This window comes from Sciurus vulgaris (assembly GCF_902686455.1).
Source record: "Sciurus vulgaris genome assembly, chromosome: 7".
NCBI classification, from domain to species: Eukaryota; Metazoa; Chordata; class Mammalia; order Rodentia; family Sciuridae; genus Sciurus; species Sciurus vulgaris.
Genome location: NC_136467.1, coordinates 138,373,296 through 138,661,653, shown reverse-complemented (window position 1 = coordinate 138,661,653; position 288,358 = coordinate 138,373,296). Strand labels below are relative to the sequence as shown.

The 288,358-nt window shown below is 41.1% G+C and overlaps 1 protein-coding gene across 2 annotated transcripts; it reads left to right on the top strand.

Annotated features, from left to right (window-relative positions):
- Positions 1-91,797: 91,797 nt before the first annotated feature.
- Positions 91,798-259,668, top strand: F13A1 (coagulation factor XIII A chain). 2 transcript variants are annotated; one of them, XM_079147894.1, is made up of 15 exons: positions 91,798-91,937; positions 93,962-94,109; positions 106,649-106,837; positions 146,160-146,411; positions 165,389-165,507; positions 168,579-168,686; positions 191,310-191,484; positions 194,222-194,360; positions 214,985-215,088; positions 216,413-216,501; positions 225,080-225,233; positions 233,180-233,467; positions 239,277-239,437; positions 251,397-251,533; positions 257,941-259,668. In XM_079147894.1, the coding sequence occupies exons 2-15, from the start codon at positions 93,980-93,982 to the stop codon at positions 258,092-258,094; spliced, it is 2,199 nt and encodes a 732-aa protein (XP_079004020.1). In that variant the 5' UTR covers positions 91,798-91,937; positions 93,962-93,979; the 3' UTR covers positions 258,095-259,668. The 2 variants fall into 2 exon arrangements, with proteins under 2 accessions (XP_079004020.1, XP_079004021.1); XM_079147895.1 differs by lacking the exon at positions 91,798-91,937 and adding an exon at positions 91,962-92,123.
- The last annotated feature ends 28,690 nt before the right edge of the window (positions 259,669-288,358 follow it).

Here is a 288,358-nt window from a genome sequence, read left to right as displayed (position 1 = left end):
TCCACATAATGGCATTAGTGGATTTTTGTAAGAAGAAGAAGAGAGACTTGCACTAACATGCTCGCCCTGTCTCACCATGTGGTGCCTGCTGAGCAGATACTGGTACCATGGTGTTGGACCCTTCCAACCTCCAGAATTATGAACCAAATAAACTCCTCTTTATAAATTACCCAGTCTGTGTTATTCTTATATAGCAACAGAAAGTAGATTAAGAAAACATCTAGAAGTTTCCAAATCTAAGCTGGTAGAACCCAAGAGAATTTTGCATAGGAAATGCAATTGCTCTGTAGGTGAAAACATTCCTTATAAGATTTATTCAGACCAAGCCTGTAGTATCCCACGAAGAGATATTATTTAAAAAACAAACAAACCCTAATATACTCTTCAAAGGCATTTCTGTTCACAGAGGTCTGAATTTTCTTAGGATTCCATAAACTGTCCAAGCAACTTGTGAGTTGCTTATTTCACAAGGGTGAGTGTTGATTAATGAGTTGACATATGTTGAAGTGTCAGGAGTGGCAATGGGCAGGGAGAGAAAGTTGGGAGAGGGACAGAGAGATGAGGTCCGTGGGTGAGAGAACTGGAAAGTACAAAGTAGTCTCATCAAAAATGCATGCTGTAGAGCTACATCAATGTTCATTGCTGCTCAATTCACCATAGCCAGATTGTGGAACCAACCTAGATGCCCTTCAATTGATGAATGGATAAAGAAACTGTGGTATATATATACAATGGAATATTACTCGGCCATAAAGAATGATAAAATTATGGCATTTGCAGGCAAATGGATGAAATTGGAGAATATCATGCTAAGTGAGATAAGCCAATCTCAAAAAAACCAAAGGACAAATGATCTCGCTGATAAGTGGATGATGATGACATATAATGGGGGGTGGGAGGGGTAAGCGTTAGGGTTAGGGTTAGGGAGGGAGGCAAGAATGGAGGAAGGAAGGACTGTATAGAGGGAAAAGAGGGGTAGGAGGGGTAGGGGGGAAGGGAAAAAATAACAGAATGAATCAAACAACATTACCCTATGTAAATTTATGATTACACAAATGATATGCCTTTACTCAATGTACAAACAGAGAAACAACATGTATCCCATTTGTTTACAATAAAAAAAATGCATGCTGTAGAATGAGAAACCTTTAAGTGGCTTCATTTTCGCTCCCTCCTAAAAGATTTCCTACTTGAGCAGGTCTCTGATGAGTGTATTAGGTCACTTGCTCTTTTCTCTTCCAAGCACCTCTCCATTTCTTTTAATTTCTACAGAAATCATCATCACTGTGCAGGGGTACCTGTGCCCCATTTCACGGAAACAAAATTCCCAGTCTGCAAATCACACCTGGGCAGAAAGAGCATTAGCGTTAGAAGTTGTTCCAAGGGTCCCAGTTTTCTTTAGTACTGAATGGGACAAATTCTGTCACGTTGATCTTTGGGGATGAGTAGGTACATTTTTCATGGGTCATCATTGGTATCTGGTTTTGTAGGGATTTAAAATTATTTATTAATTTATTTTGTTTTTCAACTTGTGAACAAAGGGTTTTCATTGTGAAAATGTTTATGTGAGTTTTCTTTCCAAAGAGCCTAACATTAAAGAAAACTTGTCTTCTTGACCCAGTCCAGATCAGGTGCCCGTTACATGCCAAGCAGAGAGCCTGGTGCCAGGTGTATCTGGTGAACACAGACATGGTTCCTGCCATCAGAAGCACAGTGGAGACTATTTATAGAGATAGCACACAAATGGATCACACCTGAAATACTTGGTGCAAAGGAGAGGGTGAGGTACCATAAGAACTTGTAGTGCAGGACTCAGAGAGGGAGGGCCAAAAGATGAGTCCCAGAAAAAGGGATGATGTGATGGAGTTCTAATTTGAAAGAGAAGCAGCAGGGAACTTGAGTGGGTGGGGCATCTGAGCAGAGAAAACTTGTGGCTCAAGGAATTCGTAGTGATGGGAGAATATAAAATGCACAAGGATCAGGAAAAGATTGACTGCTCAATGTGAGCTAAAGAATAGGAGTAAGAAGACAATGGAAATGATAAGCATGAAATCGGGGGTTGTCCTTATTGTTGGTAGGTGGGTAATACTGGAGGGGGATGCAATCTAGGAAGGGGACACTGGGGGCTTGAACTATCTTGTGATACAGATGTCCCCCTTTATTCTCAGGGGACTGGTTGGAGAACTCTCTAGAATACCAAAGTGGATGCTCAAGTCCCTTATCTAAAATGGCGGAGTGTTTGCGTAGAACCTACACACTACCTCTAATATGCTTTAAATCTTCTCTAGATTACTTATAATACCTAATGCAATGTAATTCTTATGTAAAAGGCTGTTATACTGAATTGCTTAAAGAATAATGACAGATTTAGTACACATGACATTTTTTCCCCCAAATATTTTCTATCCGAGGTTGGTTGAATTCTTGAATATGGAATCCATGAATTCGGAAGGTCGATGATGCCTTTTTGTTTTCTCAACTGGCTAGTGGATGTGTTAGTTTTCGTGGCTGTGACAAAAATGCTTGACAAGAACCACTTAGAGGAGAAAAAGTTTATTTTGGCTCAGCATTTCAGAGGTTCAGTCCACAGTTGGCTATTTCCACTGCTCTGGGTCAGAGGTGAGGCAGAACATCATGGCAGAAAGGCAGAGTGGAGCAAAGCTTCTCAGCTCATGGCAGTCAGGGAGCAGAGTGTGAGGAAGCAGAGAGATAAGTATGATTCCTAAGGTTGTGACCCCAGTGACCTACTTCTTCCAGCCACACCCACCTGCCTACAGCTACCACCCAGTATAGCAGTCCTTTGAAATTATTAATCCACCAAGTGGATTAATCCACCAATTAGGTTATAACTCTCAAACCTAATCATATTGATAGTGCCTATCATATGAGCTTTTGGGGGAACACCTCATAGCCAAACCATAACACTGGGTACATAAAAGTTTATTATAATATTGTTCTTTTTTTGTATATCCAAAATATTTAATAATATTTTTTTCTAAAGTAAGGTCAATGAGCCCGAAGTGAAAAGAGAAGAGGAAAATGGCAGAGAAATGAGCTGTAGGATGCTTCCTCTGGGTCATCTTCCTCTTCATCCTTTTCCTCATAACCAGTTTCTTAATTTTTTTTTTTTTGCATTAATTCATCTTCCCAGTTCCTCTGGCTGCACATGTAGAGTCTTTCCAGCGTTGGTGACATTTGCATCCTCATAACAGTTACTTCTATAAATCCATTTACATTCCATTTGAATTTCATTTCTAGTATTATCACTTTTCCTATAACTTTCATCTTTGTTGGCAAAGTCCCTCTTTTGAGTATTCCTTTTTCTCCGGGGGGAGGGAGGATGTCACATGGGTTGATCACTAGAAGCCAAGAAGGCAGCACAACTACACCCTTGCCTGTCTGTGTGGGAACTGAAAACAGAGGAGCAGTGGCCAGCCACAGACAGACTTTGCAGCCAGTGATGTGGCTGGTCAATGATCATGATGTACATCTGTTATCTACACTGTGATTTGTAGGCTGAAGACCAAGCAATAGAGTTTGTACTTTATGCTACTGCTCATCATTAATGCACTGTAGTAACTGAAATTGGAGCCATGTTTTTGGGGGACTGGTGTTATTTCACTAAACTGTGGTATATGAAATTTGTACATATGGGAACTTTGCAAAGTGCAGACTTCTTGTATCTACATGTGAGCCAGAAAGAATCTTTCAGTTTGGAGAAAGTAGAGCAGAGCAGAAAGCAGAGTTCTAAGGAAATGAAACACAGCATGGCTTAGATGGGAAGAAGGGAAAAATTTGGAATCTGGGGTTCCCAGTAGTAAAATGCAATATTGGAAACAGTACCAGATATCTATTTAAAGAATTCAGGAAGTTGGGGATGGGAAGGTAGAGATAACTAGGCACTGGCTGGAGGAAGAAAACTCCCAAGGGAAAAATCAGAGGATAACCAACGCTGGCTACTCTTGCCTTAACATTTTACTATACTGGTCAAGTGACCAGTAATAATTACATGGAGAATATCGGATTCATTTCTTGCTTCTATACCTTATATGTGATGTTTTCTTTTGTGTTTCAAAATAAGAGATTATTATGAGGGCAAAGGTGCTGAAAACATACACTGGAGAAAAGATACTGTCTTCAACAAATGGTGCAGAGAATACTGGAAATCCATAGTAAAATGAAATTAAATCCCTGTCTCTCAACCTGCACAAAACTCAACTCAAAGTGGATCAAGGACTTAGGCATTAGACCAGAGACTCTGCATCTAATAGAAAAAAAAGTAGGCCAACTCTCCATCATGTTGACTTAGGAACTAACTTCCTTAACAAGACTCCTAAATCACAAGAAATAAAGTAAAAAATCAACAACTGGGTTGGAATCAAACTAAAAAACTTCTTCACAGCAAGAGATTATTATAAAAATATTAACGCCATCAAGCAATTGTGGTTGAGTGGCCACTTAGATTATTTGCACACATTTGTACCTGAGGTTTATGTTTGTAACCTTCCCATTGCAGTGCAAGCTTGCCATATGTAGTCATTCTTATAATACCGCCAAGAGCTTAGGATTCACTGTGGGATGGTGATGGACAGCATCTGGAGGAGTCAGCAAACAGGTGTGGAGATGTTAAAGAGAATTGAGAGTACACAAGAAGCACTTTGCCCTGCCAATGAAATGAGCTCTCAGGTAATCCTCTCTGTAAATAGAGAACTTCTTTTTTTTCATTGTTTTCTTTTCTGATAAGTGTAGATGAGTCAAATTCCCTCAGCAGCTCCTCTGGGATTGAAAAAGAGACTCTTGCCTGGAGATCTCCAGGTAAACTTCTCAAACTGCTCACAAAAAGTAACACAATGTTTTGAGAACCGAGTGAACACTGTGTCATGAGAAATCAAAGTGAATCCAAAGCCAGCAACCTAAATGTGTCCAGGACGTATGAAAACAAATGCCCCCTACAAGTGAAAGAGCTAGGCTTGGAACTTCTTGGAAATTGCTGTTGCTTAGATATAAAGCCATCTCAATATTTCAGTATGGAGAAACTCCCTACAGATTCCGGGTTAGTATCTTTTATGGAGTAGCTGAGAAATCTGGGGAACTGCCATTTAGTCGGGTACAAAGCATGAGTTCTAATTTGATTATTTTGGTTTCCCAAATCTGTAGCCTAATGGTGCAGAAAACTTAATAAATCTGAGAATGTTTTTAGATTTTAAAGTAAAATGAATTAAGTTCTTGCTTCCTGGGCAGTCCTTGGGAGTAAATTGAACCATTCTTGAGAGTTTTCAGAGTAGAACTTCTTTTCATGAACTCACCAGCCTTTGGAATAATTTTAGGATTTTGAACTGTGAATGTTTCAGTTTGGGAAGGGGGTTGGGGTGGGATTTAATGATATTTTAATTTTTAAGAAAATTAAAATTAAATCCTAAAGTTTATCCTCATTAACAAGAATGAAAATGAAAACCTTGTAATGTGGGGAATATATATTTCAGTTATTATTTAGAAGTTTTTCCTCCTCTGTTGACATTTTATGCTTAAATCAGTAAAAATGAGCCTTTTTGTTAACAACAACAAAAATTTCTCCACTTTTTGAGAAGCCTAAAACAAAGCCAATCCTTAAAGTAAACAAAGAGGGATAACTTGAGAATTTTATTTGTGGTTTTAGTTGGAGATTTTATAGTGGTTTCAATTTGGGAGTCTCTTTTTGAAAAGCAACCCAAATGCTACTATAGTGACAGAAATGATACTAATGTATCTTTTACAGAGAAATATGTATTACAATCTTTATTTTGCTTAATACTCACAAGAGAATGTTGCAATTATTTATCATTATGATTACCATGTTACTGATGAGAGAATGAAATTTGAGATATGAAAAGTATTTTTCATGGGGATTATCTGCTTTCTGTAATAGCAAGAAAGACAACGTGAGGAAAAACTCTCCTGTTGGAGAAAATGAAAAAACTAGATGAAATAGAATTTAAAAAAAACTTTAAAACTTTTGCCGTGAGGGTTTTTGCTGATGAAAAACAAGTTTTGGCAGAAAACCAGGGCAAGGGGACAGAAGTCAAAGTCCACCCGGCATAAGTATCTGGTATACCCTCACATTTAAAGCTAAGACACCAAAGGTCTTCAGCCTTTTGCAAGACAAGCAAAGCAGGGCTCCTGCTGACTCACAGCTTGGAGCTGTGTCTGGGGAATCTCAGGACTCAACTGGGATCCCAGGGGTCTTATACCAAGGTTGTCCTCACAACTGGCAGAAGAAAATTAGCATTGTCTCTGAAGGAAGGTACCACCATCCTAGGCCTAATCTATATGTACCAGTTTTTTTAAAAAATATTGTGGTCAAATATAGGAAGGTACACAAGGAAATATGGTACCATGATCAATAATCAGAAGAAATAACAGAAAGAAGCCACAATAGTTTCAGATATTAGAATTGTCAGATGCAGATCATAAAACAACTATGTAAGTTTTTTCTTCTTTTAATTGTTAGAGTACATTTGCTAATGTTTTGCCTATACTTTTTGCATTTATGTTTATAGGTAAAATTACCCCATGCTTTTTCCCCTCTTATTTATTATTCTCATTGAATTTTGATATCAAGGTTTTGCTATAATCATAAAATGAATTGGGAAATAGGCTCCCCTTTTTCTTATCTAAAGAGTTTGAGAAATTTTAAAGTATCTTGTTTTCTTTGAATATTTTTCAGAACTAGCTAAGCTAAAGGACCTTAAAACTATCTTTTTGGGAAGAGTATGATTACTCAGTCAAAATCATTGATAGTTGTAATACTATTTATTCATCTTGTTTCTTCTTGAATCCTTTTTTTTTTTTTTTTTTTTTTTTTTTTTTTTGCGGTGCTGGGGATCGAACCCAGGGCCTTGTGCTTGTGAGGCAAGCACTCTACCAACTGAGCTATCTCCCCAGCCCCTTGAATCCATTTTGAGGAGGTATATTTTTCTAGGATTCTATTTTTTTTGGTGCTGGGGTTTGAATATAGGGCCTCATACATGCTAGGCAAGTGCTCTACCACTAAACCACTGTTTTAGTCATCTTTTTCTTTGCTATGACCAAAAGACATGACAAGAACAACACAGAGAAGAAAAGTTCATGTGGGGCTTGTGGTTCCAGAGGTCTCAGTCCATAGTGCTCTGAACCCAAGGTAATGCAGAACATCATGGTGGAAGGGCATGGAGGAGGAAAGCAGCTCAGGACATGGCAATCAAGAAGCAGAGAAATCTCGCTCACCAGTGACAAAATACAAAGTTCAAAGGCACAACCCCAGTGACCTACTGCCTCTGGCCATACCCTACTTATCTACAGTTATCACCAGTTAATTTTTATCAGTGGATTAATCCATAGATTATGTTACAACTCTCATAATTCAAACATTTCATCTCTGAACATTCTTGCGTTATCTTACACATGATATTTTGGAAGACATTTCATATCTACACCATAACAGCTATATCACCAGACTTTTTTCTAGGAATTTGTTTGTTTTCTTTAAAATTTCAAATGTATTTACATAAGTTGTTGAGACTATTTTCACATGTCAAATGTCTGCAGAATACCTAATGATGCTTATTCATTTTTGATAGGTATTATCTCAATCTTCATAGATAGACCAATGAGGTAAGTACTGTAATTATAATTACTCTATAAGTGAGGGATATGGGGTAGGGAAAAAAATCACCTGTCTTACAAGAGATTTGGATCCAGGCAGCCAGTCTCCATTTCCTGGACTCTTAACTGTTAAGTTAAAATCTCTCCCTCCTAATAATGGTGACAATGATACATCAAAGACCTGCGAAACAATTGGTCTGGTAACAGCCTTTATATAATTTTATGTTTTTATCAATGTTCTGTAAAATGTTAACTTGACTAGTTAGAGTATGGGTCTAAAAAGAGATCAATATTCCAAAATCTGGCCCTGAATGGGCAAATTTACCAACTTCTTGGAACAAGACTGTACGGTGAGACAGCCTTACTAGATTAAAATTTCAGACTTCTGTTTATGAGAGTACTAGGTTTCTGTTTATGAGAGGAATCCAGGTTCTTTAAACCCAGATTTACTCCTGGAATCAATAAGCAATCTATCTCCACTGCTAAAACCTTGGGTCAAGCCACCAACATGGTTTACCTGGGCTACTGCAATAACTTACAATTGGTTTCCGTTTGATCAGGTTTCCATGGAGAAGTCACTATTTTACCTTAGAAACATAAATTATATCATGCCATGTCATTCCCTTAATTATAAACCTTCTTTTGGGGATAATATTTTAAAGTTTATTCTAAAGCTTTTTTCCTTTTGTTACTAAGCAAACAATCTTTACCATGAACTGCTCAAGACACCCAGCCCTTGATGAGATATTAGTATTCACTACCAAAGGATTTAGTAGGACTGAGGAAGTGGGAGAAGAAAGGAAAGGAAGCCGATGTAGGCCACATCAATGAGGAGTTGTCAGGTGAGCAGCTGAGGCTCCATCCCACTGAAAGGCTTGTGGGATCCTGTGTATAATCTGCTTCAGGGTTGTCCTAGCTGTGGATAATGTGGATTTCTTATTTATCCACTCACTCTTGACTAATGTTGGTTGAGGTCTTTTGAAAAGGAATTTCCGGCAAGTCCTGTACATAGACAGTGGTTGGAGAATGCTCTCAGAAAGATGACCACAGGTGTTTGCAGCAAAAACCATCTGCATGTAAGGGAGCAGTGGAGTTCAAGAGAATACAGAAAAGCGTCAATACTTGCACAACTGTGATCATCTTCTCTCCTATCCTAAGTTTGCTGGGTCTGGCAATTGATTCTTCAGAGTGTCAGCTGGTCACACATTTTTTTTTTTAAACCCAACAAAACAGACTTCTATAGGAGGGACAAACCACACTGCTTCACATGATCCCAAGGACATAATAGATGTTCATCTCCCTCTTCTATTATCCACTATGCATTACCTTCATGCTTTTCAGCACTTCTGCTAGATTAAGTTGCCTGTGAAGGTAACCCAGACATTTGCCTTGAGCAGTCTGAGCCACTGGTTGCTATGTCTTAGTCATACCATGATTGATGCAGTGGTCCATTCATCATTATTACTGGGCTCAGAAGCACAAAACCATCCTTGAGTTCTTGCCGTACTTCTCCCTGGTCCCTCTACCTAACAGCACTCAGATATCCTAACGATAATAGGGATGGTTATTCCCACCAATAAAACAATCTTTTTTCTACCTGCTTGTATATTGATATAAGGTGCCCAAATAAACAAGTGGAAACAGCAACTTTTGATTTAAAGGGTTTAATGGAATTCTTCCTGTGATCTCTTGGTCCCTTGCCCTGAGAATCAGAACTTCTAATCAAGATGAATACAAAATTACAGGGTAGGATACACACATTTCTCTAACCAGGTCACTGGGATTATGGGAAAGGCTACTCATCCTTACCTCTTGGTTCCTGGATTCAGGTAGGCTAGCTCTCATGAATAATGCATTATATAATGGTAAAAGCTTAGACTGTAAAGGACCACTCTAATTCTATGGAGTGTCTGAAATGCCAAGCTAATGCCTCAGCTGTGCCTTAGAAGACCATGCAACCTTCTATTAGCCTGATAGTTCATGAGTGATGCTGTGTAGGGAACAGATAATGGACTTCTCAGTCATCTTCGCTGCCTCTGACTGAGTGACTGAGCTGCAAGCCCTGACTTAAAGACTCACATACATTGTGCCCATTCCCACAGGTTCTTCCAAAATGTTTTTTCCCAAACTTTGTCTTTGAGCTTTTAACCTTGCACTTCATGACCTCTGATCCAGTCTAGCCATTCTTCAGTGTTCAAGAGACCTTGCCTTGGACCACTTACTAGCGTGAAGATCACAATGTCTCTGTCCACTGGGAGGGCTTCTCCTCTTATGTTAGAGCAATTCCTGAGTAAGATTGTGGATTGTAAGAAACTTACCTCTTCAGCTCACATAGCTGTGAAGTGAGGGAAAGGCACCAGTGCAAAGGAGATATGTAGCAATGGTGTCCAGAACACCTGTTTGTGTAACTTATGCTTTCCAGACCTGCTTGGGCCCAATTCCCAGTACACAGGTTTAATTGAATGATGAATTATAGCTGAACCTTGAAAATACTATCACTTGTTGACTGATGATGATACCCTGTTATGATGGGAAGCTTCTGTCACATAATCTGTTGCTGTGCCTTAGCCCACACTCAATCTCTATCAGAACCTAGCAGCAGGTCAGGAGTAGTACTGAAGGATCTTTCAACAAAGAAAGGCCCAGGACCAGATGGCTTTTCAGCCAAATTCTACCAGACCTTTAAAGAAGAATTAATGCAAATCTTCCTTAAACTATCCCATGGAATAGAAAGGGCAGGAACATTCCCAAATTCATTCTCTGAAAGCAGTATCATGCTCATACCAAACCCAGGCAAAGTCACATTGAGGAAAGAATACTACAGACAGATATCCCTGATGAACACAGGCACAAAAATCCTTAATAAAATATTCATAAACTGCATTCAAAAACACATTAAGAAGATAGTACACCATGATCAAGTGGGTTTCATTCCAGGGATTCAAAGTTGATTTAACATCTATAAATCAATAAAAGCAATTCACCACATATATAGAACTAAGGACAAGAATCACAGGAGCATCTCAATAGATGGAGAAAAAGCTTTTGATAAAAACTGGCACCATTCATGTTAAAAATGCTGATAAAACTAGGGATAGAAGGATCCTACCTCAACATTGTAAAGGCTACATATAACAAACTCTTGGGTTTATGCTGTGCCTCTACTCCTGAGACTGATGAACCTGAGATTCCACAGAGTCCTTTTCTACCATAGTTCTTTCTACCACTACTGGATTTGCTGGATCATGTGGCAGAACTAGTAGAGAAGCTCATATTGAAGAGTCATTTCTTGGTCTGGGTCCATTAAAAACTTGAAGCTATCTGAATAATCCAAGAAATGGATAAGAGCAGGATTCATAAGTGATGTGTATAGTAACTCCAAATTCCAAAGGTGTTTGTCAGACATTGTGTCTCTTAGAGGTAGGAGGTACAAAGTTACCCCAGTCTGCCATTGGCCTTAAATGGGAGACTCTGACACCCTTAAACTTCACAGTTTCAGAAGTTTTACTGAATCTCTATAGTGTTTTTTCTCTTACCTTCTGGTCTGCACAAGTCTTCTCAAAGCATAGGGGATACCTTCCATTTCCTATTCCATAGGTCTGATTAACATGATACCATCAATATAATAAACCAGTGTGATTTTATATAGTGTCCAGATGATAAAAGTTCCCTTTGGATTAAGTCTGACAAAATCAGAAAATGTAAAGATGGCAAATGTGTAATGCTATTTATCCCTCATTATTATGAAATATCTTTGATCCATCTTGATAGGCACAGAAAAGAATGCCTTTGCCAAATAAATATCCATGCACCAATGACAAGAGGCTGTGACAAGAGGCTAGTTCTGAATCTAGGAGAAATTTCATACCCACACAGCTGCAATTGGAACTATCATTTGGTTAAGTTTATGAAATCCCCCCATCAGCTACCATGATCCATCTTGTTTTTGCAAAAGCATATGGTTGAATTAATGGGGTTATAATAAGAACCACCACCTCTGCATGTTTTAAATCTTTCAGGGTGGTACTAATCTCAGACATTCTCTCCTTAATGCAGTGTTGCTTCTGATCTGTTATCTTGTTTGGGGAAGGGGGCAGGTTCAAGGACTTACACTTGGTCCTGTCTATAAATATATAGGTCTTATTCCATCAGGAAACCAATATGAAGGTTCTGAGAGATGCTAGTAATATCTGTCCCTATTCTGCAATCTGGAACCAAGGAAATGATCTGTAGACCCATCAGAATCACTATGAGATGAGCTTCTATCAGGACTCCATTTATCTCTAGGCATCTGTGAATCCCAATTCTAAAAAAGGGCCATCATGCTGTTTGGGGGTTTCAGATCACCTATGTCAACTCAGATCCTTATTCAGTACTGTTAAAATATCTGGGAATTCCCCTCTCCCCAGTTTATATTTACTCTGATAAATAGCTTTCACCTTGTGGGGGAAGAATTGTAACAACGATATACTTGCTGTTATATTGCTATGTCTTTTCTCAAGAAGACTGCTCTTAAATCAGGAGACCCTGGTCTAGCACCCTCAATATGTATTCCAGACATATATTCTTCTGTTTCCTGCTGTTACTTATTTCCAGATCCTATAACTCTTTAGATAAATAATATCTTCCTTTACAGAAAAGGTCAATCTTTTGCACCTGCTCTGTGCAGTTAACCTTGGTCATTGGTCTAGAAACAATGACAGAGATGGGGCAGGTCTTGAGGAGAACAGGCTTTCTCCTCATGTGAGATGTGTATGTTCTCCCGATAATGAGAGGCTTTCCCCGTCACAAGGGGAAAGCAAACACTGGCACATACTTAAGTAAGTCTAGAGGCTTAAGGTTCTCAAGCGTGTCTGCCTATGCCACATTCCACATCCAAGTCTCATGTTCCATCCCTTCTATATCAAGACTCAGAAATTAGTGTAAGTAACTTGTGTCTCTACCACAGTTACAATCGAACAGTGCACCTGTCTGTGCTCACACTCTGAGATGGCTGCCTCCAAACAAGGCCTGGTAGACTTCACGCCAGACTCCATGGCATGACTTCATGTCACTTTATTCTTTCAGGATTTCTATGATCATTAATAACACACAAGCAATTCCACCACGCTTCATGTCTGCCATTGCCTCTGGAAATTTCTACTACCAGAGCTATAGCAGAAGCCTGTGTGTCCCCTTCCACCTCTGCCCCATCCCAACCCTCAAAAAGTCAGAGTCTTAGTATTTGTGATGCTTTGGGCCACAAGCAATGAACTTCTTGCTGCCATCTGATTGGTAAGCAAGCCAATTCTAGAATGTCATCCTGAGAATCTTCCTAGGAACATTCTATTTCCAAATGTTTTAGATAGGTACAAAAATGAGCATTTGCTGCATTTAAAATCACCACAAAATTTGATGACCTTGAAACATAATAACCTTTTCTTTTGTTCATGATTATGTAGGTCAGCAACTGGGGCTCTGCTAAGTTTAATAGTAACTGGACATATTGGAGACAATAAATATTTGTAGAATGAATAAATCAATGGACAAATGAAAAAAATAGCCTACAGGTATCTTCTTCATTGATAGGATACCTTAATCCCTGCCTAAGAGTGAAGGCAAATCCCTTTTATATATACTGTAGGGTCAACCACTTCTTCTAATTAGGAATTTGACTTTTCAAGATGGGAAACTTGGCAAAAGCAGTTTCAGTGGTGTGTTGGCAACTGAAGCCTGTTTTGAAGTGGTGAAAAGGAAATGATCAGAGAATTTTGCCATCTTCTACAGCAGGTATCCCATTAGTCCTACTCACTGCAGCCTTCTAGCTCAAATTCCACCTGTTTCTTGTTCCCATTCCTAACTCTCTCCAACATATCCTTAACAAAACAGTTTGAATTCTGGCCTACATAAGAACAAATTCAATAATGTGATTGAATTGATTGACTGCCTGGGTTTTTTTTTTTTTTTTTTTTTTTTTTTTTTTTTCTGGTTACTATGTGGTGGTTAGCCTTCCTTAGCAGCAATTTCAAAGGCTTCTCTCAAGGGTGGAGGTACAAAAGGGAGAGCCAATCCCTCTTCCAGCTAGCTGCCTGTGAAACTCTCTGTGGGCGTGTGACATTACAAAAATAGAAGTGGGAGAGCAGTACTCTCAGTTTCTTAGGATTGCAACAGAGTGAAACGTGAAATTTGCTTTTGCAGCTGTTCTTTACCAAAATGGATCCCATTCAAGTCATGAATGTTTTTCTTTTTTATTCCTTCCTTTTCTTCCCAACCCATATTGAACTCCAAATAACAAGGTCAAGTGTTTGGGCATTGGTGAACTTGGCTTGGAACACTGGCCAGGATTTGCTAGTGTGTGAGCAGGTGCCTTTCCGCCTGTTGAGAGCCTGATCAATTACAGGGGCTAAAATTAATTGGATGTTGGAATGATTTGGCATTTATTTATGGATATTATTTTGATTTTAAGTCCCAATATTTTCCAATTTAATACATGTTTGGGAGTGGTTCACTGGTGGTTCTGTGGAATTTAGCTTTTGACGATGATGGAGGAATCAGTATTTGTGATCAGTTGCAGGTTTTGGCCGAATTGCTGTTAAACATTTTTAGGGTTCAATGTTGAAATCTAAAAATTATTGAAATTAGTTTGCATAGCTAATGTGATAACCAAAAAGCTAGTAACCACTTATGAAAAGCTGGATGTAATATTTTCTGCATCCTGGAGATTAATGCTATTAATTCTTGTTTGTCTAGATGTGGATTATAAATAATACCAAATGCTTCCTTTTCAGATTCTGGGCTGTAAACTCTATTAGAAAAACAAAATTGATGGTAAATGCTTATTGCACATGCAACCTTTTTGTCCAGTATACACGTTTTGGAACAAGTATTATGGTTTCTCAAATGTTTGAATATTGCCTGATGTAAATAAAGCATAAAGGAGGGAGTTTGGTTTAAGTAGAGAATATAATCTTGGATTCAAGTTCCACTTCCCCCACTGACCAGCTAGGTGCTCTTGAACAAATTATCTTCCAATTTGAGGAAATTTCAGTTTGCTTATTTTTAATCAGGATGTCATCTAAATCTATCTCCTCTACACTTCAGGATTACTGTGAACTGAGGACAGAAAGTGCATGCCATTTGCCTTTTAGCCACAGCATTGCTATAAAGGTTATACTGTTGTTTAATGCAAATACACTGTGTTCAATGAACTTAAGGACACCTTGTAAAGAGTAAAGCAATGTACATGTGCATTGATTGCTTCAGATGTTTAATGGTCTAAGTCCTCCCCATTTTTTTCTCCTCCTCCTTTTCCTTCTCCACTACCTCCTCTTCTTCTCCTTCATCCTTCTTCTTCTTCTTAACTTACTTCAGTTACTTCTCTTCCTCCTCCTCTTTTTCTCCTGCTTTTTGTTAGAGCAGAAAGAAAAAAAGAGTTTTTCCAGAGAAGTCTAAGGGTGTGTTCCCTGACACTCATCACTAGTGAAACTCCTGGCTAATACAACTCTCTCCTTCAGCTCACTCTGAACTATTTATACATTCACTCATTCAATCTCACTCCTCAGGTATTTCTGAACATCTCTGAGGTATGGAGTTGGCTCTTCGGCTGATCTCAAGTGACCAAGATGTGGCCCATATTTGTGAACAGGTTTATTTTAGAGACAAACAGCTTTGACAATGTACTATGGCTATTTCATCACACCAGAAAATGTGAGATAGAATTTCTTTCCCAATTCACAGGTCCTGCAATAGTAGGAAATTAGGAGAAGGGAGCAACTTTCCTGTTTCCATTGGAAATGGTCCTTATCACAAAGGCAAGAGACGTGCCAAGTAATTACCTAGAGGGTAGACTATTCTCCTACAGGATACATGTTTCCATGGAGCAAAGGGGCACGGTGGCTGGATGCCAAGGAGGGGGAAAGAATAAATGTTTGGAATTGTTTTGTTCATAAGACGCTGAGATATAATTGAATATTTGTAGAAACGTTTTTGGTATATGGGGAGTGAATAATTTTTCTGCTTTTCTTTTTCAAATATCTCCATCTATACACAAACACAAATCCACAAATGCCTTCAGAGGTACTACAGGTCCAATGGAATATGCTGCCTCTGAGATCCTTAGAACAGGGAGTGCTGAGTCAGGGAATGTTAACAAGAGAACAGAAGGGATTACTTTCTAATGTTGAAAATAACAGAAACGGTGAAAGCAAGAACTGGCACATATGGGGCACTTTCTATGTGCCAAGGACTGTGCTAATTGCTTAATACGCATTCTATCTTTTTGCTTTCAGAACAAACACATGAGGAGCACTAAGATTATATGAAAATGGTTAAGAAAGTTGCCTAAGATAAAGTAGTTAATGAGAAAGCCAAAATTCTAGGCTGTGTCTGCTGAATCCTAAAGCTCAAGTATTTAATCATTACATTATTGGATGACTCAACTCTACATCATGATAATGAAATACCTAACAGAAGTTACTTAAACAGAAAAGGAGTTTCATTTAGCTCATGGTTTCGGTGGTTCAGGGGCATGCCCCTTGCATCTGCACAGTTCTATGGAGGTCCCATGGCACTTGGTAAGTATTAATGGCAGACACATTTGGGGGGCAGTCACCTCTGGAGCCAGGAAGGAGAGAGAGCTGGGTGAGGTCAACCCCACCCCTCTACCAACCTTCTCTCAAGAACTCAAGGGGCTGCAGGAGACCTACCTTCCAAGATTAGGTCCCCAGTGCCATGAGGACTGCCCACTAGTATCCACCTGTTAAAAAGTTCAGAGCATCTCCCAGTACCACTATCCTGGGAACCAAGCTTCCAATCACATAAACCTTTGGGAGGTCAGGATTAAACCAAATCCAAACAACGGCACTTTACTACATTCAGTGACATCTTGGATACCCCAATTATTCCAAAAGGATAACATGTTACCCATTTATTTGTGAGATTTGATTTGGCAATTTGGTTTCATGTCCAAATATAGAATTCAAGTGTGTAATAAAGGGATATCCTCATAAAGGAACATGTGAGGAAAAATACTGATCTTTTTAATTCCTTCCCTGAATCTTATTGCTGGCCATTACCAGGCCAGCATCTCACAAGAGGAAGTGCCATTCTGCTGAGGGAATAGAATTATCCTGGTCATATTAAGTTTGCAGGCTACCAGAGAAAGTAGAAAATGTATATGCTGGAGATGAGTCCAGAACTCCATTCTTACCTGTTTAAGAAATATGCATTGAGAATCTCAGTGTACTAAAGATCTAGCAATGAAAAGTACAGTCTCCATCATGAAGGGAATTATAGAGAAAATTAGTGTCACACAGATCCAGGGTGGTGGAACAGAGGCACGCTCTGGGTGCCATTAGTATAGCAAAGAGTAAGGTGGAATTCAGCATAGGACCTAGGAGAAGGGAGGCACAAATATTGTGTGCTTCAGTGGAGCTTTAAGATACAAGCAGAGCCAAAAAGACTCGAAGACATCTGTGAGACATCCCTGTGGAAGTATCTAATCAAACGGGCAATAGGAATCAACCAGTTTCAAACACCTTTCAATCATTTGATGGTGCACCAAATTGAAATAGGGCCCCAGCAGAGATGTGCAACTTCAGTTCAAACAGATCCTTCAAAGGGTGAAGGTGAGACCCTCACATTCAGGTAAGATTTTATCAATTACAAACTGTTTATACACCATCTCTCACTCATTCTCCTCTGAGACAGACCCTGTTATCCTCATTGTACAGAAAAGGCTGTGTGATTTGCCCAGGTTCCAAAAACTCTGATAAGTGGGGCTATGATATATACTCACATCCTCCACCCCAGGGCCCTTAGTCTCTACCACAAGGTAAGTTGTTCAGGTCATATCATCTGTGCACCTCTCCAACAGCCAGGTTGAATTATTTTCTTCTCTCAGTGAGCCTTTGCCCTAAATAGCCAGACTAGCTTTAATGGTGCCATGTTACTGGATATGAAGGCTGCACATAGCGCCACTAACATAGCAGGCATCATAGAGTAGTATAATTGCCTGCTACTTGTCTCCACTCCCCACAGTCTCCAAATCCTGTAGCTGGCATGGCACGGGAAGCAAATTTTGAATACACTGCTTAGAGGAACACTGGCCATGGAGAATGTCACCCTTGATTAAGATCAGAACAGAGAAGCCCAGCCTCATATATTGATTCTACATAATTTTGTAAACAGATCAGAAATTCTAGATGCTGAAGACATCAAAGGAAAAGAAACATGGGCTCTGCCTTCACAGAGCATCCATTATGAATCCCGGATTAGATTGTCACTACCAGTGGATACGGTTTCCAAACAACTGCCCTTTGGATATTGCAATTGTTCTTAAGTGATTGAAAAATCAGAAAATGTAGTCATTCATGGACATGAAACATACCAGGAGTAGATAGTCATCCTCTAGATGCAGCCCAAAACAGAAGCAGTACTCCCAAGCTGGGCTCCAGCTAACCTCCAGGAAAGAGACTCACTGATAATCGAGGAATCCACTGGACTCCAGTCTGGTCCTTTTTAGAGATATGTGTATTTTAAATATTCCAAGAGATTTTTGTCAAAGTTTTTAGGAGCCAAAAATGAAGTGATGATTCTGTGATTATATCACACATTTGGCCTTTTAGATGGGAAGTGCCCTCTGAAGTCATTCTGCCCAAGAGGGCTACCCAGCTAACAATTGATGGCATCAGAGGACTTGGGTGATCAAAATAAAAGCTCATGTCTTTCTGGAGCCTCATGGGAACTGGGTTCTAGGAGAGGAAGGATTTCATGTCCCTGTTTGGAAGAAAACTCTCCAGCATATATAGTCAAAGAAAGTCTTCAGAGGGAGCTTCCTCTGCAGGGAGGGGATGGAGTCAGAGTCTTCCCACTCCACTTCTGGCTTCCTGATCTTGGGCCAGCCGTAAATCTCAGAACTGTTCATCTCCCTGCTTTGTGACAAGGTGTGTATTCCACCCCTCTGCAGCTTTGGCATAGCCCTTTGTTCTGACAGTGCACCCTCTGCAGTGTAGTGGGGACAGCCCCCACCTGGAGCCCTCCCTGGAGGCTCCCTTGGCCTCCTTCCTCAAGGCAGGAGGTAGTGAGGTAGGGAGCAGCCTCCTGCCTCATGAGCTGCCTCCCCCTCACCCGGGCTCCCAGGAGATGGTTTACGATGGTGCTGTGAAGAGAATGCTTTACAAAATTCTTCGAGGTGCCAAGGAGCTGAAGAATGCTGGTAAGAGACTGAGGGGAGACTCGCGGGCTGCCTGCGGAGTTTGCAGGGCTGCTGGGTGGAAGGACAGCAGGGCAGGAATTGAGGATTCCTTGATGGTTAGACAAGGAGAGAGCCCCAGGGTCCCCCAGTCCTGCAGCCTCATCGGACCCTTGAAATTACTGAGGTGAGTATGGGGGGCTTGTTGGAAATTGGCTGGTGCAAATTTTAAAATGTTAAAATTTCAGTTTAATAATCTTTTAACTAGGTTGCTCTACTGCAATGCAATAGATACCCTAGGGGATAAAGAACTCCCTCTCATTGTTAATATGTGAATAGGAACTAAATGTCATTCATAGAACAGTTCATAGCACTGCTACCCAATAGAAATCCATGAGCTGTGTATGTAATTTTCAAATTTCTAGAAATCACGTTAAAAATAAAAAGAAATAGATGAAGTTAGTTTTAATAATGCATTTTACTTAACAAAATGAATCTAAAATATTATCATTTCAACATGCAATTAATATTCAATATAAAAAAATTAATGAAATATTTTATTTCCTGTGATCTTGAAATCCAATGTTTTTTATACTGAGGGCATGTCTCAATTCAGATGAGCCACATTTCACATGCTTAATATCCAGAGTCCTGTGCCAGACAAGATGTGGAATAGATGATTTTTAATGTCATTTTATTCCCTGTAAAATGGACTTATCTCTACTTATTCAAGAAATATTTATTAAGCATCTACTCTATTTTGGCACCACACTAAGCACTTCAATAACGATGGCTAAGCTGAGGTTTAACAATGACTTCATGATTGGAAGGGCACCCTATTTTGCACGCTTACATTGCCTTATCTCATTTCTTTGTTATTGATGAGGAGAGAATAGTAAGAGGTGCTCAATTGGGCCGGGGCTGAACCACAGGGGGCGCACACATCTTTGGAGAGAAATAACCTTCACCTGGATTCCACACACCACTATTTAATTCTCACCATGTGAAAGGTGCTGCATTCGATATGGTAATCAGGTATAAAAGATGGTCACAACCCCTGCTCTCGTGGAACTTACTGCTTAAACATTAATGAAAAGACTGGGACATCTCAGAGGTGGAAGAGCATCCAAAGGCCGCACATTTCTACTTTAGTATTAGAGCCAATGGCAGCACAGCTCCAGGGAGACCCCTCCAGGGGAAGTGCTAAATCAGAAAGTCCCTTGACAGCTCTCGAATATGTGAGGACAGACCCGTACCATTCCTGTGTGCTACATCTACGCACAGCAGAATATGGATTTCCATGTCCTCGCTACAGGTACCCCTCCTGGGAAGTCTCTTTGTCAATGCCTGTCATAACAACACTCCCCAGCTATGGCTCTGGTCTGTCTAGTCAGTAAAGAGAAGGAGACAATTGCCCGGCATGGAGTGCTCATGTGTGAAGCAAGTGCTCTACTAGATGCTTTATGGTCGCTAAATATGTATAATCAGGAAAATGAGAGATTATAGTCTATGTATGATCATCAAAATGTATGAATGCATTCTACTGTCATGTACAACTAATTAGAACAAATAAAATTTTTAAAAAATTTAAAAATCAATTATCTCATTAGTCAAGGAGGAAAGTCAGACTCCCTTCTTCTATAACCCAGACTTACCTTAACATACCCCAACTTCACTGATAAATTTCCTTTTTAAACTCCTAACCATCTTACATTGCTCTATTTGTTTTGTGTTATTTTATTTTATCCTGGTAATAACTCTTAATATGAGATCTACTCCCTTAACAAAATTTTGGCATGCTGTATGTCAGAGTTGAATATAGGTACAATGTTGGACATGGGATCTCTAGAGTTTATTCATCTCCTTGGACTGAAACTTCATGGCTGTTGATTTGTCACTTTGCACTTCCTCCTCCCTTGGTTTTGGAAACTACCATTCCACTCTCTGATTCTATGCCTTTGACTATTCTTAGATACTTCAAAGAAGTGGAAATTTGTCTTAATGTCCTCAAGATTCATCCAGGCTATTGCATATTGCAGAATTTCCTTGTTTATAAAGGCTGAATATTATTCCCTTATATATAAATACCACATTTTCCTCATTTATTCATCTGTTAATGAACATTTTATGTTGTTCTATATCTTGGCTATTGCAAAGAGTACTATAAAGAACACAAAAGAGCTAATATCTCTTCAAGATTCTCATTTTGATTCTTTTGGGCGATTACCCAAAAGTGGGATTGCTGCATCACACTAAGCTAGTTATATTTTTAGTTTTTTGAGGACCTTCCATACTATTTCCTATATGCACTCACTATCAGGCATCCCCACAAGCAGCGTGAGGGGTTACAGTTTCTCTACATCCTTGCCAACATGTATCTTTTGTCTCTTTAATAAATGGTACTCAGAAAACTGCAAAAGAATGAAACTGGACCCATATCTCACATCACACAAAAAATCAACTCAAAATGCTTTAAAGACTTAGACATACGACATGCAATTGTAAAGTTCCTAGAAGTAACCTTAGGGGAGAAGTTTCATGACATTAGTCTCAGCCAGGATTTCATGGATAGGACACCAGAAGCACAGAAAGCAAAAATGTAAACAAGTGGGAGCTACATCAAACTGACAAATCTTCTGCAGAGCAAAGAGCAGCAGCCTGAGGAGGCAGCCCGTGGGATGGGAGAAAATATTTGCAAACCCTGTATCTTATGAAGGACTAATCTGCAAAATAGATAAGGAACTCCTACAACTCAATAGGAAAAACTTAGCAACCTGATTTCAAATGGGCTAAGTACTTGAATAGGTGATCCTCCAAAGAAGATATGCAAATTGGCAACAGTTATATGAGAAAAAAATCACTAAGAAATGCAAATCAAAAGCATGAAACAACACTTTACCCCCATCAGGATAGGTGGCTAGTATTAAAAAAAAAAAAAGCATCTTTCATTGCTTATAACTCACAACCCCACCCCACATCAGGATGTTGGTTTGGATGTACCAAAGATGATGATTTTGCAACTGGTTCATCTTTCAGCCTGTTGATTTCTTATTGCCCTCATCGTGTGATCCATTACCTTAGGTAATGTTTGCAGCTTCACAGCATCCAAAAATGTAATATGCTGTTAAAGTCCTTATCTGAGACACTATTAAATTTTAATAGAACAGCATTCAAGTATACTCCAAAATAGAGCGTTGCAAAGACCAGGTACACAAACAAAGCTGTGCACATCCAGATACATCTTTAAAGAGGAACGAGGCGGTCGGCGATGCCAAAGGAAATGAGGTCAAACCATGAGGTTTCTGGAAAGGCCCAAAGAGTCATTTCATCAGCATGGGTGGAACAGAGGCCAAACTGGGGGGCGTAGCGGCAAGAACAGGCAGAGAAGTAACGGTGACCTTAATGCACCAAAGACTTCCCTAAAAGGGAGCTCGCGCCATTAACTCTGACTTCCTGCCATGAATGAGAATAGGCTTGAGAAAGAATCTAATACCTAAAGTGCTTCAAGTTCTTTGAAGGAATTTCCTCTAAATTCAAAGTGCTCCCAGGTAATAAAAACGGTGTTATTTTTCATCATCAATTTTATTCTTGTTACAAGGAATCCATTTGAAAGAGAAATGAAAGAGACCAAGGGGGCGAGGTAAACTCAATTATCTTCATTCTGGGGAGGTGTTCTAGAAGGGGCTCTGCTTTTTTTTTTTTTTTTTTTTTTTTTTTTTAATAGAAGAGCCAGCATTTTTCAGAATCTAATTTCTTATTTGCTGGCTTGCTACTATTCAGCTTACTCATAGTTTTTATCCACGGAGAGAAAAAAGCAGCGAAACAAAGAACAGGAAATTTCACCACCTGCAGGAACTGTCGAAATGGTGGTTCTGGCAAGAAACTACGTATCTTCACTAACCACAATCCCAGTCTTGCATCCTCATTTCCTTTGTAGAATGATCGGCCAGAAAAGAAGTGGGTTTTAAATATCACCTCTTCCAGAAACAATGAAAGAAAGCAAGTGGATTATTAAAATAACACGTTGGACTCTTTAGTTGAGAACTTGTGCATGCTGCAGTTCATTTAATTGTTATAACCCCATGAGCTTCACATGTTCATTATCCCTACTTTACAGATGAGAAAATGAGGGAAAGAGTGGGATAGGGACAGAGCCCAACAGTGGACACCAGAGCCCCAGATCTTAACTAAATGCTATGTGGTCTTCACTGCACACATCGAACCATCTAAGTATGGAAAACATATCCTCCCTAAGTGTCTAGTAATAAATGAAAAATAAATGAGGGAATGCAGGGACAGGGAAGCATTTGGAGAAGCAGAAGAAGGTTTAGAGATTCCATAAGCTCTATTAATCATACAAGCAAATTACACCTGTGAAATTATAGCTAAAAAAATTTGGGAAAAAAAATCCCAGCAGTTATATTATTATTATTATTAATCCTTATAATAACAACAATACAAATTAAGCCTCTCATGCAACCAGTAGTCCATTGCTATTAGACCAAATCCAAGTGTTTGGTAGGAGGATCACAAGGACAAGAAAGAGTTTGTATTTCATAGTCAAGGTCATAAATGGGATAGTTAGATCCCATGCTGTCTATCAGAACTTTCTGTGGAGATGGAAATGCTTTTGTCTGTTCCTCCAACATGGCAGCTGCCAGTCATGTGTGATCACTGAATCGTTGAAATGTGCTATATAAAGCTAGTTGCTATTGTATTGGACAGTGCAGATGCTCCAATGCAATGAGCTTTCTCAGAATTATGTTGTCAAAAAACAGCAGCAATAAGCAAAAACATGGTAAACTAATTTAGCATCAAATCTGAGCTTGACAGCCCAGGGTTTTCTCATTCTTTCTAAAAGGTGGATGGAGGGTTGTCTACACATGATACCCCACCTCAATATTAACAGAAATGGGGGAAGCAATGATTTCTGGCTACTTGAACATTATTTGAAATTTAGAAAAAAAGGAAATAAAACTGAGTTGGTTGGTTAGGAAGAGGTCCTGAAAGCCAAGGGGCTATTGGCCACACCCAAATCAGTGAGTAGTTGGTATTATTTCACTGAAAACAACCCACAGCTGAAAAGAAGTGAGCTTGCAAATTCAGATCCTCAGTCAACAGGTTGAACTGTGGAGAATAAAAGGAGTCCTCACTCCCATCTGCTTTGTGAAGAATCTCAGAAATGCAGCTTAGGGAGAGAAAAAAAAAAAAAAAAAAAAAAAAAAAAAAGCACCAGAGAGAAGGAGCAGGATTTGTGCTACCACATTTCCACCTGAAGAGTTGAACCTGCAGCTGGAAGTGGTGGCACATGCCTGGAGTCCCAGAGACTCAGGAGGCTGAAGAAGGAGGATGGCAAGTTCAAAGCTAACCTCAGCAATTCAGAGAGACCCTAAGCAACTTAGCTCAACCCTGGGCTGGGGGATGTAGCTCAGTGTTTAAGTGCCCCTGGGTTCAATCCCCAGTACCCTCCACCCCCCCCAAAAAAGAGTTGTATCTGGGCAGCTCTGTGCATCTGAGCAATACCTGTCATTTTCTTCTTGGAAGTGAATGTATGAATTCCAAGGAGGCTGTGTCTATGGGTGTCCATTTTCCATGACATTTGAGCATCTTGTTCAAGCCCTGTCCTTTCAGGATCCTTCACTCTCTTACCTCTCCATTTAAGGAATTAAAAGTATGTCCTTGGTTCAAACTCAGAAGTAGTTCTGACATAAGCATGACAGATCTCAAGCAAACCCATTTGTGGGGGCCACCCACAGAGAACACAGGTGACCGTCACACATGAGCATCCACAAAGACTGTTTCTTGGAAAGGTGTTAAGAATGAGAAAATGAGGAAGCTGAAAACCTGTCATTCCTGCAGGATTCTGGGGATTTGGACTATAGTAAACATAGAAAGTTGAGGCCCAGCAGAGGCACCTGGGAAAGAGAATTGGTATTTGTGTGGGACTGTGTGCATTGCATCACACAGGTATGGGACTTGGCAGACTTAATGCAGAGGTATCCATTTCTTTGTGGAGGTTTTATGCAATCTACATTTGACAGACTTTGGCCCACATCTAATTCTAATGAGAAAACTGTTCTAGAAAAGTCTTCAGGAGCAGAGAGATAATTCAGGCATTACAGAATGCTGGAGGCATGATTTTATGGAGATGCCTCCCCAGGGCAATGGCTGCTACTGCAGGAAAGTCAAGTTTGTACACACTCATTTCACATATGCACACATCCCTGGTACATCTTGATTTTCAAATACAGTGGTCCCATGGAAGTTTTGCTTTCCATGGTCTCAGTGAACTGTGGCCAACCATGTTCCAAGTATTACTACAGTGCAACGAGGGATTAAGATATTTGGAGACCACAGTCATAGAACATTTATTACAGTATATTTTTGGAATTGTTCTACTTTATTTTAGCTATGGTTGCTAATCTGTTACTGTACCTAACTTATAAATTAAACTTTACCATAGGCATGCATGTTCGGGAATAGACAAAATCTATTTGTATATGCATATAGATACATATGGTTCAGTATTATCTGCAATTCAGGCATCGCCTGGGGGTATTGAAATGTGTTCCCCAGAATAAAATTCTACAAACTTGAGGGCTCAAGGAATTTTGTCAGAAATAGCCAAGCCATGTGGTCAAAATGCAATTTGGGGATTCTGATGCTGTAGGGAAAGCTGAGGTATTACATGCTTTTAGGAGCACAAGGAGGAAGTCGTTAAAACACTTTCCTGCCCCAACACTGCCTGAACTATGGCCCAACCATGAATTTCCTAGGGCTGATGAGCTTCCCTTTGTGACATTTGTGACATTATTGTTCTCTCTTCCTTCTCCCAGACTCAGACCCAGGGAGCCCAACCAAGTGGAGGGTGTCTGCATTTGAACAGCATGGAAGAGGGAATTTGAGAGTATGTGGACCTAGGACCCACGAATAGGGGGAGAGAAGGTGTCAAGAAATGTTAAAGACTTGTTGATAAATTTCCCTACGTTTGCTCTAGGCCAGCTTTGCTGTTAAACGGTGACTCTGGTGCTGCCCAAGCTCAGCACCCGTACTTCCAGGTGCTTTTGTGATTGTTCCATGCTGGTGTGATACATGCATCTCAAAATCACATCCCAGATGACCTTGACCTCCTCCACAGCACCCCAGCTCAGGGAGTGCCACTCCAGCACCTGGACTCCAGCACCTCAGCATTGCCTGTGATTCCTCCCTTATCCTAACCTCTACATAACTGAGTCACCCAAGTCCTGGTTTGTATAACTCTTGTACTGTCTCTTGGATTTTCCTCCTACTCCACTTTGCTATTTGAACTTCCGTAGCTACTGCTCTAATCCAGATCATCATTATCTCTTGCCTACACATAGGCAAGAGTCACCCTTGGGTTTCTGTACCGCTGGTTCATCCTACATAATGGCAACAGAGGGCTTGCCTGGTGAAGAATCAGAGCTCTGATAGTGCTTTTATTCTGATTTAACATCCTTGTTGCCTCCTTCTTGCATATAGAATAAAACACACTCCCTAGCCTGGACTTTAAGATGCTTCCTGTCATGAGCCGAACCTGGTTCATGCGTCACCTGACCTCCAGATTCCTCTGTTGAAGGTCTGACCCCCACTATTTCTGATTTGTGATTTAGAGATAGGATCTTTAGAGAGGTGCTTAAGTTAAAGCGAGGTCATTAGGGTGGGTCTTAATCCAGTCTGACTGGTGGTGTCCTTTTAAGAAGAGGAAATTTGAACACACAGATACACTCTGGGGACATGTTGTGGGAAGATCAAGGGAGGACACAGCCAGAGATGACCATGTGCCAGCAAAGGGGAGACCTCAGGAGAACCTAATCTGCTGATACCTTGACTATGGGCTTCCGGCCTCCAGAACTATGAGAAAATAAACCTGTTATTTAAGCCACCTAGTCTGCAGAATTTGTTACTGCAGCCTAGTAAGCAAAAAACTTGCCAATTAGTTCCCATCTGTGTATTCTAACTAATCTAGCACTTTCCCTCACTTGCCCATGAGCTCTCATATGATTATGGTCTTTGCTTTCTGTGGTGATCATTCTACCTTGATTGCTCTCCCCCCAAGCCCACACATGGATCCAGCTCTTATCCTTATCCTACTCGCTCTAAGAAGATTAAAAAAAAAAAAAAAAAAAAAAACTGAAGAGTTTCCCAATGCCCATGTTGCTGGTATCTCTTTTGAGAACTTCGTAGATTTGTCTTACTGGCACTCTGAGTCAATCAAGACCTGGCTCAACCACAAGCCTAATCTGCAAACACAACTCCACTCAGGACTGTGGAACTGGCTACAAATTTGGGACTTTATCAAGTGATATTAAAAGCTCTTCATAAAAGATATGCAAAAGCAGTTACTAGTTTTTCAGGAACAAAGACAACCATAAAAGGGCAACAGATCTGCAAATGCAGCTGTAGGTAAATGTAACAGATATAGATATAATGTAACCGATAAAGATAGAATGTAACAGATAGAGCATAGGATGACCTTTTTTAAAATTGTTGCCTTAACACTTTTCTAGCTTTAAAAAAAGAAGATTGAATACACGGTGAGGATGGATCTCTCCTGCCCTCTACTCGTACTGCCTACCCAAATTCATCTTCCTCTTTTCCTCTCCTTCTCAGTGTTGTTGGAGGGAGCAGCAATCCTAAAACAAAACAAAACAAAACAAAACAAAACAACCAACAACAACAAAAACGCATTTCTCAGCTTCTCTCTAGGCTAGGGTCACTTAGTACATCTGGCCTATGTTAGTGGAGTTGCTGGGAAATAGAAGAAGAATGTCCCCAGTGTGAGCTGCAGATTCAGGTGGCATTTATTTACCTTATTTCAGTCTCTCTCTCTCTCCTTCCTTCTTCTTTATCCCTGGAATAGACACAGTGGCCAGAGCAGCCACCTTGAACCACAAGGAACCATCGAGATTGTTGCAGATCTTAACTGTTCTCACCATTTAGAAGTGTGTGAAGGGATGATATGCCAATCTGATTTAATCATTTCATAATGTAGCCAATTCGGTCCTATGTGACAACATTCTGGTCAATGACCCACTGCATATATGACAGTGGTCCTGTAAGATTATAAGAAAGCTGAATGTTCCTATTGCCAAGTGGCGTCATAACCATGGTGACGTCAGAGCAACACTTTAGTCGTGTGTTTATGGTGATGCCGATGTCAAAACTTCTGCACTACCAGCTGTATAAAACTATAGTGCACAGCATTATGTATAGTACATAATACTTGATAAATAACCATGTTTCTGGTTTATATATTTACTATGCTATATTTTTTGTCCATTACAATTTTTATCATTGTTTTAGAGCATGCTCCTTGTGTTTATAAACAAAGTTTGGTGTCAAACAATGCAATGTGAGATTCCTGTAACAGCCACATACATCCATATTTACCGTGTCTCTCGATCACATTAAGAGGTCACTTACTTATTCTTTCTAGGTTTGTGTAAGTGCACTCTATGAACTCTGCACAATGATGAAAATACCTAACAATGTGTTTCTCAGAACATGTCTCTACCATCAAGCAGCACATGACTGGCATGTAACAAAACATCATGCCGTGCTCTATAAATCCATACAATTTTATTCACTGATTACTTTATTTATTTGGAATCTCCTACCACTTCTAGCTTAGGGAAAGTACTCAGTAAATATTTGTGGAATTTTATCAGTCTTTGTGATTCCATCTTAGCCATGTCTTCTCCAGCCTGTGATTTGTCCACTGCAGATTTCAAGTTAAGAAAGTGAAGATATGCCAAGTGCTTGTGGTTAAAAGTAGCCCTAGTCCACAGTTGGCATCAATTACCCAGATTGAAGGTATTCTACTGTACTCTTTAGATCAAAGTCTGACTCTTCCAGACAAAACAAACCAACAACAACGCCAACAAAATCCCCTCCAGTTCCTACCGTATTGCTTACATAGTGGGGATGAGAGCATCCCTCTGGATCTTACTTGATATAGATAAGATACTGTAACATAATTAGAAAAATGCTCTTTGCCTTGGTTTTATTCTGCCAGGGCTGCCATAAGAAAATAGCACAGGCTGGGTATTTAAACCAAATAAATGTACTTCTCAGAGTTCTGGAGACAGAAGCCCAGGGTCAAGGTGTCAGCACGGCTGATTCCTCCTGAGGCCTCTCTCCTCGCCTTGTAGATGGCCTGCCGTCTTTGCCCCGAACACAGACCCTGTGGTCTTTTCTCCTTGCATGTGCATCCCTGGTGTCTCTCTCTCTTCTTTTAAGGACACCAGTTATATTAAATTAGAGATCTATTCTAAAGGCCTCATTTTAAATTAGTCACTTCTTTAAAGACCAGATCTCCAAATAAGACCACTTTCCTAGGTATTGGGAGTTAGGACTTCAACATATGAGCTCTGTGGGGCCATAACTCAACCTATAACAACCTTTACATGTGACTTACAGTGTGTGTGTGTGTGTGTGTGTGTGTGTGTGTGTGTGTGACAATCAATACAGAACATTATTAGGATTCAAGGGACATTGAAGAATTCCAAATTACAAGCTCCCACTATGAAGGTGAAGAGATGTGATCCAGCAGTCCTAGTGGCCTGAAACCTGTGAACTTTCTCTGTACGGCATTTCATTAAGAAATAAAGATGGAGGGAAGGGTAAGGGGAGTTATTGGGGAATGAAATTGATCAACTACTGTCATATGCATGCACCAATTTATCACAAGGAAACCCACCCTGCACTATAGTGACTATGTGGCAATTAAAAGAAGGAAGACGAGGCCATGGGGACATAGCTGGAGGAAATTGCCTTGAAATGACAAGGACGCAGTAATTTATTAATCTCCATCCAATGTCCAAAACAGCATTTTTTAAAGCTGTTTTCTAGAGGAACATTAGAAAAATAAAGTCTTGGGGAGTGTTGATTGGCATTTTATGATATAAAGATTTTTGTAGTCGTATGAGTTTTGGAAATTGGAAAGGAGGAAGGAAAGAAAGAAGGAAGGTAGGAAGGGAAGGAGGGAGGAAGGAAGGGAGGGAGGAAGAGAGGGAGGAAGGAAGGGAGGGAGGGAGGGAGGGAGGGAGGGAGGGAGGGAGGAAAGTTACAGCTCATTCTTATTTAAACTTGGTTAAACCACAGACAGGCATATCCTGTGGATCAGGTACTCTGTTTTGCAGGGGAGGCCCCTGCAGTGAAATAGCCTGCATAGGTGGCATTTACACCTGTGATTCCTGTTTTATAAGGGAAAATAAATTTGCCTGTTATGTGAGAAACAGTGGAAAATGAGCAGGTTTTACTGCATGCCAAGATCTCACCTTGAAGTCACCAAGGATAATGGCTAATAAAGCTTTGGAGTGGGAGAAGCTGAGCCAGGGCGCTGTTCTCCTGATGGGAAGGAGCTGAGCAGGATGGCATGTCGCTGGAGCTGTGACACATAACTTGAGGCGAGGAGGCAGGGGCTGCCTTCAGCTGTGGAGCACAGATGCACTTTGGGTCCGTCTGTCTGTGTGAAGGTGAACAGAACATGGATAGGTAATGTGGCTCTTGGTGGCCACGGGAGAGAAGGGAAAGTGAGCCCAACGACATTCATTGCAATGCCTTGTTACTTCTGCCTTGAAGAAAACCATAAACTTGGTTTTATGACTGCCCTGAAGCCATCTGATTTTTTTTTTCAAAACATCAGATTTTCAAAACCCGTCTTCCAAAAATGTTTGCTCACCCCACCGACACTTGACTGAATGATCATCTCAGAACATAACAAGAATAAATACTCTAAGAATCCTAAAATAAACATATTGACTGACTGAGTGTATATGTGACTTTTCAATATTTTAATATTCAAACTTAAAATATTTGATTTTTCATGATTAGAATTGGAAATAGCCTTATGTATGAAAGTCTTCTTTTTTGTTTCTACATGAAAAAAAAAAATGTCTTAGAATTGCATTGAGGGAGACTCGGGTGGATCTTGCATGCTTTTTATGAGGTCATGTCTTCATTTATTCACACAGAAGATGTTCTTCAGAATCTTATGGTTACCACCGTGTTAGCGGAAGTGTGACCTCTAACAGTCAGCTCAGTCTCCCAGGAGACTGAGGAATGAGAGCTAAGATGAAGAAGTGTGGGTCACCCCATTAGAGCCAGGAGTCAACAATAAATAAAATAAGGTCGAATAGCAGCCTGTGAATGCTTTGGGAGAAGCATTCAGGAACTCTCCATATACACAAAAGAATGGAAAAGAGGTCGCTCATTTGACAAATTCCAAGTTCTTTTGACTTCAGTCCAAAAGATCCTTGAGTTGTTTAGTTTTGTTTTTAAAGTCATCTTCTAGAACTCTTCATTTGTGGGTGAATCCTGGAAGGATACTTTTTAGAACAGAACTAGTATAATGGTTAAGGTGTGATTGGAAAAATAAAAAGAGAGAGAGAGAGAGAGAGAGGAGAGGAGATGAGGAAAGAGAGAGAGAGAGAGAGAGGAGCGAGAGAGAGACGAGAGAGAGAGAGAGAGAGAGGAGAGAGAGAGAGAGAGAGAGAGAGAGAGAGAGAGAAGAGAGAACACACTTTGGTAGGCAGAGTTTATAGGACCCAGAATTGAGCTTTACTCCATACAACTGCTCTTGAGAAAACACCAGCATGAATAGACAATTCAGTGTTGCTGAACCCCAGGAACTTAGGGTGTGACCAAAATCGAACTAACAGTAGGGTTTCCTCATCTTCAACCATTTAAGTCACACAAAGGTCCAGGTCTCTTCTGTTTCGTTCAGCATCCAGATTAACTCCTGGCACATTCTAGGTGTTCAGTAAATGTGAGTTAAACAAATAAGTGAAAAAGAATGAATCCCATGGTCGTGTAATTAATGCCTATTTTATACTAAAAGCCACAAACCTAATCTTACAGAACTTAAAACTTTTGAAATAGCTACTTTTTACTTGCCCACAGTTAACAACATATTTGAATTTTTACGCACGTCACAAAGTTTTCTTTCTGTTGCACCTGATTTTCTCAGACTTATGCAGGTTTATTCCTTAATCTGAGTTTACCTGAAAGCAGATGCAGTCTTTGGAATAATAATGCTTAAGGTTTTAGTATGCCAAAGAGAAATAGCTCTGCCAAGGAGAAAGAGTTACTTTCCCAAACACACGAATCTATGCAGGTGCCCTTGTGCCCAGGGAGGACCACAGCCATGCATATTACAGGTCAGAGCCTGCTGAAGGGGTTGCAGTATGTAAAGGTGTCGTCATGTGCATGTTAGGGTGGGAACTGAAAGGAGAAATTGCACTGCTGTAAGGGTGACAGTTGTAACATTGTGTTTAGTCCCCATTCTACTAACTCAATCTACTCCACTTTGACCTTCATCTCCACTTCTGGTTCCTTAGTGCTCCCGGGCATTCTTGTCATTTCCCTAAAGATAGTGTCTTCAAGATGGGTTTGGGGACTACCGCAAAAGAATTTCCTGATACTTTTTTTTTTTTTTTTTCTTTTTGAATGCAGATTCCCAGAATCCCTGCCTCTAGAACAATCATGCTGGTTATTCTGTTTGCCCCTCCCCGTTCTACACTCTGGGCCACTGGTCCTCGTTTACTGGATCCCTGACCCCTCTGCTCTCTGGCTTCTATTGGTTTCAGTGAATGGGAGGCCCCGTGGCAGACCCTAGAACTGGAGGAGTTAGTGAATTTCTCCCAACTCTGCCCCTGCAGCGCGTTCCCACAGCAGCTCCAACCCTGTTCCTTAGATGGCTCCTCCTCAGGGGTCCAGCCAGCCCTGGGCTGGGGTGACACAGTCTAGCTCAGGAAAGTTACGGCAGGTTCCATGCTGTGAACAAGGGAAGAATAACACAGGACTAGTGAACCGGAAGAGGATGTTGGAATGCTTTCTCCTGCGTGTGCAGCGTACACTGGTAATGTGAACGATCATTTCCCAAGGGGTTTCAATTACAATGATGAAATAAACTGCAATCAAATGTCCACCTGGGAACACTGAACTGCGTGGTGAGAGGAGTGGGCTCAGTTCTCCTCACCCCCACTGGGTAAGTTTGAGTGTGAAGTGCCTGTTTACTTAGTGTTGATCATATTACTGCATTTTGAAACATCTTTTTTTAAAAAGGAGCTCATATTGCTACATTTCACTCCACAGCACCAATCCTGCATTTTAGTGGTGTACAATGCATTTGAAGGAAAACAGATACACAAGTGATACTCTCAAGGCCGTATTTCAAGGACTGTAGTGTATCTGGGATCTTGACTTGGTTTTGCTAGATCTTGGCTCTTGGTTCCATCCATTAGCACACTGAACCCATTGCCAATGTTTCCACCATATGTACAAATTCCGTGCAAGCTGTGCTTCTGCAAGAGAGGCTGCTAGAAATCCCACTTGGAGGATTAAGCAAGATAATGTATAGAGAGTAGGTGCCCAGGAAATGTTTGTGTTCTTAGAAAGGGCCCAGCTAATGGGAACTGGCAGCCAGGGGCACATCTTGGGATTGAACTCCATGCTGTTCCCTTTCCTCAGCCCATTTCCTAATTTGGAGCAGGTGGTGATGGAAAGTTAAGGAGGTTTGTTCCATCCCAATCTGGATGTGTTCCACATTTGGGTAATACTGGAGAATCAGACAAGTGACACTAAAGCTGCTTGGTTTCAATGCTTCAGCAACCACGAGGACTAATTACTGTGCTAACAAAAACTAGAATGTGTTCAGAGTTGCCAGATCCATGGACACATTCAATTTTCTGCATGCACAGCTCCATTCTGTCCCTGACTGCATGTGCATTCCAAAGAGATTCTGATCTGGGGAAACTTGGGACACTCCTCCTGCAGGGGAGAGTCCCTCAGGCTGATGACGGCCACATGGCCCATGTCTGTTCACCTCCCTAGTGCCTATCCAAGGACTTTCCACCTATAGAGGGTTGAACTTGTTTTATAAATTCAAAATAGATATAGTATAAGTAGAATAAATCCTCTGAGGCTATATAAAAATCCAGTTCTGTTCTTGCTGGATGACTAAAGGAAACAAGATCGTGAAAGGTGGCTAGAAAGTAATAGAAGAGAAAACAACTGGCTTGCAATTTAAAACCAGACCCCTTTTCTTTATGAAGATGGACCTCATTTTGGTTCAAGAGAAGTGGCCCAGTTGTCCAGTTCTTCTTCTGGTAGCACTTTTGGGGCAAGGATTTTGTTATTGGATTGATTTAAGGGAAATCCCTCTGTATTTAAGAGAAATCCCTCAGCTTCTTTAAAGCTAAGTAATATTCCATTGTGAATATATACCACATTTTCTTTATCCATTCGTCTGTTGAAGGCACCTGTGTGTATTGTGCAACTGTTTCTAAGGAAGACTGACTTACATGTGCATAAATACCAATACCTGGGTGTTAGCCAGTTTTTCATCTCTGTTGCAAATACCTGAGAAAAACAACTTTTTAAAAAGTTTTTTATTTGTTCTTTTTAGATATACAAAACAGTAGTATTTTGACATGTCATACACACATGGAGTATAATGGATTCTAATTAGGATAATATTCTTGTAGTTGTGCTGTGATGAGCTGACAGAAGTGGCTCCATGAGAATGTTACAGGCCAGACTATGAGGGAAATGACTAAACAGACTCCATTTTGCTCTGAGACTCCATGTTATGTGGGAAATAAGCTTCTCCCATGGAAACACCCCGCCTCTGTGCCCATCATCAGTTACTTAGTGTGACATGTTTAACAATACAGAATGACAATTCCTTTGTAAAGAAAAATTGGTCTCTTTTGATTCCTATTGCTCCTAAACAATGTACCATGTGAACAGTGATTGTGTGGATGTTAGTAATCATTCTTTAGTTTGTATCTAGGTAAGGGTCATTTTGACCCACTTCTCCCTCTGTCGATGATCTCATGATTTTAGTTTGTAATTTCGAATCAGCAACAGACACTTATGATTAATGTAATTTTTGGTATAAGAACCCCTACAACCCTATGGTCAGGGCTGTTCTCTCAATAGCCATTTTTTGAGGCATTGTGTGAGACAGTCATCCGGCCTTAAGACACTTCAAATTGAGTTTTGTCTAGGGTGAGAGATGGGGGTTAAATTTCATTTTGCTACATATGGATTTCCAGTTTTCCTAGCACCATTTGTGGAAGAGGCTATCTTTTCTTCACTGTATGTTTAGGGTGCCTTTGTCTAGTATGAGATAATTGGGTTTGTCTCTGTGTCTTCTATTCTGTTCCATTGGCCTTCACATTTGTTTTGGTGCCAATACCATGCTGTTTTTGTTACTAGAGCTCTGTAGTGTATTTTAAGGTCTGGTATTGTGATGTCTCCTGCTTCACTTTTAACAAAAACAATTTCAAGGAGGAAAGACTCATTTTGGCTTGCGGTTTCAGTCTATGGTCAACCTACTTCATGGATTTGGACCCTAGTTGAGGCAGAACATTATGGTGGAAGGTCTTAGCAGAGGAAAGATACTCAGGTCATGTCAGTCAGGAAGCAGAGAGAGAGGGAGGAGGCTGAGCACAAGAAACACCTCCCAGGGCACATCCCCAGGGACCTACTGTCTCCAACCTTGTCCCATCTCTTACAGTTTCCATCACCTCCCAATAGTCCATTCAAATTATTAATCCATCAAATGGATCAGTCCACTGAAGAGGTTAGCACACTCCTGATCCAAAGAGCATAAAAGCATTGGGAACCAAGCCTTCAACTCACGATTCCTCGAATACCCAATTTATAACAACCCTCTCACTATCAATGTATATTCTTAAATAAAAATCCTTCTTAGAATCATACCACTAGTTAAGAAGCTAGTGCAAGTAACAGTTCTTAAAGGAGATGACCTAAACAACCTTCTTAGCATTGAGTTTAAACTATGCTCACCCTACATTCAGACATGCCGAGGTGCATAGTAGACAGTGTTTAACTAGGAACTACCTACACAAGGAAGACATTAATTTGGATTCTCTTGTTTATAAATTTAAAAGGAAAAAATGTGCTTCCAAAGCTGTTTAAAGGTTTCAGGGGAAGAATGTGATGTCAGTTTCCATTAATATGTGCCTTAGGTTTGACAGGATTCAAGGACTCAGTGTTATTAGGAATTTCCATCTTGACTCTAAAATTCACTATTGGTTTTATTCTTTGACGCCAAGTTCATGGTAAAATTAGTCTCCGTCATACTCTCCATTCTACCAACTTCAAGTCTAGTGAATAAAATGGGGATTTTTAAATCCAATAATTAAGCAAAAGTTCTAGGCCTGAGTTTCATCAATGTGGTTTTCGTTTCTATCATTCCACTCCCCGGAAATTATTCCACCTCAGTTCACAAACAATAGGGTGACCATAATTGTCGGAGTTTGCTTGGGAAGGTCCCAGTTGATAGCTGCTGTTTGGCACAGATATTAATAACTTCCTGTGGTGGCCAGCCTCAAGGATGGCCCCCAGCTGTCCTCGCTTCTGATGGTTCTTCTCTGGTGCCCCCTAGTCTGAGTAGGGCTGAGCGGTGTGACCACTTGGGACTTGCTCTCTTGGATCACCTGGCTGGGGGAAGACACTTTTCCTGTTCTTAGGACAATCCAGAGGCCATGTGGGGAGGCACTGAACCCTCTACCAACAATGAGCTCCCGTTTGCCAGCCATGTGAGTGAGTCTCCTTGGAAGCAGGTCTTACAGCCCCAGTCAAGCCTGTAGATGACTGGAGTCCCCACCAATACCTGGCTGCCATCTCACCAGAGGTCCTGAGCCAGAACCACCCAGCAACGCCTCTCAAATTCTAGACCCACCTAAACTGTGTGAGGTAATAAATAGGTGTGGTTGTGTTAGACCTCTAAGTTTTGGGATAATTTGTATCACACTAATGGAGTACTAGTACATAACTTTTTCACTCTTAAAAGGGTCCAGGGTTAGGAAATAATTTAAATATTCACCTTATCAATGATCTTTGTGTTGACTCGGGTCTTCAATTCTCAGTCAGTCCTCAGGCTTACTTGACTCAACACATCAACAGTGCTGGGATGCACTCAATCATTCCTTTCCGTTGATCCCTTTCTTTATCAGGTCTTTAGGATGCCACACTTACTGGTTGTTTATATTCCTGGGTTTTTTTCCCCACATTCTAATCCTCTCGAGCTCTGGATGTTATAGGTCTCCTCAGCACAAGTCCTCCAAATTTTATTTATTAGTGCTTAGTACCTAGTCCATTTCACTTGGTCCAACAAATGTACATGATGAGGATTCTCAATTTCGGATCCCTGTTCTAAATCTCTTTTTACACTCCTGTCAAATATTCAGATGCCAAATCAAAATCTCCACTTAGTGCTTAATAGGCCTTTGACATCAATTTGTCCATAACCAAAATTTTGATCTTACTCCACAGCTTGCTTTAGACTTCTTCATCCCACTTAATGACAACTAGCTCTACTTACCCAGATGCTCAGACTCAGAAAACCTAGAGTAAGCCCCAGTTCCTTCCCCTTCCATTTCACAGCCAGGAGCAGCACATTCTGAGTGCAGCTATGTTCTCCAACCCACTCCTACCTCCCTGATCCAAGTCATCAGGCTCTTTCACTGTCTGTTCACCATGACACAGCGGGCTGATGACTCCAGAACCTGAGTCAGGGCACGTTACTTCTCTGTGTAACCCCTACAGAGCTTCTCACTTAGAAGAAATCCAAAGTCCTTCCCAAGGGCAACAAGACTTTACGTGATCTCGGTTCTTTGCTACCTGACCTCAATCCCTCTGCTACTCGCTTCTTCAGGTTCACTTCAAGATCTCAGGTGCCTCCTATTTCCAGGGCTTTGCATTTGTAGGTCCTTCAGCCTGGGTGCTGTTCCCCAATACCCCTAACCAAGTTCCTTCTCTTTATTCAATCTCAGCCAAAGGGCACCTTTTTAGAATTGTCCTTGCTAATTATTCTAGATAAAAGACTATCCCTACCATTACTTTCTGTCTGCTCACCCTCTTACCCCACTTTCTTTTCCTTGATAATGGTAACCACCAGCCGATGGTTGAATGACAGGTATGTGTATTTACGTGTGTATGTGTATACACGCAGTCTCCTCTCCCAACTTACTCCCTCTGGAATGTGAGACTCTTGAGAGAATTTTTCTTAACTGCACATGCTATTGTTAAAAATCTGCATATTGCCAGGGATGGTGGTGCATACCTGTAGTCCCAGCAGCTCTGGAGGCTGAGACAGGAGGATCACAAGTTCAAAGCCAGCCTCAGCAATTTATTGAGGCTCTAAGCAACTTATTGAGATTCTGTCTCAAAATAAAAAAATATAAAGGGCTGGGGATGTGGCTCAGTGGTTGAGCAGCCCTGGGTTCAATCCCCAGTACTAAAAAAAAATTGCATGTTGGTAAAAATCTTGTGGACTGTCTAGAGGACACGTTGTCACTAACATGGTTGTTGGCAATTTCTGTCACAAGGAAAGTGTCACATGGTTTCCAGTATCCCCTGACAATGGTGGGCTGAGCATGGTCCTCCACATCCTGACCAGGTGCACTGCCAGTCTTGGAGCATTTGATGCACACCATCAGAGAAGCTGTGCGACTGTTGGGTGCTGATTTGGTTCCATGTGGCCAATGGCAGAAGTGATCCAAGGAAAATGGGAGGGGAAAGAACAGTGAGTGTCTCTTGAAGCCAAAGGAACTTGCATTCAGAATATAAATGAGACAAGCTCTAGGGGAGCCCAGAATCTTTCCCCAAGTAGTAAGGCCTTCAGAGTAGGATTCGTGACTATTTCACTCACAGCTATGACTCACATACATGAGTAGCTCAATAGATGCTTGTGGAATCTACATCTATATGGAAAGTTTGAGGATGACTAAAAGTTTGTCAAAGAAATAAAAGTGGAGACCCAGAAATATTGACTTAGGATTGTTTAAATCCTACTTTTATCCCCCAACAGATTTGGCTGGGGCATTGTCTTAATCCATTTTCTCTTACTATAGCTGAATAGTTGAGACTGAGCAATTTATAAAGAAAAAAACATTTACCTTGGCTCATGGTGCTGGAGGCTGGGAAGTCCAATAGCATGAACTCAGCATCTATTCAACTTCTGGCAAGGGCCTTGTACTGCTTAATATCATGGCAGAAGTTGGAAGGATAGATGGATGCATTCAGAAGAGGCAAAATAGGAGCTGTGGCCTTGCTTTATAAGAGCCTGTAATCATTACAACTAATCTAGTCCCATGAAAGTGAGAAGCCACTCACTATTGTGAGCATTAACCCATTTCTATAAGAAAGGCAATAATCCATTCATGATGACCCTGCCCGGTGACCCAAAGTCTTCCCAAGCCCCACCTCCCAACACTGCCTCACTAAGGAATTAAGGTTCCAACACAGAAACTTTTGGGGAACACTCTCATACCAAAATGAGCATACAGGTATACCAGGAACACACTTACACAACACTTTACTTAACATCTCTCCCCCAGTGAAACCTTGAACTGTGGGTTTCCCAGCCTGATGCCACACTTTGTGCGTCTGCCTTCACGACTCAGATTCAGGGGTCCTAGCCCATTAAACCAGGTGTTCTTGAAATCATGTTTTTCTTCCTTTCTCTGCTGTTGCCTAAGTTTGGCTGGCAGCGAAGACGGGACTACCCAGCCCCCTTTCTTTAAACATAGACATATGCTGGTGTTCACTGGGTTAGTTGCTGACTCACCACAGGAAATCTGGGAATTGAAGATAGGACAAGATGGTTAAGTCTCAACTCTCTCAAATTAATTCCCTCCCCCTTTCTATTGTTCCATCTTCTACTATTTATTGTCAACTCTGTGACAAACACTACATGACATATTGGAACTAGAGTGATGGAAGATATGTAATTTGCTTTAAAAATTTCTTTGATAAGCAAAAACAAAAGACTGAACCACGATGCTTGAAAAAAAAAAAAAAAAAAACACAAGTTGTTGTTTAGCTTAGACTGAATTTTTTCTCTTCTGTTAGCCTGTGTGCATCTACTACTGGATATTGGTATGTGAGTAAGAGTTGGGAATTTCTAGGGAATAAGATCCTTCAAGAGGGTCCCTTCTAGAAGCTAGATCAAAGAGATTATGATTCATTCAACAGAGGAGCTGGACTTTTGCAGAGCTGTGAAAGTTTCAGTGCTATGAGGTTTGCCTACTACCATTCAATATGTGTTATTCCATATAAATGTTATGCAATGATTTGAAAATGAATACCACATTGAAATATGTCATAACAGTGCCTTGTACCACTGTGCTGTACCTCTGTGAGTAGGAGTTACCAAAAAGACCACATTGCAAGGTTAAGAGCCCACAGACTAGACTGTACGTATAACTGGGATGAGTTTTTCTGCTATTTGCAGAACTTGCTATTCAAAGCACTGTTTGTGTCTGATGGGGCAGCCATACTGTCGTGATTTATTTCCCATGGCTGCTTCATTTTTTTTTTGTTCTTAGACAGTTTATAGTACGCTGTTCTTTAAGATGGTATTTTTGTTCAAGGCGGCATTTCTGTTGAGGTATTTGGAGGGCACCATGTTTTTTTAACTCTAAGTTACAATAACCATAATGTTGATCCAGCAAGCTTTTGATAGTTTTCCAGAGCTATGGAATTTGAGCCAGTTTTTACCATTTTGTCTTAGAAATGGCTTAAGTGGCCATTTTCCAAACCAAAATTAAGCTGAGCATTTGTAAGATATGAAGTTAAGCCCTAGAGCAGAGGAGAAAATTCAGAGGGTGTCATTGTTCTAGATTTAGTTCAAAAGATATCAAGCAATGGCACCTACATGCAGCCTTGGAGATGTGGGGAGAATGAACTTCATGCCTGCTATTTCAAGTTCCATATTCTGAGGGCTTCAGAGCCTCCCTTGGGCCTGCCCCACACAAGACAGGGTGACTTCCCACTTCTTGGTCAATGAGTGCTCTGGTAGACATTGTGCTTACCTCAGGGTCCAGAGCTTCTGCATTCCACTTAATACCTTCATTACTGTAACTCAGCTATTTCTAGAGGATTAGCTTATTGGAGCACGCTGCAAGTCTCCCATTATATAGACCCTGACTACTCAGGGACAAAGGCTTCAAAGACACTTGAGACTAGTTTTTTTTTTCAAAGAGTTTAGAGTTGAAAAACAATTGTTTAAAGTTAATAATATAGAAACATTTAGGTTTTACATCCTATAATATTCAGTATGCAATCAATTAATTATAGGAGAGTCTAACGTATTAGAAGACTCTCTGAAAGCTGTCTCTGTGTTTGCAGTGTCATTTCCATATAACTTCCATGCTTTTGGTATTTTAAAATTTCCTAGAGCATGTTGGATGAGGTCATTGTGCATGGTTTCCTGAGTCCCACTTAATATTATGCAATGATCTCAATCTAACATGTTCTCAATGAATTGCTGACCTTTCTGCTTATGATATCCTCAATCTGCTTATAAATGCTCTCCTAAATGCTGGACTGATTTCAGATGCATGAACCATGGTGTACAAAGAGTTGAGAGTATGCAGAATTTAAGATTCTTTCTATTGTAAAACCCTGTTACTGCTACATTCAAAAGACAGATATGTCAATGTGAAGGTAAAGCCATATCAGTTGGTGAACACCGGGTCAAAAATATGCACTCTTGAGCAGCATGATTTTCTCACTCAAAATCATAATGTAGCTTTACTTTGGATCCTTTTAAATGATTAGCTTTCCATTATATGTATTTACCATACCACAATTATTTCAACAACTCCCATTAATTGACATTTGGGTTGTTTTTTGTTTTTGTAATTTGTAAACAAGATATAATTAATATCCATGGAAATATATTCTATAGAATATATAGAAATATTTCTATAGAATTAATTTCTAGAAGATGAACTTTTCTTTCTGAGAAGTGTGCATTTAAGCTATGATAGGTATTGCTAAAAGTTGTTTGTTTCTACATTCTTGCCAACTCTAATGGAATTTTTAATATTTGCCCATTTGATGTGCCAAAAACCATATTGTTGTTTTAGTTTGTTTTTATTTGGTTTGTAAAAAGATGAATATTTTTTATATGTTTACTAGTCATTTTTATTTCTTCATTCAAAAACTATTCATGAGTTTAGTTGATGATTCTATTGGATTGCGTTTTCTCATTGTTGTTCAAGTTCCTTATGTAACATAGAAGAAAACCCTATCTGCTGGAATAACTTTTATGCTGATCAAATATTGATTACAATGAAGTATTTTTCAATTATACTCTATTATTAAAGTCATCTGTGTTGATCAGTGTTCTCCAGAGGATCAGAATCAATGAGACATCTATATATCTCTATTTATGTACTATAATTTCTTTCAACCAGTTCCATTAATGGGCATTTGGGGGGTTATTGGATTAGTTCATAGGATCAGAAGCTACATGGTTTGGCGGTAGCTGTCTCTGCAGGCTGAATTGCCGGAGGAACCTGTAACCGCTCAGTCTAAGAAGCAGGAACCTTCCCAGGAGTGAGACCAGTGATGCAGACGCACTCTGGGACTGAGGCCTGGAGGCTCCATGGAGAACTGCTGGTTAGAGTTTGCTTAGGAAGAATGAAGGTGCTGGGGTCTAAGGTCCTCAGGAGATTGCTGCAGCAATCCAAGCACCTGCACAAGAACGACTGAGCTTGCATCTGCTGTAGCTTCCTCCTTCTTCACCTTTTGGACTATGCCACCCACAATCAGCCACATTCAGAGCACTCAGTTTACTGTCCCACATGCCAATCCTCTCTGGAGACACTCCAATGGCACATCCAGAGGTCTCTTAATCGTAGTATTTCTTAATCCAATCAAGTTGACCTTCTAGTTTAACCATCACAAATCAACCCTTTATCGATCCTGGTACCCAAACATATCTCTTTAAATCAGACTTAATCTCCAAATAAACATTGGTCATACTTATATATAACATAACTATCCTTTGTACAGCCAAAATCTTGCTAATTTCTTCCCTAGAATGGGAGCCAGTTTTTTGAATGATGCTTGCTCTTCTGACCTCACACAACTTAAATGTAGACATAACTTTAAGTACTAACTTTCAATCAATCATTGGGGTGGTGTGCACCGGGGATTGACCACTGAGTCACATTCCCAGCCCTATTTTGTATTTTATTTAGAGATGGGGTCTCACTGAGTTGCTTAGTACCTCACCATTTCTGAGGCTGGCTTCTAACTTGTGATCCTCCTGTCTCAGCCTCCTGAGCTGCTGGGATTACAGGCATGTGCCACCAAACCTGCCTTAAGTCAATATTGATTGCTTCATGATAAAGGAACAAGAGATAAAACAAGAGATAAAAGTAAGCAAACATATCTGCTTAATATATTTGCATATATGCACAAACATATTCTTAACAAAATAGGAAAGAAATGCTTATGGCAATTAAAATCCTCGTTTCTGTAACTGGTCATGTGCCTATAGTCATTATTTATGACTACCTACTTGCATTACCCATTCTATATTCCCTCTACCTTCAGCAAGCCTCAGCAGGTCTTGGTTCTTTATCTGGGTGAGAGATGCACACCCTCATTCCTAAAGGGTCTGAGACATTTGTCATCCTGCCTGGATGGGTTGTTGTATTTCCCATTGACCTTAATAACAGGACATGGTAATACCAAGAGACACCCTAAGAGATCTCCTGCACTCCAAGGGTAGCCTTCCTTACCTCCATTGTGGAGCAATAGTCCAATCTCCCCTTGGTAATCTGAGCCAGTCACCCATGCCAACGCCATAACTCCCTTCTTAGCCTGTGCACTCAGAGGCATGAGGAGCCCAGTGTGGCATGGGGAAGTCTTAAATTCCAGTTCAATGGAATCACTGATGTACCTCCTGGTAGAGGCATTCCACACTCTGGAACTAAGACTTCTAGGTCAGCAGATCATAAGGTTGGAGGGACAGGAAGCAAAAATTTATGAGAGGTAATGGTGAATGTTACCAATCCTGTTTCCACCCCACCAATCCTAGCTGCACCAGAAACGGTTCTTTATAGTGGATGCCAATTCAGGTTCTTCTGGAGAACCATGTCCCAGATCTGCAAGGTATTGCCACCTTGTAAGTGGCATCTTCAAAGAGCCGTTCCACTGGCCTATCAATCCAGCTGCTAGAGGAAGGTGAGGAACGTGCTAAGACCGATGAGCGGCCCGAGTGTGAACCCACCACTGCACTTCTTTGGCTGTAAAGTGAGCTCCTTGCTCAGAAGCAATGCTCTGTGGAATACCACGATGGTGGATAAGGCTTTCTCTGAGTCCACTGAGGGTAGCGTAGGCAGAGGCATTACGTGCAGGCAAGGCAAATCTATATCCAGAACAGCTGTTTATTCCAGTGAGGACAGACTGGGATAACGGAAGTGGTCCAGTATAAACAACCTGCCACCAGGAGCCGCTGGCTAATCCCCCGGGGAATGAAGCCTTACACTGGCTCAGTGTCAATCTCTGCTGCCAGCAGACTGGGCACTCAGCAGTGGCTGTAGCCAGGCCAGCCTTGGTAAGTGGGAGTCCATGTTGCTGATCCTGTGTGTACCCCGCCCCTGCCACCACGGCCACTTTGTTCATGGGCCCATTGGGCAACGGCAGGGGTGACTGGGAAACGAGAGTGGCTGCTACCTACAGATCAGGCCATCCTGTCTCCCTGGTTATTAAAACCCTCCTCTGCTGAGGTCACCGTTTGTGAGCACTCACACGGGACACACATATCTTCAGTTCCTGTCCCTTCAGGGAACAGGTGTATGAATAGCTCTCATCACCCTCACTTGAGTCTCAGGGCCATTTCTACAAATGTGAGGAGAAATTTTAATAAATACATTCATTTTAGCATCATTATCCAAAAGAAGCAAGAGCTATTGCCTAAATAAAGAATGATGAATGTAAAGAACGTTTTTATTACGTGTGCAAGACTGTGCAAGTCTGTGGAAATGTCTATAAATATGAAACCGTTAATGTCTCCAGAAGTTTCTTTTTTATTTATTCTTTTTAGTTATACAAGACAGTAGAATCGATGTTGGCATAATTATGAAGCACGGATATATCTTGTTCTAATTCAGTTCCCAGTATCTCCCCTTCCCTTACCCCCCTACCCTGTGCTCCCTTCTCTCTTTCTGCTTTTTATCCACACTTATTTTTTAAATTATTTTTTGTGGATATACACAGTGGTGAGATTCACTGTGGTGTATTTATATATGTACATAGTAAAGTTATATCAGATTCATTCCACTGTCTTTCCTTTTTCCATCCCCCTCCCTTCCCTTCACTCTCCTTTGTCTACTCCACTGAAATATTTTTTTTAATCCACCCTCTCCCCATATTGTGGGTTTGCTTACACATATCAGAAAAAAAAATTAGACTTTTGGTTTTTGAGGATTGGCTTATTCCACTTACATGACAGTCTCTGGATTCATTCGTTTACCAACAAATGTCATAGTCATTATTCTTTATGGCTGAGTAATACTCCCTTGTGTATATACCACATTTTCTTTATCCATTCATCTGTTGAAGATTGTTGAAGACTGGATATTCTTGGAGACCAAAAAAGTCTTATACCACTAAAGGAGACACTTCAGGCATCATAGAAAGACCTATTGGCTCAAAGCACAGCATTGTAAACCCAAGCAGGCATGTGTTGTAGATAGAACCTGGGTCCTTCAGACAATCTGGTTCATCATTCATCAGTCATGTGACCCAGTCTTTCAGAGCATCCACTTCCTCATCCCTAAAACTCACATAATTTTATCTGACCTCTGGCATTACTATGATTATTAAATGATGGATGAGATGTAAAATGTCTATAAATGCATAATAGATGCTCAATAAATACTCCCATTCCCCACTCTGCAAGTTATCTCATTAAAAAATCATGCCTAGACCTACTCAAGTATGATATGAGCATTTGAAATGTAAAATCACCACGTCAAATGATATAAAGTTTCAACTTTTTCTGAAACATTCAATGACTGAATTTTCTCACTTACAGGTGAATCAAGATTGACTTGATTTTCTATAAGGAGGTTGAAACTATATTCTCTGCAAGATAGTTCACAACCTCTGTACCTTTTACATATTTAATGTTATTGTTGAAAATGATGTTTACCAGGGAAAGTGCATGCTGCATGACAAATATTAAGGTCCATAAACCATTCAAGCAAAATGAGGGATCGGCCACAGCCCAGGAAATGGATCAGGAAGCTTGTGGACATGACCAATTCCTTACAGGTCTACCTGCACAAAGAGGATCTCAAATGTTCGGGGACATGAATTTCTTAGGGGAAAAAGGCACCTGTGATTAATCACGTTCATAGTTTGTACTCTTTGTACCACGTGATGCAAAAGGCACCTCAACTCTGCCGTCTTTCTCCCCAACTCCTGTCCAATCAGGAGGAAGACATTAGGCAAATCCCAGTTGAGAGATTCTTAACAGTAAACTGAACAGCTTTTCTCAAAATCTGAGTATCATCTACACTAAGAAAAATCTAAGAAACTGTCACAGCCTACAGGAGCTCAGAAAGATACAATGGCGGGGTACAGCGGCATGCACTTGAAATCCCAGCAGCTGGGGAGGCTGACAGGAGGATCCAAGTTCAAAGACAACCTCAGTAACATAGCAAGGCCCAAAAAAACTTAGTGAGACCCTGTTTCAAAATAAAAAAATAAAAAGTACCAGGAATGTGACTCCGTGGTTAAGCACCTCTGGGTTCAATCCCTGGTACAAAAAAGAAAAAAAAAAAATTAAAAAAAAAAGATTTTTAAAGACAAAATGTGATATGGTATCCTATATGGGATCCAGGAGCAGAAACAAAGCAGTGGGTACAAACTAAGACTCTGAATAAGTACAGACTGTGGTTAATGTTCATGCACCACTATTGACTCGTTAATTGTAATAATGTCGTAGACCAACATTTGGTGTTAAGAACCGGGAAATAGGAGTATGCGAACTCTTGGTAATGCTTTCACGGTTTTTCTTTAAACCTAAAACTATTCTACATTTTAAATTCTTTTTTTAAAATATAAACAAAAATGACTTCTTCATTCCCAGTCTGTTGTATTTCCAGTTCCTACCTCGAACAACAACAAAAAATTAAACTCAATCATGCCCAGGAAAACAGCATGCTTTCAGGAAGGTGAAAATCCCAGTCTCACATTCAGTTTTCTCGGAATGTGTCCCAGATACTGATCTCCTCTCCCATCTGGGTTGTCCGCTGCTTTAAGTGCTGTTGTTGACGAAAGTCACTAGGAAATGCTCACAAAATAACTCACTGATTGGTAGAGCAATACGATAATTAGGTTTTTGCTAAGTGAATTCTCAATCCGGGCCCACCAGAATCCTTGTCACGAGGTGACCTTATTCTACAAGAAGCCATTCTGCAGACCTAGCAAGCAACGGGGGCAATGTGAGGGGAGAGCCTGCCCCTGCCCACACAGCCAGCCTGTGTCAACAGTGGCAGGTCAAGCCCTGCTCTGCTGGCCCACAAACTTTGGTTGGGTCTTATATGGTCTTCAGCAGAACCAATGCAAGCACAAACCACAGATTCATCATTTAAAACAAACAAACAAAATTTCTCCGCCAGATAGCATGCTGGGAGCCTGCTGCATTTTATTTAAATTAATGAACCAAAGCATTTATCTGACTGAGTAATTGGCTAATGTAAATTTCATATGTAAACGAATGCATATTCCAAGCCAATTTGGCATGCTCTCCATCTAAATACCCCAGAGTACTGTATTATTTGTAGACTGTGTGAAATAGAGATATATCATGTTCATATCTCATGTGTGAGTGTGTGTGTGTATGTGTAAGAGAGAGAGAGAGTGAGCGCATGCTGTAGGATGTGTACATGTGTGTACTTGTGCTGGTATGATGTTGGTTTCTAATAAGGTTGAGTCAGAGGAAGAAAAAGGTGAAGTTAGCTTATATATTTTTTTTTTTCAAATCCATTTTAAATGAAATTGTTGCTTAAGGTTTTCTTTTATGTTGATAATGAAAAATGTTGGGGGTGACGAATGAGTACTGACTTTTCAGGTCCTGAGGATGGTAACAGAAGGAACCCAGCAGGTCTGCCCACTCTTGTTGTTAATTAAAGTATTTTCACGTTCTCTGGGGTGTAAGGCGCTCCGGGCGCTGAGCCCCAGGGAAACTCGTGCAGTCTAATGATCACACATTTAAATAAACTCAGTTGGGGGCCCCTGGGGAAAAGAGCAGATCCCTTCCCCACCTCATTAGGGCTGCAATGCTTTGCAAATGTCTACAATGCTCTGTAGCCATTTCTTACGAATAACGAACACTTGTCAAGCTCCCAGTTCCTGGGTGATTCCAGGTAAGGCGACAGCTACTCACCTGGCTGAGACCTGCTTGGGGCAAGGAGTGCCATCTGCAGTTCAGAGTTTGCTTTATTGCATTCACCAAGTAGTTCATGCAAAGCAGATTTCCTTGGATTAGTTCCGCCCCTTTGTCTGGACCACACTGTATTTCTCATTTGTCAGCACTGTTAACAAATTTGTCTGGGTATGAAAGGTGGAGGAATTTTCAGAGCTGAATTTGAGATGGCGGAGGTTAAATCTGCATGCACACAAATCAGCTTGAGGATGAAACACGGGATATATTTTCAATAGTCAATACCTTCCAAACTTGTGAAACTGAATTATGTAATCTCTTGAATACTTGGAATTTCACTTGAGAGAAAGTAGGGGCAATTTTACTACAGAAGTACATAGTTAAAAAAAAAAAAAAATCAGGATAGGAATTAAGAGGACACGAATACAATTGATTCCAGGATTTTGACATTTGGGGATATTAGTAGATTTGGAATCCTATTTCAGTTATGAGAACACAATGCAATACAGATTAGCAAGACTTAACAACTTACATTTTATTGTATATTGTATTTCATAAAGTGCTATGATGTACGCCAACGGTCTACGTAAAAGACAAAGTCACTAGTTTTGCTGGTTCTGTGACTTGGAGCATATTACTTAGCCTGTCTGGGTTTCAATTTCCCCATCGGCAAAGTTGGGGTAAGACAGGTAACTGCAGTATTGGGGTTTTTTGGAAGATTCAATGAGTTTAAGAAGGGCTTAGAACAGTGCATTCAGGAACAGGTGTACGTGTATCTCTAAATTGAGTCAAAGATGTCCAGAGACATGAATATATGCATTATATATATATGCTGTATATGCTAAATATAAATAGACATTATACATGGAGTAGTCTCTCCTGTTACACTGGGTCATGAGTTTCAATTATCTATATACCCACACATGAAATATGTAGTATGACATAATACAAGATGGAATAGGTAGTATATATACTTAATGTATATCTTTTACATATAAATACATTAAACAAAGGAAATTAATTGAAATGCATTTTACGTACTACCTGATCTGTTTTATGTTGTGTTATACTATATGCTACATTTAGACGCATAAACATAAGGATGTGTTTTTAAGTGAAATCTGGAAATCAGGTAACAAGGGGGAGGCCGGCATCCCTAAGGCCTTGGGGCTCAGAACTGCTCCTGCCAAGAGGCACTTCTCAGCCCCGGGAGGCAGGGCAGAGAGGAGGAGAGCACGCTGCAGAGCCAGCTTCCTTTCCTGCTGCACCATGGCAAGGCACTGTCGCCTCCTTTGCAGGCTGGCGGGCCCTGGGGACTCAGGATGCCTGCTCCAGGTGGAGGCAGGCTGCGTGCCAGCCACGTCCTCCTCTCCAGGTACAGGAGCGGGTTCCACAGCCCTGACAAGGGCTCTGCTTCCAGCCAGGTGCAGGGACCCCTTCAGCGCTGAGAAGCCCTGATCCACCCTGCAGGCCCGCGAGTCCTTCCATCTCTAAGAGGCAGAAGCTCCACCCACTACCCCAACATCTTGCCAGAAATGAAGCCACACTGCAGTTCATGTGTGAAAAAGAAGTATCCATGAACTCTTGCTGCTGCCAGGGGTTACTGTCCCTGGCAGGTGTGTGTGTGTGCATGTGTGTGTGCATATGTCTTCATGTGTGGTGGAGGGATGTTTGTGCTCTGCATGGTGTGGGATGTATAGTTGCATGTAGTGTGTGGTGCATGTGTGGTACATAGCATAGTGTGTGTGCATGGTGTGTACAGTGTACATGTGCATGTGTGTGGTGCATGTGTGGTACATAGCATAGTGTGTGCATGGTGTGTACAGTGTAAATGTGCACATGTGTGGTGCATGTGTGGTACGTGAACCTGATGTGTGTGCATGGTGTGTACAGTGTACATGTGCACGTGTGTGGTACATGTGTGGTACGTGAGCATGGTGTATGTTCATGGCATGTACAGTGCAAATGTGCACATCTATGGTGTACGTGGTATGTGATCCTAGTGTGTGTGCATGGTGTGTACAGTATAAATGTGCACGTGTGTGGTGTATGTGTATTTCCTTTGTAGGGATTTCTGTGCTTTTCTTATTTGCCTGCATTTGGCCTTGCCTGACTGAGGTTTTAGTTTTTAAAGGCATCTCCCACATTGCTCTTAAACACCTGGAGGAATCAGGGGGCCATTGCGGCATCTTCCCCAGTTTGGGGAGCCCCCCTGCCTGGATAGCAGGCTTTGAGGCATTCATCAGTAAGTGTGCATGTGTCCTAATGCTGGCTCTGTTCAGAGGCACAGGGGTGGGTTAAAAAGCAGTCAGGATTCTCTCAAAGCAGACAAGACCCAGGGTCTCAGTTGCTGGGTGATACCAGATCAGTTGCAATGCTCTGAGTATCCCGCACTTAAAACCCAACCCCTGCCTCCCCACAGAAGGCCTCAGCAGCCGGGGTTGTCCTAAGCTGAAGGAAATGAGTTCCTCTGCCACCTGGAGGAAATTGCCTCCTATCAATCAATGACGGCAGAAGCAAGCTGAACCAGTTCCTTCTTAAAGGCTAGGAAAGCTTGCCCAAGGAGAGTTTCAAGGACAGTTTTGAGTCTGTCAGTCAACAGAGGCTGAGCATTTACAGATTTAAATTTAAAGACTACCTGAGGTTAGCACTGGGCTCTCGGCTGTAGCCCAACCCTGCAGACAATGCCAACTCGTGGGCCCATCCACACAGATGTGGCCGATTCTCAGATGGGCAACCCTCCGCCCTCTCTGCACATCCCCTCCGCTCCCCTCCTCTCTGCTCTCCCTGGCAGTTGAAAGAGAACCATTCCTCTTTCACAAGTGGGCGGCATGACCCCAATCTGACGTAGGGATCTTGTACCCCTTCCTCTCGTGAGTACAACCTCAGAGATTCTCTTTGTCGGGCGTTCACTTCTTGTCAGGGACTTGATCAGGTTGAAAATACACACCGACAGCATTTGGGAAAATCCCCTGGGCTACAGCCACCTTTGTACCCGTTTTCTTAGGACAGATGGCATTTTGTGACAGCTGCCAGATTTGCCAAGACCTTCCAAGTCTTGGGAAAGCTTCAAGTAAAAGCAGAAAGCTCACCAGGAAGATGGGCAATGTCACAAGTTTCGGTTCTCTTTCCATTCAACGGCAGATCCTTTGGTTTGCTGCTGCGCGCCCCTCCCGTGCCCTGTTTCTATCCACAAGCTCTTAGAGGAAGGGTTTTGAAAAATTCCAAATTGTTTTTTTACTGGGAGTCATTTCCCTCGTCATGTTTATTGTATATTTCCACTTTGGCCACTTGATATGCTGTTCTCCAAATGCATGCTGGTAGTTTTTTTTTTCTGGCATGAATGGGCCTCTTTTTCTCCATTTTTTTTCCCCAAAAGAAAAATTATTCCAAAGTGTCCCCCAGCTCACCTCTTGCCTGTGTCACATACTAGTTAGAGATCACAGTCACTTCTCACTCCAACCATTGATTCTTCCTGGTCAGTCTCCATTCAGAACCTTTCTGGAGAGTTTGGTAGACCATGTGTCCCCTGGTTGGTATGGTGTTGCTATAGCAAAATACACAAAAGCTGGAAACTTTATGAAGATAAGGTGATTGTTGAGCTCACAGTTCTGGAAGATGGCAATACCCACTTCTGATAAAGATCTCATAGTGGAGAGCCTATAGGAGAGTGAAGTCATGCTGGAGAGGAAGCACAAGACTAGGGAGGGGGCAGGCTCAGTACTTTGTAAGAATCCGCCCTTGTGGGAACTAGGCTATCCTGCAAGAAGTACTTTGATGCCTTGTGAGTGTGGCGCCCCATGACCTGAATATCTCCCTGAAAGGCTCCAATACATCAATACGGGGAACCGAGTTTCCCGCACGTGAACTTTGCTGGATAAACCATTTCCAAATCATAGCACCCTATGACATTGCCTATTTTCCTTTAAATGACAGATGTTAAGGTCAGGGGTGGACAACTGTTCTCAAGCTCTGCTATGCATGCCATGGACAACTGGAGTCCTTTCAAAAATGTGTGAGTGGGACCAATCCCTTGTGAACTGAGATCTAACAAACACTGGCAGTTGGCAGTAAAAACTGCACCTACCATGTCATTTAGAATTGACAATTGGGAAGCCATTTGGAATCACATATGAGGCTAGGAGGAAGAGGAAACCATTGAGAGTGAGATAAATGAAGGTAGAGGTGAAGGAGGTTGTGTGGCTCCTGAGAGTAAGAAGAGGGGCTCAATCCCAGATGTTTCCAATCTAGTCCAAGTGAGTCCAGGGCTCAGTTCTGTTCTCATTCATGGGATTACCCACGTAGTCTTAAAATTGGGTTTCCCCTTATGCAATTTTTAAGGTTTTACAACAAGGTTTTCTAGAACTTGTACTTTATGAAGTGCCATAATTGTATTCTAGCATCTACTCTTTCCCTGATTTTTAACCAGCCCACTATACTTGGCTTACAGACTGAATGCAGCATTTTTTCCTTGTAGCTGATAGCAGACAGCTGACAGTACTAGTTTAACAAAGCCATACTTTTATATAACCACATTACATATATTAAAATCAGGAAATTAACACTGAGACCATTCAAATCTGCAGAACTTATTCCTGTTTTATCAATGGTCCCAGTAAAGTGCTTTATAATCAAAGCTGCAGATGATGCATTATCGAATTCAGTTTTCTTCCCTTGTAGTCTCTTCTGAGGGCTAGAATGATTGTTCATTCGTTTTTGCTTGATTCTTATGACCTTGACGTTTTCGAAGGACAGGTTGGATATTTTGTAGAACGTCCTTCCCTTTGGGTTTGTTTGATGTTTTCCCACAATAAGAATCAGGCTGTGCATTTGGGGCAGCGATGTGAAGCAATGCTATGTTCTGTGCTGTGCCACATGGGCAAGCATACGGTGGGTTTGCCCCATAACTGACTTACTCCGAGCACTTGGTTAAGGAGGTATCTGCCAGATTTTCCCACTGCATTGCTACATTTTTTCCAGGTTAATCTTTTAGAACTATTGTTTTTGGGGTTTCTCTGGGCAGTTGTTCCTTATTGATGACTGACAGATAATAAAAATCATAGAGCAGAGGTCACTGGCTCTCTGAGGTCCTCCTAGCTCCTCTTAATAAGCTGCTGAGCCATTTAAAGACCTTGACCACTTAAATAGTCCTTTTTCATGTTGTGGTGGCAGTTATAAAACAGGCAAGGGGCAAACAGATCCTTGCTGAACAGCTCCTTATTGTTACAAAAACCACTCTGAACTGTGTACTAGGTTAAAGCAACATAGAAATAGAAGAGGATACTTCCATCACCCAGATGATCAAAATTATGAATGTAGACTGTATTCACATCTTTAGCTTACAGTGTCTTTAACTATCAAGGAGACTCTTGATGGAAGTTTAACTGGAGAACAGGCGGTGTAGAAAAAGCTGAGGGTTAATACTAGACCAGTAACAAAGTAGGGTTTTTCAAACTCTGGTTCAGCTCTCTTGAAGCTTTGGGCCTTTTAAAACCTAAATCCCTTGAAGGTGAAATAATCTTATTAATCTCACCCTCTACTCCTAAAAAAAAAAAAAAAAAAGGATAATTCTTGTGATTAGAATGAACAGAAGTTAGTTTTGCTTTGAAAGTTGTCATTTAAGTTCAAATGGAGAAAGAAGCAAATGTATGACTCCATTTCTAATCCATCAAGTCTGACACCTGTGGTTAAGCCTGGGCTGAAATGATGAAATGCATATGGCAGGCCTGCTTGGCAGACCTGTTCCAGCCCCTAACTGTGTGAGCCTTTTGCAGCTTTCAGCATTTTCAGCCTGTCCAATTGTTGGAAGATGATGAGAGGTTAAAAGTTCAGTAAACACACCAATTCAGGCAATTTCATAAGTCTCACTGAGGCCAGTGCAAAGAATTCATTGTCAGAAACAATAGGGTGTTGTGATCCATGTGGAGCAATAACCACACAGAACAGTGATTATTGAACTATGACTGTGTTACAACGGGATGAATTTTGAGCCATTTTGAACACATATCTACTCACCACAGTCAAAATTTATTTCCCTGAAATGATCTTGCAAAATTTACATAGACTCTTGATCAGTATCTTTCATATAGTTTAAGTTGCCCAACATATAAATCATCTGTTTATAGTCTTTTCTACATCAAAACCATTTTTTAAAAAATTATCAGATTCATTTCTTAGGATTAATTACTAAATGCACAATGTGTTGGAAAGAAGACTAATTAGACAGACACTCTCATACACTGTTAAAATCAAAGTACTATTTGCTGCAATATTTTTGGAGAAAGATTTGGTAGTATGAACCATCATTCTTTAAATTATGAACTGATGACATACAACTACGTCTTGAACTCTATTGTTATAAAAGAGGATTTTCACTGTTGTTCTTATTACTCAGCATTGTTCTAGACAAAGCAATAAAACAAGAAAAAATATGAGTTTTAAATACTGGGAAAAAAGAGATGAACATCTTCTTCTGGATAGGCTAGTATATTTTGAAATCTAGAGATATGAGAAAATAAATAAATAAATATAAGACACAAGAAAAAATGAACTGAAAAATTATTTGAACAAATGAAAGAACTTAGAGTTATCACTTATAAAAGTGTCCAGAAATCAGCCCACATTATATAACTAATAACCAATTGAGCATGTAAAGACAAATAAAAATTTATGACAAGAATATAAGCTATGAAATCCTCATAAATAAACATAATAAGAAATCCTTGTCAAAAAGTATAAAACGAGCCAGGCCTAGTGGTGTATATGCCTCAGATGCCATCTACGAAGAAGGCTGAGGCAGGAGGATTGCAAGTTTGAGGCCAGCTTTGGTAACTTAGATAGACCTTATAAATTTAAAAGGGTCAGTAGGGAGGGGTTGCAGATGAAGCTCAGTGAGAAATAAGTGTCCTGCACTTTTGGTATCTATCCCGGGGGGGAAAAATGCCTTCCGAGGCTATTTTAAACATGGAGTGGAGCATCCAGCCCATAATGGACAGTTAACAAGTTCTGATTATGTAATGGTACTAATTTCACTTTTAGAAACATGTGTATCCAAAAATAAAAAATCTTTTTCTCTATTACTGAGCTCCTGAGCCCCAGTATTTATGGATGGGAGGGGGAAAACCCCAAACAATTCAAATTGAGCTGGAGAGTACTAAATTAAATTCAATCTATTTGGGGTGAATTTACAGTGAATTTGGTTTCACCCTCTCCCTTCATCTTCCTCTGTCTCCATGGATGAGGCTTATTCATCACCTGGGCTTCAGAGTATTACCTGCTCTGTGATCATGGGCACATAGCTCAGGCCTCCCTGACATGCAAAATCCCTGAGTGTCTCTGCCACCATCTCTCAGCTGCATCCCGTAGGCCACTATTTCTGACTTACCTCTACATTGCTCTTTTCTTCTCTTCTTTCTGTTCTGTTCTGTTGTCTTCTCAACTTTTCCCCATGTGGTTGATGTGATACCACCATGCTGAGTATGTCTTTATTTTGACGGGGGCCCAGGAAAAGAGAAAGAGCAAGAGAGACAGCATCTGGTCTCTTGTCTTGGAAGGAAGGGCTTGGGCTTGTCATTTCTGCACACTTCTTTCTCCTGTAGAAGTGACACTCTTTGAAGGACAATCCCAAGGTGTGGTCCTAGGGGACAAGCAATAGGTTGCTCACTCTGCTTCCAAAGTAGGCCTTAGGATAATGAAGTAAAAGTAGTTTTTGAGGTTGATCTATTATCCAGCTTGGTTCTCTAGCATAGAAAATCCAACCTAAGCTTTAGCTATGCAGATGTATGTATTCTAGATTGTTCTTGGTTTGATGAATGACAAAAGGCTCTGGAAATTTCTGTCCTATTTCTGCACTGGCATATGAAAGACAACAAGCCAACAAGCTCCAGGGTGTGATAGATGACTCCTTGTTTAGAGACTGTAGCAAATCTCTGCTTTGAACTTGAGTTTCTAGGAGCAGAAATCACATGGTGTTCCTTATGTGATGTGTAAAATTTTCTTTTGTTCTAAATACTACAATCCAATTTTCACATGAAATAGAGTAATGACTGGATGAGAACATTTTAGATAATCTTCTACCAACTATCAAGTACAGCAGTTTTAATTTTACCAGTTTCTAGAGTAGTGATTCCTAGAAGTGTAAATTCCTCTCCCTGGGGATTCTGCATTCTTCCTCAAACTGATGAATAGAAACTTCTCCAGAAAGAAGCAAAACTACTAAATTTCCAGCAAAATTGAGTGCAGGTTAATGAGAATTCTTGAAGATTGTTTGCCAGCCAAAAACATTTTGATACAGCGACTTGTGATTTGTGAGCAGGTATTGTCCAAAGTGACATTCTTGCTTGTTGTAACTGGAAACTGAAGACTGGTCATGACTTCTATTTGTGGTCATCTATTTTGAGAACAGTGAAATACTGATCTAATGGAGGACAAAGAGGATGCAGAGGGATGAAGAATATGGCTGTTAATGGGATAATAAAAGAATATACAGAAGTTCTAGAAAATAGAAAGGGTGAGAGTGTAATCAAAAGAAATCGGATGTTAGCATGTAAATAAGGGAGAAAGCGACTCTGAGGGAACAGGTAAACAAAAGGAAAAGAAAGCAAGAAATGTAATGGGATTTATTATCCCATTAACAGCCATATTCTTCATCCCTCTGCATCCTCTTTGTCCTCCATTAGAAACTGCAGACATTATTGTAAACCTGTTTGTTTTACCGAAGATAATTTTTGAACTCATTTTGTTTATTATGACAATTTTGTTATTGTCCCCATAGGGGCTATTTGGTCTAGGATTGCATAGTGTCTGATTTGGGCACTGCTAATATTGATCTCCCCTTAAAGAAAGGGTTTTGGAAACCTATAGGGCCACTATAAGCCTATAGGGGGAAATCTGCAATACCTCAGATCTGCAGTGCTAGAGGGGAAGATACATGAACAACATGAAAAAACAAGGGAAGAAAATGATCCAAACAAATCTAGATTCTATAGTAATAGAATGCAATGACAGTATGTTAGAAGAAATGTCAGAAAAGGACTTCAGATTGTACGTGATTAAGATGATTCGCGAAACAAAGGATGAGATAAGAGAGCAAATGCAGGCAATGAATGATAATACCAATAAGCTGAAAGAGCACCTGCAGGAAGCAAAAGATAATTTCAACAAAGAGATAGAGATTCTCAAAAAAAACCAAACGGAAATCCTTGAAATGAAGGAGACAATAAACCAAATAAAAAACTCAATGGAAAGCATCACCAACAGACTAGACCACATGGAAGACAGAACCTCAGACAATGAAGACAAAATATTTAATCTTGAAAATAAAGTCGCCCAAACAGAGAAGATGGTAAGAAATCATGAACAGAATCTCCAAGAACTATGGGACATCATGAAAAGACCAAATTTAAGAATTATTGGGATTGAGGAAGGCACAGAGATACAAACCAAAGGAATGAACAACCTACTCAATGAAATAATATCAGAAAATTTCCCAAACCTGAAGAATGAAATGGAAAATCAAATACAAGAGGCTTACAGAACACCAAATGCACAGAATCACAACAGATCCACACCAAGGCACATTATAATGAAAATGCCTAACATTCAAAATAAAGATAGGATTTTGAAGGCTGCAAGAGAAAAGCATCAGATTACATATAGGGGGAGACCAATACAGATAGCAGCCGACTTCTCAACCCAGACTCTAAAAGCTAGAAGGGCCTGGACCAACATATTTCAAGCTCTGAAAGAACATGGTTGCCAACCAAGAATCCTATACCCAGCAAAACTAACCTTCAGATTTGAAGATGAAATAAAATCCTTCCATGATAAACAAAAGTTAAAAGAATTTACAAATAGAAAGCCTGCAATACAGGCTTTCAACAAAATGTTCTCAACAAAATATTCCATGAGGAGGAAATGAAAAACAACAATGGAGGTCAGCAAAGGGAGGAAATACCTTAGAGAAAAACCACTCAAAGGAGAAACCAAGCCAACTTAAAAACCAAAAATAAGCCAAATGACTGGGAATACAAGTCATTTCTCAATAATAACCCTGAACATTAATGGCCTAAACTCCTCAATCAAAAGACATAGACTGGCAAAATGGATTAAAAAGAAAGACCCAACAATATGCTGCCTGCAAGAGACTCATCTCATAGAAAAAGACATCCACAGACTAAAGGTGAAAGGATGGGAAAAAACCTACCACGCACATGGACTCAGTAAAAAAGCGGGGGTTTCCATCCTTCTATCAGATAAAGTGGACTTCAAGCCAAAGTTAGTCAGAAGGGATAAAGAAGGACATTTCATACTGCTTAAGGGAACCATAAATAAGGAAGACATAACAATAGTGAATATTTATGCCCCAAACAATGGTGCATCCCTGTACATCAAACAAATCCTTCTCAATTTCAAGAATCTCATAGACCACAACACAATAATTCTGGGTGACTTTAACACACCACTGTCACCACTAGATAGATCTTCCAAACAAAATCCAACCAAAGAAACTATAGAACTCAATAACAAAATCAATAACCTAGACTTAATAGACATATATAGAATATTCCATCCATCAACGAGCGGATACACTTTCTTCTTAGCAGCACATGAAACCTTCTCAAAAATAGACCATATGTTATGCCACAAAGCAGCCCTTAGGAAATGCAAAAAAATAGAGATACTGCCTTGTGTTCTATCAGATCATAATGGACTGAGAGTAGAAATCACTGACAAAGTAAAAAAAGGAAATTACTCCAACACTTGGAGACTAAATAATATGCTATTGAATGACACACGGATAACAAAAAACATCAGGCAGGAGATTAAAAAATTCTTAGAGGTCAATGAAAATGATGATACAACATATCAAAATCTCTGGGACACTATGAAAGCGGTACCAAGAGGAAAATTCATTGCATGGAGCACATTCCAGAAAAGAATGAAAAGTCAACAATTAAATGACCTAACATTACAGCTCAAAGCCCTAGAAAAAGAAGAAGAGAATAACAGCAAAAGTAGTAGAAGACAAGAAATAATTAAAATCAGAGCTGAAATCAATGAAATTGAAACAAAAGAAACTATTCAAAAAATTGACATAACAAAAAGTTGGTTCTTTGAGAAAGTAAACAAAATAGATAAACCCTTAGCCACACTAACAAAGAGAAAGAGAGAGAAGACTCACATTACTAAAATACATGATGCAAAAGGAAATATCACAACAGACACCACTGAGATACAGAACATAATGAGAAGCTACTTTGAAAATCTGTATTCCAACATAATAGAAAGTACCGAAGACATTGACAAATTTCTAGAGACATATGCTCCTCCCAAACTGAACCAGGAGGACATACATGATTTAAACAGATCAATATCAAGCAATGAAATAGAAGAAGCCATTAAAAATCTACCATCCAAGAAAAGCCCAGGACCAGATGGATTCTCAGCCGAGTTCTACAAGACCTTCAAAGAAGAACTCATTCCAATACTTCTCAAAGTATTCCAGGAAATAGAAAAGGAGGGTACCTTACCGAACTCATTCTATGAAGCTAATATCACACTCATACCCAAACCAGGAAAAGACACATCAAGGAAAGAAAAATTTAGACCAATATCCTTGATGAATATAGATGCAAAGATCCTTAACAAAATATTGGCAAACCGTATCCAAAAACATATTAAGAAAATCGTGCACCACGATCAAGTGGGGTTCATTCCTGGAATGCAAGGATGGTTCAACATTCGTAAATCAATAAACGTAATTCATCATATCAATAGACTTAAGGATAAGAATCATATGGTTATTTCAATTAACGCAGAAAAAGCATTTGACAAAATACAACACCCCTTCATGCTCAAAACACTAGAAAAAAAGGGGATAGTAGGAACATACCTGAACATTGTAAAGGCTATTTATGCTAAGCCCATGGCCAACATCATTCTTAATGGAGAAAAACTGAAACCATTCCCTTTAAAAATGGGAACAAGACAGGGATGTCCTCTTTCACCACTTCTATTCAACATTGTCCTAGAAACTCTAGCCAGAGCAATTAGGCAGACTAAAGAAATTAAAGGAATACGAATAGGAAAAGAGGAACTTAAGCTGTCACTGTTTGCGGATGACATGATTCTATATTTAGAGGATCCAAACACCTCCTCCAGAAAACTTCTAGACCTCATCAATGAATTCAGCAAAATAGCAGGCTATAAAATCAACATGCATAAATCTACAACATTTTTATACGCAAGCGATGAAACAGCTGAAAGGGAAATGAGGAAAACAACTCCATTTGCAATAGCCTCAAAAAAAATAAAATACTTGGGTATCAATCTAACCAAAGAGGTAAAAGATCTCTACAATGAAAACTACAAAACACTGAAGAAAGAAATTAAGGAAGACCTTAGAAGATGGAAAGATCTCCCATGTTCTTGGATAGGCAGAATTAATATTGTCAAAATGGCCATGCTACCAAAAGTGCTACACAGATTCAATGCAATTCCAATTAAAATCTCAATGACATACCTCACAGAAATAGAGCAAGCAATCATGAAATTCATCTGGAAGAATAAGAAACCCAGAATAGCTAAAGCAATCCTTAGCAGGAAGAATGAAACAGGGGGTATCACAATACCAGAACTTCAACTATACTACAAAGCAATAGTAACAAAAATGGCAAGGTATTGGCACCAAAATAGACAGGTAGATCAATGGTACAGAATAGAGGACACAGACACAAACCCAAATAAATACAATTTTCTAATACTAGACAAAGGTGCCAAGAATATGCAATGGAGAAAAGATAGCCTCTTCAACAAATGGTGCTGGGAAAACTGGAAATCCATATGCAACAGAATGAAACTAAACCCATATCTCTCACCCTGCACAAAACTCAACTCAAAATGAATCAAGGACCTTGAAATCAGACCAGAGACCCTGCATCTTATAGAAGAAAAAGTAGGTCCAAATCTTCACCTTGTTGGCTTAGGATCAGACTTCCTTAACAGGACTCCCATAGCACAAGAAATAAAAGCAAGAATCAATAACTGGGATAGATTCAAACTAAATAGCTTTCTCTCAGCAAAGGAAACTATTAGCAATGCGAAGAGAGAGCCTACAGAGTGGGAGAATATCTTTGCCACTCATACTTCAGATAGAGCAATAATTTCCAGAATATATAAAGAACTCAAAAAACTCTACACCAAGAATACAAATAACTCAATCAACAAATGGGCTAAGGAAATGAACAGACACTTCACAGAAGAAGATGTACAAGCAATCAACAGATATATGAAAAATTGTTCAACATCTTTAGTAATAAGAGAAATGCAAATCAAAACTACACTAAGATTCCATCTCACCCCAATTAGAATGGCGATTATCAAGAACACAAGCAACAATAGGTATTGGAGAGGATATGGGGAAAAAGGTACACTCATACATTGCTGGTGGGGCTGCAAATTAGTGCAGCCACTCTGGAAAGCAATGTGGAGATTCCTTAGAAAACTTAGAATGGACCTACCATTTGACCCAGCTATCCCACTCCTTGGCCTATACCCAAAGGACTTAAAATCAGCACAGTACAGAGATACAGCCACATCAATGTTCATAGCGGCTCAATTCACAATAGCCAGACTATGGAACCAACCTAGATGCCCTTCAATTCATGAATGGATAAAGAAACTGTGGTGTATGTATATATACAATGGAATATTACTCAACTATAAAGAATAATAAAATTATGGCATTTGCAGGCAAATGGATGAAATTGGAGAATATCATGCTAAGTGAGATAAGCCAATCTCAAAAATCCAAAAGAGGAATGATCTCACTGCTAAGCGAATGATGACACTTAATGGGGGGTGGGAGGGGGACAAGAATGGAGGAAGGAGGGACTGTATAGACGGAAAAGAGAGATGGGAGGGGTGGGGGGAAGGAAAAAAATAACAGAATGAATCAAACATCATTACCCTATGTAAATATATGAATATGTAAATGGTATGCCCTTACTCCATGTACAAACTGAAACAACATGTATCCCATTTGTTTACAATAAAAATGAATTTAAAAAAATACTGATCTGTCAAGAGTCATGCTTGACATCTTTATAATAAGTTACTCTAAACTTTTAGATACTAAAACTTCAGAATCCTATTTCCAAATTGCCCTTTCTCTTGTAAAATTACTTCATCCCAAAATCTCTAGTGGAAACGTGAAGAACTAGCAAGAGTTGGTCCTATCTATGCTGATGGGGCACCAGCCCAGATCATATATTTCATTTTTCTAAAAATTCCTGCTGGATCTCCTCCTCATGGTCCTCTACTCTGTGTTATAAAGAAAAATTTTATTGAAAGTTGTGTGTTTTCTGTGATATGTGAAGTAATAAATAATGTAGTTTCAGTAGCTGGGAGATTTTTCTTGAAGGTCCAGTGTGGTTTGGCTGAGAAGTACAAGTTATCTAAGTCGTTTGACATCTAAAATCCAGCAAGTGATGATCTTGTTTATGGAGTTTAAGTATCTACCCAATAATGGATAAAGTTGTGGCCGTTATCCATTTTTCATTATCTAACAAATTTATCAATTGTTTTTTGGAAAAAGGAAGCTCTATCAGAGACTATTATCAATGGTGTGGTTTGCATATGAAGTGTACCCACAAATCGCCTGTGTTGATGCAGGAATTATTCAGAGGTGAAATGATTAGATTATGGGATCTGTCCACCCTACTTTGAATGGACTAACTGGGTGGTAATTGTAGTAGGTTGGACATGGTTGACGGAGGTGAGTCATTGGAGGAATGCCCTGGAAGGGTGCCTCTCCTGCAGACCCTCCCCGGTCCCTCTTTGCTTCCTGGTGCCATGGGCACAGCAACATGGTGAAGGGTCACCATGTCCTTGGGCCATAATGCTACTCCTCACCTCAGGCCCAGAGCAATGGAATCAGCTGACCATGGGCTGAAACTCTGAAACACTGAACCCCAAATAAACCTTTTTTCCTCTAATTTGTTATTGTAGGATATTTTGTTCACAGTTAAAAAAAAAAAAAAAGTAGATTCACAATTATGATGGTGATCGTCATCATCATTATTTGAGGAAGGCATCTCAGTGAACCAAAGATCCTTGTAAACTTATATTCAAGCCCCTCAAATTAGTTTCCTATAAGATGGAATATATTCATTCAGCTTTCTAATTCAGAAGAAGTGACTGACTAATACCAGGTTTTTCACCTGCTTCAAAGAAGCCACTTAAAAGAGAATTTAGGAATTTCACCCTTGTAATAGGGAAGCTCCTGTAAGACTATGCTTTCTCAAACAACTATACCAAATTATAAAATAACCGTGATCTGATCTCCTTGGAGAACAGCTTAAAGCAGCAACTGGAGGGGAGTCCACCCTTGGAAGAAGGAAATGGCAAGAGACAAGCTTGCTGACTTTGGCAGCTTCTTACCTAAGGGCAGGTCCCAGTCAGTGACCTCCAGGGCTTTAGCAATCAGATAGGAACAAACCGTGCTATAACTGAAGAATCAGAAGACAGAGTTTAGGACTACCACAGCCACTGGGAAGTAAGGGGGAAATCCTGCACAGAAGAAAGTCTAAAATTCTGCAAATAAAATCTGCCCAAAATTTTGACTGACCTTTAGAGCATGTAAGTAAACTGCAAAACTCCGAAGAGTTTATATAAAGGTAAGATAACTAAACAAAAATTCTAACTACTGCTTCGTTGTAGTCTCTGGTCTACAGAGAAGACTAAATTGGGACTTTGAGGGTAGTCAGGTGAACTGCCTGTTAAACAAATCAACATATTTGAAGGAGCATAACAGCATTCATGGTCTCTACAAAACAATGTCCATAATGTCCAATAAATAATGTAGTATTACTCTACATATAAAGAAACAGGCACACATGACCCATAATCAAGAGAAAACACATTAATGGAGATCAGCTTTGAGATGACATGATTATTAAAATTACCAGTCAAGTATTTAAAGGCATCTAGTGTAGACATGCTCAAAAACATAAAACCGTCATCCCGAATGAACATATAGAAACTCTCGCTTGGGAACACATAGGAAATCACAAGCAGGAAAAGAAAGTATAAAAAGGAAATTTATGGAAATTCTATAACAAGATATAAATAAATATTAAAACAAATAAAAAATAAATCAAAGGAAAACCTAAAAAATAAAAATAAACAAGTAAATAAATAGAATCTCTGAAGTAATAAATTCACTGATGAGCTTAGCAGTCAACTGGAGAAGATGTAAAACAGAGATGAACAGAAACAGGTCAACAGAAGTTATTCAGGCTTAAGAACAGAGAAATAAAACGTGTCTGGGTAATAGTTAAGTATGCCTTGCTGGAAAAATAGCTGCAATCTTAGCCTGAAAGGAAAGAGAGGGTGGGGCAGAGAAAATATTTGAAGAAATAAATAGAGACTACAAATGTCCCAAATTTGGTGAAAACCATTAAGTGTGTAACTATGTTCCAAACTGGACCATATTTAGTCCCTCCCTATGAAAACCAAAATGTGAATTGGAATTCCCATTCGTCAAGCTAGGTTTCTTTGGAAAAAAAAAAAAATGATGTTATTTTGATTGCCAGATGTTTTTTTCATTTGGTAACCAGGCAAAATATCAGGAATTCTTCAAAATGTAATATATAAAATCCAAAGCAGACGTTAGTAAACAATTAGCAAAATCTAAAACTCGGAAAAAGAACAGCAAAAGAAACAAAAGCAGTTAACAATGACTAGAAGGAGAAATTGTGTTATCAAACCACGATGGTTTGTAGGATATGTCACAAAATTGTGGCTTACCTTTCAAATCATTCTCAAAGAACCACATTATAGCACAACGAAGTCAACGGGGAGAGATTGGTTTGCTAGTGAACTTCCCTAGTATCTAAAGTAGATTCAGAATTCGAGAGATGGAAAGGACTTTTAGAGGTCAGTGACATTGGTAAAGACATTCATCCTGATGAAAGTTTCCTCATTGTATTAGACCAGTTTCCATTACTATAATGAAATATCTAAGGCAGGTGACTTTATAAAGAGAAGATTTATTGTGGTTCATGATTTGAGAGGTACTACATCAAAGAGCCACATCTGGTGATGGCCTTGCTGGGAGAGTCCCAAGATGATTCAGGACATCACATGGCAAGAGAGAGGGTGTGCACGTGGGTGTGTGGGGAGGTGTGTTCTGTTCTCTTCTTATAAAGCCATCAGGATTCAATCATCGGGACTCCACCCTGATGACCTCATCGAATCCTAATCAGCTCCCAAGGGCACCATCTCTTAAAACCATCAGATTAAGTTTCCAACCTCTTAATCTTACAACAGAGATTAAATTTCAACACAGGAAACCTTGGAGAACACGCTCAAGCCTCATCCAAACCACATCAGAAACCAGACATACAAACTGTTTCCTCTCTATGTGGCCTCAGGAATAGCAATTAATCTCGTCTTTCCTCACCTGGGAAATAGGTTTTTTGGTTTGTTTGTTTTCTGGTTCCAGGGATTAAACACAGGGGCACTTAACCACTGAGCCACCTCCCCAGCCCTTTTTAGTTTTTATTTTGAGACAGGCTCTCACTAAGTTGCTTAGGGCCTCTCTAAATTGCTGAGGCTTACAATCCTCCTGCCTCAGCCTCCAGAGCTGCTGGGATCACAGACATGCGTCACTGTGCCCAATTCAGGCAATAGTTTTGAAAGAGAACTAAATGTGGAATTTGGGACCTACCCCAGTACTTCATCCACTGCACACATTTGTGCCCATCCCTAGTGATCTGCTCAAGGCCACAGTGCTGGGCATGCTTTCTGTTATTTAGTGTTTTTCTCAATATTCCCCAGTCTCCAGAGCTTCCAGCCTTACTTTGTTCCCAGGGAATTCAAACTGGGCACACTGCTTCTTCTTTGGAACCCTGAAGCGAATCCCTGAAGACACTGCCAAATCCAACCTGAGGCTACATTTTAATTACAACATTGATCTAATTATGATATCTGTCCCCTTATCTCCCCTAATTATCTGAAAGGGAGGTTGCGAGCACATCAGAGCGTTCAGTGGGCATTACATCAAGGAATGGTGAAGAAGTACTGGAACTTCTACATTCACCTTACCAGCCACGTGACCTTGTCAGAAGCCTTCATCTGATTGAGCCTAGGTTTCTGGGTTTTCTGACTTAAAAAGATGGTTAGGACACCCTGCCCTAAGTCTCTCACAAAAATTTTTTTGACAAATGAACTCATACATGCAAAGGGGGTCTGCAGATGATGAAAAGGAATGTTAATGTGATAGATATTCTCTCTCTCTCTCTCTCTCTCTCTCTCTCTCTCTCTCTCTCTCTCTCTCTCTCTCCCTCTATCTCTATCTCTATCTCTATCTCTATCTCTATCTCTATCTCTATCTCTATCTCTATCTCTATCTCCCTGGATAGAACCAGGGCCTCACACATGCCAGGCATGTGCTCTACCACTGAGCTGCATCCCCAGTCCTCATCTCTTTTATTTTTGAAAGTTCTTTGAAGAGTTAACAGCACAAAGCAAATAGTGATTCCTCTTAAAACTGAATTTGTTTGCTGTGTGCTTCTGTAATGTGGGCAATCTCAGCATTTTCGGTTTATCTAGTGATAGATCATAAGTGTGATGCCAGGTGTTCCTTTGTCCCCACGTCCTTGGATGCATGTTGGAAAGTGTCAGAGGTGACCACTGGATGGCATTCAGGCTGACCTAAGAAAGCTCCTGGTAGCTAGGACTTAGGGCCAAGAAAGCAGATGGTTTGAACTATTTCATTGTTCATTTATAAGGTGATTGATATTTAACCCAATGTGTTCATTTGCAAAAGTCTGTATTAATACACAATACTTTCTAAATTAATATTTATAAATTCTTAATAACAATCTAATCCATATCTATAAAAATAGTGATATTTAATTCAATTAAGATTTGCTATGTGATGTCCTCCTCTCTTAAAATGTGTGCTTGAGCGAGCTAATTTCCTTATTTGTTTGCAAAGTACTGATAAGGGTCCATCTTACTATATCTTTTATAAGTGATTTAATTCTCAAGGAAAAAACAAAATGAAGGTTGAAGTTAAAGACAGATATATGACATTGAATCCATCCAAATTGATATTCATTCTCTCTCTGGCTTAATTTTGTTTGAAGTTACATGCCCTCTTCATTTAGGCATCTCCAGGTGAAATTCAAATCTGTCACCTTCCTTTTCAAAACCCACATAAAATAAGACATATTTACTCTTTCCACCTATTAGGGGTGAAAGGTTTGCTGTAAGTTCCCATGTCTGGTGTCGGTTCCCCTTGTTTTTATAAGAAGACCAGAAACGACGTGGGCATCTCCTGTACCCATGGCATAGAATCTTGCCGTGATGATCAAGCAGTTTATTAACTTGGTGTATTTTTGTGAAATGTGTGTAGATAGAACATGCTTTCATATGCATATATGGAAACACAAGAGTATGCTAGCACTCGGCAACTGTGCTTCTGCATTGGGCAAGTACATCAGGCTTGGGTCTTATCCTCTTTGGAGTTAGATTCTCTCTGTGTCTCCAGAAAAATGCACAAATATACAAGATTTTTCATTCTGCTCATGGATCCACCAGATAGCAATTGACATCAGAGTAAGAAACCCTGAAGAGTAAGGAAGTCAATATCCTCTCCTAAATTTTTTAAAAGGCCCTTTCTGTTCTTCTCTTAACCCACACATGCAGTGAATGACAGAGGGATGTTACATTCACAGCAGACAGGTGGGTGCTTGTCCAAGACCAGTGGGTCCCCAGTGGGTTCAGGGAAGTATGTCGCCATTATTCTGTAGCATGCTGAGGACAGAAGCAGGACTAAGGCTGTGTGTGTGTAGGGTAGCCTCTGTAATCCCTCTCATCTTTTTCTTTCCTTCTTTCTCCTGGGAAAGACAGAGTTTTATGAGCAAAATGATTCCTGAAGCATTTCCATAAGAAGTGGCTGATACAAAGAGGGTGACATGGTTTGGTTTGTCTGTCTCACGGATGCTCTACTCCGAGGAATCTGAAAGACCTGAGACCTCCTCCTTCTAAGCAGGTTGAGAACCTGCCTAGCTAGTCTTGGAGGGAGCCCTGGACAGAGCCTGGAGCATCACACATGACCTGCTGGTGCTCACCTGGGATGGAGCTGGGATTGTGGACAGAGGACAGGAAAGACTGAGGGGTGTGTGGGGAAACAGGCAATGATGTGAACAGGAAAACCAAAGTGGCTTCTTCCCGGGTTAAATAGTAACCTGAAAGGAATAGCAAGAAAAATAATTTTCGCAGCATGAATATGTAGGTGATATTCTTTATAGTAAAATGTTTTCTTTCAGATAGTGAACTGAATTAGCACACTCTTCCAACACTGTGATTCTTGGGCAAAGCTTGGCCACTCTTGTTTCTTTCATCTCCTGTTCCTTCCTATATCTTGAGGGAAGCTGGCCTTTCTTGGGATGAATGTGCTTTCTCCAAGGAGAAGGTCTACTTGGGAAAAGAAGGTTAGTTGAACCCCTTTGCAGACCCATAACTGGTCTCTGGATCACATCTTCAGTAGCGCTGGACACTCAATAATGTGCAGTAAATAAATAAGAAGGAACATTGTCGATTAACATTTATTGAGTGCTTGCTACTTGCTAAAACACACAATGGGAATTGTTTCTTTTAAATCTTCTCCACTTGATGAGATACCACCATGATCTTCTCCACTGATCAGATAAAGTGAAAAATGAAGACACTCTACCGCAAAGTAGAGTGGGAAAAGAAGGTTAGTTGAACCCCTTTGCAGACCCATAACTGGTCTCTGGATCACATTTTCAGTAGCGCTGGACTAGAAGACACTAAAGGAATTGAAACTAAACACTGAGAATCTGGGTTGTGCAAAGTCCCATCAGACCAGTATGGATGGGAATCCACAATCGAACACTTTGCGGTAGAGTGTCTTCATTTTTCACTTTATCTGATCAGTGGAGAAGATCATGGTGGTATCTCATCAAGTGGAGAAGATTTAAAAGAAATAAGTCCCATTGTGTGTTTTAGCAAGTAGCAAGCACTCAATAAATGTTAATTGACAATGTTCCTTCTTATTTATTTACTGCACATTATTGAGTGTCTACATTTTTTCCCTTGGGTGACTACTTTTTACTGAGCCCTGTGATAACTGTTGGAGATACAAAGATGAGTGAAATGCATTTCCTGTACATAATGACCTCTTAGCTGAGATTCTTTGCACTTTAGAGATTCTAGATGAAGTGGACACATTGAGGTCGGTCGCTCTTATGAATTCCTCCTCAGGATGCAGAGTGAGTGCAGAAAGAAAATGAACATGCGTGAATACCTCAAGTACAATGAAATGGAAATTTAAATGTCTTTCACTGAAGCAAACAGAAAACAACAAATCCAGCTGCCTGCAGCCATGGGAAATGCATCGGTTCATGAAACTGGAAGTCCAGAGCAGGGTGGGCCTCTGCACTGAGGGAGCCATTGTCCCCGACAGTCCTTTGATGCTGTCTTTCTCAGAACATTGGCTTCATCTCCAGAAGGCTGGGGAGATCATGATAACATTTCTAATTTCATATTTTATACATAAGCAGGTCCAGAGAAATAAAGCAGAGTTGCTTCCAGAAGTTTTCCTACGAAAACAAGAATGAATCTTCCCAGATTCCTTGATTTCAGGACCCCTATTATTTATTTATTTATTTATTTATTTATTTATTTATTTATTTATTTATTTATTTTTGGTACCGGGGTTTGAACCCAGGGGTGTTAAACCACTGAGCCACATCTTTGGCCCTTTGTTATATTTTATTTAGAAACAAGGACTCACCAAGTTGCTTAGGGCCTCGCTAAGTTGCTGAGGCTGGCTTGGAACTTGGGATCCTCCTGCCTCAGCCTCCTGAGCCACTGGGATTACAGGGGTGAGCCACCATACCTGGCTCCGTGTCCCTATCTTAAGTCACATGCTCACTTCAGAACCAATCACCAGCAAAAGAAACCAATGACTCTCCCTGCTTTCTGGGATTCTCAAGGGAAGGATACTGAATGAGAAAATGATAAAGATCCCAACAGATGTTATGGGAAAAAGAAAAGAAAACCCTTCAGAAATTCCTAGAGGAAAGAATCACCATGCTAAATGTCAGACTTGGCAGAACTCTTTAGAGATGGCCCATTCCAATGGCTTAGTTTATAGGAAAGAAACTTAAGGCAAAAAATAGAGTTTCCCCAGGTTGCACAGATAAATGTGGCATGGTTGTAACCCTGACTTAGATATCAGTATTTCAAATCTATTGTGCTTTCAACACCAGTCTGTTTTGTGTTTCATCCTACCTAATAAAAGCAAAAACAAAGCACATAATTCTGAGAGTTTTTCCATCATTTGGGGACTCCAGCAGCTGGCGGGTACCAAACTCTCACCAAGGAGAAAGTAAGTGCAGTTTATTTGCTATAACTTGTTTACAATACCCTTTGGTTGCTTTTGAGGGTATAGATTGCATTTCAACATTCTGCTCTTGTGTAGTCATTGAAGTTGTTCTGTCTTTATCAATAAAAATTTAAAAGGGCATCCAATGGTCGGAAAAAGAACTCTAGCACTTGGGAACAAAACTGCATCAATGTGCAATGACTATTGTTTCGTATCACAATGTTATTGAACGAGATTTATTGCAGATGGATTCTTTGGATTTCATGGTTTATTTACAGAATATAATTATTAGGATGAAGTTTCTTTTGGGAAGTTTTTGCTTACTGTGGGATTTCATGTTTGGAATGGAACCCAGGATAACTATTATTTTTTTGGTACCAGGAATTGAACCTAGGGCTGCTTAACCACTGGGCCATATTCCCAATCCTTTTTATTTTTTATTTCGAGACAGGGTCTCACTAAGTTGCTTAGGGACTTGTTAAGTTACTGAGACTGTCTCTCCTCATGCTCAGATTACAGGCATGAGCCACCATTTTCAAAGGATAACTCTTGTCCTAGTGATTAATATTGAAGTCCTTATGCTTAATTATTCTAAAAATAGTGAGTACCAGAAAGAAAGAAAAAAAAAAAAAAAAAAAAAAAAAAAAGAAGCAGCCATATATGTTTAGTGAACTTTTTTTGGTTCATATGCCTGAAACATTTTCTGGAATGACAAGATCCATACGGGAAGCCTCAGTGATATTGTGTCACAGACCAGCAACTTAATCTTTAATGTCAAATCTTTAATGTTACAAGGTCAGTCACTGGGTCAGTAAGCCAAGCATTTTCAGTTGGCCTGTGACCACTGGGTCCCTTTCATTCTGTAACATGTTTAAATGGGGTTTTAGTGTTTCCTAAGAAGACATAGTAAAACCCATAAAACCTTTTGGATGCACAATCTCCTTCACCCTGTTTCTCAAGTTCCCACTCAGAGACTTCGGTTGCTGTTGAAAAATGAACCTGATAATGATAATGCGTTCAGCTGGTGCTTATTTATGCCACAGCACCCAAACTTCCCTTCATATCCGCCTAGTCTTTTCCAATGGGTATCGTACCATTTCTAAATATTTGATGAAAGCACTTAAGTGGATTATCCCTCTACACTCCTGTGGCTTGTGGACTGACTCCCAGTTGGAGGTGCTTCTGTCCTAAGAATATCCCTCCTCCAGAAGGCTGGGGAGATCATGATAACATTTCCAATTTCATATTTTATACATAAGCAGGTCCAGAGAAATAAAGCAGAGTTGCTTCCAGAAGTTTTCCTACGAAAACAAGAATGAATCTTCCCAGATTCCTTGATTTCAGGACCCCTATTATTTATTTATTTATTTATTTATTTATTTATTTATTTATTTATTTATTTATTTATTTATTTTTGGTACCGGGGTTTGAACCCAGGGGTGTTAAACCACTGAGCCACATCTTTGGCCCTTCGTTATATTTTATTTAGAAACAAGGACTCACCAAGTTGCTTAGGGCCTTAGGGATGTCAACTTGTTTCTCCATCTGTCCCCAACATCGATGTGAGGAGTTGGGCTGATGCTAGCTAGCTGCGCCTTCCCTCCTTCTGAGGGTTGGTAAGTTGAGTCTTGATTCTTGTATATTGAACTTCTTTGGCAATTTTTCATACATATCCGTATCTGAAGCTAGCTCAGAATTTAGGTTTTCATTACAAAATTGAAGCTCTGTGCTTTGTTCTCAGTTCCTCTGTTTAGCAAATGGCTTCTCTTAGTCTCTTCTAATATTCCAGTCCTTTCACTCCTGTCCCAAATGAAATGATCTACATTTTTCCAGCTAAGAATTAGTAATTTGCATACAGTACTGCACAATGGAAAAAAGAAGAACATTAAGGAAAATGTGCTTTAATTTGTTGAAATTTTTTCAATTTTGTCAATTGGAAAATTGGATCTATGTGACCTATTGTAACAATAATCTATGAAATAATGTTGCCTACTTGTCCCTGGGGAAGGCAGCAATTGAAGGGAATGTATGTACTTTCCAGGATCATGTCACCTGTTTAAATTAAAGGGGATTTGAACCAAGTCATGAACCCTGATTTACATGTTATTTTTAAGTCTTTCATTATTGCATAGGTAGATGGGAAGCTTATCACAATGTAGACCCATACTCTCCATATTATTCTTCTTTAACCCTGGTTTTGGTACACAACACTCACAACAGTTTTTGTTTGTTTGTTTCATTAAAATTCTTCTTTTTCAGGTTACCTCTTGTCATATGTACAAAGATGGATGCTCACAGTTTGGATTTGAAACCCCAGTGTTCTTGGTGCCAAACATGGCTGTGCAAGTACTTCTTTGTGTGAATCCTTCCTGGATTTTGGTTTCTGATCTGAGTCATTCCCTTAGCCTCTGTGCCTAATACTAAGCTTGAAGGTAACCACCCAGATTAGAAATTATATTGACCCATCTTGCCTTCCTCATCAACTACTTGAAGTCTGAGACGGTGTTTTGTCCTGAGAACTGAATCTGCTATAACCTAATATAAAATTTACCAGCAACATGAACTTGTGGCCCAGGCAAAAGAACCACTCACAGACGTGTTTTATTTGGCCAGGAGTGTGTTCTAGAAAAATCTGAGTGTGTTCGGACAGGGCACAGGCATGCAGACTCTGGGTGTCAATTCTTGCCACACCAATCGCATTAAATCACACTGCATGAACATTACCTGTCAGGCTTACACGTATTTCAGATTGAGATTCCGAAGCCTGGTTTTGTCCATCCACCATCCAGTTATTTTAGATTTACCCTATTCCAACTTTATCTTTCTCAGAAAAGTTATCTTTCCATTGTCTTTCTTTCCCTGTGCGTGCATGTGTGTGTGTGTGTGTGTGTGTGTGTGTGTGTGTGTGCATGTGCGCGTATTTCTATACAAGCCATTCAGCACCTTGTGCGTGGCAAGCACTCACTCTACTACTTTCTCCATCCCTCCTAACCTCAAGTGTTTTTGGTACTATGACATCATTCCTTCTTACATTACTTGACATCATTTTATTCTTGGCAACAACACACAGGCAAACACCAGTGAGCAGATACAATGACCTCTGTATTGTCCTGCATCATGCACAGTTCTAATGCCCTGAAGATTGCAAACATGACGAGTTACTATTTAAGACACCAATATACATGATTCCAGGTGGATTTAGAGTGACGAACTGCAGTTCTATGTAGCATATATGTGCTTCCCGGGCTTTTAAAGAACAATGAAAAATTTATTTCTTGTGCTTTAATTGTTTTGTGTTTTAATATAGAAGTAAGTTTGGTTACAGATTATTAAAAAGACAAAATGCTTTAAATCGAACACTTAAAAGGCTGAAATGGTCCAGAGCTATAATGAGAGCTCCAACTCATTCTGATTTGCTTCTTCATTCACTGCCTATAAGGTTTTCCTCTTGTGATCCACATGGCTGCTTTAGCTCCAATCATCACATTCAGATTCCAGCCAACAGGAAGGAAAATAGGGCAAGAAAAAGCACATACATAGCATTAAGGACTCACACCAGAAATTTCACATATGCACATCTCCCTGTATACCTTTTCTCCACATTTCAGACAGCCGGCCCTAAGTAGCTACAAGAGAATGTAGGAAATAGGATTCTCCTTGCAGACAAGTGCTCAGCTAGAAACTAGAAGTTAAATTGTAGAAAAAAAAATGGATTTGAGGAAAAATCAACAATCTCTAATTTCAATATATAACAGAAGAATTATTTCAACAACTTAATTTTCTTATCTTTCATGCTACAAATATAAATGCATATGCCCAAACTCACCCAACACATTTGAAAACAAAGGTGAAAAAGTCCTAGTTCCCAGTTGTGTTATTTACATTAATAATATTTATTATAAATAATAAATATTTGCTGTAGACTTTTAATGCTAAAATATGTTCCATTGAGTGCTTATGGTCATTTTTGTTTAGTGAATTAAACTAATGCATGATGGATTTACTTGTTGAATTTTTCCATGAGAAATGAATACATATATAGTGAATAAGTAATTCTGAAAAAAATTGAAAAGGAGGTCCCAGCCTGTGAGCTTCACTTAAAGATTTAATGAGATGCTGACGGCTCACAAGGCAGAGTGGGAGCCACACCAAGAAGATTTTGGGGAGTGAGAGAAACCGGGATGAAGGTCCAGCACTGAAAGATTATATGCCACCAAGAGATTGTCAGGAAACCTGAAGGAAGGACATCGCTGATGCAGATGTGAGTTGGCAGCCCAATTCCGTGACCAAAGCAGCTGTGGACAGATGGTGAGAAGAGAGGGCAGCGCTGCAGAGCCTCGGTGTGCTGCCTGGGGTGTGCTTCTGCGGAGCTTCCTCAACACTTGCCAGGATAGAGGTGACCTCTTCGTGGTTTGGGAGCTGGGACCTGCAGCGTGTAAGTTTGGCAGTAAAGAACCTCATCTGCAGAACTTCACTTTCTCTGCTCCAGCAGATGAATGGGTGCCTGCCACTGCATCTACCCAAGACCTGGGGTCTTGGAAGCCTTGGCAGAGAGTACCCAATTGTCCTTCCATAGGAGCTCAAGGGGAGGCCAGTGTCCCTCCATCTTTGATGCCTCCCAAGGAGACCTAGTGTCTCCATACAAGCCATAGCTTTCACCCTACTAGCAGCAACACAGTTCCAGGAGTGGACTTCACTCAGGGGCAAATAGACCAACATCTTGTCCAAAAGAAATTTACTCATGATTGATTTGAGAGTGACAGAATAAAAGAAAAAATGTAGATGGATTCCTGAGAACACACACAAAAAAGGATAGGTACATGCAAACATCAACTCAGTGAACTGAGGCTAGAAGCCCACATATCCAGAAAACAAAACAACCAAACAAAAACTAAAAGAAGGGAGGATGACATTGAGACAAACTCCAAAAAGCCAGAAGTGAGAGAGTGAAAGTGTAGTTCTTGCCCCTTATTCTCACTTCTGTTTTCTATGCTTTCAGTTGTGAAGGGTCAACCATAACCCAAAACACTAAGTGGAAAATTCTACAAATAAACAATCCATAAGTCTTAGATGAGTGTTCTTCTGAGTAGCATGCTGAGATCTCCCATTGTTCTGCTCCATCATGCCTGGGACAGGAATCATCCTCTGTCCAGTGTTTCCATGCTGTATATGCTACCTTCTCATTAGTCTCTTAGTATCCCTCATAGTTCAAGTCATCTTAATAATGACCCCACAATGTAATGCTGTAATTTTATTAGAGTATGTAGTTATGATTTTACTATTTTATTACTAATTATTGTTGTTAATCTGTTACTGTGCCTAAGTGATAAATTAAACATTATCATAAGTATGTATGTAAGGGAAAAACATAGTATATAAGATTCAGTATTATTCTTAATTTCAGGCATCCATGGGAAGCTTTGGAGCATATTTCCCTCCTATTGGACTACTATGTATAAATGGACAATAGCTAGACCATATATAAAAACAGAACTCTGGCCCATGATCAGCAACAACCTGCCCAAAAACTCAACCCCATTACCCACGCAGCCAGTCAGGAAGCCAGCATGCAAACTTGGGAAAAGTCAGATTGTTATGGGTCTTAACAACCCATGAATTAAAAAAAAAAACTTCCATAGTAATTAATCCAAAATGGCTAGGCTTAATTAATACCTAACAACTTCCTCAATTTGTGTCTCTACTTCAATTTAGGACCAACCAGAGAAAACTGTTTATGCACCCCTCACCAATCCCAGAGGATGCCCTGCTCCTAATTAGCTGCCTCTATCTTGCTGGTGGCAAGTCTCCAATCCCAGCATACCTGAAACCAGCCAGCCCTTTCATCCACTCTAAAGTTTCCCCCTCTGCCTGCCTTTGAGTCTCTGTCAAAATGCTAGCAACAGTGGCGGACTCCCTTACCATAGTAAGCTCTGAATAAATAGACTGCTTGTTCTCATTTGATTGGTCTTCATTTATTCTGCAGAAACTATGTTCCTGGTAAAAGTAATCCCATCAGCTCTCAGTGCAAACTTTCCATTATTTATCACCTTTATTCTCTTTTTCCAGAAAGCTTCTTCCCTTTCCCCATCTACATCATGTTGTTTCTCCCAAATCCTGCCACTTCCAAAGCCCTATACCAGACAGGAGCAACTAATCTGGTATGTTCAGTTCACCGTGTCCCCATTATCTGCTGAACACTGTTGGCACTAGGGGATTTGAAATATTTGGTCTTGTAATACTGGTTGTCTTGTTCTCTAATTTGAATCTGTTTCAATATCTTCCCACAAAACCCTGGAAATTTTTTAGCAGCATCTCACAGCATTGCTACTCAAAGTGGGTTCATGGATCCAGCATCAGTATCCCCTTGAGAATTTTTAGAAATGCAAATTAATTGGGTCCTGGCTCAGACCTCTCTGATCAGAGCCTCCAGTGATCACCATGCATACTGCAGTTTGGGAGGGACGGCCTCTAGCCTCTGGCACTACTCTTAGGTCCTAGGAAGTGTTCAATGAGTATTTGCAGACTAGAATTGATTGCTTCCCTTTGAGTGAACCAAAGCTTCAAATAGGAGCACTGCCTTTCGTCTTCAAGGACTGAACAAACACAACTGAATGAATATTTCTCTGGCCTGAGAATACAGAGTGAGAAACACATTGAAAAGTAGCTCCTCCCTGCATATTCAATCTTCACACACTTAAGAGACTTCGAGGAACAGAGATTTTTATGGTCTGTGAAGAGTGAGTTAAATACTAGCAAGTTCACAGACTTTAACGATAGTGTAGAAGCTGCCTACTAGATAAGAAGTCTTACAAAATAAAAGAAGCCAATACCATGGAAGGGGCTGGTTCTCAGCCAGGAGCTGCATCAAAAGCCAGGCACTTGGGACTGGGGTTGTGACTCATGGTAGAGTGCTCACCTAGCACATGTGAGGCACTGGGTTTGATGCTCAGCACCACCTAAAAATAAATAAATAAATAAATAAATGTATTATGTCCAGATAATATTGCCTGGTTGGCATAATATTAAAAAAAAAAAAAGGAAGAAGAAGCCAGGCACTCAAGTGACTGAAGAAGTCCCTAGTATCTTAGGGAATATCTCCAACACAAATACAAGGTACCGTATGGTTCCCATGAGAACCAGTCAGAAAACCAGAATATTGCCTGAACCAAAGTCTTTTCCTTTCTCCCCAAACATAGCTTCACAGTAAAATGTGGACTCTGTTATCAGTTGGGACCAATTGGAGAAGTCAAGAATATACAATTGTATTTTGGGGGAATCTTGCATACAGTCTGTGCAGAGTATGTAGTTGCAAACCCTACTGAAGGAAAATCAGCAGCACTATGCAGATTGTATGTGCCACGATGAACTTCACTTTAAGGAAGTAAGGCCAGATGACTGAATTTTTTTCTTCTTCTTATTTTTCTGAAAACACATGAAGTTGGCAAGAAAAATGACATCTGAAATTGGTAAAAAGAGATGGCAGCTCTGGCCTTCCACAAATGGAAAATCCCAGGAACCAGCCAATCTGCAAGCCCCATCAGTTTATATCACAGTCTTTTTTGAATAGTCCATGGGGCCCCTCAGTAGTAGAGGCTGTAAAGAGGGTTCTGGAACAGAGAGTGAGAGGCACTCACTGGATTTATTGAAGTATCCAGAGCCAATCTGAATTCAAATCCAGACTGCAGCTGCTGAGTAAGTGGGACAACACTCCTTTGGCCAACAGGTCTCATTTCATACACGACCTTTACAAAAGCACATTTCATACAAAGAGCAGGCTTCATTTCCAACAGGCCTCACTTACTTCTGCTGCAAAGATTTCAACTCTTCTTAAGAATCAAACTAAAATTAGAAAACAGAGCCTAAAATTTCTTATTGGCAGTGCTCTGGATACAATGCCACTGATGTGAAATGCTGATCATAAAACATAAGGAAAAGCAAATATATTTAGTCCAATAATACCTCCATCTCCCTTCTAAAGGAAAAATATGATTAAAATTCTGTGCCAAGATGTGAGCCTGCCTGCAGACGGAAAGGCTGGTAAATACACTAATGCCACCTTAAGATGTGAGTCTTATCATGGAACCATCTCAGCAATTAGACACGACAGTGCAGAATAAAGAACTAAAAGCCAATTATGGGTCCCCTGGGCCCTAGAGAAATTTCATAAAAAATTAATGCTGAGTGAAATAGAAACCATCTGAACCACAGCTGGCAGACACGTGGGATGCACTTTGATCGCCAAGGCCCAGCAACAAAAAGCATTTTCCGTTATCATCTGTTAGGCTGAAAAGTTCTTCTGTCATTTCCTGCTTGTGCTGAAAGGCATTTTTAGTATTAAAGAAGAAGTGGTGGGAGGCGAGGGCTGGAATGAAGAGGATAGTTAGCTGTCGTATATAGAATGAATGAGTGGTTCTAATGTGCGCTGGGGGACTAAGGTGGTCCAGAGGACATGAGCTAATTTCCATAAGGCCAAGCCTTCCAAAAGCACTGCTGGAGCTAGAAGTATCAAGGATGGGAAGTCCAGGGTGCATGATAAATATTGCTCTTCTCCTTCATCGCTAGGCTTAGGAGCTGACCAGAAAGCAAAACCTCTCTCTTGCTCCCCACTGGGTTCCCCAAGGCATAGAACAGAGTTCCTGACTCCTCCAAAGGTCCAATAGCTATTATTATACAAACAGATGAGAGTATCAACTGCAGGTTTGACCTCAACCAGGTCCAGGTTACCATCTCTCTTCATTTCTCCCACTTATTACATTTAAGAACTGGGCCAACGTCACAGCTGAGAAGATGTGTATAGATCCAGTACTTTAGGAGTAACATAAGGCCAAGTCCAGAGGTAACTACAAAAGTGTAGATTTGAAGGGCAATTTATATAGAAACTGGGATGGTCTTGGTGAAGGTATTGTTTTAGCAGAAACACTGAATTTGAATTGATTTAAGAAACTTTAATTTCAGTCTCATATCTTCCATCTACCAGCCCTGTGACTATGAGTAAGTTCTTTTACTTCACTAGGCCTCATGCATTAGTCAGCTTTCCATTACAGAGACAAAATACCTGAGATAAACAACTTAAGAGGTGGAAAGATTTACTTTGATTTATAGCTTCAGAAGTTTCAGTACATGGTCAATTGGTCCCATTGCTTTGGAGCTGAGATAAGGCAGCACATCATGGCAGGAAGCTCATGGTGGAGGAAAGCTATTCACTTTGTGGCAGTCAGAAAACAGAGAGAGGAGGGGCTGGGTCCCAATATCTCCTTGAAGGGCACACCCCTAATGACCTAACTGCCTCCCACTAGGCCCCACCTCCTAAGGGTTCCTCCAGCTCCCTATAGCACCTATAGACTAGAGACCAAGCCTTTACCATATAAACCTTTGGGAGATACTTAAGACACAAACCATAATACTACAGTTTTCTCATTTGTGTAATAGAGGTATTATAGAGGGTTGTGGGGATTAAATAGCAGTCATGAAAGTACTTTGTAGGGTAAAGCTACTGCACAATAAAAATGAATTAATATTGTACAATAGATCACAACTATGTTTTTGGAAACAATTCCAATTTGATTTACAGTAACTTTTATAAGTAAAAATACTATTAAAACAAAGGCTAAAAGTCAAACTAAACTACTTCGGATTTCTGTACCTTTCTCTAGACTATTAAGTTCTATGATACCCATTGTACCTACAGGTAGCCCTCCATATCTATGGGTTTCACCTCTGCCAATTTAACCAAATATTTTAACCAATTATTTTCAGTATTTGGAAAAATGTTGTGTCTATACTGAAAATAGTCTTTATTTTTTCTTTTTGTTATTCCCCAAACAATACAGAGTAACAGTTATTTACATAGCATTTGCATGGTATTAGGATTATAAGTAATCTAGGGTTAAAGGATTCATGTAAATAAATACTACACAATTTTACACAGAAGATTTGAGTTTCCATTGATTTGGTATGGAGGGCACTAGAACTAATCCTCCACTGATATCAACATCTCTCTCTTTCCCTCTCTCTCTCTCTCTATATGTGTATATATATGTGTGTGTATATATATATTTATCTATATAAACCTATACACATATACACATGCTGTATTTATTTATAAACATATGCAACATATATACTTTATATGTATATAAATATACATATATGTCTTACAGAGTTTGTGATAAAAGAATTGTTTTCTAAGTGAAAATTAAAACATATGCTCTAATACTAAAAATAGATGGATACAGATTTTTAAAATTTACTACTCTGTAAAGTTATATAAACTAGTACTGAATGGGCTCTGAAAGAAATCATTCCGAGTTGACTCTCAAGTTGATGTAATTTCCTTGATGTGTTTACCATCACATATTTATTTTTCTTTCTCTGCTGGGCTTTCTCTCTTTCCAGTTGAGACCTTGCCTCAAAATTCCAAGTTTGTGAAGTTGAAAACAATACAAGTGGGAAAAGGAGATGCTGGTGAAAGCCACTCCAGGTACCATTCATGGATACCAGTTCTGCACCAGTTCTGCACCAGTGTCTCAGAACTCAAGCTTTGAAAAACATTTTAGCAGAGATGACTCCATAACTGTCCCCAAATCAGGGAGGACTTTGGTGAGCAAGAGATGTACAATGGGTTCCCAGGTCTGGTTGTACCTGGCTTCTATCCACTCCAGGCTTAAAACATGGTTGAGCTGATGGACATAAAATCCATGATATAAGCAGCCCAAAGATGTATGGAGAAGAGAAACATGAGAATCGGGACTGAAAGGGGCAAATGGTCAGTATGTGGGCAGGTGGGTGGGATGGGGCACACCTCACTTAACTAAGGATTACTATGTATTCATAAATCATTTTTCAGAGAATTAAATCATTATTTAATGCTAGTAATAATGTGGTGCTCCCTTTTATGTGACTTTCATCCTGGGAAACCCAAGTTTAAAGTGAGTGAATGACTTTGTGAGGCAAAGATAAAATAAAAACCCAGCACTCCATACCTAGTTCCTGTTTTCGGTGTCAGCAACTCATTTTTGCTTTCACTGATATGAGACATTGCCCTGGCTTTAATTTATTTATTAAACAAAGTGTCCTTCTGTACATTATATGCCAAATGATGTTGATATAAAAGATATTTGTCATGGGAGCAAAAAAGATAAATAAAACATTTTGAAATGTATGACATCATAGAAGCGGACTTGTTGATTAAATTCTAAGAGATTAGCTGTTAATATAGTTTCCCCTTCTGGACTGTAGGCTTTAAGGATAAATAACATTTCTTATTCACACCATCTATAAATAGTAGCTATTAGATAAATATTTATTGAATTGTCATGTCTCAGTTATCTATTGCTGTGTAACAAAAGACCTCAAAGTTTAGTGGATTAAGATAACAGACACTTGATTCCATTGCTCACAATTTTATGATTTGGTATGGCTCAGTCAGGCAGTTTGCGTCTGCTCCATGTATCATCAGCTGTAGACCCTTGCCTGGGGTCAGAGTGTCCAAGATGGAGTGACTCTGTGACTCACCCACCCTGCAAGTCAGCAAGAATGGCTGACGCTGACTCAGGAAGGAACCTGGGATAGTGAGGTTCCTCTACTCCATGTAGTATCAGGGCCTCTACCTCTCCATATGCTCAATACACAGTCCCTCCACATGTTGCTGACTCCACAATTGCAGATAGACTTCTTCATGTTGACTTAAATGCACAAAATAGAAACTGATAAGACCTCATGCAACTTCCGGTGAGACCTGGCATAATGTCATTTCCATCACACTCCATCAACCAAAGCACAGACTCACTGCTGGAGAGGACCACAAAAGGGTGAGAACAGGAGGTCAGCAAGGATAACTGAATAATCTTTAGAAACTAGCTAACATATAGAGTGAATGCATGAACATAATCATTGAAGAATCCCTTAGATTCAAAGGAGAATGTTTCAAGACGAGTGAAAGAAATTACTGCATAAAATATGCATTTCTATACACAGAGAGATTGCATGACCCTGGAGTTTTCATACATGGTGAAAACAGAGACATACCTGGGCTCAGATCAAGTTCAGTTCCATAAAGACGGATGCCACATAACTAAGCTTCTAAAACATTATTAGTTCAGGTCCCAAAACAAGATGTTTAATGGGTTTTATGATCAAAAAGGAATTTGAATAATCAAGGACAATGGATTATAACACACCATGGTTGGTAGAGGATTTCTTTTTGTAATCACCATCACTCATAGGATGTAGGAGAAGGATGTACCACATAACATAATAGCTTATATTCTTGCACATCTGCACTGTTTTTTAATATTCATAGTAGACTCTTCCAAGTAAGTCACAAAATCTGAACTTACTAATATATGTATAGCAACTATTTTATATGAGTTAAAAATGTATTGTGGAAAAACATTTCAGTGGATCATGATATATATCCATACTCTTATAGTTCAGATTAGGTGCCCCCAAAAGCTTATCAGTGAGACAATGCAAGAAAGTTTAGAGGGGAAGTGATTGGGTTACAAGAGTCTTAACCTAATCAGTGCAGTAACTCTTTGATAGGATCCTGTAGGCAGGTTGGTGTGGCTGGAGGAGGTGGGTCCCTGCGGACGTGCCTTCAGGGTTTATATTTTGTCCTTGTTGAGCAGAGATCTCTCTCTGCTTCCTGGGTGCCATGCTCCCAGCTGCTTTCTTCCTCCATGATGTTCTGCCTCACCTTGAGCCCTGAGGAATGGGGTCGGCCATCTACAGACTGGGAGCACTAAATGGTTCTCCTCTAATTGTTCTGTCAGGTCTTCTGATCTCAGCAGTGACAGGCTGACTGAAACATAAAGGAAGGCCAGATTTGAGGGGCGAGCTGCACTAATAAGAACCATATTCACAGGGCAGCTCTGGCACATGTATCCGAAACTCCACTGCAGAACTTAACCACTGAGCATCGAAGAATGGAGAACTTGCCTCATTCTTTGGCTGTGCCTTACTGCCCACATGTGATTAGGCAATCGCCTTTGGCATGCTTTGAAATTCATAGATCACTATCCAGAAGTTCAGCTGTCAGGAAGACCCTGAAGAACATTCAGTCCCTTTAATTTCCGGCCCAGCCTTACGACAAGCTCCTCTTCCAGTTTCTAAGTTTCATTGTTTGTCTCTGCTCTTGCTGCCTCGAGATCTGTGCAGCCCCACAGATCTGGTGCTGGTGCTTCCCCTCCACAGCAAGAGGGTGGCAGTTGTATGGCCACATCACAGATCCGCAGGGCCTTTAAAGAAGGGACTGCCATAAACTGGGATACCCTCCACCAGTTTCCATAGGTCCCATAAACAGAGTTTGGTGAGATGCCCAGGCAAGTATGCCCAGGAAGCCTACCTGGATGTGGGCTTCCAGAGAGAACTGCAGCCGTGCAAACACTGCTCCATTCACTTGGCAGACTTATCCAAAATCTTTCTTGGGCCTGCTTCCCTGACAGCTTCCTTATGAAGCTTCAAAATGGAAAGTTTTTCATTTGTCTCAGTTAGAAATGCACCCATATGTATCCTCACATACACAACTGAAACCAGCCGATTATAAATCTAACCCCCACAGACAAGCATGAATTGCAGATGAAATTCCCAAAGGACTCTGGACTGAAAAGTACTATGATTGGTGATGATTATGACATAATAACCTCCCCCGAATATTCTTTGAAATCCTTAGTAAGTTAAATAGCCACTTCTTTAATAATGAGAAAATATATATGATAATAATTATTAGAAGTGATAATATTTGTCATGCAAAAGGTGAAGTTGTTTGATGCGCAACCACTACCACTGATAATGGTTAGTCAGAGTTAGCTTCATGCCGGGGGTCACAGGTGTCATTAGCTACTCTCTTCTTTGATTTTCATAACTCTGTGCACTAGATACTTCTGTGACCATCATTTCACAGGTGAGGTTAGGTAATGTGCTCCAGGTCATATGGGTAGTAGGTGAGGAAGCCTGGTTTCTACCTCCACCTGTCATATATCCTTGGGGACACTGCAAAACTTCTATTGCACATGTGCACACACATGCATGCACACACAGCCTGTTAGCACGCTGATCATTAGAGTGAGGCGAACACTGTTTTATAGCAGCCCCTTTATCTGCTGTCAGCTGCTTTTCAATTGCACTACTTTTTTTTTTCATTTTTTGATACCTGGAATTGAACCTAGGGGCTCTTAACCACTGAGTTACATCCTCACATCCTGAGCCCTTTTTATTTTACTTTGAGACAGGGTCTCACTAAGTTGCTAAGGACTTGATAAGTTGCTGGCTGGCCTTGAACTTGTGATCCTCCTGCCTCACCCTCTGGGATTATACCACATCCGAGCTCAATGGCAATGCTCTTAATTAATACATTTGTAATAAATTGGTGGAATTACCATTTAGTCTTGCTTTTATTGATCATTTTGTTCACACCTGTCGCCGTATTCCCCTTTTAATTGCTATTTTTTTGGTGATGTTTGGTGACCACGGAACACTTTTTCCCCTGTGAAGTGAGAACCTCTTGCTTCACTTCAGTGGTCAGTCTGGGCATTGCCATCAGAAGGAATGGAATTGAAGAAAATCCATCAGCCTACACCATGAGTCTGTCATATGCTGATGAGGCTGGTTGTGACTTCCTAAGTCTGTCTTCAACGTTTTACATAGAGATCCCTTCCTTTCAACCTTAAAATATCTTTATCTTTTCCAGTTCTAGTTGGCCTTTGTCCAGTTCTAGTTGGCCTTTGTCATGTTTTGTAAAGTCTTTTCAGGCTTAAGAATCTCTTGGCTGGGCTGGGGTTGTGGTTCAGCAGTAGAGTGCTCACCTAGCATGGGTGAGGTACTGGCTCAGCACCACCTATAAATAAATACATGAATAAAATAAAGGTTTGTGTCCATCTACAACTAAAAATATTTTAAAAATTAAAGAATCTCGTGGAGTCTCTTTAAAGTTCCACCAGAACTCTGCAGGAACTAGGAACCAACAGAGAAGGTCTTCTGGAGCTGAGCCTTCCTGGAAGAGGACTACCATGGCTGAGACATCACCCTGGTGTTCTTCAGTCCTCCCCTGTCCCTGCACCCTCCTTACACACTTCGCACACTCACACATAGGTGAACACGTACTCACAGACACGTGCAGATAACACATGGAAGCAGACACACAAAGACCTTACACGCAAACCCTTAGCACTCATGCAGATGTGCACATCTCACACACAGACTTGCACATCCTCAAATACAGCTGAATGCCCACACACGCTCATGCAGTTTTTTGATGGGTCCAGTTTCATTTTTGTGAGATGAGAACATTATGGAGATCAACTGCACCATAATGTGAATGTCTCTCATACTACTGAATTAGACACTTCTAAAAATGGCTAAGATGATAGATGCTTGTGCATTTTACCACAATTAAAAATAATTTGTAAAAACACAGAGATATTCACTGTAAGTGTATGAGTCCATTAGCTAAATCTTTCATCCCTTTTCCGCCTCTGTCCTTCTGGATGGCCCTGCCGTGGGACAGGCAGCCCAGCAGCCTCTGTTCTGAGGAAAGGTAGGTTAAGGATGAATTTCAATCACAGGCACAAAAGGGACATGCCCAGGGTAACTGAAGCAACGAGAAAACATCTGCCATCTGGAGCTGTTGCTAATGTGGATTTACATCTGTCTTAAAACAAGAAGAAGGAAAAGGTAATGGGAGGAGCAGAAAATATTAGAGGCGTTAAACTCTTTTGGATCCCGAGCCCTCATGGTGGCAGGTACAATGGCACTTTATAAATTCCTTCCTGGGGCTTTAAATGTCATTATCAGCCTTTGTCCAAACTCCCCAGTGGGATCTACAGAGATGTGAGAGGACACAGGGTCACTCACCTGTACCCACAGCTCACTGCTACGCTATGGCTGGAACAGGGTGATAAACTCTTCAACCTCCCTCCCGGGCTCCCCATGACACCCTCCTTCTGGAGTGGAAAGTTTCCCTCCAACTCCTCCATCGTCAAGGGCAGTGGGGGAGAAAGGCCCTCCCCAGAGGTGGATTTGGTCACTTGTTTTGGAGGGTTGGGCCTCTTTATACAAGCCAGTTATTATTTATATCCACTCACCTCCCTCTGGAACTACATCTCTAACCAACAGAGTCCTATTCACAGGGAAAAAAAAAGCAGTAGCATCCAGACATGACTGGGTACTTTGTTTGTTTGTTTGAGATGTGAAATTTTGCATGTAAATCAAATAGAGTTTGCTGGAACATTCATGGCCTGAGCCAATATAGTCTGTGTCCTGGGTATTGCCAAGAAGGAGAAAGAAGGTGGTTTATCCAGACAGAAGTGTGTCAATACCATGGAAATGAAGACTTAGAATTAAAGGGTGGAGATCAGGGAGACTGGTATTGCTCTTCCCATGCATCTTCTGTTAGTGGACAGAGCTTGCTACCTGCCTCTGTTGGGAGCCAGGATCCCTTGGTGATGAGTTTGGGCATTCTCACACTGCCCCTGGGGCGGGCGATGAGGTAGAAATTGCTGCTGTCTTCAAGTTTCAGCCTACTTGACCCTGAGACTGTGAACCCTTCTATTGCAGAGGAATGAGGAGGTGTGACAGGGCTGGAGCTGGCTGAAGGATGCAAACGGCCTCAGAAGTCTCATCCTTAAGGACATCTGGTAATGTCCTTAAGGGACAGTGAGGGACTGGCCCTATCAGGATGAAAGCCCGCTGTTCTTTGTGCAGTCCTGAACCTGTTTGATGGAGAGGCTGCCCCCCTCAACTTCTCCCTGCTCCACTCAGTAATGGGGAAGGTGTGCAGAAGAGTTGCCATGGAGAACCAGAAGTGGATCCTGGAGGGGACTGCTTGCAAGGTGGATTGGTCTTCCTCTGGCATCTAGAACTTGGATTTCAGGAATCTTCCTACCACTCCCTAATTGACATGTGTGGCCCACTGCACAAAAACAAAAAGGCAAACAAATGAAATTGTTGTTTTACTGAATACCTGCTTCACGTTGGGGAGTCTGGAATTTGGATATGAGCTAGGTGGATGGTACCCATGTGAAGAGCAACCAAGAAAACACTGGGCCTGGAGTCTCTTTTGATCTCCCCTGGTAGAGAGCATTACACATGGGTGGTCACCTGTCAGTAATGGGGAGTGAAGTGCATCCTGTGGGGCTTACCTGAGAGAACACCCTTGTTAGCTTCTGTTTCCCCTGGACCTTGCCCTTTGCTGGGTTGATTTGCATTTCATAGCCATGGAGATGACTGAGGCTAGTGTGTCCTGACAGCAAATCATAGGGTCATCTTGGGGACTCCCAACAGGGGAGGGTGGTGCTACCTTTGCAAACTGGTTCCCAGACCTTGTCAACTGATTTTAGCTGAGTTCAGCAAGTGGGAGCCCATAAGAGGGACAGTGGACTGACAGGGAAGAGAAGGAACACATTAAGACAGAGCTTCCCTCCATCCTGACCTTAGGCTGTGATTCTGGTAATAACTGAATCTCGGGCTCCCACCAGACAGATCCACAGGGGTCTAGCTCAGCCACATAACCTCAGTCCCTGCCCCACAGTGCCAATTCCTCTCTGCCATTGCTACCTTCTGAGTTGGCTCACCTTCCTCTGTTTGGCTTCTGGTCTCTTCTATCACCTCTGTAACCAATTCTATTTTTAAAAAGAAAATGTTTGATGAAGGATTGGATTTGAGGATTTGAGAGACTATGAAATTCTCTCTTTTAAAAAATACCCAACGTGGTGTTTGTTTCCCTGACCTGACCACACCCGCTGAATTTCTTAAATACCTTCACTATGCCACCTCCATGCCAAGCAAGGGACATTCAGAGATGGAAAACATTGTTCCATACTTGGAGACCTCAGAGTGGTACACCCAGACTGCTTCTGAAAAAGTCGCATTATCTCACACACTTCATGGTTCATCAGAAACCTTTGTTCTGACTTCTAAGCCATGAGACCCTGAGACAATGCTCTGTAAGACGGATGGGTTTCAAACCCGCTAGGGTTTGGTGCCTCTGACACTCTTTTATTAAGTCTGTCTATCAAGCCTAAGGAAGTTCATTGCATTTATAACACTACTGGCTTGGTGGCTTGGGGGTGTTTGAAAGCTAACCAATGTGTGTGAACATGTTCAGATAATCATTGTTGAGTCTCAGGTCAAAAGTGGCATGGTGGTGCAGGCTGAGGGTGACAAGCCTGCCCTGAATGCACAGTTCCACCAGGGGTGACATCAGTATGACCAGCCTGAAAGGTACAAGCATGGCTATTCTCCCCCAGCTCCACCTGCTGAGGGTGTCAAGAAATTCTGGACACCTAGGTTTAATGTTTGGCAAGAGAACTATCAGAATATGATGACAAGGGTCTTTCTAAAAATACAGAAAGGATGGGTGTGGGGTACTTAGGTATTCAGCAGCCTCTCTCTGGAAATTCTGGTTGGAGTCCTACCCTCTTGTCATCTAGTGAGGGTACATTCAAGGAAAGAGAAAATGACCATGAGCATGAGGAGAACTATAACGAGGCAAACTCCTTACAGGACGACTGAGGGTGCATGAGAAACGATCTTGCAGCAGGAGAAGGAGAGGTAAGAGGAGTGTGTTTATGCAGGATGCACAGAATAAGAAGCTCATTGTGGCTGGAGCAGGGTACAGGTGGGGCTGGGGAGTGTTAGTCAACTTTTCATCACAGTGAACAAATTACCTGCCACAACAACTTAGAGGAAGAGAAGTTTATTTTGGGATTGTGCTTTCAGAAGTCTCAGTCCAGGGTCAGGAACTCCCTGTTCTGGGCCCAAGGTGGGGCCAAACAACATGGCGGAAGGGCATGGCAGACAAGCACTGCTCTGCTTATGGCAGCTAGGAAGCAGAAAAAAAGACACTATAAACCTCGAAGTCCACACCCCCAGTGACCTACTGCCTCCAGCTACACTCCACCTGCCTGTAGTTACCAACCAATTAGTCCATCAAACTACTAACCCATCAAATGGACTAATCCACCAATTAGGTTACAGCTCTCGTGATCTAATCATTTCACCTCTGCATTAACACAGGAACTTTGGAGGAACAGGCATGTCCAAACCATAACAGAGAGTAGAGTAGAATAGCAAGACAGTGTGAAAAAGACAGAGCTGGAGAGTGAAGCAGGGTCCAGCTTGTACACAGCCTTGTCAGTTGAGGTTTGGAATTTATCCCAAAAGCAAAGTTAAATAGCCACAGAGGGACTTAAGGCAAAGAACTTGATTTCAGATTTGAATCCTGCACAGCTCATTCTGATTGCTTTCTGACTGCACTGTGGAACATGGATTAGAAAGGAGTAAATGGACAGATTCAAGAGCTATTTAAGAGGTAGAATAGAACATATTTGATGAAGGATTGGATGTAAGGATTGAGGAAAAGAAAGAAGGGTCTAGAATGATGCCACATGTTTGACTTGGCAACTGTATGCAACGTGAGGGCATTCATTGAAGTAGGGAGCTCCTGAGATGGGCCAGGTCTTTAGGGAAGACTATCTACCTCATTTTAGAGGTGACGTGTGTGACTGTCACTGGGATATGCCAAGTGAAGGTGGTCAGAAGGCAGTCAGGCAGAGGATTCTGCAGCTCTGGCTAGAGATCTGGATTTGGAAGGTGTCCTGAGATGGGTGGAAATTGAAGACCATCAGTTATGGAGATGAGCAAAGGATATGGATTATACTGGAAGAAACAGAAGGGTGCACTATTCCAGAAGCCAAGGGCGAAGAACTTCAAGGAGAGAATGGATGATGAAGTTCAGTGCCTTCAGAAGGTTAAGTGAATAGGAACCAAATCCTGTTCTTTGGTTTGGGAATAGACGGTTGGAGACTGCTGTGGTTGGAATGTGGTTTGATCCCCTTCAAAACCTGTGTTGACATTTGGTCCTCCATGTAAAGGTGTTCACAGGTGGTGGGATCTATAAGAAGTGATTGGATCATTCAGAGGGATTTAGGCAGTACTGGGGGAATGATCAGTTAGTATGAGGGCAGTTTGTTTTATAGTGAGGACACGCCTCATGTTTTCTCTTTTTCTGACCCTGTCAGTGTTTCCTTCTGCTTTTCAGTCACATCAAGACAAAGCACAAGGTACTCACCAGAAGATGCGAAGATGCAAGTGTCATGTTCTTGGACTTTTAGAACATAAGCAGAATGGACCTCTTTTCTTTACAAATTATCCCGTCTCTGGTATTTTGTTATAGTGACAAAGTAGACTAAAGCTGTTTCAGATAGAAGCCAGATGGAGGAAGCTTAGTGATAGAGCGGAGACGAGAAAATGATTAATAAATAGTTGGGGGATCATGGGTTGAGCAAAGGCTTTTAAAAACTATTGAAGAGACTTGAATTAAAATCACGTCAATGCTGATGGGAAGCAGCTGTGAGAGAGCAGAAGCTTGAAGATACAGGAGGAAGAACGGATAAGAAGCACAGTCACGTCCCTGAGAAGAAGGTGAAGTTGAACAAAGTGAAGGGGACACACAGCACTTACTTTGGACAAACAAGGGTTGAGGAGGAACCCTTCCCAGTTTAGCAACAGGAAGAAAGAAAAAAGGAGGAAACATTAGATAACTGTTCAAGTAAGTTCATAGATTTGGTAGCAAAACAGAGGAGCATTTCTAACCAAAGACATCTATATTTTGTTTTCCTATGTCAGGTTCAGATATTTGAGGAGAGCAAAGAAGACAGAACTAGCCACAACTGAAAATAAAGAGTATTTAGAGATACAAAGACTCTGAAACAAACACATCGAAATTTTAGGGGGTAAATTTTCCTCTTTCTAATTTTTAAAGATATATCAATATGATTTTCAGAGAGAAAACAAAGTGTCATTTTCTAATTTGTGTGGCACTCAAGGTATTTACTCATCTTTCCCCGGGCTGGGCAGTGCTGTCCTGCAGGAAGTCTTGTGGTTAGGCGATGGCTGCGGCTCCCTGGATGATTCAAGAATGCAGCTTTATTTGTACAAGAGGGACACATTGCTCTTGCTTTATGCATGGTCACAGTTGCCTGTGTGACCCGCCTGTGAGAGAGCAGACCCTCCCTTCTGCCAGGCCACAGCAGCCACCCTGGCACTGCAAAAGCATTCCTTTGTGAAAGACCCTTCCAGCCCTTCTGACCAAAGAGGAGAGGAGGGGACTGCCTGTCGCTCTGGCAGCCAAGGGAGGAGGGGGGAGGCAGAACCGGGGATGGGGATGGGAGGAGAAGCAAGAAAGGGGAACCTGGAGCAAGAGGGGTGCGTGGGACCAGGTATCAGGGAGAAGGGGCGCGCGCCTGCAGGATCACAGAAGTAAATGGAAAGTCCTCGAAACTCCTTTGCTAGCTCCAGCTGTCAAGAAGGGGGAGGAGAAAACCCCGTGGGACGGGGGAGGAGGGTGGGAGCTGTTAGGAAGTTATTTAAGAGCCAACTTTCTGGTCCTTTTCCTCCGTCCTTTTGAGGAAGTCCCCAAGAGGCACAGAGCGAGCCGAAGCCAGGGCGCCTCCCTGGGGAGCGAGCGCACGCAGGTAAGCTGCAGCCCTGCGCCTGGACCCTGCCGCCGCGGCGACCACCCCCTGCGCCTGGGTCTCCCGCGCGCTCCTGGGGCGGCTGCTCCAGCTCCAGAGGGGACAGAGGCAGTCCCGCTCGTCCAATCCCAGCTCTCCGCCTCTCGCTTCGCGAGACTCAGCTCTAGAGAGCGGGACATCTCTTAGGTACTCCACGAAGCTCCCTTGCCAAGGCCCGCCAATGGGACTGGGGAGTTGGTTGTTCCCCCAAAGGACAGGCACCTTTCCTCAGGGAAGCCAGGTATGGAGAGGGGACACAAAAAGCCAGGCCAGGTAGGAATGTCTACTTGACTGCAGAGGAGCAGGTTCTTCCCACCTCAACTCCTGCATATCACCTTCCCCACCTCCATACAGGGGTTGAACTTGAACCACAGTTTCAGCAGACCCACCCAGAATGGCCTTGGGGTACCTCAGTTCTCTGCTTATTTATTTATTTAGAACCATGGATTGAACCCAGGGGTACTTAACCTCTGAGCCACATTCCCCCCCATTTTATTCTATTTTATTTTATTTTATTTTATTTTATTTTATTTTATTTTATTGAGACAGGGTCTCACTAAGTTGCTTAGGGCCTCACTAAGTTGCCAAGGCTGTCTTGGAACTTGCAATCCTCCTGCCTCAGCCTCCCCAGCTGCTGGTATTAGAGGCCTGTGCCACTGCGCCTGACAAGTTCTCTGCTTTAACTGCTCTCTCTCCTGACAGTCCGCTGGACTGCTGCACACTGTTGTCCCCCAAAGTTGCCCCCAGAGCGGTCCTGCCCTTGCCTTTGCTGTTTTTCACAGGGGACTGCTTTTTGCTGCACTCTCTTCATCATCAAACCTGTTTCCCTCTCCCCACTCCTTCCCTCCCCTCAGCCCAGCAGACTGTGTGTCAGTCTGTTTATAGACATTTATGGATACCTGTTTGGACCTCATCCTTCCAAGCACTCCTGTCTTCTTCCAAGACCAAATACTGTGGCAATGGGTCCTCAGCCTCCTGGCTGTATTGCTCCATGGTTCCCAAATAGTCTAATCTAATTAACTCTACCATGGCAACGCCTCATCTCTTGAGGGTGTGCCTGGTTTTTGAAAACAGCCAAGTTGCCAGGTGTTATGACTGGGTGATCCAGGTAATCCAGGTCCAGAAACAAAGTCCCCTTCATTTGGTCAGTTGGTCAACAAGTGCTTATTGGTCACTGAGCTAAGTGGTGTTTAGGCTGGCTGTTGGCCCACAGACTCCAAGGGAAGGGGAAGCAGGCCTGGAGCAAGGTCAATGTTAGCACCACTGACCAAGCCTCAGAGAACAGGCTATTTATAGCCCTACTCCCCATTACGGTGGGCCTCCCTCTAACCTCCCATCTCCTTGTCTACCCGCATGTGGTCTTGTTTCCAAAGCGCTTCCACCTACCTTCACACCCAGCTGATTTAGGACTCCTGTCCAGCTCCTCCCTAACCCCACTGCACTGCAAGCTCCCAGGGCAGAAATTCTGGTCTTTTCTCTGACATGTCTATCGCAAGTACCTAGAACACAGCCTGGCTCACAGTAGGCCCTCAATCAATATTGATTGAATTAAACTGCAAGTGGGAATGCTTTGGAGGAAAACACTTACCTGGAAACAGTTGTATGAATTTATTCTTATAAATACACATAAGGTGGGCATAGGTACATGTTTCTTACAAAGGTGTCGGTTTGTGGGTTCCTGGGGAAAGGAAAACCCTGCTTTCTAAAATGTTTAAAATGTTTCACATCCTCCAATCAACCCCCTTTCTCCTGCTTTCCATATGTTTTGACAAACATGAAATCTCCCCCGAGATCCTTGGGGACTATGCTCCATCATTAGGCTAATCCTTGCTGCCACTTCTGAGTTTTTATTTATGCGAAACTCAAAATGTGTTGCTCAAGTGCTATCACACACAGACACGTCTGTTTCTCTATTTTGGAATCCTTGTGTCAAATGGAACTCATTTCACATTCCTCTTTCTGTGGTCTCCCCCTCTTCTCCCAAGGACCTTGCAAAGCTGAGAATGTCAGACACTTCCAGAACCACCTTTGGGGGCAGGAGAGCAATCCCACCCAACAACTCCAATGCAGCAGAAGATGACCTCCCCACAGAGGAGCTGCAGGGCCTGGTGCCCCGGGGCGTCAACCTACAAGGTAGGAACAAGCCATTGCACCCAGCAGAGCTGAGACTGGCCCCACTCCCCTGTGGATGCTTGGTGAGCATCCTCTGTCTCAGCTGAGCTCCACCAAGGGAGCCTCCCTGCGGGTATCTGCAAGAAAGGACTCCAGAATCTTCTTCTGAGTGGGAAAAGCACCAGAGACCCAGCTCCTCTGCCCAGTTCTGCCACTTACTAACCTTGTAACCTCAGGGAAGTCTCTTTGTCTTTCTACTTTTCAACAATTTCCTCTGCAAAACAAAGGTGCTGAATTCATGGCAGTCTCTTCCAGTCACACTGTTCTATGCTTTTGAGAATACTCACTGGAAGATTCCACTTCCAAAATATTGTCTGTGTTTGATCGTCTGAATTGTGCCTCCTTCCATCTCTCTCCTCCCTTCTCCATCTATTGCTGTGAATTTCAGAGCTGGCGAGAGGTGCCAGAGTCTGACAGTAATAGAGATGGAAGCCCTCTATTTGTCTCTAGAGCAGGCAAGGCAAGCTGTTTCCCTTGCCTCTTGCCTCCTCCTAATCCCATGGGACCTGCTCTGGGTATAGCAGCCACCGACTGACCTCCTCTCAGCCCTGTCAGCTGTGACGGGCCCAGGTGCCAATGCTGGCCGGGTGATGCAGGCGCCATTCCCGTGGGCCACTGCAGGGACGTTCAGACTCATGTCCCTGAATGGCATCTAGCTGGAAGCACTTTTTGCAGTAGCATTTATGCACCCAAATCCAATTTTTCTCTTTAGGGTTCTCTGTGCTGCATCTCACTGGTGGATAAACACCCTCTTGCTGGGGTCAGTGAGCACAATCACTCTGTGGCTGTATGTGTAAAAATCCAGGTGGCTGCAGAGCTTCTGGTAGCAGAGAAAGGACAGTGTTGGTCACTTACAAATCTAGCAAGTGAGCAAACTGTTCAGACCTTGCAGACAGGTTGGATTCTGGCACTGTCGTGTTTAGACACTTTGCTATCAAACTGTGTAAACAGGGAGGTATTCAGCAGGTACCCTCCAAGTTTGGGTCAGGGACTCAAAAGCACAAGGACATCTGCAAATGAACACAAAGGACAGTTGGTGGGAGGGGGCAAGATAAATTCATTTGGAACTAACTCTCCCAGTTAGGGCCACACTCTAAAACCTCACCATTAGAGCCACCAAACCAAGGTGGAAAAGGACATGTTAATCAACTTTATCTCAACTCCCGTGACGTAGGTTGTTTGGAAGCAGATTCAAAGCAAGCAGTGAACATCAGTTCGCTCCTTCGCTGCCCAGAGCAGAAGTCTTTTTTCTTTTTAAGAACTGAAATAAAATTGGAAAGCAGACATCAAACTATCAAGGAGGTCACCTTGGAGTATTCAGTTTTCTAGCAAAACGGGGTCCCCAGCACTAGAAGAAGTGGCAGTAAGGCAGAAAGTGGCAGAAAGAGCAAGGGGTGCCACCATCCTTACCAAGATTGGTGAAGAGAAACATGATGCTCCCACAGATAGTGCAGGGGAGCAAAGAGCCCAGTGGTACAGGAGGCACAGAACCCAGGGCAAGTCTTCTTGTGCCATGGCCTCAGTTTGCCCATCAGCAAAATGGAAGCAATACCCACTTTACAGGTTGTCCTGAGGATCAGACAGTGCCTGTAGGTGGTCCAACCTACAGCACATAACCAATACATGTTTATTGATTTGGAACATGGAAATGATCATACCCCTACAAGATCAGAAGATCACAGATCAAGTATGCAGTGAATACTTGATTATACAGAGAATATACAAAACTTTGTGAATATGAAGTCTGAACAAAATGTTGCCAATAAGGCACCAAAACTGTCTGATAACCTGGTTCAGGTTATCAATTTTTTAAAAACCTGGCATAATTGTCTTTGTTTGTGTTGAGAGGTAGGGGTTGCAGATAGCTTGACACAACTATTTTGAAACAAAAATATTTATTTGGCAATATTTACTTGGCAATTGTGTGTCCACAACCCAGGCGACACCCTGGGATAGTCATAGAGATCTTGACAGAAGGACATGAAAGTCAGTGACTGTAAATGATCTGAGTGGATGAACACAGTCACTTGCATATCGAATGACCCATCATCCTTAGCATCATTGTCATCTTATTTTTAATGACAGGTTCCAGACTTCAAAAACAGGCATTCATTTAATATTTTTTCACACAGATAAACTAAGCACTGCATGCTATTAAGGACTTGCAGCTGATTCCTCTGAGCCTAGGAATCATGGCTTTCGAGTCCCAAATGAGTAGGACAAGGAGGTGCTTTATCACATATAATATATATTATATTTCTGTAAAGCCTTCCTGTTCTCAGAGTTTAATGCTAGGAAGGCAAAATCAACCATTTGTTGTTTTGTTTGATGCCACCTTACTGCAGTTCACTCGGTGGCCACTAGTGGCCTCCAAGAGCACTGTTCACTCCCAGGTTGTCTGGCTCCAGAACACAAAAGTCCTGAGCCAAACACTGCTATTATTACATCCTTCTCCTTCTTCCCCTTCCCCTTCCCCTTACTTCCTTCCTCCTCCTTCCCCCTCTCCTCCTTCTTCCTCTTCTTCTTCTTCCTCTCCTTCTTCCTCTCCCTCTTCCCTCCTCCTCCTCTTCCTCCTCCTCCTCCTCTTCCTGCTCCTCCTCCTTCTTTTACTGATGGTTCTTCCCTTTTGCAAGCTGCTCTTGAGGAATTGATCAAGAAGTTCAGAGAGGCAAAAAGAGGAAAATGTCAACTTTTTCCTTTTGATGAATCCTATAGCGATATATCCCGATCATTGCTGCGTATGGTGTATGTAATATACACGGATGTGTACAATACCCTTCGGTCATGGCTGTGAATATTTGGTTAGAAATTGTTTTAGTAGAGTGGCAGCAACCATACTGAGGCAAGAGGATCACTTGATACCAGGAGTTCAAGGTTGCCCTGGGCAATGTAGCACTATCCTACCTCTAAACGAAGGGGGTGTATTTTAGCAAAGTAAAATCTATATCAAAATACTTGAACTCACATAAGCTTCCTCCAACACACATCATAATATCTAAGAAAAACTGAAATATTTGAAGTGAAGATGGGACCTCAGAGGTAGGACTAGCCAGTCAGTGGTAGTGTCTGACATGACGTCCTCAAATGGTATCAGGGATCATTTTTCTTGTTGTTGTTTGGTGCTGGGGATTGAACCTAGGGGTGCTCTATCATATATAATATATATTATATTTCTGTAAAGCCTTCCTGCTCTCAAAGTTTGTGTGGCTGGAAATGTTATGTTCCAGGACACCTTACATTCTTGGGCTGGTTTGACTCTGTGTCGTGTGCAATAGGTGATCACTTGCAGCAGGAATTAGAATATTTATTTGGTAAGTCTAATGCATTGAAATCAAATTTGAAAGCCAAAGTGGTTCTGTGAAAAATGTAAGTAGGTCTAGTAATTTCCAGTTCAATGGACTTTCGGCTTCTCTGAGAATCTTCTTCCCATCACTCGGTCAGAACCAAATCAACCAACTACCCAGCTAACAGTCAGCCTCTGTGGGGTGGGAGTAAACTCTCTGGATTCAAGGTTATTGAAGGAATAAGAGAAGGATTTAATGTGCGATTTAGAAAAGAGTACCAGGTCAGCCTTTTACTCAGTGCTGGTTGCCACATATGTGTCAGGAGCGGCTCCAGGCTCCCTCCAGGGACACAAAGTGACTAAGTCAGTTGCTAACCTCCAGCAGCTCTCAGTCTCACAAATGAAATACACAAGAAAAGAGCATCGCCTTTCAGGGTAATAACTAGTATAAGTGAGATTTACAAAAATTGCTGTGAAATAATCAAAAGGGTTGTGGTGTGTGTGTGTGTGTGTGTATGTGTGTGTGAAAAAGTGGTAAGGAATGCTTCCTGATGACAGGATACTGAACGTGGACTTAGAAGACGAATTGGAATGTTCCAGACAAGTGCATGGAAGGGCATCTTCAGCCGAGGGAACAGCATATGCCAAGTAGTGAGGTGTGATTGGAGGAGAATAGAGAAGAGCCATAGAAGAGGTGGCAAGGATAACGCTAAAATAGGTGTTGAAGACCTTGCCTTTCATCATGCAGATAATGGGACCCTTGCAAAAGTTTCCAAATAGCAGAATTACATTTTATAAAAATAACTGTAGTGGTTAGGACAAAATAGATAGAGATACTCCAGACTACAGGAGAGGGATTCTATCCCCCAGAGAATGTGTGAGTCCCATTTCTCCTGGTCTATCTCCTTCTAGGAAGTTGAGCATGTCTTCAACATTTTAGGATACAGGGCATCTTAATATCAACTATTTTAAATATTAGTTGCTGAAGAAAATGTCTGAAGTCATTCTAAATAGGATAGTTTAAAATTTCACATATCCCAAAGAAATGCAAGAGGACTTTTTCCTATTGTTCTCTTCACCACAAAAAGACCTACTTCTTCATGAATAGCACTTATGCCTATAAGTTAGTAACAACATTACCAAAGATTGCATAGAGAATTCAGTCCACCAGGGAATTCCTAGAATATGAACCTAAACATTTTACTTATTTCACGATTCCATCTGTGACAGGTACAATCATTCTCAGAAGAATATTTTTACAACCTAGGGAGAATATAATCCATTTTTTTCATTTTAGAGAAAGAGTAGGAGGACAGAGAGGCAACTAGTTTCTGAGGAGAGATTTTTTTTTTTCTTCAACAGTCCATTTTCTGATGTGTTTGGAATTAGGCTAAATTGTGTTAGGTAGACTTTTTTGAAAGCTGTCACTTGGAGAGAGCAAGCTGCCAAGTTTCCAGCAGTAATATCTTTTGGACTTAGCAATGAGCTGCTCTATTTTGTCAGGAACTGAGCTTGGACAGGGAGATGCAAAATCATTTCCTGTTTGTGGGGAATGGAGCCTGAAGGACAAGAAGGCTCTTTCCATCTAAGTAACGTCTAGTTAAGACAAAAAACACAGCAAAAATCAATATGCCCTTAACAAATGTTTGTTGAATACCCACGACCCGGGAAGGGGCACTCGTCGACAAATCAGACCATGGAATGCACTGTAATATTTTTATATCCATGTTCGGGTTTTATGACACCATCTGCAGAGGCCTTGTTATTATTGGAATATGAAAAGAACCAAATGCTTGTTCTTGTCTTGATCGATGGGTGGCTATTCATGAGCAATGAAAGAGATGTTCTTTAATCAGTAATATCGGGGTCCTCACCTCTTTCTTTTGGTGGGAACTTTAAAAAGTGGGGCCTCGTAGGAGATCTTTAGGTCATTGGGAGCACCACCCTCAGAAGCCATTAAGGTAGTTCTTGTGGGGCCCCTGAGTCAGTTCTCAGGGAAGGCAGTTGTTGTAAAAGCTTGAGCCTGACCTCTGAATCACTCTCTGGCTCCCTTTCCTGTCCAGTGCTGTGATCTCTCCTTCCACTCACTCCTGCCATTTTGAAGCCATGAGGCAATGCAGCCACGGGGCCCTCACCACTGCCAGCACCATGGTTTGGACTTTTAGCCTCCCAAACTGTACACTTCATATTCTGTTTATTTGTTTATAAACACTTCTTTTGTTTGTAAGCACACTGCTTTAAGTATTTATATTAATGAAAAACTAACACAACTAATAGTTCCACTGACCTATTAGTACATTCCATTGAAGTGAGGATTAGTCAGCCATTTCATCACTGTGACTAAAAGACCTAACCTGCACAATTGTAAAGGAGGAAAGGTTTATTTAGGGGCTCACAGTTTTAGAGGTCTTAGTCCAGAGAAGGCTACCTCCATTCTTTGGAGTCAAGATGAGGCTGAACATCGTGGTGACAGAGTGTAGTGAAGGGAAGCAACTTACATGGTGATCAGGAAGCAGAGAAAGACTGCACTCTCCAGTAAAGGGAGGGAGGGGGTACAGGAGTAGGAAGGACAGTAGAATGAATCGGACATTATGACCCTATATACATATATGATTACATGACCAGTGTGATTCTATAACATGCACAACCAGAAGAATGAGAAGTTATATTCCATTTATGTATGATGTGTCAAAATGCATTCTACTGTCATGTATAACTAATTAAAAAAAAAAAAAATATATATATATATCCCATAGCCACATCCTCCAATGAACCACTTCCTCCAGCCACACCCGCTCCAGTTACCATTCAGTTAACCCTATCTGGGGGGATTAATTCACTGATTAAGTTAAGGTTATACCCCAAACACTTCTCCTTCAGACCTTCTTGCATTGTCTCACATGTGAGCTTTTGGAAGACACCATATCTAAACCATAACACCTCTCTACAGTATACACCACGCTGTGACCCTTCTGTATATCCTATACATTTGACTGCAGACTAGAACATGATTTCTTTAAACAGGGACATTCAACTACTGAGCCACAACCCCAGCCCTATCTTTTGTATTTTATTTAGAGGAAGGTCTCAGCAAGTTGCTTAGTGCCTCACCATTGCTGAAGCTAGCTTTGAACTTGTTTGCGATCCTCCTGTCTCAGCCTCCCAGCGGCCGGCATTATAGGCCTGCACCACGGTGCCCAGCCAAGTTTATTTTTAAGTCTTTTTTTTCAAGTTTCAAATTTTAAATGCCTTGTTGGAATTGTAGTGCAATAGAAAATGAAAAGATCACTTAGAAAATAAATTTTGGAAAAATCCATTCCTAGGCAAGAACATAACAGTACAGACTATATTATTTTTTAAACAAATTCTAAATGTTTTCCCTATGAAAAACACTGGAACCCCATAGATTTTCTTTCAGCTTAGGCTTTCTGTACTCAGATGAATTCATCATCATTCTTTTTTGCTTACCCTTTGTCATAAGCAGTATGAAGACTGTTTATTCCAATGTGTTACAAAGCTTCTCATCTTGGAGGCCTTGAGTTACAAAGTCTCCCATCACTATCTCCAACCATATACATGGGTAGCCCTGAATCATGGAAATTTTGAGGATGAAATTGTCTGATAAATGAAATGTGATGGGTACACCTATGGTAAATGGAAAAATCCATTTTAAAGTGAACAATCTGTTCTAAGCTCCAAATTTTCAGGTTCGATATAGGCTCTAGTGAAAAGGGGCATATTTGCTGTGGACTTTTTGCACATTGCCCCAGGCATGCTGACTATTAGACTAAGACATGGTCCAGTCCTCAATGAGTTTATAGCCCCATGGTGACGCCATTTTTCTAAAGGTGATACACAGTTGTTAATGGTCATCTGTGCATTTTTTGAAAAGAGAAATGGATCCAGAGGAATGTATTCTAAGAATGGAAAGGAGAAAAGGCTTTTATCCACCAGCAGAAATTCAGAAAAGGAAAACAAGCAAGTGTGTCTGCCCAGAAGACAGGGAATGAAAAAGGTCATGTGTTCAGGAAGGCTGAAAGGAAGGTTCTAGAAAGCTTCCCAGTGTGCATTCTTTACTGGAGTGACCTTCCTTGCTCAGATTCCAGCCTTTCACCACTCCTCTGAGATACCTGCCTTCTTAACTCATTGACTCTGAGAATCAGCCCAAATGCCCAGGGCTATTATTATTATTTATTGTTATCAGTTGTTGAGCATTTGCTAAACTCAGAGATTAATCCCCATACCAACTCTATTTTGCTGATGAGGAAACTGAGGCCCAGCAAGTTTATATGACTTGACTGAAGTCATAAAGATAGTAAGTGGCAGAGCTGGAATTTGAGCCCAGACATTCTGACTTCAAATCACAGTTTCCTATTCACTGCTGCTATTCTAACTCTCATAATAATAACCATAATAACAACTCTGACAGTAATATGAAGCATTTATTGAGAATTTACTAGGTAGCATGCACTCCAGGAGGTAGGTTCTTCACTCTTATATTAAAGTAAGAAAATAGTAGCTGAGAGAGAGTAAATAACTTCCCTGAGGTTGTATAGTTGGTAAGTAGCAAAGCATCTCCCAAAGCATATTCTGCACAGGACTCATCTTCAAACAAGATTGTCCATGGTCATTTGAGTGTGGAAACCACTGCACCTGAAGGAGCGCTGCAGTGCATGTCAGCATATTAAAGTCTCCCATCACTGCTGTAGTAGAGTCCTGATTAACTTTGGTTAGGCAGTATTTTCCAAATCAGTGTAAACAGGGAAACTCAGCCTTCCAATACCAGCCCATATCCCACAGAACTAGCACATCACTATACAAGAATAGATTGACTTTAACTAGACTCACCAGCCATTAACCATGTTCACTAGCCTGGGGAATAAAACTGAAAAGCCAGGTTTTCTTTTGCAATGAGAACTAGGCTGATGAGCACTAAATACTAAAAAAAAAAAAAAATTGAATCTTCCTCTTCAACTTTATTTTTTCCTATTGGCAGAGCTGCTTGGAAGTCAAGGCATAACAGTAATATGCTCATTTTCAGGGACACATTGTGATGAGGGGAGGGGAGGAATCAAGGAGGCAAATCCTCGTTGTGCTCCAGGGCCAGTGCATTCATGGCCTGCAGGCAACGGAACTGCCCACCTCGCTAGCTGGCCTTCCAGCCTCCAGCACTGACACCATCTAAACCCTTTTCCACTGTCACCAGAAGCAATTTAAATTTATATTTGTAAATATAATCATGTTTGCAAAGTCCAAACCGCTTGACATGGTCTACAAGCCTTGCGGGGTGGGGGGGTGGGGTCCCGTGTGCTGGTCCACGTGGCTCCACCCACTACGCCCCACCAACCAATCGTCTCTCAGGTTCTTGAATAACCATGCCTCCAGCTTCAAACATCCTCTTTTCTCTGCTTGCAGCGTTGTTTTCCGTCTTCCTTTCCACGTGGATTGTTTACTCCTCTTTTGGCCACTGTTTCCATCTTATTTCCTTCAGAAAAGTTCCTTAAATCCCCTAGTCTGGTTAGGGCCTCCAACCAAATAACCCCACCCACTACCTTATCCATCCTTTAAAGGCATATTTATCCCACCGCATCATAATCATTGGCTCACTTTTTAGTATCTACCGCTGGGTGTTTTTAGCTTGTAGTTATTAAGCAGTTGGCTTGTCAATATTCATATCCATGACTTGGATGACATCGTAAAATAGCACATTACAGAAATCCTGGAGTGCAGGAAGATAGAATATTAAATGTATTGAATGCACAGTTAGGGTCTAAAATTACTTTAAGATCGTAGAGCAATGAACCAATTCAAGAAAAAGTGATTTACTATGAACATACATAAGACCTCAAAACTGAGCTTTAAAGAAGAAAACAATTGCATAAACAAATACGGCCCAAAGCAGCATGAATTAGTGATTTGTAGGGATCTGTGTTGACATTTAACTCACTATTCAGGGAAATGACATTAGAAAGAATTGTTAAGGGTCTTGCTTCACCAGATCCTTAATATAGATCTACAGTAAGGTAAGGGTGATCAAGATGCTAATGATATGCTGAGCTGAATTAATATAAATACACTTTTTATTTGGTACTGAGGATTGGACCCAGGGGCACTTAACTACTGAGTCATATCCCCAGCCTTTTTTATTTTTTATTTTGAGTCGGGGTCTTCCTAAGTGGCTTAGAATCTCACTTGGTTGCTGAGGCTGGCCTTGAACTTTCAATCCTCCTTCCTCAGGCTCCAGAGTTGCTGGAATTAGAGGCATGCACCACCACACCCAGCGAAATACACTATTTATTTGAAAAGATGTAATGATCTTATTGTAGTTTATTGAGAAAACCACAGCCAGAGTAATGTGCTCAGTTCTAGGGAAAACACCTCCAGAGAGAAATTGACAAAGTGAAGTATATTCCACAATAGAGTGATAGGTACAAGTTCTGAAAATAATTTCTTAAAAAACAGCTGAAGAAATGGAGACTCAGAGGAAGCCTAAGAGCAATCTCTAAATATCTCAAGAGTGCCAGATGAAATGAATTGGGGACTTCCTCTCTATTTAACCCAAAGTCAGAACCAGGATCAACAATTAGAAAAATTACAGGGAAACAGATGTCCATTTATCTTAAAAGAATTTTTCAAATAATCAGATTTGTTTAAAAATGAACTGTTCAGCCTGTGAGAGAGTTTACGATTCACTCAGAGACTGGGAGTCAAGTTCTAGGACTTCATGGAGATGGTTCATGCAGTACATAGCAGGTTGACCAGATGGCCCAGAAAGTGTCGCTGCAAGGCTGTGATATTCATAGACTTTTTCCATGGGTAATGATGAGTGAAGAATTGATTAAATCTATTTCTGAGGACTTATATTTTAAGGTATTAAAAAAGTATTAAAAAGCACTGTGCTAAAAAAAGAAGACTAGAGGAGTTGATTACTGAATTCATTTTCACCTGGGACATGGATATTTCTCCAGCTCCTTCTTTGACTGGTTTAACACCAGGACTGTGACCTTAATAGTCAGAAAACTTAGGAGAAAGGCAGCTTGGAAAAGAAAGGTCTAGAAAATTAAACATAATGGAAAGAAAGTGCCCTTCAGGGGACCATATACTACAACGGGGTTCTGAGATGAGGCAAAAATAAAACTGCATTCTGCATTTTCCGTTTACTGTAATGCTGTAGTCAAGAGTAACCCGTGGAGCACCAGGCCATCTGAAGTGGCTCTGCCAGAGCTCATGTTCCACAAGCAACAGTTCACCTGTGAGCCCACCATGAGCCAGGCACAGTGCCAGACCCACTGTAGCCTATTGCACTGCGTCTTCATAGAAGTTCTCAGCTTTAATATCCTAATTTTAAAAATTACCTAAGTAATTTTGAGACTAGAGGTGAAAATCCAGGTTTGGTTGATCTTTGAATTTATCAAAGGACTCCTCATCTTTAGAATGAGAGAGGATCTTGAAGAGTCTGCATTATCTTGGCTCATGGTTTCAGAGGTAACAGTCCACGGTGGGCCAATTCCTTTGCTCTGGTACTACAGTGAGGTAGAACATCATGGCAGAAGGGCATGACCAAGGAAAGGTGTTCAGTTTATGGTAGCCAGGAAGGAGAGAGAGAGGGGAGAGGGGAGAGAGAGTGAGAGAGTTTGAGAAGCCATGGACATGCTATAGTCCCTACAACATGCCATGCTCCACCTACCTATAGTTACCACCCATCAGTTCTTTCAGGTATCAGTGAATTAATTCATCAGATGGATTAATCCACTCACGATGTCAGAACCCTAATCATTGCCTATAAGCCCACCTCTGTACCTCGCTGCATTGGGGATCATGCTTTCAATACATGAGCTTTTCAGGGGACATTCCAAATTCAACCTTTAACAAACAGAGCCCAATTTCTTAGTTTTGCCTAAAAGAATGGGACCCAAGAGGACCAGAAATCCTGCACAACATTCCTAGACTTCTGTATAAAAGTAAAGAAGTCTTTGGGTTACTGCAGGGAGATGCCTTAGCATGTGTATAAGCTCAGAAACTGTGCTCTCAGAGAATAGCATGTTTACAGTCACAAGGGCAAATTGTGTAGCAGACAGGGTCAGGGAGAGAGAAGGAGGGCAGAAAGCCAGGGCAGCCCACCCAACCTTCTCTTCCCAGTGACCCCATGAAATGTCAGATGCACGTATGGAAGTCAGCCTCCAGGGTCAATCTTTTAAACTACAATGTAAACAGGTAGTTAGCATTGCTTTCCCATTGAGTGATCCTTTGCAGAAGAGAATGGGAAAAGGGCAAGGGGGAAGCTGACCTCTATTCATGATCACAATGGTTCAGACTCTGCTAACTCCTTTCATGCATGTCATTTCACGTCATCTCATGTCACTTTCATAGATGTCAGCTCCTGTTTCATATTGAAGCATAACATGTGTCTGAAATAAATATTGATGTCCTCATTTTATGATGAAGAAATGAGGTTAAGTAATGCATACAAAATTAGATGACTAGTAAGCATGTAACTGGCATGTATACTAGTGATTTCAAAAGAGAGGAAAAACCTGGAAATTCTGACACCAAACAGACCAGGGTTTGACTTCCAGATGGATCAGAAGGAAATGAGAGGCTGCTTTCTGCTGTAAATGGAAGCTATCATATTTAACATACAAGTGTTATTTTCCTTTCTCCAGACCTGTTCCCTCTCTTCCCTGCCTTTGAGGGACCAGGTCTACTTTTAGAATTACAGAAGGATTGAGCATTTGACCTTTCCTGTGGAAAGAGGAGAATTTTGGATTAATGGCCAACTTTGTCCTTAGAACGTCCCTTTGAGGCTTTGTCAGATTCAATTCCTCCCTTTTGAAAGATAGGAAAATTGAAGTGGCTGTGTCACATAGTGAGGCATAGTCATGATGGGAAGAGACTAACATAACACAAATCAGCATGAGGCTGAGAATCTGAAGACTTGAACTCTGGCCCTCGCTTCTCTGTGTCTAGATCTATTAGCTAAGCATCTGTCTCTCCTGAAGTGAGTGTCCTGTGATCTGAAATGAGACCACGGATAGAAAAAGCTTTAACAAACCCTCTTCCAAAGCAAGACTGTCACAAGAGGCTGACTCTCAGATCGGCTCCACGCCCCTCCCAGGGCAGAGTTTCATTCAAAGGAACTGCTTTCCTTCTTTGGGATAAATGTTGGTTTTTGAGATTGAATCGAAACCAAAGTGACTTAATGGTTTTCTGCTTGTAGACTACCTGAATGTCACGGACGTTCACCTGTTCAAGGAGAGATGGGACACCAACAAGATCGATCACCACACTGACAAGTATGACAACAACAAGTTGATTGTCCGCAGAGGGCAGTCTTTCTATGTCCAGATCGACTTCAATCGTCCCTACGACCCCAGGAGGGATTTATTCAGGGTGGAATATGTCATTGGTGAGTACCATGTGCAAGACCTAGTCATGAGAACGTGACTGAATGACTGAATTGCAGAGAGAGGTGGACACAGAGACAATTGCATGATTTCTTAGCATTGTATTTAACAATGGTTGATACTGAGATGACATCTAGCCCCTGGATCTCCCTCAGTTCTAAGACAGGTCCACATCATGCCAAACATCAACAATTTGGGCCTACACTGGTAGAAAACTAGCATAAATAAAAGTAAATTCAATTGACATAAAATGTTAAATAGCAAAATTATTTTTCTCCAAACAAATGGGTTTTGACATCGAATAGTCATGATGTTTTATTTATTGCCATGTTGGGTCTCGCGTGCTAAAAATATCTGGCCATCTTAACACATGATGTCCACATATGCATTTCCCAAGGTGTGTTCCGAGCTCATCTAGTCTCATGGGATGGTCCGTGAAAACTGGATGGTCCAATAAAGTTCATGAAACACTTTGGGCTCCAATCTCCTCTTGAAGATTGACAGTGCTCATTAGCATCAAAGGTTCTGGGAAGTAATGTTTAACTTTGGTCCAGTGACTTTCAAATTTATTCGATCATGGCATCCTTTTATTAAGTTATACCTATTAACATTTAACAGATTTTGGTAAACATTTCTCTAGGAATTTACAAAACAGGGAAATGTGCACAGAAAAGTAAGGGTGGTTTAACAGAAGGAAATCTGTCCCAATAATCCTATACACAAATTAAAGAACAAAATTCGGCAATCAATCAATAGTGCTTGAAAGACACATGGTAAAATTCAGCAGGCATTTTTACAAAGAGCTTAAGAAAAGCAAAAGTATAAGAAAGTTCTTCAGTTATAATGAAGATTATTTACCCCAAAACAAAACTTAAGTGGAAAAAAGTCAACAAATTTAATTAATTTGACAAATTAGAAAAGCCTCTCACTATCCTTTTTGTCTTATTGTTTTAAAGAATCTAGAAAATGAAAAATACAGAAGTATCTGTTATAACACTGAAAAATAAGAGAAAAAAACTGTGTATTTCGCTAATATTATGATTGTGTATGTTGAAAACCAAAAAAAAAAAAAAAAAAAAAAATCGAAGGGAAAAAGCACAGTATTTTTAGGACTTGGTAAGTGACTAGTCAGAGGATAAATGCATAAAAATCATCAGCTTTTGTCTTTTTAGGTACTAAGCACCTAGAAATAAAAATAAGAAAATGTATTTCATGCATAATAGTGACCAAAACTTTGAAAAATCAACTAAATTTTATAAAGCAAGACTCAAAACATATATACATCACCTGTTAAATTTTAATGAAAGACATAAGAAATCAATGAAAAGGCAAACATGCTCTTGGATAGGAAGTTTCTGTATATATTTTTAAAAACTCCCCGAAGATATCAGCCAAAGGGTATAACATTTCAGTTAGACAGGAGAACAAGTTTCATGATCTGTTGCACAGAATGGTGGACTAGTTAATAATAATATATTTTATATTTCAAAACTGCTAAAAGAGTAGACTTTAAATGCTCACACCCTAAATGATAAGTATGGAAGGTGATGGATATGTTGAATAACTTCATTCAGTAATTGAAAGATGTATACAGGCATCATAATATCACATTGTACTTCATATATATAATTATTATTATTTATCAATATGTAAAAGTCTTTCAGTTAGAATCCCAATGGAGTTTTAAGGGCTTTCTGTTTTTTTAATTTCTTTTGGACTTCAACAAGACAATCTTAAAGTTTATTTGAAAGAATAATTACCTAACAAAACCCAACAAACTACCCAAAGAAATAATAAGCAACAGAGTATCTTCTATCAGGAGCAGCTATTGGGACATACTATAAAAGTATTTGGAGGCGAACACTAGAGAATCCACAATTGTATTTCAGTGTTTAAGAGAAGTTAAGATGGTTAGAAATTTCATGGAGTAAGAAGTATATGTGAAGGGTTTATTTGTTTTCTGGGTTTTTTTGTTTGTTTGTTTGATTTTAATAAAAGAAACCAGAACAATAGGCTCTCCAACTGGAAGAAAATGAAAAAATGATTCTCATACCATACGCAGTAATAAATTTCAGATGGCATAAATATAAGCATAAAACAAAAAACCTTACAAGAAAATTTGTGAGAAAGTTGAGCAAATTAAACTAAGCTGAAAGAAGTTTAGAAAACAAAAAAGGCATAAATACATCAAAATATCACAAATGGCCTTATAAATGACCAAATATAAATTTATGACCAAAAATATTCCAAATGCAATAAATAGAGGATAGACTTGAAAAATCATTCAAAGCACAGATCACAGATAAAGGGTTAACTTAAGACAGTAAACAAAACAAGCTCTTACAAATTGACAATGTGAAGATAAGCAAAAGAGAAATATACAAAGAATGTGAATAAGCAATAAACAAAAGAGGAAACCCAAATAGCCTGTAATCATGGGAAAACACACTCAAATTTCACTGGTAGACTGGAGAAGCAAATATCTCTCAGACTGGCAAGAATTTGGAAAAAATGTTAATATCTTTTGCTGATATGCATGCAGAGAAAAGCAGGCATTGCTGACACAAGTGTGCAATTTCATAGTATTTTCATAAAGCAATCCAGCAATGTCTCCTAATAGTAAAAATACATATGGCCTTTGACCTAGCAATTCCAATCTTAAGCATCAATACCTAAGGTACTTAAAATTTAGCTTATAAAGGTAGGTATTACCAACTATAGCATTGTTTATAGTGACAAAAATCAGCATTTCAATAGTGGAGTGGTTGAATATATTGGGATAAGTTCCATAATGGATAGCTATTTTTAAAAGAACTAATTAAGCTGATGCTAGTGACTTCAAGAAAGGTAATGAGTTAGAAAAACGTATAGAGGAGTCTGCAAATTATTTTCTATGATTTTAACTGTGCAAGAGTCACCCATAATATGTGCAGGACATTCCAAGGGTCTCAGTGGACACCTGAAACCACAGAGAGAACTGAAACCTATAGGTATTGTGATTTTTTGCTACACATATATACTTATAATAGTCTTATTTATAAATTATGCACAATAAGATAACATAATTATAATGCAGCAATAATTATAGAAGAGTATAATAATAAAGGTTACACGAATATGGTCTTTCTCTCCCACCCTCTCAAAATGTCTCACTCTGCTGTGTTCACTCTCCTGTGATGATGTGAGATGATACAAAGTCCCCGTGATGAGAGGGTTTGAGGTGAATGAGGGTGTAGGCCTTGTTTCCTGGCATTAGGCCACTGCAGTAGGTTTGCTGGAACCGGATCACCATGACATCGGGACAGGCATGTGATCACTGAGATGGCTGCTAGTGACCAAGGGCCAGGTAATGTGGCCCTTGGGTTTTTGCTGGACAAAGAGATGATTCCCTTCCTGGGTGGGAAGGAGAAGAAAGACATGGGATTCATCCCCCTATGCAGAATGGTACATGATTATGAATTACTTATGACATTTATAAATTGTTTATTTCTAAAATTTTTTATTTAAACTGAGGTTGACTACAGGTGGGTCAAACTGTATCAAATGAAACTGCAGATGAGAGGGGATGACTGTATTGAGCATAGATCTATCTGTCCACTGTTGTGAGTGTAAACGAGAACCAGAGAGACCCACTGAGGGGCTGACTGGGCTTCTTGTGGGAGTGCATCTAAAATAAGGGGAAAAGAAGCAAAGAGGCATAGGAACTAAGCAAGAAAAAGAGGAAAGATGCAAACGTGAGATGATTACATGCATGAAAATTATTGATGTATATGAGAATATATATGAACACATGTTTAGGTATATACATGTTTAGGTATATATATGTATATATAGTTTTTTATAATTTTATATATATATATACATATACATATACTATATAAATTAAACTAAAAAAACTAAAATTATCTGACCTCCAACTACTTGAGAAACACAGTTTGTGCTTTCTTGCATTTACAAGTGCAAATTGGTGTATAAATGTGGGAAACACAGTTGGCTGAAACCAGAAGAGAATTGGAAAGGGGAGAAAGTTCACAGATTAAACATCCTTGTGGTGATTGGGGTCCTGCATAGAATTGTCTGTCATGCTAATTGTGGGGCGAGAGAAGGGAGAGCTACATTATGATTCCTGAATGTTAAGTGAAGTACAATAATCACAAATTCAATAGTATTTTGGGAGTAGACTATTATTGTTAATATGCATTTTAAATATTTTTACCATGGGTAGTTCCTGTGAGGAAAGAATCCACAGCTAATATTAACAGTATTTTAAAATCTGATGAAAATTTCTTTTTATTTCTCCCACAGTTCATTACCCATCTCTTTTCTGTGTACACATGGCCTACATGTGTCCTTATTTGAGCACAAGGACTAGACTTCATTAAAATGCCCTTGTCATGTTTATAATAGAATGGCCACTCTTGTTTCCTATGTGTGTCAGTTGACACCCATTTGAAACTCTGCATGGTTTTGTCCTAACTCTAAGGGAATTTTTATCTCCGCCTTTATAGGGAAGCCTTTAGGGCAGTAAGAAGGAGATAGGGATGTTTTGGCTTTGAGTTGGGTTTGTCTGAGGTCTGAGACCCTCTCCTGAAGACCATTCAGAAAATAATCCTGAAAGTGGAAATCTTAGGAAGACCATTGAGAGCATCTTAGGTTGAGTTGCTAGGAAAGGAAGGATATTTGTGTACAGAAAATTGACTGGAGCGAGCTCTCAGAATCCACATCTGTGAGGTGGGAGGGATCAGTGCTGGGCTAGGGAGGAGCTGAAGAAGATCAGGGCCACCTGGGCCTCATGGATGGATCAAGGTGAGCTTTGGAGCCAGATGGGAGCTTCAGAGTTGAACCGCTTCAAGGCAGAAGCATGGGCCCTTTTGACCACAGCATGGAGGGGTGGCGAGAAGGGAGGCATTGTGACCTTAGTGTAAGTGGCTCCCTGTGACTGAGGGCAGACCTCCACGAGTACCTCCGGAATGGGGGCCCTCCGCCAGCCAAGGGAGGAACAGGGAGAGGTCTGAGATGCTACCCAGCATCTCTACAGTGTGCATTTGAAGTTCCTGAACAGTCATGATACAACTTTAATTACTTCAGAGAAAAGGGAGAAAAAGCATGGCAAATCTTAATTCTAAGATGAAAACTTACATACTTTTTAAAATTTTTTAATTAGTTTTAATTCGTTATACATGGCAGTAGAATGCACTATGATACATCATGCAAAAATGGAGTATCATTTCTCATTTTTCTGGTTGTACGTGCTGTAGGACCCCACCGATCAAGTATGGTATAGGCACACAGGGTGATGACTCATTCCACGCCCTGCCTACCCCCACGCCCCCTCCCTCTTCACTCCTCTCATACTTTTTTAAACCGACTTCCATTTGAAACCCTTCTCAGAGCCTTTAACGCCTGCCTTCAGCGTTAATCTGTACTCCAGGACACATGGCCATCATAGGCACTATTACATTAAAGGATTTTCTACTTCCAAATTTATTGTAGACACAAGAGAAAGAAAAAGCAAAATTCCACATCGTGCATTTTGATGTATGAGAAACCAGGCACACTTTTAGAAGGCAGTTAAAGGACCAGACGCGGGGGTCTGTCGTGACAGGTGTCCTTGCTGCGCAGGAAGTTACAGAACAGCCTCAGCTTCCCACCGTGATTAGACTTGGGGACGGCATTCTTGGGCACTCACCAGGGCTCAGAAGCCATTCTCCTAAAACGCTGCTCTTGTTTAAATGGGACTGAATAAAGCTCTGGAAATCGGATTTTTAAGTGTAATGCGTACTGAGAACAGACAAGTATTGAATGTGAACTGGAAATTAAATTAAATGCCGAAGTTTGTGTATCCAGATGCACCTCAGTGCTGGGAAATCCAGAACATGAAAAGACTGCTTTAAAAAACAGAAAAGACATTACTTTTACTTTGTTAAAAAAAAAAAAAAAAAAAAAAAACAACCAAATATATATGTGTATATATATATGTATATATATTCATCATATATATACTTATATATAAATAAACGTGTTTTCATATATAAATTCTTATATATAATGAATAGGCAATCTCTTCAACTATTTATTCTAGAGCATTGAAAACAACTGGATTTTTCAATAAATATCACGGAAGCACTTTTAAAGAATGTAACTATTGCTCAAAGCTATTATATAAAACTACACTTCATTGCTAAATACTTGCACTTAATTGATTCCACTTTGCATTGCTAATGTTTCATTGTTTCCCTGTGACTTCATATAAGGTCAGCTGGGATATGGTGTCTCCTTGTTGCTATCCTCAGAACCTAGGCCATGGGATTTATTCATAAGTGACTCCACCTTCTAAGTTCCTCCTTCCTTCCTTCCTTCCTTCCTTCCTTCCTTCCTTCCTTCCTTCCTTCCTTCCTTCCTTCCTTCCTTCCTTCCTTCCTTCCTTCCTTCCTTCCTTCCTTCCTTCCTTCCTTCCTTCCAATATTTAAGTAAATAAAATTTTAATACACAAGTATTTTTGTGGTACCAGGAATCGATCCCAAGTAATTATTTTGTGTTAAGCAAGATGGCCCCAGATTTCTCCAGGACTGCTGGGTTCTCCAAGGAGAGACAGTGAGCAGGAGAGTTAGAGCATTCCCTCCACTAGGGATTCATGAGTTCGTTACTTATTAACTGCTGGCAGAGCACAGCTATCTCTGAGAGTTAGGTGGGAAGTGTTAATGAATTTGAGGAGGTAGGTGTGGCTGAAATATGTGCTTATAGCCTTTTCTCTCTTTCCCCTTCTGAGCCTGCAGCCCTGACAAATCATGAAAGGCTTGGAAAGAGTGTTAATTATAGGTTTGCTAACCTGTAGTTGGAGCTGTGAAAGCTTAGGAACAGCTTGTGGTGTTAATTTGCTGTTACTTTAACATGGACCCCCTACTTCTTTAATACCCAATTGTGGAAGAAAGCTGGAAAGAATTCTTTGCTGTTTCCTTACCAGCTTTCCCAAGGCCAGAGAGGTTGCTTGACCTAGTCAACCCTCCCAGGTAACCACAGGATCTGTGAGCACGCTTCTTTCTTCCTGGTGTCAATCACAGAGGCTGGAAGCTGTCAAAGTCAGGACTTCAGAGGTTCTCTTGACCTTTTCCTCAGTCCCCAGACCTCCATGGTTCATATTTCTGGTTACAGCAGAAAGAAAAGGGGAAGGATGGCAACAGCAAGACCAGCCCCTCTTATCAGGAAAACAATAACCTTTCCAGAAGTTTCCAGGAAACCACACATGGTTAATGTGCTACACTTATCTGTAAGGGAAGCAGTGAAAGTATTTCTTTTCCCCAGTATCTTCCGAGGAGAGGGTCTAGGAAGAACGGATAATGGAAGACCAGCAAGGCGTGCTGGAGACCCCATCCAGATTTGCCATTCTATGGTACCAGTTGCAACCTTCCTGAGCTAGGCCGCTCACAGTCCAGGCCTCACATGCCCAAGCACTTCCACAGCCAGGTCAACTGCACATACCCTGCATCATTAACCCCATGGACCATCCAAATATGACCACCAACGCTTTGTTAATTTTACTTCATTCAATTCTTGAGCAGCATTTATCAAAAACCAACAGCAGTGACAGACTTGTGTATTTTAAGGATGGGGAGGACATAAAGGATTCTCATTCAAGATAGCTTGTTCCTGTCCACTTTATGGGCTGGGAATAAAACTTGGAGGAGAGATGCTCAGAGAAGGGAGGAGAACCAGGGCTGTGGTTGCAGGAATGGAGAACAGTGATGGGATTTGAGAAATAGTTGAGGCAAAAATCCATGGGACTTGCAATTGTGTAAGAGGAGAGAGGGAAGAAAGCATCATGGTCATCTCCCAGGTGGGTGGCTTATTGGGGCTCTGGTGACAGATGCTGGTACTTCCAAATGAGATAAAGAATGCAGGATATTTGGGAGAAAAAAGGTGAGTGTGGGAGGTGATAATGGCGATAACGTCTCCCATTGATAATGTACAAAGGTGCCTCCCAGGCAAGGGTCTTTCTGGGTATTTGGATGGTGGTTATCATTTTTCAGATGAGATTAAAGTTGGAATGAATAAGTAACTTGCTCCAGGTCCTAACCTGCAAAGTTCTGGGGCTGCAATTCAAACTCACCTTTGGGTAGGAGCCTCTCTGAAGCACAATGCAGATGTTCTCCAGAGGAGCACTAGAGATCTTCGGAATGTGAGTCAACAGATGGGATTGTCTTTGAACCTGGTGCATTTGAGGCACTGAGGTTATTCTAGGTCAACATGTCCCATAGACATTATAAGGCTGAAGCAAAGGGAAGAAGTTTGTGTCGGGTAGATGGAAATTTAGAATGTATATATAGATGGACAAGCTTATTTGGAAATTAAGAAGGAAGTGAAATTAAGACTCAAATTCTGGAGAAAAACCAACTTTTAACTGGAATCCCTGAAGGGGACAAAGACTGTTATGGATTGGATGTGAGGTGTTCCCCAAAAGCTCACATGGGAGACAATGCAGGAAGGTTCGGAGGAGAAATGATTGGGATGTAAAAGACTGAACCCAATCAGTGAATTAATCCCTGACGGGATTAACTGAAGTGACAGGGTATGGCTGGAGGAGGTGGGAATTGGGGCGTGGCTATGGGGTACAAATTTTATATGTGGAGAGTAGAGACTCTCTCTCTTGTCTTCTTGTTGATGTGAGAGGCTTCCCTCTGCCACACTCTTCCACCATGATGTTCAGCTCACCTCGAATCCTGAGGAATGGAGCTGGCCTTCCATGGACAAGGACCTTTGAAACCGTGAGCCCTCAAATAAACCTGACCTCATTCTCATTGTGCTGGTCAGACCCTTTTAATCACAGCAGTGAAAAAAATGACAGAAACAAAGACCAAGTGATTAGATAAGCAGAAGGAAAACAGGGGAGTCCAGTGGCACTAAATCTAAGCCAGTTGGATAATTTAAAGAGGAAAGAGTGACCAAGTTTATCAAATATAACAAGATGCTGTGAGATAAGGACCTTCCATAGACCTTAGCAGTCGGGAGACTCGGGTTACTTGTAAGAAGCTAAATTTTAATGGTCTGAAAGTAAATGAGATGTGAAGAAGTAGGTGTAGCAGATGTGGACTGATCTTTAAGGAAATTCGAAGGAAAAGAAAATAGTTGGATGGTAGCTAGAGAATAATGCAGGTTAGAAGAGGGATATTCTGATTCTGGCAATTGTTTTAGGATTGCAAGGACTTGAATGTATATGTAGGGATCCAGTCAAAAAAGAACCACAGAGAATCAGGAGAAACATTGGATAATTGAAGCAGAGTCCTGGAGGAGGTAGATGCATAAGGTGCTATGGCATGAGTGAGGGATGCATCAGAAAAAAAGAACCCCTTCCCTCCCAGGGTGTTGACAAGGGATGAGAATGTGAATGTTAGGTACAGAGATACAAAACAGCCTCATACCTGTTGACCTCAAGTTATTTAAAATTATAAGAGGTGAGCAGTTATTTCAGGAGCCAAAGGGAAGCAAAGAACCATTCTTAAATCTGTGTATTAGTCTGTTGTCTGTTGCTATAACAAAGTACCTGAGGCAAGGCAATTTATGAAGAAAATAATTTTCTTTAGCTCACTGTGTTGTAGGCTATAAAAGTTCAATATCAGTTAGTCCCATTGGTTCAGACTCCCAGTGAGGAACTCATTGGCTACCTCACAACATGGCAGATGGCATCACAGTGGGCGCATATATAAGAGAGAGCTCACGTGGAGATACAGGAAGACAGAGATATCCAAGCATCCAGCTTCTTCTTCCGGTAATCACTGTTTCTCTCGGGAACTAACATTAATCCTAGTGAGGGAGATGCCCCTCATGACCTACAGACCTCTCAATGGGCCCCAGCTCCTACTGGTTCTGCCACCTCCCAATACTGCCATGCTGGGGACCAAGCACTCAAATCACAGCAGCCTGAAAGCCAAATCTTTTAAGATGATGTCTCTCTGTGGATTTTTGTTTCACAAAGTCCAGATAAAATTATCATACTGATGTGTGATTTTCACATACATAACACAGTTTCTCTGTTGAGAAATTTCTTGCCCAAAATCACACAGCTGGCATCATGGAGAGAAATATGTCTTAAACTGCTCTCTCTACCATTTTATGCTGTCTTTTGCTGAAAGAACAACACGTTGCTGTTCATCATTTTGAAGGAACACTTCTGTAGGTTATCATTCCAAATTTTCCTCCTGTGGGTTTCTGCATTGACAGTCCTGTTCATTTTTAAGCATCACTGTGAAGTTGCTAATAATGGCATCTAAGAAACTGGGACAGTGTTTCCCAGAGTGTTTTCCTTGTGAACACCTGCCATGGGAGATGCTCCTTGGGAAAAGAAAGACTTTCATGGTCAAAGACATTTGGTTCATGCTGTGTTTTGTGTCTCTCCTGAGTCCCAACATGTGCACAAGAGGCTCTGAGCAGGTACCAAGCCAAAACCAGATCTTGTGTATGCCAGCATTTCCCAAAATGGTTGTAATACAAACAGTCCCTTACCACATCTTTATTTACCCAACACCCCTTAATTAAATGCAGAACTCACCCTAAGAAATGCTCAAGTACCTGTTACCTTTCTATTATAAATACCAAGGAGGTGGATGGTGATCTTTGAGTGGATTTGTACTCTATGTGTTATGGTAACTTCATATAATGCTCATGGTTATGTTTTCAACAACTTAGATTTCATGCCAACATTAAAATAACTCTACCAATTTGGCATTTATATTCAGTTACTTTTCAATTTGATTTTTCAAATTTGTTCTAATTAGTTATACATGACAGTAGAATGCATTTTGACACATCATACATAAATGGAGTATAACTTCTCATTCTTCTGATTGTATATGATGTGGAATTACGCCAGTTGTATAATCATATATGCACATAGGGTAATAATGTCTGATTCATTCTACTGTCCTTCCTGCCCCATACCCTCTCCCCTCCCTTCACTCCCCTCTGCCTAATCCAAAGTACCTCTATTCTTCCCTAGCCTATCCCACTTCTTGTGAATTAGCATCTGCATATCAGAGAAAACATTTGGCCTTTGGTTCTTTGGGATTGGCTTATTTCGCTTAGCATGATGTTCAGCTCCATCCATTTACCAGCTAATGTGATATTTTAAGTATCCCTTTTTATATTTGAATATTTATTTTCCATATTTTCACTTGACTGGTTTTTATTTTTTTAACCATAAAATCCTTTGCCTTTCCTATTGAATGTGCTTATTGAATGGGCTTATCTGCAAAACCCCAGGCTGGGATTAGAGTGGAAAGATGCATCCATGCCCTGCATCAGAGGGGTCACATTTGGAGGGAATGGTGAGTTCCTTGCCAGCTTCTTGGGCAACATGCCTGGGTGGCACGTCGGAGAAAGTGGCGGACTGAGGACAGATGGAGGAACTCCCCAGGAAGTGCTCTGTGAGCTGGGTTTCAAAGAACGAGTAGGAGCTGACCCAGGAGGGTGGGAAACATCTACACTCTATGGGAAAAAGCAGGAGAAAGAAAAGTTCAGGGGAGTATGAACTTGGGAACGTATTGATGCTTTGACTGGATTGGAAGCTTAGATGTTATTCTATAAATAGCCTCTATAGAAGAGTTCTAAGTAGAGTGTCAAGAAAATTTGATTTTTCCCCCTTTTGGATCAGTGTGGTAAAAGCATTGAAGAGAAATTGGAAGACCAAGGTTGTTGTCAAGAACATTAGTAAGAGACTTGGGAAAAATCCCCCTAATAAATGATAGTATAAACATAGGCTATATAATCCCCCCCCCCCAGGAATCTTTATTTATTCTACAACAAGAAGTAGTGAAATAGGTGTTTTTTTCCCCTTTGCATAATACAGCAAGATTCACCTGAGATCAGGTAATTCACTGTGTTTGGAGGAATAAGAGTGGGCTCCAGGCCTGGCCCTCTTCCATTTGAGGTCGTTTCAGGGACAACTCTTCATTGGATGGACAGGCTGAGAGTAGCACAGCAGCAGAGAAAGATTGAGACTCAGGCGGATCCTAGTCAGAATCTGGGTTCCATATTTGAGAGTAACAATAGAATTCCTCAACTTTTTACACCGCTGTTTCCTTATCTAAAATTAGAATTATCAAACTTCCTTTAGACAGCCATGCTGTGATTCAGATGAGTATCTCCCAGTCCCATGTGTTAAAGGCACAATGACGGAGATGGTGCTACTGAGAGGTGGTGGAATTTGAGGCCTAGAGGAAGGTCTTTAGGTCTTTGGTGGTGTGCCCTCAAAGGAGGTTATGGAATCCCATTCTCTTCCTCTTTTTCTCTTTTTGCCTCCTGTCTAATGAGGTGAGCAGTTTTTGTTCTGCTGTGTACTCTTGCCAAAGAATAGGGCCACCAAGCATGGACTGGAACTTCAAAACTGTGAACCAAAATAAATATTTTCTCTTTATAAGTTAATTATCTCAGGTATTTCATTATAGTAATGTGACACTAATATAAGCCACTTATAGATTCAAGGGTATAATGTATATGAAAGTACTTTTTCTTTCTCAACAAAACTGGGAAGCAGAAGGGTAGGAATAAAGCTCATTAAAAATCTGGAAACCAAAGTTCAAAGGAATTAAGTGACTGATCCAGGGCTGCAGACAAAGGATCTAAACAGACATTTGTCAACTGAAGAGACACAAATGACCAACATGTACAGGTGAAGCTACTCAACGTCACTCATCACCCAGGAAGTGCAGATTAAAACCACTGTCACTTCATACCAGTTAGAATGTCTGTTATCAAAAAGATGAGTGATCGAAATATTGGTGAGAAAAAGGGAAATATGGTGAGAAATATGGGAAATATGGTGAGAAAAGGGAAAACTTGTGCTCTGTGCTAGGAATGTAAATTAGCCATGAGGGAGAATAACAGAAAGATGCCTCAAGAAAAAAATAGAATGACCTTATGATCCATTAGTCTTACCCAAAGGAATAAAAATAGGTATGTTAAAGAAACATCTGCACTTCCCTGTTCACTCTGGTATTATCCACAATAGCAAAGATATGGAATCAACCCAAGTATCCATCAATGGATGGATGGATGAAGGAAAAATGGCATATATTCCCAATGGAACACTATGCAGTCTTTAAAAAGAAAGAAATGCTATCACTTGCTACAACATGGATGGAACTGGAGATTATTCTAAAGTAAAATAAGCCAGCCACAGAATAACAAATAGGGTATGATCTCACTTACTTATAGACTCTCAAAGAGTCAACCTTATAGAAATGGAGAGTAGAAAGGTCGTTACCAGAGGCTAGGAGTAGATAAGAAAAGGAAAAATATTGATCAAAGGGTAGAAATTTTCAGTTATGCCAGACAAATTTTAGAGATTACACTGTTTAGTGACCATAGTGAATAGTAATGTACACTTCAAAATTGCTAAAACAATAGTTTTTTGATGTTTTCACCACAGAAATATGGTAATTGGTGAAGTAATGGATGCGAATTAGCTTGCCTGAATCTTTCTACAAAGATTACACAGACCAGAACTTCACGTTGTGACCTCCAAACATATTATTTGTCAATTAAAAAGAAATTCACATACACACAAAAGAAAATACTTTGAAAAGGCAAACAGGAGACTGCTGGACTCTCTTCGCTCCTATTTGCAAAGAAAGAACCACTGAGCCTCCAAACAAAAATACCCAGAGTCCTTGCAACGTTCCTGCTGAAAACTTAATTAGTCAAAGTAGGAACGCTGAGAACCCAGCAGCTAAGTTTTGCCTGGAATTATCTGCGCAGAGTTCCAGCTGAAAGGGCAGAGATCATTTCATCTCAAAGTTGAAGGGCTGGCCATCCTTGGTCTAGTGAGGGAGACCTGGCTGTATCCCTCCCCCTCCCCCTTCCTTCTCCACTCCCCCCTCCCCTTCCCTTCCCCTTCTCCTCTCCCTCTCCCCTTCTTCCCTCCCTCCTCCCTCTTGTCTCCCCCATTGCCCACTTCCCCCTCCCCATCACCTCTCCTTCCGCCTCCCCCTTCCCTGTCCCCCTCCCCCTTCCCTGCCCCCTCCACCCCTCCCCCTTCCCTGCCCCCTCCTCCCCTCCCCCTTCCCAGCCCCCTCCTCCCCTCCCCCTCCTCCTCCTCCCCACACCCTTAGGTCTCCCTGACTTGCCTTCCACCCTTGCTCCTCTGTCACCCTGCATGCGTCTTTTGATGACCTCTCAGGTTTGTGAGGTTTCATAAGCCTGGCTCATTAGCACCCGCGTAACTGAAAGGAGCCTACCAGAAAGGTGCGCGCTGAACTGAGGCATGGCGCGGGGTGGGCCCTCCCAGGATGCTCCACAGAAACTCTGAGAAATCCTGTGCATGTGAAAGGTCGGGGAGACACTTAGTGAAAACTGATGCGCAGCCCTTCTCGCTGGCACCTCAGTCTCCGATTTGAAAGGAGCCCCCACATCAGTGGCATTAGACTCCCCTGGAGTAAGGACGCCATGGGCTCATGGCTCAGCTCCGGTGCCCTCTCCTTCCTCCTGTAAGGATTGAGGAGGGAACAACTGGAAGCTCTTTGAACAGCTTAGAGATAGTTGCTTCCTAATAAGATGACCCAATTATCAGCCTTATTTTAAATAGTGCAACTGTATAGGAGAGCTAAATCTTTAAGGTATTCCTTAAGGAAGTGTAACCTACAAAAGTGCTACTACAGCAGCAGCCAGACAGGCAGGAGATGACCACAGTTGAGCTGTAAAGACGGGGACTTCTTTTTCTATCCTCTTCACCCTCCCCTTCGCAGTATCTCAGCCCCTTTTTAAATCTTGTCTCCTCTCAGAATTTTCTTCAGTCTCTGTCTCTGTTTCTCTCTCTCTCTCAGGCCTCACTCTTACTTTCATGCAAATGTCCAAACTGCCTTGCACATGTCCAGTTAGAGGAGTAAAGCGTCACCCAAGGGAGGTGGGCAACAGTTTTTGGTCAAGTGCTTCCTCAGCCCCCTGGAAGTTGGGGTGGGATGCTCTTGATGATGCCCATCTCCGAATGAAACCTGGATTGGACGTTTGGACGCTCCTTTGCCGCGTGGTGGGAAGTCTGGCTGCCCTTTCTTCAGCTTCTCTATTACCTTCCCATGTTTAGGGACCTTTATAGCATCTCACCTGGTTCAACGAAATCCTGATGCAGAAACCTCTGTTGTGTCTAGCACTTTGGGATACCCACAGGGAACTTCGAATTATGTACATCCCCAAGACATTAATTTTAAAAAGTAATTCAGAACGACCAATAGAGTAGAAGGAAGGGAACAGGGGGAGGGAGGAGGGGAGGGAAATGGGAAGTGCTGAGAATGAGAGCAGATTATGTTCTATGCTTTTATGTCAAAATGAATCCTCAGGTTATGTATAACTAAAAAGAACCAGTAAATAAATCATATGAGGTATTATTCTTCTTCTGCTCAATAGAAGGAAAATAAAGAAAAGAGGAATTTAAGACCCCATCCCTGTCCTTACTTTGATTCAAATTTATTTATTTATTTTTGATTGACAGGCTCTAATTACTCATGTTCTGGGTGTACAGCGATAGTTTGATGCATGTGTGCATTGTGCAATCATCAACTCAGGATCTTGAGTTTATCTATCATCGCAAACATTTATCCCTTCTTTGTGATGAGAATATTCAGAGTCCTCTCTTCTGTTTTGAATGACACAGTCCAGTATTGTTAACTATAAGCCTTCTGTGTGATGGTGCACCAGAATTTGTTCCTTCTATCTAGCTGCATCTTTGAACCTACTAACCAATCTCCCTATTCCTTCCCCCATCCTCCTGAGCCTTTGGTAACCCGTTTTTAACTTCTGTGAGCTTAGCTTCCTTAGATTCCACATCTAAGTGAAATCACACACTATTTGTCTTTCTGAACCTGGCTTATTTCACCTAAATTTATGGTCTCCAAGTTCACCATGTTTCTACAAATGACAGGATGTCATTTTTATAGCAAAGAATGAATAGTATTCTGTTACGTCCGTGTACCATTTTCTTTCTCCATTCATCTGCTCTCTTGGTTACTGTGAACAGTGGTGAAATGAACAGGGAAGTACTATTGACTTTTTGGCATACTTATTTCACATTCTTTGAGTAAAAGTCAGTAGTCCACCCCGTCTTTAAAAGAGTTTACCATCATTGATATAAATAAGAGGAATTCTATAAACAATTAATGAATGCAATCATATATTACATAATCAAGTGCTATGCTGATTAAATTCTCTACCAGAAGTGTATGCCTGCAGGCAGGCAGGAATCACACAGGAAGGAAAGGACAGGTTAGAATTGAAGGGCGGAGTCTCAGCACAAGACAGGTAGGTCCCTAAAATGAAAATTGAGAAATTGGGAGTTTTCCAAGAGAAATAGGAAATGCATACCCTCCAGGCTGGGAGGGAGGTGTTCTTGGAAGTCCAAGAGTTTATCATTTTGCTGCAGCACACGGGCTTCTAATGAAAAAGAAATCCTTCATTGAATTAAGTTTCATGGCTGTGTTGGGGGCTCCAGCACCACTCACTCTTGAGGCAATAAGAGTAGTGAAGAGTTTGTGGTGATAGGGGAGGCCCATTTGGACAGGTTCATGATGAATGTGCTCCCTTATGGAATCAGTCTGCAGTAGTTGCTTGGTCAGTGAATCTTCCCACCATGGTGTAATAGAATTCAGAGCTTGTGTTTCCTGATAGAGATGAGCTGTGATATCTGCATTCTTCATAAGCAGATGGTTATTCTCCCAAACAGTCCATTCCATCATGCAGGAGTCAAAGACAAGCTCTGGAAATCTATCTTTTATCAATGATCAGAATCTCATTAACATAATCAAATGCAATTAAGTTGCCATTGGTTTCCAAGAACAGTTTGAAAGTGGCTGAAATCATTACATAGGCCTCTGCATGCGTGGGAGCCCGAGAGAGACTTGAATGATATCCACTCCTCTGGATTTGTTCACTGAATACACGAGTAGGGGAGGATCTAGGAGAACAGATTAATAATCCATGCCCTCCTGCTAATTTAGAGGTGATCAGAGTCTCACACTTTGAACTGTGAAACCAAATATACTTTAAAAAATATAGACTTCTGAGGATGAATGTGTAGGATGGTAATAAGATGGATTTTAATAAAAACAAATTCATTAATTTTGAACATTATGTTCACCAACCAAAGGTTGAGCACCTGTGGCCATTTGCTCAATCTACAGTCAGAGAGGCAGCTCTCTGTACCATGACACATGACAGATAGCTCAGGAAGAGCACGTTAAGTTCCCCCATTGTTGTTGTACCTTTGAATGGAGGCAAACATTGGAAGTTTCCTAATAAAATGAAATGCTCCATGCAGATAGGTAATATTTTCCAACCAGTCTATGCTCATAAATTGCACAAGTTGGCATTACAGAATGCCTAGCTGACACTCTGCGGAGTGTCACGCTTTGATGACACAGTGAGTGTCACACTTTGAGAGCAGTGTCCTATGGAAACACAAACATTCCAAGAGTAAGTTTTGGAGCATGGATGGAAAGCACCGGAGCCAGGCATGGAGAGAGAGGAGAGAGTTGGGTACGTCAATGGTAGGTGGAATGCAGATGCTGGGCATTAAGTTGTAATCAAGGCCAAAAGGAGAAGCTGAAGGAGGAGGAGAAGTGTACGGGAGTAACTGCCCACCAGGCCATCAGGACTTGGCGGCTCCAACAAGCACACATTTTAAATGCTTTTCTAAATGCGTCTGCTCATTGGTTATCAAAGCTTGGTACATTTCATAAAAATCACATAATCATAAATCTTAGGACTGAGAGGAAAATAGCTATTTTCCTCTTTGCTATTTACTCACTTACAAGTCTGGAATCTATCTGCACCCAGTAAGGGGTTTGATACATTCTTGCGTAAGTTCAACCCAGGGCCTGATGGAGCTCAGTGGATCCCAAGTAGGGTGACCTTGTAAGTTATCCTCCAAACCAAGACACTTTTGCAAGTGAAAAGGAGCTAACTGGAAGGAATGCTAGGAAAACAGGCATAAGGTGGAACTACCCATAGTAAACCATGGATATATGGTTGTCAGATCGAAGCTGAGGCAAGAAAAAGTTACTAAGAAGCTATAGGAATATAGGAGGGGAGGGAGAAATCTCATGGTGTTAAATAGTTGGGATATATGTCCAAAAGATGGCTTCGAAAGTTGGTGAGGGAAGATATCAGGAGCCAAGAGCATGATTGTTTGTGGTGAGACATTGATAAGGTTTTGGAAGGACAGATGGAATGGTGAGTCATTAAACACAGGTCCACTCTAGCAGAAGTGACCATTCAAGTTGAGCCAAGGCCAGGGGGAGAAGACCCAGCTGCAGGAAATGGACTGAATAGGCCCAGAGCTGGAAGCTAGCTTCAGCCAGCTATCTGGGGCAGAGTGGGTTCCTTTTTACCTCCTCACTGCAGAGGCCAGGGGGCCTGAGCTTGTTTAGGACTAAGCAGGAGGTAGCTCCTCTGCCCTCCAATAGTAAAGAGCTGAGTCTCAGCTTTGATCCATACAGGGTTTTCGCTATAGTACATTATATCCACTCAGGGTTCTGGGTGGAAGGCACAGGCTTGAACTAGCTGGATGCTCAGTCAGATCACCTGGGGGAAAACCAGGACTCACCACTGTGGGCACTAGCAGAACTGAGAGCAATGAGGGAATCCATGGGCCAAAGACACCACTGTGGCTCAACCCGTGAGAAAACCCAGGTCCCCAGCACTCTCTTCTATTCCAGGAAGTGCTTATAACTTCACTTGAGTAACAGGAAACAAAGGCACTCATCTTCCGAGTATACCAAGAATCTCATGCTGCCCACTAAGTGGCTCATAAGCCACTTCACCTGGACCAGCCTTCCCTAGCAGCAGCTGTCAATACATGTCTCCACGCTTCTATCCATAAATAGTCCTTTGACAACTCGTTCCAAGAGAAACTGGTCTCAACTAACAGCTAATGGCACAAGTCTAATTCATTCTTGCTAGAAATTGTTTTAATATCCAAGAAGACTAATTGTACTAGCTTGTACTTCCATGTTTTCACTTTGTAGGAAATAATGCCTTAACATCCTAATGGAATTAACTGCCATGATAGAATCCTGTTCACTGCATAGAATTTGGAGAAAGCACTGGGTCCTGTCCTTCACTTCACATTCTTGGACCCTGCCTTCTTCTGAGACCTTTCCAGATCCCAGGTCTCGTATCTAGCCAGGAATACTAGGACCAAGCAGTAATCAGAAATCCAAATTCCTCTGATTCCTTCTCGAGGGAAGAGATAAGATTTGAGAAATTCAGTTGAAGTATAGTCCAGGCAGAGGGATCTGAACCTTTCATCTCATTCCTTAACGAGAAGAGAAATGAGACATTGTTATGGACTGAATATTTGTACCCCCTTTAAACTCCTCTGTCCACACTCTATACCCCACTGTGATGGTATTTGGAAGGTACTGCCTCTGGATGTAATTAGGTCATAAATGAGATTAGTGCACTTCTAGGAGGAGGAAGAGACCAGAGCTCTATGGATCTCTCCCTGCCCAGTGAGGACATAAGGAGAAGCCTCCATCTATAAAGGCAGGTAGCAGATCCCTACCAGGAACCAAATCTTCCATCATCTTGATCTTGGACATCCCAACTTCCCAAACTGTGAGAAATGAACATCTATAGTTTAAGCCACCCAGTCTATGGTGTTTTGTTATAGCAGCCCAGGCTGACTAAGACAGGTATCAAGGAATGAAAATCTTTGGAGCATGATAAATAGGAGATAATAAAGGAGATAAAAAAGCCAGAGTAACACTACACAAGTGGATCTGGGGAGAACACGTGGGCTGGATTTCTGGGGTTGGGGGACATTCATCTTCACAATGCTATCAACTCTTCCAAAAAAGGAATTGTACTTTCTGTTGGACTTACTTTCAAGTCCTGCTTCCTTGTCTGGGAAAATTACCAAGTCAAAAACATCTTTCTCTCTCAACTTCATAACTTAATTTTGAGTTACTCCACATCTCAAAATTAAATTGGAAGTACCTATAGGTTCAGAAAATTGGACCTAGGGTAGACAAGAGCTTTTAGTAATCTGAAGCAACTAATTTCACAGAAAGAGACAAAGAATGTTTCTAAGACTAAAGCAACAGAAGTAAAGGAGTAGAGACAGCTAGGTGGCATTTTCCATCAAACAACTTTTTTTATTTGTGCAACATATTTCTAAGTGATAGGAAATGACAATTGGTTCCATTATTTCATTTACATTCATTTCAATCTTTTCTAACTTTCATATTTGTGAAACAAATTGCTTTAAACATGTCAAGACACTTGAGTGGAGTGTTAGCCAAATTTTAAAAATAAAGATGATCATAAAGACAGCACTTGTGTTTATAGCCATCAAGATAAATTCGGGTGGAAAAAAAAAGTCTCAGTCCTGATTATTTAGGGCATGAGTAGAAGGTAATCATCTCCGGAAGTTAGAAAGAAATATCTTTTTTTTTGCTCTCAGCCTCATTTCCCCTAGATTTATTAAGGAACCTGGCCTTGGGGAAACTCATTCTTCCCCGTTTGAATGATTTACTAAGTAACCAACTACTTGAGTATCGATTTCCTCATCCTCTGGGCTGTTTGCATACCATGCAACAGGTTGGGCACCTCAGCACATTCTGCTCCTCACCAGGTAGTCTAGAGTCTCTTCAAGTCGATGCTGCTGATATTGGGGTTGGGGGGATTGGGAATTGAACCCAGGGGTGCTGGATCACAGACCCACACCACCAGCTCTCTTTTTCTATTTTTATTTAGAGACAGGAACTCACTAAGTTGCTGAGGCTGGACAATTTGATGCTTCTGAAGACCACCTCATGCCCTGTTTAGAGCGGCATGTTGCCTAGCAGAGAGCAGCTAGGAGGGCATCCCTTCAACGTACTCTTCTGAAGAATTGAGATCAAAGCTCCAATAAAATTTGACAACTCTTAATCATCTTTTGTATTAGTGCATTTTAATTATACAGAATAATTAGTTCCATTGTGGGCATATTTACACTCATCTTAGGAAAATTAAAGACCTATATCACTGATGATTGAAAAAATGCAGGAATGGATATACAGGATAATTGTACAAATAGTAGAGGATATATATATATATGGTGTGTGTGTGTGTGTATATACACATACATATATATTATGTGTATATGCTTAATATTTTGCTAAATTTTGTTTCTAACTTTGAAACAAACTTTCCCTAAGTAAACTTACAAGAAGAATACAAAGAACTTCTACTTTCATTCCAGACCATTAGAGTTTTCAACTTGCGTTGTATCATTCTAATACTTCAGTGTGCATTTCCTATAAGCAAAGACATTCTCCTTTATAGCTATGAAAATATGGTCATTAACATTGATACTTTTATGACTATGCCATCTTCAGAACCCATTCAAGTTTCACCAATTGTTTCAATAATGTCTTTTATAGCAAGAGATTCTAGTCCAGGATCTCATATTACATTTAGTTGTCGCATCTGGTGTCTCATCTCTTCAGTTTTCTTCAGTTCAGAGCAGTTTTATTGTCTTTCTTTGACTTTCATGATTTGACTTCTCTGAAGATGTGAAGGAGTGATTTTGTCGACTGCCCCTCCATTTGGGCTTTGCCCTCATGATTCTCATTTCCTCATGATTAAAATCAGATCACATCTTTCACAGGAATATCACAGAGGTGATCACAGGGTATCTGTCTTAGTCTGTTTTCTGTTGCTATAAACAAATACCTGAGATTGGGTAATTATGAGTAAAGAAGGTATATTTGGCTCACAGTTCTGGAGGCTGGGAAGCTTAACATCAGGCAACTGCATCTGGGCAGACCCTTTCTGCTGGGGAAATCTCTGCAGAGTCCTGAGGCAGTGCAGGGTGTCACTCGCAAGAAGGAATGCGTAGAAAACACAGAGCCAAACTGACTTTTATAACAGACCCTTTCCCGAGATAATCCATTAGACCATTAATTCCTGGCTGGATCAATTTATTCATGAGGGCAGAGCCCCTCACATTATCTAATCACTGCGGAAGGTCTCACTTTGTCCTACCTCTTAACACCTCACAGTGAGGGTTAAATTTCAATATGGGTTTTGTTAAGGGTCATGCAAACCATAGCAGCCTCCAGTATGGTTGTACATAATTTGGGGTGGGGGTTCCGTTATTGATGTTGTAAACTTTGATCACTGGATTAGTGTGAAACCACAGGTTGGGCACCTCAGGAAGGAGGTTTTGAAATTCGCATGCAAGATGTTGACTAGGGGCATCAACTCCAGTGGAAAGAAGCAGTACTGGGTGAGAGAGAAGTCACATCATGATGCAATCACAAGGGAAGCCTGAGCTGACCCCATGTGGACCTGTGGACCTGGGTGGCTCTTCATAGATCTCCTGAGATGGGGGGCAGGGGACTGGGCTTTGTATTCATATATGGGTCAGGTATTCTGGAGGACCTGATCTAGAATGAGCTGTGACCCTGGATGAAGTGATTTTCTTCAGCTGAGGACCCTTTTCTGTAATCACTCCTGACAACTGGGGATAAGTCTCTGACATTCCTGAAGCGGAGTCTGGGAGTCACATCACAGATTATTCTGTTAGCATCATTCACTGCTAAATCTGTTCAGATTATTCACTGCTCAGTGACTCTTTATTCTCTTTGTAGCTTATGAATACTTTATAGGAAAATACCTTGAGACTATGAGACATTTCCATTCATCATTGGGGTTCTTTTTGATAGAATATTTGATTGATTGGTATTACGATGAACTCCTGATCTTCTCTTTTTACTTAAAAAGGACTACTTAAATCTGTTATTATCATTAAGCTGATGTGCAAACAGTCCTAGATTCTGCCAGTTAGAAATTCTTCCAACTGGCTTTGATTTCCTTACTTCCTTATTTTCTGGCACATGAAGAGATTTTGGGCTCATTTTGTATTTTCCCTGCTTCAGTCCTGGAAACAACCATTTCTCCAAGGAGCTCTGCTTCCTTTCAATGGAAAGTGAGATTTAGAAACCAACATCTGGGTCCCAGGTGGACTCATGGCCATTTTTGTAGTACTTCCCGTCTAAACTAGGCTACCATTTTATTTTTACCCCATCTCATACCTATGCAACCCCTGACCTCTGACCCCCGGCCTCCATAATGGTTTCCGTTCTTGAGGCTTCTCCTAACAGACACCTAAGAAGACTTAAGTGAACATAGGTATAGGGACAATAATAGCAGAAAACACTTCCTGAGTTTTCACAAGTTTTCCCCAGTGTGCTTCTGTGTTTGTGTTAGTTTTTCTATTGCTGCTGTAACAAATTACTACAATCTTAGGATTAAAGGAGCAAAATATATCATTTTGATATAAGGTAGATGATACATAAAGGCACAAGGAAACTTTAACTGAGATCCTCACATCTAGTCTCTTCCCTTGTGGAAGGATCAGTGGAATTCACACACTGATTTTTGGGTAGTCCTGGTATTCCTGGCCTGACACTGAATCTGGGACTGAAAGAGTCTTGAAAGGAGTCAGGGTCCACAGAATGTGAAGTGAAGGGCAGGGACACAGTGCCTTCTCCACATTTTAGGCGATGAATAGGATTCTAGTACAGCAGTTCATTATTTTATGGCACTAAGGCATTATTTCTTATGAAGTATAAATATGGAGGTGATAGTACATACAACTTGTCTTCTCAGATATTAACATTTTAGCAAGAATGAATGTATTAGACTCTTGCCACTAGCTGTTAGCTTAGCATTAATGGGTTGCCAAATGACTGTTTTACGGGGTGAAATGTGGAGATGTCTGTGATCAGGAACTGCCATGGAGGGCTGGCCCAGATGAGTCCCAAAGGCATGATTCTTCAGGCACTCAGAGGACAGTGTGAAACTCTAGTACGTGTTCAAAGTGCTTTGGCGTTTAAGAGTAGTGTCAATCAAAACTAAAAATAAAGCAAGAAACAAAAAGGATTCATTGAAGAATGTTCACTAGAGCATCATTTATAAATGTGAAAAGCTGGGAATTGATCTCACTCTGTCACAATAGGGTTTTAGAAAAATTTCCCTCACTGCACCCTTTACCAAGGTGTGGACTTGAGTGTCATTCATGGAAGGACAAATCGTTCCCTTCTACCTACACACAAAGAGGTACTCAGCAGCGACCTTTGTTAAAGGAGACCTTGGGCAAATCAGTAGGGACAAGTGGCCAGAGGAGATGAGGGGGATTGGAGAAAACCATGGCTTTGGGAGACAATGAGGTGGACGGTGGTCTCCCCCAGGGCACCCTTAGGTGAGGCTCCACTGGTCCAGCACCTTGAGATGCTGTCCCTTTACATCCTGATGTTTCAACTGCATTCATCATCTCTTATTTATGACACTTGCAAAGACCAGTGTTATTATCATTAATTTTGTGATGCTTTTAAATGTAAGCAATGATCAACTTATAAAGAAATAATGAACATCCACAGTAAGCAAATAAACACTCCCTATAAACATACACAAACACAGTGCAGCTGTGTGTGCCTTTCTGCCTGTCCTTCAAGTTCCGTATTTATTATTATATCATCAGTGTAGTTGCACAAGTCTCCCAAAAATCTGTGCTCTTATCCTGTTCTTATGATGTGGCCTTAGCATTCTGTCTCGAACCAAAGCCTAAACTTAGGTATTAGATTTTAAACTCATTGAAGACAGGAAATATATCCAGTTTATCACAGCACACCCACCACCCTCCAGATTAAGTGGTATATGCTTTGCTCAGAGTAAGCACTGGTACACATCTGTTTAAACAGACATTTATGGAGCACATATTGTGAATATCCCATTGTAGATCACTGTCTGATGGACTGCATCTTACTCCTTAGAATGTTGGTTTTTGCTCCACACATAGTTGGCCAAGTCTCCAGCAATGCAAACGCACTTGCTGTTATATTTTGCATTCATGCATTGCATTCCAAAGATCAACAAACATTTTGTCAGAATTACTAGTGATTTGTTTCCATTCCCATAATTTTTGCCATTAAATTATTAACAAGAATTGACTGCTTCAGCTAAAATATCACCAGTTGAACTATTTTCCTTGGAAGAGTGTATTGGCTAAACTTTTTATATTACCTTTATGGCTAATGACCCTGTGTGTTTTTTTTTTTTTTTTTTTTTAACTCAGTTACCATGGTTTTAATTAAATGAATCTTTCTCATAAGACCTAGAACCCTGGTCCTGCTCTCATGATGGATGGAACACATCCACATCTGGACAAACATCTGAAGCGTGGGTTCCACAGAGTTGCCCTTTGCTGGGGAATCTCAGCTCCTGTAAGAATCCTGATGACATGCTTCTTGAGCTGACTAGGCATGAGAAATGTGGACCTCAATGCTGCTAGCTGCCATGCCTCTGACAAGGATCCTCATCTCCAATCTGAAGTGGGTGTGCCCGCAGTCCCTCTCCGCCCTTGGACTTCCAGAACCCAGTGTAAGGGAGACAGAAAGCCAAGAAGTACGGAAGCATGCTTTTGTCAGCTGCCTAACAGTTGGGGTGAGATGGAACAAAAAGCTGGATTTGCAGTTTGGTTTATAATCATGAAATCCAGCAAACTAGAATAAATCAGACCTTATGACAGCAAAATCCTACTACTCTCCCTGCGTTCTCTACAACCTACAAGAGCTAAACCTCCCTGGATTGAGAGAAGGGTAGAGCCTTGTTTACACTCATGCCAGGGATGGGCTGGAGATCCCAGAAGCAATGATGATGTAGTTGAACCTTAGACTTCCGGTGTCCACATTTTTAATACTATCCTCTGAACCAAGTTTTTTCTATTTTCTATTTTTCTATTTCTAACATCCAGTTCCCTCACAGCTGTGAAAACCAGCTTTTAGGAAAGTTGCAGTAATCAGATTTCATACAACAGTTGTAGCGAATTTAGGCAAACATATTGCCTTTCCCAGGAATATAAACATTTTGGCATTATCTCTAATTTCTCTCTTGACAGGATTTTCATTACCAACATGCAAGGTGGGGATATCATGGGAGGTCAAGTGATGTCCTTAGCAGTCCTGATTGCTCTCCTGCAGTCTTCATGTGACAATCAAAACGGTCATTTTTTAAAATTGTGATTCATTGTGTACAAATGGAATATAACTATCCTTCCTCTGGTTGTACAGGAAGTAGAGTCATATCCTTTGTGTGATCATACATGTACATAGGGTAAATGATGTTTGTCTCATTCTATCATCTTTCCTTCCCCTGCTCCCTCCCCCACCCCTCATGTCCTTCTACACAATTCAACCTCCTTCCATTCTTCCCTTACCTCTCCAACGCCCCTGTTATGTATCATCAATCACTTATCTGAGAAATCATTCAGCCTTTGGTTTTTTGGGGATTGTCTTACTTCAATTAGCATGATATTCTCTAATTTTCATCCATTTGCCTGCAAACGCCATGATTTTATTCTTCTTTATGGCTGAATAATATTCCATTGTGTATATATACCACAGTTTCTTTGTCCATTCATCTATTGAAGGGCATCTAGGTTGGCTCCACAATATGGCTATTGTGAATTGAGCAGCTATGAACACTGATGTGGCTGTATCTCTGTAGTATGCTGATTTTAAGTCCTTTGGGTATAAACTGAGGAGTGGGATAGGCTGGGTCAAATGGTGGTTCCATCTCCAGGTTTTCTATGGAATCCTCATACTGCTTTCCAGAGTGGCTGCACTAATTTGCAACCCCACCAGTAATGTATGAGTGTACCTTTTTCCCCCACATGCTCTCCAACACCTATTGTTGCTTGTATTCTTGATAATAACCATTCTAATTGGGGTAAGATGAAATCTTAGGGTAGTTTTTGATTTGCATTTCTCTTATGACTAGAGATGTTGAACATTTTCTCGTATATCTGTTGATTTGCTTAGAGATCTTCTGTGAAGTGTCTGCTCATTTCCTTAGCCCATTTATTGATTGGGTTATTTGTATTCTTGGTGTAGAGTTTTTTGAGTTCTTTATAAATTCTGGAGATTGAGTGCTCTATCTGAAGTGTGTGTGGCAAAGATTTTCTCCCACTCTGTAGGCTCTCTCTTCACATTGTTGATTGTTTTCTTTGCTGAGAAAAAGCTTTTCAGTTGAATCTACCCAATTATTGATTCCTGCCTTCTATTTCTTGTGCTTTGGGAGTCATGTGAAGGAAGTCTGGTCCTAAGCTGACATGATGAAGATTTGGGACCTACTTTCTCTTTCTGTTTTTTGCAGTGTCTCTAGTCTAATTCCTAGGTCTTTGATCCATTTTGAGTTGAGTTTTGTGCAGGGTGAGAGATAGGGGTTTAGTTTCATTTTGCTGCATATGGATTTCCTGTTTTCCAGCACCATTTGTTGAAGAGGCTGTTTTCTCCATTGTATGTTTTTGGCAACTTTGTCTTAATATGGTGGGTTCAAAGTGGTCATTTTAAAGAATTGTATGTGTTTTGGTACCTTTGTCTAATATGGTGAGTTCAAAGTGGTCATTTAAAGAATTTAAGAGAGGCCATGTTTCTTATAGTGCCTTTTTTTCTCAATCAGAGGAAAGTCCAAAGTCCAGACAATGGCCTACAAGGTGATGCTGGATCTCCTCGCTCTCTCTGACTTCATCTCCCAGAGTTCCTGCTACTCCAGGGTCATTAAGTGATCCAAGCTCCACCATCCTCAGGGCCTTTGCACTATGATGCTATTTTCCCCAGCATTGCACGGCTCATTTTTTCACTTTTCTCACATCTCTGTTCAATATGCTCTGTGTTCTGGTCCACTTAGCACGGCCACACCCATGCTGCTTTGTCCTAGTAAGTTTTCTCTTACTAGGTGCTTATCTCCTTTCGACATAGCGCACCTTTATTTCTGTATTGTCTCTTCACACCAACTAAACTGCACACTCCATGAACTTTACCTGCTGTTGATTTATTTACTAGTGCCCTAGAACAGTGGCTGGCATTGACATGTACCCAATAAATAAACTGTTGACCAAATAAATCCCTGAATCACAGAAATCAACAGCCGCCTTCTTTACTACTCACGTGCTAATGCTCAGAAATAGTTTTAAAAACAAAAAGGACTTGGGTGAGTTTTCTGTGCTGATGTGACCACTAGATGCTACGTAATAATGAGAGTAATAATACCTGGTATGCTTGATGAAATGACCTTCTCATACTTACATCAATTGTCACCTTTTATAATGGCCTTTTTATAGTTGGAAAAATAGACTGAGAGATGCATTAGCTTCCCCAAATCACAGCTCTGGTTCAAACAGACCTGGTTCAAATTCTTGTCCTAAAATCTGGTAGTCTAGAGCTGGTTATTGAAGTTGCTTGGAACCTCATTTTCCCCTGTATATAACGGACATGACTACTGAGGCCAGCAAACAGTGTTAATCCAATGCCCTCACACATGGCAAGGGGGACCCCGAGTAGGAAACAGAGAATGCTCCAGATTTTATAGGCAACGGAAGTTTCATCAAGGGAACACGGGTCAGAGGTCACAAACAGGTGACACTTTGAAGCAGTCCAGGATTCCGTGGCGAGGAGGAATCGCCACATGCCTAGACTTAGAGGCACACGGAAGAGGTCTTGTCAGAACCAGAAGCCATCAGTAGGAGCGGGCACCTTACAGTAGGGCCAGCTGGTTGGTGAGCTCTGGGAGACATGGAGGAGACTCAGCCTCTCACTCAACGATCAGAGGGAGACAGGCCCTGCTGCATCCCCTTCCCCGAATTCCAGAGCCTCCCATTGGCCAAACCTGCCTGGATTCAGAGAGGAAAGGAGCCTGGGAACATGGCTTCCTGTGGAACTGAGCAGTAGGATTCTGGGAGTGCAGGCAACCCATCTGGAGCATCAGCCAGCAGACAGGCACAGATTCTGAGCACCACTGGCAATTGCTATCCCCACGTGAGCAACGAGGAACTCAAATTCAGTCCTGTGACTCTTGTCCTTCCCATTCCTTAAGAACCGAGCCGGGGCTACAGGTAAGTGTTACGTTCTGCAACCAACTTTAAATTGTAGAACTTCTCTACTGATTATTTTTTCTTAAAGACTAAAAATATTCCATTTACTCTCAAATGAGGCTGCATATGTGTGCTTGAGGAGTTCTCCAGGAAAACTAGCTTTCCATGGGGGTCAGTCTGCTTTGCCCCAATTTTTGGAGTGGCCTCCTTACAACATGGCAGATTCATTGAGACTTGCAGCTCAGTGACAAATTTTAGAATTAGGGGGATGACTAAAGCCGACATCTGCAGGAGTGCTCAGCACGCTGAGGCGGTGACCTGGGGGTGACTGGCTCTGTCCGCTGACTCGGGTACCAACATCTCATACTGATGAAGCGCCTGCTGCTTCTACTTCTTGCTTCTGTGCTACTTGCCTTCACTTCACCTTCCCTCCAGAGCTAGTTGGGATTACTCTAAAGACACCTTTGCACCTCAATTGTGCATTCAGCAGCCCCCTGACTCTCGGCCCCCTGGTCCCCTCTCAGCCCATCCATTTCCATCCTGCAGACAGTGGTCTTCCTGAATACAATCTCCTTGGGCCTTTGAAGGCTTCTCAATGCTTTGCAGGCTCTCTCAGGACACAGCCCAAGCCCTCTGCACAGGATCAAGGTGCCTGTGGCTCTTACCTGCCCCAGTCAGCTGCTTCTGCCACAGATATCCTGAGTTGCTCGCTCTGCATCCCCTTTATGACCACGCTGTCACCTTGTCCTCTGCTGGGAAGACTCATTCCCACCTTGTCCTCCTCTAGGATTATATCCCACAACTTATTTTCTCTGAGAAGGTTTCTCAGCCTTCCAGAGACACCAGTAGCCACTTCCTCTTCTGGGTCTCCATGGTGTTCCTTGTGACTGGCAGTCCCAGCAAAAGCCCGGCACAGTGTGAGCACATCGTAAATGTGTGCACGTTTTGAGGAGCGGGATGGTCTTACTTCACAGGAAGAAGACATTCTGAAGAGGAAATTCTCCTTCGAATTTCATCTCATGTTCTTTCCTTGTCTTTTGGGCCAGGGTTTTCCCATGTCCAGATCATGGCCTTGGTCCGCTGTCTGGATTGTGCACTGTTTAAAGCTGGGAATCATATGATCAGCATCAGGCAGAAGCTTATCAGTTTTTCTGAATCACTCAAAAAGCTTAGCACAGTCAGCACTGTTCAGGCATGTTGTAAACGTTACACCTTACTTTAAAAAAGATTTTGACTAACTAGGAAACATTAAACTAGGCAAGGCACTTTAAACAGCACTTGGCTTCTAAGATATGGAATCAGTGTAGGTGCCCATCAACCAATGAATGGACACAACATATAGAACATGTAAGCAATGGAGTATTAGTCAGCCATAAAAAGAATAAAATCCTGTCATTTACAGCAAAAATGGATGGGCCTGGAGGACGTGAAGTTAAGCAAAACATGCCAGACACACACACACACACAAAAACGAGTACCATAATGTTCTCTTTCATATGTGAAGTTAAAAATAAAAATTAGACTGAAATTAGATCCGTGATTACTAGGGAGTGGGAAGGGTCCTAGGGAAGCTGATGGGGGCACAGCCAGGCTGGAAGAAGGGTGGATGAACATGATCCACACTGTGCTGTCTGCAGGTATGGAAATACCACGGGAACTCCCCTTTCATATACATAATACATGTTAATTAAATAGGAGTACTTAGCTACCATTTACCAAACATTTATGGAGCACCTACTATGTTCCAAGCATCATTCAAGCCACTGGGTGTACAAAGTTAAACAAAACTCAATCCCTCTCCTCAAGACTCTTCCCCACCCTCCCTAGTTTTCTGGAGTCAAAATAAACATAGCCAAGAAGCTTTCTTCCTTTAGGAAACATCAAGAAATATATACGTATTGTCCCAATAGGACGGTGTGAAATGGGAGGGGGCAGGTTCCTGAGCCTTCATGAGATGACTTGTTTTGAACATTTGTGTTTCTCTTAGTTGTCATCTTCAATGACTTCTGGCATTTCTGGTAGCTTCTAGGGCTGTTGTTTTGTTTTTTATAGTTGGTGTTTCTAAAAGCTACCCAGAGACATATCCAGTCCTGGTGCCCGCACACCCTCATCCCACACTGAGAATGTTTGTTGCAAGGCAAGCGTGTCCCTTTACAAGGCTACTGTGTTCGTGTTTCCAGCTCTGTGGTATGCATCATGCTGTCACCGTGGTACTTGAAGGGCCCATTTGGAAATAGATAGATTATTGTGAACATGCGAGGCGCTCTTGGGAAAAACAAACGAATCAGCGAAAAATGAATTAACATCATGAAATTTACCTTTCTGGCTGGAGACGACGTGATGTATCTCTGTGTTCCTTGGAAACAATGCACTTATGAGGATGCTGTATTAAAGGGCGTTTGCCATTAGGATCAGATCTCAGCAGGGAACACATTTAAGGTCTGAATGAAAACCAAGTCCTAGAGGAAAAAGTTGAGAGGGAGAAATTTTTGTTTCTGGTGGAAGAGAGGTTGGAATGGACCATCGGCTTGCTGTGCAGGCACTCTCAATCCAGAGCTGGGAAGGTCTCCGATGTTCTTAGTGGGGCTTGACATTTGCAGAGCTCAGTTCAGTCCCCTTGACATTTACTGGGCGTCTACTCAATACAAAGAATCATGATGTTCCATGAGACCTGTACAGATATAGAAGAATAGGTATTGAGATTAATTTAATAGGAAAAATATTTAAGAGTAACGAAGGAGCAAAGATTTTGCTTGGCCTTTTCTGTTGATTAATTGAAGCTCACATGGCCAAAATTTTACTATTACCAAGTATAACATATCAAAACAGAATTACAGATGGCAATGCCCAAGTGATGAGGCAAATGTGTGTGTCTTGAGTTACCAACTTCTTCCTTACAGGAACCAGTGATTGACAGGTGAGTCTTCCCAGTCACTGGTACCCACCCCACTTGAGGCTGAGTAGAACATCCTTGATGTTCTTCCAAGTTCCAGTAACAAGCAAGCTGGCATTGGAGCCATACTATTAACAACAATATTCAACCATACTGACCACACTCTATGATAATCAATGACCTTCCCAAGATGGCCTGGGTCCTAATCACCACCTAGGATACTGTGTTTTTAATGTCAATTAGTCCAAAGTGACAAAATAATTCATTTTTAAAAAGGTAATGAATTCCTCCATTGGGTATACCTTGCAGAGCTTTACAGGCAATGGGTTCTCCAGATTGTGAAATAAATGGATGAAAGGAAATTCTTCCCAAGTTATGTAGGACTGCATCAGGCCTGCAGATTGATTCTTCTTGTCTACTGCCCCATGAATGACACAAATATGAAGAAGCCACCACAAAGCTCAAGATCAGTTAGCCACCAAGAAAAAAACAACATCTTAAAAATTTAAATATTCTCATCCCTTCCTCCAGTCCCATGTGGAGGGAAGGGATGAGAATATTATTGATGCCCTCTATATTCTCAGATTTAAGTGTCAGTAGAGTGAGTCCCTCACTAAAAGGACAAAGAGGCATCTGAATATAGGTGTGTGTTCAAGCAAATTTGCCTTCAAAAGTAGTTTTCTGGCCTCAAAAATAGTGAATGAATTAAAACCAGCATTTGCACTAAGAGCGTATGTTAATGTCTAGATCACTTGAGGAGATGGTAGTAATTGTAAGTAAGTGTGAAAGAATGCAGTCAGTAATTATCATCTCTTTTCATGTTTAGTAGTCCAGTTGCAAAGACTACATTGTTAGAAACAAAACGAGAATCCTTTCTGAGACTATATTTTCTGCTTTTCTTTTTTCTTGCTCTAATTTTTCTTCAATACCAAAGTTGCACAATTTGGGGGAAAAAAGGTCTTTCCGGGCTTTATTTACTTTTAGCGAACACACACACGGTGGTTGCCTATGGAGGGCCGTGCTCCACATTCAGATTGGGCTTGGATTAGCTGATGGGCAGCCATGGATGTTGATGAATGAGAGTTCCAAGTGTGGTCTGATCGTGATCTCTAAAACACGCTAGCTCCTGGGGGTGAGAAGGGCTATTTAGCAAAATGAAATACTACTCTGTCACAACTTCCTTCCTCACAATTCAATCATGGAAAATTCTTCCCCAGTGCTTGACAGCCCTGAAATCATTACACTCAGAATTAAACATGGTGTCACGGATCCACCAACAAGACCCTGAGGTGCTATTGACATGTTGGATCTCACATTAATAATCAGCTTTTCCAAACAGTGAATATGAAAAGGACTGCAAATAGGGGTTCCTTTTTCTCCTTTTTGGAATTCATGGAGATGTTCTGGATTTGCTTCCCTATTCTTATTGTGTCCACATGGTCTCACCATATTGACAGGGTTGTTCAATCTTCTCCTTCTGTCCTTCAGTGACTGATAATACTTTAGAAATCTTCCAGTTCACTTCTGCCTTAGCCTGGAGACCTATACACAAGTTGCTATCTGAGTCTGTTCTCATTGCCCATTCACTTACCACTTCCATACTTCTGACCTGGACATCCATTTGCTCACAGAGAATCTTCTCATTGTCCTTTGTCTCATATTTCTTCAGATTTCCAACTTTTATCTTCTGGTGGCTTCCTACATTTTCTCTATTTCCTTCCAGTATCCACCGTCTGACCCCATGAAGGCAGACTGTGGTCCAATCCCTGTCTCTACCTCTGCTCAGTTATGTGACATCATGCATGTGACACTCTCATTGAGCCTCAGTTTCCCATCCGTAAAATTTCTCACTGAGTTTGCATTAGGACCCCAGGAGGCAACCCTTCATTCTTGTCAATCTTGGCACTAACGAGAATTTTTAGGGTCTCAAGTTTGAGCATTTCAACTATGAATGGTAGAATCTATAAGGATTCCTCCTCAGGAGTCTCTGAGATTGTGAGGAATTTAACTGTAAGAAAACTAAAGGTTGTCTTAAGAATGGTGCAGGTGTTTGTTGTTAGTTTAGTAATATATTTCTCTTTAGAAAGAAAAACTAAGTTTTGGTATTTTGTTGTTAGACCCAAGTTTTACACAGTAGGTATCTATAATAAATCATCCTTTAAATAAATAAAATATAGTATCCTCGAAGGCAGAGGTAGAAAAACTTTCACTGTAAGGTTCAGATAGTAAATATTTTAGGCCATGCAGACCATATGTCCTCCGTCACAATTACTTGAATCTGCTATTGTAGCACAGTACTACACAAACAAATGAATGTAACTGCTTTCCAATAAAACTTTATTTATACAACAGTCTAGCAAGTTACAACTGGTCTCTGGGTCATAGTCTGCTGAGCTCTCCTCTAAGGAATGATTGATGATTAAGGTGATCATGGATGACTCAAAAAATTGAAATTACAATTGGATGACAGGTTCCAGGTGACTCTTCCATGGTGATTCTGGAATAACTTAGACTTTTTAAGATAATATTGAATGACTTACCTTATTCTCTTTCTTTCTTTGTTCTTTTTTCTTCTTCCTCTCTCTGTCTCTCTCTTTCTTTCCTATACAATTTTCTTTCCTAACAGAGAAATCAGTCAACCCAAGATTTTATTTATTTATTTATCTATTTATTTATTTATTTATTTATTTATTTATTTATTCATTCATTCATTCATTCATTTATTGGGGAAGGGTATTGGGCACTTTATCACTGAGTCACATGCCTAGCCCTTTTTATTTTGAGACAGGGTCTAAGTTGCTTAGGGCCTCACTAAGTTGCTGAGGCTGACTTAGCCTCCCTCCTCAGCCTCTCGAGCTGCTGGGATTAAGGCATGCATCACCATGCCCAGCTCAAGATTTTTGAATCTGAGATAAACTGGCCTTTGAAAGTAGATTTAGTTTCCACAGTCTGTTGGCAATCGATGCACCCACCCTGGCTTCCCACAGCTGGTGCAGAGAAAAGATGAGTGAGAGGAATCAGAAAGCCTAACAGAAAAGGGGAAGGAATAATCGTGTCCCTTTACTAGGTGCCCCCATCAAATACCACCACCTTCATCTCCATTTGACAGAGCGGATGGAGTTTTAGTTGACAGAAGAAGAATGCTTTGCCCAATGTCACCTCTAAGTGCTAGAGGGTTGAATTGCTTTCCCACTGCTGAGAATACTTCTCTCAACGAGAGTAGCCAGTTTTCCCTGAGACACACATTTCTTCAGTTTCAGAACCAGAGGGGAAAACATTATTCTTCTTCCTCCTGCCTTTACTTTCCAGTAACTGCTAAGTTTAAAACACAAACAACAGATGCCCCTAGTTAGCACTTGCTATAAACCAGGCATAAAGCTTTCATTATGAAATTTATTTTCTTTCCCTTTCTGGAAGTAAAGTGCAAAGAGTTAAGGAAGTAGAGGTTCAATTAAGTGATTTGCCCCAAGCTGCACCAAGAGTTAACTGTGGTGGTGGTAGAAGGTTGACTTGGTTCTCACCAACTCCAAAACATTTTCAACACAAATGACTGTCTTAGAACTTAGTAGTTAAACTTCCAGACCCTCAGGTCAGACAGCCTGCATTCCAATGTGAGCTCCACTGCATACCAATTGCACCATCTTCAACAAATTTTTAATGATTCTTGTCTTAGTTTCCTGGTTTGTCATCTTAGGATGGTGAACGTTGATCCTTCTCCTAGTTTGTGATAAGGGATACAGGGGAAGACATGAACAAGATAAACATCCCAGGGATTGTGTTTTTTTCCCTGTGGACTGTAAGCTCTCATGGACATGTTGGTCTGTTTTGCCTCTGATGTATCCTTAGAACCTAGAATAATATCTAGCAGATAATAGAAAATATAGCTGCATAAATTAAAAATGTTCAAACCAGTCTTTCAGGTGCATTATAACTGGATTCAATGACAGTATGTATTTTGTTTTACTCTTTTGGTATAACATTGATTTCACAGGTAAAATTTAGTGTGAGTCTTTGAAGTCATGATTCGACAGGTTGAGCATCTTTTTATATTCTTTACTTATTCTTACTAGTTTTACATGGTAGTAGAATGTTTTTTGACATATTATATATATGTGGAGTACAATGTTAATGTAAAAATCCAAAATGCTCCCAAATCCAAAATTCTCCAAATGCCAAATCTATTTAAGAACTGATATGAGACCACAGGTAGAAAATTTTATACCATGAAACTTTGTTGCATGCAAAAATATATTGAAAATATTGCATAGAATTACCTTTAGTCTGTGTGTATACAGTAGGTAGGTAGGAAACATAAATGAGTTTTTGTGCTAGACTTGGGTTCCATTTCTAATCTATCTTTGTGTATATGCAAATTAAACAACAATAACAACAACAAACAAAACCTAATTGGAAGCATTTCAGATAAAGTATAATCAAACTGTACAGAAAAACCAGTAATTGTGTCAGTTCTTTCAATATTCTAAATAAAGTGAATGTTGGGACAGAGGTGAAGCTCAGGGTGAGCACATCTCAAGTACAAAGAGTATTTTCAGGTACAGTCTTCTAGTTCTTTGCTATGCTTAAACTTCCTTTCATTTTGTATTTTTAAAGAAAATCTAAGTGTGTCATTATTAGATTTCATATTTTAAAGTTGATTTTCACTAAACTTGTGTCATTTTTTTTTAATATTGTACACTCCAAATCCAAATTGGTGTGTAGTGGCATCAGCTGCTGAGAGCACCACAGTAATTGAATTATGGGTCCCATTGATCTGACAAGATTGCTGTAATGTTTACACTTCAACAGTGAGGGGGGCTCCAGGGAGCAACAAGGCCTCTGGGGAAAAGATCAACCACGTGCCTGAGTCTGAGCATTCACAAAGAGGAGGATAAACTGGAAAAGCGTGGGAAGAGTTGCCTTTGGAATAAACATGTTTTGGTAGGTGGGTTTATGCAGGAACTTCTTGGAGGCTGAGCCCCATTTATCCCCAAGAGCATTTCTTGGACCCTGTGGTACCATGGTAAAAATCATCAGATTTATGATGGGTATCTGTGAAATTCATTCTAAGTAGTGAATAACTGTTACCCCTGACACATAGCAAAGCACTGGGGTTATAATCTTTCTCCCTGGTTTGTACTGTATAAATCATTGTTTTCATTAAAATTAATCATCCTTACAGAATTGCACCACAGTAACTTATATGACTACCTCCTAAGAATTCACTTCCTGTGACAATATGCCTACCAAGGAATCCCTTAAAGACCTCAATAATGAGTACTATAATGAAGTACTATTTATTTGTGGAGTGCTATGTAGGTGTTATGTAAAACAAATGAAAGCAAGTAAGTTTCCTCTTGAAGTTTCTGCTTACAACCAAAATAATTTGCAGACTTGTCTGATTTGTATCTTTTTCCAAGGGGAATTAATCTATTACATTTTGAAAAAGTTTGCTAATGAAAGATTTGCTCCATTTTAAAATAGCAATGGATTTGACCATTCCTGCAAATGAGGCTGTAAATGAAACTATAAGCTAATGAATCAAAAAGTGCTGTGAGGTTGACTTTCTATACACAGTTCAGAAAAACCATTCATAAAATTGAATTTTAAGATTAAGACCATGAGGGCTGGGGTTGTAGAGTGCTTGCCCAGAAGGTGTGAGGAACTGGGTTAGGTTCTCACATATAAATAAATAAAATAAAGGCCCACTGACAACTAAAAAAAAAAAATTAAAAAATAAACACTTTCTTTAAAAAAAAAAAAAATAAACCATGAACTAAGAATTCCAAAATGGTGGCAAAGATTTACTTTGAGATAGCTTATATGTAAAATAGGATGATCCTGGAAGTATGATGAAATGACCTGATGTTTAATCTTTTATTGAAATAACAGCTAAAAATTTATATTATGTTATGTTTGTGAAATTATATGCAAAGCATTTGCATTGTTATTTTATTTTGCCTTTCTGTGAGTTGGGTAGTGTTATTGTCCTTATTTATTGAAGAACATAAAGAGAAGAAAATGGGGATTCGTAATGGTCAATTAATTTTCCAGAAGTTGCAAGGGTAAGAAGTAGTCAAGCTAAGACTGAAACCCAGAAGTCTGCATTTATCAGAAGTTTGAAATCTTAACCTTTGCCCATGACATAAACCTAAGTCATTAATGTGATTGGAAACCAATATGTAAAAATAAGTATAAAAATGGTTACATATGGACAAACTACCAGCATATTCCTATTATAGGCAATATCATAACAAATAAGGAAATTATACTCAGAATGAACAAAAGCTTTATGGGCCCTAAAATAGTGTTGTGTTTTAACAGTATTTCTACTAAATAGACAATTGAAACTTTTTAGAGGGTAGAATTTCAGGGAATTGATAATCCCAAGGTCCCCTATAACCTTCGGGTTTGCATCCAAATTAGTTTTTCTACAACTAGTATGAATCCATTCTCGGACCACTGTGATAGTTTGAGTAAAGCTCATGTCGTGTGTCTCACCACGTGATTCTCTGATCCATCTCAGATCTCTGACTGTAAGAAGGCCTTGACCTTAGACCAGAACGGTGGGCCACACTAAACCTCTTTCCTTTGTAAATCAGCGAGTCCATGGTATTGTATTATTAAGCAACAGAAAATTGACTAAGACACCAAAAAAGTCTCGTCTCTTTGTCCTTTTTTAAATAGATATAATAAATCTGAGATTCAAAGAAATTAAGAAAACTAACTACTATTGTTAGGGAACAGACAGATGAGGACCATGGGAACATGGGGTTAAAAGAATAATTCTGTAAAATGGGCTCACAGTGCTGACCCCCACATGCTTTCTTTTATAAGAAGCAATTTAGCTGCAGCCCTGCCTCAGTGGACAGGAAATGTCACATTCCTTGGCAAACTACCTGTTAAGTGCAGGAAAGATGCAGGTCCAAGACGATGGCCATGGGAGGAACCCAGGAGACTTTTGTGACCAGATCCTGAAACTCTGGGAGATGAGGATAGCTCCTCCTAACCATAAAATCTGTAAGAATGTGTGTTTAAGAACTCAATGAGAACTGGTATGCATGACTAGAGTTGTCATGTGAGTGGGGACTTGAAAGTCTGATTCATCTTGTTGTCAGTCAAAAGAGGGGAACCTGGGCAGGACTCTCTGGAAACTTCTCTGGGATCCCCAATAAAACTGAAGCGCAGGCGAGGCACACTGTCCCTCTCCTCTCTGAGAGGACCCAGTATCTCCCTTGAGAGTGTCCCTTTCCATTTTCCTATCTCTTCAATAAACTCACTCCTGTCACTCTGAGCGACTTGTCTGCAATCTTCCTGACTTGATCGCAGAATCAGGGTTTGAAGGGAGTCTTCTTGCTGCCTCAGTTTCTAGGAAGGACCCAGCCCTGTGACACCATCATGCTTGTTGGTAGCAGAAATGAAATTCAAACCTAAGCTTCACCATTTCAAGCCCTAATGGAGCGTTTCCCTCCTTGAGCCCCGCAGTGAGAACATGGTTTGTGAACTTGGCTCCACACTCCTCCTTGTCTTCTCGCAGGTCGCTACCCTCAGGAGAACAAGGGGACCTACATTCCAGTGCCTGTCGTGTCAGAGCTGCAGAAAGGAAAGTGGGGAGCCAAGGTCATCATGAACGAGGACAGGTCTGTCCGGCTGTCCATCCAGTCCTCCCCCGAGTGCATTGTGGGTAAATTCCGCATGTACGTGGCTATCTGGACCCCCTATGGCATACTCCGAACCCGCAGAAACCCGGAGACCGACACGTACATTCTTTTCAATCCTTGGTGCGAAGGTAAGAGGCAAATGTTTCTTTTTCTTATTAAAAAAAAAAAAGAAAAAAAAGTCACATATTTCCAATGGATCTTCTTTGGGGAGGTAGCAGAATTATTCTAGAGGACATGTCCCTTTCCTACATACACTGTTGTTCATGTTTAAAAGAGAAACTAAACTTGTTCTCCGTGTTCGTGAGAATGGAAACCGTGTATTAAAGGTATTGCTGCTGACACATTTATTCTAAGAATTAATTGAAGACTGCTTAACGTTGCAGAGTTCATTGTGGAGCGATATGTCAATGATACAATGTACAGTTAGTTTTACTTGACCTCTGGATGCTATTTCTGTAAATGAAATGGCTTATTAAACTTGACTTTCAAAACTAGTAGAATCCATGACTTTGTCTTCAAAATGTAGAATGAAAGTCAACCATGTCCATAGTGGAACTAACTTCTTCATCTCCCGAAGTCAACAACAGAAAGTCTAGAGGATCCCACAAACTCATTCATATGTACAGTGGGTGCACATTTTGCAAATCATAACCCTGTAGGTACAAACATGTAGCCATATTTTAATATACTTCTATTCAATCTCTAATGCTATTTTGATTCTTCCTTACTGTCTGCTGCAGAAGCTTAAACTAGTTACATTCAAATAAACTCCATCAAATTCAACAGTTTCTCTAACAATTCAATTTAAAGCCCAAGTCACACACAGGATGCTCTCCCCTGCCCCATCTCTGCCCTCCTGCGCCTCCCTGCTGCTCCCACACCTGGTGTGGGACTGACAGAGCAGATGCGACATCGATGGGGAAGGTCTACTTTTAAATCTTCAGCAATAAGGAAATGAAACAAATCTTAGAGCAGGAGACTTTTTATATCATCCTACCTTATCTGCATTGGGCTCCAATATTTTCCAAAAAGGAGTAATATTATTGCTGATTTTGGGTTTTAATTTTTATTTTTTCTTTTTAGATATACAGGACAGTAGAATGTATTTTGGCCATTATGCATACATGGAGTATGACTTATTCTAATTAGGATCCTATTCTTATGGTTGTACATGATACAGAGTAACCCTGGTCATGTATTCAAATACAAGGCTAGGAAGTTATGTCTCATTAATTCTACTGTCTTACCTATACCCCTCCTTCTCTTCAGTCCCTTTGTCTAATCCAATGGACTTCTGTTCTTCCCCTCCCCACCCATCCTTGTTGTGGGTTAGTATTCACATGTTAGAGAGAACATTCAGCCTTTGGCTTTGGGGGGCTGGCTTATTTCATTTAGCATAATATTCTCCTGGTTTAAGAAAGTTTCATTTGGATCAGGATTGATCTGAATTAGATATAGATTAGTGGGCAATGTTTTCTACTGATGTAGAACATAAACCCAATCCTACTGCCCTATGAATGAGCTATTCTGATAGTGTTGCAAGATGGCATTGAGCTAACCCTATACCCCCGACTCACCCACCCTCACCATCTCCTACCCAGAACTCCAGTCTGTATATAAGACTGATATTCAAAACTGATGCTAACTGGATATATTACCTGGGCCATGTAATGTTCAAAGGTGAACTCCTATTTTTATTAATGGTATCAACCAGGTACAAGGCATTTTGCAGATGATTGGTACTATTTACACAGAAGGGGAGTAGATTTGTGTGAATCTGAAGAGGAGAACCAGACAGTGTATTTGGGAGTTATCTGCATCTAGTAAGAAAACATAGATAAAGGAAGAAAAGAGAGATAGTATCAAACCCTCAGGAACACCAGCATTCAGGAGTCCAGGACAGGAATTGGCAACGATGAGAAGAGACAACCTATTCCAAGAAAATTGTATTTTAAGAATCCATACTTATGAAATCAATAACTTAGGAGTTTTTATTGACTTGGTTTGCATCACAAAAAGAAAGTCACTGCCTTCATGTCCAACACTCGAGGGTACTTAAGGAAAGATGTGATTTATCCCAAACTTTAGTTTTTTTACAGCTTTTCTGGAATACATCATTTATTTAAAGTGGGATGTGTGTCTATACACATTTCGACTTATGTGGCCACTCCTCTTGCGATGAAAGCCTTAGTCATGTTGCTTGACATATTAATTTTACAGGAAGACCATTCAGGAGTGATATAGTTTGATATTCTTCAATCGTCTAATAACTGCTTTGGGCCAGGGGCACTGGCATACACCTGTAATCCCAGAGGCTCAGGAGGCTGAGGAAGGAGAATCGCAGGTTCAAAGCCAGCCTCAGCAACTTAGCAAGACTCTAAGCAACTTAGTGAGACCCTATCTCAAAATAAAACATAACAGAAGTTCTGGGGATTTGGCTCAGGTTCAGTGGCAACCCTATATTCAATCCCTGATACAAAAACAAAAACAAAAAGTAATGCTTTGACCTTGACCTTCAGTCATATCCATGGTAGGCAGCTTCCAGAAACTTTCTATTCAGAAAGTTGCATTGACCCAGAGGTAATCTGGTCCCTGCCCTAGAGGTTGTATTACAGTAGAGGGACCTCCCTTGGTATTTCTGTGCAGAAAAAGGATTGGAGGAAGGTGAGACTTATACCAAAGAGACCAATTTGGAAGCTGTGGTCCAAGACCAAGACGATGATAAGACTGGGCTATGGTGGTGGCAGTGAAGATGGTAAGGGGGTGAACTGGACTTAGAACAGAAATTACAGAGGAATTAAAGATGAGAAGTAAAGAGAGATGAGTTGATAATAACTTTAGATGTCTGGTTTGGCCAAATGATTTGACAGCAGAGCCATTTTCAGAACTAGGAAGACTCAGGGGGAATGGAGGGATCCATCTAGGCATGAAACTAAGATTGGAAAATGTTAACTTCAGTGGTATTAATGGGACATACAAGTGAAGATGCCAAATAGGGACTTGAATAAGTGAATGTAGAACTCCAAGGAGATGGCTGAGCTAGTCATGCAAATATGGGCACCATCGTGATCAAGAATAACCAAAAATGGACTCAGTATCACAGGCTATGAGAGCCAAGACAGAGGAGAAGTCAGGAAAGGAAGTTGAGAAGGAAGAGTCAGTGAGGTACAAGGAAATCAAAAGACCGCAGAGCGGATTTATCAGCTGATTGAAGCAGATAGGGGTTACCTGTCAAGTGCTGCTGTTTGGTTGAATAGAATAAGAAAAGAAAGTGGACATATTTTGTGGAAATATGGGCGCCACTGGCAATCTTGAAAGGAACGTTTCTCTGACGCAGTGAGACAGAGCTGGGCATGGACCGCAGCATAAATGGGAGTGAAAAGGTGTGATAGAGGTATCACCACCTCCTTCATGAAGACCTTCTGCGCGGCCTCAGTGTTGAGGTGAAGGTCAAAGAAGAGTGTTTTAAAGACAGGAGAGAGTTAAATGTGATTCTATGGTGATGGAAGGAAAGAGTTTACTGGTCAGAGAGACGCAGTGGTTCACAGCCTTGGCTGCACATCGGGATCGCCTGGGGAGCTTTAAGACCTACTTCTGCCTCAGTCCTCTTGCCACATGCTGACGTAGTGACATACTTGGTCTGGAGCACAGCCTGGGCTTCTGGGATTTTCAAAAACCCTTCAGTGATGGTTGAGGTCAAGACTGAAAAGCACTGCTTTCAGAAGTGAGTTCCTGGAGCGGACGGCATTCGGGGACAGGTGAAGAGGTGGGCCCTCCACCCTTCCCTGAGGAAGGGGCACAGTAGGAGAGGGCGAAAGTTTCCTAAATTCAATGGAGGAAGCCTGAGGTGGCTGCCCTTTTGTGATTCTCATTCTCTCAGTGAAGGGTAAAGCCAAGTCATTTCCTGAGAACAAGCAGCAGAGAGGGAATGCAGGAGACTTCATGGAGAAGAGAGCGGAAGCTGAGCTTATACAGAAGCACAACACGTGGGCCTCCCTGCTCCCCAGAACACGGGGAAAATGGACATAATTCCTTGGCCTCTGGCAGTCTAAACACTTCTGCAAATTCCTGGGTTATATCTGTCCCTGGGGCTGTCCCTGCCTCTAGGAATTCTTTCCCCTCACTGCGGAAAAAGCCAGAAAGTCTCCAGTAAGATACTCTATCCTTCTTCACTATCAATGTCATAGGCAACAACCAAACTGTTCCACAAAATACCCAGGAATGTCCAGACCTTAATTGCAGTTGGACCTGAAGGTAAGAGGTGGGAAGATTTTCTCAGTGGTCTCAAAGCTAGAGGACATCAGAATCACCTGTAGGATTTGCTAAGACAGATTTCCATGCAGCACCCTTAGATTGAACAGATCTGGACTCAGGCCTGAGAATCTGCATTTCCAACCAGTTCCCTGATGTTACCAGAACCCCACTTAGAGAATGCTGGTTACATAATAATCACAAAATAATAATGACAAAACACAGGAGGGTACAATTTACTCCTCTTAAAATTCAATACCTCTTCTTCAACATAATCCTGGTCTCTCTCGACCTTACCACTTCTCTCTCTCCTTACTGATGTTCCTCATTCTGCAAACTTCACCCTAATTCTCTCCCAGAAACAATGCAAAAGGGATCATTGAGCTTCTTTTTATTATTATTTTTGTTGTTTGGACTCCTTCAGTAATCATGCTTTTGGGGACTACACGTTTTTTTAGACAATTCCCTCCAGAAAATGTCTGGTGCCCAGATTTTAAGGAAGAAACTTTTAATCTCCTTATCTTAATGTACACTGATATCTCTCAAGGAATATTTATGAAAAGAGAGAAAGAATTCATCTTATTTTACTCCCTGTGTGAATTTCCAGCCTAGCACCCAAGGCATAACCCCAAAGAGAAGGTCCGAGTGATGATCCCCCACAAACACAACCAAACACACTGCTGCCCAGGAATCACCACTGTTTTCTGCTTATGCAGAACAAGGGACCCATTGAGTAACCGGAAAGTGGTTTGAAGAAGAAGTTGGACCATTGCCCAGGTGGAAAATGTAAAGAAGAAAAGGGAAACAGTTCTCAAAAGTCATCAACAGAGAGTCAGGAGGAGCAAGATGCTAGTAAGGTCCAAGTGGTAGTGGGCACAGGGTTGAAAGTTACGCCAGCACATAGGGCACTTACAGATAAAGAATGTTCAGCTCATTCCTGGGGGCCCTTCAGCCTGCTTTGCATTCATAGGCAGTTTATCCTCCTTAATCACTAAATCATTAATGGAGATCAATAGCAATACCACCCTGGTGAGGACAGAGCAGATGCAGGGAGAATTATTGCTTAGTCTTTAAGTTAATAGTGCTAACCAGGCTTCGGGTGCATTCTATGAGGGGGCCCTTCTCCAGGATGTTGGGGACAGAACTGTTCCCACAATGGCAGCAGGAGTGAGCTAGGCGTTTATTGTGAATTCTTCTTGTTCTTCGGACCACCTGGGACCTCTGAATGTATTTTGCCATTTAAATGTCAAGTGTTTCCATTTGATAGTCTGGAATTACTGCTAGGTAGTAGGTTCTGAAGGATGTAGATTTCTGTTGACTTTGCCTAGCACCCTAGGGGAGACCAGTTACGTTTGAGTGGGTATCAGTTATCTTTATGGGTCTCCCCACCATCTACCTCATTCAACTTTTTATCCCTAGTATCTAGCACAGTCCCTGGCACATGCTAGATGTTCAATAAATGTTTGCTGCATCAATTCAGTAGCTCTGAGTTCATACTTTCCAAGTTCACCCTACCCTATCCTTCACACTTAAGTGGTAAATCTCAGACCTTACATCTTGAAAAATCGTCAAAAACATACAGTGTGTTTGGTGATGTGTTTGTAGATTTCTCTGTTAGCATCTCACATCAAGTTAGCATTTAGTATTTCTAACTTGTTTATTCAGTGTAATTTTTGCATTTCATTTTAAAGAAAGAAATCAATTTTGCTCAGTGTGAAGAAATAAATAAGTTTTCAATATCTTAAATGTTTTTAATAGAGAGTTGAGAAATATGACCAGCTTGCATTTTCTTATTAAGTTCATCCTTAGGTTGTTTGATTTGTAATTATATATGGTCTTTTAGACTTTTCGGTACAGCATAATTTCCCAGGACTTGTATTCCCAGAGGAAGAATGACCTCTGTTGGAGGCCCTTGGGACCAGACCAGCAATCATACCCTTAGACTGGGGTCACTCATCCATCAATCCAAATATCGATGTGCATCTCCCCCATGACCCGGACAGCACAATTATCCATGCAGAGCACAACAGTATTCCTTATTCATTCACAACTATTAAGAGTCAGTGCTTAATATAGCACCAGGGATATGGCAGGGAGAAAGACAGGCACAATTTTATCCTGATAGAGCTGCTAACAAGGATTTTACAAGTGAGCTACATAAAAATCTAATTACAATTGTAAAAGGTACTAAAATAAGTCAGGACACAACAAGAACATAAACCAGAGGCCTCTGACCTAGTTGGGAGCAGGGAAAGAACAATCAGTAGTTCATCTCTGTACCCTCCCCAGCCTCAAGAAAAGAGCATGTGATCAATAATAATCAAATAGTTAACTGAATTTTATAGCTTATGTAAAAATTTAATCCTTTATTTATTCAAGACTTCTGTTTAATTAAATGATTTAAATAGTAGTCTCTCTTTATCCATAGTTTTGAATGCTGAGGTTTGTTTCCCAAGGTCAACTGAGGTCCAAAAATATTAAATGAAATAATCCAGAAATAAACAATTCTATAAGTTTTAAGTTGCATGCCATTATGAGCAGTGTGATGAAATTTCACACCAAACAGCTCCATGCTGCCCTGCATGAATCCTTACTTTGTCCAGAGTATCCACACTGTATATGCTACCTACCTTTGGTACTTAGTAGTACCTCAGTTATCAATTGTATTGCAGTAGTTGGGTTACAGTAACCCTTATTTTATTTAATAATGGTCCCAAAATACCAGAGTAGTGATGCAAAGGAGGTACTAGGGCATGAAATATGGAAAGACAGGTTAACCCTGGTACTATGTGGTAGTGCTGCAGGGCACACAGGAAGAAAATATGGTGCTATCCAAGGTTTAGGCATACTGTGGGCCTTGTCCCCCATGGAAAAGAGAGGGATACCGAATCACTTAGAGTCTCATTCATTCTTTTTCTACCAAGTGAGTATCATCCAGTGTGGCACTGCAATCTAAAGGGACCCCAGAAAGCTCACAGTAAATGTCTTTTTCAGACCCAGGATCCAGGTACAAAGCTATTTATAAGATGTTTCCGGAAGGAGTGGGATCAGAAGGGTCTAATGCAGAATCACACTCATCTACTAATTTGTGTGACTTACCATTCTATGTAGAAGTTTTCATACTCTTTAAAGTATGCTCATAGCTTATCCTCTAGCTTGTGTGTTTTGGAAAACACAGCCCTTATCTCATTCAGCCTTGTACAGTGCCTAGCATGGAGTTAGTGCTTGATGAATGTTTGCTGAACTGGATTGATAACCACCAAGAGGCCAGGAATGTATTAGTAAGCTCATATTTCAAGAAAGAAAACGGGCTCAGTGAGGTCACATAAACTTCTCAAGGTCATACAGAAAAGTAGGAAACTAATTGGTACATAAACTTGGGTATCCTGACTCCATCAGAGCAAGCTCTTTTATTTTTAAAACAAAAGTCATTGGTATCTGGCCTCGTGTAGCAAAAGAAATAAGAAACGTATGGCTAGCTGAGCAACTTCTATGGTGATCTATCCACATTGGAAAGTCCTGCCCTCAAAAATAAATAAATAAATAAAAACAAATGAAAACCAGGTTGATAGCTATAAGATCAAACAAAAATTTTCTCTGAAAAAAAAAAAAAAGAAAAGAAATTAAAGCATGCCAGCCAGGGCACAGGTCCCTTAGAGAATATGTGCTAAGTAAAGAAGTTCTGACATTTTCTTTGTAGAATTGCTTCATGAATAATAGTCTATCTTCCAAAGATATCTAAATTAAAAAGTCCTTAACCAGCAAAGCCAGCAAATTAGCACACCTCGAATAAACTTCTAGGTCTATGTGAACGCCATCACGTCAGGTAACGTGCCTGCAAGTCATGCACAGGCTCTGAGCTGTTGGGGAACCGCTTGTCTGTGACTCTTGGACTCATCACATTCTGGAACTAACAGGAACAAAGGCAAGGCCTCTAGAGTGGCTGTATCACCATGTCAGGAAGGCAGTGACATTGGAACCTTCCAGAACAAAAAGCACACTCTGGAAATGCCATTCCTTAATAGGCTCCAGTGTTTCACAACCCTCACAGACAGGATATGCCTACAGCACTCAGTCTGCTGGAAGTTGCCACCCCTTCTGATTTACTTGGAGATGGAAGAATCCATCATGATGACACCAAGCTGCAGTTGCATTTGCTCTGCAGGTGAAACCACTCCCGCCAGGCTCCTGACACAGGTCTTCCCTCTTTCCTTGGTGATCCTTGGCTTTTACACAGAGGGGAGGCAAGTGATGCCCAACGCCCTCGCCTTTCACTAGAAGATGCCACAGTTTGCCTTCAAAGAGGCCAAACCATTAACCCTTCTAAAAGATTGGAGACCGAACCAAATGCTGATGTGAGCGGTTCATCTCTCAGAAATGCACCCCTGCGTTGGCCTTCCTGGCACCACAGTTTGATCCCAGAGCTCTTGCTTGCCAGGTGTGAGTCTAATGATGTCAGAAACAGGACTTGCTTTAACTTTCAAAGAGCATGTAAATAGCAAAAGGAATTTCTCAGCTCATGCCGTGATGAACGGTCCTCCTTCTTCCAAAGAGGCCCTACAGACACTAAAATCAATAGGCTTGGCATTCATCTTTACGTGTTTGTTATAAATTCTTATTTCTCTAGGTGGGGAAGCCACTGGTAATTTCCAAGGGTGCCTGAAATCAGCCTTATAAGTGAGTCCTAAAATTTTGCAGCCCACAATTTTCTTTTTTTTAACTACCTCACTATTCCCACCAGAGGAACAGTAAAATAAATGAGATCATCATTCTTTACTACTTGCCTCGTGCAAATTGTTAGTCACCCTGGAAAGGGGGTTATTTACCAGGCACTTTGAAGGTCCGCTCTGGTGGAAGTGCTGTTCTGGGGAAGTGGATGGAGACATTGTGTCACCTTCGATGGAGCCGTGTGTAATCTGTTTTCCTCTTGAATTTTATTGTAGTGATGGTTGTTTGCCAAATGTTACTTAGAAACCAAGCGTCATAGTCCACAGTGATACCACTCCCTTAATTCAAAATTCTCCTCCTGGTCCTCAAGTATTTGAGAAGTAAAGTTCCCAGACCCCCCACACTTGCACACAAGCAAACATACACACACACACACACCTACCATGAATAGACCACATTGCTGGGCTTCTAGAACATTGAGTTATTTGTTAGTTTTCCTATTCACTTCACTGAGTGGGAAACCAGTTATCCTTAGAACTGGCAAAACCCCATTACCTAATCTGAAACCAACCCAGAATTTTAAAACAAACAAAAACAATATCGAAACACCAATAGCAAAAAATATCCAAGAGGCAAATGATTACGTTTTCCTATTTTTATTAGCCTTTCAAACACAGGGAATTTTTTTTTTTTTTTTTTTTTTTTGGAGTTTCCATAGTGATATAATTTTTTTTTTTTTTTTTTTTTTTTTTTTTTTTTTTTACTTTGCTCTGGACAACTATATTTTAAAGTGACAGATCTGAATAAAACCAGGGGAAAGAAAGCACTTTTTTCCACCTTCAATCTTATTTTAAAATCATACATAAATTTAAAATTAAAATTGAGGCTTCCCATTTGGCTTCCTTGCCTCATTGAGGATTCATGATCATGCCTGCCGGTGTGAGCTAAGATTTAATTCAGCTGCTGGAGGGAAAAAGGTGGCTGAGCATGGAGTCACACTACTCCTTCCTATTCAAACTTTTCAGATTTATGACTTCCCATCAATAATAACCCAAAACCCAAAGGTAAATCCTTCATTTTCTTGGATTCTCTCTCAGTCTCTAAGCACCTGGCGTCCTCGCCATCTCTCATTCTTGTAGCAAGCATTTACTGACTTCCTTCCGTGTAGCTGATGTGTTGCTACTTCTGTGGTGGGTGCAGGGGACGCAGTGACCTGGTTCATTCCATGGCCTGAATGAGGGGCAATCCATCAAATTTTGGCTTCACTTCTCACTAGCAGTGTGGCCTTGAGAAAGTCTCTTGACTTGTCTCTGCCTCAGGTCCCTTAGCTATAAAATGGGACAAAGTAATGGTTTTCTCATAGGAACTTTATAAGCTTTAGTGAAATAATTTATTTTTATATAACATGTCAGAATTTCTGGTACATGGTAAAGATGAACCACAAGCTTGTTTGATAAATAATGATGAAACAACCATCTGCATGCCATGGGATGAGTGTTACCCCAACATCCTTAGGGAGCTAAGGAACAAGGTTTAATTCAGCCTGTAGTGAGGAAGGTCCAGGAAGACTTAATGAAGGAGGAAAAGTTACATTGATACCACGATGTGTCATAAGCACATTTATAAAGAAAGAACATAGCCCTAGAACATTTAAAGAAAACTGAATCCATAAAAGTTGGACTTGTTAACATCTTATTAAAAGATTGCCCATTTGTTTACAATAAAAATGAATTTTAAAAAAGATTGCTTCACTTAAATGCAAATGCATTTCTAAAATAACTTTTTCTAATGATGAAAGTCTTATAAAAAGTAATTAGAAACAATGAAAGCATAAGAAGAACTCAGAGGCACCCACAGTTTTAGTCAGCTTTCCATTACTCTAAAAACCACACCTGAGATCATCACTTTAAAAGGAAGAAAGGTTTATTTGAATCAGTTTCAGAGATTTTAGTCCATGGGCCCTGTTGCTTTGGACCTGTGATGGCACAGTACATCATGGCGGGAGCCATGGCAGAGAAAACTGTTCACCTCATGGTGACCAGGAAGCAAAGGAGACAGGAAGGGGCTGGGGACCCAATGTCCCTAACACCCCTATGACCTAACTTCCTTCCACTAGGCCCCACCTCTTAAAGGTTCCACCCCTCCCAATAGCAGCACCATGTGGGGGACCAACTCTTAAACACATTGGCCGTTGGGGGACATGTAAAATTCCAAGTATAGCACTGACTGTGAAAATTTTGGTGTATTTCCATCTATTTAGTGTATTCTTGAATCATTTTCATTTTAAATTGACAATTATTTAAATACAGTGTCCTTTTCAAATACATACACATGTAGAAATATATATGATAAAAAGTTAAATTTCCACTTTTACCAACCTTTCAATCCTAGAGAATTCCAAGGCAAATCCAACTTTGTACACATGTTCCAGATACTTTGCTGTGATGTCACATATTAGTGCTCATATATACACCTGAAGTGTTTGGATTTTTTAACTGCAAATGAGATTTGGTTATACATGTTGCTCTGTGATTTCTCATACAATACATCTTAGAAGGTTTTCTTTATTAATACGTACATATTCTTTTGAAATGACTGCTTGGGATGGTTGTATCATAATTAATTTAGCCTTTTATTGAAAACTATTTAGGTTTATAATGATTTAGACTTTATTTACAACGTTTTATTTACAGCCGTTTTCACCATAGCATACCACGCTCCATTGAATATTACAGGCATTTCATACAAATGTGCTTCTGTAAAGTAGATACTTAGAAATACCAGTGCTTGGTCAAAGGGAATTCACATTTTAAATTTGCATAGATACTGCCAAATTGCCCTTTAAAAAGTCTTTACTACTTCATAATATGGTCACAATATATAAAGTATTTCTTCACACTCTCATTGGTATTAGGTGTTAACATTTGTTTTGATATTTGCCAACAGGGTGAGAAATCATAGTTATTTCATAGCTATTTTAGTTTGTAGATCTGTCATTATTAGCAAAGTGAACATCTTTTCATGTATTTTTTGAGGTTGTGTTTCTCTACCTTTTCTTATCTGGGACATGTTAGGTGAGTTGAAATTGGCAGGAAAAGACACACATGCAAGTCTTAATTCTATCAATAAATTTCCTGTGTGATGGGAGAAAGAGCTCTTAATGAAATTTCTCACATGGATAGCCAGTGGCCAAAACCACATTCTGATCAGATATATCATTACATGTTGGTTTTTAAATGCATCTTTATCATATACTAATATCTAATGCTCATCTAGCTCCATTTATGCATTTGTAGATTGCTGTGGCATGCCAATATGTTTTCATTATAGCTTCATTTCAGTTAGCCATTGTCATAGTACTCCTCAATTTGAAAAAAGAAACAGAAATCAGTGATGAACATTTATTCTTGGGACCTGGAGTTGAGCTAATCTGGACAGCCTGGCTGTCAATTCTGCTTCATTCAAATGGGAGACTCTACCTCTGTCTGCATAGCTACAGAGATGCCCAATCCTTGGACCAATGGGCTTTTTAAGATATGTTTTTCTCATGGTGATAGCAGAATTGTAAAAATGCATGCTCCACTATGCAAGCGCATGCAATCCCTTGCATTTGTCACTTCTACTAATGCCACATTAGCCAAAGTAAGCCCAAAACAAGAGGGAAAAGTCCAGAGAAGAACTGCTAGTTACATGGCAAAGCCCATAGATATTGAAATGCATAAATCAGGGCCCAAAGTCCAATTTACCATTAGTAAAGTCCCCAGATTTTCTTCACTGTTAGCATTTTACTTTTTAAATATTTTTCACATTGTTTTCTTTCAGACAAACTTTTGAATCAAAATGCAGAATTTTAAAAACCAAAGTGCCATTTGGGTTGGGTTTTCATTGACCATGTAGACTAATCTGGGTAGAATTTGTAAATTTGTTATGCTGAATCTTCACTCAATTAGGAATATTTTGGATGTTTTCATTTACTCAAATTATGCCCTTTGGCAAAATTTATTCTTATTACAAAAATTTCCAAACAAATCCAAAAGTAGAAAAATAGTACAATGAATACTCATTTATTTATCTCCCAGAGTCAGCAATTGTCAGGATTTTGCGTGGTTTGCTCTATCTATCCTTTTCCCCTTAACTTTGCCTTCAAGCAAATCCTAGGCCTCTTGTTATTTTACCCCTACATATTTTATCATGCATCTTTTTGAAAATATACATTTATGTGTATGTATGTACTATATATATGTTTGCATGTATATGCATGAATATTATATGTGTGTATATATTACCCATGTACATACATTTATGATATGTATGTACACACATAAACACACTGTCATGCATACACAATGACATTTTGGTCAATGATGAATCACATATGCAATGGTGGTCACACAAGATTGTATGGTCTAGTGACATCTTGACTATCTTAGTTTGTGTAAATACACTTTATGATGCTTGTACGTAATGAAATTGGTTAATGATGCATCTCTTAGAATGTATCCCCTACATTAAGTGATGCACCATTGTATAATTATTATAGCCAATGAAATCAACAAGCATTCTTCAGTATTATTTAATGACCAGTTCTTAATCAAATCTCTCCCATGTGTAATGAATAACTTTTTACAGTTTCTCAGTTCAAATCAAGGTCTATAAATTAAACCTGGTTGGTATGTCATTTAAATCCTTTACTCTAGAGCAGTCCTCACACCCTGCCACACAGACCATGAACTTGTTGCTGAAACCGGGTCGTTTCTTATACACAACTTCCCATATTCTGAATTTTGCTGATTCTGTCTCCCTGGCATGATGAAATATGTCTCTCTAACCCCTGTGATATTTTCAGCTAAGCAGTTAGATCTAGAGACCAGAGCAGATTCAGCATCAAATATTTGGGAGGTGGGGAGAGCAAAATTTCTTCATAAGTGACACCATGGGTACTTACCTAATCAGGAGACATTTCCTGACCCAGTCCAGATTTATCAGTAGGATCACGTTTTATTAGTCTCATTTGACCATTGTGAAGTTCTCTTTTTAACTAATGATTTCAGTCTAGGCCCGTTATTTTATTAGAAATTGTAAAATGGTGATATTCTAACTACCATTCCTTCTGCAAATTTATTAGCATCAATTCCTTTGTCACCTTGAGGTAAAATTCATGTGCCCTTTCAGATTTTTGGCTTTCTAATTAACGAGTTGGTTCCTAGTGCTCTAGAAAGGTGACCAATGCATTTTTTAAATGATTATGAGTTTAAAAATAGTGAAATGCTTAACATGCTCTAATCCTTTGCAGTGACTATTTGTTGGATATGTGAATTTTTCCATCCTTTGTAAGAGAAAGCTTTTTTTAAGTTGGATTCTGATCCCTTTTTCATGACCCTAGAATCACTTCCTGGTCTTATGTCTGGGGAGTCTTGTACATTTCCTGACCCAGTCCCATAATCCTATGGTGAGTGATTCTCTTGAGGAGCCCAGGTACCTTTGAGTTGAGAGATGTCCTCCAAAGGCCCATGGCACTGTGGCACTGACTAGCACAGAGACCATAAACCAGGCACCAAGGTACTATTGCTACATCAGTTTTATATTTTTAAAATTTTTATTGGTGGGCAGAACTGGAAATTGAGATTTATTGTGTGTGAGACAAACTTTTTTAAAAACCACTTTACTGAGGCAAGATTGACCTACAAATAGCTGTTTAGACGTAACGTAGGCGACGTGGTGAGTTTGGAGCTAAGTGTGCAGCATGAAACGCTTGTCGCAATCTACGCTATGAACATATGTATCACCTCCTGCTCTCTTTATTATTCTTTATGATAAGAGCTTTTTTGAGTGTGCTAAGATCTCTCTTAGCAAATTTTTGAGTCAAGAAATTAGAATTTTTAAAGAGAAGTTAGATTAAAATAGTTCATTACTGATACTTTCAATTTCCTTTAAAATACAATGTTTAAAGCCTTTAAGATTTATGCTTTTTCTCTGAAGTTTTGACATTTAAACCATTTGCACCTAAGTGTATTTTGTTGTTTCCATTTACTATATTTGGTAAGTCTTTCTTCAACTCTGGGAATTTTATTTCTCTTATGGTTTTGACAATTTTCTTCCTTTTACTTTTGTGTGGTCTCTTATAATAAAAGATTCTTTAGGCAGATATTGGGCTTTCTGTAACTCTTCCATGCCTTTTCTCATATTTTTTCTATCTTTGCATTTTTTTTTTGTCCCCAAAATTTCTTGAATCTTCTAGAGATGCTGATGATATCCTCTCTTGCCTCCCCCAACATTATAAATTTTGTGTATATATTTTTCAGTCATTACAAGTGATCTACAGTAGTCTTGGAGGTAGATTAAAGTATTTGTTATTCTGACCAAACAATCTTTAGGGGCTTTTCTTTTTATTTTCATTTTCTCTCTCTTTTTTTCTTTTTTTTACATAATTGAACATACTTCATATATGATTTGTGTTTGACATTTCATTTCCTCTTTGCTACATAAGCAGCTTGAAGTATTATTTAAAGTTCTTCCAAAGTGTGTTTTAATGGTTATATGGTTATTCCATTGTGTGGAAAAATTTGTAGGCTTCTCAGATTTTTCCTCCATTATCTTCACTTTAAGTAATACTTTGGCAAACAAACTCTCTCAATATATATTTGATGCATCTCTGACTTTCCATTGCATCAACATATTCATACTCTGAACCAAAGACTATGGTATTTTCAAGACTAATGATGCAATTTCTGAGTTGCTTTTCAAAATATTGTGGCAATTACAATACTGACAGCAGACTGGCAGTTCAACACACTTTATCTGGTATTGAGTATTATTAGTTTAAATCCTGTCATCTTTACATACATATATTTATACATATTATAAAAAATATATACCTATAGGTAAAATAGGCATTTTATTATTTCATTAGTTTGCAGTTCTTGTGTTTGTACTTAGTTAAACTTTTTTGTATGTTTATTTCCCATTCACATTTCCTCTTCTGTGAATGGGCTTTCCTTTATATACATTTATTTATACCATTTATGATTATGTTATCAATTTAGAAAATTGATAAGGAAAATTCCTATAGTAACATGTCCTCGTATTGCAAATTGTTCACTATTTTGTGATTTTCTTTACATTTTATTTAAACTGAAATTCAAAAGTTTTACATTTGCATTAAATGAAGTGCATCAATCATTTCATCTGTGATTTTTTTCTATTACATTTGTTTGAATAAAATTTCTCATCCAGAGGGTGAGAAATTCTGTTTTAGAAATTCTATTGTATTTTAGTTTTCCCATGCATTCACTTTTTGAGTTCAGATTTTAAATTAATTTTTTAATGTACATAAAACGTACTGCTCCCTAAGAGCCAATATTCCCAACCAAATTTAATGAACACTGAACACTCGAACCATTCTCTTTGATATTTCCTTTATTACATATTAATGTCACAGAAAGATATGTGTATTTAGTCATATCTATTTCTGGGCTATTTATTTTGATCTATTTATTCAGTTTGTATGAATTTTCAAAGTACAGTAGCTGTATAGTACACCCTGACACAGGACAAGCACTTGAACATCTCATATTAAAGGGAAACATAACATCATCCCTCAAAACCATTTCAAAATGGCACTTCCAGATCTCACAGGACCTAAGAGGGGATTCAGGCTTCATCTGGCTAACATGATTATTTTGCAATAGTCACAACAGTTAAGCTACTACAACAAAAGAATAAAAATACAAAGAATACACACGTTGCCATTCATTCTCTGGATGTTCGATTCCATCCGGTAGCTACTTGCATGTGAAAGTTCAATGCCCTTCACATATATTCTCACACTATTTTCTTTTAAAAATAAGAGTGTTCTTTCATGCATGTACCTCAGACTCTGCACGTCAGTAGTCACTTCTTTTTGTGTGTCTGTGACTAGTCCTACTTGAAAATGAAGCTGTAGTTTCAGGTTGGGGTCCTCAGCCTCAGCAGAGATTGCCATTTATGGTATTCTGCCTCTGGATGGTAGCCAGGCCAGCCATTTCCAGGCATCCTAGTCCACACTTGAGAGGACTGAGCAGAGGATGGGACACACTTGTTATGTAACTCTGGAATCTTCTGGAATGATAAAACAACTTTGGGAGGAATGAACTATCGATACACACAAAAACATGGTTGAATCTCAAAGTAATGGAAAAAAGTGGGAAAAAAAGAGTCCATACTGTGTGATTCTATTTATATAAAATTCTAGATAGTTTGCAGTGACACAAATGTGATTAATGATTCCCTAGTGTTGGGATGAGGGAGGATGAGGTGGGGAGAGAAAGAGGCAAGAGGAAACTTTTGGGGTGATGGATGTATTTATTAACTTGTGAAATGTTATGCCTTAATCATGGGCAATTCATTAGACATTGAAATTTACAGTTATCTCTGGGTATCTGTAGGGGATTGGTTCTAGGCACCCTCCCCAGGATAAGAAAATCCATGAATACACATGTTCTTTATATTAAATGGTGTAGTATTTGCATATAACCTAAGCACACCCTTCAGTATAATTTAAATCATCTGTAGATTACTCATAATGCCTCATACAAAATAAATGCTATGTAAATAGTTGTTGTTGATATCATTTAAGGAATTATAACCAAAAAAAAGGGGGTCTATGCATGTTCAGTACAGACACATTTTTTTTCCCAAATATTTTCAATCCATGATGGGTTGAATCTGCAGATGCAGAACCCAAGGGTATGAAGGTTTCACTCGATGTGGGGTGTGTGAGTGTGTGTGCGCGTTTGCAAGAAACCAGGAAAAGGCAGGCAAGAGACAGAACAGGAAGAAGAAGTTACAAGAAGGTGCCAGAGTCCAGACAAGACCAAGGAAATACCCAAGGATGTGGTGTCAGCCTCAGTACAGTTCAGAACGGGAGTCGAAGCTGGTTGGACTGAGCAGAGCTTTTCAGACCTCACCGGGCACAAGATGCTGGGGAGCTTGTTCACAGGCAGATTCTGCCTCAGTGGGGCTGTGAGGGGCCTGAGATTCTGCATTTCTCACAAGCTGGTTTTTCCACTATTCCTTGAACCTTGAGCACTGTTTTCAATTTGGCTGCACTTGAGAGTTTGAAAACAAAACAATAAGGTCCTCATGCCTCGATCTCACCTAGTCCCAGACATTCCGATCTATTTAATCTAGAGTTCAGTCTAGGGAAACAAGAATATTTAAATCTCCCCAGTTGGTTCCAATGAGCAGCCCAGGGTGTGAACCACTACTGTACAGTACTGTAGGGAGAGAGAGAAAAAAAAAATATATATATATATATATAAAATCAGCAAATCAGGAGGACAGAACCCCAAAAAGGTAATAGAGATAGCAGATGAGCTAAGTCAGATCAGTATAATAAATCACTCCTCCAGTCACAGCCAAGTTGACTCTTTCTAAATACGCAAATGTACCTGAGTGTGACTTATACCTGCACAGTCATACCTTTGTTAAAGATGCTTTACTATATGCACACCAGGTCTGGGAATAAGTACCAGAGTAACCACTAAGTAGGTTGGTGGGGAACGAGGGCTTTCGGTGACAGCAGCCACCTGGAAGAAAAGACCACGCCATGAACGAAGCTGACGAGGGAGAGACTAGTTGGGCACACACACCTACCAACACATCCATGAGGATTTTTCATGAAAAGGAGATCACTTATGGCCTCCCTCCTCCTCCAACCTGATGGACCACAAACCAGGCATGACAAACGATGCTGCTGTCTTTGGATGTGTCCCCAATTTATTTTTTTTAAAAAAATCTCCTTTCATTCAACTAGTTTTCTATCAATGCTAATAGGTTGGAAATTATTTTCTGATCTGCCTTACGGATTTGCATCTGCATCATAGACTTCTGATTCTGAAACTACTGATGCACCAGAATCCTAAAATGTTTAATGAGACATGTCAATTTAATTGTGCTGCTTGGAACTTACTGAGAGAGGAGTTTGTCAGCATTTTGCTGACAAATGTCATCATCTGCAGACTGATCTTTGCTGCTGATTATTTCCACTATGGCTAAAAACATTGGGAAATGAGATGTGCTTAGTGAAACAATAAGCATTTTTTTTTCATTTAGTAGATTAAATTGCAGTTTAGGAACAAAATAAACTTGCAGGTATTTGAAAGCAGTCTGATTTAGTAATGGGCATTGTGTTCAATTTCTGATGCAGAGGATGCTGTGTATCTGGACAATGAGAAAGAAAGAGAAGAGTATGTCCTGAATGACATCGGGGTCATTTTTTATGGAGACTTCAATGACATCAAGAGTAGAAGCTGGAGCTATGGTCAGGTGAGCCACTTAAAATTTGTCATTGTCAAGGACATTTTTAGTTAAATTTTTTTGTCACATATATTACTGCAGGGTGCCATACATCGATATTAGACAGGAACAATTTCCTGCTTTTCAGGATCTAAGACTCCAAGACAGAAGGCATAGGAGTGGAGACTTATAAAGACAACTGCATAATTTATCAGCTGAAACCACATATCTTCCTCTTATGACAAATGTTACAGAGATCAGAGATTCTGTGGATGACATAGCCTCCTATTGAGAAATGCTTTGGCATCTTAGTACAGTGAAATCTCATTAAGTCAACCTGGAATGAATTGAAACCTCCTTTTCTTATAAAGAAAGGTGTTTTGATAACAATGCAAAGAACACTGCAACGTGTGTGTCCGACTCAAAAACACAACTTAAAAAAATATTAGCCTAAGATACCTCTAATTAGAAAAGAGTGTTAGCATTTTATCAAGGGAGGGCCCTCTGGACATTTACATAGACAGATTTTATCAGCTGCAACCTCAAGTTACTGCCTAGATATAAAATAGCAACTGATATTTCTTTAAGATATTCAATAATTCAAACTTTCAATTTGGTGTCTTTAATAATGGTGCAGATGAATAATATTTTGCCATATTTCCATACATGAATGCATGGCCTATGATTCAAAATGATTTCTCGTTAGCACTAGGAGAGCAGGTGAATGTATCATTTCTCAGAGCTGAGATGACTGGAATTGTGCATTATTTTTCTGAGTATCTAGAAAAATGTGGAATCTCAGAGATTCCCCAGAACCTGATTGCAACAGGTCACATGATACTTTCATGACTCCTGATGCCTTGTTTTGACTTCCATATGGGATCTGCATGTCTCTTTCACCCTCAGCCTCAGGCTGACCATTGGTACCCTTGTCATGGACTCTTATCCCCACCAGCCAGCTTTGTGACCATCTTCACCCTAAATCATGAGAATGCCATACCTAGTGTTCAGACATGCCCATCTGTATTTCTGATATCCTGCCAAGCTATGAGTTATGTTTTCTTGTCATATTTTTAGATCTTTCCTGGCTCCCCAGTTAAAAGCCCTCTCCTTCCTCAGAGACATGAACCTTTGACTACTGTCTGTTGTCTGGTACCCTTGTCTTGGGTCCCCATTTCCTAGCCTTTAAGTAATGTCTTAATCTGTTTTCTGTTGCTATAACAGAATACCTGAGGCAGAGACTTTTATAAAGGAAATGGGTCTATTTAACTCATGATTTGGGAAGCTGAGAGTCACAGATCAGGAAACCCCATCTGTTCAGCCTCTGGCAGGGCTTCTTTAGCTGCATCACAACACGATGGAGAAACAAAAAGAACTAGCCATGTGCAGAAGGACCCAAGCACATGAGGTGGGTTTGCTTTATAACCTGCTCTCACAAGAACTAACTCACTGTGAGACCAGCATTAATCCTTTCTGAGGATGGTGCCCATGATATAATCACCTTACAGTAGACCCCACCTCTTAAAAGTCCCACCACCTCAACTCCACATTTCCAGCACATGAAATCTTGGGGGACACACCTAAATCATATTCAAACCATAGCAGATGTGACTCTATTTATGGCCCCAACTTGACTCTCTACAGATAGCTAATAGGGGAAAAGGTCATCAAGATAGGCAGCAAGGAAAATTAGGAGGGTATCCTAGGCATAGCCAGGGTATGCTCCTGACCAGCATGCCTTTAGGTGGGCACACTTGATCTCAGGTCCTATATCTACCATCATTCAAAGAGGTCATTAGTTTGAGTTCTTTGACCAAAATAATAAGCCACACCAGTTACTTGCAGTGATTCAGGGAATAATGAACTCTATGACTATTTCCTTAACTCCACAGCTGCTAGCACATTCACAAACACAGCTGAGATATGTTGCTTCATGAGAGGCAGAACAGTGAGCTTTATGATTATTTATATATCTGAAAAACTGGTGGAAACACAGATTACTGCACCCATTGCATCAGTTTGGGGTACACCCAGAGTTGATATTCTAACCAGATTTAGTAAAGAATGACTTGCTAATTAGCCAGAAAGATGGTGGTCTCTGTCACAAGTACTCGGGTAGACAACATACAAGGTTCCTGTATTTAAAGCAGTCTCTTACCTAAGTGCCATGTAGTGTAGGCAGAAACTCCCTGTCTGTCCATCTTACTAATACTTGGCCTTTATTCTTCTCAAAGACAATGCAGGTGTTCCCTATGGCCAGCATTCCTCCTAAGGAAGTTAAATTGGCTACTGAGCTTTGCCCACAATATGCAACCTACCTGCTTCTAAGCCTTTTACACTCCCTTAGGCCCTAAGATCTGCCCTTTCTCCAAAGAGGGATACCTTAGAGGACTCTTGCTATGTACAACCTCCTCCTGTTTTGGGTATAAGCTAAGTGGGCCTGAAGTTGCTTTCTGTGACACATTTTAGAGCTATTTATTTTCAAGACACACAAGAACTTGTGTTACTCTCAAGGTCGTAATATTTTACAGTGACTTTGTCAATCACGCATTCCTTCACCTGCAGTTCATATATTGGATAGATCTTTTAAATAAACCTGTACAATTTTTCAAAGAATTTCCAGGCAGTTTATAATCCTTGGATACATCTGCTCTCTAGTACTTCTTTTGTATTTCTGGCTTCCTTTTACGTTCCTCTTCACATCACTGAAAAATTTTTTTATAAAGGACATCTTTCTTCCATCTTAGCAGTTCATACTAAATATTCTGGGAGATCACTATGTAGGAAATACACTTTTTTAAGCACTAAGTTGTGATTTCTTTTAATTTTCTTTTTATGTAGACCCTATCTTTTGTTTGTTTGTTTGTTTTGGACCAGAGTTTGAACGCAGGGGTGCCTAACCACTGAGTCACATTTCTAGCCATTTTTATTTTTTATTTTTGAAACAGGTCTTGCAAGTTACTTAGAGCCTCACTCCATTACTGAGGCTGACGTTGAACTTGCAATCCTCCTGCCTCAGCCTCCTGAGTCTCCAGGATGCAGATACTATCTTGTTTTCAGAGTGGTTATTAAGTAGTTTCTCATTTTTTTCCCCAAAATAGTTTGAAGATGGCATCCTTGATGCTTGCTTGTATGTGATGGACAAAGCACAAATGGACCTTTCTGGTAGAGGGAATCCCATCAAAGTCAGCCGGGTTGGATCTGCGATGGTAAGCAAAAGTTACTGAGGGCTGAAAACTATTACATGCACCATTTGCCTCAATATAGATGTCAGTTCATTAAGAGCTATTGAAATAGTGATTACAGTTAATAAACTTTTATTTGTAACACTCTAACTTATGACACCCTGCATAGCTCTTGAATTCTCTGAGCTTGTCATGTGCAGTAAAACAAAATTTTTATCTCAATAGTATATGTTTCTTTGGCTTCAGGGAAATGTGATGAATACCCTACTATTGAGCACTTATCCTTAGGAACCTCTTGCCTAGCAACTAAGAACTGACCATGACAAAAAACGTCAATGACTAATCAAATGGTCAATCAATCAAACATCAAGGAGCATAAAAATGTACAAGATTTTCTCCATATTTACACTGGTGTTAAGAGTAAGCAATAAATAGCTCTATAGAATGCTAGCCTCTGTTGCTGTCATGTCTCATCATAGAGCATTATTGCTTATGAAGTGGGTATCAATTCTACCCAGTCATCTTGTAAGGTAAGTACCATGGGTATTACCCAAGCCATTTTAAGTATGATCAGTGTTACCCCTGCCATTTTATGAGTAAGGAAACAGTGATGACCGTTTGTTAACCACGAAGCTTCCAGTAGAATCCAGGTTTGCTAACTCCAGATCTAGATGGGTTCTGAATTTCATGCAGCTCTTTGTAGGAGATCCTGAGATGTCTTTGAGAACGCAGAGATCCTGGGGTGGGATGGCTAAGGAGCATAAAGAACACTCATGAGTGGGAAGCCTGGGTTCAGGGGTAAAAGTGGAGTAAGTGGGACCCTGGGTATTCATATACCCAGCATACGGTCAGCTCTTGGCGGAAAACACATGTATCACATTTGGTTCAGGAGCAGAATATTCCTGAAAAAAATGTTAAAGCAGTCTGTATCTCATACAAAGACTGAGAATTTGTTTTAAGTCCTTACATTAGCAATGTTCTTAAGTTTTCTAAAATACTCTCCTTGGAAGAATTTATCTTTGAGTTTAGTTTAAACTCAAAGATAAATTTTTGTTCAAGTCTTTTGACTTGAACAAAATCAATATTGCTGACATACAGATATTAGTCAGAGGATGATATGGCATGTGATTTCAGGTGGTGGTTTTTATGTTTTCATAACTAAGTTATTTGTCAATTTAAGACATACTAGGGTTTAACAAGTGAAGACAGAAACTAACATCTAAAAGCAGTGTTAGGGTGTGTGCTTTAACATGCATGAGGCCCTGAGTTCAGTCCCCAGCACCAAAATAAATAAACAGGCAGCTTTGTTGGCTGTTGTTAGTTATACTACATATTGAAAAGACAATGAGTTCTAAAGACTGGAAATCGTGTTGTAACAACCGTGGATAACAATATATATTAGACCTGTGGTTGATAACTTTTTTCCTACTTCAAAATTTTTTTTCATTTTTTCCTTCTTAAAAGTTACCACAACAAGTTCACACTGAGAAGGGAAGCAAGAACTAGGAGTTATTAAATATAAATTAATTCCCTCCTAAACATTCTTTAATGGCATGGCCCTCATCCTAAGCTTACTCACACATTGGATGTATTTCTACAAATCCAGAAATCTCTGCAACACAAGTCAATGCAGGAGGGAAGTAGAAAGGGAACATCTAACCTACTGCTATCTACAGGGGCTTCTGGTCAAGCGGAAGTTCTTAGGTATCAAATTAAGCCTGCAATGCTAAAGCAAATTGCTTTCCAATTTTATTAATTACAAACAGCCTCTGAAGTTCTAATTTGGAAAATGCATATCCCAAGTACAAGGTTTGGCATTGGAGAGAATTTCTTTGGGTGCTGGTTTGGCTTTGGTTTGGTTTGGCTTTTGGAAGGGGAGACCATGTGTGTTAAGGGGTAGGGCATCATTAGTTCCACCTGACCAATTTTAAGCAGCATCTCTAGGTCCACATCACTATTCACACACAGAGAAATTGTAATGGTTTAGAAAACTCTTTCACATCTTTTATCGCCCTCAATTCTTGGAACAGCCCTGAGACTTTCCAAAATCTATTCAGTTATGATGATTTTTAAAACTAAAATATTGAACCTCCAAAAATCAATGGGAAGAAGACAACACTAAGAAAAACAAAATATCAACTGTTTTTTGATCCTTCAGGCACTTGGTTTCCTGTTTACAGATCCTTGAAATTCAAAATTTTTGAAATGAAATTTGAAGTTTCTGGAAATCATGAAATTTCTGAGTGCATTAAAAAAAGAACTTGGGGAGTGGGGATACCCTTTAAATGTCTCAACTAAAGATTTGCCTTAAGATATGAAAAATGTATTTAGCGAACCCAGCAAGAAGCTGAAGTTGGAGTCTGACAGGAATCCAGATTCAGATTCACAGGAGGGCAGACCTCTGTGCACTAGCTCTCCAGGAGTGAGGCCCAGGCTTCAGAAGGAACAGAGATTGATGCACAAGTTTTTTCTTTTTCTTTTTTTTTTCCTGAGTCCCTCTCACATGCCTTTCAACCTGTCACAGAAACTGGAATTCCTCTCACAGAAACACCAACACTCAGGAAGAGCTGCATGTGACACACAATGCTTCCCGAAGGTGGGACCCAGTGACTTCAGTGCATGCCAATATGAGGAAAATGGCAGGCAGACTTTCCTAAGAGCAGCCATTGCCAGGAAGGAATGGGACAAGCAGCCCTGCCCTGGCTGGGTGTCTGAAGAAAGTGGAGCTGAGTAGGGGCAAGGAGCACATGACTGGGGACAAACTGATGCTCAGACAAAATGAGTCTAGGACAAATTGACTTACCATGGTCATGCTGAGTCTGGTCCTGAAGGTTGGCAAGAAGTTTGCAGGAAACAGGTGTGAGATGCTAGAAAAGGACAGATAATGACTCAAATTGTGCAGACTTTCTAGTGACAATCATATGAACTGAGATTTTAAGTGCACAATCCCCAGATAAAATCCTTTATGATCCAGTACAGATGACCTTGAATGATTGTTGTGGGGGCTTGCCACATGCGTTGTAGGATGTTTAACGGCATCCTTGGCTTCTACTCAGATGTCAGTAGCTCCTTCCCCCATGCATACCAGTTGTGACACCCCAAAATGTCTTTGGGTATTGTAGAGTGTTCCCTGGGAATAAAGGTCACTCCTGTTGAGAGCCACAGCATTAAACCCCTCTTTGTCTCAGTTTTCCTGGCTGTGGAAAAGAAAGAACATTTTCTTCTGGCTGCATAGAGTATTGGTCTTAATTCTGCTGGTTTTATTCTGCTGAGGAAGAGAAAGTGGAGACAGCACTACATGGGAAGGACCTAGGCCCACGTCAGGAGGTGGACCTTGGACCTTGGATCTGTTCTCGCTGCTGACATACTGTGTGAGCAAGAGCAAGTAACTCAACTGCAGGGCTTATTTCTTCTCTACAATCACACTTGTCTGTGGACTCAAATCACATTTGTGATTTCCATTGGCAGCAAGAATTTTTTTTCAATTCTTCAAAACAAAGCTGTCCTTTCTTCCATTTTTTTCCCTTCAAAAGTCAGCACCTCTCTTATTTTGGGTTGCTGTTACTTGGTTTTTAAATAAAAGTAGGAAAAGTTGATAAGCTGGGCAACCTTGGGCTATTGGACTTTCCCAACAGAAAGAAAATCCAAAAAATCCTGTAATCCCATTGTCTGGGAATTGGACCTGAGATTTTTATAGCCTCACATAAGCTAATAATTTAGGCTTTTCTAAATGTGGATTGGTGCATTTTTACAAATGCTATACTACAGATTTATTTAAGCAAGAAAAGAGAAAAAAGAGAGAAAATTATAAAAAAGAAACTTGCCCAAAGTTGTACTTCTTCTCTTAAATTGCATCCCTTGATTGCTGTTTCCTTTCTACCTCATTTCTAATGTGTCAGTCTCCACCAAGAAAATTGCCAGGAAATGTGCCAGGAAAAGTCAAGAAGGATGCTTGTGCCATCTGAAAATTTATTTCACTCATGTGTCATTAGTAAAGCATTCCATTGCCCCTCCTAAATTGCCATGAAGCAACCAAATGTGGATTCTGAGCTCCCAGTCAGATTATCAAAAGGGTTGTGACTTGACAGGTGACAAGCACAGCTTGGTCCTGGGGAGAGGGATGGCAGTGACAATAGCCTGTCATTACTGCTGGTGGTTTCCTGTCCATGCCTGCTTCTGCCCCAGTGACTGATTGGATTTGGCAGGAACTAGAGGCAAGAGTACTTCCTCCAGAGAGATGCAGCTGCTGCTGCTGCAGTGGTCTCTGCTACTGCAGAGATCTGCTTGCTGAGTCACTGTGAACCCTCGAGCAACTCACCTTCATGCAAACTCGTTCCTATGGGGCAAGACTTTATCAATAGAAAATCTGTATTGAACTAGCACACAAGGTCTGGAGGACTCTCCAGGGGACTTTTTGATGAAGAAGGAGAGGTCTTGGAAGTGATGTCATTCACTCAAGGTCACACAACAAAAAATGGCTAGGCTAGAACTAGATATCGCCCTTGCTCTCAGACCATATTGCTTTAGAGGACTACGACCAGCACATTATTACCAATAACACACTCACTATATCAATTAGAGCAGCTGTCTCTTGGAAAAGAAAAAGTCCCCAAGCAATTGAGCTCAGAATAGTTAGATGAATTTCAATACAGGGGAATAAATGAGGAAAGGTATAAATCAGAAGATTTCAGATAGAAGAAGGCACTGGGTTCCTATGAAAGAGGACCCCAAAGGGTTAGGTACCCAATGTGGTATGATGGTGGTAGTGGTGGTGATGGTGGTTGGTGGTGGTGGTGGTGGTAGTGGTGGTGATATTGATTATGATCATGCTGGTAGTGGTGGTGATGATAGTGATGGTTGGAAAACACTCACTATTCAGTCATTTATCCAACAAGTATGTACTGAGCCTCCGCACTACCAATCTGGGCACTAGAGTATAATCGTGAATGAAACATGTCTCTACCTCTACAGAGCTACTGTTTAACAGAAAAGACAGACTAGTAAATAGAAAACTTCAACATGGTATAGCAAATTCTCTTGTGGAATTCAACATAAGATTGTTTAAGAAAGCAAATCTCTCAAATTTAGCTCAGAGTTTCCCCAGGACTAAACACTGGCCTAATGAGTGTTGAGATATTGGATCGAAAGATAGAGGAATGGCTGACAAGGGCCAGTAGCAATAATAAACCACACTATTATTAAGAGCAGCCCTTTCTCCATGGTGGAAATGATATCCAAATTGTCAGTTTCCAAAGCACCAGAGGAAAACTTAGTAAGGGAAGACAGCGATTTACTCCTCTTGGGGCTTGTTTGTTTTGCAATTCAGAAAACACAAGGTTGCCACAATAGGTTTGTCCCATGGGGTGCCAACACACACAGTTGCTTGATTCCATGGAACTCTATTTTGATTCAATTATAGTAATAAAAAAGCTAATGTTTAATGGGGAAAATTGGAAGGTGGTAGGGAAGAAAAATGTCAATGTAATTGCATATTTTAAAATTCCAGGGCTTTACGCTGTTGCCAGCCCAGATTTCCAGTTTCCCTTGAGGTGTACACATTTATTTTTAACCCTAGTCTTTTGCTAATATTGAACCATAATGCCATCATTAATCCCCATTAATACCTTGTTCCTACTGTGCCTTTTGGGAATTAACTCAAGATTGAACTTTTTTTAACCAATCAATGTTCTGTGTACTCTTTAGTGTTATTAAAAAAAAAACTTGAACTCCAGCTAGTAAATCAAACTGACCACCACTGGAGGTAGGTCCTGGGTTCTTCTAGAGCCCAGCTCAAGATGAATGGCTGTACCCCTTTGAGACAAAACCAGTTTCATGGTTTCTGATCCTCAAGCACCTGTGATCCCATAAATAAACTGAAAATAAAGCTGTTTTCCCTTTGTCCATCTTTTCTGCTTTTTTCCTTGTCCCAGTACTGAGGAAGGTTTTTTTTTTTTTTTCTCTTTCCATGCATGAAAAAGACAGTCATGCCCACACTGCTTTGAGTTGTTGCCAAGCAACTCCACAGGGGATTTACTACAAAACCATGTTTTGAGAATTTTTCCTCTAGTTGTTTACTTGCCCATCTTGAATGGAAAGCTTAACATTAAGCAGACTCCTTCATGCAACAAACCTTAATTTAAAATATCCAGATTACATTTAAAACTTTGCTTGAGTTAGAAATTCCACACCCTGAGTCATTCCAAATGAACTTCTAAGTCAGATGAAGCAATATCTAACTTCTCCTTTGGTTTGCAAGGCAGCCAAATCCCCCTTTCTTGGAATGAACTATCAAGATATCTGAGGGCCAGGTGGATAGTGGCCAAAGTCTCCACCTTGGCACCACCAAGGAGTTTCTTCATATTTCACTGAATGAATTTTATGTTTTGAAAAAAGCATGATTATGTAATAGTCATTTGTTTTCCCATTTCATTCTTGTGTCTGATTTTTAGACTTCCAATCAGAATCTCCAGTGGTAACAGTGGTAGTAATTATCAGTACCAGCCCATCATTGCAACCACACTGATGTAAGTCAGGGCCGCCTCTGGGAGAGTAAACATACAACCTCTGCTTGCTGTTTTGTAAGTGCTGATGGACCACCGGCTTACTAACTTGCTGAGTTCTGGAGATTACAATTCCCAGGATGATGGCCAGTGTTAGATGGAGGCTCCTTGATAGAGTTCAGGGCCCTGTCCAGAGTTTCTGTGTGTCCAGACCTATCAACTTTTACTTGAAGTTGTTTTTGTCTGTCTCCATGATTCATGCCTGGGTGTCAGGAGAGACATTCCTCAGTTTGGGATGGTAGAAAAAGGAGAGGCCTTTGATGCTCTGTGTAAACTTTCTAATGGTGACACAACTCACTTTGTAGGAGCTTCCGTGTGGGCTACCTTTGGAGAATCTACTGATTTGTAGGAATGTTATGGGAGTCCAATATAGAAAAGTTCTAAATTACCACTTCTGAAAAGATTTTTCAAACCCTAACTTAGAGATGAAAGGTATTTAAGAATGAAAGGTATTTCTGCAATTCCTAAATGACCATGGAAATCCAATGATGAAGGGAGGTCAGGATAATTTCTGTACATTTTTTTTTTTTTTGGTACTGATCATTGAACCCATAGGTGCTTCACCACGGAGCTGCATTTCCAGCCCTTTTCAATTTTTTATTTTGAGACAGGGTCTTACTAAGTTACTCAGGGCCTCACTAAATTGCTGATGCTGGTCTCGAAATTGTGATCCTCCTGTCTCAGTCTCCTGAGTATTATGGATTACACCCATCTAATACATTTCTAACAAAGCATGATACCATAAGGTCACCTTGTTTACCAGGGATTTTCATTTCCGTTTGTTGAAGATATTCAACATTTGACAACTCCATTGGAAGTCAATGGAGAAGTAGAATTTGCATAACAGAAATTATCTTTGCAGACACTGTTGAAAAATCACACCCATTCTATAAATAACCACTTTGCAGATAAAGAGACTGAGGTATCAGGAAGTTGAGTAACTTTATCTAAGGCCACAAATGGCACTGAGATCTTATTGCCTGATCCCACTGTTCTACATGCAATGTTCTATTTCCTATGAATTCGTCTTATTCCTGTCCTCTCTCCATATCACATGAGCTCCGTGGGTACAAATATAATGCCTTTTACATCCTGATTCAATCATTCTTCTTTAGGTGGGGAGAAATGAGGGACAGTGGGTTGTTTAGACCTCATTTTTTTTCCTCTCTGGTAAAAGCCAGAAATGTAATGAAGTTTCCATTTGTGGGCAAACAGCTTGGTTTCTCAATTATTAAGGTTACATTTCTTATGCCCGTTCTTCCCATATTTTTGGAGAAAAACAGACATTTATTACAAGCCATCTCTCGAATGTGATAATCATAGTCAATCTAAATGTCTGCTTTCCCCGAATTGCTTCCTGGAATGAGGTTTCCTTCCAGCATCTATTTTGTAATCACACAGGCTATTTCTGAAACACGGGGGTGCTTGCTTTCCAGCACTCCCTCCAAGCTGTGCAGCTGGAGCTTCTTGGTCTCCTGGGATAACTGTCCCCAGGATAGATGGATAGACGGCAGGAAAGCCAGCGAGGCCCTGCAGGACATGCCCTTCTTGCACTTGGGGCTTCTTTCTCATCCTCTTTTCTTCTCTCTCCTACCTTCACATCCTCTTCCCTTGCTCCATATTTTCCCCTCTGCCTTCCTTCCACACCTTCCATTGGGACATCACTGGAGACCTGTTCTGGACTAACCAGTCTCACACCGCATGGTAAGGCAGTAAAGAAAGAAGACAGGGCTTGGAGAGCTTGTCAACTCTCCGCACCTCTCCTGGCCCACTATTGGCTATTTACTGTCATGATTGTCAATTAGCAAAGTGTACTGTGGCCAAAGGAGAATTCTCAGTTGCTGAGAGAGACACAACTGAATCCTTTCTTGTTGCAGTCATTTTCGTGAGAAATGATTGATTCATGGACACATACCAAAGGGTAATTGATAAGAGTCGTCATATGTATCACAATGTAGATTAGGGTTAGTTCATGTTGTTTTTTTAAATTAAAGTTTAATTTACATGTACTAAAAAGCATGGATGTCAAATGCACAATTCAGTGGGTTTAGATGGGAAGAATCAGCACCCCAATCAAAATATAAACATTTCCATCTGTTCAGAAATTTCCCTTGTGCTCCTTCTAGTCGATTCGCATCCCCACAGACAACCGCTGTTCTGATTTCTTGCAATAGATTAGTCTATTCTTGAACCTCATATAAATCGATTCATACAATATGAATGGGGCTGATTTTTTATTCAATCCATTGTTGCACATTTCTTTAATTTTATCCTATTACAGACAGTATTTTATTGTATCATGTATCACAATCCATCTCTCCACTCACCTATTGATGGACATTTGAGATATTTCCACCTTGGAGCAGTTACAAATAAAGCTACTCTCAATATTGCTGGACCGATCTTTTTGTGTACATGTTTTCATGTGCCTGGAGTTCATAGCTAATGATGGTGTGTCTAGGTCACAGGATATGTGCATGTTTCATTTTATAAGGATCTGGCGGTGTTCCAAAATGGTTTCATCATTTGACATTCCTGCCAGCAAGGTATGAGAGTCCCACGGCTTCATCTGTTCTCCATGTTTTCAGATTTTTAAATTTTAACCAATCCAGTGGGCGCATAATGGTATCCAGCTATTATTTCGATTTTCTATACTCTGATGAGTAGTGACATGAGTGACATGCAGCACTTTTCATACATTTATTGCCCATGTGTGTATCTTTCTCTGGCGTGGCATCTTTTCAAGTCTCTGTCCACGTTCTCATTGGATTGCTTGTATTTTTACTATTGAGTTGTAGTTGCTCTATGTATATTTTGAATACATGTCCTTTGTCAAATAGATTTAGAGGCTACTTCTCCCCAGAGTATGGCTTGCAGGTATGTTTTCTAAACAGCATATTTTAAGAATAAGTTTTAAAATTTTATGAAGTCAATTTTTAAATGGGCTTTTAAGTTGTTCTATGTTTGTTTGTGCTGAGGATCAAACCCAGGACCTTGTGTGGTCAGGTGCTCTACCCCTGAGGTACACACCCTGCCTTAAACTGCTTTTGAAAAATAGTTCACCCTAGAAAACGTTATTTTCACAGGTCCTGTGTTTTCTTTTCAGAGCTTTCTGATTGAGCTTTTACATTTGGGTCTATGATCCATCTTGAGTTCTATTTCTGTGTGGTATGAGGTAGGGGTTCAAGGTTTATTTTTTTCCCACTTCATCTATTTATTCTGGCACCATTGTTGGAAAGACTATTGGAAAAGCTTTCATTTGTTGGAAAACAATTTTATTTGCTACACTGAATTGCTTTGGTGACTTTGTTGAAAACTGAATAACAAATATAAGTGTGGCTCTGCTTCTGGACTCTCTTTTGTTCCTTTGGTTATTTGTCCATTCTTATACCAATTCAACACAGTATATCGATTACTGTCTTGCTATGGTAAATCTCCAAATCAGGTAGCTTTCCAACTTTGTTCTTTTTCAATATTGCTTTGCTTACTCTAGATTCTTTTCACTCCTATATAAATTTTTAAAGCTTGCCAATTTCAACACATCTGTTGGCATTCTAGCTAACCTACAGACTTGATCTCATAAAGAAATATTAAAAGATGTCCTCCATCCATCCTCCAGTGATATCACATTTCATCATTCAGCAGAACATATCGAGTGTTATCACTGGAAATACAAAGTCAAAATAGCCTGGGGACTTCCTTCACTGTCCTTTCAGGAATATACCATCTGGTAATGGGACAAAGACAACCAAACCAATGACACAATACAATATGACAAACAAGATAGTACCAAGTAAGCAAAGCACACTGTTTTCGTCAGCTTTTTCATCATTGTGATCAAAAAACCTGATAGGAACAACGTAGAGGAGAAAAAGTTTATTTTGACTCATACTTTCAGAGGTTCAGTCCACACTTGACTGACTCCATAACTCTGATCCCCAAGGTGAGGTAGAACATCATGGCAGAAGAAAGCAGCTCAGAACCTGGCAAGAAGGAAGCAGAGAGCTCCACCCACCAGGGACAAAATATAAACCCCAAAACCCCACAGTGACCTACCTCCTCCAGTCACACCCTAATTGCTTACAGTAACCACCAGCTAATCCATTATCAGTGGATTAATCCACTGATTAGGATTAGGTCACACCTCTCATGATTGGATCATTTCACCTCTGAAAATCCTTACATTGCCTCCCACGTGTGCTTTTGGGGAACAGCTCATATCTAAACCATAACAAGTGGCATGTGAGTACAGAGTCAGGACATCAAAAGAAATAGATAGAACTTTCAAGAGGGAAACCAGCTGAGTTTTAAACAATCAATAGGCACTGACCAGGAGAAAAAGGGGTCTAGGGTAGAAGGGCATCCATTCAGGACAGAGGATGACATTTCCAATAATACCCAGACGGAGGACAGCTTGCTGAGCCCACCACTATGAAAAGTGAAGGAGCCAGTGGATGGCTTTCTTTTTCTTGGGATCAAGCGTGTGACCCTGTCTATTGTAAGTGTCATGAAAACCCTGAAAGGATCAAGGTTGAGGAGCCAGGCAAGGGAGAAAATAGAATTCCTGCCTCCCTATTTCTTTCCTCTTATGTGCATTTGCTGGGATGCCTATCCACGGAGTTACCTGATACAGTGACTCATCTGCAGCTGTCTCCCCTCCTTTCTCTACTACATAAAGTGATCAGTAGCAGAGCAGCACAAGAAAGGGACATCTACATCCCAAGACTAATGGGTTTTCAAATTTTATTTTCTAAAATTGTTTTCTAAAATATCAGTTGAACCCAAGTGCACAAAAGAGAAAAGTTGGAGCACTGTTCTGATAGCAAGGTGGTGGCTATAGCTGCCCCACCAACACTCAGTCCTCTCCTGCTTCACCCTCCAAGATAGTGACCATTGAGGTTCATTATGAAACCCCAGAGTGTCATGGAGCACAACTGAACATCCCCTATCCCACTTCCACCTGTGATGAAGATTGATCCCCACCAGACTGTAGCAGGGGACTTGTGGTTCACAAAACTCTGGAAGGATTTTTACAAGAAATAATTCTCATTTCCAAATTTAAGTACATGCTTTAGAAGCTAATGCCTGCTACCCAAAATTTATATCCAATAGTCTGAGATACTATTACAGACAAGATTAGGCATAAAATTGTTTTCTTATAGAGTCAGAGAAATCCTAACCTTTATGAGAATATTACTTTTAGCAATAAAATTTAATGAAATATAATAGGTTTATAACAGAGAAAAGTCATTTCATCATAGTCATTTAAATTTGAACACAAATGAAGAAAAATACTTTTACATATTTAAAAATAAGCAGAAAACAAATTTTAGTCATACAAAATATAGATGTCTGTGCTATAGGATATAAGGTAAATAAGAAATGTCACTTTTTAAAAATTTTTTCAGTATCAAGTTAAATATCCTTAAACCCCCATGACCAAAATTGGAGAGAAGTACTCTATGGGTCATGCTTTAGGATTCTTCCTGTCCTTTGGATTTTGCTGAAACTCATGACTTATTCTTACTGTAGGGTGGAGGTCTACCCCAGCAGGACTACAGAACCAGATCCCACAGTCAGGACAGCCATTCTGCTGGCGGTTCTGCACCCTTGGAACCAAGTATGACCAGTCCTCCTACTTCTATCCCATTCACAGAGGGCCTTCTACCCACAAGGCATTGGGTTTCTACATTTCCCGTATTTCCCCAGTGCCTGATGGTCTACCTCCTCCAAGGCTGTGCCTCCCCTTTTAGCCCTCGGGCCATTGCCTCTGCCTCTCCAGGTACTCGAGCAAACCCAATTTCATCACTGCCACTAGGCCTTAGCCTGGACGTCAAAGCAACAGCCCTCAGCACTGGGCACTTTCTCTGAAACAGAAAGGGTATTTTGGAACTGGCTTATTTCACTTTGCATGATGTTCTCCAGTTCCATCCATTTACCCGCAAATGTCATATAGTTTGATTCTTTTTCTTTTGTGGCATACTAAAACTCCCTTGTGTGTATGTACTACATTTTTGTTATCTATATGGACGCCTGAGCTGGTTCCATAACTTGGCTGTTGTGAATTGCCCTGTTACAAACATTGGAATGCACATACCACTCTGGTGTACTGATTTCAGTTCTTTTGGAAAAATACCAAGGTGTGGGATAGCTGGATCATATGGTGGTTCCCTTCCTAGTCTTTTGAGGAATCTCCAGACCGCTTTTGAATGGGGTTGTACTAATTTGCAGTTTTACCAACAATGTGAGTGCACATTTTTCCCCACATCCTTGCCAGCATATGTTGTTATTTGTATTCTTGATGATTTCCATTGACTGGAGTAAGAGAAAATCTCAGTGTAGTTTCAATTTGTATTTCCCTAATTGCTAGGGATGTCGAATATTTTTTCATCTATTTGTTGACCATTTGTATTTTTTTCTTTTGTCAAAAGTCCATTTAGTTCTTTTGCCCATTTATTTTTTAAATTTTTAAATATTTATTTTGATTCATTGTACACAAACGGGGTACAATTGTTGTTTCTCTGGTTGTACATGAAATAGAGTCGCACCATTTATGTAATCATACATGTACATAGGGTAATGATGTTTGTCTCATACTGTTATTTTTCCTTTCCCCCCACCCCTCCCCTTTTTTTCCTCTATACAATCCATCCTTCCTCCACTCTTGCTTTCCTCCCATTCTCCCCTTGTGTATCATCATTCACTTATCAGAGAGATCATTTGGCCTTTGGTTTTTGGGGATTGGCTTATCTCACTTCGCATGATATTCTCCAGCTGCATCCATTTACCTGCAAATGCCGTAATTTGATTCTTCTTTATGACTGAATAATATTCCATTGTGTATATATACCACAGTTTCTTTATCCATTCATCTATTGAAGGGCATCTAGGTTGGCTCCACAATCTAGCTATTGTGCATCGAGCAGCTATAAACATTGATGTAGCTGTATCACTGTAGTATGCTAATTTTAAGTCCTTTGGGTATAGGCCGAGGAGTGGGATAGCTGGGTCAAATGGTAGGTCCATTCCAAGTTTTCTAAGAAATCTCCACACTGCTTTCCAGAGTGGCTGCACTAATTTGCAGCCCCACCAGCAATGTATGAGTGTACCTTTTTCCCCACATCCTCTCCAGCACCTATTGTTGCTTGTGTTCTTGATAATCACCATTCTAATTGGGATGAGATGGAATCTTAGGATAGTTTTGATTTGCATTTTGCTTATTACTTAAGATGTTGAACATTTTTTCATATATCTGTTGATTGCTTGTAGATCTTCTGTGAAGTGTCTGCTCATTTCCTTAGCCCATTTGTTGATTGCGTTATTAGAATTCTTGGTGTTGATTTGGTTATTTGGTGTTTTTTTTGTTTTTTGTTTAGTGTGTGTATATTAAGTTTTTTGAGTTCTTCATATATTCTGGATATTAATGCCTGGTCAGAAGAGTAGCTGGCAAATATTTCTCTCCCATTCTGTAGGCTCTGTTCATGCTCTTGTTTCCTTTGCTGTACAGCTTTTTAGTTTGATGCCATCCTACTTATTGATCCCTGGCTTTATTTTTGAGTTTTAAAGTTCTTGGTAAGGAAGTCAGTGCCTATGCCAATATACTGAAATGTTGACCCTATATTTTCTTTCCCCAGCAGTTTCAAAGTTTCTGTTCTCTTTCCCAGGTCTTTGATCCACTATGAGTTCATTTTTGTACAAGTTGATAGGTAGGGATCTAGTTCCATTCTTCTACATATGGATATCCAGTATTCCCAAAACCTTTGTTAAAAAAGGTTTTTTCTTTTTTCCAACGTATGAATGATCCTTTAAAAAAAAAAGACTCCAATAAACTAACCAACAAACAAAACTTCTCTCTAAAAAGAATTCAGGCAATCCATAAAAATGTAAAGATTAAGCTTTAAAATCTTTCCTGTAATTTCCTTCTCTATTCAGGTTTTATAGTACACCTTGTGTATAAATGCCACACTTTCTTTATCCGTTCATCCATCAATGGACATTTAAGTTTCTTTCACATCTTACCTGTTGTGACTAATACTGCAGTGAACATGGATGCAGATATATCTTTAGCAAACTTATTTCAATTCCTTTGGATAGATACTCAGAAATAAAGAGATGCATCCTATGACAATTATATTTGAAATTTTTTGAGGAACCTCCATACCATTTTCCAAAATGGCTGTACTAATTTATACTCCCACCAAAGGTGTACAAGCGTTCTCTTTTGTCTACATCTTTACCAAAACATTTTGTTCACCTTTTAGATTGCAGTCATTCTAACAGGTGTAAGATTACATCTTACTGTGTTTTTAATGTGCATTGTCCTGTGAATAGAGATGAGTATTGTTTTGTATATGTTTGTTATGGTTTGGATGTGAGGTGTCCCCCAAAAGCTCACTTGTGAGACGATGCAAGAAGATTCAGAGAAAAAAATGATTGGGTTGTGAGAGTCTTAACCCAATCAGTGAATTCATTCCCTGATAGGGATTAACTGAGTGGTAACTGGAGGCAGCTGGGGTGTTCTGGAGGAAATGGTTCATTGGGGGCGTGGCTATGGAGTATATATTCTGTATCTGAAGAGTGGAGACCGCCTTCTCTGCTTCCTGGTCATTGTGTGAGCTGCTTCCCTCTGCCGCACTCTTTCGCCACAATGATCAGCCTCACCCAGCGCACCGGGGAATGGAGCCAGCTGTCTATGAACTAGGTCCTCTGAAACCGTGAGCCTTCAAATAAACTTTTCCTCCTTTAAATTGGTCTCATCGGATCTTTTAGTCACAGCAGTGAAAAAGGTGACTGAAACACTATTGGTCATTCTTCTTTTGAGAACTGTCTGATCAGATCATTGCCCATTTATTAATCGGGTTATTTGTTTTCTATGTATAGAATTCCTTATATATTTTGGATATTAGTTCCTTTTCAGATGTAAGATTTGCAAATTTTTGCTCAGTGCATCGGTCGTGTCTTTATTCTGTTGATTGGTTCCTTTGAGGTGCAGAAGCTTTTTAGGTTAACATATTCATTTGTCAATTTTTGCTCTTGTTGCCTGAGTTTTGGGGGGTCCTGTCCAAGAAATCATTGCCCAAACAAACGTTGTGAAGCTTTCTCCTTATGTTTTCTTCTCCTGGTAGTTTTACCCTTTTAGGTGTTATGTTTAAATCTTTTATTCATTTTGAGTTGATTTTTATATATTGTATCACATAAGGAGGATATTCAATAAACTAATCAACAAACAAAACTTCACTCTAAAAAGAATTCAGGCGATCCATAAAAATGGATTTTTCAAGCCAGACACAGAAAGGCAAATACTGTATGATTTTACTAATACACGGAATCTAGTAAAGTCAATCTTATAGAAACAAAGTAGAAAGGAAAGATGGTAACAAAAGACCACAGTTATTGGTCACACCAAGTATGGTGTATTTAAAAATTTCTAACGGAATACATTTTTAACATTCTCACCACAAAAGAAATGATCAGTCAGTGAGGTGATGGACATATTAATGAGTTTGATGGAATCTTTTGCATACACTGATCAACACTTCCTGTAGTACTTCATTAATATATGTAATTATTATTTGTCAGCTAAAAATAAATGAAAAATTCCTCAAAAGAATCACCCCAAGTTTTATCAGCAAGAAGTAACCATTATTAATATTTTATTGTATCATACAACTAAATATATAGATATTTAAATAGATAAATTTAGCTTTTAAATCATACAGAAGTATAAAAGCTTAGAGTCCCAAGTGTTTCTACATCCTGCCCAGTACTTGATATGATCAGATTTTTTTTTTTTTATTTTAGACTTTCTAATTATTGTGCTTTGTTGTTGCTGTGGGGGTTTAATTTTCATTTTCTAATGACTCATGGTGTAGAAAATCTTTTGTTATATATTTAACTGTCATCAAAGTATTTTCTTTAATGTAAATATCTATTCAAATATGTTACTCATGTTTTAAAATTGGGTTTGCTTTCTTATTATTGAGTTTTAAAGATTCTGGACAATGACCTTTATCAGAGCTATGATTTATAAATATTTTTCTTCCATTCTTGCCTTATCTTTTCACTCTCTTCAAGGCGCCTTCTGAAGAGCAAATATTTTTTTCCAGTACCTTGAATCCAGGAGCACTTAACCACTGAGCTACATCCCCAACCCTTTTAATTTTTTTTTATTCTGACAAAGGATCATGCTAAATTGCCTAGGGCCTTGCTAAATTGCTCAAGTTGATTTTGAACTTGTGATCCTCCTGCCTTAGCTTCCCAAGCTGCTGAGATTATAGGTGGACACCACCATGCCAAACCAAAGATCAAATATACAAATATTCTTATTTTTGATGAAGTCTAAGGTATGTGTTTTGTTTATAGATCCTTTCTTTTACTACTATATCTAAGAAATCTTTGCACATACCCCAGGACACATTTTCCTGATTTCTTCTAGAAGCTTTATAGTTTTAGTCATATATTTAGGTGTATGATCTATTTTTGAGTTCACTTTTATATTTGGTAAAAGGTATGAATCAAAATTCATTTTTTTCATGTGAATATCCAATTGCTCCAGTTCCTTTTGTTGAAAATAGTATCCTTCATCTATGAAACTCTTTGCAACTTTGTCAAAAATTAGTAGACTATACTTGTGTGGATTTATTTCTGGGTTCTCTATTGTGTTCCATTGATCTCCTTGTCTGTATTTATGCCAAATGGTGTCATGATAATTCATTTTAAAGTATTGCATTTAATTGTATTCCAATTCTATTTAACTTTATTAAATTTTACTTTAATAGAAGGAAAAAACTGAGTTGCAACAAAAGAAATCGTTAACCTTCAAACAAACATTTCTTTGCTACAGAAGACATCATTTCCCGACAGATCCTTCTAAAGTTATTTACAAATTAAGAAAACCATTAAAAGAATAGAGTAATTATGTATTTGAAAATTACATTTTAATTTTAGATGGCGCAAATTAACTGTGAGCGACCAATGCATTAAAACATTAGCATTTTAATTCTTCTTCTCCTCTTTCCTCCCTTGTGTTTAATTTTTCTTGTGATTATTGTTTTTACATTATCAGAATTTCGAATTCATTCTGTAACTATAATTGCCAAAGATGCTTAACTTACATGGATTTTTCTCACCCTCAAGTCTTCTGCCACAGTGTCTCTATTCCTGGGCTCTTTGTTTAATTCAATCCTTAATTGTCTCAATGTTGCATTTCAAGTACTTTATCTTCCCCACGATCCTGTGTGTTTGAGAATGTGTGCTGGTCATCTTCACCCAGGCACAGTATCAGAGCTGTGCAAGGTGTTCTTGGGTCAACCGTTCTTCCTCTTAGGACGATGAAAGTATTAACTAGCAGTATTTTATCACTGGATGGTACTGCGGAGTCATCTGCCCATAGGCTAATTCCCTCACATGTTGCTCATTTCCACTTTTATCTAGATAACTGAATTATTTTTTTGTCCTAAAGTTCAAATTGATTAGAATTTCTAGGCAGTGAGCAAAAATTACTATGGATCACAATATTGCTCATCAGTGTATGTATTTCAGTTAAGTAAAATGCTCTCCTATTATGGATGCACCTTCTGTTTCATTTGCTGAATTGTCTTTTTTAAGAGCACAAATCCTTATGTCTCATCATCTTTGTCTTTAATAACTGTTAGCTCCTCTCCAAATAACTTCATCTGCTTATCTTTTTCATTAGAATTTTCTCTGATTATCTCAAACTTGTCTTCTCTGTCATTCATTTTATTTTTAGCAGTGTGTTTTCTGTTTCTTAGAGTTAACGACTTGTTATTGTCCATCAAATGATATGATTTGGCCCTCAATTTGTTTCCTTAGGGCTGTGACCTCCTAAGAGATTGTGAGAAAATTCCTCGTGTTTCGTGTTTCTTTCTTTCTTTTCTTTTTTTTTTTTTTTTTTTTTTTTTGAGACAGGGTCTTGCTAAGTTGCTTAGGGCCTCGCTAAATTGATGAGGCTGGCCTTGAACTTGTGATCTTCCTGCCTCAGCCTCTGGAGTGTCTGGGATGATGGGATGACAGGCACGTGCCACACCACGCCCATCTTCTTTATGTTTCTTAATTCTTTCCCTTTGTGTATTTTTTTTTTCATTCTCTCTGTCTCTCCTCTCTTTTCTCCTTCCCTCCTTACTGTATCTTTTCCTTTGGTTCATGTTCTTGTTGGCATAGCTCTTCTCCAGGGTCCTAGTTGCTCTGATAGATGAAATCTTGACTCTTTTCAACCTCAGGTGGTGTGATCTCTCCTCTGCACTGCAGTTCCAGGCCAGTGTGCTACGTTCTCCCCACTCTTTAGCACCCACCAATTGACTGGAGAGACAAAGGAGATTAATGGAGGGGAGGGCCATCTTCCTTACAATTCTGGGGCTCTGCTCCTTCTTCCAAGATTCTGTTAAACACCTCACTGCAGAACCTACGCTCCTCAAAGGCGGCGTAGCCATTCCCAACGGGCGTTCTCCTGGCTTCTTATCATTTCTCCATTGTAACCCCAGAACTTCCACCTCTTCTGAGGTGTGGACCCTTTTCCTCCCGTTTCTCAACAAACGTTTCCACTATTCTGATTGGATAAGAAAAGGATCTGCATTTTTAATTCAGCTTATTTCTTTCCAGATTTTGAAAGATAAATGTTAAGTCTCAAGATTCTCTTGACTGGACTGGAGCTGTAGCTCAGTGGAAGAGCACTTGCCTAGCATGTGTGAGGCACTGGGTTTGATCCTCAGCACCACATCAAAATAAATAAAATATTTTTAAAAAGATTCTGTTGACTCACCAGTAAGGAATTGATGGGTCTGAGTGCTGCTGCCTGTCTGCTTCACTCCAAAATTCTTATTTTCTCTTGGCCCCAGGTTTTGAAGTTGATTGCATTATGCTTGTTATGCCACTGATGTTGCTGGTAGTAATTCAGTGGTAGTAGGGGGGTATTTTTTCAAATTTCCAATTCTGTAGGCATTACGGGAGGGCAATGTAGTGCAACCTTAATGAAACTGAATAATGCTTCTTGCCAACAGACCTTGGCTCACATGGTCTGCTTGACCATTGATGACCCAAAACCAAGCCATTTCATTCTGCCACTGGTCAAAGGCTGAGTTGATAATACAGTGTCATAATAGCCAACTGTGACATATCCTTGAAGGACCAGCATGCCCTGGAAGTGTCCCTCACATACATCCTGTTTGGGGAGAGAGAGATTACTTTAACCCTTTTCATCTGTCACTAAAGACTTACCTCATTCAGTATGTAAGCTTCTTAGAAATCAATGTCCTAATTAGAAAACAGTAGCTAATCTGGCCAAATGCTAATAAATGAAAGTTGTGATTTGTCTACCAACAGGGGAAAGCACTCAGCATTAACAATTAAAATATCTATAGAGAGGAGATCATTTTTTCTTACTCTTCCCCTTAGCTGATCGAGTTCAGCCTTGTTCTATAAATAGCTCTTATAATTTATGGCTATCTATTTGAAAATCAGTCATCAGAATAACAGTTTAGGAACTTTTACCTCTGGGATTCATAGATCCTATTCTGTTTCTCAGTGGTAAGAGGATGGTAATGTGAGCTCAAAGCTGACTCTACCTGCCTACAAAGACCAAACCACATCATAGTCTACCTTGGGCTTCACTGTAATATATACAGTTTTTTTTTTTTTTTTTTTTTCACTATTGGTTCATCTGCAAGAAGAATTACTGATCATGAATAGAGATAGAAAGGGGAGTGAAACCCTACTGAACCTCAGTCGTTTCATGGATTTATAGGCTAACGTCAAAGTTCACATCAAAAGCATGAGTTTAGAATTAGCTGAACAAGGTCTTTCAGAAACCACCAAAGAATATTTTTTTCCATGTTGAATACATTAACTGAGTAGTTACTAAAACATTTCTTCACCCAACTGACACCTGACCTGTCTGAACAGAGGAGAAAATAGTATGTTTAAATCAAATGGAATAGAAATTTTCTAGATAGCACTCTGCAAAAGGACCCTCCTTGGGAAAAGTCAGTTGGTGATAGATTAAACCTCACATTTAAGTGGAGGGTGTGTCCTTCACAGTAGAAGATGCTTGCACATTTAAGTGTTTTCTGTTAGTGTTTTCTATTCCATCTGATGTTACTTACTTACAAGATACCTATACAGAGGTCCCTCAACCTGCCATATTGTTTTAGAACTCCAAGAATTATTTGAACTCTGTCCTCTGTATGGATGGCCTTTTCTGACCAGCTCATATATCATCTCCTCTACTAAACCCTAACATCATCACTCTCCAAACCAACTGATTACTCCCTCTTTGGGTTCTACTCTACCTGTATGCTTTTTCTGTCTAAATACCAATAATCTTTAGTTTTTAGGAGACGGGTACTGGAGATTGAACTCAGGGACACTTGACCACTGAGTCACATCCTCGGCCCTATTTTGTATTTTATTTACAGGCAGGGTCTCACCAAATTTCTCAGCACCTTTATTTGCTGAGGATGGCTTTTGAACTTGCAATCCTCATGTGTCAGTCTCCCGAGCCACTGGGATTACAGGCATGTGCCACTGCACCCAGCAGTAATCTTTACTTTCATTTGATTGATTGCTTGTTCGTCTCTCCCCAGGCACCTGGTCTTATTATTTTCAATGTACAATGCATATATGCTTGTTGAATATATAAGTGATTATTGAACTACTATGAAGCACTGACTCTTTGCTAATACTTGTTGGAATTCAGAAAGACATAGATTGTATCTCTGTTCTCCATGAACTCAGGAGCCAATGAGAAAGACAGACTCCTCTACCACTAGATGCAGTAAGACAAGGAGAGAGGTCTGAGGAGGTGCTAAGGCTGCACTGTTAGTTGATGAGGCAGCAAACACATAAAAACTCACCATATTGCAATATCTCATAAATGATTTTCATAACCCAAATGCATAAGATACAAATCATATTTCACATTGTTTGCTGGAATCTTTTCAGCATAATCCAGACCTATGCTTCTCAAACTGATGTGCATATAAACCACCAGTGGATCCTGTTCAAATGCAGATTCTTGTTCGGTAGGTTTGTTCAGGGAGATTCTACATTTCTACTGAGCTCCCAGGGAATGTCAGAACTGCTGGTCCCCAGACCACACTTTGAGTAGCCAGGCTTTAAACATTGTCATGTCAATTATAAAAAATGTTGAAGTGGCACCCATTTTTAGAAAAACTCCCACTGCTCCACCTAGATTCGTCTTACTATAATTAAATGTGACGAAAGTCACATCAAAAGAGGTAGATTCCACAGAGCACAGAAATACTGGCAGGTTGCCTCACGACTTATTTCTGGGCTTTCTTTAGTTTTATGGTCTAAACACCAAAGGTCTTTGCTCATGCACTTGAGGTCTGCTGTTACTAGATGATCATAGTCTGAACGTGTAACAACATTTTCTGCAATATTCAACTTTGCTATTCCCCACATCAGTCTCCTCCATATCAAAAACATAACATCCTAGAAATTCCTTTTAACAAAACAATAAAACTTAAATCACTTTAAATAATCATAAGGAAAATGTTTCTTTAATTAAAAAAAAAAAAATCTCTGTAAGTCCCCCATGGGAATCTATTTTCTTATTAACCCACCATGGTTTTTGTGATGACATCTGGTAACTTTCAGTTCTTTACTCTGCCACTCATCAAACGTCAAAGCCCATTCATCAGTTCTGAGTTCTTCTTCCACCAACACAATATCCTCGTGACTATTTTTCTTTTCAGCTCTTCTTCCTCTGGTCATCCTCCAGTGCCATTCTAGCACAGACCAAGTTCCTTGTGTATAACTTCTCCTAATCATAGATAAGAAACTCTTCCTCTCTGTCCTTCAGCCCCACTCTACTATGATAACGTGCTGTGTAAGAGAGAGTCTTGGTTATTTGGTCTCCTTTTGCACATTTAGTTTTTACACCATTTTCTCTGGCCACATAATGGTGAATTAAACAGAACTGTTTCCATCATGCAGGACATAAAGAAGGCACTGGAAGCCTTAGATTGCCCAGTGCCGTAGTGCAGAGTGGACTCATTGGAATGACCTTTTTTTTTTTTTTTTTTTTTTAATCTCTCATGGCCTCATTTAGATTAATGCCAAAGATGATGAAGGTGTCCTTGTTGGATCATGGGACAATATCTATGCCTATGGCGTGCCCCCATCAGCCTGGACTGGAAGTGTGGACATTCTGTTGGAATACAAGAGTTCCAAGAATCCAGTCCGGTATGGCCAGTGCTGGGTTTTTGCTGGTGTTTTTAATACGTGTAAGTATCCAACTGAGTAAATTTTTTTCATGTAAAGGAAATTTTACTTGAAGACATTTTATCTGTAATCTGGCAAAGGGACTTAGCAGCCCTATAGAGCTGTTGGCTCTATAGAATTTATGGGTGAGTATTCTGGGATGTAGTCAATGCATAATTAAATTGTACTGGGCTAAATATGCTCATAGCTCTCTGACTGCAGAATCTTTGTGGAAAGAATGATGGACTATATCCTGCCTAATCCATCATTCAACACCCAAAGCCATGAAGGGTCACAGGGGCCAAATAAGGCTGTGGGGGAAAATAGGAACCATTTTCTTCCCAGAAACCATATCTTTAAAAGGTTAAAAAAATTTTAAATACTAAAATAATAATGATATATATATACACATATATTATTTATTTGTTATTGAAAAGTTGTGTAAATATGTTTATTTGCTTGCTAGTATATCATTGAGAAGTTTTGTAAGTATATCCACTTAATTTTAATCCCAGTTAGGACAAAGATTGTGGCAGGTGGTCTCATCACCATCTTTACACAAGAGTCTCAATGCCCCTGAGGAATTACATATCAGAAAGTAAATGAACAATCTTTACCTCCCTGGTTGCCTCTCCAGTGTTTAATCCACCCAACATCCAATCTATAGAGCAAAATAGATGGGAACAGAATTATTCTCTTTAGCCTTGTGCATCATTTTTCAATATGGCATTTGCCTCCCTTGGCCCAGAAAATGTTACAGTTAATTCAGTGAATATTTTAAAAAATACATTAATTTCAGTATGTTTTCATCACTGGTAATGATTTTCATTCACATGCCATTTCTACAGCCTTGGAGAAACATTATGCTCAAGTCAGAATGTCCTTCCTGCCTGCTCATTAATAAAGAATGTTTTACCTCGTTTTCATTTTTTAAATTAAAAAAAAAATAAAATAAAAGAGAGGCTGGAGGCTGGAGCAAGGTCATTTTTTAAAATGATTGTGAAAATCAACCTCTTTTGGTTCCAAGTTGTGACAGTCTGGTACTTAGTCAATGATCTAAGAAACTGGAAGTTTTGTTTTGCTTGTTTTGTTCTCTTGTGGCATCAACTGAATAAAAATATTTTCTTAACCTTTTGATGATAGCCAAGGGCTAAAGGAATATGTATTTCTTGGGAGCAGTAATAGCCAAAAGTATCAGTCTCTTAGAAGTGCTGGTCTTTCAAGTTCTAATTAGAAACTTGAACTTCATGGTGGTCTAAAGGTTGAAGGGGGTCTCCCTCTCTTAAAACTTGTAGGCCAAGACGATGAGAAGCTATCCAACACAGCCATTCCTGTGAAATGATTCTTGGAAAATAAAAAGGACCCAAGTCCTCCCTATGCAGGCATACTATTACTGTACTAGTTCAATTTGGGGGGCTTAGAAACTGATAAAATAGTGAGCATCTCCTCACCCATTCATGCTTTCTGTGTAAAAGGACTGTCACATCTGTGCAGAATACAGGCCTCAGGGACATTTGAACAAAATGCAGAAACACACTGCATAGAAGCCATAGTAAGAGTGAACCCAAAGAGGAAAATTGCAGGGAAGGGGAGCAGACTTTCTAGAACAAGTCTCATCCTGTGGTAATATGAATTAGTGATCAGCAACTCACATTAGAATCCACCAGAAATAGAATGAGAGGACCCATCATTTCATTGATGAGAACTTGGGTACATAGGGCTGCCAATCAACAGAGGAAGATGGCAGTCAGAAGCCAGGGATGACTGCCGTTGATGTTATTTGGCATGTTAAGATTTAGGCTTTCAAGGAAGGGGACACTTGCATCTCCACCAGACTCTGGTTTGGATTCCCAAGGTTGTTCTATTGAAGGAGGTGCAGAGCCTTTGTGTAAAAATTCTAAACTATTCTGAAGGAGAAAAAAAAAAAAAAAAAAAAAAAAGACAAGCCAAGTCATTAATCTTAAAATTGTCAGCTGAATTATTTTCAATGAGTCCTGATGTCTGGCGTCCTAGGAGCCAGGGAGGGCATTTGGATTAAGTTTAATCGATAGGTACATATGGCAAGAGATGCATCCAGGCAATTTATTATCTAACAATTAAAATGAATCTGTAGTGTCACTCTCCAATGAGTGTCACTGGTACAAACTCCAGCCAGAAAGAGCAAACCCCACTGAGGACCTGCTCTGTAAATTCCCAACTTCCTATTGCTTGTTGTTGTTGTTTTTTTTTTTTTTTTTTCATTATTGTTTTATTTCCAGAAACATGGTCCCATTAACTAAAGTAAACTAATATTTGATGACCCTATGATTAGAAACTAAACTATTAGAATCCTGTTATTGGGACTGTATTCTGATAGACTTCATTTAAAACCAGCTGAAATTCTAAAGGATCACATGTCTCTCTCTGACCCTCAGGGGGTTGGACACATCACCTTTCTTCAGTATGAAACATTTGGGAACATGTCCAAAGATTTTTTTTTATGTTGATAAAGCAAAAAGTCTCCCATGAAGAGAGATTTTTTAATTATGCATTCTTTCTTTAAAATTTTTTATTTGTTCTAATTAGTTATACATGACAGTAGAATGCATTTATGCTTTCTGATAAATCATACATGAATGAAGTAAAATTTCTCATTTTTCTGATTGTACATATTGCAGGACCACATCAGTCATGCAGTCATCTTGTACATGAGATACTGATGTCTGATTCACTCTACTACGCATTCTTTAAGTGTTGGCGATGTGTCTTCTTGTCTTGTAGTTTTGCGGTGCCTTGGAATTCCAGCAAGAGTCATTACCAACTATTTCTCAGCCCATGATAATGATGCCAATTTGCAAATGGACATCTTCCTGGAAGAAGATGGGAGTGTGAGTTCCAAACTCACCAAGGATTCTGTGTGGTGAGTTTGATTTACAAGGACCCTGGCCAATATCAAATTAGAGTAACATTACATACTTACCACAAGACAGACTCTGTCTAATGTTTCTTTCTCTTCTATTTTAAGAATCATTCAATACCCTAGGCAGAAATGTCTGATTGTCAAATATTTTTTTAGCTAATAAATTAGAAAAGTTACCAAACAAGCAGTTTGGGTTCCTTGCAATAAAAATGAATCATGCCTTATGGACAGCACCCACCTAAAAGGCCACAGCTTTAGCTGCTAAGTGAGCCCGAGCTGATTCCTCTCCACCTTAGATCATGAATACGGTGGATGATGGTGGGGGTTTGGAGCAGAACATTCTCTTCTGTAGTGCCCTATGAGTAATATGGCAAACATTTACTAAGCTCTTACTGTATACCAGTGTCTGTGTATGCATGACATTGTTGTAGTTGTTATTTAGATGAATGTGACAAGAGTGTATTTTGACATATTGTACATATGTGGAGTATAACTTATTCTAATTAGGATTCCATTCTTGTGGTTGTAGGTGGGTGTTGTTAATATCCTTATTTATAAATGAGGAAACTGAGGCCCAGAGAGGTTGCTCAAGGTCACACATCAGGAAAACCAGGAATAAAGTCCAAGTGCCTCTGACCTTTAGCCACAACCTATTTTTTACCTCTGCAAGTAGAGTCCTTCTTTGAATATAAAGATGGGATTCACCTTGACTGTATTCTCACTTTTCACCAAGAGACAGAAATGGGGGCAAAGCTAAAATTGCTTCCAAATACCAACCCCATGGTCCCTCCACTGCCCTGAACGGTTGCCTCACCAGCTGGTTCTCCCATCAGAAATGCAAAATCCCAAAGAAATTTCATTTTTCCTTGCGACCCCCTTCAGCACACTTGAAGGACGAGGTAAATCCTAGGAGTCCAAATTACCAGGATATTTAGGACCGTCTCTGGCAGGAAATTGAGATGTAACTTCAGCGGTTGCCAGGCATTGAGCTAGGTGGAATTTCCAAGCCAAAAATGTGTCTCTTGCAGTTGTTCTTTATAAGTAATAAAGTTAAAACACTGTCAGTTGTAAAAAGTATCCAAATGGGGACGGCAGGAAGTTATAAGCTCATTTTAAGAGAAATTAAAAGTTAGAAGCGGCTGCGCTCCCCCGTGTTGCAGGAATGGATCGCAGTTTCAGGAGCTGTATTAACTCGCCAGAACCCGTAAATGCTCATTTGAGAATGTTGAAAGAAGGAAATCGCTGAACGAGGAGCAAAGGCGCTGCTAGGAATAAAAAAATAGCACAGTTCATTTGAAGGGAATGAGCTGAGCCATGGTAAGCCGGAGAGCCCAGGCGAGACAAAGGCCCACCTCTGTAAATGGAAAAACAATTTAAAGAACCACTGAAGCCCCTGGAATTACGGTACAGCAGCCCTGTGTGTATACGGAGCGACAAAAACGGACCAAAATAGCTGCTCCCAAAGCCCACTGTGACCGTTGGAAATGGCCAAATGAGAATTATTGGGCATTCTCTGTTCTGTGTCTCTGCCTTACACACACACACACACACACACACACACACACACACACTGCCTTTGTAGCAACTGCACTTCCAAGCTATTTCTCTCTGCTCCTTGATCCAAACACCTCCATTATAAGTCTCCAGGGGGTCCCCCACCAAATAATCCAGCTCGCCCCTGAACAGAACAGAAACCAAATTGAAAAGCAGAGAGATCTTGTTCTTAGTAACCCTCTTATGCTTTCAACTCCCTGCTCCAAATTCTTTTCCTGTCCCCAGCATCCTTCCCTTGATCCTCCAGTGCCATCCTCAAATATCCCAGTCCCTTGGGTCTGCTTCCTGGCCTGAGACCCTGGTTCATCCTCTGCTGCCAACACTGGGTTCCTCTTCCCCACCCCGATCATTGGCTCATAGTGGGGTTTTGCCCAACGGTGACAGAGAGTCACACTGGCAATGGTTTATGCTAAGCCAGCCCAGGACACACCCAGACACCACGCACAGGGATTCGAGGGCTCAGTCAACAGCCTGGCTCTGCCACTGACCAGCTGTGTGACCTTGAGAAAAGAACAACCTCTCTGTCCCTTTCCTCCTCTAAAGTGGAGATGAGAAAATTCCCTACGTCACGCAGCACAGAACGAGTATAACAGGTGCCTAATGAATGTTAGCTATAATGACTGCCTTCATTATTAGTGGCACAGCTGGAAGGCAATATGCTGCCATCACCCAAGTACCTTGTAGTCAAAAAAAAAAAAAAAAGAGGGGTGGCCCAATGTCCTGAAATGCTGCTATTTCTGTCACTTTGGGGTAGTTTTTACAAAGGAGCAGAGCCAGGCACTGGTAGTGCATGCCTGTAATCCCAGCAGTTTGGGAGGCTGAGGCAGGAGGATCATGAGTTCCAAGTCAGCCTCAGTAATTTAGTGAGGCCCTAAGCAACTTAGCAAGACCCTGTCTCTAAATAAAATATAAAAAGGGGCTGGGAATGTTGCTCAGTGGTTAAGCTCCCCTGAGTTCAAACCCTGGTACCAGAAACAACAAAACCCAGAAATGCATAACTTCCCATTGCAAACACTGGTGCATGTTTGAAACTATAAGCATTCCAGGAAGCCAAGAGTAGGGCAAGGGCTCCCCTTGATCAAGGAGGCTGGTAGAGGCTCTCCCTGGACACATTGATCAGTTCATGGTCATCACAGTCACACCCCCAGGTCAAGCTCTGGGTTCAACCATTACCTGCTGTGTGGCTTGGAGAAAATGATTTCACCTCTCTGACCTTCAATTTCCTTGTCAATAGAATGAGGGTAATATTTGCAGTTACTGATTCCTACTGGGGTGGCTATAACAATTATTTGAGCTTATCCAGATGAAATATGTGAAATGTTCCAAAATCCAAAACTTTTTGATTACCATGAGTGGAAAATTTCACATTGACTTTACAAAGGGGTCGCAGTTCAAAGGACAGGTGCAATGAAAATGTGGCATAAAATTACCTTCACATCATGTATCCAAGAGGCACATGAAATGTAAATCAATTCTGTGTGTAGACACAGGCCCCAGGCCCCAAGATATCTCATTGTGTGTATGCAAACATTCCAAAGCTGCTAAGATCCTGAAGCACTTCTGGTCCCAGCGTTTCCGAGACAGTATACTCCACTCCTGCTGGTCATAGTGGTCGATGAGTGTCAGCTGCCATAGAGAAGCAGGGGCTTCCGGAGCAACAGGGCTGGCAAGCAAGAGAGGAGGCACAGCTTTGGGGCCAGCGTCTGGGCGGAGGTGATTTGCTGGGCATCAGCTGACCACCTGGAGATCAGCGTCCTGTAGGCTGGCGACATGCAGCCCAGTGAATTTCCCAGCAAGGGTCAAGGAGCTATTGGCCTCACTCAAGGTTCCTGGACTAACCTCCCTCAACAGACTCCAATCAGACAACCCCCCAGCCTCTCTTCTCCCCACCCTTAGTTGTGCATGGCGCCTGCTCTCGGTGGCTACCCCTCTCCTCTCTGCGTAGAGGAAACCATGGGAATGATCGCTCTGTCCCTCTCCCTCTGCCCCCCACCCCACTCCACGAGCTCTTCAACAGTTGGGCCCCACTGTAGCCCGCAGTTGTGATGAGTTAATTTGTCCAGTTAGGCCTCAGAGACCCAGGTCATCCTCTTCCCAGAACTCAGCCAAGTCAGCGTGCCAAAAACAGAAATAAGCCAGCAGGGACGTTCAGAGAGAGAGAAGAGAGGGAGCAAGCTCAGGAATGCAGGAATGGAGAGGGTGTGTTATCTCACTACACTCCAAAGTCAAGTGACCAAGTTTGGACTCCATCCCTTGTTGGAACTCTTGTCTTGTGATCTCAGACCGTAGAGGACAGACAGTTTATTGTCCTACTTCCTGGTTTTTCACCTCAGGTCCCTACATGGTGGGTACACCCTCATCCCACAGGGGCTACAATTGTGCAGGGTGGAGATTCTGTCAGTGCCAATAGAGGGACCCTCCTGGGGGCTTCTGAGCAGTCCAGGACAGGCTGGCAGCTGAAGAACCTTGGAAGGGCACAACTGGGCAGCGTAATTGGACCCCAAGGTGGTCAATGAATTTTCAAGTGGGTGAACACAAGGTAACATATCCCAGAAGAAGCCATTTAAGCTGCCTGTCCCCAGCACGCTGATGAGTTCTGAATCCTGTGTAACCCCTGGGGGAGGCATCTGTGAATCACTGTGGACAGTCTAATGAAGACGCTTGCCTAATGCTTTGCTGAAGTCCAAACAGTGAACGGGAATAAGGGCTCACTGAGGGGAGTCAGGGCTCATGCAGATGGGCAGGGGGACAGTGACAATGTCACCTCACCTTGGAAAGTCAGCTCATCCTATGAAGGTCACAGTGGGAACGGAAAGAGTTTTAAAGGCAGAGATGGTGGCATTTATTAGGGTCATGAAAGGTGTTTCAGTGTAAGGTTGTGTTCCTTCTCAGCAAGAGCATTGCCCTGTGGCCTTTGGCTGAGGTGGGTGTAGCCCGATTTGACGATTCGGGATGGAAAATTGTGCCCTCCTCTTGGCTTCTCCCCACCAGAATGCAGCCGTCATCGGGGAAGCAGTATCTGAGCTATCTCAGGTTGGTTTGTTTTGCCAGCATGTAAGAGTGCACAGGGCATAGAGCACGTCCTGAATACATGGTATTGGTGGGGAATTTCCGTAATGCCCGCTAAACTGAATAAATATCATTTCATCATCCAACAAACCCTGATTGGGCATTACTCATCCAAGTACCAGATGCAAAGAATTCAGAGAGAAATTAATCAGGGTCATTGCCCTGAAGAAGCTCCATCCAGGGTTTGTGGGGAGACAATCACATATAGAACATTCTATTAAAAATAGAAGGAGGGGGCTGGGGATATAGCTCAGTTGGTAGGGTGCTTGCCTCACATGCACAAGGCCTTGGGTTCGATCCCCAGCACCACAAGAAAATATATACATAAGTAGGGTTATTGTGTGAACTGTAAATCACGGAGACCCAGGAAAGGATTTCTACCCTAGGCCTGGGGAAACGAGGCTGCCTCATGGGAAAAGGACATGGCGTCAAAGCCATTTCCCCTCTGCTGTCTTCTGGCTGTGCTTTTCAAAGACAGAAAGCAAGTGCCCTTGGCCCACAGATGAAACCCAGGGTGTATCAGTAAAAGTTCAAGGGTAAAACGAAACAGCCAAACATTAATCTGCTCAAGGACCCGGCAGGCAGGAACCAGATTTCATCCAGAGTCGGCCGTGGTTGGTGAGTGCTAAACTCATCTCCCTCCATGATCCAGCCTTTGCAGCTTCTTCTCGAATCACAGCAAGAAGCCGCTGCTCTTTACTTCACCTGGAGAGGCAAATGCCCAGGCTGCACTCCCAGGAGGAGCAGATGGAGTTATAACTGTCGGGGGCTGGGGAGGGGTGGCTGCTCTCCAGACAGCACCAGCTCCCCTCTTTCCACCCTCTGGGCACTGTCCCAACCCAGGTTCTTGCCTCCTTAAGGCAAACCCAGCCCTCACTCTCTTAGTTTTAGAGGGTCCAACAATTGGCAGACTTCCAGAGTCCCTCTTGGACCAACAACTTCCCTTCCCTCTGACCCTGTGACTCCCACCTGTCCAGATTGGAAGCCCTCCTTCACACGTCCCTTTCATCCCGCTCACATCAGCAGAGGACAGTGGGGCTCCAGTTTGGAACAGTCCACTTGTGGATTTCAACCTTACGATGTGTGAAAGTCCTATGCGTTCATTAGAACCCACCCTTCAAATTTTGAATTCAGATCTTTTCCAGGGCTAGCGACACATGGTCTGATCCTCACTAGTGATGCTGGCCAATAGCAGCGAGTCACAGCTCCCCGTCAGCCCTGGGGCACAGAGGAACACCAACATTCTATAGTGTGCCATGTAACTAGGTCAGTAAGCTCAGTAGGTTAGGTGGAGGCAACGGATTTTCCACTTGGAATATTTTCAGCTCTCAATGGGCTTATCCAGACCTAACACATTGTAAGTTCAGGAGCATGCAGTGAGTGGTCCTCCCAGGAAAATAGAATTCCACATGAGGTGGGTGGAAGCAGCTCTGTCCATGCAGAGGGACGTAGAGAACAGAAGCTGAGCACACAGGTGAACCCAAGGCCCACAGCTGACCCGTCTGCTTCATAAAGTCAAGCTAAACAATTGGCAGATGGCAAGAATAGTCCAGTTTGGAGGGGTTACACATCTTATGTTGTATTAAAAATCATTGCAAACAGCAGGCTGTGGTGGAGCACACCCATAACCCCAGTGGCTCGGGAGGCTGAGGCAGGAGGATTGCAAGTTTGAAGCCAGCCTCAGCAACTCAGCAAGGCCCTAAAGCAACTTGGTGAGACACTGTCTCAAAATAAAAAACACAAAGGGCTGGGCATGTGGCTCAGTGGTTAAGCACCACTGGGTTCAATCCTAGTAACCTCCCACCCCCCAAAAAAAATTGCAAAATCTGCGAGTGTTTAAAGAATTCTTTATTTCCTGCATTGTAGGTCTGGTTAAAGTGTCCTTTTGATTTAATTTTTTAAATAATCATAAAATAGCTAATTTGTATTTATCACTTTCAGCTCAAAATGGCAACAATCTAAGAATTAGTCAAGTGTTCCAAGTAGAAATGAATCAAAAGTTTTATTTTGTTTTTCTTCTCTCTCTCTCCATTTTATAAGGCAGCACCTAATTAGCTTGGTGCCCTGGGGCTAGTTGCTCAACTTCTCTGAGCCTTAATTTTCTCATATACGAATTTCAGAGTTTGGTCTTAATAAGCTATAGGGTCCTTCTCAGCTCCCCCCAAGACTTTTTTTTTAAATAAATTGCACTGTCCTTCCAGCCAGACCTTTCTTCCAGTTTCTGCCACTTGCTTTGAATGAGGACCAGCATGCTCATCTGCAGGTAACCAGCCTGTGATCTGCTCACTTACCTATAGGTGCTGCTTTGTAGGTTGACTTCACATCAGCTCTCCTGGAAGAAAAGAAACAAGAATTAAAGGCCACACAATAGATTTCTATAATTTGTTGACTAACCCCAGTGCATCTGGTTCTAAAATAAGGAATCAAAACATCCTTCAATAATTTTTGGAAAGTGTACAGCTATGTTTGTTTTGTTTTTAATTCAAATGTGAAAACCTGGACTGCAATGGTTAGTATTAATTTTAAACAAAGCTCTTTCAAGGCAAATTGCAGGGAAGAAATTAACCAGCATTCACACCTGGGAGCTAGCCTGCCTGTGCGTCTGCCATGCACCCCAACCATGGTTTACACAGTGTAGGTACATTTTTAAAATTAAGATCATTCCATCTTGACATCAATTGAGATGCTCTGTATAGTCCAACTAGTTGGACTTTTAATATTGTTAAATTATCTTATGTTAATCACTACCTGTGAAAAGTAGAATCATCTGAAAATGAATTCCAAATAAAATAGTATAGAACAAAAATGCTAAGTATAGCCCAAACTGCTCAAAGATGCTTGAGGATTTGTAAAATCATCCAACAACCCAGCCAAGCTACTAACTCTGAATTGCTACCAGTGATGTTTGTTTCCCATCATTATCTTGCTAACCGCGTTTTTGACCAACTCATTTTTTATGAAAATCATCTGGGAGCTAGGCCATGAGATCTGTCTTTTGAAAACTAGGAATGTACCCTGAACACATACCAGTATGTTAAAAGAGAATTTAAAAAGTTATTTGCCATCTTCAAAGAGTAAAAAGTAGCTCACATACGTGAATTTCTTTGCATCAGGCCCTGATCTCAGTGGTGACATGTTCAATTCATTTATTCTTTTTAACAGCCTTTCCTGGTAATTACTATTTGTTGTCCTCATTTGTACAAGAGGCAACTGAGACACAGAAATTAACCAAGGCCCCAGTCAGGAAGGCACAGAAGCTGTGTTACAAACCCAAAGCGCTGATGCTGAGCCCATTCTTTGTTTTTTTTTTTTTTTTTTTTTTTTTTTTTGAGAACGTTTATTAATTTATTTAAAAAATAAACCTATCATGTTATCATGAATAAAATAATATTCAAAGACAGAAATAATAGTAAGTAAGAAGAGTGGCACTGTTTTATGTTAATGCCTGGCAAGAGAGCAGAGCTAGATTCTCTTATCTGCTTTTGCATTTTAGCCTGCTCTTACATCACATATTTCTCAATCTCTAGGAAACTCAAATAAGAAAAAATAAAAGGAAAAGGGAAAGTAATATTTTAGACAGTATCCTTATTGACAAGCAACTCGTATACTGCAAAATTCACTCTTTTAAATAACCAAATTCAGAAGTTTTTAATATCTTCACAGTGTTGTGCAGCCCTCATTATCTAATTCCAAAATATTTAATCACCCAAAAAAGTAACTCCATACCCATTAGCAGTAGTCCCCTTCTCGAAACCCAGGACAACCGCTGGCCTACTTCTGCTGTCCACGGATTTGCCTGTCATGAGCATCCCATGTGGATGGACTTGTACAGCCTGTGACCTGCGTGTCCAGCTTCTTTCACTTAGCATGATTACATGCTCATTCATGCTCTAGCATGTGAGTACTTCACTCCTTTTTATTGATGAATAATATTTCAGTGTAGGGATAAACCACCTTCTATTTATGGCTTTATCTGTTGTACTTTGGATGGTTTCCGCCTTTTGCCTATTGTGAATAAGGCTGCTAGGAACAGTCATGTAAAAGTTTTTATGTGAACATATGTTTTTCATTCTCTGGGATACACATAGAGGTAGAACTTCTTGGTCATATGGAAACTCTTTGCTTAAGTTTTTGAAGAATTGAGAATTTGGTTTCTGAAACAGCTACACTCTCTCACATTCGCAAAAAGTACATGGTAGTTCCAACTTCACCTTCTTGACAATACTTTTATTTCCTTTTTTTCTTCTTTATTTTAGCCATCCTAATGGAGATGAGATGATCTTTCATCGTGGGTTTATTTGCATTTACCAAATGACTGAAGATATGGGATGTTTTCTTGTGTTTTTGTTGGCCATTTAAATATCCTCTTTGGCAAAATGGATATTCAAATCCATGACCCATTATAAACTATTTATGTGTCTTGTTGCTTTGTAGCTATTCTTTACATATTCTGGATACAAGTCCGTATCCAGATGTATTAATGATGTGATGTATTAATGTTTTCTCCTATCTTTGGATTGTCTTTCCACTTTCTTTTGGTGCCCTTTAAAGCATTGAAGATTTTAATTTTTGTCAAATCCAATTTTTCTATTTTTTTCTTTGGTTGCTTTTATTTTGGGTGTTATAGATAAGAAACTATTACCTACTCCAAGGTCACAAAGATTTGCTCCTCTGTTTTCTTCTAAAAGTTTTCCAGTTTTAGATCTTATATCTTGGCCTTGGATCAGTTCTGAGTTAACTTTCATATATAGTGCAAAGTAAAAATAGAAGTAAAGAAAGAAGAGAATAAGAGAGACTAAAATCATCTTATTGATGATCCAGCATGGAGTGAAATACCTTTCTCATGTCATTTTCGACTTTCAACATTTTGGCTATGCTGTATCTAGGTGAAGATCTGTTTGAGTTTATCCTACTTAGAGTTTCTGAACTTCTTTAATGTATATAATAATGTCTTACATTGAACTTAGAAAGTTTCTAGCCATTATTTTTTAAATATTCTTTCTGCTACTTGATATGTTCTCTTTCTGGGACTCTCATTTTGAGTATATTGGTACCCTCACTATAGCTCATGTGTCTCTGGGGATTGGCTCAAAAAGAATTTCTTTTACTGAACATTATGCTTGTAAGATTCATCCATCCATGCTGTGTTGTATAGTAATCATTCATTTTCATTGCTGATCCATTGTGTGAACATAACACAATTTATGGATAATTGTTTCTGGTAGTGACTGGCAAGAGATAGGAGTGGACTTCTGAGTTGCTGGTTCTGGGTTTTGATTGTGTAGGTGGCTACAAAGTACACTCAGGTTTGAACTTCTCCTGTATGTGTATTATAGCTCATTACAAAGTTTACTTCAAAAGAAAGGTGCTCAGAACTTCAAATTAGACACCATGAGGAAAAGTGAAGCATCCAGATCAAGGGTCAACCAACCACAGCCCATAGGCCAAGTCCGGTTTTTATTTGCAAATGAAGAGTTATCAGAAGATTAAAAAAAAAAAGATATTTCTATTTTTTTCATCAATATTCTGTATTTGGTGCGGCATCATCCTGATGATTTCCCTTAGTTCTTTGAACATGTATATAATAGATGATTTAAAATCTTTGCTAGAAAATCCAATATTTTGGCTTCCTTAGCCACTATGTATCTTGATTGCTTTTTCTTTTCTGTTTATGGGATAAACTTTCCCATCGTGTGTGTGTGTGTGTGTGTGTGTGTGTGTGTGTGTCTGGTAATTTTTGTTGAAAACTGAACATTTTAGATAATACAATGTGGCAATTCTTAAAATCAGATTTCCTGCTCCTGGCTTGTTACTGATATTTATCGTTCTGGGTGCTGCTACTATTGGTTTACTTCATGACCTTCCTGGACTAATTCTGTAAAGTCTATATTTTTTGTCACTTATGGTGAAAAGTCTATGCTGAGTAACCTATTGGTCAGCTAACAATTGCGCAGAGATTTTCTGAGGTAACTTCAGCCCCGATCTTCGCCGTGGCGCTCCTGTGTGTGTGGTAGGAAACGCGGTGCCCACGGGCAGCTTGTGCTTCTTCAGGACCCTTCACTTCCTGCTTGAACTGAGCCTCAGGTCAACAAGAGATATAAGATGAGGACCTCCTCAGGTTTTCTCGAGCATGATTGTACCCCTGCACACGTAGGTGGCCATCTAGATTCTCAGGAATGTGCCGGAATCCTCAGGGTCCCCCTTGAACATCTTGCTCCCTATCTTTTCTAAGTTTGACCTATTGTTTATAAGTAGGAGTATGGTCTAAAATAATGACAAAAAGTTTATCTTGTATAGTAAATACATGAATCAGCAACATTGTTGTTTATTATCAAGTATTATGTATTGTACATAATTATACCTGCTATGCTTTTATAAGACTGGCAGCACCACAGGTTGGTTTGTGCCATCATTACACAAACACAGGAGAAACACATCATCCTATGGCACTATGATCGCTTCACCATCACTAAGTGATAGGAATTTTTCTGTCCCATTCTAATCTTACATCATCACCACCACACATAAAGTCCATCATTGACCAGAACAGCAATATTTGGCACTTGACTGCACATACACTTTTATGTCTCTATTTTTTCTCTATATCATGGGGTATTGTATTGATCTTTTAGGAATTGTGTGTGGATTATCTATGATTTCATTTTGTATGACATTGGGATGTTACAAAATTTGTCTTAAAAAAATCTAGAATCGTTCTTTGAAGGTTGAAAATTTCTGTACTAGACATCTCTCCTGTTCCATCGTCCACCTACCCTTACTTTTACTGCCAGAATATCTGCACAGTCTCTGTGACCCTATTCTGCTCATGTTCACTTGAGAGTGGACAGAGAGGGAGTTCAAGTGGCAAGAAGTCAGAGGTCCATACAAGCACTTCTTAGAAAATTAGGCAGAAAGGAAAGAAACTGAGAATTATCTAGTAAACCACATAGGAAAGACTGGTATTTTCATAATAAGAAAATATCACTTGTTAATTGTAAATTATGCCTAAGGAGATCCATCATACACCCATTCAAAGGTTACTAAAACACTTAGAAGCTAATAAAATATGTACCACCTAGGCTAATTTGTTTTGCTGACTAATAAGACATCTAAAAATCTTCATGAAAAAAAGTGCCATTAACTTTAGACTATCATATTCATAAACATCTTTATAATGCCCAACAGTGAGTTTTATACCTATTGAGTCTGTTAGCTGGGTTTAAAAAAATCCTCTCCCATAATTATGGAAAAACTTAGAATTCATTGTAGAAAGTGTTTCATAAATTAGAGTTATACAAATATCCTTGAAATCCAATCTTGTCTTCATTTTTAGTCAGAGTATCACTTCCTGACTTACTATACCAGAAGAGAGAGGTAACATGAATGGAGGTCTCATTTTCCAAGTGAATCCGCAGTGGGGACCCAGCTGGGCTCAGCCAGGGCCTTCTGCTCACCAGGAAAGGCAAACACCACTCATGTGAATGGGTGGCATTTACTGTCATGAGCATTTCTGGATTTTTGTTTGTTTTGCTCTTGTTTGTGGGGTTGGTTTATTATTTCTTTGTGTGTTTATGCCAAATTTCAATTTTCTGGCAATTTTTTTAAAAAACGTCAAAGAAGGGAAAACAATAATGGGGTGGGGTAGAAGTAACAAGCATAATCATTCCATAATTTTCTAAAAACTGGCATTTGTAAAATCCTCTTACTAAATAGTCAAGGCACCTGTACCTGAAAGATTCAGAAGAGTTGAACAGTTGTGCTGTCAGAACTGAGGAAAGACATGCTCCCAGGAGAATTTGTCAATGGAAACTGTGAGGTACCATTTTACTGTACATGTGATTGAGTACACCTGGGCTGTTACGCCCTGGTTGGACTAAATCAGCGTTTGGAGGCCAGCATCCTTTCTGATTGTCTACAGCATCCAAGTGGCGATCCATGCCAGTAGTTAATGATTTTTAAAGATTTTTATTTTAACAGACTGCATTTTGATTCATTGTACACAAATGGGATACAACTCTTCATTTCTATGGTTGTACACAATGTAGATTCACACCATTCATGTAATCATATGTGTACATAGGGTAATAATGTCTGTCTCAGTCCACTATCTTTCCTTCCTCTACCCGCTTCCTCCCCATTTGCCTCTACACAATCCAAAGTTCCCCCATTCTTCTCTTACTCCCCATCATTCACTTATCAGAGAAAACATTCAGCCTTTGTTTTTTTGGAATTGGCTTATTTCACTTAGCATGATATTCTCCAACTCCATCCATTTACCAGCAGATTCCATAATTTTATTCTTCTTTACGGCTGAGTAGTATTCCCTTGTGTGTGTGTGTGTGTGTGTGTGTGTGTGTATGTGTGTAAAATCCACAGTTTCTTTATCCATTCATAAATTGAAGGGCATCTAGGTTGGTTCCACAATCTATCTATTGTGAATTGAGTGACTATAAATATTGATGTGGCTGCTTTACTGTAGTGTGCTGATTTTAAGTCCTTTGGGTATAAACCAAGGAGTGGGATAGCTGAGTCAAATGGTGGGTCCATTCCAAGTTTTCTCAGGAGTCTTCATACTGCTTTTTCAGAGTGGTCTGCACCCTTCCGCATTCCCACCAGCAACAGAAGATATACAATCAATCAACAAATATATGAAAATATGTTCAATGTCTCTAGCAAGTAGAGAAATGCAAATGAAAACTAAGATTTCATCTCACTCCAATCAGAATGCCTCTCTTCTCTTACTAATTCCTTTCTGTCATCCTGCTTCATTTTATTTCCTGAGAAGTTTTTCCTCCACCTCTGGTTTCATGTCCGTTTTGCAGTGGCATCTTGACTGTGGATCCACCTCACGGTTCCCACTTTCTTCCACCAGCTCTCACCCCATTTCTTCCCCACTGCCACTGGGATGGCCAGAGTTTCACAATCCCAAGGTGTGAAGTCCTTGTTACCAATATGCTTTCCTGTATTAGGAGTTTCTCGGCAGAACCAGAGAGGCAGTCCATCCGCCCCAATACGCAAATAATTTGCGAGATATCCAAGTGCCTGTCTTCTCGCCCCTACCATTTTTGCAATTAAAGCTTTCAAAGACTTGGTTTGCACTTGACGTGGGTCCAAGATGTCTCCTGCAGGGATTTCCCCCTCTGATTTGTGCTCTCCCTTGAGCCCTTAGAAAGCTACACCAACAAAATTACAAGCCTGCATCGCTTTCTTTCTTTTTAAGGACTCTTTTTCTCTGAAACCTTTCTGGACAGATTGTAAATGAGATGTCCCTGTGGAGTGTTTAAGCAGTGAGCCAAGTTAGAGGCAGAAAGGACTCCTTGCTTTGAACACGTAGCACAGAAGCCCTGAAGCCTGTGCTGGTCTTAGCTGCTGTTCCCATCCAGCTCTCCTCTGTCACGTGGGCTCCTGAACCTGGGAATGGGACCCAGCCACTGTCAGGACCAGAGAAGACTTTAAACTGTGCTTCTCTTCTTCTGATAAAAGTAGCCTTCTTGGACTGGGGAGATAGCTAGGTCGGTAGAGTGCTTGCCTCACACGCACATGGCCCTGGGTTCAATCCCCAGCACCACAAAAAAAAAAAAAAAAAAAAAAAGTAGTCCTCTTAATGTTTTGAGGGGATCATAATACATGTTTATTATACAGTTTTCAAACATTGCAATAAAAAGTAAGAATCATCTACTTTCTAACTACTCTGAACATTTGTAATATTTTGTTAAATATTCTTTTATGTGTCTCTTTGTAGGCTACATGCATGTTTGTGCTACATAGCAAAGTGCCTCCAATTTAGCAGCTTAAATCAACACAGATTCTTATCAGTTTCTGTGGGTCAGAGGTTTGGATACAGGTTGGATGGGTCTTTTGTTCGGGGCCATAGTGTAATTAAAGTGTTCTCTGGGACTGACTACTGTCCTGTCCGATGCTCAGCGTCCTCTCCCAACCTCATTTGGATTCTTGCCAAAGTCAGTTCTTTGCAGCTGCAGAACCTGTGGAAGTTTTCACCTTCTTCCATTCAGTAGGGGAGTGTCTTTGCTATTTCCATCCCTGACCTCTCTGTCTTTGACCTGAAGAACCAGATTTTAAGGGATCATCTACTTAGGCAAGGCTCACCCTGATAATCTCCCTTTTAAGTAACTCAGACTCAACAGATCAGCAACCTTAATTTAAAATCCTACATGGCATGTAAGGAAGCAATCAGAGGAGTGATCCTCCATCCTATTCATAGAGTTTGCTTGCTCTCAAGGGAGTCACACAAGGGTAATAGGAGTCACTTAAGCTTCACCTTTCACACGTCTATGCATATAAGGGACACAGTGTACATGGTTTTCTGTGATGTGATTTTGATAAATAATTACGCCATGGCCATCTTTCCTGGCTAATAGATACAGATCTGCATGTGATGGGCAAACAGCATTCTAGTTTAGGTTTCAAAATGCTTAATCACGTAGTAGACAATCAGGTGGTTCCCAGTTCTTCCTTCTTATGAATTATGCTAGGATAAACACTTTCAGGGACTTGTCTTTGCATTTGTGTGATGGATTCCTATGTGAAAATTCAAAGCAACTGGGTTTATCAAATCAAAAGATAAACTGACACAATGCTGGGACGCCCCGTGTGGAGTCCCCTAGCTGGGCATGGTGCTGTTTTTCCAGGGAAGTGAAAGTTCTCTGGGTCCTTTGTACCAATACTGCTGATTTATTGGCATCCTTGGAAAGAGTTTTTAAAATTACTAGCTGTCACTGCACAAAACATACAGGAAGTAACAAAAAGCAGATATGTCTTCACTTGTCACCTCTATCATTCCCCCCATAAAAAAGTTTTCATTTTAATCAGACAGCACTCAATGAAATGAGACTTTTATTTTCATCTTAATTTCTTCTAATTCAAAAGAAATGATAAGAAAGCTAGCTCAGTATGGAGGCTTATAATTTTTTAACAGTAAAGCGACATGGCATGTTTGACTTGAGAATAGAAATTCAGGTTTCAAATGAAGGCTCTAAGAAAACATGAAACTTTGAATCTTAAAATCAAGAAAACAAAGGTTTGGTGACATCTGTCTTGCGAGGAGTGTCCTCGCAGGTCCTTGAACCCACACAGTCATCCCGCTGACTGTGCTTCACTCCACGGTGCTTTCTTTTCCTGTGCTTTCACGTTCGGTTACCTGAGGTCAACCAGGGTCTGAAAATATTACATGGAAAATTCCAGAAACAAACAATTTGTGCTTTTAAATTGCTTGCCAAATTACATAATTGAAATTGCATGATTTTTAAATCGTAAGTATGAAATCTCACACCATCCTGCTTCATCTCACCCCAGACACAAACCATCCCTTTGTCCAGCGTATCCGTATTGTATATGCTACCTGCCTGGTCGCCACTTAGTAGTCACCTTGGGCTAACATATCAACTGCGGTGGTATCATAGTGCTTGTGTTCAAGTAACCCCTTGTACAAGGGGTGAAGAGAAAGCAATGACCACATTCCTTACCACACATTTAATTACAGTGTATCTTTATAATTGTTCTATTCTACTATTCATTGTTATGGTTAACAGTTCCTAATTTATAAATTAAACCTTATCATTGTGTGTTTAACAAAATACATAGTCTATAGATAGAATTTGGTACTATCTGTGATTTGAGGCATCCACTGTGGTCTTGGAATGTGTCCCCTGTGGGTTAGGGGGATGACTCTATTTAGCATCTCCTTTGGGAAGGTCCATCACCAGTGCTGAGGATGAATGAGGGTGTAACTAAGACAAACCAGCCTCAAAAGTGGATTCATGCCCTCTGCAATGCATGATAGAAATGGCAAGATGAAAACCGAAAGACTACTATTGATCTAGAAAAGGAGGTGTTCAGAAACCAGCCCATATTTCCTAACCTGGAGTAAATGAAATTAAGAAATATCTATACAGGAGAAATAAGTTTTTTAGGTCTATTGCACAACATGGTGATTATAGTTAGTAAAAACAAATTATATATTTCAAAATTGCTATGAGAGTATATTCAAATATTCTTACCACAAAAAATAGTGAGGTGCTAGATATGTTAATTAGCTTGATGTAATCCTTCCAAAGAGTGTGTGTATCAAATATATCAGTGTCCCACAAATATATTAAACTTTTTATTATTTATTATATTTATTAGTCAATTAATTTTTTTAATGCTAAAGAATTTAGCATTAAAATTTAGCAGGTCAAAGGGAACTGACATTATACGGAAGCTTAATTCCTCAGAAACATGTTCACACATTTGCATCAAAAATGATCAATATCTGATAACAAGGGATAATTTTTCCCTTTCCACAAAGGGTCTCTATAAATCATGTAAATGTTTTAAAACAAACAAAACCAAAGTTTAAATGTCTGTAAATGATGGCTCCTTTCATGGGAGAACTTGGGATATAGACCAGCCTGTGCACTCAAAGTTATGTCTGCCAGAAGTAAATCCCGGTGGCATTTCCCCCAGCCCTCCCGGAGCAGAGAATACTGCACAGTGCGAGATGCAGCAGCAGCTCTGCTGGTGGCCAGCCTGGGAGCTGAGCCTCTGGCTTGCCACCTGTGGATGCAGCCCAGCCCCACCGGAAGCTGCCTCTTCTATTCCACCTCACCCAGTGCCTGCAAGTGCCTGATCCTAGTATAAAACTCTCTGATCCTCCACACAGAGATAAGTTCTCAGTCGTAACTGAAACTGGAAGGGAATTCTCATGTAACTAATGAGATGTCATAGTGAGCAAAGAGGAAAAAATCTTTCTCCAGTTCTGGTCATTTGAAAAGAAATATTATCTTCAATGAAAAGTCTTTACCTGAGATCTGAAGTGCAAAGCATATTTATCTTGTTTCAGGCTCTCCTTGCCAAGGAGATTTGAATTTAAATAAGGACACTCTGGAGCCTATTAATCTAAAGTGATGGGGTAGCAGAGAAAGCCTGGGCGTTCGCACACGAGGACCGCAGAGGAAGCAGGGCGGAGTCCACAGGGAGTGCAGATGTCTGACTGCTGTTTTCCTCTGGCTCCCTCTGCGGGACGGGGCAACCTTTGCCGTTCTGGAGGGAGGCTAGCACAGGCGTTATTTAACATGCAAACTTCCCTCCAGCTTCGGAGCAGAGACAGAGTGTGCTCAGGTGGCAACCAGCCTCCTGCTCCTGCTTAGAGACCTCCACCCTGTCCCTGCTCACCTGCACCTCTCTCCTGCCCAACGGACCCCACCTTGCTTCCCACACCTGTTGGGGGGATGCCCCTGGCCTCATCCTCTGGCACCCTTGACATTTGAGCCTCTTTATTCCCACTGCCCACTACCGGTTCTTTCCTAATTTAAATAATCAAAACGTCCTTTTGCACCTTCCCTCACCTGTCTGTCCTCCTTCTCTTCACAGCTTAGATCTCTTCAGGGAAGAATCTGCACTGCCTCTTGCTCCCTCCCTCCCTGACTGGCTTTAGCCACACCTTTTACCACCCATAAGGACCCCGAGTGACTTACTCCTTGTTAAAGCCAGTGTCGCCTAGTAGGTGCAGAAGACCCTCTTGGGTCTCATCTCCTGGATTTCCCACAGGCACACCAAGTTCAGTGTTTCCAAAACTGAGCTGGCCACCACCCCCCACCCTGCCCATTACTCCCAGCAGAAACCTTCTGCTCTTCCTTCTTTATTCAGACCCTTGGGGACAAAGCCATCACACTCCCTGGAGACACGCAAGTCTTCCTCAGCTCATCCAGGTCCCTCCTCCACTGCAGGCCTTCCCGATGGCTGTCCTCCCTCTCCATGGTGACAGCTGTCCTGTAACAAAAGCTTTCCTGGTCGATGGCAGACCACTGCAGCGTTTCAGGGTGGGAGGGCCTTGGGTGGAAGGAGTCACCTTGGTCTCCACTCTGACTTCTCTGTCCATCTTCCATAAGCACAGATTTGCAAACTTCACTCTCCTTCTTGAATTATTCCAATGACTTCTTAATACCAAAATATAAAGCACAACTATTAACTTGACATGAAAGTATCTCACAATCTTATCCTCACCTGTTGGATAGCTCAGAGGTTAAGAGCATAGAACCTGGAGCTCTACTATGAACTTGCTGTGTGATCTAAGACAAGGTTCTTAACTTCTCTGTGCTTCAACTTCTTCCCTTGTAAACTGGGGATAATTATAATGGAACTCATAGGGTGCAGGAACCATTGGATGTGTTGATCACACAAAGGTTTTGGAGCCACACCTGGCACATGGGAATGTTGGGTGTATTGGCTGCATGGACTGCCTGCCCACCCTCCCCTAGGGTCCCTCTTCTCCTGTCACACAGCATGCTCCATCTGCCAGCACACCGTTCCCCAAATGCACCCAGGTGGCAATTTCATGCTTTCACAACTTTGTTCCACTCCCTGTACCAGGTTGCTACATTCCCCTTTATTTTCTGGGACTTGGTGCAACTCTCACTTTGGGGAGGTCTTCCCTTAGGCCCCGAGACTGTTCCCCACTGAGACCCATGGCACCCCAAACGAGCTTTTATCTCAGCACGTGACACTTCAATGATTATCTTTTTAAATTTGAGTCACCCCTCTTGGGCACTCGTCTCCCCCAGCCTTCTTCTACGTACCAGGATACCCTCCTGGACGTCTCCTGCAGACCTACAGTGTGCTTCCCCAGATGGCGTACTTGTTTCCATTCCTCCATTCTTTATGGGCCGGAACCTGAGTCCTGATCATTCCCAACTCTCCAGCCCCTCGCAAGCTGGGTATAGCGGGTACATGGTTACACTAGTGTCTCTTCATTGAGTCGATCAGAAAGCAGCTGCACTTACCGGGGCTGCTGATGCACACCTGTAATTCCAGCAGCCTGGGAGGCTGAGGCAGGAGGATCGCAGGTTCAAATCCAGCATCGGCAACTTAGCGAGGCTCTCGGCAACTTAGGGAGACCCTGTCCTAAATAAAAACTAAAAAGGGCTGGGGATGTGGCTCAGTGACTTCAGCGCCCTTGGATTCAATTCCTGGTACCAAAAAAAAAAAAAAAAAAAAAAAGAAGAAATAGAAAAGAAAGAAAGAAATGAGCTACACTCCCAGGAGAGATGGGAACATGTGCAAGGACATTTAGGGACAGAATGGTGGTTGTTGGATCTGAAATTCATCAGTGCCATAAACAAAGACGGCTGTAACTCCCTCTCGCCATCATTAAATCGTTATTACGATATGAACATTTTCCGTAGTGCCCAGGGGTTAATGTGCTCTCGTTTGATTCTGTGCGATCATATAATTTCAGGTCTTTCCAAGGACATAATAATACAATTCATGATGACATTTTATTCCATGTTCTTGCTTCAAGGGTCATATGCAAAGTTCTGAGGAATTTTGCCTGGCCCTTACCTCCTGGGTTGCCCACCTTTGATAAAGGGTAGAGACTCTCACCCTGACAACCTGTTCTTCCTGTTGAGCACCAGATGGAAATTGCCACAAGTGGTAGAGAATTACCATCCGGAGCTGATGTTACAGTTTCTATGGCAATGACCTAAGACCATAAATACAAGTATGTATTGCTTATTAATTGCTACAAAGGAATATGCTTTTTATAAATTGAAGCTATATAAAAGAAATTCAAAGATAAATGTTTCATTTTCAGCATTTATTCCCTTCCCCTAGAGCATATAGTAAGAACCGCTCTGTTAGGCAGAAGAAAATGGTTGAGATCAAAACTGTTAAACACACTGATTGAAATATCTCTGGGTGACCTTGAAGCTGGTCTTAGCAGAGGAAGAGCAACAGCCAGCCCTGGGAGTGCCTTCATGGGGGGTCAACAAGAGCAGATCTGCCCAGCAAACTCCAGCTGGGGTCCCAGGCTATCTCCAGGAGTCCCCAGATTTAACTTAGTCCGTTCCTGATCTCAGTGACTGCTCTCCCATCCTCCGCCACCGCTCTCAACACATTCTAGTTATGTGAAGCTGGCAGATGACAGGGTCACTTTTGGATTTCTTGAAGCACTAACTAAACCTGATGGGAAGCTTAAACTCTTTGGGGTTGTGTTTTCTAAGGAACTACCACTGCTGGAACGAAGCATGGATGACCAGGCCTGATCTTCCTGTTGGATTTGGAGGCTGGCAAGCTGTGGACAGCACCCCCCAGGAAAACAGCGACGGTAAAGCTGCCTCATCCTATGGGAAACATTTCACTGATGACATTTATTTCCCTTTTATGTAGGCCTTTGGGGTATGTGCAGTCTGGGCAGGTGTACCGTATGAACTACCTGTCAATCAGGTTCAGTTTCATTTCAATAGTCAGCTTTACCCTGATGATTTTACAACTTTTAGAAAAAGAATATAAAACTTCACATATATAATTCATCTACTCTTGCTTTGATAAGCAGTTTTGAAGACAAGAGAAAAAAATAACTATGTAAGCATTTTTCCTAGGCTGTAAAATATAGCTCAGCCCTCCATGGTCCACAATGATAAGATATAAAGTGGGAAGGAAAATAAAGAACTTGACAAATAATTATAAATCAGTCTTTAAATTTTTGTTCTTCCAGAACCTGGTTTCTTTTCATGTCCTTTGATTTCTTTCAAAACTTGGATGTGTGGGGGTTAGTCTCCTAACTTGCCAACTCTACAAAGCATTGGCAGCCATGTCTGACCCTGTATTTTTACAAGTCCCTAAGCCCCCATTTCTCTTTAATAGGATAATACAAAAAAATTAGTGAACTGAGGGCATTGTTTATTTATGTCTAGTTCCTCCAGTGTTGATATGAGATAATAATGTGTATACATAGACATTTATGCAGAAACAGTACATATTCATAATGGAACTGTATTCTAATACTTGGCTTCAAGGAAGAAAGTTTAACACTTTCTGGCGTGCTGGATTGTATGTCATGAGACTCTCCAGGGAAGAATGGCAGCCAATCTCTTATCAACTATGGATAGGTGGTAAAAATCTAAAGAATCTTAGAAACGTAAACATGAACCTGCTGGCTTCCTGAATGTGGCTTGGGCATTGGCAATCATGTGTGTTTAAGTCCAATGAATATAGTTAAATTGAACATATGTCCACAATGTCCAAAGACAAAGATTAACACAGACACCACCACAACCTCCAAGGACATGTTAGCTTTCCCAGCATACCAGGTCCTAGTTAGAAAAGGGATAAATAAGCCCTGGTAAGCCACAGCTTGGAACGAACGTACCCGGGTCTGTGTTTGTAGGTAGCAGAATAGATGCAGAAATAGTGCTGCCCAGGTCCTTTCCCTGGCTTCGAGTTTCCATGTGAGTAGGCATTTCTAACAAAGCCCTCTGGACAACAACACTGGTCATCTGTCCTCTCCTTCCAGGGAAAGCACTTGGGAAAAATCAGTGATGAAACCGAGGACCGGTCTCCTTAGTGGCACACTCAGTGCTGTGTCTGTCCAGCAGGTGGGCAGGATTAGAAACCAAAAAACTCATGTCATCTTCCTCTGTGTGACACAGGCATGTACCGGTGTGGTCCCGCCTCCGTGCAGGCCGTCAAGCATGGCCACGTCTGCTTCCAGTTTGATGCACCCTTCGTGTTTGCAGAGGTGAGTGGAAAGCTGGAGGAGAGTGCTACTTCCCTCCCCGACCTCTTAACCCGGGAAAGAATGAGATACAAGGCTGTGACTTCCCAGTTTCCCAGGTACATGGCGTTCACTTTTGTGTTTACAAAGTCAATCAGGCAGCTTCCCAACCTTCAGGTTCTTAATGCGAAATGAAATTCTTACTTAACAGTTTTCCTTCCTTGATGTTTCTCGGTTGTTTTTCTACTCAAAGCAAATGATTTCCTAGCCTTAGTTGAGTTCTCTGTGCCCGTGAACTAACCGGTAGCACCTGCTCCAGAGATATCAAGTAACTAACTCAATCACTCAACTAAAATTGGTAGAGACGGTCCATGAAAGGAAACTTCAGAGTATTTGTCTGCCCTCTAAGACCAGCCCAGCAATCCAGGTGACACAAAGCACACACACATATACCCCAACTATGGGGCTTTGTCTAGGCACTGCAATCCACCCCCTGCCCTTCCAGGCTGTCACGCATGGCGAGGAGGTCAAGGAAGGAGGGACTCAGGGGCTGCTGCAGTGGAGAACTGCAGCTCACGGCAATGGGACACTTGGGCCAAGAGTCTGAAATTGCAGAACTGAGCAGAGGCTCAGAAGAAGAGGGATGCTCCAAGGACAGCACTGAAGATCAAATTAAGTGTAAGAGGTGTCAGTAAAGAAGGCTGGAGGCTGCTCAGAACTGGAAGACTGGCAGAACTTGCCCAGAGTGCTCTTACTTCAGTAACACGCTGCATCCTCTCTCTTGTGTACTGAGTTCTTACTAGGTAGTCCCTTTGCCTGCCCTTTGATGTTCTTAGCAAACCTTTAAAATGGGCATTAACATTCTCCCCCTTCTACAAAAAGGAAAACTGCAGCAGAGAGTCTTTGAATCACCGTTCAGCCATCATCTAACTGACAAATAAAACCCTGAGACTTCAGCTGGGGTGGTGAGGCTGCATGCCGCGGACTCTAAAAGGAGTTTATTGGTAGTGTGTGTCAGGCCCTGTGCTGCGGCACTCAGAGGCTCCTCTCCTTAGGCAGCATGATCCCAGGTGGGAGGGAGCAGTATACCAACACCACCGTGAGTGAAGTGGTGACCCTACAAGAGGCGCCGTGGGACTAATGGGTGAGCAGTGCAGTCAACATAGGACCTGCGTTTTATGCACAGAGATGCGTGAGCTGAGAAATGGTGGCCAGAAAGTGAAGCAGAACATCAAGGAGCACAAGGCACTGTGTAAGGAAAGGGGAGACCTGGGTACAGACAAGGATGAGACCCATGTAAGTACAAATGGCCCCCCACTTAGATCGCTCCACTTATGATTTTCCGACTTTGGGATGGTGTACAAGCAATGCACATTCAGTACAATCTGCACTTCAGATTTTGAATTTGGACCTTGTCCTGGGCAGCAGCCACCAGCTGCAGCTCCTGATCAACCCCAATCAGGGGAAATAACCAACCCTAGGAGGGCTGTGCTGCTCAGCTGAGACGTTCGACAGGTCAGGTGTATAAATCCATTTTCAACTTTGGATATCTCCAACTTGCAATGCGCTTAGTAGGAGGCCACCCTACCATAAGTCAAAGGACATCAGTGTAGCCTTAGTAACAGGAGCAGAGTAACATGGGATCATGTGGGAGAGCTGCTTATTTAGGCAAAGGTGTTCGAAAGAGACCCGAGGGAGGAAGGAATTTGAGTGGATGACTTGAGCATCCTAAGGCCATGTAGCAAAATGAAATGCTCTGCAGACCAGGAAACCAGTGAGACACGAGGCTGCCAAACCATGAAGACTGAAGGAAGTCTGCCTGGGGAGTCTGACATCCTGGAAAACTCATCCTGCACCTTGGAAGTCAGGAGAGTTATCACTGAGCAGGGGTGAGAACCGGTCCCTGGTGGCCTTGTGGCACATGGATGGGATGGAACTGTCATTGGAGGTGGGGACCAACCAATGGACGGGGTCATCCCTTCCTGCCAGAGATGGGAACAGCCTGAAGTCGACACAGGACAGTAGTAGGGGAAGGAGGAGCCAGCATCAAGAACAGCGTAGGTGGTAAAATAAGTGTCAATATTCAGACAGCAAAATCGGGGATCTGAGAGACATGAAAGGACTGCGTTCCCTGCTCCGCACCTGCCATGGCAGCTTCTGGAAGTCTCAGGGGAGAGGGTTTACTGCACTTGGAGTTTTATCTGTTTGATTTCACTTTGGGATTTGAAGATTTGTACAAACTTCCCCAGCTGCCATCTGATAGTTTACAATGCTCCAAGAAGCTCTTAATGGGAAATCACTCTCAAATCCACAAAACCTTCTTTTTATATTTTTATTATGCTTTATGGCTGCATCGAAGGAGGGCAAGGAAGGCCCTCCCTGCACAGGCGAACAGCCTAATAGCTATTAATGCAGGCGCTTTGGCTGCTATTAAATATAAATCAGGGGGTTAGGAATGTCATGGGGATTTGCAGATTATAATTACTTCCCTCTCACCCACTGCGGAGTCTCGTGTGACAGAGGTACAGTTCCATGCTTTGGCACGGGGGAGGCGGGGGAGGCGGCTCTTGTCAAGGGTGTCTCGGGGAGGACCTGAGCAGGGACAGCGTGTGACTTCTCCCAGAGCCTGTGAGGCTCCTGACTCAGGTGGGAGGCACCGGCTCCTGCCTCCCCCTCCTCTTACCGCCCCGGGTGCGTGGCAGGAGCGTGCTGTCCTTTCCTCTCAGCATGACAACCATCCATCATCCCTTACTCATTCCTGGACCAGGTTCCCTGACTTATTTTATTGTGTTCACTGACTTATTTTAGAGAGGTGTGCATGGAAGGAATCCTTGCTTCCTGCTCTTTCCTTGCTTTCCTCCATGACGGAAAATGACCACCAAGGTCATTTTCTTGATTTCTGCCAGCGCTTGCAGCCTGGTTTTCTGACCCCTGCCTTCCTCCTGCCCTCTCCACCATGGTGAGATCCTCCAGCTCGGAAGGCCCATCTGCCTCTTCCCCGCACCCCTGGTGGCCTGGGGCTTCTACAGAGATGAGAAGAGAGGAGAGGGGCTCTGTGTCTGGAGTCACCCGAGATCCCAGGCTCAGCGGGAACTCGGGTTCTTAGTGAAGAAGTTGCTACTAATGTCAGCATGACTTTGCAAATGGTCCTCACGCGGTAACTCTTCCTTAACTTCTGATTGGCTCCACTGCCCTCTTAGGCCCTCTCACCCCAGACCCACACGCATGCGCACATGCAGGTGGGAGCACACTTACCCTCACTCCTGGCTCTGAGGCGACTTCTACAGCAGCAGTGTAGACCCCCCAGAGGCTCATTAACCCCCATTGCTCCTGAGACTGCACCTTCCCTACTTCTGGGCCAGCCGGTCTCCCTATGCAACCTGCGCAGCTGATTCTCAGTAGATACTTTGCTCTCAATTCAAGCAGCTCTTCTCAACGTCTTCCATTCAGGTCTAAAATAATTCATCCATTCATTCAACTAGGAGATCAAACTTAAGGATTATTTTGATTTTTCTTCTTAACTTTCCTCATGCATCTTGTCAGTAATGCATTAAAAAAGAAAACTCCACCCATTGCCACTATCTCCATCATTGCCCTCTGAGCTCTGCACAGCACTGAGCTCTCTGAAGTTACCTCCTGATTCACCTCCCTGTCCCCTCTCTTATCCTTCTCCTGTCTATTCTCCACAAAAGAGCCAGAATTATCCTTTAAATGTAAATTTGAAGATGCAACTCTCCTGCCCTGAATCTTCCAGTGGGTTCTTAGCATCCTTACAATTAAATTGAACACAGATCTTCAAGAATTTCTAAGTGGCCCGGTCCTTGCTTCCCTGACAACCCACTCCTGGTTTATTTCCCTCCAGCCTTCTTGATCTTTCTGCTCCTCTGGAAGCATCTGAACATACTGTTGAGTTTTTAGTTCACTATCCTTTTGCACGGAAGGAGAGGACCACGCTCCCTTTGTCCTCTCCTCCTACGGTGGAGGACTAATTTGCATGTCCTGTTCCCTCACTGCCTTCGGGTCTCACTCTCCACCCTCCTACATGAAATATTACTACTGGCCCAGATTTTATCCACCTGGCCTGCCTTGGTGTTTACTCTTGCCTTTCTAGAATAGAATCACCATGAAGGTAGAAGCTGCTGGGTTCTCTCTGCTGAGAGCAAAGTTGGTGCATAGCAAATTGTTGTTCTTTCATTGTTGGATGAAACAAGCAAACAAGAGCTGCTAGAACAGCATCAGAGAACTGCCCAAGAACTGGCAGTCCTGGTGGGTGGCAGGGCACATGTACAAAACAGAAGAGAGCACATACAGAGGCCTGGCACAGTGCCTGGCATCCACGGACTGAAGAAAGGGCAAGCACAGGGACGGTCGATTGGCAATTGTGCCAGGAAGGTCCCCCAGCCCAGTGGGCACCCACTGCTTCCATATGCTCCCAGCGAAGCAGCAGTGGATTCTGCAGTGAGGTTATCTCCCCTTGGAAACAAATGGACAAAACAAAGCCAGCTCTCTTCTGGGTCCTGAAAGCAAGAAAGCAAGTCCATCCTCTGTGAAGATTTCAGCTTCTGCCAGCTGTGCAGATATGTTTACGTTCTATGACCAGAAGTTTGCAGGCAGAACCCTCTAGCCTCTGAGGCCTCAGTCCAGCTTTGCTGAGCTCCCAGGTCCCTGGCAATGGCAGAGGCTACATAGGACGTGCCTGTGTCTGACCAAGAGGCAAGGGTGTGGCATCTAGAAAGAATATCAGATTTCATGTCAAGATGCCAACCTTCAACATGACCACACCCCTTCATCTGTAGAGGTAGGACTAGATCATCACTAAGACCCTTCTCCATTCAAAAGAAGGAGAAGGAATGAACCTTAAACCTAAAGAGTTTCTGTGACTAACTCTACCAGCCCTTTGAAGAAAATATTGTCTAACCTAGGTTCAGAGAGATTCAGTAACTCAACCAAAGTCACACAGCCCAAGGCCAATATCCCTCTCAGTATACCCTTGAGCTTAACAACTGTACGAATATATAGAGTCACACTGGTTCTTTTTTAAGCCCCTTGGTGATTCTCCCAAAAAGAACCATTACACTAAGTGGCTGAACTAAAATGACATCACTGATGTCATTTGGAAACAGAACTTTCCCTGCATACATACACAAAAGCCACCCTCTCTATGTGTTTCCCATTTTCTCTCTACAAGGGACAGTGTGGTTGGGCTGGTCTGGGATTTTAGCCTCAATTAACTTCTTAACCCATACTCCAGGACAACCCAGGATTTGGCACCTTGATATTTCACCTTGTCTCCCTGGAAAACCATAAGCTACTGTGAGGGCTATTATTAAAAGAAGATTTACTGTCATTGTTGCTATAGCTGTGGGTGGAGGAGGAGCTGTTTGTGCTTGCTCTGTCCCCTCCTGAGGGAACACCAAAATCCTCAGGCAACTCAAAGTTTCCTTAACTTCTTTTCAGAAAATGACAACTATTCCTTAGGTAACTTCTCTGTCCCCTCCTGTTCTGATCCTTGATTTCACATTTCAGCTTTTCATTTCATCTGGCTACCATCATTGAGCTCTGCTGAGGAGTGGGGTCACCACAAATTACCCTCAGAAACCTGAGCCTCAAGTGGGGAACCACCAAAGCCCCAAGCATGGTGGTACTCATGGTTCAGGTCAAGGAGGATGGCCCCTGGGTTGAACATCAGGGAAGATGGGCCATGGATCAATCCAGGGTGAAGGCCAAGGGGATGGGCCATGGATCAATCCATGGTGAAGGTCAAGGGGATGGGCCATGGGCCAGCTCAGGGTGAAGGTCAAAGAAGATGGGCCATGGGCCAACCCAGGTTGAACATTAGGGAATACGGGCCATGGATCAATCCAGGGTGAAGGCCAAGGGGACAAGCTAGGAATTGGCTGAGGACTTGTACTTCTCCACTCCCTCTAAGCCATCTGAACACAATCACTTTGCCTGACCCTTCTGAGTTTTGGCACTTCCACGTGTAAAATATGGATAATAATGTATACCTTACAGGATAGTTGTGTTTCAAGACATCCTTGAAACATGGTAGATATTCAATAAATGTCAGCTCCATCCTTCCTTAGTAGAGATCAGACTTCACATAAATTCAGAATGCTTTGTGGGAAGGTGCAGAGAAGTTGCTCTCTTTAACCTCAGTTTTAAAAGTTAAGAAGACAACCTTTTGTTTCCCTCGTCCCTAATAATGGCCATTCCGTCTTCACTCAATTTTGAGATTTTTCCAGTCATATTCACATAGATCTTATCTCACTCTGGCCTCAGAGGTTCCTACAGAATTGGCAGAACAAGTGTAATTAATTTTTATGTTCTAGAAGAGGAAACCAAAGTTTGCAGAGGTTAACATGCCCTGGCTTTTGGCAGCTAACCCAGTGCCTCTCTCAAGACTTTCCTCTGAGGCGCTGCACCTGCCGATCTCAGCCTTCCTTCCCTCCATTCTTTACTCCACAAGCTCCTAAGTATCCTACCCATTTCAACTTGGTTACTACTTTCTAACCAACCCCCTCCCCCTGCCACCACCGGGTACTCTCAAAGTATCTTATCTTCCCAAGATACTTGTTGTACTGAAATGCAGGAGTTCATTAAAATTTTCCAATACATCTTTAAAAAATGTAATAGAGTTAGAGTCCTGCCCAGGACCTTAGTCAGGCATCAGGCATTTCCTCTTTTTTTTTTTTTTAAAGTTATCTAGGTGATCCTCATGCATGGACTCTCCCTTACCACCATGTAAGCCCTATAATGGAGGGACCAAATCTATTCTGTCCATCATGAGGGCTCTGGCACTTTGAACAATATCTGAGAATACTACTAAGTAATACATACTTACTGAGAACACATATTGAGTGTTAGTTCTATGTCAGGCAAATAGTTTGCATGCATTTATTACAGTTAATTCTGCCAGTCATGAGGAAGGAACTATTATTACCCTACTTAAAGAGAAGGGAAATGGGGCTGAGAGAGAGACTTGGAAAACATGTAGAAAATACATCATGAATAAGTATTTTCATGTTTCCTATCTGCTACTATGCTAATGAAGGGAACTCCCTAGAAAAAATTTTTTTTAAAATGCAATAAGAGTCTCTGGGAGAATCAACTTTCAGGCACAGATTTAGACCTTGTCTAAAAAAGTAAAAAATGGAACCCTGGAGGAGTTTAAGGGTCATGCAGCATGTTCCCAAGATACTATTTCCATGTAGCACATTTTGGTTGCTTAACCACCAAAAATTTTCTTGAACTTCTCCTGGATGGTCTAGTCTTACCTTTCTACTAAAATGCTTTTGGCTGCAAGTAACAATTAATATGAAGCTGGAGGTTTATTTTTCTCATTTAAGAAACCCTGGAGCAGGCAGTCCCAAGGGTGGCTTAGCCACTGAATTGCTCACCAAGCCTGCAGGTGCTTCTCCTCTTCCTACTCTGCAGCTTCTGATTAGTGGTGATGCTTCTCTTCATTGTCCTGGGATGCTTGTGGCAGCTTCAAACATGACTTCACTTTGCATGGAAGCATCTGAAAGCAGAAAGAGAAGGGCAGACTTGCCCATGTACCTCTCTCCTTTTGCAAAGGAGAAAATTCTTTATGTGAAGCCATCTGGCAGACTTCTAGACGGAGGTCACACTGCCTCTACCAGCTTAAAAGAAGTCTGGGAAGGCAAGAAATGGACATTGTGCTTCTGACTGTCTCATAAGAGGCTGAATTTACCAGTAAGAAAAAGGGAAGAAGGAGATGGTTGCTGCGTAGATAATTCATAGCCATGGCCCCAGAGAGCCTTCATTGAAAATACTCATGATTACTCAAATGTGGATTCTCTCTTCAGAGTGTTCTTACAATGAGCGTGGTCCTAGGAATCCAGTACTGTTGAAGAAAAGGGCAGTTCAACTCTAGGGATCTCTAGATGTCCACACCATGGAAAGTTAAAGATTTGGGTGACAGGGACATTTTGATTTTACCTTTTCTAAAATAAAGTCATAATATTTGCATATCTTTCTGGGCTATATTGTGGTCATTTGATACATGTATACATTGTATTATAAATCAGGGTAATAAACATTTCCATCTCTTCAACCATTACTTATTTTTGTGTTGGGAATTTTTTACTCCTCTAGTCATTTTGAAATATATCCTAAGTTGTTTTAATCAATAATTACTCTACTGGGATGTATGTATGTATGGATGGATGGATGGATAGATAGAACAAATTCTTCATCTGTTTGTTGGTGTCCCGTATTGAAATTCTTTCCATTCCTCTAACCACTGTTACTAGTAACCTCTGTTAACTCCATTCTTCCACAAGATTGATTTTTCAGTTTCCACAAATGAAGGAGAACATGTAGGATTTATCTTTCTGTGTCTGGCTTATTTCACTTAAAATAATGACCTCCAGTCCCATCCATATTGGTACAGATGATAGGTTTTGATGGTTTCAGTGTCTGTATACTATTCCATTGCCTATATACACCATATTTTTTTCATCCATTCATCTACTCATGGACACCTAGGCTGATTCCATATTTCAACTATTGTGAGTAGGCGTTCAATTGGCAACAAGGTGACGTGATGATGGTGAATTCTCTCATCTCCTGTTTCCAGGTCAACAGTGATCTTATTTACATCACAGCTAAGAAAGATGGCACTCATGTGGTCGAAACCTTGGATACCACCCACATTGGAAAATTAATTGTAACTAAACAACTTGGTGGAGATGGCATACAGGATATTACTGATACCTACAAATTCCAAGAAGGTAATTTACTACAACTGAATTATTTTTTTTTTTATTTTTGCCCCAGTTTATATAGCATATAGTCAATGCTGTCCTGAAACATGTTTCAGAAAATGCACTGGCATTTGAAGTATTTGGAAGTCAAAAATCTCATGAGTGAAAGACACATCACACATACAATTTTCCATTGTAATTTTATTTGGTTGCTTACTTTGAGCAGAATTCCCCTTCCCCTGGTTTGTGAAATGAGTTGGTTTAAAGTTGTATGTATTTAAACAGAATATAGAATATGCTCTTATTGACAAGAACCTTAATTTTAAATAATTCTTTTAGAAAACACTGTACAACTAATATAATCTTTAGTCCAATAATTGAAATTTAAATAACTACTTCACATTTGTTTAGTACTTTACAAATTATTTTTAATACATTGTTCCATTGTGTTGTCATAGAAACCCCATGATGGAGATAATGTAATATTAATAGGTTAGTAATGTCTCACTAATTCAGGCCAATTATGTTGAAGGCCAGTTTCAATTATAAAATAATGTAATGGTGGTTTTTCTGTTTAACTTTTATTGTACAGAATACTCCAAATGATGCTACTGAGTTCAATTTCATCTTAATCAATACTGAATTGACTCCACAATCAGTTTGGTGTGGGGCTTCCTAGCAGAGAACAGGACATAGTTTCTGCCCCCAGGCAAGAGATAGGATTATTATTCAGAGAACAAAGCAGAAAGATACTTGATCCAACCAAGAGATGCAGAAAAAAAGTGAAGCTCAGGAACAGAGTTAACAGACCTCAGTTAAAGAAAACTGGACAGAGGTTTCCAGGCAGTAGGAACATGGTCCAGTATGTTTAGGGTCCCGCAGGCCTTAATAATGCATCATGCGCCAATGTCCAGTGACTAGAGACAAAGCTGCCCAAGGTCAATCAGGGACAGGAGGTGAGGATGCTGGGTGTCTTGATGGGAAATGAGGAATATATTTTGCAAATGATTCACCTCCAGAGGTTCTTGAGAGCTGCATTTATTTTGGTGAATAGATAAAAATGATAAGTAATTAGCATATACCTAAATATTTATTGGTATTCCTGAAGTGCCAAGGAGTGCAGGATTTGTTTAAAATATTTTAGACAGTCTCCTTGTTCTTATTTACAAAAGCAATTTGCACTATAAAGAAAAAACTTACTGAATTAAAAATGAGTGCGCCTAGTGTTAGAAATTCAGAATTTTTGTCATCTGAACTAGTGAATTTTCACTGCATTTCTGAAAAGGTTGCTTCTCGTCTTCATTTGGTTATCATCCATTGCATGACACTGATCTAAAAGAATTTTTTTCCTTTCTCCTAAAAGTTAAAAAAAAACAAAAAAAGCACAATAAAACAAAACAAACAAGCAATGCCCTCTTATTATAGAATTACAAACAAAAAGATTTGGAAAGGGAACAAAAGGAAACTCCATAGAAAATGTGAAAGAAACTAGCTGCAACGTTCTCTCATTATGCATTCCTGCATCCTTCTGCTCAACAGCTTGCTCTTAACCATCTGCCGCACTGCATGTGCTGTTGGGGTGGGGGCGTTGCTGGGCCTGGCCTTCCTCTCCAGCTGCAGAGGAAAACAGAATCGAGCCCTGGCCAGGATGGGTGAGAATTGCTCTGGCACAGATGTTGCAGAGCACAGAGAAGGGCTCCCAACCCAGACGCAGGTCAGAGAGGGCCTTGTGATACTCAGGTCCTGTTACTTCTGCTGTCTTACAGGGGGGGTGTCCTCATTGTCCAAGTAGATTTGAAGAAGCAATTCATTTATTTCCATCTTGGGGCTAAACTGGCCCCCAGAAGGGGTGATGTGATTTATCCACCTGTTTAATACATTGAATCAGCACCTTCTCTGTGCTGGTGCGCTAGGCACTGAGCAGGGATCCAAACACTGTCTGAAGGATAGATGGGAAACGGCAGGTGGCGCTGGGGCAAGAGTTCTCCAGGAAGAGGCAGCGAGACAGGAATATGGTGTGGACTTTCTTACTTCGGAGGAATGAAAGATGAACTCATGAGCTCAGGGCAGTCAGCAAGCCACACGACCAGATGTCTTCAAAAACATGCAGCAGAACACAGCTGCCATTAACTGTCAGGGTCATAGGTGACAGTGAAGGCCAGATCAGGAAGGGGACTGGGTCAGATGCCAGAAACCATTCCATGGAAGAAGAGTTGGGGGCTTGGAGAGACAAAGATTAAAATAAATAAAATGCACCGACTGTTTGAGAGGAAGACTTCTGAGGTCCAGGCCTCCATAATTGGGTAAGAAGGCCAGGATCAGGGAGAGGTCAGTGCATGTTCCTATCTAACTGGAAGATCTCCTGAGTCTGCATAAATAGTTGTAAGAGACCGCCCCCCGCCCCCCCCATGCTGCTTCTGGGCTGGAGTTTGATTCCAGGTGAATAATTAGTCCCTTAATCAAGGCTGGCATCTACATTTCAAATTCTAACTTTGGAAATGACTGAGTGGAGTGCTACTTCAAGAAGGACATTGAGCTCCCTCTGAACGGTGAGAAGAGTGACAGATTGCTGATGTCCGCCACAGGTCTACAAAGACCGACTGTCTGTTTGTCACTCTGATCCTCAGATTGAATCTCACATATAATTTCTCAGAATCCACAGATGCTGAGGGTGGGCACTAAAGCATGGAGTTGAGTGAAAACACAGCAAAGAATGAACACACGACCAGACGTAGGAATCAAACTTTTTAATTAATTAAATTGCAGAAAGATCATTTTTCACTTTGACTAACTAAAGCTTAATATCAATTTTGTGACTTTTTTTTTTTTTTTTTTTTTTTTTTTTTTTTTTTTACCCAGAATATAAGATTAAGAAACTAGAAAGCTTTGGAAACCAGAATTCTGAAAGCTTACACTCTGGTGCTCTATCCTCTTTTAAGATGGCGTCTCCACCCCAGTCCTCCTTTTCCCCTTCAATTATCCCCCCTCTGTCACTTGTATTTTCATCTCCCCTATTCCAGGTTTTCCTTTCAGTTAGCATTGAAGTGTTTCCTACATTAAACAAAAATTTTAGCCGGGTTTGGCGGCATATACCTGTAAACTCAACAGCTTGGGAGGCTGAGGCAGGAGGATCGTGAGTTCAAAGCCAACCTCAGCAATTTAGTGAGGACCTAAGCAACTTAGTGAGACCCTGTCTCTAAATTTTAAAAAAGGGCTGGGGATGTGGCTCAGGGGTTAAATGTTCTTTTGGTTCCATCTCTGGTACCCCCCCCCCCGCCCCCGCAAAAAATTGTAAAGCCCTTTCAACGCTGTATTTCAAACCAAATGTGCCTCATTGTGTCTTCACAATGTGTTTTCACCTCGAAAGAGCTGCCTGAATGTACACCTGTCTTCTCCCTTTCCCATTCCTTCCTTGCCTATTTGCACCCTGATTTCTGCTCCTGGCTTATCCTGGAAGCTCTTCTTCTCAAGTTGCAAGCTCACCTGATTGCCCATGGAGTAGACCTTTGCAGGCGCCATCTTTCACAACTTTCCAACACTTCCTGATGATGTTGCTCATACCCCTTCCTTGACATTCTTTCCTCTTTGTTCCCATAGTACGACTCTCCTTCTGCCCCCATGACCCTCCCCTCACTTTCCCTCTATCCTTCCACATCTCTCAACTAACCTTTCTTCATTGCCTTCTGAATGTACCTGATTCCAGACTCTGCTCCTTGGGCTCCATTCCTGCCCATGGTATGTTCTTCCTACATGGTTGCCGCTAACTCTCACATGACTAGTGATCACTCCCCAGTCTGTCACTGCCTGTACTTTACCTAAGTGTCCCACAGAAACCTGAAGCTGAATCTTCCCAAATGCCACCTCCTCTCCCTCCCTTCCCCATCCGGGATCCATTTCTCCCCCACCCCCTACTCTAGAGAAGACAACCACCATCTACCCAAACTTAGCAACCTGAGAACAAGTCAAACAGCAAATCCATTACTTGTCCCCTCTGAAATAGTTTTCAAATGTACCCCTCCCCTCTGGCTTCATGATCACCCTCTGAGAATGAAGTAAAACCCTCCCTTCATGTGGCACCTGACCCATGGTAAGGGCCCCATAAAAGTTAGTTTCCACTCTACTACTAATTCTGCTAACACTGCCATCCTGCTCCTGTGAGTCTGGGTTATAATTATTTCTTCCCAGAAAAATAACTCTAGCCTCCCTACCTCATGCTCCCCTTCCCTGAGTTGAAGCCCTGCCTTGCTGCCTAAGGGATAGTACCTGACATGTAAGCCAGAGACTGTCACAGCCCTACTAAAAAGTCCTCACTGTCTTCCCATTGTGTTCAGAGTATTGCAATCATATCCCACAAGGCCCCTTGTTGGTTGACCCTTTGACCCCCCTCACTGTACCTCCTGGGAGTGCCCCACAGGTATCAGACACAGCTCACCTCCATGCCTTTGCTTACTGAGTAGAAAAGACACCCTCCAAAAAGGTTCACCTGGTCCCCAGGAGAGGAGAACCTCTCTCCTTCATGCCCCCAGACACTACCCCAGCCTCTGCTCCAGTGTCTGTGACATGCACATCTATCTGTCATCGCTCTTCACTTGTCCCTTCTGTGCCCATGAGGGGAGGCCGTGTTTCCACCATGCCTAGCACATTGCCTGCTACATCATGGAGGTTCTCACAGCAAGAAATGACCACCTGGAATGGCCACCAAAATAGCACTTTGCCAGGCAGGATTAATTGAATATAAAATGATTTAAACTGAACTATTTAGAACGTATTATGAAGATGGAAGTTTTGCCTCTGACTGAAAACAGCATGCATCTGCAAACCTAGATCCTTCAGCCAGGCCCCAGGTCCTGGGGACTCAGAGGTGCACAAGACAGACCATGTCCCTGCTCTGGAGGAGCTTGAGCTCCAGCAGGGGAGGTAATGTCATGCAAAGACAAGTATTTTGATGAGGAAAAAGAAAGAAAATCAGATATGGATTAGAGAGAAGTGAAAAGACTGGGGTTTGGGCACACATTCTGCAGTGTAATGGCGGCTAGGGTGGGACCAGGGAGGGGTTCAAGCAGCTGACATTGGAGCTAAGACCAGGACATGGGAAGAGGCTTCATCAACATAGTAAGATGATATTACATCCTGGTTAACAGGAAGATGTTCTGACCTTGCTCCTGGAGGCTAAGCATCTCAGAAAATACAATTTCTCTTTAGATAACCTCTCATATCACTACAAGATTGCCCGTGGCCCTGAATTTTGTAAGACACCAGAGCACAGAGCATAACTGCAGAGAAACAGGAATTATTCTGTCGGGCTCTGGGAAACCTAAAAATTCTCTCCTGCTGGGCCTGTCCCTTCCTGGAATCACCCAGTTGGCCTCTGCCTGGCAGTGCCGTGACTCAGGGGCAGGTGCTTCCCCAGAAGGAAGCTCAGGGTCCCCCAGCCAGGGCATCTCTCTCTTTGCTCCTGGTTCCACACAAGCCTTTCTCTGCCTCTTCCCCCCACCCCCATCCCCCGTCAGCCAACTCAGCTCCTCTCCCCAAAGGCAGCACCTCTCTCCTCTTATTGCTGCTGCTGGAATTTGCCTCCTGCCTTTTGCCTAAATGCATATTTGGCCCCCATCCAAAGTGACAATCGTTACTGCCCTCTCGCTCATGAACCTGTTTGCCAGATGATGTCTGCTGAAATATCTCACTGCACTTTCGGTGGCGCTGGCCCCCCTCCCTGCTTCCCTTCATTATCTTCCTCCTATTGATCCGTAAACATGTGCGTAGCCAATGCTTGTCCTAAACCAGTCGTTTCTGGCACCTTCTTGCAGTCTTGACAATCAGGGAAGTTGTTAACACACACACACACACACACACACACACACATACACACACACACACACATTCACATTTGTGTGCAACATCTGCTGGCATTGTCTCAGTCCTTCCAGAGTAGCTTCCATTCATTATGCACCTACTCCCTCTAATCCACCTACCGCCCTATGATGTACCTGTCTCGATTTTCCAGATGTGGAGGCGGCATTGCAGGGCCTCGCTGGTGGAGTTGTTGGATGACAGGATGCACTACAAGCATCCATCCCGACACCTGACACATAATTAGCACTTAATGAGAGTTATGATAAATTGGCCTCTTCCCCATCATTGCATTCAATTATTAACTAGGCAAAATAGAAGACAATATCTTCAACTTAATTCTAAAAACCAGCATTCTTATTTTAAAGTGATTTTTTCCCCCACTGGCCACTCTGGTGACTGGTTTTTGCAAGTCAAGGAATTTGGCTTCATCTTTTCACCTCTGTCCTCCATGATGCATGAAGACGTACCTGAAGCACCTCTACAAGCTCATTTCCAAAGCCAAACATTTTACGTGAAACTCTGTCAGGACAGTGAACCCAGCTTGTGAGCATCTCAGGCACAGCAACCCTCCAGGGCTGACTGCTGTCTGTATTTCCTGCTTCTTCACCTGCACGAAGCTATCTTTTCTTCTTCCAAAGAGAACCCTGTCTCCATCTCCCGCCTCCCATCTCCAACCCAACCAGCTCAGAAACTCTTCAAGACACTTGCTCAAACCAGCACCCGCATCTCAAACTGCATGAGAATCTTGGTGCACCACCCTAAGTCAGTGAATGGCCCTTTAAAAACAGCTCAGGTTCAAGAGCATCTGAGAGATTTGTGTTAAGGAAAATTGAAAAGCTCTCCTTCCAGTAGCGTTTTCTTTGTTTTGTTTTGTTCATTTTGTTTAATGGGTGCATCATGGTTGTGCGCAGTGGTGGCATTTTTTGCTACGTATCTGTATGTGTGCACAATGTAACAATATAATTTGGTGAATATTATCCCCCAGTTTTTTCCTTCCCCCCACCTTCCATCTCCTGGTCTCTTTCCTCTACTCTAGTGATCTCCCTTTAGTTTTCATGTGATCTCCCCCCGCCCTTTCTTTTCCTATTTCCTCTCTAACTTAACCTTCTGAATTTGGTTTATTTTGCTTAATGTCATGATCTCAAGTTCCATCCATTTTCCTGCAAATGACACAGTTTCATTTTTCTCTATGGCTGAATAAAGCTCCATTGTGTATGTCTACCACATTCTCTTTATCCATTCACCTGTTGGACACCTAGGCTGCTTCCAGTTTGGCTATTGTGAATTGTGCTGCTATAAACATGGGTGTGCATGGGGATTCAAGCAGTCGGGGTGCTGCTTCCCAGGAAGGTGGGCGAAGAGGGGTTTCTGTAGGGCTTTTTACCTCAGAACCTCTGATGGACTCAGGAAGGCTGAGAACCTTCAGTAGTCTCTAGACAACTCAGGGTCCTTCCAGGGGAACTAACCCAGAAACTCACAGGGAGGGAAATCTAGTTAGCTCTTACCAGACCCTATGTCCTGGGGTGGCCATGATTTGGGAGAGATCTCTGCATTTAGCCAACAGCCAGTGACCACCTTGGAAGGTGGAGAAGAGTGGAGCAGGAGCCCTCCAGAGTCAGCACAGAAAGGAACAATTGGAGATGGCCGGATTGGAAAGAGGAGGAAGAGGGGTCTGGATGGGGGAGCCAGAGAAAGCTTATCCTGCAGGAGGCAGGACAGAAAGAGGCAACTGTCTCCAAAATCCTTGCTTAGTGGACTCCAGCTTCCAGCTCTATGGCTAGGACTCTGGGAGGGGAGCAGATTGACACCACAGTTTGAGAAGAGTTAGAATTTGCCAATTTTACCTGCTGCCCCTGGAGAAACAACCCTAAGAGCAACGCTTTTAGTAACCCTCTTTCCAGATCGATCATGGCAGGGCCACTTACTCACTTAGCAGCCCGGGCAGGTCACTGCCTCTCCAGGAACCTCATTTTGCATCATTTATAACAAGAATAACAACTGAGGAGGTTTTGAACCTTCACAGGCAGCCAGCCACAGCAGCGCAGTGAGTTCAGGAGGATAACATTCCCTTGGGTGCATTGTATCTCTTTTTCCCGTCCTTATCTCTGGGTCTTTCCTAGGTCAAGAAGAAGAGCGACTGGCCCTAGAGACCGCACTCATGTACGGGGCTAAGAAGGCGCTCAACACAGAAGGTGTGGTCAGATCAAGATCCGACGTGGACATGGACTTTGAAGTGGAAAACGCCGTCCTGGGAAAGGACTTCAAGATCACCATCACCTTCCGGAACAGCAGCTCCAACCTTTACAGCATCTCTGCCTACCTCTCAGGCAACATCACCTTCTACACCGGGGTCTCCAAGATGGAATTCAAGAAGGAGACCTTTGACCTGAAGCTGGAGCCCTTATCCTGTAAGCTAAGCAGGGTTTGCTTATCTCAGAACCTGTTATCTGGCTTCTTATCCTGATGACTGACAACACCTCATAGCTGTCTGTCAAGTTCAAGTTCTCCCCAGAGCTTAGGAACGTGAATCACACAGGCAGAACTCTCCTATTCTAGAAAGTCCTGTTTTCATCTTTATATTTCACACATAGAAGTGAACACTGAAATATTCAAAGCCAAGAACCCCGTGAGTCGTGAGAATTAAATGTAACCTCACTTCTGGCTGCTCAAAGTGTGGTCCACACACCAGCAGCCTCAGCATGCCCAGGAGCTCCTTAGAAATGTAGAATCTCAGGACCCACCCAGACCTCCTGAATCAGAATTTGCATTATAATAAGATTGCATCCCCAGGGGATTGCACTTCATGAGGAAACTGGGAAATGTGTCTAAATGACCATCTCAGAAAACAGACCCCATGTGGGTGTCTCTCTTCCAAGTTGGCAAAGGTCTTTGGGGGTTGCTCAGCAGAAATGGTGTGTTTTGCTTTATTGTTGAGAAGGACGAGAGATATAAATTCTGTGTAGAGGCCGTTTTCTCAAAATTAATCTGTGTGACATCTAGGGAGAGAGCCCATCATGGGAGAGGAAGCTGGAGACAGAATGTGCCATCCGGGAACCTGTGAAGGGCTTCAGGCTCTCTGCCTCTCGTGGGGCTTCTTTCCCATCCTTTATCCTTTCCAGCTCCCTTGCACACATGGTGTCCCCAGCATTTTTATCACTATAAATATTCAGAATATTTTAAGTAGAATGGGATTAACATGCCTCAGCCTTCATGGGGGATTACAATTTTGACTGGTCTCATTTTTGCTGGGATGCTAGTATCATTGGCCACACATCTGGCAAAATGAGTCACCCAGAAGGAACTGGTCTCCAGGGAGAGCATGTTGAGTCAGAGAAGACTGGAAAGGACCTGGCAATGTAGGGCACTGGATTTCTGTTGACCTGACATGTGGCATTGAAAAAAATGGGAAAGAACATAAAAGGTACGCACACAAGTTTTATAAAGCAGAGGCAAGCAAGACTGATGTGCGCCCCTGGGGTGGCACGCATGTCTTAATTGTTCTTTAACTTTCTAGATCCTGTGACTATTCCAGCCACAGTAACTCTCAGAAAGACATTCCAAGAAAAATAGGGAAGTATTCCTAAAACTCCTAATTCCAAGAAACCTACCACAACCTGAAAGAAGTGAATATGCCTGGATTTAGTAACATGGCTAACAGTCAAGAATCACCATGGTATTTTCTTTGGAAACTAGAAGATTTAAGACTTTTTTTTTTTTTTTTAAATTCCAAGGGGGAGGAAAAGAATATATATTCATAGAAAAGAATAGTCTGCATGAAGGATCAGGGAGCAATATCACAGGTTTATAATCCCAGCAACATAAGAGGCTGGGGCAAAAGGATTGCAATTTTGAGACCAGCCTCAGCAACGAGCAAGGCCCTAAGCAATTTAGTGACACTCTGTCGCAAAATAAAATTAAAGGCGGGGGATGGGGTGCTGGGGATGCGACTGACTTAGTGGTTAAGCATCTCTGGGTTCAATCCCCAGTACTCCCCCTAAAATGCACAAAGGACTAAGGAGGAGACCAGTCCTCACAATTGTTTAGAACAGGAGTCCACCCCACAAGCTTGGCCTCTTCTGCACATGGCCAGTTCCCTTTCTACTTATCCATGATGTTATGACATAACTAGGATGCCAACACCATGCCATTTAGATCCTCCAGTCACTGGAATTACGAACCAAATCAACCTCTTTTCTTTATTAAGTTCCCAATCTCAAGTATTTTGTTAGAGCAACAGAAAATAGACTAAATCAGGAGTAAAAGTGGCAAGGAAAAAAGTGGTGGGTACAGGACATATAAAGAACTGGTGACCCTTGTAAAAACTTCAGTTATTTCCAGTGAGCTGAGGAGCCATTGGAGGGTTTACAGGATGATATAACAGATTTTGAGAAGAGTCTGTAAGGGAAGCAGGACCAAAGCCTAGAGACCAGTTAAGATGCTACTGCAATTTTTCACCTGAGAGATGGGGTAATGGGGCTGGAGTGGTCAGATCTGGGCGTGTCCTAGGGCAGAGCCCACGTGACTGACTGATGAACTGGAGACTGGTGGAGAGGAGGAGGCTGTGGGGACACTAAATGAGGCAGTACCATGGTAGGATCTCAGTAAATGTTAACTTCCAACATTGTGGGACACTGAGACAGGAAGATGAGTTGATGTGTTCAAGACCACCAGCTGCAGACAGAGGCAAAGCAGGCGACAGAATCCAGGTCCCATTCAGGCAATGACAGCGAGCCCATGGCTGCCGTTGGTCAGTTCCCTTGCTCACGCCCCTTTTCCTGGAGTCCAGCACACATCTCTAGACAGGGAACCAAGCCCCTGCTCTTTCCCACATCTCAAGGTTTCTGTTGGTCAATGTCCTTCCTGGTTCTCTGTAATCCAATTAAAGAATGAGCTTACGTGAGTCGGTGGACTATAGTGAAACAATACATGATCCCTTTGAGTCACAGATCTAGAGACAGCTCACCAAACCTAAGCATGAGTCAATATTAATGCAGCCCCACCCACTCATACCCCCCCAGGTCTGATCCTCAGTAACCAGAAGGGAACTGGAAACCCTTCCTTGACTGCACAGAGAGGTGGCGTGAATCACGTGCAATACATTGCATATTGCAATCGGAAATCGACTGCAGAACATGGCAAAAAGCTGGGTAGTTCTAGACCTCGATCGAGCACTCCTAGGTGCCTCTGCTGCAAAGAAAGCTTTCCAAGTAGGAGGGAGACATACTTTCCAGCCTGATGATTAAAGGGCATGTGTGGGCTAGAATCAGCTCGGGAGATTTGAATAACTTAAACCTCCCAGTACCTTCAAAGGTGCTATCATTTCCACTTGGCTATATTTAGTTTTCTTTGCTTTTTGGAAAAGAGAGGAGGCAGCTCCAGTCTGTGTCTCCCTTGGTTTTCCCCAGACACCGTAAATGATGTTGGCATCATCCCAGCTCCGCCGCTCATAGAGTGAAAATCTATTCCTCCTTCTCTTGCCTCGTTTAATAAACTTTATCTAGAACAATTTCTTGTGCAGTGGCAAAACACAGCACTTACATAACGGACTATTTCAGGAGCACTGTTCTCTTGGGCTCTGAAACACAGCCCAATTTCTTTAGGGCTGTGATTCAGGGAATGTTCTACCCCTGAGAAGAGACCTAAAGCCGAGATCATAAGGGCCGCAAAGAGCATGCCCCACTAGCCTAAGAAACCTAGGGGTCAAACACAGCCCCTCTAGAAATATCCAGGGGAAGTTCATTTTTTATTACTCTTAATGAGGCAGCTGGAGGCAAAAACGCCATGTCCTCCTAGATCTGACACTTTTCCACTCCACCCGTCCAGACCTGGGATGTGAAAAACAGGCCGTACGCTCATTAAAGGTCGTACTCCATGAGGGAGGGCGGGAGCCCCACGCATCCGGAGAGTTGATTTTTAGGAGAGCATGAGGAAGCAGGGTCCAGACTCAGGTCTAGAGAAGACTATATGAATGGGTCATTCAGGAACCAAGGTCAAGGTAAGGTCATGACTTCAAAGAATGGGCTCTGCTCTACATAGAATAGCACTATACCAGGAATCAAGTCAACCAAGCCAGTGGTCGAGTTCTTGTCTCCAATGGAACAATATATTCCAATCATCTACAGAGCCTAGGGCAGGATTTCTCAGCCCTGTCTCCATTGACATCTGGATACCTCCCTTGCGGGGCTGTCCTGTGTCTTGTGACCTCTACCCACTAAATGCCAGAAGCAAGCCACCCAGCCTTGTTGTGACAACCCAAACAGTCTCCAGACATTGCCAAACGTCCCCTGGAGGGAGCAAAATGGCCTGCCATTGACAACCCCCAGTCTAGGATGGCCAGTCTTTTTGGTTTTCCCAGAGTCCATGAAGTTCTTTGGAGGCACGATGTTCTTTAAAATCCAAACTGTCCTAATCCTGCCAAATCTCCACCCTTTCTCATGTTTGAGTCTCCTGGGCTCAGAGTGTCACACTTAAATAGGCATCACTTGGGGTCTGATTCGAATGCAGATCCTGACTCAGGTGTGATGGAGCCAGAAAACTGGCTCTCGGTGTGGTGCTCCTGTTGCTGGGCAGGCCACATCTGGAGCAGCAGGGGCTAAGTGAGGAGGCTGTATCTTTCACAGGAACCAAGGCTTTCTGCAGGGCTGGTTCTTCAGAGTCCCCCTGGCTGTTGGAGCAGTGCTTCCCAACCCTGGCTGCACATCAGTCAGCTGCAGAACTTTACAAAAAATTCCTGACGTCCAGCCACCAATCTCCAAGGCTCTCACTGCATTGGTCTGGGTTGGGATCCAGACTGGCAAGTGTTTTGAAGACCCCAGGTGATTGTGATAAGGAACCAAGACTGCAAACTCTTTGATCAGGGACTAGAGGCAGTCACAGCACCTACACATCTGTAGAGAGTCTTCCAGGGTAAGCACTGCCCAAGGCAGAGGCCTCTCCTGGACTTTTGGTCTTCAGGGCCAGAGCTGGCTACCACAGGTCCAGTCTGGGTGTGAGAATGTCACCTACGGATGATGGGCATGGTTGGATGTGCCCTCCTCTGAGGCAGTGGTGAGTTGGGAACCCTCCCCTGTGCCCTGGTGCTTCCTCAGCCCCAGGCAGTGTTAATCCTCCTTAGGGGACTTGTGCTCAGTTGGGCAGGCTAAAATGAGCTCTTATGCCACCAGCCATGGGAGCTGTTTCCTTCAACGACTTCTTCAGAAAGAAGTCATTTTTGACCAGACCTTAGGAAGTTGGTGGAGATGTTCGGTCTGTGACTGTTTATGGAGTGTGTGCCCTGTGGTTGGGGACAGAGGCATGAGTCACCCATTCACCTGCTGGGTCTGTGACTGATGCAGAGCACAGACACCTGGCTCTGACCAGGCGGCAGCAGATGCCACCTGCTCGGAGCCTGCAGAAGAACTGCCCTTTGCTGTCTAGAATCCTGGGCTGTGGGAAATGAGAGAGGGCCAGAACCACAGGGCAGAACTCACCGTGTGAGACTATCGGAGTCCCCAGAACCACACCCATCTTCCAGGTGTCACCCTGAATGGCTCAGCCCCAATTTCTCAAAACTAACAACAGTGACTGGAGGAAATAAGCATTTGGTCCTCTAAATTACAGGTAGGGGAGGGACTGAGAGATCGTTGAAATGCCTTTGATGGGAACTGGTTTTACCAACCTCTGTCTCAAATAGAAAACTCATGATATCAGATTGGTACAGAAAAAGCTGGATAGAAAATATAAGGTGCTATAAGGACAAGGTTTAGGTAGTCCTCGGTTTTGCCCAAGGGTGACCCATGACCTCTGTGAGATATTTCTTATTCTACAAGGAGATGGTTCATGGAACCATGACTTTGAACTTCACTATTCCACACCTACCATCTTGGATGGACCCTACCCAAATAAAAGCAGCCAGTTTAAACTCCTTGATCATCCATTTTAGACATTTTTGTAATGGCTTTCCATTGTACAACAACAAAAAAGCAATGTTTGGAAAGCTTGACACATTTTCTCTAGTTAGATTTCACTGAATATGAAATTTTCCAATGCATTTTCTTTCTTCACCCAAGAGGCAGGAGAGCTTGTCCCTGATTGACTCTTTGTTCCATTTACCCATGACCTTGGCTACATTCCTGGTAACTTATGTGCTAATGTGGGAAGGATGAGGGCCTAGGGAAAAAGTAAAGCAGATCCTCTCTCAGGTCTTCATGACAGCCTGTTTGTTTTTCCTCCTGTCAGTCAAGAAAGAGGAGGTGCTTGTCAGAGCAGGGGAGTACATGAACCAGTTACTGGAACAGGGATTCCTGCACTTCTTCGTCACAGCACGCATTAATGAGACCAACGATGTCCTGGCCAAGCAGAAGTCCATTGTGCTGACCATCCCCAAGGTCATCATCAAGGTCAGTTTTAGCATCTCATCTCAGAGAAGTGAAAAAGGCAAGGTTGTTGATTAGATGTGTGTGTGTGTGTGTGTGTGTCCTGCTCCAAAAAAAAAATAAGAGTTAAGATCCTCCTGTTCTTTGAAAGAACTAATCTGCCCTATATATAGTCACGCACATATAACACTCCTCATCTCTCCAGATTTAAATATATAGATGTGACTGCAGATATAAATATAACCTGTGGATATAAACACACTTGTGGAGGAAGATCAAGATGCGTAATGGATTACAGAGACTCAGAACTTTCCGTGTCTCTGGACTAAAGTGGGTCAGGCATGCCATATGATATGTGAGCTTCCTACGTCACCTCCATCTGCATCCTGGACAGTGGGATTGTTCACAGAGGTATAATTTTATACAGTAGGATCACAAGCTGAAATGTACAGTTCCGTGACAGTGACTTTTGCAATCAGCGGAGGCTTTCAGACATCCCAGAAAGTTCCTTTCTGCTCTTCACTCTCAATAACCCCCTCCCCAACACCAAGAGGGCCACTTTCCTGTCTTTTGTCACTAGAGATCTGTTTCGTCCACTTGGGTGATAGTTTTAGCGGTGCCTCACCAGATACCACCAAACACTTCTGTGAAAGGGGCTCTGGGGCTTTGCAGGGAAGAGCCGAGGGTGGATGGGAATGAAAGGAAACAAGGGAGCCAGCTGCTCCTGCTTCTTGGGGCACTGCTGCAGCTTCTGGTAGCATCTGTCACCAGCCACCTCCCTGACATACCTTTGCACCCTAGAAGCAGGAATCTGAGCATCTGGCAGTGAGCTGGGGGAGGGACATCGCCACCCTTATCGAAGGCTGAGGGACTGTCCCTAGTCCCTGCAGAACATTCTTCCTGAAGTGGTTGGAAGTGCTGAGCAGAGATCCTGATAAGCTGCATTCCCCTAATGTGGTAATGAATCCAAGTTCAATGTCTATTACTGGCCTTCGAAGTTGGGGGCAGTGGACAGAAGTGGGGAGTAAGCCTTGTTTCTTGGGAATCGTTTGCAAAGCTGATAACTATTGTGTGGCATTCAAAGTGGTGGCTTTCTTTGGGGCCTTCTATTTTCCTTTCAGGGACTGGATTCTGAATGCCATTATCAAAGCTTCACACATATCATCGGGTTTTCAAGACTCGAAAACCCCTTGAGGTAGGAAGTAGTACATCATCTCCACTTTACACGTGACAAAAACTGAAGAAGAGATAGGCTGTATGACTTGTCCAAGGTCACACAGCCAGCAAGTGGTAGAACTGAGTCTCCAAGTCTGGCAGTCTGGCTTGTAGAGGCAGGACTGGGAACTGGTTCCCTCCACCACTTTCCTTGGTTTGTCCCTGTGTGGATGGCACATGAGCCACCCTAGGATGAGATTTGTCCAAACCTGAGTATGTGTACTGCCCATTGAGGAACAGGGCATCAAACCTTCATGTGCCTTTAGTTCTTCCACCCCAATATTACCACCCAGAGACCCACCATGGCGCTATCTGCATAAAAGGCCTTAAGAGTTTGGATTAAAAAGCGGATGTAGAGGTTGCAGGCAGAATCAGAAACACAGGTAAACCAGAGAGGTGGGTCCTGGGCTGCATTGCAGGCATGGTGCATGCTGGGAGAACTGGAATTCAACAGCCTGAGGCACAGAGGGCCAGATCAGGGATGCCCATCCCCGCTCCCTGCCAGGGAAGGCTGCCCCTCATGGCTGACTCTCCTTAGAGACGTGTGCCAGGCCTACCCCAGCTGCACAGTGGAGACATCTTTTGCAGTTCTCTTGGGGATGTGGAGCAGGGCCTGTGTGTGAGCTCAGCTTGAATCCTTTCCCACCAGGGGCGAGGCCTGCATACTCACCTCATTACGAAGCAGTGGCTTGTCCCTGCGAAGGTCTCAGGAGAAACCTGTCCAAGCTATGAAGGCTCACGTGGCAGGACAAAATAGAATTTAATTGCACCACTGATAATAAATTGGATGTATGAAGGAAACGGATACCTTTGATCTTTCAGGCATTATTAATTTGAAGGAGTATTTGTTCTCTTCTGGGTTTACGTAAAGAGAAGTTTGATTCCTCAGGAGCAGAATCAGAAATACCTGACGCCACCAGTGAGCGGACCTGGGCCGGGAGGGTGTGCTTTAGAAAGAGTTGCTTCCCTTGAGTTTGGTTTCCACCAAGGATTCAGGAATGCTGTGCCTGATGGAAACTTAGAGACAAGGACATTCGACTGAGATTAGAGTGTGAGAGATTCTAAATCCAGCTTCTGTCCAGTGTCATGTTTGTTCAGGAAATGGGGGCGATGTGGCAGTGCATATGAGCCTTGACCACTAACCTCCTGCCCCCCAAGGATAAACCAGATCCAAACGGGGCAAGCATGTCTCCCACCCTCAAAACCACAGAGGCATCTCCGGCCTGTGAGAGGTCCTCATTCTGGAAACTCTGGCTATGAGCTGCCAAGTAGGGGCAGGGGGACCTGGGACACAGCTTAGCTGGCTGGAGACAGGAAATCCAGAGCCATGACCTGCAGATGGCAGCCCTCACCCTGCAAGAGGTGGAGGGAGGGAAAGAAGACCTGAGAAAGGCAAGGGAGGGGAGGGAAGAGAACAGTAGGAAAACATGGAGTTGAAATGTCACACAGGAGACCTCAGCGAGAGGATACAAAACAGGAGCTGGAGAGAGAGCTAAATGCAAGCCGAAGTGCAAAACCCACAATGGCTCAGAGGTCCAGAATTATCTAGAACATGTGTGCCCAAATGCTAGGAAGATGCTAGAATCCTTCCTCTTTCTTTTTGAGCCTGAGATGGGCTCCCCACTGACTGAATCTCCCAAGGTCACCATGGATCAGTGTACCAGGCACAGGGTGGAATGGCAGGAGGGATGGTAAGTTAGAGGATGTGAACCTCTGATCCTCAGCTCATGGACAAGAGGAGGGATAAGGCCAGCACCCGGTGCTAACAGTGACAGCAGCTGTGATTTATTAAGCACCGTATTACTGAGCACTTCTCTCATATTATCTTTTGGAATCCTCCTTGCCACCCTATGAGGTGGGTATTACTAGAATCTTCATTTTGCAGATGTCCAGAGAAGATAGTACCTTGCAGCATAGGGTTCTGGGGCCAATTATAAAAGTTCAAACCTGTTTTCTCAACATAATACCTGTGTAACTCTGGACAGATCATTGCACCTCTCTTAGATTCTGTTTTCTCGGGTGTGTCATAAAGGTGATGGCAATGGTGGCTTCCTGGGATTCTTGTGAGTTTTTAATGAGCCAGTGAATGTCTATGCCTGAGTCACAATAAACACCTGGTATACGTTGGTTGCTGCTATTATTGCAGTTGCATCTGTTTGCAAGTGACTTGCCCATGATGTTTTACCTGGTGAGGGAAGGAGAGAAGCTTCAAACCCAGGTCCCTCTGACTCAGAAGGATGTGTAAGTAACCACTGGGCTGCCTGGCTCTCACCCTGGGTCTCCACCAAGATGCAGGGTTGGGGACTCCTTGACTAAGAGGTTTGTGTGTTTCGAGAGAGGAGAGATCACACAAAGTTGAATGATCATTAATCACTTGAACGGATGACATTTAACCAGTACAGATGGATAGAGGGAACATTCCAGATACTACAAGAAACATGAGCAAGGGCAGGCAGGAGGCAGATGGCAGGTGTGGAAAGCAGTAAAAAGCCAGCCACGGTTGGGTGGAGGTTGGAAGTCAGGTGTAAGTGAGGATAAACCAAGAGAGGTAGCTTAGGGCCACCTGCAGGTGAGTGTCACATCTGTGGGTGAGAACTTTGCAATTGACTCTGTGGACGAAAGGCTTCAGTGAAGACTCCAGAGCATGGTCACAACCTGCCCTCCCCAGAGCTGTCCCTTTTTTCTCTCCGAGGTCTTGGACAAAACATTTTCTGGAAACTTCAAACTCAGTTGAAATTGGAGTCCCCTGGCAGCTGGAATCCAGCTGCTCTTACCCAAGTCCCTTTTCAGAAGCTCCTGGAAGGTATCAGGCCCCACCTACCTGCATCCAAGTCATTATCAACCAAAGCAATTAGAACAATGGCCACATGTTCTTATATCCCAATGGATTCCATCTTGGCTTTTATTTGTCCTCGTGGCAATAAAGATTGGGTTTGGGTTAAATTTGTTTCCAATTAACTATTCCCAGCACCCACCATGTGTGAGTCATGGTGTGTGATCCTCATATGGAAAATGGCAGGGAGAGACAGTCATTAAACTTTAATGAGCACACAGATCTTTCCTCATGCTATCAAAATATTTTGATGAGAAAGTGTATTTTATTAAAAGCAGACATAGAATTTTTCTCTGCCTTCCCATGTGCTGATTGTTGTAAGCTGCTTTAAGTTAGGAAAAGGCTCTTCAGCATTTTAATTTATAATGAACAGCTGTTTTTTTTTGGTGAGGCTGAGGGCCACAGAGGGAATCCAGCTGGTCTCCAGACTACAGACAGGCTGGTCTGGGGCCTGTGGCCCGTAATATGGAAACAGCAATCTAATGCCTTTCTCCAGTTCTGACGGCAGACTTTACAGTTTATATGTCCTCGTGAAAATTAACTGCAACAAGATTGCAGGAGGGTGAGCAGCAGCCCCTGATATAGAGAAACAGAATCACAGTGGCAAAGCATAGGCTGGAGTCAGACTTCCTGGTTCATAATCCTATCTAGACTGATTTGGGCTAATGTCCACTTCATATGTAAAACAGGGACAATAATAATAGGTCACACAGGAACTGTCTCTTTCAGCTTCCCACAGAGTCCAGGGACCTTCTTCTGAGCAGGCTGCCCTCCAGGCCAACAATGACACCTGAGCAGACTGTGTCCATGTGGTGTAGGAGGGAGACAGTGAGGGGACAAACCGAATCCAGCCCACACATCATTGACCAAGCCCTGCAGCCTCCTGGGAAGCTGCATTCACCATGAGAAAGGGCGCCCGACTCGGGCACCATGGTATACCCCTACAATCCCAGCAACTTGGGAGGCTGAGGCAGAAGGATTGCAAGTTCAAGGCCAGCCACAGCAATTTAGCAAGACTTTCTCTCAAAATAAAATTTTTTAAAAGGGAAAGGGGATAGTGCTCAGCGTTAGAGTGCCTCTGGGTTACATCTCCAGTACCAAGAAAATAAATAAATAAAAAAGAAAGAAGGGGGACTCCCTTTCTAGCTGGCCCAGGTGCACTGGGCACAGCCTCATGTCCAGATCCCCTCTGACTGCAGACACTGGTGTGGTTTGCCTCAGCCAGGGTCCTGACGTTTAGCTCCGGCTTTCATCAGATGCCCACAATCTTTACAGACATTAACCTTGGAATCCTTAGATTCCCTGCTGCAATGTCCTCCGAGGGAGGCAGGTGGGATACGTGCTGGGATGAGTGCCAGGGTCCTGCCTCTCCAGCATCAAACTCATACGCCTTCATCCAAGGACAAATTAAAATGGGAGGAACCCCTGGGACAAAGTCAGCATCCCAGAGTACTTGAAGGCCACTGGGTGAGATGCCAGGCCTCACTACAGTTTCATTTTTTCTCTGTAGGAGCCCAAACATTCCAAGCTAGTCATCAAAGCAGAATAGGAAAACAGAGACTGTGTGTTCCGATCGTTCCTGATCATTTTCCTCTCTGTTAGTCACCCACTGTGACCCACACCTGAGGTAAATCAGCTTCCAGGAGGAAAGGGTTATTCTGACCCATGGTTTCAGAGGTTTCAGTTCATGACTGCTGGACCCCATTGTTTGGACCTGTGGTGGCTCGGTACCCACATGGCAGGAGTTTGTGGCAGAGGAGCCTGGTCATCTCACAGCAGCCAGGAAGCAAAGAGAGGAACAAGAAAGGGGTGGAGACCCAGTATCCCGTCAGGGGCATGCCCCCTGTGACCTCACTTCCTCCAGTGTGGCCCCACCTCTTAAAGGTTTCCCCACCTCCCAGTGGCACCACAGGCTAATGGCCAGACCCTTAACACGTGGACCTTTGGGGGATCCAAACCCTAATACCCTCCATGTCTCCAACCAAGTACATTCTCCCTCCAGCTTTCCTGTGCTCTCAGTGAATCGCTCCCCATCTCCAGAACTCAGCCCACCCCACCCTTCGAGAGGGAAGCCAGGGACAGGGATCCCATAGGGAAGGGGATTTCTCCATTTCTCTATGGTTCTCCTCTCTGTGCCTGAGAAACTGAATCCACATCACTCCCATAGAGGACTTACTAGGGAAAAGGGCCTCATGGTTAACCAGGAAATGTATTCTCCCTTAAAAGCTCAGATTCAATAAATACTAGTATGTTTCAGAATATAATAATATTCTGCCATCTGAATATTACATTGAAGCATTCTAGTTAACTACATTAAAAAAAAAAAAACTGAAGACCAGAGATTTCAAGTGACCTGCCCAAGGACACACAGCGTCAGCCCCTAGTCTTTAGACCTTGAGTCTAACTTTCCCCTTAGACTCTCCTAGAAGAACATCATTCTGTGTATGTATGTGTGCACACACCTACCCTCCCAGACACAATTGCCCCAGGCCACCTGTGGGGAAAACAAAACACACCTCTCTGTGAGGTCCTGCCATCAAAAACTCTGAGCAGGCAAAGCCTATTTACCCTGGGGGACCCCAGGTGAGGACCCTCCAGCCTGGGGCAAGCTCTGCCACTCCACAGTGTGATTTCCATCCCGCCCCCAGCTCAGCTATGTAGCAGTGAGCCTTTGAGATAGAAAATGAGCCATTGCTGTTTGCCACAACACCTAGATCATAATATGGTCTAAGCGTTTCCTATACTCCACGTTTGTATAAATATGTCAAAATATACTCTACCATCATGTGTATCTAAAAAGAACAAATAATAAAAGACATACACACAAAGAAAAACATCTAGAGTAAAACCAGTCCCACCTCCCTGTCTTGCAATTCCACTATTTTTGGGCTACTGGATATTCTTTTAAAAATGGTGTCTCTACCTTTATCCTAAATAGAAAATCCTGTTATCATCAGGTAATATATATCCAGGTCCCAAGGCCACCTTGTCGCATTTCACTCTGGCATAGGAATCTAATTCTTTCCCCGCGAAGTCAAAAAGAAAGGTAGGTGGTAGATGTGTTTTCAAATTTAGTTCAGGGTCAACTTATAATCATTGTCCTCAACGGAGGGTTTAGTGATAACATAAAAAGCTAACACTGCAAATGATTCTTCAGTGGATTTCAGAAAGTAAAGAAGCTATTCCCACAAAAAAAGTTACTATTTTTATCTCTCATCTGTCAGAGATCACAGTGTAGATAGTGTTTAAAGATGAATGTTTTAGAATCAAAAAGACCTAGATTTATATCCGGGTTGGTTCTGCCAACTTACTGGCTCTGTAAGCATTTTTATTTATCTTCTAAGTTTTACTTTTCTACCAATAGAATGGGGATACTAATAATAAGGTCTACCTACCTCCAAGCCAGACCTGTAGGGATTTAAAAATGTAAGTTAATAATCGTAGAAGTAAAATAATGAAAATAATAACTGTTGTGAACATTAAATAAAGGTAAGTTATTGCTGTTGTTATGAAAAAGTCACTATGGGGTGTGGTTAAAGGAGGATCTGGTACCAGTCTGTCTGTATTCAAGTCTCATCTACTTGCTCAGTGAACTTGAGGCAGTTACTTAGCTGTTCTGTGTCTCAGTTTCTTCATTGTAAAATGAGACTCACAGAATCTACTTCATGGGTAGAGGTTTCAATAATCCTCATGTGAGGATTAAAATAAGTTGATAGAGCTTTCTATGATGATGGGAATATTCCAAACCCATACCCTCCAGTATGAAATCCATTAGCCACATGAAGGTCTAGAGCCCTTGAAATATGGCGAGTGCTATGGAGGAGATGAATTTTTAAATTTGTTAACTTTAGTTAATTGAAACAGCTCCATGTGGCTAGTGGCTGCCATATTGTCTAGCATAGACTTATATAACAACCTGATGGTGCTAAAATCTTTAGCATTATTCCCTAAATACCAGCCCAAGTGTTAGCTGGGAGCAGGGCAGATGCTGGAGCTGGTAAGAAGAGTTTGCAAACAAACATTTGCTTATTACCAGCAGTGACCATAGGATGAGGAAGAGGGAAAGAATTCAATTTCCAATAATACATAGAAGTCATGATTGAAAGCTCTTGAAATAAGAACTGTTAGGTGAATCTCATAAATTGTGTGAATCAAATTGCCAACTTAATTCATTCTCACTCGTTTTCAAACTTTTTTTTCTTCATTTCAGTTTCAATTTTGAATATGGTTATACATTTTGTAGAGCAGAGGAAGGTAACTTGTGATCGCCTAAAAAGTAATTCCTTCCAAAAAGTTTACATAAATATCCCCCCATCCCCCTCCCCTGGTGTGTGTGTGTGTGTGTGTGTGTGTGTGTGTGTGTGTGTGTATGCGTGTGGCTTTTCTGTTTACTGAAGAATGGGTGTAGTTGTTCATTATCATGAAATAGTATAATGGACAAAAGCTCAGTATGTCAGTATTGGTGAGTGGCATTTAACTTGGGAAAGCATCATATTAACAGATTGATTTTTAAAGAACAGAGATATTTTAAATGGTATATTGCAAAATAAATCATGGCCATCAAAATGTTTGGAAAAACAATTGATGTCACCAAGTAAGACTTATGCTGTATTCTTTTTCTCAAGTCCATGTAATAGATATGCTTCTGTAAAGTTGATACACAGGAAAGTTCCTGCTTGATCTAAACTTCCCTGGGCTGCCTAAAGTGTCTCTTTACTTAAGGTTTTATAAAAGCAAGAACATCAGAAGTGCAGCTATACTGATAATTGTTTTTAATAACATTAAAGAAAAGGGAGTTGTGCAGATTCATGGAAGAATTCGATGAAAACAGACCTCATCTGCCAAAATTGTCATTGATCTCAGCGTTTCATGGACACCGTACATGACACAACATCCAATCAACACATAACATGGAAACACTATGTGTAGGCTCCCTTATCCCCCAAGGAAATAGGAGGGAATCCTCCACTTAAATTTACCAAACAGGAAAGGTGATGTTGAACATTGGACAGATTTTTATATTTGGGTTGATTTGAGTTTCTAAGATTAGTATCATGTCAGTAGTCAGGGTCAGGAAATCTAAATTATGAATGCAAGAGACAAACATCAAAAAGGGGACATCGGGTCTTTGTTAATTGCAAAACAACTAGGGAAAGGCCCTTCCTTTCACCTTTCCATCGCTCCCCAGTGTCCTCTGTCCCCAGCGTCAGGGACTCCAGGCAATATTGACGTACCTGTGTCAGCAGCTAATCACAGAGATAATACCTGGAAGGAACCTGATCAGTCATGATACCTGAAATTATTCGTGGAGGCCTAACCTTTTGAGCATATTCAAATCTGAAGGTTATCTGCAAGACCCAACCCCGCGGGCCAGCCTTTCAAATTATAGGTTGAGCATCCCTCATCCAAAAACCACAAAAGCCAAAACTTTCTGAGTGACAACACGATGCTCAAAACATTTTGGATGTTGGAGTATTTCATATTAATAATGTTTAACCAGAAATTCCATGCAAATATCCTAAAATCTGAAAAACTTCAAAATTTTTTCAGATAAAGGCATTTCAAGATAAGGGATTTCAGATAAGGGACATTTGACCTGCACTAAATGTGTACCTTGACTATTGGCTTTGCCACAGCTAATTCATTCACACTCTGTCCCCAGCAGCCCCACAAATGAACTTCTGGTTCACATTCCGGTATGTTCCTTATTTAACCTGACTTCTCCCCCATTAGACCTTATTTATTTATTCACTGTCTTGTTGCTGTGGCTCCAAATCCAACATTGTCCCCCACCCAATCTGGAAAGCTCCCTTGCTCCTGGCTGGTGTCTAGACCTCAGGACAAACTGATTTGGTTTGTCTTGTTAAGGCTAAGTTGTTGCCTTTGCTGGCTCCCTCTGGGCATGCAGTCCTGGGCTCTAAGTTCAGGCTCTCTAGTTAGAAAGACTTGACCTTGAGTCCCATCCTGGTCTGTAGCTTCAAATTCTCCTGCAAGATACTTATTTCTCTGGATCACAGTTTCCTCTTTCATAAAATGGAGTTCCTGCACCAATGATCCTACACCAGAAAACCTTCTCCTTCTTTACAGGAACAGCTGTCATTCTGTTGTCATCTCATTTCAGTGTCTTAGAGCTGACACAAACTCAGACCTTGTGCTGTGAGGCTTAGGTGAGAACCACGCATTCCCACCTGGGGTTGGTCCTTGGTAATTAACAAAGATGCTCAAAATAAATGAATGAAAGACTCCACTACATGAGATTCTAACTTAATCATTTGGGGTAGGTCAAGACCTCCACAGTGGTAAAGCACTAACCACCTGACCTCGCACACAGGCCAAGTGCCAACTGTTGACACCATCATGACCATTGTCTGTTCCACTTCTGATCCCCCTGAACCCATCTCTCCACCCACTGCTACCCAGGTGATGGGGTTATGAGTGTAACAAACATGGGGAAGTTGCTGAAGGTTTCATTTTCTTATAGATTTTAAAAAAATCCCATAGGCATGAATTTAGTCATAAACTAAGACTTGAAGAGTAAAGTCATAAGATTTTATTTTTACTACAGAGTCAGTAAGCAAGGGTCCTCTTATCTGGGTGACATCCTTTCTTTTTACCTCCACTCTTAAGAAAGTTTCCCAGGTTACACACTGGCTAAAGAAACAAGGTCTAATAATGACCAGGTTGTTACATAGAAAACTCAAGCAACCAGTAAATTCCATTTCTAAACAGTTCACCTAACTTAACAAATATTTATTGGGCACTGGGCTACTATTGGAGTCAAAAGTGTGCTAAAATAAAAGGTGAATAAAGTTACCCAGAGCACTTCCACTCCAAGAAAGCATGAGCTATAATGTATTGAGCCTTTGCCATGAACCTTGCAAACAGCTTTCTGTGCATTATCTCACCTCAACCCTTTCTTATGAGGGAGGAACTGTTATATTATTTTTTTTTTATCTTGTTCTCAAGTGCTTTAGGTCTTATACAGATCTGTCCATTTGGTATATGTACTCCTTAAGCAAAAAACTAAAATAAAATCCTATAGCACTCTGGCCATTTTCTAGCACATTAAGTTTGTATTGGGAAAGTGTGTAGTTACAAATGCCTAGTACATAGTAAACACAGCATAAAGCATAATAATAATAATAATAATAATAATAGCATTCTACAAACATCACCCCATATGAATGTCAGCCCAGTTTTACAGAAAAGAAAACTGAGTCTTAGAAAGTATCAGTGACCACCTGGGTCCCCACTGTCAGCAAGTGTCGAAGCCGACATTGAACTCTGGTGTTCTTAAGTGATGCTTTGCCAAATACCTGATATTTGGGGGAGGGTTATGGCCAAATTCACCCACAAATAGCCTTAAATCCTCCTAGACTTCTCCTCTGCTGGACTCAGCTGGTGTGGCTGTAGCTGAAAAGTCTCTTGTCCCTGTCTCAGTGTCCAGATTCCTCATTCAAGTTCAACAATTAGGACTCTCTCCTTAGACATTGAAAAGCAAGAAGGCACAAGTCCCACAGAGTATTTTCTCTCTCTTGATCTCAGGAATCCCTCACGTCCTGGTAGGAGGTCTATGTCCTTTCCAGAAGTGGAGTTTGCTCGGCTGCCCTCGTCAAGGAAAGCTGTTGCTACTCCAAATGCACTCCCACCTCCTGCCGACAAAAAGCAGCCAGTGGCCACAGCTATTAACCTGAACTCTAATTAGGATGGTTTTTATAATGAGGGAAAGAGTGTGATTCTAATTAGTAATTTTCCATCTTTTTCTCAATAGGTATCCTCAAGTCCAAGCAATATGCAGTCCTCCTCAGGCTGGTTGCAGAGTCAACTAATAACCATCCTATAAAGCTTCAGCCAAAGTGTAAATGGCAAAGGAAACAGTGGCGCAGAAAAGAGGTTTTACTGAGTACTGATGAGCTGTGTTCTCCCTTGACTTAGGTCCGAGGCACTGCAGTTGTTGGTTCAGACATGGTTGTCACTGTTGAGTTCACCAACCCTTTAAAAGAAACTCTCCAAAATGTCTGGTTATACCTGGAAGGTCCTGGAGTGATACGACCAAAAAGGAAGATGTTCCGGTAAGTGCTGGAAGAAAGCAGGAAGGCAGCTGGGGCCATGGGAAGCTTCCTCTGTCTCTCTCTGTCTTTCTGATCACATCTACCCTCCAATGAAAATGTCTGAGAAGATGCAACTTCTTATGGATTGTGTCTTTGGGGTCTGGGGTAAAAATAGGGTTGGTTTGACCAGCACTTCCATCATTGAATTCTTAAAACCACCCCAGTTAGGGAGATGCAGTTATCAACACTCTTCTATAGCTGAGGCATTTGGAGCTTCAAGAGGTCAGTTGGTTGCCTCCATGACACATGGCTTATATGAATGGAGCCGAAATGCAAATTCAAGGTGGCTGATTCCAGAACTCATTTCCATCATTTTGCCATACCACCTCATGTGTCAGTCCTACTAGCATTCACAGAGCACCGCCATGTGCCAAGTAGGATGTTGAAAGACGTCCCTGTCTATAGGTCTTTCCTTTCCAACTCCTAGATTTAGTGACCCAATCACTGTGGTTCCATGCTGGGGACCAAAGATTGCCCCAGGATCTGTAATAATATGAAAGGAACTCAGCCTCTTCCAAACCCAGCACCGTCAGACTGTGCCCTGCTGATCTGCATCTGTGGCATCTATGGACAGTGACTGTCACCCAACAGGAGAGTCCCTTCCACAGTCAAGTAGCTCTGAAATCATATCTTTTCTGCCTTTAGACCCTACCAATGATGATTCTGTTATCTGGACTGACACAAAATAAGGCCCATGTCTCTTCCATCTGGTGACATGCAAATGTTTGCAAACAGCTGCTCCATCTTCCTTGAGTCTTCTCTACCTGGGATCAAATACCTACCCCGATTTCATCTTTCTCGCCGCTAATGTGGTTTCAGCTCCCTCCCTCTCCCAAACAGTGCAATTTGTCTGTGCTCCTCTTAAAGTGTGACACTCAGAATGGGTCCCAATCTTTGAGGTTTATTACTTTCATTTCTACCACAAATAAGTCCCTGTCAGCATCAATCAATCTAGCACATTTCCTGCAAGGTGACCTTCTAAGGCATAGAAAGGGAAGTGAGGACATTGGAAACCACCTTATGACCAGATATGTTAGGAATTTTCCCAACACCTTTTATGGAAGCCACCCAACTCTGTAAGATATAACACAAGTCCAAGGCCTCACTCATCCTTTCTGGGGCTCTGTTCTTGCCCACAAAGCCTCTCTGCATTTCTTTCGAATTACAGGTCTCAGTTTCTGTATCCCATCTTTTAAGAGATACCTCATTACCAATGCAGCACACAACACAGAAAATAATTTGAGTGCTTTTTTAAAATGGCAAGCACAAGATATAACAGTCTTCCTGTATTAATAGGAAAGTTGCAGGGGGGGGAAAGAATTAAATTAGAAATCAACCCCAGCTACAGGGAGAGGTCAGCAGCCATAGCCCTGCTTTCGTCAGAAACGACAGTCTTGCTCACCCATTCTCGCACCTTCCCACTCAAATCAGATGCAAGAATCGCTCAGGCAAAGTGAAACACGTTTCCTCTTCCAAACAGCCCCCTGCTGTATCCAGTTTTTCCTTCTCAAACAGTAGCCACGCACGCTTTATCTGAGGGTACTGGAAACTTCTGCTATCTTTGCACCTTGGCTGTCCCAAGAATCTCACAATGCTCAAGGTGAATACATCTGCTATGGTTTACTTGGGCGTTCCTCAAAGGTGCAGATGTAAAAGTATGGTCCCCAGGGTGGCAGTATTGGGAAACGCTGTGGGTCTTCCAGATATGGAACCCGTGTGTGGTCCAAGATGGTTTAACTTTCCACTCTTCCCACTGCCTCCCATCCATCTCGGATGCTTGAAGGCTTCATTTCTATAGACTCTTAGCTTTTAAGTTTCTGCACCTGATACTTCCAGAACATCAAATAATTCATCTTCCAGATTCATTTTTCTCTTTTAAAAAATGATCTGGTTCAGTGAATTATTTCAAGAGAAAACTTGGCCAATTTTGCGACTCAAGTTTAAACTTTGTTTCTCAAGTAGGACAGAAGCTAAACCTCGACACACAGAGGACAAACCGTAGGTAGCTGCAGTTTGTTGTTATAATAATCCCATTTGCCTGTGTGCATTCAAGATGATAAATGGCCAGTATATCCTGATAGCTCAGCACATTACTGAAAATCATTTATCACAACATCCATCCCCAGGAAATAGGATTATTTCAACATTACTTTGCTTACCAAAATGAGCAAATGATTTTTTTCTCACTTTCTGTTATGCATTTATCTGTAGGTAAAATGACATGCATGTGTACCTTCATGTCTGAATATTTTCATATGTACCTGTGGTTATGCAGATAATTTTATGAGTAATAGCAAATAATGAGGTGAAGATCAAGATTTGATGACTGTTTGAGGTAGTCACCTACATTACACAGTCCTAGGTCAGATCCTTAAGCAGGAAAGTTGTTTCACAAGATGCTTCTGATGGATCACATGGGAAACCAGGGTCAAGAGAACCATGGATCATGGTAAAAAAGCACAGCTGTTGAAAAAGAAATATCTTAAGCTTAAATTTACATTTAATTTTAAGTAAATATGAGCACTTTATGTAAATTAAGAACAGAGAATTGCTTTTTTGCACATAGGCACCAAGAGCTTTCCTAAATTATTCTGCAGAGAGTTCAAGCAAAGCAAACAATAACCACAAAGGTAGAGGTGATAGTAATAATAACTGTAATATATCTGATGTTTCTTTACACTGACCATGTCTTGCTGCAGTTCTAAGTTCAGTACAAATATTAACTTACCCACCCTCCGTTCAGTGTTCCAATGTCCGCCTTTTATAGGGGAGGAAAATAATGTCAAGGTCGATGTTTTTCAACCCAGTAAACATAAAATCAGTTTACTGGGTTTGAAAAAATACATAAGTTATGTATATGTGCATTATTCCCATCATTTGGCTTTTAAATAACTGATTAAAATAGTGTATAAAGCCACACTTATAAAGAACCAAAATTAAGGAAAGCATTAAGAAATATCACATTAATGTCGACATTTTAGATGATCAGTGTCAAAGTCAATGCCTGGAGCAGCACCACAGAGAGAACTCCCAAGGGCTCAGATGCCTTCTCCAATTCACTGGAAAAGATGCGAGAGACAAGAGGGTTTCTAATTTGGTGTCTGGATTTCTGAGATCTCAGGCCTTTACCCTTTTGAACCCAGAGGATGTGTACCCAGAATCAGCTGAAATACACATTGTTTTACGGATGTTAGAGGAAATCTTGGAGTTCTACCTTTACATCGAAGAGGTCAGGTGTAGGTATGTGGCCCTGTATTCCTCCCTTCCCTTTATCTCTCTCCGGGAAGGGATGCCGTTTGGCCCCAGGCCCCTGAGGGCAAATGGAGGTCCATCTGGCTAGGCCCTTGGGCCACGCCCAACTTTCCTTACAGTTCTTCTTCCCAATGACCCCCTCCCACAGCCATTCCCGTGCAAACTCAGCACTGCACCCAGCTCCTTTGCCTGGCCTGCAGGTCCCTCCATGGTGTCCAGGAGGTAGAGTCTCTCTCCAGCCTCCCAGCCCTCTCCTGTGGGCTCTGTGAACCTACCACAGTATTCCTTTCTGACTCCGCCACTTACCATCTGTGCAATCTTGGGGAAGCCTCTCATTGTCTTTGAAGTGGATTTTTCCTTACCTCTAAACTGGGGGATAAGAATGCCTTGTTTGTTGGGCAGATAAGAAATGCATCCTTGCTAATTCCTGTTTCCTCCTGGATCCTCATCCCCTACCTTCCCATTCATCTGAATCCAGGCCTTCAGAGAAAGTGGAGTAACCCTGGTCTCCTGAGTGCTGAGACAAGTATTCATTTAAACTCAGCATGGTGCAGACCCCAACCACCTTCCAGGTCCACGCACCACTGGGAAAAGAGCGTGGCACAGACTCCAGCCTGCTCACTAATATCGTCAACGTTACTCTGAGGCTTAAGTTAGGTGTGTCCATCTATAGCTATGGACTAAACCAGCCATATATGGTCCCATTCCCTTCAGTTTCTGTTCAACCCAAAAGTCCAATATGGCCTAAGAATTGCCCCAACTTGAATGTTGCCATAGCCTGATGATTTGACGAAACTCCCTCACATAGCTAATTTATCTAGTGAGGTCTGTAGATGGAGAAGCAGCTCTATAACTCTCTTGTCATCTCATAAACAAAGATGTTGGTATAACTGAAATGATGGCAACAAATATTTTCTGAACTTTTAACATATTTTCTTAATATTTTACTACATACTAGACCCTGTCCTGACCTCCCTGCTCAGATGGTTTCATTCTCACATGAGTGCTATAGGATAATCCACATCTTCAATTTGCCGATGAGGAAACTGAGGCTTAGGGAAGGAAATCAATTTTCCACATCGACACACCTAATAAGCAAGAGAATCAGAATTTGAACCTGGTGCCCTGACTCCAGAGTCCTTGGAGCTTATAACCACTACAAAATATTTTGTCATACAGACACTGGGCATTACACATTATTTAGATAGTATGTGGGATTTTTTTAAATGGATGCATTCATTCAAATTTGCTTTGCTCTCTGTGGTTCCATCTATTAGGCAGCTGTCAACATAGCATATGCCCCAAGCATAATAGTACTCATTTTCTAACCATACCAGGGACAAAAATTATTTTTCCTCAGTGTTCTTATATCATTAAAATCTCCATTTTCATAACTTCTAAAGCTCAAAACTGCTAAGTATTTTCAGAAACATTAGGCCTCCAAACCCACTAGAATTCAAATATCATTTCCAGTGACCACACAGGAACTTTTGAGAATCAGTAGGTTGGCTTTGAACAAGTTATATTTGGAGCAAGTTCTACCTTGTGCAGACGCCCCTGAAGCCAGACTGTGCTGTGTTGTTTTGAGGTAGATGCAGCCAATTCTTTCACTTTGGGGAGGTCTTTCTAGCAACCTGCATGTTGTGTACTGATATTCAGATTTTTGTGAAGGTCCAAATAGTAAAAACTCTATTTGACTTCAGGAATCTAGAAAAGAATAGACAGTTGACTATAATTCCAGCTCTTCCTTTATCTGGGCCATTAGACTCTGTGACCTTGGAGATTCTCTAAGCTCCTTAGGACCTCAGTTTTCTCATCTATAAAATGGGACAATTGGACTAAGTCATTTCTAAGGCCCTTGCCAACTCTGACATGCTTGCCTCAATAACCCCATGAAATAAATTGCTTTTTTTACCTTTCTAAGATGCTCATAATGGTCTTGATTCATCTCCCTTCCACTCCCCCAGGAAAAGACTGACTCAGGTTCCAGGCCAGGACACCTGGCACATGCCCTCCCTGAGAGTCATTAAGCAGAGACCAGGAATCCTCCACATACAACACTTGCAGGAAGCCTTAAATACTGAAAAAAAAAAAAAAAAAAAAAAAAAAAAAACCTAAGTCTTTCTTGAAAAATAAAACCTGTGAAAAAGGAAGCACAGTGGTGAGAAAAGGTGTCACTTATAGAATAAAGTGTAAAACATGATATGCAGTCACAGGAAGAGCAGGTACTCAGAAACACCTGGGGTCAAATCCCATCTCTGCCCATCTGCCAACTGTCTGATATTGGAAAACTGACTTCACGGGTTTGACTATCCATATGTTGAAGCAGATCTATCTACTTTGAGGCACTGTCACCCACATAAAACCCGCATATTGTGTGCTCCCAGGGTTACATATTCTCCCAGGGAGAATGTATTAGAAGGACCCCAGGGAAACCTAAATCTCCCCAACCCTGAGGGACTTCAGTCACCCACTGGAGTAGGTTTGTCCTCAAGACTTGGGGAGATTGTAGAGTGTGCAATAAAGAAGAGAAGAACTCTAGAACCTTAAAGCTTACTAGAATTACCAGTCTAGACTAGGACATTGGCAAGAAACAGAAAGCTGAATTGATAGCGGAAATACAATATGGTGGTTGATGGGATTACAAATTAGTGTAGAAATATTCAAAGTCAGATGGCAGCAGACAGGATCACAGTCAGATGTTCAGCCTGGGAACAAGGTCTATCTCCCAGGGGTTGGCAAGAGCTGATTAGAGCACCAGGGCCTCAGCCAAGGCAGTTGAGGATTCAGATAGAGCTCTGATCTCAAGAGGGAACTAGAGTTGGTTGGCTCATGGCTGGGTGGATCTAGCCCAGCTTTCCATTGTGAAGCCAGAGGATATATACAGGTGGAAGGAACCATGCCCCAATGGGATTGTTGGTGAATGGCTCTGCAAAGCCTCAGTAGGAACCTCATTTGGGTTCCTACTTGCTGAATCATCCAGCCTGGTCCTTCAGTCCTCTGGCCACCATCGGCTGAGAGAAAGAGGTCAAGTGGTACAGGTAAGGGTTCTCTGCTTCTTGATCAAGGTGGGAAGCTCAGTCTGCCAACCTCTTCTCTCTTTTCCATCCTTTCAGCGAAATCCGGCCCAACTCCACCGTGCAGTGGGAAGAAGTGTGTCAGCCATGGGTCCCTGGCCATCGGAAGTTGATTGCCAGTATGACCAGTGACTCCCTGAGACACGTATATGGCGAGCTGGACTTGCAGATTCAAAGACGACCTTCTAAGTAAATACCCAGGAGGCTGAGATAGACCCAGGCTTGGCTTCTGGTAGTGTTGGCTAAGGAAATTCTATTGCAAAAATAGCTCTTGCTTTAACTTAGGTGTGAAAATGGACAGGACTTGAGAGGGCCTGAGAGTAGGGACACTCTATACTTCAGAAACACTCTTTTCCAAACCTAAGCTATCCAGCATGGAAGTTAGTTTTGAATCGCTCTACCTTCCAAAGGATTCTGAGCATTAGCTTTAATTAAGCTCTAATTAAGCTCTCATAGTGCATAAGAGCAAAAGTTATCATTTATCATTGCAAATGGCTACAGCATCAAATATCAGAGGACTTCTCTTAATGGGGAGATTTGCTCAATACCTGCCCTCATTTAAAACTCCTGATTTCACACTCAGCCTTTTAGGGGCAACATACTCTCCCAAAGGAAGAGAAGCACATGATATGGCTCTTAGAATTCTATTCCCCTTTCCTGGAATCAGGTTCTACCCTCTGTGATACAATACTTTTCCCAGGAATTGAGCACAGCATTATTTTTCATCTTGGCAAAGCCAGGGAAAGGTCTTTCATCTTGCACCTGCAGCCAAGAGGATGCCTGCCAAATTTCACAGATTTACCTTGTGAGAAGATGTGGCCCCACATTAACAAATTGCATTTGTGGGAAACTTAATCACCTAAGAGGAGATAAGAAAGCAGGTGCAATACTCTGATCTATTAAATAATGTAGTTTTATGGTGCATTTTATAGGTGTCACACTGTGGCCTGATCAGCGGGAACCAATATCCCTTACTTTAACCTTTCTTGGGGTACATAACTAGAAAGTAATGAGGCTGTTTGGGGACTGGAGGAATGAGGAGTTAGTCTCCTTAATTAGTGATTATGCTTCACCTGTCTCCCTGGGATCATCTCCTTCACACAATGACACAGGCTCAGGTCTTTTGTCAGAGATAGAATGAGCCCAACAAGTAGAGAAACTAGTAGATTGAGTGACTAGACACATAGAAGGACAGACAGCCACTGATTCTCTCTTTCCTTCATATTGCCTGTGTTGAGATCTCACCTCAATACTCAGGTGCTGAAAGGTACAGGAACACAGCCCTGCAAGCAGCCAGTGCCAGTTCTGGCCCAACGACAGAGGGTACAAACATCATTTGTATTATGTGCCAAGACTCCAACAGACAAGGCTACTGGTATTTATTTACAAGGAAGATTTATGGTCAGAATTTCCCATTGAGAATGCCTTGGATATGATTTAGGTCAGTAGATTGTTATTTTTGGAAAAAAAAAAAAAAACATAAGAAGTCAGAATGGCATGCTCTGGTCTATATAACTACATTTTTCTCAGCCTTTGAAACTGATTTTGAACCTTCAGTGCTAAGCCATGAGGGTTACTGGGTCCCCTCTACAGGTACATCACACATAACTCCATTAAGTTGTATCCCAGCACTTACCAAGCCTTTCAATACCCAACTTTTAGAAATGAAATGCATTTTGCTAGACTGTTAAACTGGCTTAATAGTATATTGTTATTAATAAGAATGTAATAGATGCTTAAAATAAAGTTAATCTGATTATATCTGTATCTGCACAGAAGAGAATGTTTTTAATTTTTAATATGACATATAACTAACCACAACTGCTTGAGAAACCGTTCTATCTCTGCAATTGACAACCCGCCCCTGGATAAAAGGACAAACACTTGTCCTTTGAAGAAAATGACTCTAATAGATACTGATGTCAAAGTTAGTTTTCCTAACCTCCTTATTAACCACATTCACTGAAGGAGGTAGTTTGCATATTTAATTTTAAAACTAGCTTCTAGAAACAGAAAATTCTCCATGAATATTTTCTCATGAACAATCTCGTGAACAATTATAATGAGTCAATGAATGGTCAGCATGGAGACCCATCAGAAAAACACCTGCTGTGGTCTTATGAAAGGATGGAAAATATAAGGCCATTGTATATAAGAGATTCTACAGTAGTGCCAAATCTTGTTGAATGATTGCAGCTCAGATTGAGCCTCTCAAGGCAGAAATGAATAATCGATTTGAATTTAGCACTCAAGATGAAATCTGTTGATCATGTCTACCTTAAACCAGCCCACCCCCTTTGGCAGGAGGGACTCCTTTGGATGCTGCTATAGTTTGGATCTTTGGTGTTCCCCAAAGGACCACATGGTAAAGCCTTGGTCTCCAGCATGGCACTTCTAGGAGATGATGGAGTCTTCAAGAAGTGGAACCTAGTGGCAGGTCCTCAGGTGTTGGGGGCATGCTATTGAAGGAGACAGTAGGACCCCAGCCCCTTCCTCTTTCTCTCTTTCACTTCCTGACCTTGAGGTCAGCAGCTTTGCTCTGCCATATACCCAACCATGGTGTACTACCTCTTCCCAGGCCCAAAAGCAATGGTACCAATCAACCATGGACTGAAACCTCCAATAGGTGAATCAAACTACATCTTTTCTCTATATATTGGTTATCTCGTGTATTTTTTATAGTAATGAGAAGCTGACTTAACAGAAATGTCATGACTATTAAAAAAATCATATTTTAGCAAGGGTAACAAGCAATGCATCTCAGCAGCAGAGACTGTGAGTTCTAGTTTTCACTTGTGCTAGTCCATGGTGCTTTTGAACAATTCCTTATTTGTGTTTTGAGCTTTAAGACAAAAGAGGGGTAACAATATTTATGTTTCCTCAAGGTTTTTCTGGGGTTTATAGCATACAAACCTTAACAATAACACACACGAAGCAGATAGATAAGATAGATGGATGATAGATTCATAGTAGATAGATGATAAATAGATGTTGTGTGTATGTTTTCAAATAATTTCACCTCATCAATCTTAGAAGTAAATATAGCTATTTCCAACCTACTACTGAAGAACCTTGATTTGTATTATGGCAAATCAAGCTGGGGGTCGGAGTGAGCCACAAACTCTGCTTTCAGAAACAATTTGCTGTACACTCTTTAATCTCTTGTTGTCTCCTCAGAGTTTTAAGAATGCCGACTTAAGACCAACTTCAAGAGTCTTTGAAGAACTGCAGAATGACAAATAAAAATATCTACAAATTTATAATAGGAATGTGGGGAGACATAGAGTTTGTGCTAGACTCATTGGCAATCTAAAATTAAAGAATTCCACATGGAAGGTCATCACGCATGAATATCCATCCAATTGTTATAAAGTTAATAATCAATCCAACCATATATCCATTTCTTTACCACCATCCAGCCAACCATTCAGCCTTCCAATCATCTATCCATCCTTTTTTTCCAATCACCCATCTATGCGTGGATCAAGCATCACTAAGCCAAGGGATTCAAAGATGAAAAACCCATGCTCCCTGCCAGAAAGAGTTCAGAAGTCAGGAGAGAATCAAGATAGAGAAGCAGATAAAGTACAACAGAATGAGGATGATAATAAAGGTATGCCTATGATACTGAAGTAATAAAGAAGAAAAGGTGCCTGGAGAACTTTCCCCATGTCTCCAGGAGCAAAGGAAGAAGGGGTTAAATTGAACCATGAAAAAGCAGTAGGAAGTTAGAGACTGATAGAGAGGACTTCATGTAACAACCTAGAGGGAAGAGTATGCATGGCCCCGGTCAGCTTAGTGTGACAAGATGGTGAGTGTTCAGCTAGCAGAGGATCAGGAACAAAGGCATGGGTTAGAGTTGGAGCACTTCCTGGAAGGACTATTTATTCTGATGTGGAGTGGAGCTAATAGAGGCTGCTAGCAACAAAATGGATATAGAACTAAAAATTAATGGTAGCCCGTGGAGGACGAGGCCAAGAGAGTATGGCATGGACTGCCTGACCCTCAGATCAGTGACGATGGTGTGAGATGGGTGATGGGGCCATAGTTGAGTTCAGGAATGGGAAATGACAGACCAAGGCCCAGATGAATGCACATGGAAACCCATCCATGCCAAACATTGGGCAGCCAAGTAGTCACCATAGACAGGACCCCCTGCAGACCCAGGACCTTGCCCCTAAGGTCATGGTCACTTTTGTCTCCAAGCAAAGCTCTCTGAGTCAGTCCCAAGAGAATCAACTGCCTCCAGAGACGAGTCTGTCCTTGTTCTCAGCACATGAACTCATTCACACTCAATTTTACTTTGATAAGCACCCACTTCCTAGAACAAAAACAAACCAAAAAAGAAGTTTTTTGGTGTTTCTGTTAGAAATCACTTTATAAGAACAAATAAATTTTTTAAAAGGCACCTCAGTTGCATCAGGAAAAGGAACAAGGAAATGCTATTCACCTCACTTGCCAAGAATTACACTAAGCATTTTCTTACTCTCAAGACAGTGGACATTTTTAGAAGATACCCAGTAAATCTGCTACTGATATAATTTATGAACTCCCATAAATTTTCACACTAATTATTGCCCTAGAACCTTAGTAATTATCTAAACAATGTTTCATCAACCCCAAAACTAACATAAGGTGTCCTAATGAGTATTTCCTGTTAGTGAAACATGTGCGCCTGAAACAGGACTCCTCTCTGGTCTGAGCAAGCTTAAACAGTAGGAAAGTATAGCATGAAAATTGAAATTACACTCAGACTTATAATTTGCTGTCTCAAGAGTCAAATTGTAAATGACCATAAAATTATCATTACTCTTCCCATCCAAAGGTGGGGACCATATTCCCTTTTTTCCCTTGATTCTAGGCAGTTCTGTGACCAGTGGAATGTAGTAGAAAAACTGCTACCTATTGTAAGCCCCACCTGGGGAAAATGGCAGCTTCTACTTCTTGTCTCTTGAAATTTTCTCTGTAGAAAAGTCCTGAGCTTCAATGCAAAAGCCTGACTACTCTGAGACAACCTTTCTGGAACAAACACACATAGACACTCCAATCATAGTAGCCAAATTCAGCCTTCCAGCTGCTACCACCAAGGCAAAGACTAAGTGAAGACTTTTTGGGCACTCTGGGCCAACCCCATCAGCAGCAAACCACGAAGTGACCTCATTCAATGACACCGAAAGCAGGAGAATCAGCCTGCCCAGACTCACCAAAATTTCTGTCCCACCAAGTTCTGTAAATAATAAAAGTCAAGTCACTAGGTTTGAGACAATTTGTAATGTTGTAAGACATCACCAAGACACTTAGCCTGACAATCTCAGGGAAAATAGTAACTCAAGGATTAATGTTACTCTTTGCTTTAAATAAATAGTTGTTTTGTGCTTCATTTTTTCTTCTCTGAAGAGAGGGAAAACAACATTTTATATATATATATATATATATAAACATATATAAATATATATACATATATGAACATATATATGTATATGTTTGTTGCTTTTCCTCAGCAGTCTCCATATATTTCAAGAGACCTAACCTGTGGGCTGGAGTTGTGGCTCAGTGGTAGAGCGCTTGCCTCACATGCATGGGGCACTGGTTTTGATCCACAGCAACCATAAATAGATAAAATTAAGGTATTGTGTCCATCAGCAACTAAAAATAAAAAATAAAAAAACCTAACATGTTCTCCCAACTGTAGCGATATAAATATTGCCAGTTCCTTTACCTCTTTCTGTTGAACTATGGTTTTCTGGCCCTTTCACCATCCCCATGTGCATCAGAATTTGGATGCTACAGGGACAACAATGATGAAGCAGGACAGTCCTCTTTCATGAAAACTTAGGAGATGTGCCTTCCGAGAGATGCCAGGTCTTCTGTTACCTGCGTATATACAAATTCTCTGAGAGGTGAAGTCTTTAAGATTGGCCAAATGGCCTGGTCATGAACCTGTTTTTTTTTTTTTTTCTCCTTGGACATTCAAAACCACCTTGACATATACACATTATACCAATCTAGCTCTACCTATGTGAAACAAAATAGAATATTTTTTGCAACAGGGGGTGGTATACTAGGGGTTGAACCCAAGGGCACTTAACCACTAAGCCACATCCTCACCTCTTTTTATATTTTATTTGGAGAAAGGGTCTCACTAAGTTGCTTGGGGCCTCACTAAGTTGCCGAGGTTGGTCTTGAATTCACAATCCTCCTGCTTCAGCCTCCCCAACCTCTGGGAGTATAGGCATACACCACCACGCCTGGCTAAATCATTTATTTTTACTTTAGTTATGCAAGTTGAATATCCTTATCCAAATTGCTTAGAACTTCTGTACAGTCTTTCAAACTTCAGATCTTTTTCAGATTTGGCACTACTTCCACAATCTTAATGAGCTATTAGGGATAGAACCCAAATCTAAACATGAAATTCATTTATGTTTCATATACACCTTTAAACACAACCTGGAGGTAATTTTATACAATATTTTAAATAATTTTCTGCACAAAACAGAAAAGTATTGGGTTTGTTTTGTTTTGTTTTTGCTGCTGGGAATTGAACCCAGGACCCAGTGCATGCAGAACACATACTCTACCATTGACCTATACCCCAGCCCCATAAAACAAAGTTCCATGAGGTGGAATTTTCCACTTGTAGTGCCATGTTGGCAGACTCTTTCAGATTTTGGAGATATTTCAGATTTGGAGGTTTTGGCTTATGGATGTTCAACCTGTGCCTATACCCCAAATTTACAGCCATTGAAATAAGGAAGGTCAATAATGGCCTGAAACCAGGCCATTAGGTTCAGAAACTGACCATGGACGTGGGAAGCCAATCACACTTTGCCACAATGGATGCCAATGACTCTAGAATTGTCCTGTCTCTAAATGCAGGTAATTTCATGTTGTGATTTCAGAAGAATGTTAAATAAATGATGCTTTCATAGGATGAGGAGGTGTCCTCAGCACCAACTGGTGGTCACATGGAGTCAGCCATTCTTTTACCCAGCCTCTAACTACTGGGGACACCATCCCATCTCAGAGGCCCAACATGTTTCTGCAGACTTTCATTAGAGCATTGTCCAGGCCCCAGGGAAGCCCCTATCTGATGCTCCTCCCTCCTCAAGGTCCCTACAGGAGGCCCTAGTAGTTCATTTCTCTGGCCTGTCCTCATTCTTTCCTATGCTTCTGACCTGCCTTCCCAGACCTTTCTCCTCCAAGGAGAGATTCTTCTGTTTAGTGGAGGCTAACCTTAGGTTCTGACTTAAGGTGGATTTGAATGTTTTCCTTATCACAATGGCATCTCTATTCTCCTGCTTCTACTGATCCTTTCTCATTCACTTATCTTTGGCTGTTTCTGGTCTAGTCCCCTGTGGCTAGTATTACCTGTGTTTTACACTTGGACAACTGTATCTTCCAGGGACATTCAGATGGCAAGTACACAACCCACCAGCTGTTTTCTACCCACACCAAACCCAGCGCAGCTGAAGTGCCCAGAGTGGTTGTCTGCCACCACGACTCTTGCTTCTTGATACATTACTTTTATTATAGACCCAAAGTTGAGCTCATGAGTGTTATTATTTTGTCTTGACTATAACCATGAAAACAAAACTTATGGCTCCAATAAAGGATTCTGTCTCTTTATGCTGATCATTACAAAGAAATGCTGGGCATCTTCAGTAATATCCCAATTAGCTTTATTGAGTGCCTAATGCTAAAAACCCATATAGATCAACAAAATATTATTATGACATGAAATTAAATAACAGGTATAATACAATAAAACATCTCTCTATGATGGAAAGCAATAGACTTCAGTGATATCTTTGCTGGCAAAGCTAGCCAGAAAATGAAGGTCATTATCCAGGAAATTTAAGCTTTAAAAACAGCCCACGCTCACCTAAATAACCTAAATTTGGAAACATGGTATAAAACCATTATAATTCAACCATATTTTTCTTTAATCTTGGCTATCTCCTAAAGAGTCTAATTTAAGGACACCCTGGTATCCATGCATTCTAACTAGTACTTAATGTTCCATTCAGTTAGTGCTCAATATACATAAAATAATAACACATAATGAAGTATTGACTGTATCTTGCCTTTTTTAAAATTAATACTTCAGATAATTAGATATCCAAAAAATTACCTTATCCTTCTTATTAGTAGTAGCATTATTACCAATAAAGTATGCCACTAAATTACCACTTGGTCCTCTGCAGAATTGAGAAGTAACAAAGAATCCTGCTGAAATAGTGATGGAAAAGATTAGCCCTGGGCACTGCTGGTAAAGTGTAAATTGGTACAACCCTTTTGGAAAACTATTTGGCATTATCTATGAAGTCTCAACACACACTGTGAGCCAGTAATTACAATCCTATTTTTATTTTAGTCAGCTTTTTTCTTGCTGTGACTAAAAGGACCCAACCAGAACAATTGTAGAGGAGGAAAAGTTTATTTGGGGGCTTTTAGATTCTTAGTCCATGGAAGACCAGGTCCATTCCTCATGGTTCAAGGTGAGACAGAACATCATGGCAGAATAATGTGGCAGAGGGAAGTAGCTCACATGGTGATCGGGAAGCAGAGAGAGAGACTCCACTCTCCTGGTACAAAATATATACCCCAAAGCCACGCCCCACCTCCTCCAGCCACACCCACCACTTCGGTCACCACTCAGTTAATCTCTATCAGAGGATTAAGCACAGATGAGTTAAGATTCTCACAACCCAACCATTTCTCCTCTGAACCTTCTTGCACTGTCTCACATGAGCTGTTGGGGGACACCTCACATCCAAACCATAATATAGGTATATTGTAAAAATATGCTATAACAGAATGAACAAAACTGTGACTTATTTGTACAATTCAACCATATATAGCAATGATAATAAATGTATAATGAATATATCCATAAAATGCAATAGAATCCAAAATATTAAAATACAAAAGAAGTGTGGCTTAAGTATAGAGAAAAAGAAGCCAAACACTAAAAAGTATGCACTGTAACATGATTCTATCTTTTAGAGATCAAAAATAGGCAAAACTAATCTATAGGGTTAGAAATTAGGATGGTGGTGACGCAGAGGAGGGATAATGACTAAACAGGGACATAAGGGCTCCTAGGAGACTGGCATTATTCTGTTTCTTGATCAGGGTGTTGTAAAACTTTATTTTGAAATATTCATTTGTGGTTGTTTTCATTATTCATTGTTGAAAAATCACTCCCAAGACTTAGATGCTGAAAACAACATTCGTATCTCACAGCCTTTGCATTCAGGAAACTAGTCATGGCTTAGCTAAGTTCTGTAGCACAAGGTGTTTCACAAGACTGCCATCAAAGTTAGCCAGGGCTGTGGTCTTATCTGAAGTCTCGACTGGGAGATGATCACTTTCAAGTTAATTCATGGGTTCCTTGTCAACTTGTGGACTGAGGTCTTAGTTCTTTGGGGCTATTCCTTGGTGGTCTCTCTCAATTCCTTGTCATGCAGGTGTCTCCATAGGACTGTTCACAATTTGACAGCTGGCATCCAACACAGTGAGAGAGCAAGAGAGAAACAGGCAAAACAGAAGCCAAACATCTTGTGACCTAATCTCAGGAGTGATATTTTATTACCGTTCTCATGTTCAGGCTATTCAAAGTGAGTCACATAGTCTATCTCAAAGTCAAGGGGAGGGGAGTATATAAGGGAAAGAGAATTAAAAGGCAGGGATTATCAGGAACTATCTTGGTTACACCTTAATTAAGTATTCACCAGGCACAGTGGCACAGGCTATAATCCCAGCAGCTCGGGAGGCTGAAGCAGAAGGATCACCAATTCAAAACCAGCCTCAGCAACTTAGCAAGGCCCTAGTGACTTAGTGAGACCTGTCTCAAAATTAAAAAAATAAAATTTAAAGGGCTGGGGATATGGATCAGTGGTTAAGTGTCCCAGAGTTCCAATCCTGGTACAAAAATAAGTAAATAAATAAATAAACTTAGAATTGCCACAAGGTCTGACTACACAAGTCATTTGGTTGTTATATTGTCTTTCCTTGGCTTAAGAAGTCATCCAGGAAAACCCTGATTCCATTTCTTGAGGTGTTTTTCTCCTAATCAGAAGACATCAAATATCAGAATTCACTTCTTGGTAGAGAACCAAATGAGCCTATTGACCTGCTAGTCAGAGGCTCAAATTCTCCAGCTAAAAACAGATCATGCCTAAATGCCAAGAAGGAAAGAGTTGAGACATTAGAGTCACACCTGAAAACCAACACTGGAAAACCAATACTCTTCACTATTAATATTTGGACCACCTCAGTTGAGACTCACATCATTGTACATAAAAGCAAGTAAAGACAGCAGAGATTGTGGAGTAAACCATATTTTAACACATAGGAAAATAATACCCTGTATGCTAAAAGTTAATGATCTCTTCCATTCTGTTGTACCTTGACATGGATTCCCTGATTTCTACCAAATGTTGACAGAACTTGTGGTATCTGACTGACCCATCACAACAATTTCCTTTGCAAAAAATGACTAGCAGCCCCCAAATAACTAAAATAAAGCCCATTTAGTCAAGCATCTACTTTCCAAAGTGCAAAAGAAGCCCTGTGGTTTAGCACACATATTATTATGTACCTGGTGCATTTGATGAATGAATGAATCGTTCTACTGGCCACCCAAAGGAGCACAGAAGGACTGTGATTCTCCCTGATATTCCACTGTCCAGGCGTCTCTCATCAGCTTTGTTATTCTCATTCAACCACTTTCCATGCCACCCAAATACCAAGGTTCTTTGTCTCCAGACAGTTAGTTTCCTATGGCCCTTCTGCCTCCCCAAGTTGACTTAAGCATCAAATCCCAAATACTATCAAAAGGAATCAGGATCCAGACAGGGTGAGAATCAGAACTTCACTACTGAACATAACACGTTTAAGCATATCCCATTGTCCATCTGCTCCCCAGGGAAATAAAACACCATAAATCATTCTAACCTGGATTATCCCAACCAAGTGTTCCCAAAATCTTACCTATTTTCCCATGCATGAGACAATCATCAGAAAATCAGAAATGATCCCTTTCTCTCTTCATATAACTGTTAAAGTAGCCTTAAACGACTCTATAGAAAATATTCGGTGACTCAGAGTTCCTTGCATTGCTGGGGTTGGGGTTTAGGTTGAGGTTAATTTAGGGAATTTAGAGATGAAGATATAAAAGAAGAAAGAATTTATACTTTCACCTCAAAAGCAGGCACCATGTGCTAAACTTGCCATGAACACAATTTCCAGTCTTAGACCAAATTACCAAAGTAGTGAGTTCCCCAACACTGGACATGCCAGAGCTGAGCCTGGGTACCCAGCCCACTTGTTGGGAATGGTTTCGTGGGATTGCTAAACAAGGTGAAAGAATGGAAGAAGTGACTTCTAATGTCACTTCCAAGGCTAAGAATCTATTATTATCAATTTCTGTATTCAATATGACACCTACTATTTCCCCATCCACACTCTGAACTGAAACATACTCTGTGTCACTCAGTCTTTCCCTATGACCAAGTTGACTATTATGGATTGTGTTTGCCACAGGTACCCATAAATAATAATTTTCCTACCTTACCTAGGTGAGAATTTAATTCATAACTTGAGCCTCATCCATATGGCATACTGTTTCTATCAGATAAAGACAATATGATCTTGAGGTTCCAAAATTGAAGGATGGAAGAAATAACAAAAAGAGACAGATTTCCCAATTTACTGGCTGGATTCTCAGACTTTTCCCACAGCACCTGGGGCCTAATTTTTAATGACAATCACCTTCCAATTAACCACCATGGGATGTTGAGAAAATAAAAATCTGGAAGCAAAGAGATGTTGAAGAGTAGCCAACTAATAAGAATTCAGACTCCAAAAGTGACTGTTAATTATATTAGTTGGCCCGAGGACATTGAGTTTTCTAGAAACACTGCTTACGTAGTAGAGGCATAAATTCATGGGAAGACATGTGTCACTCGCCATAGAGACCCACTCCTAGCTAACTACCACCCGAAATACAGACGAGCTTTGAGGTGGCCAAGAACAGAAGGCAGCGCTGATGGGAAATGGTATTGGGGAAGACAGCTGGCAGCATACAATGAGATGGAGGCTCCTCCTCCACCAGAGTTGAGAGAAGATCTTCTTCTTGAAACATGGACCTATTTAGAACCCCTAGGTAGAAAGGACAGGCCAGGGTGGCAATGAAGTACCTAGGCCAACGGAGACACTGTAAAATGGAGATGGCATCTGAAGAAGGGAGGAACCCAGTTGTCCTCTACAGCTGAACACCCACTTCATATCGCTCCTCCTCCTCCTTCTTCCCTCCAGAAGAATGCTGACCCCAGTGCACTGCAGGGTCTTTGCGGAACATGTTTCTCACACTTCATCCACCAGGGGGAGGTGGAGAGTCTTCCGTGGTGCAGAGCCCAGCTGGTTCCGGCCAGGCTACAACCCTATAAAGGTCACAGAAAACTGGGACTGTTGTTCTGTAAAGAGTAAGGCATTACGGGCCGGTGATACCATTACAACTATCGATGAGTGTCCCTCATCTTCACAGAGCACAGGAAATACCAGCCCTGCACAGAATAAGTGCAAGTTCAAATTTCATTCTTATCTTTCCCTTGGCTTCTCCTGAAGTAGCTTTCTGGGAAAGAGAAAGCCTTTAATTCCAGATAAACAAATGTCTCATGGCAAATGAAATATAGATACCAAATTCAGGGGGCCTTAAATTATGGTATCAGAGAAATCTGAATGAAAAGAAATCATGCTCTGATCAAAAGGAAATTCTGTCGGTCTCAAGGGACTATAATTGACACCACATGGCTTAATATTCAATGCACTGGCACCGAGCACTGAGACCCAGCGGGAGAGCCGAGTGAGCTGGGACCTGCGAGATGTTTCTCTGCAGCCCTGTAGACACTGCTGCTTTTCTGGGAATCCCTCCCTCCGCTGCCTCCTCCCTCTGAGGGAGAGTTCTCCGCACCATCCTCCCCTGCGTGTTCCTTCGCATGTTAGGTAAAAATGTGAGGTTTCGGAGTTCAAGGAAAGCGCTATGAAAACAGATGCATCTGACTGTGGCTGACCATCGAATGGACCCAAATTAAAACCTGGGCAGTTCTCAGCACAAAAGCAATAGCGACTATAAAGGTCATTGAAAGAATTCTAGATTTGGTTATATCGTGATTTGAATATGGAACAACAGATCCCATCATTAGGTACAACTATAATGCACCAATACAAAAACGTGGAAAAAGAGAATTCTAGAATTAGAACGTCCAAGATGAAGACAAGAGCCTTTCCACTGAACATGCAATCATTCTTTTTTATTACTTTTTTAGTTGTAGATGGACACAATACCTTTGTTTTATTTGTTTTAGTTTTACGTGGTGCTGAGGGTTGAACCCAGTGCCTCACATGTGCGAGGTCACCAAGCCACAACCCCAGCCCACATCAGTCATTCTTAGCAAGACTTCACTTTACTGATTTTCATGATAATTCCCTTTTAATTCCTTCTCTTTTTTGAGGGGGGAAGATACTGGGATTGAATCCGCGGGTGCTTAACCACTAAGTCACATCCCAAGCCCTTTTTATAGTTTTTTAAAATTTTGATACAGGGTCTCACTCAGTTGCTTAGGGCCTCACTAAGTTACTGCAGCTGGCTTTGAACATGCAATTCTCCTACCTCAGCCTCCTGAGCTGCTGCTGGGATTACAGGTGTGCACCACACCCAGCTCCCTTTTAATTGTATTACATTTAATTCTTTTTATTATATATGATGAAAATCAAAAGAGAAAAAAATGAATTAAAAATAATGAAAAAGCTATTTTAAGTTCGGTGACAATAATATGCAAAGTATATTCTACTTTTCCAGGATCCCTGATCATTTGATGATCTTGGTAGTCTAGAAACCAACAATTATCTATTTTCCCCTCCCCCACCCTTGTGTGTTAGCATCCACATATCAGAGAGAACATTTGACCTTTGTTTTAGGAGATTGGCTTTATTTAACTTAGCATGAAAATCTCCAGATCCATCCATTTACTGGTAAATGTCATAAAGTCATTTTATGGCTGAGTAATATTCCATTGTGTATATATACCACATTGTCAAACTATACTGTCATTTATATCTAAAAAGAATAAATAAGATAAATATACAAATTTGGTCTACAGTCTTAAAAAATATTTCAAGTTATTGAAGTTATTTTTCTTGCAGAAATTTTAGTAATAAAAATCGAAAATATAAACTAGAAAAAACAATTATGAGTTTATCATGTTAGTTGTTGAAATACAGTATCATTGCATCTTTTTAAAAAAATTTTTTTTTAGATGTTGATAGACCTTTATTTATTCATTTACTTATATGTGGTGCTGAGAATCAAACCTACTTCCTCACACATGCTAGGCAAGGACTGTACCATGAGCCATAACAACACCAGCCCCATATCATTTCATCTTAAAATGCCAATTCATGATCTACTTTTTGGTCAGTATTCATCTCCAGAAGATAGACAGTTGGCAGATACTAAGGCTTACAAATTCACTTACACTTCCCAATTGGCAAGGGAATTATTGTTCTTATCGAATCACCTAAATGAGGCTCAGAGAACTATTTTATAAGTGATCCGGGTAAGATCAGTGAATCCGTGTGATTTGTCTGACATCTGCATTCTTTCACATCACCTATAGTGAGTCGAATGTAGTAGCATTGATTCACTAGGCCAACACACAATCTGTGAGGAAAAGTCTGCTCAAACTCTTGTCCTTTACACTAACCTGGTGGCTTGCCTTTTCAGTTCTGTTTCGTTGCATTGTGCCCAAGACCACGTTAAGGTCTTTGAACTTTGCATTGTGCCTAGAGGGTTTATTGAGAATGAAAACTTATTTAAGGTCAGATCTCACGGCATCCCCAAGGACAGAGCCAAGGAAGCAGACAGTGAGGGTCAAAGGCACTCAACGGTCTCAGTAGTGTGGGCAGTGACACAGACCCCACTCAGACACCTTCTAGGAAAGTGAACCGTGCAGCTGCCAAGTTCATGCTTTAGGGACCCTCACTACACAGTCTTTTTTAAAGCCCTGGAGGGGCCCTGGCATTGTTCGCGCATGGTCATAAGTGCTCATAAAATTTGCAAAAAGAAGGTATTTTAACCATAATCAAGGATCAATTCCCCCTTTCCCACTTGCCTGCATGTCAGATGGCATTAGACACTCTACAGGCATTTTAGGGATGCACAGGAGGGAAGATGAATTGAGAATGGATTGACTTTGCATTTAGAGGAGTCTGTGGATGTGGTTCATTGTTCTTCGTGTGTATAGTGAAGCTACTGCTGACAGACCCAGCCTAAGAACGACTTCCAAGAACACCTTCTCTTGCTTGCACAGGTACAGGGTTAAAGATCTACCACGGTATGAATGTGCCCGTGGACCCCTGCACTGGAAGCATATGGGAAAGATAAATTTTAAAACAGAGAGCATGGGAAGCTAGCCAGTGTGAAATCGTAAACCCGGGATTCAGTTCTAATGAATACCAAGTCAAAAATGGAAGCACATTTTTTTATTAGATATGTACTGAGACACCACATATCGTTTGAAACACATCATGTGGCCGTTTTAATGAGAATAATGTAAAACACAATTACAAAAGTCCTTGAGTAAAAAAAAAAAAAAAACAAAATTATTGAGTTTAAGCACATAAGCAATCGTGTCAACATTTGAACTCACATGTTTTATGGATCCCAAAGCACTGGATGACAAATTAGCAGTTTGATGCATCTCATCCCTATAGAGTCCAGTAATTGCAGATGACATGTCATGAAAATCCCCACTAATACAGTGAAATGGGCTAAAGAAACAAGCATATCAGTGATAAACTCCTGCACATATTCATCAATAAGTAAAATGTACCCAGTAGTAGTCATTTGATTGCACTACTATACAATTAAGTAACATAGTAGGAATTCAAAATACATTTGAGTTGTTCTTGCCCCTCCCCCAATACAAGATATAGTCGGACATATTTTCAAAATTCTAGATCATACTAAAGTTTAAATGCAACTAAAAGAATCTTAGTAGAAGCCAAAATTTAATCTGAAAGAATGAATTGTCAAAGTCTCAAGATGTAAAACCTGCAAGTACTTCATCCTGCCTTGCTATTTACCTTTTACTTGAAATTGTCTTTTCTTCTGGAACAATTTAGGCAAGATACCGTTAGGAGGGGCAGAGGGGTGGAGGGAGTTGCGGTCAGCAGTTCTGCATGGGGCATTGAGCCCAGGCTGGATGGAGGGGGTACACATGTCAGGGACGGAGGTAACCAAATGTGGGCTCTCAGAGCCTGAACAGGACGAGGGAGAGGTAGGATAATAGCAGCAGCTCTGGAAAAGAGCATCTGAGCCCAAGCAGGATGAAGAAGTGTCTCCAACAGATGGTTGGAGCCAGAACAAGGTGAAGAATGTCAATGGAATAGGAGGCACAGACCAGCGGAGCCTACGCTAGGAGGGAAGGTGACATCGTGTGGCTGTGCAAGCCACAAGCCAGGTAGGAAAGGTGACCCCAATGCACAGTGCTGGTGACAACCCAGGACAAGGTGCTGGAACCAAAGCCAGGTAAGGAAAGCATCCTTGTGGGAGGGGAAAGGGCAGTGGGGAGCAAGGCTGATGACAGGAGAAGGGTGAGAGAAGTATAGCTTAAAGTAAAAGGGAAAAAATGACTTCTGTGATATTAAATTGGAATTGGAAGTATTAATGAGAACTCACAGCTTTCCATATATAGAGATAAATGCAAAAATAAACAAACACCTGTATCCATATAATGTACGTATATACCTATATCCACTCGCTATATGCACTAGTATTGAAACCCAAAAGCTAGGCGCACAACAGACACATTGTAGTTCCTGAACACCATTTCCCGTGGAAAGAAACCCAGGTCCTTGGAGGAAAGACCAACTCCAAGACTGGGGTAGGTGAAATACAAGATGAGCCAAGATTGTCCTAGGGCCGGAAGTAAGGAAGAATGATAAGGACATGTCCACAGGACCCGAAGCCAGCCTGAGCATATGACCCCACTAAACCCAGCAAGTTCCAGCATTTTTACCACAATAAGTAACAGTAATATATTTTAACCCATTACTACATTTAATAGCCCTAATTCAGTAAAGCTGTATTTTGAAAAGTGGAGAATGAATTATGACAGGGTAGTCACAAATCCAACTATATAAAAATAAAAATGGACTAAACACTCCAATTAAAAGGCATTTTTCAGAAAGAATTGAAAAAGAAGTCCCAATTATATGATATTACAAGTAAAAAGATTTTAAAAATCACAGAATCCATACTAATAAGAAAACTTGAGTAACAATGCTAATATAAGACAAAGCAAATGAAAGGCAAGCAGTGTTATCAGAGATTTAAAGATAAATAACTTATAATGTAAAAGAGTCAATCCTCCAAGGAAACAATAATCTCAAATATGTATGCATTTAATTTGTTGATTGAAAAATCATGAAGCAAAAGTGAATAGAACTGGAAAGGAGAAATAGAAAAATCCACAATTATATTTGGAGATTTCAATACAAATTCTACATGAACTTTTTAGAAAATAGAAGAAAAGGGAACACTTTTCAACTTATTTTATGAGGCCAGCAATATCCTGATACCAAAATCAGACAAAAGTACTTTAGGAAAATAAAATTGTAAACTAATGTCTCTCACAAATACAGATGCAAAACCTCCTAATGAAATATTAGGAAGTCTAATCCAGTAATACACAAAAAGTATAATATATCATAACCAATTGGGAATGCAAAGTTGGTTTAACATCTGAAAATCAACAGATTTAAGAAACACATTAACATTAGACATTAACAGAATTAAGAAAAAAAAGTTTAATCTCAACAGAGGCAGAAAAGTAACCTGACAAAACTAAACACCTACTAATGATATTTTTTTTTAAAACTTCCTAAGTAAGAATAGAAGGAATTTCCTCAACCTTATAAAACATACATTGAATGAAGAGTCTGTGGAAAATGACTGAACTCTTCCCTTTTAGAATTAAACAAAGTATATTTTCTTTCACTGTTTCTAGTCAACATTATAACAGAGGTTTTAATAAGTAATGATCATAATAAAAGACAAATAAATTAGGAAAGAAAAATGTCTTCATTGAGAGATGACATCATTTCTGCTTACAAAATCCCAAGGAATCTGAAAAAATAAATAACTACATCTAATGAGTAAATGTAACAAGGTCATAGGCTACAACATCATTATATGAAAATCAAACATTTCTATATACTAACAAAGTTTGAAAAATAAAATCTTTTAAATCCTACTTGCAATCACTTCTAAAGCATAAACTAATTAAAGTTAAACTTAGCTGGGCATGGTGGCACACACCTGTAATCCCAGTGACACCTGAAACTGAGGCAGGAGGATTGTAAGTTTGAGGCCAGCCTCAGCAACTTAGCAAAGCCCTAAGCAACTTGGTGAGACCCTGTCTCAAAACAAAAAATAAAATAGGCTGAGCATGTAGTTCAGTGGTAATTTGCCCCTGAAAAAAATTAACAAAATATTTTAAAACCTCCATGCTGAAACATTATTGAGTAAAAATTAAATAAGTAAATAAATGATGTGGAGATATACAATGCTCATGCTTTAGAAGTCTCAATATCATTAAATATCACTTATCGGACTTCCCCAAGCAGCCCGTCTCCCTCCGGCGGGAAGCACTTTTCTAGGCTAGCTCCTCGGAGCAGACCGCCCAGTGAGAGCCTTTCTACACAGAGCCAGCCAAAAGTCCCCAAGCCAGCAGAGACCTCTAACACGCAATCAGCATCTGGGACCAGGGCAGGGCAGCCAGAGACCTCTCCAGGCGGCCCTGCCCCCCTCTGGCCCGTAGGCTTTTTCCACGGGGCGATCCAAGATGGCGGACTAGAGGGTGACTGCATCTCCAGTTGCTCCAGAACCCAGGATTCAAGAAGGGGAGGCATTGAGAAACTCGGGTAAAATAGAGCCACAGGGTGAGTCTCCCCGACCCGGTGAAGCTCCGCCTGGGTGGCAGGCCTAGATTCAGGCAGCTTATTAGAGAAGGGCACGGCAGCTGGAGTCTCCCCCAGGCAGCCCTGAGCACTCCAGCGGTGGGCTCCTCCCAGAGGGCCAGCTTCTGGGAGCAGGCCCCCCAGTGAGAGCCTTTCTGCACAGAACCAGCTCCAAGTACCTGAGCCAGCACGCAGCAAGCTCGGCCCGCCCCGCCCACAGGTTGCTTCAGAGACCAAAACAGGGCAGCCAGGGTCTTCCCCAAGCAGCCCGGCTCCCTCCACCGGAAGCGCTTTTCTAGACTAGCTTCTCAGAGAAGACCGCCCAATGAGAGCCTTTCTACACAAAGCCAGCCACAAGTCCCCAAGCCAGTGGAGACCTCCAACCTGCAACCAGCCTCTGGGACCAGGGCAGGGCAGCCAGAGAACTCTCCAGGTCTCTCTCCCAGGAACCAGTAGCGGGCTAGGGGCAGCTTTCGTCAGAAGCACTGCATTATCAAGTTACCCCAAGACTTCAGGCTACTGAAGGCTGGGAGGTGATATACTGGAAATCTACAGGGACACTATAGGCCAATAGAGGAAATCTGCATATCACAGAGTCCCACTGACATCTGACCAATATGAGAAAACAAGGGAAGAAAATGTCCCAAACAAACCTAGATACTATATTAATAAAACCCAATGACAGCACAGCAGAAGAAATATCAGAAAGGGAGTTCAGAATGTACATAATTAAAACAATCAGGGAAGCAAATGAGGAGATGAAAGAGCAAATGCAGGCATTAAATGATCACACCAATCAACAGTTAAAAGAGCAAATATGGGAAGCAAGAGATCATTTCAATAAAGAGTTAGAGATACTGAAAAAAAACAAACAAACAAACAGAAATCCTTGAAATGAAGGAAACAATAAACCAAGTTAAAAACTCCACAGAAAGCATAACCAATAGGATAGAACACCTAGAAGACAGAACCTCAGACATTGAAGAAAAAATATTTAATCTTGCAAACAAAGTTGACCAAACAGAAAAGATGGTAAGAAATCATGAACAGAATCTACAAGAATTATGGGATACCATGAAGGGCCAAATTTAAGAATTATTGGGCTTGAGGAAGGCTTAGAGAAACAAACCAAAGGAATGAACAATCTATTCAATGAAATGATATCAGGAAATTTCCCAAATCTGAAGAATGAAATGGAAAACCAGGTACAAGAGGCTTATAGGACTCCAAATATACAAAATGACAACAGACCCACACCAAGGCACATTATTATGAAAATACCTAACATACAAAATAAAGACAGAAGTTTAAAGGCTGTGAGAGAAAAGAATCAAATTACAATCAGGGGGAAACCAATAAGAATATCAGCAGATTTTTTAATCCAGACCTTAAAAGCTAGAAGGGCCTGGAACAACATTTACCAAACCCTGAAAGAAAATGGATGCCAACCAAGAATCTTATACCCAGCAAAACTTACTTTCAGATTTGACGATGAAATAAGATCCTTCTCTGATAAACAAAAGCTAAAGGAATTTACAAAAAGAAAGCTGGTATTACAGAACATTCTCAGCAAAATATTCCATGAGGAAGAGATGAAAAACAACAATGCAAATCAGCAACAGAAGGAACTAGCCTAAAGAAATAGCCAAATAAAGGAGAAACCAAATCATGTAAAAAACAAAAATGAGTCAACTGACTGGGAATACAAATCATATCACAATAATAACCCTGAATGTTAATGGCCTGAACTCATCAATCAAAAGACATAGACCGGCAGATTGGATTAAAAAGAAAAATCCAACAATATGCTGCCTGCAAGAGACTCACCTCATAGAAAGAGATACCCATGGACTAAAGATGAAAGGATGGGAAAAAACATACCATGCACACGGACACAGCAAAAAAGCTGGAGTATCCATCCTCATTTCAGATAATGTGAACTTCAAGCCAAAACTAGTCAGAAGGGATAAAGAAGGACATTACATACTGCTTAAGGGAAGCATAAATCAGCAAGACATAACAATCATAAATATCTATACCCTGAACATTGGCTCATCCATGTACATCAAACAAATCCTTCTCAATTCCAGAAATCAAATAGACCACAACACAATAATACTAGGCGATTTTAACACACCTCTCTCGACGCTGGATAGATCGTCCAAACAAAAACTGAATAAAGAAACCATAGATCTCAATAACACAATCAACAATTTAGACCTAACGGACACATATAGAATATACCATCCAACAAAGAACGAATACACTTTCTTCTCAGCAGCACATGGATCCTTCTCTAAAATAGACCATGTTGTATGCCACAAAGCTACTGTTAGCAAGTACAAGAAGATAGAGATACTACCCTGTACTCTATAGATCATAATGGATTGAAATTAGAAATAAATGACAGAATAAAAAACAGAAACTTCTCCAATACTTGGAGGTTAAATAATACACTATTATATGATGAATGGATAACAGAAGACATCAGGAGGGAAATAAAAAAAATTCTTAGAAGGAAACGAGAACAGACACATATCAAAATCTCTGGGACACTCTAAAAGCAGTACTTAGAGGAAGACTTATTTCATGGGGCGCATTCAACAAAAGAAGTAGTAATCAACAAATAAATGACTTAACACTACAGCTCAAAGCCCTAGAAAAAGAGCAGACCAACACCAAAAGTACTAGAAGACAGGAAATAGTTAAAATCAGAGCCGAAATCAATGAAATTGAAACAAAAGAAACAATCGAAAAAATTAACAAAATAAATAGTTGGTTCTTTGAAAAAATAAACCAAATTGATAAACCCTTAGCCACACTAACAAAGAGAAAGAGGGAGAAAACTCAAATTACTAAAATTCGGAATGAACAAGGAAATATCACAACAGACATGAGTGAAATACAAAACATAATTAGAAGCTAGTTTGAAAATCTATACTCCAACAAAACAGAAAACTTCGAAGACATCAACAAGTTTCTAGAGACATATGAATTACCTAAACTAAACGAGGAGGATATACACAAATAAATCAATTTGAAGCAATGAAATAGAATAGGTCATGTAAAGCCTACCAACAAAGAAAAGTCTGGGACCAGATGGGTTCTCAGCCGAGTTCTACAAAACCTTTAAAGAAGAGCTCATTCCAATACTTCTCAAAGTATTCCATAAAATAGAAGAGGAGGGAACCCTCCCAAACTCATTCTACGAAGCCAATATCACCCTGATACCTAAACCAGACAGAGACACATCGAGGAAAGAAAACTTCAGACCAATATCCTTAATGAACATCAACGCCAAAATTCTCAACAAAATTTTAGCAAATCGCATACAAAAACATATTAAAAAGATAGTGCACCATGATCAAGTGGGTTTCATCCCAGGGATGCAAGGTTGGTTCAACATCCGGAAATCAATAAGTGTCATTCACCATATCAACAGACTAAAAGTTAAGAATCACATGATTATTTCAATAGATGCAGAAAAAGCCTTCGATAAAATACAGCATCCCTTCATGCTCAAAACACTAGAAAAAATTGGGGTAGTGGGAACATTCCTTAACATTGTAAAGGTCATCTACACTAAGCCCATGGCCAATATCATCCTAAACGGTGAAAAACTGAAAGCATTCCCCCTAAAAACTGGAACAAGGCAGGGATGCCCTCTTTCACCACTTCTATTTAACATTGTTCTTGAGACTCTAGCCAGAGCAATTAGATAAACCAAAGAAATTAAAGGGATACGAATTGGAAAAGAAGAACTCAAACTATCCCTGTTTGCTGATGACATGATTATATATTTAGAGGAACCTGGAAATTCCACCAGAAAACTCTTAGAACTCATAAGTGAATTCAGTAAAGTAGCAGGTTACAAGATCAATGCTCATAAGTCCAGTGCATTTTTATACATAAGTGATGAATCTTCAGAAAGAGAAGCTAGGAAAACTACCCCATTCACAATAGCATCAAAAAAAAATAAAATACTTGGGAATCAATCTCACAAAAGAGGTGAAAGACCTCTACAATGAGAACTACAGAACACTAAAGAAAGAAATTAAAGAAAACCTTAGAATATGGAAAGATCACCCATGTTCTTGGATAGGCAGAATTAATATTGTCGAAATGGCCATACTACCAAAAGTGCTATACAAATTCAACGCAATTCCAATTAAAATCCCAATGATGTACCTTACAGAAATAGAGCAAGCAATTATGAAATTCATCTGGAAGAATAAGAAGCCCAGAATAGCTAAAGCAATCCTCAGTAGAAAGAGTGAAGCAGAGGGTATCGCAATACCAGATCTTCAACTCTATTACAAAGCAATAGTAACAAAAATGGCATGGTATTGGTACCAAAATAGACAGGTAGATCAATGGTACAGAATAGAGGACATGGACACAAACCCAAATAAATTCAATTTTCTCATACTAGACAAGGGTGCCAAAAATATGCAATGGAGAAAAGATAGCCTCTTCAACAAATGGTGCTGGGAAAACTGGAAAACCATATGCAACAGAATGAAATTAAACCCCTATCTCTCACCCTGCACAAAACTCAACTCAAAATGGATCAAGGACCTCGGAATCAGACCAGAGACCCTGCATCTTATAGAAGACAAAGTAGGTCCAAACTTTCAACTTGTTGGCTTAGGATCAGACTTCCTTAACAGGACTCCCATAGCCCAAGAAATAAAAGCAAGAATCAACAACTGGGATAGATTCAAACTAAAAAGCTTTCTCTCAACAAAGGAAGCTATCAGTAATGTGAAGAGAGAGCCTACAGAGTGGGAGAATATCTTTGCCACTCATACTTCAGATAGAGCACTAATTTCCAGAATCTATAAAGAACTCAAAAAACTCTACACCAAGAATACAAATAACCCAATCAACAAATGGGCTAAGGAAATGAACAGACACTTCACAGAAGAAGATGTACAAGCAATCAACAGATATATGAAAAAATGTTCAACATCTTTAGTAATAAGAGAAATGCAAATCAAAACTACCCTAAGATTTCATCTCACCCCAATTAAAATGGCGATTATCAAGAACACAAGCTACAATAGGTGTTGGCGAGGATGTGGGGAAAAAGGTACACTCATACATTGCTGGTGGGGCTGCAAATTAGTGCAGCCACTCTGGAAAGCAGTATGGAGATTCCTCAGAAAACTTGGAATGGAACCACCATTTGACCCAGCTATCCTACTCCTTGGCCTATACCCAAAGGACTTAAAATCAGCATACTACAGAGATACAGCCACATCAATGTTCATAGCTGCTCAATTCACCATAGCCAGATTGTGGAACCAACCTAGATGCCCTTCAGTTGATGAATGGATAAAGAAACTGTGGCATATATATACAATGGAATATTACTCCGCCATGAAGAATGATAAAATTATGGCATTTGCAGGCAAATGGATGAAATTGGAGAATATCATGCTAAGTGAGATAAGCCAATCTCAAAAAACTAAAGGACGAATGATCTCGCTGATAAGCGGATGAGGACACATAATGGGGGGTAGGAGGGGTTAGCATTAGGTTTAGGGTTAGGTTTAGGGTTAGTGATAAGGAGGGTGGTAAGAATGGAGGAAGGAAGGATTGTATGGAGGGAAAAGAGGGGTGGGAGGGGTTGGGGGAAGGGAAAAAATAACAGAATGAATCAAGCAACATTGCCCTATGTAAATTTATGATTTTTAATAAAAAAAATGTATCACTTATCCTCAAAATGATCAATAGGTGCAATCTGATTACGGTAAAAATTCCAGAGGGAACCATTGTACGAGTTAACAAGTTGACTCTAAAACTTTTATGGCAGTAAAATGAACTCATAACTCCAATCAGAGTGGCAGTCATCAATAATACAAGTAACAATAAATGTTGGCAAGAATGTGGGGGAAGGTACAGTCATACAGTGCTGGTGGGACTGCAAATTGGTGCAAATATTCTGGAAAGTGGTATGGAGATTCCTCAGAAAACTTAGAATGGAAAAACCATTTGACCCAGGTATCCTACTCCTCAGTTCATACTTAAAGGACTTAAAATCGGCAAACTACAGTAACACAGTCACATCAATGTTTATAGCAGCTCAAGTCACAATAGCTAAACTATGGCACCAACCTAGGAGACCTTCAACAAATGGATAGATAAAGAAAATGTGGTATATATACACAATGGAATATTACTTAGCCTTAAAGGAGAATGAAATTATGGTGTTTGCTGGTAGGTGCATGGAGCTGGAGAATATCATGCTAAGTGAGATAAGTCAATCCAAAAAAAACAAAGATTGAATATTTTCTGATATGTGGATGCTAATTCACAATAAGTGGGGAGGGGGCTAGGGAAGAACAGTTACTTTGAATTAGGCAGAAGGGAGTGAAGGGAGGGGAGGGGGGAGGAAGGAGAGGAGAATGAATCAGACAATATTACCCTTGTGCATGTATGACTACATGACCAGTGTGACTCTACATCATGTACAAGAAGAAGAATAAGAAGTTATACTCCATTTATGCATGATGTGTCAAAGTGCATTCTACTGTCATGCATAACTAATTAGAACCAATTTTAAAAATATATTTTAAAAAGTACAAAACTACAGGCAAAATAAACTTTAATAATGTATTGGATTAACTCAATGTAACCACAATATTATTTCAATATTTCAAAATATTATTTCAATATATAAGCAATATATGATTATTATTAATAAGATTTTTTTAATGTTGAAAAGAATGAACAAAGTAGGAATATATGCTCACATAACTTGATTTTAAGGCTTACTACATAGCTACAGTAGTCAAGATATTGGTGTTAAGATAATCCTATAGATAAATATAGATCCAAGGAATGAAATAATCGAGTCCAGACAGAGACCGACACTTACAAGATACATTGACTATTTGCCAATATACCAAAGAAATTCAATGTGAAAAGAGCATTTTCAACAAATCGTGGTGGAACCACTGGATATTCATGGGAAGAGCAAGATAAGCTTGACTCATACCTCAAAATTAATTTTTGGAATGAGTCACAGATTTAAACGTAAAACCATGCTAGGAATGTGAGTCAGTGGCAGAGTGTTTGTTGAGCATATATGAGAACCTCTGTTCAATCCAAGTGCTGCTCCCCAAAACAGATTTAAATGTAAAGCCTGAAAGTATAAAACTTCTAGGAAAAAAATAAACCCACAGTATTAGAAGTTTCTCCTCATGTTTGGTATGCATATATCTTATGAACAAGTGATTCGACTTCTGGGTAATTACACAAGAGAAATGAAAAATAAATGTACATAAAGAGAGTTATAAGTTAATCTCAATAGCAACTTTCCCCATAAAGGAAAAAAAAAAAGCAAAGAGAAAAAGTGTTCTCAACAAGAGAAATGATAAACAAATTGCAGTTACATTTATGCAAGGAATTTTCCAGACTCTTAAGCAGGACATCTGGAATCTGAGGTCAGAAAGGTAACTGGACACCTCATGTCACTCTCTAATGTATTTAAAGCTACCTATATTTCTGGCCAACCCCTATAATCCATTTACAATAGAGTTTCTGCCTTTGGTGCAAATTCCCTACCTCAAGCACCAGTCGAGATAAATATATACTCCCTGGGTAGTAAGAGCCCACAGGATCTCCGGACTACCGTCTTAGACACTTGTTTAAGGAACAGTCACTATGCCATTTGTAGAAAATTCCATGATGACCTCTTTACCTCTCCTCTGTACAGGTCAGATTGCCTGCCATGAATGGACTGTTTCTCCTTGCTGGGTAGGATCATAGCAACCGCGAGGGTGTCCTCTTTGACTTTATTCCTCCTCCTCCAAGATCCAATCCTGAAGGGACCCTTGCAGTCATAGCGCTGTGGTTACATCTTTCCAGCATTTTTCTTTCTTTCCATCCTTGTAGCTGAAGATGTGAGGCTTCTCTCAAAGTCTTTCTAAGTCAATTTCTTGTGGGATCGAGTCATGAGATTTCCATCAAACCTTCTACTTCCCTCAAGGAGGGTCTCTCTCACCTTATAACTCACCTTTTCTAACTTCCCTTGGTCCTTCTTAGGAAATTTTTCTTTTACATTCATAGATACATAGAAGACCAGCAGGAATCCCACAAAGTCCCCAAAACCTTCCCTCACCTCAAACATCAACCATGCCTAAAGACAGAGAAAAAATGGCAAAAAGGAAATGATTCTTGATATTTTCTTTTTCTAAATTTTATCCCTCAAATTTTTCTATGGCTTTTTACCAAGAAAAAAGACACATTTGTTTTGGTAGTTGCAAGGTTGGGTGGTTAGAGAGGAGAGAGGGATGAGGACTCATCCCTTCCTACCTGCCCCCCAGATACTACATGCACCCTAGATGTCTCTAGATGACTTGCAGTATCTAACATGAGATGCAAATGGTAGGTCAATTGTTATACTCTGCTGTGTAGAAAATAAGGACAAGAAAAGAGTCTGTACATGTTCAGTACAGATGCATTTTTTCCCAAATATTTTTGACCCTTGGTTTGGTTTAATCCATGGAGATGAAACTTGTGGGTACAGGGCCAGAGAGACAAGGAGACTGTTTCAAGATATCTATTGTATAACAACACAACTGAAGTTAACAGTAAAACATTGCATGACTGGAAAGCGTAAAGAGAGTGGGTATTATGTGCCCTCAGCACAAAAATCAATAAATACTGGGGAGTGAGATTGGCCAAGTTATATTGTTATATCATTTGCATGTACAAATGTGTAACAAGAAATCCCACTGCTCTGTGCAACTATAATGCACCAATAAAAATATGGAAAACATAATGAAAGAAACTATGTGAGGTGAAGCATTTGTCAATTCACCAGGTTTAATCATTCCATAATGTATACATCCTGTAAAACACTGTGCTTCACATGATAAAAACATACATTAACATACATAACATACATTATCTGCCAATTAAACAATAAATTTAAAAGATGAGGTAGAATCATTTTGAGTTGCTTTGCAATTTCCTTCCCCCCGACCCACAACACCTTAACTTGCAGGTGTAAACTTAAGAGCCAGAGGCTCTGCTCGGCAAAGAAACCTCAAGTCAACCTCATTGCGTTTAGTGTGTACTCACTGTCCTCCCTGCTTCTGCCCCTACTTCTTCAGTCTTTATCAACAAAGCAGTCATGGGACTCCTCTACTTAAAACTCCCCCGTGACTTCCTGCTTCAGAGTAAAAGCAAGTCCAGGGCCCCATGTGGTCAGGTGTCCATTCACCTTTTTGACCTCAGCTTCCAGGCTTGTTTATTTTCTTACCCCTCCTCGGTCACCCAACCTCCTGGTTAGGAGATGCCAGACCCTCTCCTGCCTAGAAGCTCATTCTTGCTATTCCCTCAATGTGGAAGGTGTTCACCTGGGAGATGAACATGGATCATATACTCTTCTTCTTCAGGTCACCTCTTCATAGGAGCCTTCCTTGTCTAATCCACCTAAAACTGCAGTAACCACCTGTTTTACTCGGCTTTTTCATTGCTATGACTAAAAGATCTGACCAGAACAATTTTAGGGAAGAAAAGTTTATTTGAGGGCTCACAGTTTCAGAGGTCTCAGTCCATTGAAGGCTGGCTCCATTCCTCAGGGCTTGAGGTGAGGCTGAACATCATGGTGGAAGAGTGTGGCAGAGGGAAGCAGCTCACATGATGATCAGGAAGCAGAGAGAGAGAAAGAGACTCCCCTCTCCAGATACAGAATATAAATCTGAAGCCATGTCCCCAATTCCCACCTCCTCAGCCACAACCCACCACTTCAGTTACAAGTTAATCCTATCAGGGGATTAAATCACTGATTGGGTTAAGACTCTCACAACCCAATCATTTCTCCTCTGAACCTTCTTGAATCGTCTCACACATGAGCTTTTGGGGGACACCTCACATCCAAACCGTAACACCACCCCACTGTGGTCTCTGACTCTCCTTTTCCCGCTTCTTTGATTGATCTTTTCCTTAGCACTTAGCTCTAAGCATACGATGTATTTTATTTAACTAAATTACAATGGATTGGTTCCAGAATCCCCCACAGACACCAAAATCCACAGATGCTCAAGTTCCTTTCATAAAATGACATAGTATTTGCATAGAACCTACATCCATCCTCCCAGAGACATTAAATCTTCTCTAGATCACTTATAATACCTAATATGTGTAAATGCCTTGTTAATGGTTGTTATACTTTGTGGTTTAGGGAATAAGAACAAGGAAAAGAAGTGTGTCTATGTTCAGTACAGATGCAAAGTTTTCCCAGTATTTTTGATCCTTGGTGGGTTTAATCCCCAGATGGGGATCCCGTGCATCTGAGGTCCAACTGTGTTTACTATCCATCTCCCTCAGTTAGAATATATGTTTCAAGAGGGCAGAAATTTTGTCAGATTTGGTCACGGCTCTGCACCCAGCATTCTGGCACATAGAAGGTGCTGATGCCATGTGCTGAATGAGAAGATGAATCATGTCACCCCAGAGTGGAGGAGCAAGTCGAGTCACAACGTGGGGACTCATAAGCTGCTCCCCCAATGGTGCTGTGCCGTGACAGATGCTCTTTGGCTCTGACTGTGGTATTGGTGAAAGTTGACCTCGATGGCCTGTGCATAAAATATTCTGTCACCAAAGGGACTGAAAGTCGTGGATGGGCAGTAAAATGGTAGCGAGAAGAGAATGGCAGCCCAAGTACCTTGGGAACTATCACTCACTGTCGAAGTAACTCGTGGTCTCATAGGAAATAAAAGTATAGGAGTATGAGCATCAACAGCCCTGTGCTAAAGTTCTCTATCATTGAGAAGTTGTCTTTCTGGGCGTATTTTAAATATCCCCATCTGGTACATAATTGATTTTGATTATGGATTCTTTCACCTCAGCACGCCTGGTTAGGGAGAAATACTGAATTAATACCAGACCTTGTCTACCCTTGCGTAGGAGTATTCTCTCCTTCCAGCAAGCATGGAATAAATAAATAGCATAATCCGAGAGGCTTATTTGTTTGTTTTTGATAGGTTAGCTCATGAAATGGTCAAATCAGCCATGCAAACCTGTCTTATCTGTAAGTACTCAGCAGAGAATTGACTTATGCTGCTACCTGAGACAGAGCCACTTCGGTCTGCCCACATCCCTACCAAGATATAGAACAATATCTCTGAAAACCCTCCTTTCCCCTTTAAAGTCAACCCTTGCCCATGTCCGTACCCAAAAGAGGAAACACTTTTTAGGATTTATGACAGCATAGATTCGTTTTGCCTATTCTTGAATTTAATTTAAGCGGAACCATACAGTGTGTCTGGCTTCTTTGATTCAGCAAAATGATTTTGGGATTCATCCATGTTATTGCATACATATGTGTAGTTTGTTCCTTTCTGTTGCAGATATTTTCATCTTGCTTCATCATCTCACCCAGCAGAATCAGGACTTCAGGGGGAAATGCTCA

What these genes read in the sequence shown, in the direction of transcription:
- F13A1 (XM_079147894.1), top strand. Translation starts at nt 93,980, where the DNA reads ATGTCAGACACTTCCAGAACCACCTTTGGGGGCAGGAGAGCAATCCCA. An exon ending in CCCCCAGGAAAACAGCGACG is followed by an intron (nt 215,089 to 216,412) that starts GTAAAGCTGCCT and finishes TGTGTGACACAG; the next exon opens with GCATGTACCGGTGTGGTCCC. An exon ending in CACCCTTCGTGTTTGCAGAG is followed by an intron (nt 216,502 to 225,079) that starts GTGAGTGGAAAG and finishes TCCTGTTTCCAG; the next exon opens with GTCAACAGTGATCTTATTTA.